This window comes from Panicum virgatum, chromosome 9N, assembly GCF_016808335.1.
Source record: "Panicum virgatum strain AP13 chromosome 9N, P.virgatum_v5, whole genome shotgun sequence".
Lineage (NCBI taxonomy): Eukaryota > Viridiplantae > Streptophyta > Magnoliopsida > Poales > Poaceae > Panicum > Panicum virgatum.
The window spans coordinates 673940-906892 of record NC_053153.1 but is presented as its reverse complement, the minus strand read 5'-3'; the positions used below and the strand labels follow the sequence as shown (position 1 = coordinate 906892).

Sequence of the window (232953 nt, the reverse complement as noted above, 5' to 3'; positions counted from 1 at the left end):
ATTCAAAGTAGCTAATTCATCCCTCTTTAGACCTACTGTTAAAGTTTGAGATTGTTTTATACTCTGGTCTAACCTGTATAATTCAATCTTGTTCTAGGAGTTGTCTAATTACATGTTTTGTTCGGGATAAATGGCTACAAGTTTTGGGATGAATTTTGCAGGATAGCTATTTCTGTTTACATTCTGTTTGATGTAATTTTTGTTGAATTTACTACTGTATGTGTGCTGAGTTGTTGATTTATTAACCAACCATGATTTAATTGCTATATGAAACTACTCCCACTTGTTTAGGAAGTTAGTATAGCTTTCTTGTGCCGTTGATCATGATGTTGTGTAGTTAGATATGTTGAGTTACTACTCTATAAACGATTGCCCAGTAAAATATGAATGGAAGTGTTTCACTCTTTAATTTTGGGTTTTGTTTGAATTGCAATTTTATAGTGAAGCAAGTTATAAGTTGTTATCATCACAACTCACCCATGTGCATCTCATATAGATACTACTACTCTCGCTGACGGATCATACGAGCTGGTGCCCGAGTCCGAGAGTGAGCAGCGTGAAGCTCAGGTGAATCTAACTGAAGTTACTGAAGACCCGAACCCGATTTCGGAAGAACCCAGATCCAGTTACGCCCAGGAAGGCAAGCCCCGGAGCATGTCCTTCTATTTTAAATTATGCAACTTATTATTGTTCCTATCTACTTGTGCATTTAAGTTACAGGATTTGACTGAAACCTTAGTTGCATGATCCTAGGTACCAATGCTTGAACACTAGTTGATGCAGGTCGCTAGTTAGCTATGCTAATGGTTCGGTAGAAGTCGAGTGATTTCCGGTCACTCGCGAGAAATTATAGGAGTTGGTTGTTTACTACTTGCTACCACTATAAGGTCTACGGGCGGGGTCGTGATACTCTAGATGCCCCGTCTGTTTAGTGAAAAGTGATAAGGCCGCAGTGTGTGGTAGTGGTGGTTAAGCGTTTGAACGTACTAATCACATGCCGAAAATATGGTAATCGGTAAGCTTAAGTACTGGATTGAACCGCGGCCGGAACATACCTTCCCACCGTCTTGACGTCGTTCTCATCTAGCTAATGACGGGTGCAGGGCCGGGCTCTGTAGTCGAGGGCGGTGGGCCTGTTCCGTGAAGCGGGAATTGAAGGGAAAAGTTGCACGTGTGACTCTGGGAGTAACCATGTGACGTGTGTTTAGGTCTGCCTGGCCAGGTTAACAAATTCGATTCGAATCGTCCGCTTCTCACGGTTTGGGACTGCTTAACACTTCTGCTACATAGAGTAAGAAGTGAAAGATGATGATGATGAATATGGTTGATTGATGAAAAATAATTGTTTCCACCGTGTATGCTATTGGATAGATGCTCACATAGAGTGGTTAATTGAACTAGAACCAGAAAGCTAAAACCTAAGATTAAGGATCTACTCTGTACTGCTTTTCGGCAAAACAAACCCCTCAAGCCAAAAGCCTTGCATGTCTAGTTAAAGGGCTAAGTATACCCTCAGTCGGGTAAGCCTTGCTGAGTATTAGAATACTCAGCCTTGCTTGTGGCTCATTTTGTTTCAGGAAATACTTTTGAGGACATGATTGCCAGTTTGACCTGGCCTTGCACTCTCCCGCCTGGTTGGTCCGTGGAGTGGGACCCGTCCCCGGCCAACGATGACAAGAGCGAGTGATATCACGAATCGGGCTTCATCGTGACACCCATATCGTCGTTAGTTCTCGTGTTTATTTTTCCGCTACAATAAAGAACTCTGGTGTTTTCCTTTTATGTTGGCTTTGAAAAGTACTTTGTTAAATTTGGAACTCGGTTTGTAATTCTACTGTTAAGTTAAACTCTGTGTTGTAATATATGGGGTATTGTTGTAATCTCTGGACTTGCCTTCGCGTGAGTTATGCTGCTTTGTTCGATCCAGGTTTAAGTGGTTTTATCGGGAATTTACCCGACAGACCTCCGATGTGCTCCGTCTGCTGTGCGAGTTAAATCTAATTGCCTTTGCAACGATGGTTAGCGCACTTAAGCCGGTTTATGTCGGGCGGTTCTGCCACAGCTGGTATCAGAGCCGAACAAAGCGTGCACCGGAGAATGTGACGAGTTTTTGAAGAATTTTATTAAAGTTTTGACCACAACAATTGCGTTTGCAAAATACGTTGGTTCGTTAAGGATGGTGCCTAGTTCGTAAAGCCCTAGGGGAATTATGGGAAGTTACTAGGTGGCTATCTAACTTATGCCATTATATACCTGACTTCCAGCACTTACTTTCTGTCAGACCTTATTTTTGTGCTCAATCAACCCTTAAATTTTGTAACGACGCAACTACGCTAAGGTAAGAATGTAAGGATCCTCAGTCAGCTGAGGGAGTCTGACCTTCCCGTCGGTGATGCGAGCCGAACGTTGCCCTCAAGCAATGACTTACTTGAGGTGCTGCCAATATACCAACTATCAGTTGACTATATTGGGAGTAAAGTATACTCAGTCAGCTGAGGGAGACTGACCTTCCCGTCGGTGATGCGAACAGAACGCTGTGCTCAAGCAGTGGCCTACTTGAGCTGCTACCAATATACCGGCCTCAGTCGATTATATTGAGAGTAAAGGAACTTGTGAATACGCCACTGAGTAGCGTATGTTAACGTTGGCCATACGGCGGAAAATTGTATGGCTGCCGTTTCTATAGTAAATGGCAATGTATGGGTGAATATGTGGGCAACTGCATATGCGTTACCCATGTGGCGTAGGACACATAGGGGCCGTTCGTGAGTGCTGGCACGAAGGGTCCAGTCGTGAATATTCATATATATACATGCTGTGCATCTTTTGCAGGTACACTAACCGCGATTACGTTAAGTTAAGAACGATTAGAATTCGGCTAGACATATATAGGGAGAGACGTAATTTTGTGCTATGCTACCGGCGCTAACCCCGTAAGTCCAAAACTATTTGGCAGTTGTTTGTTTTGTGAGGACAAATAGGTCGTGCATGCATCATGATCTTAAATTGGAAATCAATCAAAGTACACGGGGTAATGGGGAATACTGAGGTTTGCACCTGAGCACGTGTTATTTTTCACGATTAAGGTCTATCTAGACTCTGTTCTGTCTGCCGTGTCTGGATATAGGAAGTTACCGAACTCAGCAAAGGACTTTATTTGCCGAAGTGCTTGAGTAGAATACAAAGAGGTAGAATGTTAACATACCCCTCTGCTGTCGAGAGTTGTTCTTGAAACGAAATAAGAGATCTAAAAAGAAATCAAAAAGAAAAAATCAAGAAAAAGAAATATTTACGAATGCAAGTAAGATTGGATCTTAAATCAATGGTTCCCCGGCAACGGCGCCAGAAAAGCTTGTTGACGCTCCTTAGCGCCCCCGATTTATATACCGCAAGCGCACGGTTTCGTGTAGCTTTTCCCTTAGAGTATTCCCCCAAGGTTTATCAATCCACGGAACCAAAGAGACAAGAAACAATCTACTAGCATAGAGATTCCTTTGTGTTGAGATGGTGAAAACGAATCTAATCTATTAAAAACACGACAAACACCGAAGGTAGCAAGAGAAAGTTAGAGATAACCAATCTAGATCACCTAGATCATGCATATGTTGTAGTTCCAGCTAGATAAAGTGAAGTAAGATAGATGTGAATCTCAATGAAAAGCCTCTTTAACCCCAAAATCTCCAATCCGATCCCTCGATACCCAACCTACTAAGTGGCAACGGCCTGTCACGACGCCACCCCTTTCAACGGGATACCCTGAAGCAAGTCGAACCCCCTTTGGTAGTTCCGCCATGAACCTCTAGCCACCATGACTACAAGATCATGCTAAGTGATCTATCTCGATAATAGATCTAGGATGAAGCGAACCCAAAGAAAAGAACGAAATCGAAAGAGGAGAACATGGTCGCTAAACATTCGGAAACACAAATAATTTCACCATGAATGATTGTACATCACAAGATCACAACCGCCCTACCTTGATCTTGATGATCCTAGCTCCAGAACTCCGACGTGGTCTTCCTTGCAAGGTTCCCACGTCGGCTAGGGCAAACCCTAGACAACTAGCACGACCCTCGGCTCTCCGAGAGGTGTCCCTCTATCTTCTCTGCTCCTTGAAATCGTCTCCCGAATTGATCTCTCCGTGAAGCTTGGGGAGGGGTCTTTAAATAGCCTCAGGGAACCCTCGGTCAAAGGGGAGGTCGAACCGACCTAAAAACAGGCTGGGTCGGCCGGCCCAATGAGCCTAGGCCGGCCGGCCTGGGTCTTTCCTTCGCCGGCTGGTGCTCAACTTTCTCCCCAAGTCTCCTGGAGTCTTCTAGAATTTATGTCTTTCACGATTGCACCCCTTTAGACGTCGTTATCTTCGAGATTTCTTCGAGGAGAAGGATAGGATGGAAAATCCTTCCTTAAATATCTCTTTGCTTTGCTTAGCCCCGAAGTATCTCGATCTTATCTTGTGGGCTTTGTCTTTTTGGCTTCATTGGAGGGTGGATGTGCATGAATGGGCCTTTAATCATCATGACCTTCGATCCTTTGTTCGGGCTTTGGCCTTCGTCATTCTTCGTGTCATCGCGTGATCGTGGGCCTCGCCATTTCATGCTCCAAAATTGGTCAAAAACCTGCAAAAACGAGGTACCTCCAAAATATATGTGCAAACACAAAAACGACCAATAATTGGGCCGAGGTTAGGATGGTTAGTGATTCTGATATTAAATTCATGCCATTATCAAAGTTAAACAGGGGATAAAATGGATACTTAAGGAGCGCCAACACCCTCCATGGTGGCAAGACCACCCTGCCTGGCGAGACAAGAATCCTTCACAGTCCCCCGTTGCCACGACGCACATTATTGAGCTGTGCAGCCTTCCAACCGTAGTTGGAAAATGAGGCAGTGGATCTGCGGCTCCACGTCGACGACGCATGAACTGCTCACCCGAGATCTCGGGGGAGCTGCAACCGCAAGAAGGACGCAGAGCAGAAGGGTGATCCCGGCGGCAGGGAAGTGTCACACCACCACCAAGTCTCCGGGCCGGCGCCGAGAGGAGTCCAAAGAGGCCACGAGAGGCTGGGAGCCCCCCTCGCCTGCTGGCAAGGGAGCAGGCAGACTAGTGGCCTGGCTTGCCTACTCCAGCTGCAGGCCCTCGGACTTCTCGACGCCGTGCAGCGGTCGACGGCATGAACTCGCCGGCGAGTTCATGCGTGAGGAAGATCCCCCGCCGTTCGCAAGTATTCTTCTAGCACCAGAAAAACAAGCCATGACCACTCTTATTTGGAGGACGGGTGTGGGGTGTGAGGAAGAAAACTAGCGAATGGAACTCCATGATTTGTTCACTTGTGCGGAACCATGTATCCACAACTCCCCTATTTATAGGCGAACGCGGGCACAAACGGCCCCAGTAGTCAGTGGGCCGGCCAGAGCGAGGCACACCAAGAGCCCTCTCCCAACTAAACTCACTCATGAAGACGCCGATGGAACGACGCCAACACGCCCGGCAATCGCCGTGCCACTCGGGGCACGATCGCTGCACGAACCACCAATGGGAGGCGGCCCCGAGCGGGGGGAAATGAAGCGTCTGTGGTTGTGTCTTGGCATTTATAGATATCTAGCATTGTGTCTTGGCACCGTTGGGGTGCAATTCGTCCTTGTCAGTCGTCGGGGCCCACTCGATCGGTCGGGAGTGGATGAGCTTGATCCTGGCGATCTTCTGGTGCAAGGGATGATCCTGGCGATCTCCTTGAGCGACGTGTTCCCCCGGCGCTGTCCCATCCTGGCTCAATCGGGGCGGCGCGACCACTCGGACGGTCGCTCGGGGGTCTCCTCCGGTCTTGTCCGCCGAAGCCCGGGTTCCTTACCTGCGAGGCTATCTTACGTAGCTCTGTCACCAAACGGCGCGCCTGGTGAGGGGCGTCTTACCGAGGCCTGGCCGGGGGCGTCCGGTCACGGTCGCAGGCGTAATGAGGCGGTGCACAGAAGCAGCCATCATTACGGCGAGGGGAGGCAGCGTCTGCGGACGCCCCCTCCCGTTGTGTCAAGGGGCCCGCGCGAGCGGCACTGTCCCCTTGTCAGGGAGTCCTGCTGGCTTGGCCCTTGCTGCAAGATAAGCAGGGTTGGTGCCTTGGGGCTTGCACGGAGCCTGTCTTGGCCGACACGCCTGTCAGGAGGCGCGCCGCCCTTGGAGCGCACGCCTCGGGCCAACGGCTTGGCTCTGACCCGAGGCTTTAGGTCGGGGGGTCGCCACGTGTTCCGGGAGGTCGGGCTCCTTGATCCGCTGGCTTAGTGGCGAAGGCTGCTCCCCGCGCGGGTTAGCGGGCCGTCCCGTCCTTGGCCCATTAAGTCCGCTGGGCCTTGCCTCACACAAGTCGGGCCCGTTAGGGGTCCTGAGTTTACTCCCCCGTCAGTTTTATTGATGGATTGATCTATCGCTACCTCATTTCTTACAAGCAAATGGTTATACAACATAGGTTATCTTAGCTTTGCAGTCCAACCTTCCCTTTGTAAAACTATCCGCAGCAGAGTCTGGTCGGTGCAGCGCGCGCGACTGGCGCTGTTCAGAAGGGGATTAAAATTTTGGTGGACCGCTCTAATTCTTCTCGGACTGCTGGCCACTAGCTTTTAATAACGCGTCTAACCCTTAGGAATCTGCGTTCGCAGCATGCTGTTAGGGTGAAAGAGGGACGTGAAATTCTGGTAACGATCGATACCGTTGTTCATATTATTATAATACTGATTCCGATCATTTTCATTTTTTTAAAACATATAAAAACTATCATTTAGAATTAATTTTACAGTTATTTTTCGTCGTATTTAATTTTGTTAATTATATAAATACAGAAAGATCATGTACCGACCGTCACCATTTTCCATACTGTACTGTGATACGGATTCCGACTTCCGACCGTTTTCATCCAGTTGTACGTGTCGCCGTCCATCCGCAGCGTACGGTTTGGTTCGTTGCGGTCCGCATAGCCCCAACGCCACGCCACGATAGATTTCCAGCTCGATCTCTAGGGGCCCGGCCCACCGAACCGCGTCCCGCGGGAACCGGAGGCCGCACGGCACGTGCGCGGCGCATCTGCTGCTGGTCCTCCTCCCGAGTGCCCCCTCGCCCCCCGGGGTCGCCGGTTTCCCAAATCCGCGTGCGCCGCCGGCCGGCCGGCCCCATCCCCCGCCTAAATCCGCCCCCCGAGGGGAAGGGACTCTCGTCGCCTGGTCACGCCTCCGAAGCCTCCCATTCTTCCATCGGCGCCCTCGTCGTCCCTTGTGCCCGCGCGGGAGGCGCAGATCCATCCCGACCCGGCCGGGGGGTCGATTCCTCCCCTCCTCCTCCTCCTCCTGCTGCTGCTGCTGGTAAGGGCCCCCTGGCTTGGCTTTCTTCGATGAGAGGAACGAGATTATATATAACCAGCAGTTAGATCCAAATCTTTCTGCTTCATTCAGTCTGTCTGTTGCGTATTCGTGTCCTTTGCTGCGTGTTGGGGGCAGCAATGCCAACTTTTATGTCCATCCACTATGATAAACTGCTGGGATGGGGTCTCAACTGAATGTCTGAATCCCTGTGCTTGCTTGCGCCGCTCAATTCGTGCCGCCTTCTCTTTGCGGCAGGGTTGGATCATCTTCCCAGTCCCACGCGAAAGCTGTGATCATTCCGTTGCGCCGTTCAACAAGATAACGACGACATGTTGGAGTAGTTGCTTCTCTGAGCCGCAGGCCTCCCGCCCACGCTACCCTGGCAAGTGAAGTCAGGGGGTGTGGGGAATAACCCGGCGCGCTGAATAACCATGGACACAAGAGCTGGGGCAATCCTAGTGTGCCTGCTCTTCGTCCTGGTCCGGGACGTGTCGGCTGTCGCCGAGACCGAGCCCGGCAATGCGCGGTTAGTGCAGGAGGCGCCCCACAGGAAGCTGGATGGCGCGGGGAGGCAGGATGGCGGTAGGGTGGGGAGGGTGTCCGTGTCAACGGTCGCATGGTCTACGCTCGTCATGGCCGCGGCAACTGGGCTGGGAGCGGTGCCCTTCTTTTTCATGGAGCTGGAAGCTCAGTGGGCGGGCCTCTGCAATGGGATGGCGGCTGGGGTGATGCTGGCTGCAAGCTTTGACCTTGTGCAGGAAGGGCAGGTGTATGGCAGTGGGAGCTGGGTTGTTTTTGGAATTTTGAGTGGAGGAGTATTTATTTGGCTCTGCAAGAAGGTACTTGACTATTCCTGCTCTTCATCTTTCAGATCGATGCCACGTTTCAATAGCTTCAGATTTGAATGAGCTATTTGTTGTTGTTGTTGTACAAACTTATGCAATATTAGCTTCATTTGTATGGTACATACCCATTCATGATGTACTTCTCAATGCAGGAACAGAACTTAAGGTTGCTATGCACTAGGTAGCTTAGATTTTACGAAAAGGCCAATGCTCAAAATATGTTACCTTATAGCTAAACTAAAGCTTCATTTGATGTCTGAAAGGCTTCGTTTGTCAACATAACAGTGCCTAGCAGTTATACATGTACTTATCTACTTATAGTAGTCTTGGACCCAAAAAATTGTGGTTGCCAGAGTCAATAGCTGTTGGTCCATACAATTGAATGACGTGCAATACTCGAGCTTACCCTCATTTTTTTGCTGATAAGAATATTGTGTAGGCCAACTGTAAAAGTTAAACATCAATGCATGACTGAGTTAGATCAGTCTGCATTCCACTTTTCACTTGCTTGCAGAGTGTATACGACATCATATCGAGTTCAATTGATAGTTTTGTTTTCAGAACAATCAAGATAACCCCCTTTTCATTGTTCTTGTTATACTTATCTTCAATAATATTTTCTTATACCATTTCCTTGTGTACAGTTGCTTGAGCAATATGGAGAAGTAAGCATGCTGGATATTAAAGGTGCAGATGCAAGTAAAGTTATCCTTGTTGTTGGAATAATGACTCTCCATTCTTTTGGGGAAGGCTCTGGTGTGGGGGTATCCTTTGCTGGCTCCAAAGGATTTTCTCAGGGTCTTCTAGTTACTATAGCTATAGCAGTGCACAACATACCAGAAGGCTTGGCTGTAAGCATGGTACTGTCATCTAGGGGTGTGTCCCCCCAAAAGGCAATGATATGGAGTATCATAACATCTTTACCACAGGTGACATTTCTTTGATGAAATGAAATATTAAACATTCCTATACATTTATTGTCTTTATTATTGAATGGGTAATGAAAAATATGCTAACTTTTTAGTTATCTTGACTTGTTTTGCAACTGTAAGCAACAGAATGGTATTGTCTTGTGCACTGACTGAACTAGCTATTTTGCTCCCCCCCCCCCCCCCCCCCCCCATATTTGTCTGTCTGTGTTTATGGACTTCTTTAGCTATTCAAATTAAAGAGCAAAACTGAATCATAGTGCGAGTCACATGAATCAGCGCTAATATGATTTGGTATTGGCAACATAGGTAACTGTTAACACGTACATGATAGTGAATTGGTAAAAAGCAAGGTCTTGAGCTCCTAAGAAAAACATATCTAGGCCATGGGGCATGGGCAAGGATTGGTGGAACAACTAGACCAATATTTTATCCATTGGGAACCCTACATGCACCTTTGTTTGGAACTTTGGATGCTGATTGAATATTGTTACAGATACAAAATACTTAAAGGCCACACATGATACATTTTATGCTCCAAACCTGGTTGTTTGCATTATACTCGCATCCTACAATATGCTATCGATCCTGCTGGTTTCATAGAAACTGTTGTGTATTAATTTGCTGACTATATGTACAACTCGTAAGAGTTTTCCAAGCTGACGAACTGATAAGTAACAGTAGAATTGTGTGAGATAAGTGTTAGTACTAAGAAACTTTTACTATAGATCTCTATGTAGTATTAGTAATCTCTGTATTATATAATATTAGCAATCATGAAACATTAGTATCTCTTTACTTATTTTGTTCTATATTATTATTGGTGGCTAGCAGGAGCTAGTTACTGTTGTCATTCCGAGGCCAGTGAGAGCCACAACTGTCTCTTTCTTTTACTTTCTGAAACATGGCCAAGTTTAGCTTTCTTTCAGTATTATGTCTTGAACACAACATTATTCATCACTTTTATGTGCAACCGCTGTCTAATTCAGTTTTAACACACACTTCTAGTAGCAAACATTATTTGCTTTTGCTCTGATGTTGATCTGTTTTCAATTGTAAATCCAGCCAATTGTTGCTGTTCCTGCTTTCCTTTGTGCCGATGCGTTCCAGAAGGTGCTCCCCTTTTGTACTGGTTTTGCTGCGGGATGCATGATATGGATTGTTATAGCAGAGGTTCTTCCTGATGCTTTTAAGGTGAATTTCCTATTCACTTTACTGTGAAGGACTGAAGCTGCTGATATATGTGCTGAGAAAGCAGTTTTGACATTTCCCTTGTTATGTGTAGGAAGCGACTCCATCACAAGTTGCTTCTGCTGGAACACTTGCTGTTGCTTTCATGGAAACATTAAGTACTGTGCTTCTGGGATTTACTGATGGCAACAAGTAAGTTTGCTATTAACATTTTCGTGGTCTTAGGTGGGTAAAAGTTAACTCTCAGCTGACGATATGGATTTAACTTGCAGCCTGGAGGATGCATCAGGTTTCTTGGTATCACTTGTATTTGGACTGGGTCCACTTATCGGAGGAATTATACTTGTCACATTCTCTCTTGCCTTCAGCATGCCACACCCTCTACTTACTGGTGTGGCATCAGGCATTGCTTTCCGTCTTGCAGCATGGAGACCTGTACAGCTTCTCATGTCCTCAAAAATGGGTCTCTTTACCACACTCTTTCTCCTCATTGGTGGTTCCCTTGTCTACCATGTTGCCACATCAAGCATCCTTAGGGTGGTTAATCGCAAGAAATCCTCCGTCAATGTCATTACATCATCCTCCGGCTTCTCTCTTAGTGTCCTCACAGTGCAATCACTCCTTTCATGCGGTGCCGTATTCATTCATGCATACACGGAAGGACTTGTACTTGGTGTCGCGGCTCGCAAGGCTTATGGCCTTGGCCGTTATATGGTTCTTCCAGCCTCCCTCCATGGTCTGCCACGAGGTGCGGCTGTCGCAAGCTGTGTTTTTGGTGCCACAGATAGCTGGCGCGGTGCCCTGGCAGCGGCTGTTCTGACCGGGGTTGCAGGACCTAGTGCCGCCATCAGCGCGATCCTTGCGAGGATCGACTACGATGGGCTCGACCACTGGATGGTGATCGCGTGTGGGGCTCTGATCCCCAGCTTTGGCCGTGTTTTCAGGCGGTCCTTGCGGTTGGACATGCGGAAGAGCATCGTGGGTTTGCTGATTGGCATCGCCTTTGCCTCCGTGTGCTTGATGTCGAATAGGTTCATTTGCTTGCACACTCCTTACTGCAACTCAGCTCCAGAAGCGGTCACATAACCGGTGTTGTACGGGGGCTGCTGTGTAAAACACATGTAACACCAGTGTAATGACTTCTGACTATACAAGGAATGGAAGAGGCTAGTTATATTGCAGTGAGGAGCGGAGGCATCTTGTATGATTGATTTGCGGTGAAACCAAGGCTGTAAAAGTTTTTCCAACCTGGTGGAAATATTAAAGCTGGAACAACATTGATTTTGTGAGCCGGAGTTGAAAACAAGTCTCTTCGTTTAAGGCTGGTGTTGGTAGAGTGCTGACTTGCTGTTGGGAGCAGCTAGCGACCCAGCAACAAAGAGTTTTGTGCGTCGGAGTGTGGCATACGACCTGCTGGAAATGTAGTAGTGGTGGAGATTGAAGAATGTTCCAGTGGACCGCGACCTGACATGGTGTTTTTCCGTCTAGTCTTGGGCACAACCATTATATTTTTTTTAGAAAAAAGATTACCAATCCGGCCTCTACTTCCATGGACGTACACAGCCAAACACAATCAGAGCTTTGACGTCAAGGCAACTTGTTGCTTTGTTCTGCTCCTACTGGATGCATGTGAACACAGTACAATTATTAAGCCACTTGGTTCTATACATGTATATGATGTCTCGTAATCGCACGCCGATGTGCAGTAGCAATCAGAGGTGCTACGGTAGTAAACAGTGTAACAAAGAAGCTGTTTCTTTAATTTGTAGGTGTGTTAGGTTGAGATTGTATTTGTATAGATAGAAAGTTAGAGTGCAGGAACACTCTGCATCGATCATTCTGCTTTGGTGCGTGTTAGCTTTTACGTTTTTCCACACTTGCTTGACGTCGTCGTCGGGCCGGGCCTTCAAATTAAACGTGTCTTGTTGGTCGGTCAGCTCCTCATTTCATCTCCTTCCAATCCAATCCAATCCACCGGTGGTGTCGTCGTCGGTCCAAAAGTAATGGGGCGCCTCCATTGTTGTGGGTCGTTGGCCGAACCCTCTTCTTCACTCTCCCCTTCCTTTTGCATTGCATTCCCCCTCCCCGGCGCAGCGGGGCCTACTTACCTTCACGCCTCCACTACTTCTTCCATGGAGCCTGCTGCCCGGTCTGCCTATAAAACGAGAGGCCCCCCCGTCGGCCATTGCCAACAACCAGTCCACTCGCTCCGAGGTGAGTAGTAGGTAAGCAGCAGCTAGTGGTGCAGGGGAGAGCAAATTAATCAGCAGCTAGTAGCTAGCAATGGCGGCTCATCAGGGAGGAAGAAGAGGCAGCGGTGGTGTGGTGGTCCTTGCGGCGGCGCTTGTCCTCTGCGTGCTCCTCCACGAGGCCCAGGTCGCCGAGTCGGCGGTGTTCACCGTCGGCGACCGCGGCGGCTGGAGCTTCAACTCCAACAGCTGGACCAACGGCAAGCGCTTCAAGGCCGGCGACGTCCTGGTGTTCAAGTACGACTCGTCGGCGCACAACGTGGCGGCGGTGAGCGCGGCCGGGTACAAGGGCTGCAGCGCTCCCCGGGGCGCCAAGTTCTACAGCTCCGGCAACGACCGCGTCACCCTCGCCCGCGGCACCAACTACTTCATCTGCAGCATCCCCGGCCACTGCCAGTCCGGCATGAAGATCGCCGTCAACGCCGCATGACGACCATGACCATGATTCTCTTTGAGTGTGCCTTATGTGAATCTGCTTTTGTTATTATTACCACATATATAGGAGTGCTACTGCATGCATAAAAGGTTGTTGGTTCAGAGTCGTGCTTGATGATCGATTATTGTCAGTTGCAGTGGTGTGTGTGGATTGTGATCGGTGCGAGTTTCATATCGATATATGAATGAATAAACACATATATACATCATGATTCTGCTTAACAACAACTCTGCTTAAAAACGGATATACAATGTGCACATGTATTGTTGTGTTTAATTTCGCCTTTAACAGTGTGCAGCAGTGTATTTAATTTGCTGATCAGTAACAACATCCATCATGATTGTGCTTAATACAATATCATAAAAAAAACGTATTAACTTATGTAAAACAAGAGAAATGAAGATAGTGGTGCTGGTGGAGATCAAGAGGGAGGTTTATATTCAAGTTAACTGCTGTTTATAATAACGTACGGAGTGAGTTTTCAGTTCTTCGTCCAGCCCACTGAAATGAACCCATCACTGAATCTTTTCTCCCGAGGCTTTTGCATCGAAATGAGCCCAGAGGCCTCGAGTGGGCCGGCCCAGCGGAACCTCCATTCGCCCACATACATAAAACATAGAAAACCCAGGGACTTATGTGGAAAATTGCAAACCCTATAATCATCCTCCCCCAAAACCTGAGCCCATCTTGCGCCGCCGCCGCCGCCTCCTCCTCCCATCCACACTCCTCCGTCCCCCTCCCTGCTCCCGCGCCGCCCTCCACCGCCAAGGTCAGTCTTTTTTCTTCCATTCCTCACTCCGACGTCATCGTATCAAATCGGCAATTGCCATGGTTCTCGCTCGTGAACGGTTTAGAATTTAGATCAGTCCAGTCCACCCCGATTGCCGGGCGTAGTAGGACCGATTCACCCTCGCGATAGATCCGTGCCTCTTGTGGCGTTGGACTCATTGGTTGCTTGCGCAGATGAACAAGGAGAGGCTCATGAAGATGGCCGGCGCCGTCCGCACCGGCGGGAAGGGCACCGTGCGCAGGTAACCGTCTCTTGACTGGCTCACACGGCTTGGCTCATGTGTTGGTCATCAGCGGCGAATGCGTTGACCAGAAAAACTTGAGCTTTTGTTCAGGAAGAAGAAGGCTGTCCACAAGACGGCCACCACGGACGACAAGAGGCTGCAGAGCACGCTCAAGAGAGTAGGGGTCAATACCATTCCTGCAATCGAGGAGGTCAACATCTTCAAGGACGACCTCGTCATCCAGTTCTTGAATCCCAAAGGTTTGCCAGTCCTTCTCTTTTGAAGCTGCTGGTGCCTGCGACATGTTGTTCAAATGGGGAATGCAAGTGTCACTGACTCGTTTGTGTCTGTTGTTTTCTTCTCCCCTCTTGCAGTGCAAGCTTCCATCGCTGCAAACACATGGGTGGTCAGTGGATCCCCACAGACGAAAAGTAATACTCATCCCTCTGTTAAATTTGACTGTCCTGTCATTTAATCACCCTCAGAGCCATACAATCTTTTGAGATGAAGTGGACGTTCTAGCTTTGCGATGGATCGCAAATGAAACAGCTGGTTTATGTTGCATCATATTAGTTGCCTTATTAGTAGTTTGAGAATCCAAAATCCATTTTAGCTTTTACACCTGAATGCATCCACAGTTGATTAATCTGAATACAATTGGACCAACTATTTTATTTTCCCCTCACCATCAGAAGTGATCAGGAGTAATCCCATCTAAGTAATCAAGCACTTGTGAGAATCTCTGTAATTTTAGCACTAGCTTTTGTTTGGTTCACAAGCACTTTTTTTTTTGAAAGGTTTGCCGGAGCACTGCTATGTCATTTAAGAAAGAAGAAGCAACCGAGTTCTTACAAGCGTGATATTACATAAATAGCTCTGCTCGTGGTTAGGTTGGGTTTTAAAAAGTACTTAAAGTGTTTAAGGATGGTTTGAAACAATTGCCTTATGTTTCATCTGCTATGCTATGTAGAAAAAAACACAATTTTGCCATAGAAGTACAGTTATTTTTGTAGCATTCTTGTACAATTCTATGTTGCTGACTTACTGTGTAACTTGACAGAGCTACAAGATGTTCTGCCTGGGATCATCAACCAGTTGGGTACGTTACACTTTGTACCTCGATGTATATATCCAATAAATTGCTTTTCTTGTAACGTAAATAACTTGTAACCGAATTGGACTACCGAACTTTGTTCTTTGGGCATGTCAGCAATATTTGTTGTTGCGCTGCTTTATTTCCAGTTTTGTCGTGTCGTACTTTCTGTTTGTTGTCTGTTAGCTTTCGGGCTAGCACGTATTGTTGAGTACCTGTTGTGCCACCACTTCGTAGTTTGAAAATAGAAGTCTTAAGAAGGAAATAAACAGTAGCTCAGCCAGGTTAGAAAAATCTATGAAAGAGAAACTAAAGCCTTATTCATTTCGTTGTTCCAGGTCCTGACAACATGGAGCACCTGAAGAGGATTGCTGAAGAGATGCAGAAGCAGGTGGCTGCTGCTGGTGCCGCAGCACAGGCCAAGGAAGATAATGATGATGATGTTCCAGAGCTTGTTCCTGGAGAGACTTTTGAGGAAGTAGCCCAGGAGGCAAAAGCCTGATCATAGAATCCAAATAGTGAAATGTTACTCGACCGCTGCAATGAGGTCATGGTTTTCTTGTGATGGCACTCTTTTCCTCCCCCCACTTAGGCCAGCCACTCTTTGTATTCGCAGTCTGAAACTTTTAGTTTCTCCAAGCTTTTACCTGAAGTTATGCATGTTGAGATGCCATGGAATCCATTTTGCTGGTTTTGATGATTACATTTGTGGTTGGTTGACAACATACATTAGCAGCATTGCAGCTGATATTACTGGATCACCACTTTATAATGTTTGTGTGGTCTATATGGTGGTGTAAACCCTCTGCAGTTATTCTGCAACTGTGTTTAGAGGTTTTCAGATTTCACCTCTTCAAGCTCTCGTTTCTCGCTGTTGCAACATTCCACTTTGATTTGTCCAATGGTGCATTGATCATCATACCGCTTTGCTGGAATACAAGAGTCGGAACTGTTCTGCAATGTATAACCAAAACAAGAAGATACATGGAGATTAGAACAGAAAAGCCACGCGCATATGCCGCACTCACGAGCAAAACAAGTGCCACATAAATCTCTACTCAAAGATTACATGATCTGGTGCTAGTTTCGGCACGGCGAAAAATCAGAACGAGATCAACGAAACATGCACAGGGAGGGAATCCAACCCTGATCATCGTCGATCACTCGATCTCAGGTCATGCAGCTCTGCGCCGCGACCATGGATGGAGGGCAGCTGGTTGGGATCCCGTGCGCCTCATCGTCGTCACGACAAGGCGTGTTGTTTTGTCTCCGGCTTTCTTTGGTCGGCCCTGGCGGCGGCGCGGTGTGGCGCGACGCGGATGTGGTCGACGGGCTTGCTGACGATCTTGCCGGCGAACATGTCGTTGAGGTCGGCGGCGTACTTGATGGTGAGGTGGTAGGCGTCGGAGGCGGAGACGACCCGCGCCGGGAGCCAGAGCAAGATGCGGCAGTTGATGTTCCGGGGCCTGAAGGCGGTGCGCACGTAGACGGCGGTCCCGGGGGCCAGCCGCCGCGCGGGGCGCCATGAACGACGCCGGCTTCGCGGGGCCGCCGTCGTGCGGCGCCGGGCGGCGCGGGACGGACGACGTGGGCGGGCCGCGCGGCTGCGGCGCGCCAGTATTCTTGGCCGGCGTCGAGGGCGGGCGCGGCCGGGCGGCGTGGGGAGCGAGGCCGCGGTGCTGCTGCTGCGGCGGCGGCATCGGGCGGACCGGTTTCCTGTCCGACGGCGACGCGACGACCTTGGCGGAGGGCGGCGGGCGCGGCCTTGCAGCGGAGAGCGCGGTGAGGTCGGGCGCGGACGCCGGGCGCGCGATCTTGGCCGAGGCGGCGGCGGCGGCGGCGGAGACGGAAGCTGGCGGCGCCCTCTTGACGGCGGGGACGGAGCTCTCGCCTGGCCTGGGCCTGGCGCGATCGGAGGGGAACTGCGGCGGCGGCATTTGCTCTCCGATCTACTTGTGCGCCGCCGCCTGCTAGGGTTTTTGGGTGGGATTGATGGACGACGGGGATAGGGTAGGGGATCGAGTGGTGTCGTCTCGTATGAGATGAGAATTCGGAAAGCGGCCGCCGATGGATAGACAACGAGACCGATCACCGATGGATCGGCGGGTGGGGTGGTTCAGTGATTGTGGATGGAGAGAACCAACCAAGAGCGGCTTGCCGCTTGCTTCATCAGTTCCACGCGCTCCCCTTTGAAACCAAGAGCATACGCCGGGCCCGCCGCCACGGCCTCGAGGCTTCCTTCTCCTCCACCTCGCCCCGCCGCCACGTTCCTGGTGGTGCAGGAACGGCCCAGGGCCACCTTCCTCCATCTCCGTCTCCTGCTCCGGCGGCTGGCGTCCGTGAGGCGCGTAGCAGCCCCAGGATTGGGGATATTGTCATCGAAAGAACAAATTTTTTCATGGAAACGGAAGAACAAAATTTACCAGACGAATTGGCGACCGCCCCATTCCACCGTGTCGAGCTCTCCGCCGGTGGAGCTCACCGTCGCCATCTCTGCGCCGGCTGCCAGACGCACACCACGGTCTATTTCAGAATCAGGGTGGTTTCTGAAAATACTGAGGGGTTTTTGTGTAAATAATCGGATCGAGATTAAGAGTCGCGATCCGAGTCAGGGGGTTTTGTGTAAATATTTGATTCGCCCAGTCCGCGTCGCGCGCTCACCGCGGCGCCGCAGCGCAACCCACCGGCCGGCCACCGCTCTGTCCTCGATGGCGCAGCCGCAGCCAGGCGCCGAGCCACGGGCGGTGCGGCCCGGCGTACGCAAGCGCCGGCGCGCGTGGCGAACCGGTCCACCATCCCGCGGAGGGCGCCGCGTCGGGGCAGGGCAGCTCGAGGCAGCACCGCGGAGGCCATGTGCGGGCCTACTGCTCGGCGAACCACTCCTGCAGCCGCAGTGGGCTCTTCCTCTTCTCGGCGTCCTCGTCGCCGCCGGCCGCCGTAGACACGCTGGCTGATACAGCAGGTTGTTAGAACTAATTAACCATAAATAGGATTTTAGTTTAGTCTAATCATGATCACTAATCAATCTTAACACGGAATTAATTAGATAAACTGACCAGAACCTTTCGATCCCATTATTGCCTCCGTAGACGTAGCAGGGTTGATGTAGAGGTAGATCGAGGGACACCGTGCTTCCAAACCTTCCAGCACTTTAGAGATCGGTTAGGTTAGGGATACGCTAACCTTGACGGCTAATCTCGTAAGTAATCATGCTTAGGGAAAACCAGGGGTCTTCCCTTGGTTATATAGTGTTGTAGGCTTGGGGCCGTGCCCTTAAATGTGTTTGTCTCCCGATCAAAAACAACTAACAGAGATTAGGATTGGATTAGAATTGGGTCTTTCGGCCCAATTAGATCTTGACCGAGGTCAATAATTCCATTACAGCTCGCTGACTTTGGCCCTGTTGTCGTCGGTGAGGTCGCCGGAGCAGTTGTCGTGGTCCGTGGCTTCCTTCCCCGTCGGTTGCTATTTGTTTGCCTGCGTGTTGTTTGCTTCAATTCCAGCTCCAGATCATATCATAAAATGAACTGTTAAGGGTCTTAATATTAGCCTAAAACTATGCTTTTCATTCGCTGTCAGATTATAGAAAGCGCAAATTTCAAATCCTGTCATGAGAGCTCGCAAACATGTAAACCTCACAACCTGTTGGGGCCTCAGAGGCGGACCGCCGGCAGGCGCAGCCGTGCGGAGGTGGGGCTTCGGGGGAGCGCATGGAGAAATCCATGCTTGGTTTCACGCTGATTGGCAATGGTAATATTTATTGTGCCGGTTTGGTGTTGATATTGGTGACACCTCATGGCGCCACTTCCTTCTTGAAGGCGATATTGACTTCTCCTCGTACCTATCAAGGCGGTAATTGACGAGCAGTGACCATCCGAACAACAAGTTTCTAACCAAACGAATGATGTGATGCATTGATGTTGCGTGAAAACTTTACAAGGATGAAGTGGAACGACGAAGAAGAATATTGAAGCTTAGTCTTCCAGATTTTCTTTGTTTTATAGCTTTATTTCTTGTTTTGTGTGAAATTTCTCATTTGAGGTTTAGAGTCTAAAACTCTTGTAACATTTGGCTATAGATATTCACTTGTGACTGTTCAAAGGCTGGGATTTTCCTATACGTAAACCTCGTAACCGTAAATCACAGGAGCACATGACAACAAATGCCTCTCCCGGCAAACATGTATTATTATTCAGCCATCATTGCTGTAGTTATCGCAACCAGTTCACTTGGTTAGCGTTTATGCTTGCTTACATAGGAAGTGACAGACGTGTCCTGTTCAGACAGTACACCAGGAAAAAAAACATAAAACAGCAATAGAACTGTAGATAAACGAGGGATTTTACTTAGGTTGTCTACAGGACACTCTTAAAACGTTATTTTGTGCGCTGCACACTCCATTGTAAGCAAAATGACCTTATTCATATGCAATTGGACAGGAAACTTTCAGAGGCTTGCACAAAAACTCAGCTCTCCTTAAGGAGCCACTAAAGAATCTTCATATGAAGCAAAGAGGTGAGAAATACTAGGGAAGGAGGGGAAAATGAGAAACTATTCAAGAAACTGCTTCCATCCATGGTTGGTAAAGATCTATCCTAGAGGGTATTAGAAGGTTTTATTGTATATGCTGTATGTTGTAATGGCTGTCATGGTTTTGGTACTATGTGAAGCTTGATACGTTTTGAAGGTCAAAATGAAGCGCATCTTGCCTTCCAGCACACCATTCGTCATGCATGTTGATCTGGTACATATTTCTTCTCCAGTTACACCTTGTACCATCAATGCCCCTAATGAGCAAACTTGGGAATGTTACATATTTCTTTCCCATATGATGCCTAGTGACACTAATAAAAAGATTGAAATATTTGAGCTGTACTCACAAATAAATTACAAAGGTAATAACTTTTTATACATTGTGCCTGTCGCCCATTGCAATTTGCAAAATTACTTCTGCTTCTAACTTTTTCGTTGCTAGAAGAATTGGTTATTCCTTTGAAATCTTGACCCTACCCTGTTCTTGTGAACTCTAGAAATTAGGAAATCTGTTATAAGCATTCATGAACTGTATGTGTATACCTTTTTCATTGCCATGATCATGATGGAAAATAAGGATACATACTAAACTCAAACAATGGACATCTTCATTCAAGTAATAACATAATATAAAAAAAAAGACTCGACCATGTGGGGAACATTTTCCCCTGGGTTTGCCTCAAGAGATGGCCAGATGGGAGTACGGAACCCTTTAGGGAGGTAGTCACAAGCTACGGGGACCTGAGTTTGAGCTTAGGTGGGCAAAGCTTTCAACTTGGGGGCTCTACCAACTGAGCTATCAATTTTTTTTCTCTGTACTTATGCAAAATAATTGGCTGGGAGGAAGGAAAGGGATCGCACGGTCGTTGCTGCCTCTGTACAATGGGTCTTACAGAAGCTCCAATCGTCCAAGAACAGACAGATCCACCAAGTACACACAAACAAGAGCGTGTTCATACTTAACCTGTTGGCTGGCGTGATTTTATCAGTGGTCCCAGCCAACGGATAACAGATTCATTTAACTCCACATGGCAATGCGAAAATGAGCATCCTGGAGGCACCCTGTAAGCTTCTGTTGTAAATATGTAATCCAAACAGAGTAATTATGCTCAGAGGTACTCATACAGCTCAATTGCATTCTTTATAGTAACATTAGACTCAAGAGTAAAGTGATGCTGATGTACGAAATATGGCCTTTCTTTTATTCTTTGAACTGCCTCCAACAAGAAATACAGTGAATTACATTTAGTCAATCCTCACAGCTCAAAGCAGATGACCCGTAGCCACTTCAACGCTATTACAACAACAGCAGCAAAAAGATATTACAGACCAGGGCCAAACACACGTTCCATATCAACAACCAGAGTGTCATTCTCTACCGTATCTGTGAGCTGGATTTATGATCTGCGATGTTCCCTAGTCACCAATCCACTCAGCTCTGCTGCCTCTTCCGAGCTATTTCCCGAGCCCTCTCGCGAAGTTCTTCAGGCGGCGGTGGGCGTGGACCTTCCGGTGGATAAACCACATATGGACGCTGCAAAGAGTGCATAAAGATAGTTCAGTGTTCATGTTAAGCAACATAGATGCAGTGTATATCAACACACACAGCTAATGTATTTGTCTTTGGAAAGTTTGTGATCAATGAATGAACCAACTGTAGAAAATGTTCATTTCAGAACAAAAAAGAAACCTGAACATCAACTGAGGTACATAAGAGGACCAGACATGTTCCCTAGGAGTTGAGCAAGTCAGCAAACTGCCATTTGCACACAAGAACACTAAGGGTGTGTTTGGATGGGTGGCTAAGGTCCAACCAGACTTAGCTAATGCAGGATGAGCCCGTTTGGTTGCCCGCATAGACCAGTTAGCCAGGTTTAGCTTATGCAAAAGAGGCCTCCAAGCCTGGCTCCAATAGTACGCAGAAATCAGTCGTTCTAACTAAGCCAGGCTTGTGGAAGCCGAGTTATCGCATCCACTCACCTCCCTTGCTACTTGCGTTTGCGCCACCACCAAGCTCGCAAGCTTGTCCATCGACGCCGGGGCTAGCTCTGGCTGTCGGAGACGGCGACTAGGCTAGCTGCGGCCACGGGCGAGGAGCGCGGGGCTCGCTGTGGCCGTCGGAAGACGGCGACTGAGCTGGCCGCAGCCCACGGCCACAGGCGAAGCGCGCGGGGCTAGCTGTGGCCGTCGGAAGATGGCGACTGAGCCGCGGCCACTGGTGAGGCGGCCGGAGCTAGCGCTTGTCGGAGATGGCGCTTGAGGCTCTGCCCACGGCCACCAGCGAGGTGCACGGGGCGGCCGCAGACGACGCGCGGCCACCGCCTCGTAGTCTAGTATCCAGTATTCCATCTTCGATTGCAAGCGATTTTCTTCCCTCTTTCTTGCTTATTGACTTCGATCTCATACTCATATGCAAGGATTCATCTAGATCTTGCTTTCTCGTTCCTCTCTCTGCTTGTTTGTTTTCCTGTGAATGACTGATCCAATAGAGCACACAACTCTTTGTTAGAATGTGTGCCCGATCATGATAACAATTGGTTTCACTTTTGGTGTGAATTGATTTGTGTTATATATTTTGCTTCTCCTTAATTTTGTATCACGTTAAACGTTCGCCTGATTTCCGCTCGTAATAAGAGAGTACAAGATGCAGCAGCTCATCGTTAAACTTACCGCAATAAGAAGAAGGTGCTTTTACCCACGGCAAACCAGGCAACCAAACAAGACAATTTCAGTACAAGCTTAGATAAGCCAGATAACCAAACATGAGCTCATTGCATTGTTGAATCCAGGCTTGAGCTGTCCAGGCTTAAGATTGTAGCCAGGCCAACCATAGCCCGACAACCAAACACACCCTAACACTTTTATTAGGATTACACAACAACAACAACAACAACAACAACAACATAGCCTTTTTTCCCAAGCAAGTTGGGGTAGGCTAGAGATGAAACCCGAAAGAAAAAAGTTCAAGGTTCAGGCACATTGATAGCTAGTCTCCAAGCACTCCTATCCAAAGCTATCTCTTTAGAGATATTCCAATCCTTAAGGTCTCTCTTAATCAACTCATCCCACGTCAGTTTAGGTCTACCTCTACCCCTCTTTACATTATCGACCCGCTCAAGAACCCCATTACGCACCGGCGCCTCAGGAGGCCTTCGTTGGACATGTCCAAACCATCTCAGCCGATGCTGAGTAAGTTTCTCCTCAATTGGTGCCACCCCGACCCTATCCCGAATAACTTCGTTCCGGACTCTATCCCTCCTTGTGTGCCCGCAAAACCAGCGCAACATCCGCATCTCTGCTACACTCAGTTGCTGCACATGTCGCCTTTTTGTAGGCCAACATTCAGCACCGTATAACATCGCCGGACGAATTGCTGTCCTATAGAATTTGCCTTTTAGCTTTTGTGGCACTCTCTTGTCACAAAGGATGCCAGAAGCTTGCCGCCATTTCAACCAGCCAGCTGAAATTCTATGCCTAACATCTTCATCAATGTCGCCATCCTTTTGTAGCACCGATCCTAAATACCGAAAAGTATCCTTCTGGACCACCAGAAGAAAAATATGTATGGAGAAACAGAGGAACACGGTGTTGTTTCACAAAGAAAAGAAAGTCACCCTGACTCAAAGAGGGCTCAAACCTTGGTGGTGATTTGGTGAATGAGTGCATGTGCATCCAAACCTCCCCACCAAAGAGAAGCTGCTGCAATGATACAAGCAGGCATTCGGCTGGACTACAACTTGTTGCTTGTTCTGTATAATTTGCTGGAAGAGTTCTCGTGGCGCGTTTGGCTAAGTATGCTGCAAGCCAGCTGCCTAGTGCTGTAACAAAACCTATAAATTTCTCTTCTTAATGCAACGATAGGCACTTATACTGCACATACAGGGGGGGAATTCTTCTTAAAGCAAAGACGAGCACTCCTACTGTGCATACTAGAAATTTAGAATAACAAGATTGTTGCATCCGGGATCGAATTGAATGTATAGCAAGATTGGGGCAGCGTGCATCCCACTGTCAATCAACGCGAGCAGCACCATCAGGTCGTGGTTCAGAATCATTTCAAAATGGTTCCGAAATTCAGCATCCAGATCATAAACCCTAACGCTAGCAGCCCCAAATGTCCAAGTCCTTAAGACCAATCACACAAGCAGCAGCAGTACCTACCAATCCGACCAGCTAATTGGCCAGATGCCTCCTCGCGAGGAGAGCGACAATTCAGGGAGACAAGAGAGCGAGAAGGAACGTACGAGGCCCATGAGCTTCTTGAGGGTCTTGGAGTCGGTGGCGACGAGGTAGGTGAGCGCGACGGGCACGGAGACGTAGACGCCGAACTTGGCGATCTCCAGGACCCCCTTGGACGTCCCCAGCGACGACATGCTCAGCCAACCATGGGAGGAACCGAGGGAGGGAGGGACTGGGGCGGCGGCGCGGCGCCAGGTGAGCGCCGGAGCGGCCGAGCGGAGCGGAACTCGGTCTGGGGTGGCGCCGTCGCCCGTCGCCGTGGCGGCCGAGTGGGGGGGCTTAGGGTTTGCTGGAGAAGCTGACGCCGAAGGAGACGTTCGTTGGAGGGCCCTCCCTGTCCCTGGACCACTACGATCACTGCAGTACAGTCTGAACACCGGCCTTGCTGGACATTCGTTTTTTTGGGAGATCTGTCATCAAGCAGGCGGACTGGGGATCTGGCATTGGATCTCAGCCACTGATCTGCAACTGGAGGGCGGAGATCCATTCTCTTTTCACCTTCTATTTTGTTTTCCCAAGTTTATGAGTGTTTGGAGCAGGATCTATGTTATCAAGTCATCATTCTTTTAAAAGTGCAAGGACATTTATCCAAAAATTTGTTTTCCAAATCTTGAAAAAAAATACTAACCTCGCTTCAAGTGCGGTACAAATGTCTGTCTGTCCGTGGATCTCAAACAGCTGATAACGTTCAGCACATATGCAGATATGTCTGGAGCAGCCACAAATTATAAAGGGAAAAAATCTACTTAACCCCCTGAACTATCAGTGGTAATCTACTCCACCCCTAATTTTAAAACCGTCTACTTTACTCCCCAAACTATTCAAAACCAGTCAAATAATCCCCTCAGGCGGTTTCGGACGACGATTTTGCTACAGTAACATGATTTTATCTTTATCTTTTTTATTTATTTTCACTAATTTTTTAAAAAATCATAGTAAATCACAGAAAAATCATAAAATGAAAAATCTAATTTTGTTGGACTCCACATGAGTAGATCTACACAATGAGCATATAATATGGTATAGTTTTGTACAAAATTTTTTATGTAGCTTTAGATCTATACTTTTCTGTAATTAATTGGACTAATTCATATGTGCAGCTTCTATGGTCTAATTGGGGTAAAATTTTTATGGTAGAAAAATTATTATATGCTTGAACTGTAGTAAAAATTTCATAATCATTGGATCAATTATAAATTAGTTATAGATTTAATAGATTTGGAGCATAAATTTAACGAGAATAAAACTAAATAAATCTATAACTAGATTATACATGGTCCAATGAGTATGAATTTTTTATTACAGTTCAAGCATACAATAATTTTCTTATCATGAAAATTTCACCCCAATTGGACCATAGAAGCTGCACATATGAATTATTCCAATTAATTATAGAAAAATATATATCTAAAGCTACATCAAAAATTTTGTACAAAATTATATCATATTATATGCTCACTGTGTAGATCTACTCATGTAGAGTCCAACAAAATTAGATTTTTCATTTTATGATTTTTCTGTGATTTATTATGATTTTTCAAAGATTTAGTGGAAATAAATAAAAAAGATAAAGATAAAATCGTGTTACTGTAGCAAAACCGCCGTCCGAAACCGCCTAAAGGGGTTATTTGACTGGTTTTGAATAGTTTGGGGGTAAAGTAGACTGTTTTAAAGTTGGGGGGTAAAGTAGACTACCACTGATAATTCAGGGGTTAAGTAGATTTTTTCTAATTATAAAGGGAATTTTCTCTTCATTTACGTGTTCTGTATGGCAGAATATTACTACAGCAAAAGGATCTCAGAGCTTGAGCTTTGATCGACACGACTCTTCAGTTACGGGGCATGATTGAAGCGCAGTGTACCAGTAAAAAGCTTCAGCACAACTCCAAGACCACTATCAGGGAAGTACTGTATTGTAGCTAGGGGTGGCAAAGAGCCCAATATTTTGAACTAGAAAATCTAAGGGCTGGGCTCTAATCTTATACAATTTTGAGCTAAAAAATTTAAGGGTCTTGTGGGGCTGTGAAGAGTCTACTAGGATCATGGCCTGTTACCACCCTTAATTGTAGCTGGAAACATGATTCTTCTATCAGCAGGAGCGTGAGATTCAGTTAAACTAACACAATGCGATGGATAAGCCCACAGCGAGACTCAAGCTTCCACATTAAAAAGTGACCCCAAGGTCAGACTAAAGCCTAAGTAGTAACATACAACAGGCACAAAGCCGCAAATTATTGCCACAGTTCTCTGGTGTTGCCTAGCATCTAGTACACGAGAAAAGCGAACAATTTCAGTGCATATGGAACTGTCCTCCAAGTTCAAGGTGCCGAAAGTACGTGTTCCATTTCCATCGCATCTGATCATCTCATAGAGGATCACGTGACACGGAGATGAATGGCTCTTTCTCAGGGTACGTTCATCACCTGGATGGGCTGCAGCATGTCGGAGGGAGAGAGCGATCACCAGGTCCCCTGACTGGATCATGCCCCTGGCCTTGAGCAGGAAGAAGGTGCGGTTCAGGTTGCTCTCCATGTCGTCGGAGAAGCTGAGGCGGAAGGGGATGAGTCCCCACTGAAGGTTCAGCCGTCTCCTGACGGACGTTGAGGTTGTGAAGGCGAAAACAGGACAATCAGGACGGCAACGTGAGAGCAGGGAGGCCATGTGGCCAGTCTTCGTGAAAACAAAAACGGCGTCTGCTCCCAAGCCGTTAGCTACAGATGAAATCAGTTTTGTTTAGACATATCTCCTAAGCAGTGGAATCAGAATGTTCTGCCAGCAACCAAGATAATGGACAACAATAGGATAATGACAACATAATTTTCATAGGCACTGAGTACGTAGTGGCAGTACTTACCCACTGCTGAAATGCAGATTTCTTCTGATATCTTGTCAGAGAAGGAAGATGAAACTCCTTGAAGTTCCAGTGCCTCATGGCGCTTCTCCTCCCGCCACCACTTCTCAATCCTGAGGCTAACACTCCTAAGAACACTAAGAGCCTTCTCTGGATATCTCCCCATTGCTGACTCACCAGAAAGCATTAGAGCATCTGCGCGCTGGCGGACAGCTTCAGAAACATCGGCAACTTCAGCCCTTGTGGGTGTAGGATACTCGATCATCGATTCGAGGAGCTGAGAAGCAACAATGACTGGCTTGTTGAGCTGCCTGCACAGTTGAACTTCCTTTTGCTGTATTGAGGGGACCTGCTCCAAGGGAACCTGTGCCCCCATATCTCCTCTGGCTACCATGGCACCATCTGATGCTCGGATGATCTCCTCCAGGTTCTTTAAAGAGTCAATGCTCTCGATTTTCGCAAGGACTGATATATCACTGATCATATACAATAAAGCATTAGACAGAGGAACCCATAAAGTTCAAAAAATGAAGGAAACATTTCAGAAACGCAATACTAGCCCATCTAGTAAGAAAAACTTATGCAATCCTTTTTGCTTTAGATGTTTGCAAGGCCCAATTAATTAAAGTGTAAAAGATATCATAGCAAGTTTGATTTTGTTGGCAGTATGGGACTATCAATTTTAAGCTAGATAACTGTGTTTGTCACTAACACAATTTTAATCATAAAACGTGAGATGGATGTACAATAGCTAACTGACCGTAGCACAGCAAACAAAAACAGAGAGATATATACACAGACAATTTCTAATGCATGCAGAAGAATTGTAGTTGCTGCGATAACACCAAGTGTTTTTTTTTTTGCACAGAGATCACACCAAGTTATGGTTTAGGTTAGCCAACAGTTCTTGTTATTCTTCTGTGAATCACATTGTGGCACATCATTATTTGAAAAAGGAGGTACACCGAAAAGGGGATAGCTTGCCAATTCACTGTTTTCTCTAGTAACTACATAGAAACTAATTCATTCCAGGCTGAATTCTTTTTAGGGGTTAGAGTACAAATAAAAACCCTAACAATCTGGGACTGACCAGAAACCGACAAGAAACAGTGGCTAAGCATCCACAACAGTTCTAGGTACAACCGTTATCAGTTTAATAATGTCAACTATGGCTTCCCCAACAAAGCATAAACTTGAATAACGGGATACAATTGCACTCCTGGTACCTGCCACGACTCCTTGCAGCTATGTAGCTTTTCAAATGTTTAATTACTTCTGCAGACTTGACAAATGAAATAGCTATGAAATCTACACCTTCGGCAATTCCGAAGTCTATGTCAAGCCAAAAGTGCAAGCGAAAATGAGCATCCTGGTGTACTTGCATGATTGCTTGACCAAAAGTGCAAGAAGCCAATCCTCTCCCCAAAGATATAAGAGAGAAACTAACATCCAATCTCCTTTTAAACGGAACAGGCCCTTAGCAGAATAGCGATTCGCATCATTCACGCTCCTCACTTCTCACTACAACTCCTAATTCCTACGCACATCCAGATGCTAAGCAGTATCCTCTTCAGCTACGCTAAACCTCCAACCAAGCATGTCAGCTTGACTGAACAATGGATCAAATAATGAATATAACCCTGTGCTGACTCACCTGTTCATCCATCACATAAGCTGAAACAGAATCAATACACATATAGCTCTCGGGGGCAAACAAAATGGCCGGTAAATTTGCTTATGACGAGACTTGTCTTATTCAATCACTGAGTTATGCCCAACAAGCGTGTTAACCAAACTAACTGCGGTGTTATACAGCACCACCTCAACAAGGAAACAAAAGCGACTGTCCAGAATGGTGGCCAGGCCAGCCAGCCTTGCCTTTGCTCATGCATTCCAAGAAAAATGCAAACCGGTTCCTTTGCTCTCGTTTCTAACCCGGTCCGACATGTATCAACATTTGTTTTCGCTAAATTGCTACTGGAAACAAAGTGGAAACTGATTAGCTAATAACTTTGGAGACAACTCCAGCACCAACAGTTCTCCCTCCTTCCCTCAGCGCAAATCTTTGCCCTGCGTCACATAAAAAACAGACATCATGTTCGCTCTTATGTTTTCATGCAAAATCTCAGCTATATCCAGGATAAATTAAGTGAAGTGCTAACATAGTTCCTACCTTGTTCAAGGGGAACAGGCGATATCAACTCAAAATTTGCAGTCACATTGTCACCAGGCAAAACCATCTTCATGTCACCAAGCAACTCGATTTTTCCAGTGACATCAGCAGTCCTGAAGTAGAACTGTGGACTGTAATTCGACATGAAAGCTGTGTGCCGACCACCTTCATCCTTTGTCAGGACGTATATTTCTGCCTCAAACTTTGTGTATGTCTTAAGAGTACCAGGCTTGCACACCACCTGAAATAGTAGACAATGATAGGAGAAGATCAACAAAGGAGGTACAAGAATTTTACTATTGGAGAACCACAAGTAGTGGAAATAAAATGCCATGGAAATATTATTTGGTGATCAGACAACCATGCACGGGAGTTTCCCAACTCCATTACTTCACTAGTCTAACTAAGTCAGGAATTCTTACCTGACCACGCTCAACATCACCACGCTTAAGACCACGAAGGAGAAGACCAACATTGTCACCAGCCTGAACACAAGAAGTTGCAAGTATAAGACACTGAATCAATGAAAAACTGACACAGCGTTCTTTCAGCATCATTACCTCTCCATGATCCAATATCTTCTTGAACATCTCAACACCAGTAACCGTAGTCTTCAAAGGTCCACTCTGTGACCAAGAATACATCTCATCACATTGGATCAAAGCTGTGGGTACTAAATTTCAAAAGATTGCGCTCAGATTCTGCTGTGTTGCATCTAAAGCCGCATCAACTAGGTACATATAAGAACATTATGTTGTTATAAAAGCGGGTTGTATACTTAGTTGGCACACCATGTTTTGCACAAGAAGACACCAGATGTGTAATAAAAAGCAAGCCACGGGCAGGTCTTAACTTGTTCACCAGATTTTTCATACAGTTGGATAAATATCTAATCTTTGGGCTGTGTGGCATTATATTCAACACTGGATTTCGGGGAATAAAAAGGCAAGTTCAAACTCACCTGTGTCAAACCTAAAATCTCAACATCTTCACCAGTTTTAATTGTTCCCTGTTCAACACGCCCAGTCACAACAGTTCCACGACCCTGCAGATCAAACACGAACAAATTGATGTTATCTTAAATGGCAATGCACTTTCTCAGTCTTCATCGATTTATGAAGATGTTGAAACTAATGGTATTCAAATAACACCCTGCAGCACCATCAGTGATGGATGGAGCAAAATTTAAATAGACCATCTTTAATGCCAATTTTATTCATAAATACCAGTTCAAGATACCACAACATTGTAACTAACAGCTCAACATAGTTTAGTAAAAGGCTGTGTATTTAATAGCCAATTCTTGGCTCTAAATCATAAGAGAATATGACTAGATAAATGAAAAAGAAGCAATTTTCAAATATGCGGTAACACCAGAATGTAGTGTGTATTCCTAACACTGGACAATTGAGGCATTGTTCTCGGTACATATGGCAAATAATGCAAGTTGCATGGGACGTCAACTTGGTCTTCCATGGTAGTAATGACTGTGTGATATGAGAACATATACTACTCAAGTGTTATTTTTCATGATGCATCTAGTAATATCAAATTTATGTTGTGATTCTACGTACATTCTTTTTATATTGATGGTGCAAACTATAAATGTTTAACGAACACAATCCCAGAATCCATAGAACTCAATCATTCATACATCCAGAGATAAAGTAATGTTTGCGTATGGATGTTCAAAAGTTCAGCATATGTTGAATCTTTAGCTTGCGTCCTAAATACCATCCATCATTCAGGGTTATACGTGGCCAATTTAACAGTGAACGAAGCAACATCATAATTGCACATCTAGTTCATACGGCAGTAGTCGTAATAATTAATAAAATGTAATCACCTGGATAGAGAAAACATCTTCTATCGGCATCAAGAAAGGCTTATCAAGCTGCCTCACAGGATCAGGGATGTACTCATCAACTGCATCCATTAGTTTCATTATGGCATTCTTTCCGATCTCATCATTGGTTCCCTGCAATGCTGACAAGGCAGATCCACGGATGATCGGAATCTCATCACCTGGAAACTTATAGAAACTGAGGAGCTCTGCAGGAAAAGATAGGGAAAAACAATCTCAGAAATGTGGCAAAGAACCATAAGAAAAGGGGAAAAAAGTAGTGTAGATATATGGATAATAGCATACCACGAAGCTCCATCTCTACAAGTTCGAGCAACTCTGGATCATCGACAGCATCAACTTTGTTTAAGAAGCACACAAGTGAAGGTACACCAACCTAAAAACAGAGCATGAGTTAATATGATCAGAACTGCAAGGATAGCACAATGAAGCAATTTAAATGAGAAATTAAACAAGAATTGAAACCTGTCTAGCAAGAAGAATATGCTCCTTTGTTTGTGGCATCGGGCCATCAGGTGCTGACACGACAAGAATACCGCCATCCATTTGAGCAGCTCCAGTGATCATGTTCTAACATTTTCACAGAAAATTTCTTTGGGTCATAAACAAAAGAGAATGTTTGTGGGACAATTACTAACTAATGAAATAGCTCTAGATGCCTGATTTGCTCGGATATTCTCAATTTCACGTGCAAACAAATTTCATTCACAAAAATAAAAAAATTATTCCATTGAATAGATAAAACATAACTGGTATTTACCTTGACATAATCAGCGTGTCCTGGGCAATCCACATGAGCATAATGCCTTTTAGCCGTCTCATACTCCACATGAGCCTACACAAACAATACCAACAGATTACAACAACCAAAGATAAATGAAAAAAAAAGAAATGCATCGGCCCAAACAATTAGACATGCGCTAGGACCCAACCGTAGATATGGTGATTCCTCTCGCTTTCTCCTCCGGAGCCTTGTCGATCTCGTCAAAAGCGATGGCTTTGGCTTTCCCCGCCTCGGCTAGAACCTGTAGCGAGGAAACAAGCGCAGTCGAATCATCCTTATAGTTTTTACATGTAGCGAGCGAGCATTGAGCTGGCACTATGTCTAGCGCATCCAACCTTGGTAATGGCAGCAGTGAGAGTGGTTTTGCCGTGATCGACGTGCCCAATGGTACCGACGTTTACATGGGGCTTCCTGCCACAGATTCAACCGAATTGGGAAATGAATCGCACGAACCAGTGAGGAAAAGCGAATGCCGCGAATCACATGAATCTGAACCGAGAAACTAGCCGGCAAGAGCGGATCTGGGCTGAGGGGTACTCACGTCCGCGTGAAGGTGGCCATGGACCTCGCCCAGAGGGTCCCGGCCATCGGTTGCGGCTGGGTCGGCGCCGCCGCCGCGGCGGGCGCATCGGGGAGAGCGGCGGGCGCCGAGATCGTGGCGGCGCGGAGGATCGGGTAGGAGAAGAGACGGCGGGAGCCGGCGTTCCGGAGCACCGCGGCGGAAGCCATCGCGGCGGCGGCGGCGGCGGCGCGAGGAGCAGAGGAGTGGAGAGAAGGTGATGGGTTTAGGGCTTTAGAAGGGAGGAGGCGGCGTCTTGACATCCGTACGCTGCTGGGCTGCTGGATTTTCGGCCCGAAACTTGCGGCCCAAACTGCTATCCATCCATGGGCCGTTGGGCTTCCTATTCTTCTTCTTGGTGTTCACGTCTTCCTCCACGGCCACAAGAAAAAAAGGAGAAGAAATTACTGGTCGAATAATTAATTTGTCTCGGTCGTCCACCACACCCACCGGCTCCGTACCATCCGTCGCCGCCGGCGCGCGCTCTCACCAGACGCCAGCCACCGCGATGGCCGCCTCCGCCACGGCCGCGAGGCCTCTCGCCGGGGCCTCCGTCCCTCTCCCCCTCTCCGCTCGGCGGCAGCTCGCTAGGGTCGCCTTGCTCCCACGGGCTCCTGCTGCGATTCAACGCCTCAGCCTCGGCCGTCCCGCGCAGGCGCAGCCCTCTGCGCGCGGCCGGTCGGTGCGGTGCCTGGCGGCGCTGAGCCCGGAGATGCGGGCGACGCTGGACAAGGTGGTGGGGTCCAGCAAGGTGGTGCTCTTCATGAAGGGGACCAAGGACTTCCCGCAGTGCGGATTTTCCCACACCGTGGTGCAGATCCTGCGCTCGCTTGACGTGCCCTTCGAGACGCTCGACGTGCTCGCCAACGAGGCGCTCCGCCAGGGGCTCAAGGAGTACTCCAGCTGGCCCACCTTCCCGCAGCTCTACATCGACGGCGAGTTCTTCGGCGGATGCGACATCACCGTTGGTATATATGACTTCCTTTATAGATGCCCGCGCGTCAAAATTCCAGGCGTTTTTGCCCAACTCGTGATTCCATGACATTACAATCTGAGCGGTTTATCACTGAGATGCTAGATTTCACAACTGATCAGTGAAGCCTCCCATACAACTATTCCTAATTTTGAGCATACCATAGTTTGCTAATGCTGAAGGCATACTTTGGAGTAGTGTATGCTTGGTTCATGCGCGCACATTGTGTCCCAATCACCAATCAGTTTGAAAATCCTGGTTGCTGGCCTACAGGAATTCATCGGCACAAGTCCTTTTTCTTAATCGCAGTCATTGTACACAACAAAGGCATGTCTAAAACTCTGAATAGTAAATAAGTAGCTAGTGCTTGCTGTTTTGCATCAGCTTTATATGGAACCAATCTTTATTTCATTTTTGTGTTTATATTCCAATTTGTTTTGTATATAGGATCTGCCATCCCTGTTGTTTATTGTGGTTGAAAGAGGTTTGGTTGGTGTCAAAGCCTAGGCATGAACCAGTCATGTTCATGCCTCAGTGTGCCTAGGCACAAACGGTCATTATGATGACCACTCTATCAGAACACCAATTTTCTCATTTTTTTTAGCAAAGCAAAACATTTCCCATTTTGTAACTCCAATCCATGGCCATTCATAATAATTCCTTCCCAGCTGTATGAGTAAACTCAGAGGAACGGCTCAACTTTTTACTGATTCAGCGACTTTAGAGTCCTAGATACTCTATAGTCATGGTGTCCTGCAGGCTTGGATAGACTGATGTTATAGGTTTATTCCACTCCTGGATGTGATGGTTTTAGAAAGTACATTAATGAACAAGACTGAATGTTCAGGAAAAGAGAGGGGAGGACATCAATTCTAGGTATTGGCAGACCTCCACATAGTTAAACATAATCTCCATGAATTTTATCGAGTGCAGTAATGGTGAGTGGTGTGAAATTTGCAATACTGAGCTGGACCAGGAGGAAAATATGCAAAAGTGCACAAATCTTTGATGCCAAGGCAATAATTGCATTTAAGTAGAAAACACTGGATATACACCCTGCCCCTATACATACATTTACCTTAACTTTTCATTAGTTCAGCGAGCAACTGAATTACCTTAACTTTTCATCAGTTCGGCCCTTTTCAGATACTCGACCAATTGAATTTCATACGTGAGATATGTTCATTGTTTGTTTCCAAAACGATTCAATGGTGTTTGAGCCGAGCTTAATGCTAACATCTCAGTTTATTTTTGCAGAGGCATACAAGAGTGGAGAACTACAGGAAACTCTAGAGAAAGCAATGTGTTCTTAGAGACTATTGAATCAGGACCACACGAAATACAGTTAACCAAAATGTTGTAGTATTTGCTGTACAATTCAGGCATGTTAAAGAACTGGAGATGGTAAGCTGTAGACAATTCATTCCAAATGCTCAGTGCTCTTTGATTGGAATAAGATGAAGATTTTCTGCAATTTGTGATTTTCATAATGGCTCAAGTTTCCAATGTCATGTTACCGGATTGGTGCATCTTCAACTCCAAGCAGCATGTGCAAGCCATCGTATACTAGTTTGCTGTTCAGTGTTCACACTTTAACCTCCTCCGTAAAAGCGGTTAAGCGCCCCCCCCCCCCCCAACTATTTCGACCGCAACAAGTTTACAACTGAATTGCTGATCCTGTTCTGAGAGGAACGTGTTAAAACCGAGAGGACTTATTTTTCAAAACAAAAACCGAGAGGACTAGCATCGATATTAGAACACTGTTTCGATAGAAATAAAAACCTCTGCAAAGGGTCGTTCTTTTCTTCTCCAAATTCAATAAGAAGCTAGTTCTAGTTTTCAAGAGCAGATGTCTGATTGAGGTCTAGGAATTCAAACAATATTCAGCAAGATACACGAGTTAAGAAATTTGGAGGACAGTGAGTAGTATTCATCGTTCTCGGGGTGGCACCTCTCCTCAAAGGGAGCCTATGAAGCGGGGTGGCACCTCTCCTCAAAGGGAGCCTATGAAGGGAACCTAGAGCCACGAGCCAAATCTAAGCTTTCAACACGGCCTTGTGGATCATTGTCTCCTTGTGGATTTGATGGCAACTCTTCTCGACAAGGTCAAGAAGTTTCTCGAGGTTTGTGGCCCAGGAGTTGAGTACCCCATTGCTGTCTTGAGCTGTACCGAAGCTCACAACTCCCATTGGCCTGTCGATCTTTGCAACCAGAGATTTTGAATTCACCATGTCTGAAAGATGCTTCTCTGCCTCCTGAAAGAGTAATGCGTAGTACCAGTTAGACTACAGTTACCAAATGCCTCACAAAATAGGTGCTCCCTCAGTTCCAAATTGTAGATTGTTTTGGCAAATCTAGATACATATGTTTTGCTATACACCTAGATATACACTATGTCTAGATGCATAGCAAAACTATGTATCTAGATTTGCTCAAAGGATCTACAATTCGGAATGGAGGGAGTAACTGTCATGCATTGGAAGATTCACAAAAGACAAGATGCCACAGTTGGTAACACGAACAAAATACAATATCACACAAAGGTGAGTAAATACCAACCTGCAAACTTAGGCAAAGGAGATCTGCAAGCCTATTGAGGGTAATCCTTGAATAATACTTGGAGACAACCAAGATATTCTGAACAGAACAAGAATTCAGATTCAATAGACAAGTATGAAGCAAAACGATTAAATAAACATTGACCAAACTAAGCCATACATGTTCAATTATCCTCAGCTTCAAATCTGCTGCAGCTTTGTCACCCAAAGCTCCTCCAGGGAGATTTTTCTCATCCTCAAATTCAGCTTTGAAGAAATCCCATAAACTTGTCCACTGGATTACCTCCATGGTAACCAGCTGCTTCAGCAATAATCTACAATTTTATTCATTTCGACAGGAAAGGGTAAATGGTTATTAAGATATAAGCCCGCCAGGAGTTACGATATCTCAATTTTGAAAACATACAGCTGCACCTGAAATTTGGGATCTCAGAAAGGTTTTTATCCTCTAGAGTAGCATTGAGAAGGCTCGATTGCATAGGATCATGAGGTGCCAACACTAGGTACCAACATATCTTCCTAAGAATCTGCGAAGAAATTCAGTTAGCCAGATAATAAAGGGGGAATGTGTGTGTGCAGACAGAAAGAGAGAGTACCGGTATCCACTTTGCTGGATCCTCTTTTATAGCTGGAATATCATAGATTGCCTTGTAGCAACGGCAGATCTCCAAATAATCATTGTTGTGAGAGTAATATCTGGGAAGAGACAATGAAGAATTATGATAGGCTCCATACGAAGCATAACTGTGAACCATAAAATTAAACAGAACAAAGAAACTGGGCAGCTAATTGTGGGAGAAAAGGAAATGAAAGAGCTAACAATAGCAATTCCCACAGGTGACAGAGCTAACAATAGCAATTGCCAATTGAATAACAGGCCAGTGGTGCATAAATATAATTGAGCAGAAGCATCACATACCGAATCATCAGTTCGTAGTAGATGCGTTTCAATTCTAGGAGGGAAGGTATTTCTGCAGGAGCATCCTGAACAATACTGTCACCTTTCGGTTTCTTTTTTTCCTTAGATGGATCTGCATCAAATACTCTAGTACTGATTTTCCTGGATAAAATTTGTGCTCGGACATAATCTTGACGATCCAGACACAGCCGGACCTGTGACAGCAATAGCAGTAAGTTTAACATGAACCAGCATTTGGTGACAATCCAAAGTACTATCATCATGGATTGGCATAATACCTGCTCGAGAATGAAAGCAATTTTTTCTGTCTTTGCCATAGAGCCAAATGTTTCAACCTGATAAACAGATTGTTAGCCACATATGGTGAGAACTGAGAAACAATCTAAAGAGTGACAGAAACATCGCCACAGAAGACACAAGTACGTTTCCTCAAATTTAGTGCAGTGCAAACTTACAGCAACTTCTTGCATCAAATCAGCAGCCTCATCAATCTTCCCCTGCTCCTCTTTGATTTTCGCAAGTCTTTTGATAAGTCTTGCTCGCTCTATCTCGACATATATCTACAATACATTCACAACTGTGAGATTACACACACAAAGACAATGAATCATAAAGAAATAAAAAATTATCAAGATGGAAAGTTCTCACCTTGCCAGCAGAGACACTGCTCAATGTTTTGATTAGCTCAATGCGTGTGTCCATGTCTGGCGTCAAATCAATGTACTCCATTGCTTTCTGAACCATGGCGGTAATGGCCTGCGAGAAATAACAGAGACGGTTAGATAATAAGTGTATACTAAAAAAAAAAGTAGCAATTGGAATACATAGCTTGCCCTGCTTTACATACATTTATCAATTCATAACTAATAACTAAACAAATAAACAATGCTGGCATATGAATCCGAAAAAACAAGATAGTAGAGTGAAGCAAGTTGTACTGCTTTGGTGCGGTATATGCCATAAGCAGACTTTTATTCTTTTTTAGTCAACCAAAGGAAATAAAGAACTACATACTGTAATGATCTAAATAAAGCATTCTGATCATGGGCAAAACATTGTTCAGAGGTGATTGCACATAAGACTGGGAATCTACAATTATATGTCCAAGTAACTAAAGAACCCACTGAATTTGGACACAAAGAAGGATTAAAGAAAACTACTTGCAGATAAAAATAGCATTGTGGTTGTTCAACAATGGATGACCAATACAGATACTCCGTTAAGTGCAATTCTTCATTGGTCCTAGGAAAATAATTATACCATAACAAACAACAAAATAAAAACAGTTCAATAGAATTGCATCAGCATAATCTAAACACCACTATGGAAATGGACGAGGGCTTTCAAGCTACAGAGTGCAACCCTAAGACATGAATTGAAAATATAATACTGCAATAAGCAAGGCGTGCGCATGCTTGACGTTTAAAAGAGTGGTGACAGGAATTGTGTACACATAGTTACAATGTTATAAAGTATGGTACAATGTGCTCCTATTGTTTGTAATCCTTACAGAGGCAGCAGATATATTATTAGATGAATAAACCAAACTCCTTTTAACCATAGATAGTTTAAGCAGGCGACTTTGATTCAGAAATATTTCTGACAGATAATTAGTTCAACATCGGATCAATAGACCTTGCAGAAGTAAACTAATTGCTAGGCCACATCTAAAAGGTCTAATAGATATGTTGTATGATACAATAGATAGAAGACGGGAGAGAAAGGAGGTGAATTGTCGCTAATAAACCCAACCTGCTTGAGCTGGCCTCTCCTCTTGGAGAGGAGAACGATCTGGTCATTGAGCGTCTTCCACGCACCGGCCTTGTAGCAAAGCTCGACGATGTCGATGACGGCCTTCCGCGTGGCAGCGACATCGCCGGCCAGTCTCATCTGCTTCTCGACATTCAGGAGTGACTCTATCGCCGCATCGAGGTTGGTACTGTCGCCCTCCTGCACCAATCCATCAACAGCACAGTTAGACTGCGAGATCGAAACCCTAGGGAAGGGGGCTGGCCCAGAGAGCAGGGCAGGAAAAGGACCGGAGCGTGGAGAGACGATATGGGGATGGAGAGCAAGGTGAGGGATGGGGCGCTCACCATGGTCGGAATCGCGGATGCGGCGGAGGACGGGGGCGGCGAGATCTGCTGTTTACTTGCGACAGGGGAAGAAGAGCCAGAATGTCCAACTACGCCGCCGGGTATAGAAACGGCGTTAGTTCTCCGTTAACAACAAGTGGACGGCGATTTGATGACGTTATACTGGCCAGGCAATTGTTGTTCCCAGTTGCAGCAGATTAAAATCAAATAGTCGTGCAGTTATTATGTGATTACACTAGTTTAAATATATTTATATTCTGCTTTGCGCTACTAGTTCTTTCTCATGGACATCTCAACACCGCAACAAACCATTCCTACCGATATATGTCAACTTAAGAAGTTCAATTGAACAACAGAGTTCAAATCTGCGTTAGTTTACCTCCAAACTAATTTTCTCAGAATTAGAGTAGGTATTTATCTCACTTGCAAGATTTCTCTTCCAACACTTTAACCATAGTTCATAAAATGCATTGTAAAAATGCAGAAAAAATACTATTATACTACTATGAACAATCCATTTGACCACTTAAGCCTCAAATAAAAGTTTGATTTGATTTATTCCTACGAATTATGTAAATTGGCTCAATTTATAGGTTAAGAGAATCTAATAATAGTTTAACATTCACGCTATATTAATTTCTTGCAAAATTAAAATTAATAGATTAACTTATACACAATATACAGAGATAAGCAAAAGAGACAAATTCCACCTAGGAGCGGTTTGAAATTATTATAATAGTTTAAGCTAATAAATTGGTGTAATTTTTTGTTCTGCTAGTTGAATAGATACGTACAATTGCTTGCAATCATAAAATGGCCTTTTCATTTTAAAAATCTAACATGTTATAATAACATTGCAATATTTTTCAAAGCTAGACTACGATCATCAATTCTATCGCTTCCCAACCAAATTAACTTTTAATCCAAATTCACATGATGTCTAAAAATAATTTTATATAGAATGGAGCATACTAAAACTGACATGTTGAATCTTTGTTGCTATTAATGCCAAAACAAATATATCATAACAGTCGCTCTTAGCGGCATATTGTAATTTCACAAACCTGCATCAAATTCCAGCCCAACGATCCGTTCGGGACCGACTGGCGACGGCGCACGGCTTCCATCTCGCGCCGCCCCGCGCCCGCCCCGCTCTGCTCGACAGTCGACTAGGGTTTTTTCGTTTGTAGGCCTCGCCGACCCCCTCCCCTTTTCTCCCCGTTTTTTCCCAAGCCGCGGCGGCCGCCGCAGCCTACCTCCCGCCATGGTCAGGCTCACCGCCGACCTGATATGGAAGAGCCCGCACTTCTTCAACGCCATCAAGGAGCGCGAGCTCGACCTCCGAGGTTGCTCACTCGCTCGACCGCCTGGTAGATCTAGGGTTCTCTGATTTGCTCTTTGAAAGCTTACGCTCTTGCTCTCTCTCTCCTTCGCTGCAGGCAACAAGATCGCCGTAATCGAGAACGTCGGAGCCACTGAGGTGAGCTCCGCCGGGCTGCTACCTTTAAAATCCTTTTATGCCCATTTGTATTGGCACACTACCTGCTTACATGATTAGGTACACAATGCACGCTGCCCTGCAATCCATGTGCTTGGTAGGGGTGTGGTCCGATTCCTTTTGAATTCACGAGCAATGCTAGTGTTTGGGATTCATTTTCAGTCGTTTGGACATGTATACTTAAATTCTGGGAATTTCATTTTTCGTCAGTATTGCTTTAACTGTCGAATTACGGTTGGCGCTAAGTAATCACATATTAATTTTGTAGCTAAATCGTCTGTCAGATAGGTTATCCTTGGCATATTGGCTGGTACACCTTTTGCCCTAGCGTAGGTATCATTTATAAATTTGTGAGCATTGGTGGGTAAACCAAAGAGGGTTGTATTTTCAATATTGACTTACTGTTTGGAAAAGCTGATCCCAGAGGCTCAAGCAACTTATTAGCAAGGTAGTGAGGAGGCTGATGTATCGAAGGGTCTTGTATGTTTTTACAAGAGGCCAACGTTTCAGTAGTGAACATTGATTTGAGCATCACATCTTTGATGTTCTATATACATCCTTTCTTCTGTGCGTGATATGTCGTCTAATAGTCTATCATACTGTTTGTCATCCTTTTTTTTTAGTTTGAGGGTTATAAAGAACATATATAAGTTTTATATGTGTTAATATAGTGCCCATCCAATATCTGTTACTCTGGGTTATCCACATCTTGAATATTTCATTCATTTACTTAGCAATCATTCGATATTTGGTTATCTGTATTGATTGGAATTGGAACAATGATTTTTTGAACTCATTTGATGTAGTTGTATTTGTTCCTTCTATAGCTTTTTCTTAACAGGATTTTCTTTTTATTCTCTCTACAGGACCAATTTGACACGATTGACTTGTCGGACAATGAGATTGTCAAGCTTGAAAACTTCCCATACTTGAATCGTCTTGGCACTCTACTAGTTAACAATAACAGAATCACGCGTATCAATCCCAATCTTGGTGGTAAGAGAACTACTCTATTCTGTGTTTTGTGACTCCTCACTCCCGTAGTCTGCTCCACACCTGGCAGTTATTTATTTTTTTCTTGGATTTTTGCTTGTAGAGTTTTTGCCAAAGCTGCATACTCTTGTGCTCACAAACAACCGTCTGACAAACCTTGCGGAGATCGATCCCCTGGCATCTCTTCCAAAGCTACAATATCTCAGTTTACTGGATAATACTGTTACTAAGCAGCCAGACTACAGGCTATATGTCATCCATAAATTGAAGCATTTGCGTTTGCTGGATTTCAAGAAAGTGAAACAGCAGGTTAGCAATGTCGTTTATCCTATGAAGATTTAGAAATGTGATTATCCTCTGCACTCATATTTGGTTTCTTGAAAATCTGCCATACAGACATTCTTATGTGTACCTTTCAAATGCTTCTGTTTTTTAATGGTTTATCTGTAGTCAATTTTTCTTATTAATTCCTCAATCATTTAGTTTTTAAGTATGAAAAACCTTAGTTGCTCAATTGTTTGCTGTTTTTCTGGTAATACCAATGAATCATAATGCGCAGTTAACCTTAATCATTTGATGAGATATTTTGCATGCACTCTACTCATTAAATTTTTTTGGTAATATTATTGTCATTTGAGAAAAACTTTTGTAACATAAGATACTAAAAGGAGTTTACAATTGACAGTGTTGCAATCATCCTATGTGGTTTGAGCCAATGTTGGGTCTATAACCAACTTAGCCATGTTTCAGTTAAGTTCATGTGATGAAGGAGGACATATCTAATACAAACCACCAACTGTTATGCTAAATCCTCCATATCATGATGTGAGAAAAGCACTGTAGACGTCTGTAGTTGCTGTTGCAAGCAAGCAAGCAATAGTTTCATCTGATAGTTTTGATGCGTCACTCATCCTTTTGGTGCCCTCTTCTTGTTTGTGTTTGTGCGAATAGGACTAGTAGTTTAGTTGATTTATGTTCAGCTACAATTAGTCACATATTATTTTTTGGAACATAAACTTAACCTAGACAAAACCTGCATTGCCGCTTGATTAGTTGATTTATTCCCCACAGGTTGTTTATTCATTTCCTTTGGAATGGCTCCAAAATATGTTTTGGAATGGACCATGGGACTGCTGACAGCAAAAAGGACAAACAAGCAGCTCTTTTTACTTTGGATTTTCATGAATTAGATGCATGAACACCATGGAATGCTTTGGCTGACATGTTTTTCCATTGTCTAGTCTGTATAGCTGTTCTTTCTGTTTCTGAATTTCCCTGGGAGATATTTTTTCTGTTTTGCAGGAGAGAGTTGCAGCAGCGCAAAAGTTTCACTCGAAGGAGGCAGAGGAAGAGGCAAAGAAGGTACCTGTTAAAACCTTTACTCCTGGACAGCCAGATGCTCAAGACACCATAAACGAGGTGCAGGCTCCTAAAGTAGTCGCTCCAACTCCTGAACAAATCACAGCTATCAAGGTACGCGCATTATCACACAATACTATGAATACGACATGTTCATATGCTTAAAAAGTTTAGCCAGGATCCTCTTAACTTAGTTTTTGCATTGCAAATCCTTTTCCAAATGTGTTAGTAGCTTTTTGTATAGTGTTTGATTGGTGTTCAGTTTGTAATGGATAATAGTTCCCATTGCATGTTTTATCTGCTGACAGATTCTGTATATTTGTAGGCTGCTATTGCGAATACCCACACTCTTGAGGAGGCTGCAAGGCTAGAGAAGGTAATTTCTTATGAGTTTGTTCTGAGCCTCCCCCCCAGTTTTGAGCTTATAACCGTGTGCTGATAGCTTGTTTTGTGGATCATGGCGGTCAGGCATTGAACACTGGTCAAGTGCCTGCTGAATTTGCAATGCCCAAACCTGATACAAACATGGCTGAAGCTTCAGAGGAAGCTGAGAAGATGGATACAGATGGCCAGAACCAGGAGAGCGAGGCTGATGGGCAGAAGCAAGACGACGAGAGCACCCCAATTCAAGAGGTAGTGCATCCTTGTATCTTCATTTTGTTCCATATTTGGCGAAAGCACCCCCTTGTGTTTTCTAATAACATAGCCCTGGCTCTGCATTTCTATATCTCTGCAGGATTGAAGGCATGCGGACATGGCTGTATCCCCCGGGGCCATTATTTGAGTTAGGTTTGCCAGTTTTCATGGGGGCAGAAAAGGCACACTGTTGCGGAAAACCCTCTCAGGATCGCATGGCTAGTGTCGAGGTAGTTTTGTATCTTGTGGATGCTAACAAGAGTTTTCGATAGATGGTATTGCTTTGCTGTGGTGAGGAGAGAACTGTTGATTGTTGTAAACCATACAGTCGTGAATGTTGGCGAACCTTTCTTTGCGTGCAATGCTTCGGTGACTGATCGCAGAGATGTTTTTGTTGCATCTCCTCCTATCTGAAATCTTTACAGGCTTAAATCTAAAATCCCTTTTGAATTTGGGCAGATGATCATCATCTGTTGCTAGAACCTGGATGTATTGTTATACTCCATGGTGACTTAGTATAGCTGTGTATAGGCTGTCTACCAAGACTGTCCAAAAAAATTGGTACCTTACTAACCTGATCTCGTCTCGAACTTTTGCAGCATTTATCGGCCATTGGAGGCAAACTTGCGTGCTATGCAGTGCCGTGCATGTTGAGAAGGAGCTGACGCCGGAGGTGGGGAAGAAGAGGAGGTTAAATAAATCTTGAGTTTTATGTGGGGGGGGGGGGGGGGGGGAATAGAAATCTAGGCTGTGTTTGGTTGTTTCCATGAAATTTTTTTCACAAAAAGATGAATGCATGCATGTAGTGCTAAACGAAGTTCATTTGCGAAATTTTTTTACAGATGAGTGTAATTTTTCGAGACGAATCTAATGAGCCAAGTTCCACCATAATTGGCTACAGTGATGCTACAGCAACTGCGTCTAATTATTCTCTAATTGTACGATCAAAGTCCTCATTAGCTACAGTAAGTGCTACGGTACCATAATTGTGCAGATAGTTTTGTAATTAGATTTTATTTAGTACTCGTAATTAGTGGTCAAAGGGCCGAAAACTTTTTGAGGACAAACCAAACACGCCTAGAAACTGAGTTGAGTTGAGCGCAACTGCCGAGTCAGGGTCACGCACCCGGCCCACCGGCGGCCACCCCACCCGGACCCGAACCAAATTAAAACCCCCTGACCCGAACCGGCGAACCCCTCCACCTTTGTCGCGTCCTCCCCGGCGCCACGCGTCGGCACACCCTCCGCCATGCCGCCGTCGCCGCCTCCCCCGTCCGCCGCCTCCCGCGCCGCCATGCTGCAGTCCATCCACAGCCTCGCCTCCTACAGTGACACCCTCGCCGACTTCCTCGATCAGTGGAACTCAGTCATCCTCGACGCCGCCTCCATCGCCGCCACCTTCGCCGTCCTCTTCCCCGGCCCCGAATCCGACCCTAAACCCCTTCCCGCCGCCGAGGCCCAGCTCAGCCCCGCGCCGGAGCCGGAGCCGGAGAGGGAGCCCGAGCCCGATCTCGCGTCGGAGACCGAACCCAATGCCGTGCCGGAGCCAGAGCGGGAGCGGGAGCCCAGTCCCTCATCGGAACAGGAGCGGGAGCCCAGTCCCTCGCCAGAGCCGGAGCGGCAACCCATTCCCGCACCAGAGCCGGAGGGGGAGTCCAAGTCCAAGCCCGTGCGGGAGCCCGCACCCGAGCCCGAGCGCAAGCCCGCACCCAATCCCGTCCGCGACCGCAAGGACGGCGACCCATCGGCGGCGGAGCTGGAGCTCAGGTGCAAGCAGATGAACTTCAGGGAGCTCCGCCGATTCGTCACCGCCCACGTCCGGGACCGCGAGTGGCTGCGCCAGGTCGGCCCGGACGCGCTGCGTAGCGCAGAGGACCCCGCCTCGCTCGTGCTCCGTACCGTCGGCCGCTACTACATCTGCGCCGAGAGCGGCGACGCGGAGGCCGCGTGCATGCTCCTCCTCGAGCTCTACGTGCGCGCCGGGTGCCCCCGCGCCCGGGGGCGAGCCCACAGGGAGGCGGAGGCGGAGGCGGAGCTGCGGCAGGAGGCGCGCGAGGCGGCGCTCACGTGGCGCAGCCGCCTTCTGCGCGTCAGCGGCCGGGTCGGCGACGCCGGTGCTAGGGGAGCCCGCGGCCTCGCTTTCTTCATGGCTGCCTTCGGAGTGCCTGTCGAGTTCCCCGTGCAGGAGCTCTACGACCTTTTGGTTGCTGCGGACGTCTCTGCCTGCGCCAAGGTGCTCAAATGCTCCAAGCTCTTTCTGAAGAAGATGCGAGGTGAGAGAATCTACCTCTCTTCTGCTGAACCCCAATAACATTGGCACGACCTCACCTAATTAGCCTGCTTAATTCGTGCCTAATTGCAACTCCTTTTCTCTTGCAGATGTCGTTGTCGAAATGATAAATAAGGACATGTATCTTCAGGCAATTCACAGTATCCTTGCATTTGAGTTTCAGAATGCTTTCCCTCTTGGTTCAATACTCACTCACATCATGGAGAAACTTGAGCACGATAGGAAAGATGAGAATGAGGGGGCATCGGTATGTTTGTCATCTTCTCATGTTGTTTTCTACTTTAACTAAAGGACATGCTTATGGTTCACATGATTTCAGTACATCTTGCCTGGCGACTTTTTTTTCCATTATTCTTTGTATATCTGATAACTGTGATGAGATCTTGTACATGTTCCAAACCTTATCCCTAAAGAGCACATGTAACTGTTTTTGCACAGGAGGGTGACGAGGAGGAGTTGGCTCTTTTGAGGTCAATATCAAAATGCATGGAGGATCACAAATTATGTCTCTTGGAATTTCCTAGTTTTGCTGAGAGGATTGCGTTGTTAGAAGAGCGTGTTGGGAAGCCAAAACAAGCCTTTGCAGGAATAAAGCGGAAGAGAACAACAGAAGAGGACTGTGTCGAGTAGATTGCATCCTAGAACCTAACTTCCCGTATGGTTGAGCTGCTTGTAATGTGCGTTACCTAATTCACATTGTACCAGATAGAACCACCATCAGGGGCACATACGCCATCCTGAAATCACCAGGTCAAATAGTTTCAGCCGTCCAAATTATATGCGGACTAACCATCATGTTATAGACATGTAGAAAGTCTTCCTGATAGCCTCCCGATCCTAGTATGTGCTCCTGAACCTAGAAAGTCTTCCTAAGGATGGGTCATATGTGCTACAAGAGGCCAATTCTGTCACAGAACCTAGTATGAGTGTAAGAAGGTTAATGTTGGTTAAACATGAGCTTGACCTATTTTGCTATTTCCCTAGCGAAGTGACCCACCCAGTTTTGGTTGTTTGTCGTAGATAGGTTTAATTTGGCTTGGGTTTAAATTGAGCAACATCCTTTTCTTGTTTCCTTGTGATGATCAGTTTGAGTATAAAAAATGATCATTTTTGCTTGGCTTGATATAAATACATCACAAGTGGTTTATTCTAGTTGTTTGGTTTATTTCTTATCATTTATTCAATATAAATGTTGGCATAGTTACAGGTTCTAGCATTTTTGTTAATTCAACTGGGGTTAGACTAGGTACCTCAAATTGTACTGTTTAAGTAGTGTTTAAAATCTTGTGAAGCACCTTTTTCCATGGGAACATGCTATGAATAAGTTCTGGAATGTCAATGAAACTGTAAACCGGACACATCTTTAGTTTTTGTGTTCTGTTTAGCTTAATGCAGCAGGGAAAATGTGATATGAGGCAAGAAATTATCTAAGTACTACTCAAACTTCGATTATTTCGACAAGTTTGCTTTGCTAGGGATTGACACCCTGGTCCTAGAGAAAATGAAATATGGTCTCAGTTTGCTGCATCTCAAGACATGTTTCATGGCATGTTTTTCTTTTCCTGAATGATTGAGTGCCTTTGTTTTTAACTTATTATTTATTATGCGTAATACTGAAACAAAATGTGGTTTGTTTAACTATATTTATTTTAAGCCTTCATATTTTATAATATTTTTGTAACCCTCGTGCCCTTTGAGAGTTATGGCTTGAATGTCAGTTTTTTTTCCTTCCCATTTTAACTTTGCTCCAATGGTTGTTTTCCTGGATGCATTATGATGTATGGATGTTAAAGCGGTTGTTGCAATTGGTCACTTTCCTGCACTTATTTATTCAACCAGTGTGAATTGACAAGGCAACTAGTTTTGCAATCAGGTTTGTCCACTGTGTTTAAACTTTGATGTTTGTGTTTTGCGCAGATGGAGATGGAGAAGTTTCTGTTTGAATGCTCTAGTTTTGTTCTAATATGAACCATTTTATAGCAGGCTTGTTGACATTGCCAGAAAGTTTGGACGCTAGGCTTATCAGTATGCATGCATTTGTATGGTTGTTTGATTTCAGTCAAAGATAACCTCTAATTTCAGTATACATGCAGTAACAATCTATAAACAAATCTCGTGGGCTTGATTTGTGATTGGATGAAATCCGAATCCAAGTGCAACAGAGTTTACTCAACAGGCTTGCCAGCGTTGGATGAGCTTTGAACGGTTCGGATCAGCCAAGGGAGAAGAGAAGGGTGACACGTCACCTGCCTCCCCCTCCCTCTGCCAGTCTGCCTGCACCAACCCCGTCGACTCCGGGCGGGGTGAGCAAAACTTGACCTGAGCGCCCCAACACCGCCGCAGCAGCCAACCCATGGAGTCCACCTTCCTCGCGCGCCCGCTCGCCCCGCCGCTTCGGGTCTCCGCCGCCTTCCCCCGCGCCTCCAGCCGCCCCACCCGCGTGGCCGTCGTCACAGCCGCGGCGCCCGAGCGGAAGACGCCGGGCGCGGTGGCGTCCACCACCAACTACGTCGTGCCGCTCGACGCCGCCCCGTCCGGGATCACGCGCCCGCTCGTCGAGATCCTCCGCGACCTCAACAAGCGAGTCCCGGACACCATCGTGCGACCCCCTTCCCGACGCGCCTCCGCCTCCGATCCCGTCATCCCCTGGTACGCCAACTACCTCCGTTAGCTCGTCTTCTGCTGCCTGCTGCAGGCTTCTCGCTCGGGATCCGTTTCGGAGCTAGAGCGTTGCAGATCTCAGCGTAGGCAGTTAATCGAACTACTAAGCCATCACCAGAATTCAGGCGGATCTAAAAGCGCATGATGCTCGGATCGGATCATCTCATTTTCAGAACGATGATCTGTCAAACCCTTGAGACGAAGCTTGTCGGCGTCCTGATTGTTGACAATTGTTTGCTTACAGGTACCATGCCAACAGGATGCTCAGCTTTTATGCTCCAGGTGAGGCTACAATCGTAAGCCATGCTACTAATGCTCACTGACTATGTGATCTTGTTAACAACCGAGGCATCACCATTTCTTAATTCTGCATCCCCATCCAAATGTGCTGCATACACAGCACACTGTTTTGCTTTCATTCAGCTTGGATAGTTGTAATACAGCATGAATGGTGGATAACCTAGTAGTAGTATACATGAATGCATATGGAGAATTTCGGGTGCCAGCAACAATCCAATTTTCCTCATATGAATTTTCAGCATTTGCGATTGATTATCCTGTACAATTGTGCCAGCTCCTTGCTCTATCGATCGTGTGTCTCAGCTCTTGACTTGAAATGTACTGGTTGTCTTCATGTACCAACTGTTTCCCCTTTCAAATTTAACTTGGTTTACTCTCGGTCTCTGTGTTCAGGTTGGTGTGGTGAGGTCCGTGATGTTATCTACACTGACAAGGGAAAGGTGACTGTGGTATACCGTGTGACCGTACGAGGAACAGATGGAGAGGTACCTCACTATTATCTCATTTGTGACAGCTCTTTGGTGCTTTTATCAACTACTTTAGCCACTCGTGCAGTATTCAGTTAGTTCACGAGTTTAATCTCAGGTTGTTCAGGCTTCGTCAGTTTTAGCCACCCAAGGTGTAGTTTAACCATTGCTCTGTTGTTTTGGGGCATTAGTAAGAACCAACCAACCATATCTTAGGATTCTACTACTGACTGTTTCCTTATAAAGATAATTGCACAGCAACACAGCAAATTGAGTCAGAATACAATACATATACATGTTAAGTCACACTATCAAGTGAAGAGCCCTTAATTGGCTTTAGGAACTTTTGGTTTGTTCAGTTAGGCCGCTTATGGTTACCAGCGTACTAGTATATGGTGTATCAGCAGAAGGCTTAAGGTTCTATGGTTGAGATGTAAAATCCCTGGAGCATAACCTTTCTTGCAGCCTATGGTACACCAGGGGATGCTCAGCCTCTAATGTTGGAAACTGCCGTGTGCAGTATAAACTTCAGTTACCAAAGCAACCTGGGCTGTGAAGGAGACATTGCATTTGTTGTGCAGGCGTGAAATAGAACCAACTAATCACTGGCACGCTAAAACAACATTAGTTGTTTGATGGCCTTCTCTGAACTGTCTACACTGATGCAGGTTCATAGGGAGGCTGCTGGAACAGCATCGCTGAGTGATGCACGGTTTGATGATCCCGTGGCCGCCGCAGAGGAAGCCGCGTTCTGCAAGGCCTGCGCAAGGTTTGGTTTCGGCCTGTATCTGTACCACGAAGACGAGGCGCCGTAGCATTCCTCCATGTTGCGCTTGGCTTGTCGCCAGTGTATCAGATTAAGCCTTGCCGAGTCATCTCTACCTTGATGGTGTATGTATTATCCGTGCTGCACTGTAAATATGGAGAGGCATAATCAAGTTGCTAGGCACGCGAGCTGTTGTAATCTCGGCGCATTAAGCGTGTGTACTGTTTATCAATCTCGGTGCATTAAGCGTGTGTACTGTTTATCCCTACCCAATTTTTGCATATCAATTTGGAACACAAAGCTTGCAAATATTTTCAGTTATATACATCTGGTACGGATTATGCAACTGTGAATGTGTACTGTTTATTACAGTATTTACCACAATGAATGAATGAATGAATGTACACGATCACACAACCCTGGGAACGTAAACAAGTATGATGTGCAAATGGCAGGATGGCCCTAATGGCGCCACGGATCTACTACTCTAGAAAGAAGGCGACCATTGTTGCCAGATGCAGCCGCACGAGACGTTGCCGCTGCTGCTTGGCGTGCTCGTGCCGGAAAATGAACATGTGGGTGTGTGCCTGCGCGGCGCGGCGCGGCGCGGCGCACGCTCGCAAATACAGGCGGGTCCGCGGGCGAGACGAGACGAGACCGACAGAGACACAGGCAGAGGAAGGCCACGCCCACGCGCGGTCGCGGATTGCCTCGCGGCTCCCCCCCTGCCCCCCACCCCCACCGCCTCGTGCCGTCCGCCGCCATGGGCGACCCGCCGGCGCTCAAGAGGCCCAAGCTCGAGAACGACGACCACGACTCAGCCTACTGCCCCCGCCCCTCCGCCAATGGCACCGCGCCCGTACCCCACGCCGCCGCGAGCGGGGCGCCGCCGGACGACGAGGACGAGGACGCCATGGCGGAGGAGGCGGTCGTCGCCCTCGTCGCGCACCGCGAGCGCGACGTCGAGCGCTGCAAGCTCAAGCTGCTCCACTACCAGTCCCTGGTACGCGCGCCCGCGCCCGCTTCCTCCCCTTCTCCCCCCTTTTGCGATGATGCTGATGATTGATAGTTGTGATCTTGGTCGTGGCCGCCGCCGCAGCTGGACTCCGCGGAGATGAAGCTGGCCGAGGCGCAGGCGCGGCTCGCCCGGTACAAAGATCGCAAGCCGCCGCCGCCGCCGCCGAGCCAGAGGGAACCCAAGCCACCGCCGCAGCCAATCCAGAGTGACCCCAAGCCCTCGCCGCCGCCAGAAAAGAAGGCGCCCGCGCCCACGCCGCAGCCAGCGGGAAGGCCACAGCTTGTCATCCCCGGGGCTAACAACCGACCGGCATCGCGCCCAGAGCCCATGCTTGGATTGAAGAAGGCCACGGCCTCGTCATCCTCTTCATCGCCGGTGCCGCCGCCGGAGCGGTCAAGGAAAGAGGACAAGAAGCCCAAGAGAAAGATTCGTACGTTCTACAGATTTTCCTCTTTGGGAGTAGTCTACCCGAGGTTTGATCGTTGTTGATGTTTGACGTGCTGCTGTGCTTATCTGGTATTCAGAAGAGAAGGAGCATCAGAACTTGATTCCGAGTGTCAAGAAATCGTCTGCAACGGCGCTCAAATTTCAAGGTGGCACTTTGGTCTCCAGCCAACACAAGAGTAAGCTTAGGTGTCTTGAGCTATGCCCTTCTAATGATCAGCTTGTTGTAACCAGGTACGGCTCACAGGATAATCAATACTAGTAAACATGTGCTATAGATTCACCAGCTGTAGAAATATGTCCAGCTAGTTTATCAAATATTTGTTCATTTTATTGAAAATTTGTGGCGATTTTGGTGTAGGTTATAGTTCGAGAATGATGAATAATTACACATGCACTGAGAAGCACTAAAACGTACTATTAGTGTTCAGCTTTCGCATCATTGAGATCATTGTAAACTGGGAGGACGCACTAAGCTCTCAACCCCTGTTCCAAGATATGCTTAGTTTCATGAAATATTTTATTTGAATTTCCAATGATATGAGAAGTTTGATCAACTTTCGACAACATTAATCTTACACTTTCTTGTGATGCAGCGCGTTGGATGGATTGGTTACTTTGTGGCAGGTGGAGCCAAGAGGGTAGGCATCACGTTACTCTGAATTTTCAACATGCCGTTTTCTTTTTCATTCCTGCTAACATTTTTTTTAACTTAGCTTTCAAACATATTTCAGCGATATGCAACTAGTTTTTGTAAAGTTGTGAAATATGAACTAGGTAAAGTGTGTGCCTCATGATACTTTCAATGAGCTCAGCATAGGTGGTTATGATTACTTGATGAAACAAACTTATGGCTTTGCGAAAACTGAAAGTCATACTTTATATTTGTCTTAATGACTGACTCAGCAGTGCTTGGGCCAAGGTCGTGGGTGGCCAAGAGGGCCCACTTGGAGACTTGGGATCTCAGCAGGAAATGTGAGGGTTTTGCATTAGTTTTGAAGATTTGTGCCAACAATAGTCTTGGACAATGCTTTTTTTCTTGAAGTCCCACTCCCAAAATGTTCATATTGACACTAAGTAGATAATAAAGGCATACACGAGGTTTTATATTAACCATGGTTCGGCTAGGCGCCGATTAGGCGGCGATTACACGCGATTACGCGCTAGTCGAAGCCCATCGCCTCGCCTAGGGGGGTAGGCGGGCATCTGGGCGGTGGAGGTGGCATGCGAGGCTTGGAGGAGGTCGTCTGTGGTGGAGGCGGCAGCGAGGAGGCCGTCGGTGGAGAGATTTGCGCGAGAGATGTGGGGGAGGGAGAGAGATCTGCCAGAGAGAGAGACATGCAGGGGAGGGAGAGAGATCTGTGAGAGAGAGATGCGGGGGAGGGAGAGGAACTGGTGGCGGCGGGCGCTGTGCGGATGACGGGATGAGAGAGACATGCGGGAGAGGCACGGCTGTTGGCACATGTGGAGATGTGGCTGAGAGAGGGATGCAGGAGAGCTCTGTACGTGGAGAGTTGGGCCGTTAATGGGCCTTCTCCTCTTTATCCCTATTTTTAGACCACTCATCTCTTTTTTTTTCTTTTTTTAACTATTTATGCATGTATTATTCATCGCCTAGAAAAACGCCTAGGACCGCCTAGGCGCGATTAATCCCGCCTAGGCGCTAGGCAGTGGGTCACCGCCTAGAATCCGACTAGCGCCTAGCTGAACCATGATATTAACTACTTGGATTTAAATATTACATTTATGAAGCTCAAGTGTGGATTTTAACAGTTATTGCATTTATGAAGCTCAAGTGTGGATTTTAACAGTTAAGACTTAGGTGGTGTTTGGTTGCCAAAAGTCCCTAGACTAATTTTAGTCCATGAACTAAAATCTTTAGTCTCTACTTGTTTGGTTCTAGGGACTAAAAGTCATTAAATGAGTGCACAAAGTACCATATTACCCCTAATCTGCATGCATCCAAGAGGTGGGGACCGGGGGTAGGGGTGGAATAGTTGGCCTCATGTAAGCTTTTAGTCCCAAAAAGCTCCTCAAGAGGAACTTCTCATTCTTTAGCCCCAAACAGCATTTTAGCCCCAAAAAGTCCCTCCTGTTTGATTCTTTAGCCCCTAAAGTCCCAGGGACTTATACAAAAGTCCCATGAACCAAACAGACTCTTAGTAAGTACCCACATTAGCCTACCATTCTACCTTGCTACATTCATTAGCACAGAAGGCAATTTAATTTGCTCCCTGGTATTATTTGTCTCTGTCTCGCTTGCATCTCCTCAACAGTTAGATATTAAACTCAGCAACCCAGTTTCAGATAACCAAAATGTTGTACTGCTGTGGGACAAAACTGAAAGTTCAACACAATTAGTGGCCAAAAAGGATGTTTCAACACGTTACCTTGTGCCAGGGGGAACACCACTATGGTCAAACATCCAACAACTCTCCTTCAACATGTGTTAGCAAATTTTTAGCATTTTGTTCTAATTAAAGTGAACTTGGTATGGGCGTGGCGGCTAATATACCATTTTAACATGAAATGATCTTAGCCTTTTGAATCTCGTAAAGTATTTTAATTGTCATGGGATGGGCTTGGCTGAACATGTCAGCCAAGCAGCATGGCTTCCCCATCCAAGCAGGGCAGCAATAGCGTGACTTATCTGCTACGTTAGTTGGTTTCTTAGTGATTTGCATTGGGCACATCCAGTTGCATGGCTATTTAAAGGAGCCATGTTCTTGTGAGGCAGGCAAGAACCATCAGTCTAGTTGCCCATCTATATGCATCTCATCCCTAGCAACCTACTCCACCTAGCCATGTCCCAGTGGAATTCAACCCAATGTGGGTTCAGAATATGTAAGTTACATGGAAAGATGATTTTGGAAATGGATAAAATTTGAGTATAGGTACAACCTGCTAGAAGTTTATGAATTTTTATTTATGTATGTGGTATATCCAAGTTCCATACCAGTACTTTCTGAAGGAAAAATGCCACAGTACCATCGTTTGTGATGTAGCATGTCAATGCTAAATTTATAGTACAGGTAACTTATTGTTTGAGTACATTGTACACTTTATCTTGTATGGTTGAGGGACCACACTGGTGCAAAGCCTATTTTCTTTATTGAAAAGGTAACTTTTGTTGGGTGGGTATCTATTCAATTTTAGCACCATTTGACAATTTCACATTATTGTACTTGCAGACCTTCTGTTTCATTTCGTGGTAAAACAGATTGCTTTTCCCCAAAGCATAGATGGCCTGAAGATATAGCTTGGCATCCAGATGGTGACAAAATATTTGCTGTATACACTGCTGATAATGGCGATTCTCAGGTTTCAATGGCAAACCTTATATCAGGACAAGTAAGGACTGTTAAAACTAGTGCATTCCCTTACATCTTGCTACACAGCTTTCTTGATTCAGTGAGCAGTTGTTGTAATGAAACTAAATTATCAAACTCTGCATATCTGATTTCAAATAATTAGTTTTTTAACAATATTATTAGAGGGAGGAATTAGAGGTGGTTGTTTTTGTCATTTCTGTTCATGCATTTATTTAATCCCGGCAAATTGTAGTTAAGAGATTGAATTTGTTCTATCATGTGTGATGGGAATAATTATAGGCTGTTGATGTGGTGTGCCTTTAAGTAACTGATTTGTAGTTCTTACATGACTACCTGAAAATGCTTTCATCAGTGACATCTTCATGCTATTGTCCCATTTCCCTGTGTAGGCATCAATGCCTTAGTGTGATTTGTTATTACATGATATAACCTTTAAAGAATCGGTTCCGCTGTCCCTAGGTTATACTTCTATATGCCTTATTTTTGTGAGTAACTGATGGTCTACTTGAAAAATTACTAAAGGATGTTCAACTGTTTGACCCCTGAACTGAAACAGAGGAAAGTTACTTTCCTACCAGAGAAACCTCACACAAAGGGAATCATAAACAACATAACTTTCATGCCCTGGTCTGATGCATGCTTTGTAACTGCGGGAAGTGACCATGCTGTTATACTTTGGGAAGACAAAGATGATTCATGGAAACCCAAGAGAGTGCACAAGGATTTACATTCTTCTGCTGTCATGGGAGTTGCTGGACTGCAACAGAAAAAAACAATATTATCAGTTGGCTGTGACAAGAGGATAATAGGATTTGATCTCTCTGTTGGAAGGACAGAGTTCAAGAACCTAATTGATAGCAAGTGCATGAGCGTATTAGCAAATCCATGCGATTTCAACTTATACATGGTACAGACAGGGTAAGTTAAATTCAAGAATGCTGTTTCTAGATTAATATATTCATTTCAAAGATGTAATCTTTAACCTTTTACTCATCTCATCCTATTCTTTCATTATAAGGTCAATGTACTGTTGAATTTCTAGCTGAAGAAAATCCATTCATTAGTTGAGACGCATAGTTCTAAGTGCACTGTCTGTCAGTTGTTCTCTTTTAATGTATGGGGGTGCATGCTTAAAACAAGCTGTATGTTTTCTCTTGCTGACAGGGTGCCAGGCAGGCAGCTCCGCTTGTTTGACATCAGGCTTAGGCAGACTGAGATTCATGCATTTGGTTGGAAGCAAGAGAGCAGCGAGTCTCAGTCAGCTCTAATTAACCAGTCATGGTCTCCCGATGGCTGGTATTTGTCATCTGGCTCTGCAGACCCTGTGATCCACATCTTCGACATCAGGTATCATGGCCAGAACCCTTGCCAATCTGTTCAGGCGCACCAGAAGCGAGTGTTCAAGGCTGTTTGGCACCAAACATTGCCATATCTAACCTCCATATCATCAGACCTTAATGTTGGAATTCACAAATATTCATGAAGTGCCATCACATTTTATTCTGATTTTGCTGCTCAAAAATGGCTTTTGTTGTGACATAGTAATGTTCCAGAAAGGCATGGGAAGTTTTTTCCCCCAAGGATTTGTACTGATCTTGGTTAAAGAGAAGTAGAGGATCAGTTGAAGAATTGAGGTACAACATCATGGATTTTCAGTGCTAGGTGCAATTCGAGCTAGTTTCGCTGGCCCTGCTAGCCCGTTGGGTTTCAGTTTTGGCAGACCGATGCAGCTGAGGAAGAGACCCACAGTTTGGAAGTTTTGATCCTGCTGGTTGAAACATTTCCGCCTTCTGAGCTGCCGAGACAGGGATTGCTAGGCTGTTGTGTTCTCCAATGTGCCACACTGCCAGAGTGGCATGCATCTGAAGACATTCAGCTACATGTTTTGCTCTCATCTGTGGCTCCATTTTTGCAGTGGTTTTGCGGTTTTGCCCTTGTTGGGTGGTTTACTGGAGGCTAAAGTGTCGAGCGAAAGGAAGAAAATACTAATGTATACGAAGGTGCCTCCGGCTAGATTCTGTATTCTATTGTGGCACCTGACCTTCTACCCCCGTTCTTTTTATGACGGGTTCCTTCATGTTTGGACCATACCATGCTATGTTTTTTTTTTCTTTCCCCTGAATTTGGCATCACCTATATCTTGCCGCGATAATTCTATGAACATATAGAGAGAAGTGGGAATAATTCCAAATTTAAATGTCCTTATGAAGGGAATTTGTAACCTAATAATACGTTGTGTATAAAAGGGAAAAGAAAGCATAGTTGAGTGAAAAACACAACATTATGAGTGGTAGAATTAGGATGAGTATTTACTGTCCAATAATGATGAGAGGTGGCAAATATTAGTGGCAGAAGTACAACAAACATCATGGAGGATTTTTGTCGCAATGGAAGGGGCGTTTCCAGGTGAAGCAACTCCATCCACATATTTGCTATCCCAATCCCTGTCCTGGACTACACATGCCATGCAAGAAGCTTGGCACCTCAATTCTCCTAGGCCCACACCGATGTACTGACCCACCTCACACGGTAGGAAAATTCCTAGAAGCTTCTGAATTTTCGAATTAACTACCTTTTGATTGGCACCTCAGTCAGAAAAAAAATCATTTACTTTTTCCCTAATACACAGTGCACGACTTTGCATTATTCTACTAGAGAAAATCGAAAGCAAAATGGAGATGCTACTGCTACAGTGCTACTTGCTCCATCTCCAATTCTCCATCCATCCATGTGTCCAAACCGCAGTCACTCGTGCGCTTGATGTATAAAAACCAAAGCACCCCGTGGACACACGCCTGGTGGGTGTTGGTGCCTTCCTCTCCACAGCTGCCGCACCTTATCGTCCTCCTCGGCTGCTTCATCGTCAACAGCAGCGCCAGCGCCTCCTTCCTCTTCCCCGTCGATCGACATGGCTGCTCAAGGTCAGGGCTTTCGTCTCGTCGTTTTTCTATTAATTTACTGCAAAGAATATCTATCCAACCAACCAGGAGCTGTTAGTGTTGTTTGTGCAGAGGAGAAGACTGCTCCTGCCAAGACAGAGGAGGCGGAGCAGCAGCCACGGCCTCAACCGGCAGCAGGGGCGGCGCGCAGGGCTGGGCCATCGGCGCCGGCCAACCCCTTCGACTTCTCCACCATGATGAACCTGCTCAATGTACGCTGCTGAGCCATCTTCTGCCTACACCATGCATCTTCCTTTAGCTGCTCATCCGGTGCATTCATACATAGACTCAGCTGAGCTGAGGCTGAGCTTCATCGACCTTGTCATAACAGAAAGTGCCGGGCCGGGGTTTGTCGGCAGTAGTACTGTAGTAGTACATGCGAAAAAGGCCATGCCGTTTTTAGTCTTGGATATATTCATCCCTTGCGTGAAAAAGCACGAGTTTGGTTTGATTTTGACAAATAAACACGATTTGTTTTCACTTTATTTGGAAATAAGTCGAATCGATGGAGCATGCATGCAGGACCCCAGCATCAAGGAGATGGCGGAGCAGATCGCCAAGGACCCGGCCTTCACGGAGATGGCGGAGCAGCTGCAGAAGATGACGGTGGTGTCGCCGCGGCAGGCGCCGGCGCCCGAGGCGCCGGCGGCGCTGGACCCGCACAAGTACGTGGCGACGATGCAGCAGCTGATGCAGAACCCGCAGTTCGTGGCCATGGCGGAGCGGCTGGGCAGCGCGCTGATGCAGGACCCCGCCATGGCCACCATGCTGGGCGGCCTCACCAACCCCGCGCACAAGGAGCAGCTCGAGGCCCGCATCGCGCGCATGAAGGACGACCCCACGCTCAAGCCCATCCTCGACGAGATCGAGGCCGGCGGCCCCGCCGCCATGATGAAGTACTGGAACGACCCCGAGGCTCTGCACAAGTTCGGGCGGGCCATGGGCGTCGGCCCGTCGAGCGAGGCTGCCGCCGGCGCGGAGGAGGAAGAGGCCGCCGGCGAGGAAGGCGATGGCGAGTACGAGGAGGAGGAGGAGGAGTCCGTCATCCACCACACCGCCAGCGTCGGCGACGTGGAGGTCCGCCTTGTTGTCTGCAGCGGGCTCGTGGATGAAGGATCATTGCACATTGCTGAACAATGAACATGTGTGCAGGGCCTGAAGAAGGCGCTGGAGGAGGGAGTGGACAAGGACGAGGAGGACTCGGAAGGGCGGCGAGGCCTGCACTTCGCGTGCGGATACGGCGAGGTCAAGTGCGCGCAGGTGCTCCTGGAGGCCGGCGCGGCGGTGGACGCCGTGGACAAGAACAAGAACACGGCGCTGCACTACGCGGCCGGCTACGGGCGCAAGGAATGCGTGGCGCTGCTGGTCGAGAACGGCGCCGGCGTGTAAGAGCTCATGAGCATGCATCTCCAGCCGATGATAGATCCTCGTTGCTGCTCTAGATGGACCTGAATGCCATGTGGTGTGTTTGCATCATCGCAGGACGCTGCAGAACCTGGACGGGAAGACGCCCATCGACGTCGCCAGGCTCAACAACCAGGAGGACGTCCTCAAGCTGCTCGAGAAGCACGCCTTCGTATAGACGCTGCTTGCTTGCTTCATGCCCTCCTTCCTTAATTTGCTCTGCTGCACCCTGCTTTGCTTTGCTTTCTCGGCCCAAACAAGTCCCTTCTTTTCTTTATTATTATATATATACATAGCTCGGTCGTCAGTGTATGTATGTATGTACTGAGATTATCCATGCCATGCATGCCAGATTTAGCTTGCGTGATTAAGGTTGAATAAGGAAGAGATTTTCATTTCATCATCCACTCTAGGATTCAATTTGTATAGGAAATTAAATTCTCCCACACTGCCTGTTTGGAAGGGCTCCGGCTCTCTGCAAAAAGGGTGGAGAAGCTGGAGCAAGTGGAGCTAGGTTTTGTGGCTTTACCAAATCCTCCTCCCCATAGTCAAAGTCGTTCTTTCATCTTTTCATATGCTATGGTATAGAGCTGCTCCACTTCTTAAGTATTTGGTAGGGTTCAACCGTCGAAGAAGTCGGAGCTGAGCCAGGTAATAGAAGAGCGAAGCATCCATACTTCGTGCCGGTGATCTTTCGGGGCATCATGTCGCCGGCTGCACCCAACTTTAATCCCTATCTGGGCCGCCTAGTGATGATCGGATCGGATGGTTCAAAAGCCACCCGAAACCCAAATTACTCCCTCCTTTTCAAATTATAAGTCATTTCAAAAATTTTGGAGAATCAAACCATCTCAAAGTTCGATCAAAATCATAGAGAGAAACACAAATATTTATGACAACAAATAGGTATAATACGAAAATATAACTAACAAAGATTCTAATAATATTTAATTAGTATCATTAATGTTATTATTTTATTGTATAAATTTGATTAAATTTAAAAAAATTTGACTCTTCAAAATTATTAGAATGACTTGTAATTTGGACCAATGAGTTTAATTATTCGCGATCCATCGCCGGCCGCCTCAACTGAAGCTGCTCAGGAATGCTTCGCAGCTGCCGCTGCCGGCGCCGCCTCGTCCTTCCTCTCCTCTCCCAATGCTCTCCTGTGCGCCACCGCAGCTCCTTCGCCCAATCACGTCCGCCTCTAAGAGACATCCGTTCTAGCAGCGACCACCCACTCGCCCTCCTCCGCCTCCATAGAACCGTCTTGGAAGAAACGCCCAACCGGGATGCCGTCTCCTACGCCGCCAAGGTCGCCCTCCACCTCCACCACCGCGACCTGCCGCGCGCAGAGGCGCTCTTCCGTGCGGCGCCCGCGCCTGCTCGGGGCCTCTATCTCGATACCATCATGCTCGACGGCAACGTCAAGGCTGGCCGTGTCGACCGCGCGCGCGAGCTGTTCGACGGAATGCCGGTCAAGAGCGTCGTCTCCTGGACTTGCATGCTCTCTGGCTACTGCCGGGCTGGCCGTCTTGGAGAGGCGCGCCAGTTGTTTGAAGCGATGCCTGATCGGAATGTCGTCACGTGGACGGCGATGCTGCAGGGGTACGCGAGCAATGGGATGCTCAGGGAAGCCAGGGACGTGTTTGATCGAATGCCTGAGAGGAATGTGGTCGCTTGGACAGTCATGGTTAAGGCCTACGCTGACAGTGCTCAGATTCAGGAGGCGTGGGAACTGTTTGATAGGATGCCCAAGAGGAACTCATATTCTTGGAATGCCATGATTTCTGGTTTTCTCACTGCTGGAAAAGTGGATGAAGCAGTTCAATTATTTGAGAGGATGCCACACAGGAATGTGGTTTCTTGGACTACAATGGTCACTGGCTTGGCGAAGAATGGTTTTCTTTGCAGAGCAAGAGAGTTCTTTGATAGGATGCCAGCAAAGGATACTGCAGCATGGAATGCGATGATCACCGCTTATGCCAACAATGGCCAGCTGAATGAAGCTCGGAGACTATTCAATTCGATGCCTGCAAAAGACCTGGTAACCTGGAATACCGTCATTGAGGCATATTCCAAGAACGAGCATAAGGATGAAGCTGTAAATGTATTTCTTCTTATGCGCCGCTCAGAGGTATCTCCTGATATCAGTACATTAATTAGTATCCTAGTTATTTCTGAGAGCACAATGGAAGTTAAGCAGATCCATGGTTTGGTTGTCACACTTGGACTCCTGTCAAAAATCGACTTAGGAAATGCTTTGCTCACAATGTACTCGAGAAGTGGAGATTTGCTTTCTGCTTCGCTTGCTTTCAAGAGATTGGAAGTGAAGGACACCATAACATGGGCGTCGATGATGCAAGCTTTTGCGAACCATGGCTGTGGCTACCAAGCCTTACAGGGCTTTGCTCAGATGTTGAGGCATGGGTATAAGCCCACTTCAACTACCTTTACAGCCATTCTGTCAGCTTGTAGCCATGCCGGATTGGTCGAGAAAGGTCGCAAGATGTTCAAATCAATCTACCATGTCTACGGATTAGAACCGACCATTGAGCACTATACTTGCCTTGTGGACCTTCTAGGGCGAGCAGGGTATGTGAGGGAGGCCAAGGAACTTGTGGACAGTATCCAGCAGGGCATGCATGATGAAGCCATTCTTGGGACGCTGCTAGGGGCCTGTATGATGCATAACGAGGTAGAGGTAGCAAGAGAAGTGGGTGAGGATCTTGTCAAATTTGAAACCCCTGATTCAGGACACTACACACTTCTGGCGAATGTATTTGCGTCACATGGAATGCGGCATGAAACAGCAAATGTGTGGAAGATCATGAGGGGCAGTAAGACGAAGAAGGCGCCTGGTTTTAGTCAGATTGAGGTGAGCATGAGGAATCATGTGTTCTACTCTAGGGATCAAGAGCATCCACAATGTGCTGAAATATATGAAATGCTGAATGACACAGTTATTCCTCAGATGAAGGGTTCACCATGCACGGGATTCTGGGTACATGCTCTCCAGTCCGATCCAACTATTTACTAGGCATAGAGACCACATCATGATAGTGGTGTGGTGTAACCCATGGTCTGCATTAGTTGTTGAAACCGGATGTCAACTCATTGTGGGTACGTGTAAGAACCTGGTGGAAATTACTTTGATATCACAAGGAGATCTGCAGGAAATTCAGTTCTTCAATTGATAATGTTGCACACCAATGTGCTAAGCGAGCATCTTCTGAGTAGACAGCAGAGTGGCATGTTAGCACCTGCTTTCTCTTGAGATAGCTTGAAAAATTATTGTAATCCTGCATCTACATAGTGAAAAGAGATCCTTGACCTAAAAAGAAAAAAAAAAGTTTATTGGTACTTTTGTCTGACGAAGGGATCATAGCTGGCTGCCCTTGATTTAGTGGATGCAGAGGAACCACTTCAGGAATGTGGTAGCAGCAATTTTAGGAGCATCGAATCCAACGATCGACGGCGGCTTCGACTACTATATCCAGACGTCGTTATCATGTCCAGAAAGAGTCTACCCTGGCTGCTTTGTTTTTGAATTGCTGTAACAGAAAGAAAGAAAAATCCTTCTCTCTTTTCCCTCCCACTCCGTGGCCGGTCTCGATTCCATTTCCTCAGTAGGTTTTTCTTCCTTATCTGCTGCCGCATCCCATTCCCATTTCTTGTCTACAAATTTCGCTTGTTTCTCTTGAGTCATTGCCGTCCGATTCCATTTTGCTCCCATGGCGGCGGCGGCGGCGCAGGAGCCGGAGGTGATCCGTGACAAGGCAGCGATGCGCGCTTGGTCGCGCCGCCGTCGCGCGGAGGGCAAGGCCGTCGCTTTGGTCCCCACCATGGGCTTCCTCCACGACGGCCACCTCTCGCTCGTCTCCGCAGCGAGGGCGGCCGCCGCTGGCCCCGTCGCCGTCGTCGTATCCATCTACGTCAACCCCAGCCAGTTCGCCCCCACCGAGGACCTCGCCACCTACCCCTCCGACTTCGCGGGGGACCTTCGCAAGCTCGTCGCCACCGGCGTCGTTGCTGCAGTTTTCTGCCCCCCGGACCTCTACGTCCGCGGAAGCGCTGGCCGCCCGACCGCCAGCGCATCCGGGGGCGCGGCCTCCTGCCTGGAGGAGGCCGGTGGGCATGCGCACGAGACGTGGATTCGCGTGGAGCAGCTGGAGAAGGGGCTGTGCGGGAGCAGCAGGCCCGTCTTCTTTCGCGGCGTGGCCACCGTGGTCGCCAAGCTGTTCAATATCGTCGAGCCGGACATCGCGGTGTTCGGGAAGAAGGATTATCAACAGTGGCGCGTCATCTGCCGGATGGTAACTGGATTGACTGTGACACACGTGCATGCAGTTTTTGTTCTAATTGGCATCTGTCAGGTTCAACTGTCCACTCCTAGATAGTCTTGCGAAGTACTAAGAACAAAATAGGCCATCCAGTTTATTTTAGTTTCCAAAAAGAGTAGGCCATCCAGATCCAATCATCCAATCATGTTAAGTATTTAGAATAGTGGTTTCTTCTTCAGGTTATTTCTCTGTCTCGTCCTCCGCCGGATGGTAACTTGTTTGACATTGACATACTACATTGTTTCGTTTATAATTGGCATCTGTCAGGTTTGTTCAAGTTGGCCACTGAATGATGGTAACTACTATCAGAATAGTAATTTTTGCTTCTCTTTGCTGCCCAATTCGCCAACTTGACAACCTTGGACATGATGACTATTTAGAGACTACATTTTGCTCCATCCAAAAATCCATTCTGAATTAATGCTTCAGTGGTTAAACTTATTTGATTTGATTTCTGTTTTGATGCTTCTCTTCAGTTGCAGCCCCAGATAATGTGTGTTATCCGTTTAGCTCAGAGCAGCTATAGTTGGCTTCTGCTCCTGAGATAAACTTTGTGTTTTCAGGTTCGTGATCTTGATTTCGCCATTGAGATTATTGGCTCAGAAATAGTGCGAGAAGCTGATGGTCTTGCCATGAGCTCCCGCAATGTACACCTCTCGTGTGAGGAAAGGGAAAAGGTTTGTCTTTTTCTAAAACCTTTTAGCTTGGTTTTGTAATGATTTTATTTTGACCATGTGTGTTTGTGGTTGCTATCGCCAAAGTACAGACAACCATAGATGTTACCTTCAGTGTTTTAGCATTAGGATTGTCCAGTGTATCCTTTCCCTCCTGGATCAACCTGTTATGGTTGTGCCTGTTTGTTCAGCAGATCTGTGGTCCAGTTTGTTCAGTGATTTATCTAGTTGGGCCTCACATTACAACTTTTCAGACAAGCCTTGTGCATAATAAACCAACTTTCTTCTTCACTGGCTCTAGGTGAAAAGTTGTGAATCAAAATTTCGGCCATGCAGCAGGAATTACTCGCCGCCGCTGTTTTCCATGCTTCTCCTCTTTTGATTTGAACAGTAATCAGTTTGTTTGCACAATAACATTTATGTGGTTATTATGACTCAATAGGTGAGAGGTTGAGACATAACAATTTTATTTATTACATGGCAGGCTGCTCCATGTTTCCTAGAAGATACCGTATTTTCAAGTGTTGATCATTGTATATACTTTTTGTAAATACCTTTTGTTCCTTTCTCAAAATAAACATGTCCTTCAAGTGTGATGATCTCCTATGTAGGCATTATCCATTAGTAGGTCACTGGTGAATGCTAGAACCTCTGTGCTGAATGGAAACAATCATGGCCAACAAATAAAAGATCAAATAGTGCAGACACTTACAGAAGCTGGCGGTCAGGTTGACTATGTTGAGGTAATGTTCTTGGCCTTTCCTTGGCTGCTCAATCTATCTGTGTTCTTTGACATTTTATCTCTCTTGCAGTTGAGTTATCTACAATCCCATCATGGTCGTTGTTGTTGTTGTCATTGTTTTGTGGTATAATTATTCTGGTTTTGTCCTCGAGAGCCTTTGAAAGCTTCAAGTGTTCATGCTTTGTATCTTTATTTTTTGAGGGGGGTTTATGCTTTGTATCTGGAAAGACTGAATGGTTGGTTGATTAGGCCCATGGTCAAGTAACCGATAACATGCAAGGAATCTCTGTTGTGAATGCAGATTGTGGAGCAAGAAAGCCTGACGCCAGTTGAGAGGATCGATCGCCCTGCTGTGATTTGTGTGGCAGCATGGTTTGGGAAGGTGAGGTTGATTGACAATATCGAGCTCCAGGCACCATCGTGAGATTTGGAAATCGGATGAGCCTCGAACGAATATGTGTTCATTGAGGGTGGCTTCTTGTTCTGTACCAATACCAAACAGAGTGCTGTTGCAGTTTCGGTCCCTAACTTTTTGTCTAGATTAATAATGGTGATGCTGCTGTATGTATGTACACCATGCAACCACGTATAGATAGCTAGTAGCCACCCATTGTTCTGAAAGTCACTTAATTGGATGTTCAACTCTTTTCTGGAAGGAAACCTGGGTTAAAGACCAACCTCTATGCCGTCTGTATCCTGTGCTGTAAAGATATCACAGTTAAGTCTTTTATAGCTCTGAATGGTCAGCTGACTTTCAGAAGATGGGTACCCCAATTCCTTTTTTGACCAATGGATGGAAGTGGTGGATCTGGCTTACTCCTTTTCTTTTGAAGATATGAATGATTCTGTGGGGTGGAAATGGGCTAAAAAAGGAAGGTTCACAACCAAATCTCTGTATGTCGGGCCATCTAGAAACGAACCTGTTTCGACAAGAAGATGATGAATGAAATACCCTGTTGAAATCATAATGCATGCTTTCTCTTTTATGTCCTATTGGTTAGTCTCTACAGCTCGGAGTTTCAAGAAAGAGTGGCGGGAGGCATCAAGATGATGATGGGAGTAACTTGCAAACTTGTGGTGCAGCAAACCGTTACAAGACCAAAAGCACTGCCGGCCCGGGTGACGAGCAGGCATATGAACGAGGACAGGGCTCCGCCCCTGCTTAGGGCCCTTGGTCGCCCGGAAGTGTCGCGGATGTTTGGTTGCCGACAGCAAACTTTGGCTTTTTTCTGTAGTTGCTTTAATCCTTTTGTGACCCAATGATGACTGTGTTGGCTCGGTGGGCCGTTTACCGTTGTAATGCTGAGTTGCCTGGGAATCTCAGCGTCTGAATCAGGTTATGTTCTTCTTAGGTGCCCCCCTTTCTCTTTCTGCTACCCTGAACAAATCAGCATTTCCGCTCTGCTACCCTGATTGCGTTGCGTGCGCTGGTTTTGACTCTTTTCACAAGATCTACAACAGCTGAGATCTCGTGCTACGACGCTGCTGGTGCCTGGCGGGCAGTTGGGGAAGAAGTCCTCCGCCAAGAAGCTACTACCCATCATGTCCATGGCCTTGTGCTGGGCATGGAGACATTTTGTTATACCGTTGGTGTAATATTCTTGGTTTGGTTGGGAAAACAATGAGTAAAGTAAATGAGCATGTAGGTAGCCCACTTGTTTTGGTTGGCAGGCAGTGCATCTCTGGTGCAGTAGGGATGTGCTGCTAGTCTGCTGTTGCACATTCAGAATGAGCTGGAATCAAACTGAAACCTCAAAGGAATGGAGATTGGCGATTTCTATCCAGTGGGATGAGAATGGAACAAGACTAGTGCAAGTATGTATCTGCAGCAGACTGCTTCTTTTACCTTAACGTGTTAAGACTGCTTTTACTCATTCTGCTCTCGGAATCAGAGAGATGATCGGATGCAGTCGATTCAATCTCTTGTCGTCGTCAAAGCTGAAGCGTCGATTGTTCAACGGCTTACGACTGGGAGTCCTGAGCTTTTGAGTGCTGACATTATAGTCCTGAGCTTTTGAGTGCTGACATTATACCATCCGATGAGAGCAGCATTCAGCTCGGGAATCAGGAGGCACCTCACCAGCTGAAAACCACCTCGAGACAGTGCACCAACAAAACAGCTGGTGCTGGTGCTGGTGCTGCTACTGCCTGCCTATCCTGTCACTGACCGAGAGCAGTTGAACCGATGTAATCAACCACCTTATCTGTTGCTCTTGTTTCACACACCAAGTTTGGTTGGTGCACCTGCAACCCAAAACCTGCTTAGCCAAACTGAATCAACCATGAAACATTCACAGCATAACAAGAACAAGCAGCAAACACTCACTGACAGTGCAAAAGGGAGCATTAGGACAAATGCAAAAGAGGTTCAAGGTACAACACCACAAAATACACACTTGGAACGACGACATCATCGGCCCTTACTTTGGGGCGCCATGATGCATGCATCTTAACCATTACACAGTGTACAGGCCCCCATCTTTTGGGGTCCCATTCTGCCCAGGTATACTCACTCTACTACGACACATAGACAGCAAAACATACACATCTCCAACCCAAGATTGATTCGGTTCAGGATGACGCAACACAGTACACAGACAGCCTCACAGCTTGCTTTTTTGAGGGGCCTTCCAAGTACCAGGTCTTCTCATTCCTTCCTTCCAGGTAGGGAAAATGAAACCAGCAGCAGCTTGCGCTTAAAACAAACAACATTGCCCAACCACCATCCACAAAACATACAAGGATGATTAATATTTACTTGAAGCTCAAAGCAACCACCTGCCCAACACCAACAGCTCAGATGCCTTCCTTCTCGCACAGGTCTAGCAGTGACAAGGTCTGCAAAATTAAATTTCATGGGAATGATTGACATGACCACACTTTTTAGGAGAAAAATAAACTTCTCATTTCTTATGCTCTAAGAACTTTATTGTAACAGAAAACATGCATAACGAAATGTCATCATGTGACCAGCAGAAGGTAATTAACATGCTTGTCTGAAGGCTGACTAGCAGATGTCCACCGTTCATGTTCAACCTCAGACAAGTAATGCCTATGACATTTGCATGGAACTGCAGAGGATACATCAAACAAAATATATGCTTTTAAACAAGGACATATTGTAATTGGTGCAGGGTAATGTGCATCCCAGCACATAGCACTGCAATTCAACTATGGGACTTGAGACTATGGTTTAAAAAAGTAGTTGTCCTTTGTCACATACTTACACACATAAACGGAAAAAAAAAAACTTTCTTGGTTTCATTTCTGTCAAAATGAATCATGTGTAAATGAACTTAAATACTTAATCGAGCATGTAAAAGGAAGATGAACAGGAACCATCACAGCAGCATGAATGCAGAGTGCTGAGAAAGTCGCTATGAATACAATTGCTGATAAAGTCTCATTGTCCAAGAGAGCCTTCACTGTATAATTCATGTGCACCGAGCAGTTGGGATAAGCTATATACCTCCGCGATGGAGAGCTCAAGGCGAAACTTTGGGCCATCATAATGATGCAAAACTGGCCTGAAAGAATCCTCTTCCAACGGCTTGCAGAGCTTCCGAATGCGGATCCTCACCTAACATCATGAAGATGTCAGATCATGAACTGAGAAGGAAATGAGAAATAAACATATGCCAAATATTGTCAGTACCTGTGCTGGGAATCTGGATTCACCTTTACACTTCTTATCCTCCCATGCAGTGGGATCAATATTTGACCCACCGAAACTGGCAGCCTAAGCAAATTCATTTAAAACCAAAATATAATTAGCCACTAGATTTATACTGAAGCATACTATGGAATTTAAACTTAAAAACAGTGTGGAATCAAAGTAGACATTCATTTATTGAAACCAACTAAAATGATGATTCAGTGAGCTAACAGAAATGGGTAAAATGGTAAATAGCAAAGACTATGGAGCTAGATGTATACCGAAGCACAGTTAGCTGCACATTAAAAGAGTGCAATTCCTGGATGTGGAGTCATCCACCTAAAATGAACCTCTTGGTCACATACTCACATATGCTGTAGGTTATGGAAAACCAGGACCACGTTTTCTAGTTTAATGATTATTTTTAAACATTACCGAATCTTTAGTTAGGAGAAATTGCATACAAGGGCACAAGGAAAAGGAAGAAGATGAAGGCAAACTAAAAGTAGTCCATCTATAATAGTAATACTGCATGACAGCCCAACATCAGTTAGATGCATCATTTATTAGCTAGCAATGGGCATCAGCAAACCAGATATAATGACGCACCTCAAATACCCCATGAAGCTGGTGAGTTGTGTAGTTATAGAGGAAAAGAGGCAGCCCAGGAGTAATCGCTCGGACTGAATCCCGATATCTTGCTGGCAACCCTGCAGAAGAGCAAAAGATCTTGAGATGCTGTTACCAAAATAAGTTTTTAAGATGATATCAAAAGTTATTTTTTTCAGAATAATAAATCAGATGATTTATGAGGAGAAGTGGTAGCACATACCAAAAAGCTGCCTCTTGAGATCTTCCTGCATGGTATCGTTGTTGCAGACAAAGATGTACCCACCAAGGACTTCATTCCTTGGTAGCATCTCACTCGTTGGCAGCGTCTTGAAGCGCTTGTCAACAGCAGAGTTGCTGTTGGTGTTCCCATTGCTGTTGCTTCCGTTGTTGTTGCCACCATTGTTTTTTCCATTGGCCTCTTTGACACTACTAGGACTGTTGGAATACTTGGTGACCCCAACATTCATCTTGAACGCATTAATATTGGCATTGTTTCCTTTGGGGTACATTGGGTTGATGTTATAACCCATGTTGCGGAAAGAGTTCTTCATGGCAGCCTCATTCATCTTGAGATCATTCATTTTCAGATCCAGGTTCATGAGGCCAAGATTGATGTGATCCATCCTGGGCTCATCGTGGTGGTAGGGCATCTTATCCCAGTGCTTGACCTCAGGGACGGTGTTGATGCGCGCATAGTCGAGGTCGTTGATCCTCTCGCCCTTGGACTTGGTGATCTCAGCGAGCTTGGAGGTCATGAGCGACCACTGGCGGTCCTCCACAACCTTTGGCTGGCCACGGAGCTCGTCTCCAAGATGCCACAGGTTGTCCATATTTCAATCTCTGCACCTATTTTATTGCAAACAAACGTCATCTCATCAGCATAAAAAGGAAAGATGCCCCTAGCTTCAAGGCATGGCGGACATGGGTGGGTGTACACCCGATAATTCTTACAAACGAAATCGAAGTTAGCAGGTAATAGATATTGTAACTGGATTCAGATCCGAATACAAATAGTATTGTTAGGGTTTGGGGCGCTCCGTCTCGCACAGCAGAAGGAAAGAGAAGGGGCAGGCGCGGCATACCTGGAGGATGCTCGTCGCCGGTAAAGGGCTGGGCGGAGACAGGACTAATGGCGCCTCCGCTCGCCCAGTCGTCGCCGCCACGCCAGGGAGGGGAGAGTCCGAGAGAAGGGAAAGGTTTAAGAAACAAAGGGGATGGCAAGGGAAGAAGGGAATGAGACGACGAGACCTAGCTGGTGGCTGGTGGCTTGGCTCCCACCTTCACCTTCACCTCCACCTCCACCTCCACCTCCACCTGTCAGGGAGTGAGGGGGTGAACTGTCCTCCCCCATTTATAACCAGAAGATGGGGCTCCTAAACATGCTGATTTGGTTGGTTTTGGTTGGTGGTGGGTTCAGCAATCTCTGATGAATGAATTACTCCACTACTTATTTTTCTAATAAGATGGAGTTAAAATTAGATATTTGAATTGTATAGTTAAGGTTACATTTTGTTTGACGTTTCAGTGTCTGATATATCATTTATGTCTCTTCGGAGACATCCAATAAAATTGGAACGGTAAAGAAAAAATTAGCCTAACCCCTTTTTCGCAAGGATGATATAAGAAAAGAATATTAAAATACTATTATATATATATATATTCTAGTTTACAGCTATATTGGAAGTGGTGGGTTCGGGAGAAGAAATAAGAAACATGCACACAACAAAATAAAGAAGGGAACAAACAAGTAGTTTCGGTCGGTCTTGTATATCCATCCATCTGCCTCCAGCAACATTGTCCTTACTTGTTCGATGACGACGCACATTCATTCAATTCCACTTGCATTCTTTCTTCATCAGGTTCTTATTAGGGTTTGCATTCGTCCACTTGCATTCTGCTGGCTTAATCCTCGGCAAGAGTATCGATCGTGCAGTGGAAAATAGCTAGAGTAGTTACGTTGGCGTCCATCATGTGCTTGTTCTTGCGTTGCGTCGCATGCGTGGTGTTTGCATTGGGAGGCAGGAGCAGGATGCAGAGGACCGCCCAATATAATGCAAGCTGCTCTGCTGCATCGCCCGGCAAACGGCCGCGCACCTAGCTATATTTCGATTCCATCTCTCACAAAATTAAATACAGGCATGCGCACGTGGAGGTTCTTCGCTCCTGCCTTTGGCTTGTTCCTGTTCCAAATTTGAATTTTGAATCGCGTCATATATATGTATATTCCCTTGTCCTGTATACATGCTGTATCCGCTAAAATGCTAATAAACTCATTCAGTTAGAATATCACATAGCCACTTACTGGGAGATTCTTCCCTAGCTAGATCAAATAAGAAAATCATTAACTCACAGTTTTCTTTTTCTTTTTCTTTTTCCTTTTTAAAAAAAAAATAAAGAATCACCATTGAAATATCTATGATGATAAGCATAGGGAGCAGCTAGCTAGCTATTATTAGCTCATTCACGTACGTACGTAGTATACTTCACTTGATGGATCAGCTAGCTACTGCAATAAGTTGCAATGCATGCATCTGATGGCTCACTGCTATTTAATAAGCACTACTAGCTAGTACTGAAACCTTCTCATCTTCTTCCTCTCCTAACCTGTTTTTTTTCAGTTTCTTAATTAACCCCTTTACAGTACATACATTGGATTAAGATCACATATAATACATGGGACTAATAATTATAGCAGTAGAAAATTGCATGAGCTGAAAGACGTACAGACAGCGATAATAATCAAGTAGTGTAGGTCACATGGAGAGGCCATGTGCGCCCAGCTTCAATATGATCTACGTCGTACGTATGCCTTCTACACTTGTTAGTATAAAAAAGAAAACTGAAAAAAAGGTACATAAAAAAGTGAGAAATAAAATCTTCAAGCTCGGGATGCTCTGACTCACATGAGAGATCGAGCTGCCGTCCATGATCACTGACTGGCTCACATTCAAACGGTTCATGGCCGGTGCCATCAACACGTGAAGAGTGTAAATATATAATTCCTCATCAGAGAGCTAGGAATTCTGCTAGGGCACGAGGAAACAGGTAGAATCCGATGGCTCTCCTAGGATCCATCCAGCTTTTTCTTACAGAACCTAACATGGTGCCCATTATTACCATTCTACGTACAAATCACTAGTACTGTATATGTAGTACAAGTTGTGGGACTCCGCCATCGTTTTTTTTTCTTTTGTTTTAAGGAAAATTTTGTTGCTGGTATATGATTAGTTTAGCATCCATCGACCAACGAGAGCTGCATTTCTTCATCTAAGCAAGCAACGAAAGGGTTTTTTTTTCTGTCTTCACAGAGGCATAGCCACGAGACGGGCTGTGCCCCATATACATGTTTTATGCAACGGGCGTTTCTTTATGCTTACTCTTATCATTTACATGGGCGCTGGGTATCAGCATTGCTATTGTTTTAGATTTTCCCTTCTTATTAATTGTCGGCGTTCCGGCGAACAAACAACTTAACTATGGAACATCCAGTAAGAGCTGCTGCCTTTTGTCACACCGATGGAGCACACTGAGAAACACACAAGTCCTATATATTGTTGCTTGCTACAGCAGGAGCCTGCAGTTGGAAGGAGGGATGGGCATGCTGCACACGCTCCAGATACAGTGGGGTCTGCATCTCGATAAGCCGAGATATCTGCAAAAACAAGATGCACCATCAGATTCGATTAGACCAAGCAAGCAAGGGAATACCTACATCTTGCTTCCAGGACAAACAAGGCTCAACAAAATAGGCGCGCCATTATAGCCCTGCGCCTAGATCATTGTGACTTGTGAGCTAGATAATTTCCCTAGATGTGGATGAGCATCAACTTGCCGTTGAGCTTTCTCAGCAGGACATTAACTCTCTAGTCTAAATACAACCTTTAAGCAGTAGTCATGAATTATCTCAAGCAAATACAACTTTCCAGCTTTATTCATGAATTATTTCGAGCAACTATTCATATATAACAAGGTAAAGAAAAGTGCATCACTTACCGCCCTTCGGAACGCAAACATCTCTTCTTGACCAGACAGTATTGCCACAAGCCCACTACTAGAAGGCCTCAAGCCAACATTGCCTTCTGCTAAAACATCCCTCCTTAGCTTTGTCCCCTCAGCTTCAGTTTCAAATTGAAAACTGCGTAACATGACATCCATGTGAAAATTCATTCTCAGTCGTAGTGCAATTCTAGCAAAATGTTCTATATTTATTTATTTTACTGTTGCAGACGAGCAGAAACATTTTCGCTGCAAGCACAGCTCACCCAAGTAACCAACATATGTGGCAAAGCTCATTGAACATTCGAACCATATTTCCAGTTCATGGTCTTTGAGATTTACAAAAAAAAAAGGGGGCTTAACATGGTAAGGGAAGGGTTACTAAATTACCTCTCTAAATCAAAGAGGGGCCCTTCCTCAGTTCCTTGGAAAAGATCATCAATGGATGAGGTAGCTAGACACACAAGACGGCAGTGATGATTGTACAGCTCATCAATAAGGGTGATAAACCTTCTTGCCTAAATGAGTCATGATATTAGCAAACATAGAGAAAAACAACCATAAACTGTTAAGGTAGAGAGTACTAACTAATGCTGGCTGCATAGCAATTTAAATGGCCACAGTAAACTGAACAAATGGAACTTTTCTGTTTTTCCATGTTGTAATATTTCCTTAAAAGCTCTCCAGCTCAAATCAGCCTATTCTATCTATCATTCCATCCTTCTGTATTAATTTCTAAATTTCCAATTTGCCCACATAATCTAGAGAGTGATTGCTTACTCATCAGCACTTTGTTTTTTTTTTCACATTTCACTTTGTTATGCTTCTAAAGGCACCAGGCTGCCAGTAGCATTTGAATTTTCATGCCCACTAACAAAACAAGGACTCAGCCTCGATTGCTAGATTCACATTCCCCTCATCCCCTGCATCTATCACCCTGACGGCCTGACCAAACAGATTAAAAGCAGAAAAAAACAGTGTGAGAAGAAATACCTTGTCACAGATCTTCATACTCATAGCTGGAATTTCTGATATGAAAATAGTATGGTAGTTCCTGGCTATTGCTATATAATCTGCAGCACCGACCTGACAAATTAAGAACAGAGTGACTGGATTAGAAAAGTGCTACTATGCTCTCAGGATAACAAAAGGAGCAACTATAATTATATGATCTGAGCACCTTGTACATTTATGCATTGTCTAAGATCAGTTATCGTTCCCATGTAATAACATTACAATTCAAAGTTCAAGAATAAAAGAGGTATAGAAATCAAAGGTACTATCACAACTTGTCAAAATGAAGTAAAATAACATGTTTGTTTTTTATCCATCCAGCAGAATTATTAGACAGGTCACAGATATGAAACAAGAGAGTGATATATTACTGGGCGACCACATAGATACTCGAAGTCAAATCTTGCCACACCATTACAGCTTTGAGGAATCTCAATATATCTGTCCACATGCGATTGAAGTTAATCTAGTTTATTTTCACTGGTACAGAGATGCTTTATGCAATGGACATACCTCCCAAACATTACCGGAATGGTGACAGAAATAATGTCTCCTCCTACATGGTTAGTTATGTCACGCCACATAGCCTCATACATGCTGTAAGTATCAGAAGTAACAGGCCAAAAATAGTGAACCTGCCAATAATTTAGAGAACATTTAGTTTTTTATATCAAGATAAAACATTTATAATATAAAATACAATAGGTGAGAAGTAAACCTGCAGCTGCAGGGGTTCAGAAGAGAACATATATGACTAACTTATAAATAGGAAACAGATCACTATCACAATTTAGCTTATTATATACCAGGATTTGATACCAACTAAAAAAACTTAATTTAAGCCCTTAAACACACTTCATAGCTCAATACTTAAAGCATCACCACTAAGGCTGGATAACAATGAGATGAATATATTCTTCAGGACCAGTACAAACACCAGGTTTATCTATAAAAAAACAGGAAAATTATGCATTTCTTTCATTAATTTCCTACATTGCTAAAAAAATTGTCAAGAGATTGCATTGTCCCATCATCCACCTGGGTTCAAATCATAGGATTCACTGAAGTGCCTGCCAACTCCTTAACTGAATGCTGGTTTTCCCAGCCAAATTTCGAAATCTAACTAAAAAATAATTGGAAGTAGACCTGAGTTGAGCCTTCTGTTGGAATTAGGCGACGATAATCCTTTTCAGTTCCCACAAGAATCTTATTGCAATTTTCATCTAATTTTGATAATAAATCAAGGAAGATGTCTCTTTGCATCCCGTCCTGCAAAACCAACAGAAAAAAGAATGAAAAGATCAAAATGTAGTACTACAGAATTTAACTTCAAAAGGTTGTAATAAATGATAATACAGCTAATCCATAAAATAGAGAAAGAAGGAAAACAAACAATGTGATCATTTGACGAAGGACCTGCCTGATTCAGATCTTCGGGTGCTTTATTACTAGTTGCTACCAGTACAGTTCCTGTGGTTAACAATCTGCTTAGAATGCCAGACAGGGCCACAACTGCGAATACATCAATAGTCTGCACAAATGCACCCGTTCAGTGTATTTAAAAAAGCCCTAGGTAGCAGAGCATTAATTAACAATGATAACTAGTCCACCCTGTGAAAAAATAGAACATTCACAGCTCAAACAAATGGCAAAACATGATCAACTAGCCTATACCATCCAAGTTTTTTGTTACTTACTTCCCCAATTCTGTAAGTAATCCAATAGACAAGCTACTAAGTGTAATGAAAGAAATGCCAATCCTCTTTGTCAGGAAAAAAAAGAGAGAAAGATTTCAATCCTTGACACTTCACAGTTTAGGCACCTGTATCTCATCAAAGCATAGAATGCTTGCTCCAGTTTTATTTGCTTGTCTATCAACCAAAAACTTGTCAGCAACAGCCAAAAGGATATGCTTTTGCTGTGTCTCTTGTTTGTACTTCTCTTCCCCTATCAGCCACTCCTTAATTTTTGCATCAAAAGGGAGGCTTGATATCCAGCTAAAAGCACTTGACTGAACAGATTTGTCATCATCACGTCTCTTCCATACATCATGCATATGATCGTGTATTTCAAGCATGGCCTGCATCAAAGAGTACCTCCAATTTTATGCAAATCTTAGGCAGCACAACTATGAAGTAAATTTATTTGTCTCGAACGCTCCATGGAATTAATTTATAGGATTATCAGATTATGTTATTGCTGACTTGACAAGCCACACTTGTTGAACTCAGTTCAGATAGACGTGCATGTGCATGGGTATGCTACTACAAGTCCCAACAGGTAACAGATTACAGATAGAGTTGAGATAGGATCGACACGTATTGTTAGCCATCTTCAATCATATAGGTTGTTCTTAAGGTACAATATTATATCAGGTTAAGATTGAATGACAACAGTCATTAGTGTTTCTAAACAGTAGAAGTTTACCTCATGGAAGTGAAACCTCCTCCTGTGTTTGATAACACCTTCAGTGGCCCCATAGAACATGTCCATCAACATTGTCTTTCCTATGTACAGGTAGTTCCTTGAGATTCGTATAAGGGGTAGATAATAGTCATTCAGAAAACATAAAATATTATCACGGTAAATAACTCGTGGTAGTTTTCACTTTTCACAAAAAATGTTGTAGAAATTGCTTATTTTCAGCATGCATGTATATGATTCCGGTAACTTACCACTTCCTACATTTCCATAGAGATACAATCCTTTAGGAGCAACAGGAGCAACTGGTCTCTGGCCCACCAGTTTATCTAATTTCTTCTCTCGGTTCAGGTATGAGACCCACATACCAACTCCAGGTTCTATGCTTCCTCTTCTTCTCCTGGTTTTATTCAACAAAATACAGGTTAAAAATAAATAAACACAGCATATTCAGTTCATATATAGAGCAAACTTAACATCTGACATGCTTCATTATATTGTCATGCTTTTCACTATTAATGTTCTTGCAGGAATGGAGAGATGATGATGATGGAACTCCCATCAATGAATGATAACAACAATAGAACTGCATGAGAGATGATAAAAGAACTCCCATCAACATCAATGAATGATAAAACCATTAGAACTGCATGGTAGCTTACTAAATATTACCGTGTAACCAACTTGTCAAGAAATCCCCTTTTCTCATCTATCCATACACCATCACGCTGCTTATCTTCAGCTTCCTCAACAAGAAGCCTTCGCCTCTCTTTCTCCCTGCTATTCTCCCATATGTACAGGTGCGCCTGAACTTTACATAAGTTAGAGGTGATATAGTTACTTTACAGAGCAAAACACAACGAGGTATTGACTATTGAGAAGAAGCAACACGGTCTTTTTTTTAAAAAGAAAAAAAAAAGAAGAAGCAACACGTGACTTACATGGTAATCCTCCATTTCCATCTCATATTGTTGGAGTCTTCTGAGTAAGCTGTCTAACTCGGAAGCTACATTTTCCTGGTAGCTGTCATAAGTGAGTTTCCCTTGGCTTACTAGATTCCTGTAGAGTGTAAGGGGACCTTGAGATAAAACACAAGAGTATGAGAAGCCAAACAATTAATCTGAAAAAAGAATGAGAAGGCAAACTTTGAAGTGGAGAAAGATGTTACGGTGAAATTTAATTTGAGCAATGAAATGATCCTTTTGTATCATCGTGTTGAATGGAGTAGTACAAATATATAGGTGCAGAATTGGCAGAGGGGAGGTATCACAGTACTAGTTAGCTAAAGTGTGTTGTTTGTTGAGGGCTTGAGGCATGTGGGGGTTGAAACCCCCCCAACTCTGGCAAGCGCTAACTCTGATGAACACAAGAAATCATTGCAAGGTTTGAGTTGCACGGAGATGGGAGACACAGTGGCAGATTGTAATTCTCGTATGATATGAAATGCAGCAGTTACTTACTTGGAACCAATTTGTTTTCCGGCCTAAGATGAAATTCATAATTGAACGATCGAGCAGTCGGTGCCTGAAGCAAGGGGAGGGTCAGATGACGAGGTGCCTACCTGGCCTGCGGGCGTGGTCGGAATCCGAAGAAGGGCCATCTCCCGCCGCGCCGTGGAGGCGACGGAGGAGCCCAGCAGAAGGCAAGGTGCGCGGCGCGGTTCCGCAGAGGGCGGAGGACGCGAGGGATCGGCGGGAGGCGCAGGCGTGTAGATGTAGCCGCCGGAGTATCATCGGTGGCGGGTCCCGGGGCGGCGAAGCGCGGCGGTGGCGGGTTCCGGTTGTAATAACTGCGGAGGGAGAGGGAAGGGCTTGTCTCGGGTGACGCGGCCTCCTTCCTGACCACCAGTCACCACGGACGCTTGGGCTCTCGCTGGGCCTCGGGAAAGTAGGTAGTAGTAGGTAGGTAGGTAGAGGCTTGGACTAGGCGGCCCATGATGTGACGATGTAAACAGGCCTCCATGTCGGCCGTGTGTTGCTGGGCCAATCTGAGCTGCCATGACCAGATCCAGTAATGAAGATTTCAGTCTTGGATCATCATCATCATCGCATCAAGTTGATGGGCCTCCATGACGGGGACATGCATGTCGACGGTCGGCCCTGCCTGCTGCACTAGCCAGTTGATGGGCCCCATCGGAGACGGAAGCACTCCCTCAGTGGCCGTCCTTGTAGTTGTAGTAGCGATAGATATATTAGATTAGATTAGATGCATCATCATGTTATGTTAGGCCACTGTCCCCTCCCTTTTCATCCTTTTGAATTTCTTATTGAGTGCGGTAGGACAATAAGCTAGCTAGTACAAGATCCACCCAATCCTTGCTGACGATAGCTAGGTACTCCAATGCTGCTGCTGTGCTGCATGTGCAGCGTGCGCACCGCGTTTTTCTTTCCTTGTTTCCACTCCACCCAATATGCAATGCGGCGTACTAAACGGAGCATTCCTAGGTGTTGGTGAAGGAGGAAGACGGCACGGCACTACTAGCTCGCTCGCTCGTTCGTTCGACGTCACGTCCACGTCCCCACCGGTACGGTTCAGACAGTGCGCCGTACCCGTACCTGCCTACCTGCTCTTACCAATGCACGGTCCAGTCCAGTCCAGCTCCTCGAGCACTGACGACCAGAGGATAGCTGCACCACCATCATGCATTTGCAAAAGCACCTTCTTCAATTGGCGCCACCACCACCTCAACATGGCGTCACACACACTGCTGTTCGTCGATCGCTACCTGACCAGCTATTAAACAGCAACATTGAAACAAAATCGCGCCGATTCCACCCAATTTTCATTCTCGCATCACTGACGACTCACGTGGTAACCATTCCTCCAAAGTATCCAATCCCAACAACCAACTAATTTTCCAACATGGTTCAGGTCTTGCTTACCAGCTGGGTGCCTCACAAATCCCAGAACGTACGACAGATCCAAAACCCGTGGCTTTCAAGGCTTCAAGACGGGCAGTATTCACAAACACTGATCGAGCAGCGCAGCCTCAAGGATATAACATTCAACAAGCTTAATTGTTAGAACAAATCGTCCTTTCAAACTCTAACAACAAATAATAATAATAATAATCACCTATCTCAGCCAGATCCTTGTATAGCAGCACAAGACCCAATGTTCAGATAACAATCTATTACCATGCATATGTACACCCAATCCACCAATCATAAATCACTAACGGCTAAGTGTGCTTTCATGTACTGATGTACAGATACAAATGGTCTCATGACCCGAACATTTGGTTTCCAACGCAGCTTCAGTCTTCTCTGCTTCAGGCAAACACAGCTCGTGTGGCCAGGGCCTCGCAAAGAATTTGGGGACCTTGTCCCCGGGCATAATAACAGGCAAACCACACTCTTTCCCCATTTTCTCCAGCTGCAAACAACACACATACCTTGTGATCAGAAGTTTACAAGATATGAAAATTCCAGGTATGCGGGAAGATGTTAAGATGAGATATTGCGCAGAGGGTGCTGCTACCTTGTGATCAGAAGCTGTTTTGCTTGGTGATGACCCGATAGAGATCACGGTATGCTCACCCTCTTGGAACATGGCAGGATGCCGAGACCGAAGGAGGGAGCGGAGCTTGTCCCAGTGGTAGCAACATGAGAACATGCCACTGAGGGAGAAGATCACTAGAAGCAGCAGCGCAGTTCCCAAGGGAAACCCCAGCGTCGGCCTAGAGGAATGCTCGATCGGCACCGTCATGGAAGGAGCAGGTGTCAGATCTTGTAGCCTGTTCATTTGCATAACTCTGCCTATCTAGTGAAGAGCCCAGAGTTGCAAGGTGAAGGGACTGGGTCTATATATACTTGGAAGGTACCTTGGGGAGCTGCACTTGCACGTACAAGAGATGATGAGAAGTGGACTGACTTGCACGGTCAGGTCGGCAAAACCGTCCGTGGTACTGGCCAGTGCTGTGGTCCACATGCATCTGCTGGTAGTAGTAGTAGTGCTTGCTTGACGCTGATCTCACTGTCTGTCTTTACCAAGAAAAAGTTGTTAAATCACATAAAATACACTTTTGGAGGGTGGGAAGAAAGGTACCCAAGGAGGTGACATATTCACTCTTCTGGATAGAAGTTTCAGGTATGTCCACAAGGATATGTTTATTAGGTACAAAGGAAAAACGAATACCAATGCATCAAGAGCTTTTAGCTTAAGAATGGAAAAAGATACAGGTTCAGGCTGACAAAGTGGCGTGGCAATTTAAGGCTCCTTGTAAAGGTCATATAAGGAGAAACAGAAACTTACTGAGCTCTAAGCCTCTCTAAGGGATGTAGCATCAATAGGTATGATGTTCTTGGAAGCAACTAACAATTTAACTGAGTAAAGAGTTCAGATTGAATCCATGGAACCAAAGAGGTCATATATCTCGATCAAGTAAACAAAAGTTGGAACACAACAGAAAATCTACTGTGCAATCGGTGCAGGACAGAAGAGATGAGCATGAAGCACTTTCTCTAGTGTGCATCATCATTACCCTTTTGAAAAGTATATGCTTTTCCACAGATAAAGGCCAGCAAATTGAGTATCCTTGACGCAATCCACACATGTGTACGGATGGCACATATGCAAAGTTGAAAGTTGTCAAGAAAATATGTCTACTAATCTTAGAAAACAACAGTAAGCCTGCTAGGCACTAGCTATTACCCTGGCTAAGCCAACAAGCTAGGCTCAAAGAAGGAAAATCAAAGAGTTGGACAGTTTTTCAAAACTCTACAAGAGAAGCCAAGTATATGGTGTAAAAGAACAGTAATAAAAGATAAATGCATACTTAAGTACAAAGCAGTCCAGCACAAAGCAATTTGTATTAGGCTGTACCATTTCCAACCGAAATGAGCACACCAACAATGTTTCGTTTCAGAAGCATAGTAATGTCCTTTCTAGCCATGTTCAACTGTTTAAGAAAGACGAGCAAATCTGATAAACCTCCACTTAGAGGCTCCCACATGCAAAAATAACAACAGATATAAACCCCTTTTATTAACACATCACCTCCTGCAAGTTGAACTTACGTACACGTTGGTGACTTAGTGTGCGGATACTCTTCAATGGTTCGTGAACTATATGGAATCACCAAGGTTTCATTGTCCATATGTTTAAAGAAGATCTCAGTGCAGAAAAAGGATTGGTGCAAATGAGCAAATTTAGTGATCGAAACAAGCAGTAGAAAGGACCAGAAATTATGAGTGTAGTTTGTGTAGAATGTTGTCCAGTGGGAAAAAAAGGTGGTCCGTAGCAATATCATGGTACGCGTATGATGAAAGATCTCGGTCCAATTTATTTAAGAAAAAATTCAAGAAGTTCAAGATAAATATCAGCACTGTAGCAATCTCCAGTTTTCCACCGCAGAAGGCAAACAAGATCTGTTGGCGAAATTAGGTCGACAGAATTACCTACACATCAGCCAATAAGCTACATGAAATGGGGCCTAGCACCACTAACAATAGTGATCCACACTAGCCCACCTACAAGCCACAATGATACAACAGAGCTAGTTGAGAGGGATCTCTCGTGTAGGATGTTAGGTAAGTGTCCTTCCAGGTAATTATTCCATATGATTCGAATCACTCACTAGGTTAAGAGCAACAGTTACCGACAGTTAGCTTGTCACATAAGGACAAATTAATGTACTATCCCAAGTAGTGCATCAACCATATTAACTTCTTTTTATTATTTCATAAGAATCGCAATACCTGATGTTACTACTCATAAGAATGTCTTGCTGAAGCTAACCAAATAGTAGTTCCTACCACTATCCCCCCCCCCCACACCCCACCCAATGAATACAGGTGTTTCTTATTTATATCTGAATTATCTCATTTACTTCAAATCCTTAATCTTTGAAATAAAAGTTTGGTGAAGGTTTTTCCAGATGATACAGACACATCCCAAACTTTCAAACTATAATTAACATATAGTATAGGATAGTAAATGCCACAGATTGATTTTCCCAAATATGAAGATATGAAAGATGTACAAATGGTAAAACAATTATACTTTAATGTGCTGCAGATGAACATTTCAGATTCATACTTTGGTATTAGCATGAAGCCAGAGATACTAAATAGTATAAGAACCCTTTTTGCAAGAATTTTGCTTTAATTCAAGTGTTTAAGTAATAGTCACCAGCCTTGGATCAGCATCCAATTACAGGTTGATCCAAGGGCCCAGGATTCTGATTGAAAAATAAGGTGTTTAAAGCACATGAGAATAGTTGCATCCTTTTTTTTAAAAAAAATGGACAATTTGCATACGAAGAATATGAGAGCTTTACTCTATGATAATTTATTTGAAACTAGATCAGATGGATGAAAGATAACCAGAAAGATACTAAAGGATCTTGCATAATGCGCCAACTTTGACTAACTATGTTTATATCATTTTTCTAATTGGGCATGCTTTCGGTAAAGATGTGTGAAAGTTAGCATCATATGCACTCTCAGCTAAAGGCAGTCAAAGTTCCATTAGAAAGCTAAAGGTAGTACCCCCGGTCCATAGAAACTGACCTAATAAGATATTAATTTTTAACTTCAGAAGAAGAACTAACAAATTCAGTGGGCAAATGTGAATATTAACCTTAGTGCCTTTCTCTCTGCCGACTGAATAGGGCAGCAAAGAATAAAGAGTATGTCGACTGATCATCATGTGAAGGACGCTTGGAGAAACCTTCATGAATTTTCCAGCAGTCAGCTAAATTCAGTAAAATTAATATTCACTGATTGTAATGAGGATTGTGGAAACCAACACATATAGAAATTTATAGCTATGTGACTGGAGTGGAAACAGTACGAATGATGTATTCCTCTCTGCTGTTCATTGGAATGAATTACCAATTTACCATGTGTGCTGGTGGGAAATGATATTCCAGGAAAAAGAATGGACTGAGTACAATCATTGCATAGACTTTTTGGCTGACAAAGATCGTATTAAGCTTGTATTCCAAGAGTATAAGTCCACACCATATCAGATTGAAAAATGACATCGGATATGTATGAATAAGATAGTACAAAGCTAACTGCTTTGGTGAAACTCGGGAGTTTACACTGAATATCAGTCCTAACCTAGTTCCAAGGATAATTTAATTGTTTAGCATGGCCATGGTCGATAATTAGTAATCAACCTATAAATTCTTATGATGCAACAAATGGAGGGAGCACTAATCTCAAGTCTTCAAACAAGAGCCAAGGAATTCAGATTGATTTGGAGCCTCAGAAGGGTCACAGTTGATGGTATGCATACGCCTGATTTGCTGCACCGCTACAGAAGAAAACTAAATGTTTCTGTAGGATTTACAGACTGCAGTTAACTGTTTCACCATATAAATGTTTCTGCTGCATTTAGATAAATGTGGCATATGGCATCTTTCAGACAAATGTGGAGTTAGGACCCTAGGTAAGTTAGATGTTTTTCCCCATAAATGCTATAATTAAACACGGTTGTGTTTGAAACGAATAAATACAAAGCAAAAGAAAATTAGTTTCTTCTGTTTACCTTCCATGCACAAGAGACCATTGCATCTGAAGAAACATTGCTGTGAACCAGTGCCCAGTGATGACACTTCTCAAATGAGTCCCTGATTTTTCATAAAAGATCACTGCAAGCAAAGAATCTAAAACCATAGGTTGGCTAGCATCCACAATGCATCATCAGGGGCGAAAAAAAATCATCAGGACATTGCATTAGCAACTTGACTTGCGATTTATCATCCAACTGCTACCAGGCATTCTCTGCACACCTCGCTGCTCCATCTCCCTTCTCACCCTCTCTGCATCCTCATGCATGCCCCGACCTGAATAGATGTTAGCGAGCGAAACAAAATTTCCGGCATTCTCTGGTTCGATCTCAAACAATGCTCTCCCAGCAACCTCTGCCAACCCCACCTCCCCATATTTCCTGCAAGCAGCAAGAAGAGCTCCCCAGGCTTTTGCTGTAACCTCTACTGGCATTGTCTGTATAAGCTCGTAAGCTTCATGCAACCGTCCTGCCCGGCCCAAGGCATCAACCAAGCACGAATAGTGATCTCTGCATGCCTGCACTCCATATCTCTTGGTCAACACATCAAAATACTGCAACGCATCATCTGCATGGCCAGAATGGGCGCAGGCTGCCAACAAACTAAGAAACATGATGCTGTCAGGCCGAACATCATCTTGGTCCTTCATGTATCTGAAAAGCGACATTGCAACCTCTGCACGGCCATGAAAAGCATAAGCTGAGACGAGAGAGCTCCAAACAACCACATCACGATCCTGAACCTGGTCGAAAACCCTCTGTGCAGTGGCTAGTGAACCGCAGCGCCCATACGCTTCAATAAGGGAGCTGCCAATGTGGGATAGCGCGGACATGCCATGCCGCACCGCGAAGCCGTGCACCTCCTTGATTGACGTCAAGGAACCCATCGCGGTGCACGCGGGGACGAGCGCCAGCAGAGTGATGAAGCTCGGCGCGACGCCTACCCTTCGCATGTGTCGGTAGATCTCGATGGCTCGGGCTGGATGTTCCCCTGACTCGGCAACCGCGGCGATCAGAGTGTTGAAGCAGGAAGCTGTCGGGGCGACGTCCATGGCGTCCAGCGCGCTCGCCGCGGCGGTGAGGTCGCCCGCCCGGACGAGGACGGAGACCATGGCGCTCCAGACGACGGCGTTGCGGACGGGCAATTCGTCGAACAGGCGGCGGGCGAGTTCGTGGGAGGCGCCGGCACCGTAGGACGCGATGAGGGCGGAGGAGAGGAAGGGGCTGGAGAGGAGACCGCACTTGGAGGCGAACGCGTGGAAGGAGGCGGCGGCGCGGGGGAGGCGTAGGGCGGTGGCAGACTTGATGGCGAGCGGGAAGGCGTGGGCGAAGGAGGGGTCGGTGGGCGGCGGGAGGTCGGGGGCGGAGAGCATGCGGGAGAAGAGCGAGAGCGCATCGCGGTGGCGGGCGGCATTCACGTGGGTGGTCAGCAGCTTCGTCAACGACGCCAGGCGGCGGTGGCGGGAGGACATCGAGTTGAGGTCGCCGTGAAGACGACGATGACTCCGCTTTCAGCTTTGGAGAACCTGGAAATAGCTGCCAACTCGGCAAGTCTCTCACTCAATTCGCGCTAGAGTAATTTTTTTTTGAACAACAATTCGCGCTAGAGTATAGTTGATTGATGGATTTTTGTTCTTTCAAAGAGGAAAAAATCTGATCCAAAAGTTCTTTCTTGCATACATATATCGTTTCCTCTAGATGTGCAAGGAATTCAGTTTTGAACTAAAGGTTCCCATATCCTGTAAATTTGAGCATCAACACAGATTAAAATTTAAATGAAAAACTCACATAGCACTTGAAACGACAAGAAAGTTAAATTCAGATCAAGGAAACAACAGAATCGGGAGGGCAAAGAAACAACCACAACAATCCACAATGTTAAGTTTTTTTTTTTTGCACCATTCTGAAATTACAACTCTCCAATGAAATTTTCACAGCCAAAGTGGCGAACTTATCTCTGGTTGAAAGAGTTTCCTAGACTACACTGGTACCATGAAAGAGTACCAGCCTAACAGGTCAGATGTTAGCCATTGCAAGAACAAGTTCCAGAAAAATGAGGTGGCCTGTCTGTCTGGCAATCATAAATCATTTCGGTAGGCCTTGCCAAGGGGTGAGAAACTCAGGTGCCTCAGATACTACTAATCTTTTGTTATGCACAATAACTCTCATCTAGCCTGTATAAATACACAAGATCCTTGTACAATCTCGCAACTTGAGCAGATAAACAAACTGCCGCCTCCCACATCCGTCGCAGACTCGGGTCATCATTGGACCTGGAGATCTGGACCCATACCGCCAAACCTTGCACCCGCACCAACCCCAGCATTGGGCGCCCGTGCCACAACAACATTGTCATCAGCAAACAGAGCCTTGATGAACGATGGAGTCTTCAGGGGTCGACGGCCAGTCATCCGTGGGTATACATCTTCCAGAAAATAGTACACATGTCCAGCAATCATACCCTGCAAAGAAATGTGATATCATTTAGATATGGATCACTGATTCCTACAAAAATAGAGAATGATGAAGATGATAGTCAGAACACGATACAGGCAAATTACACAACATTCCTCTGCCAGTTCAATCATTCATATGTGCTCGATTGAAGCTCATGATTCAGTGCAGTCCGACAATTTGAATCAAGATGACAGTAGCCTATCAAGAGTGCAAGAGGTAGATCTAGTGAGAGCTGTAGCTCCACTTTCCTAACATCAATACAAGGTCTTGTGTCACACTGATTTAGTTTTCTGATCGAAACCTAATCAGACAAATGGACAAAATGTACTGCACAGACCCTCTTTTTTTCCTGATCCCAACCTATGCAGAGAAATGGACAAACTGTAGCGCACAGACCCTTTTTTCAAACAAGTTGAACAGGCTTCAACATCATCTATTGACGACAGGAGTTGTGCCGAAAAATGCAGAAGTGGGATGGACTCCAGACATTTAGCAGCAACTCAAAAGCTTCAAAAGCAAAATATAATATATTGATGCCAAACTAAAGTCACACAGGCAAGCTAATGGCCATCAGCTACATTCATTTAGTCAGCTAGTGGGTGACAGAAAATAGGGAAATAAGTATTATTTCTATAGACATGCATGAAAAAAATAATTCATCAAGAAAAGATTTTCACTACAAGATTTGACATGCATGAAAAAAATAATTCATCAAGAAAAGATTTTCACTACAAGATTTGATGATCAAATTTCATCTTTACACTAGTTACTGTAAATTTGTCAGAACAAGAAGAAACATACCAAGAGATCCACCCATGTGCTGCTTCCAACAAGGATAGAGAACCCCAGAAGGACCTGCAATTCAAGAGAAAACAATTGAGACAATGACCATGCTCTGCCTGGTTGGAGCTAAATCTCACCAAGTACAACTATATTACAAAGCTGTTCTTTAAGAAACAAATTAATAGAGCTCCGTCAATTTCCAAGTTGTCCTAGCCAAATTTACTGTACGTTTTGAAGTAAAATGGAACCTTTTTCTTAATATAGATTTCCAATATGTATTTTCTATGAGCATTTAATCCTCAATCAAATGAATTAAGAGGTTATGGCATTCATTTATCTCACACCACAGGCGCCTCTTGAAACAAATAGATAACACAGTAAGCAAAACTTCTATAAAGTTCAGTGTTCTTGAGTTGTGCCAAAACCATACTTATATTGTGGATGAAAACTAGTATTTTGTAATGAAAGAAATAGAGCAATCAAATTGATACAAAGACCATCAGTAAGCTAGAACTCTTGCAAGCATATATTTTGATCATTTGATTAAAAAAAAGCATGGAATGTAGATGTGAGAATTCGGGCATATGGCTCTTCCAAACCCAGGTAGAGGATGTTTTTAAAGAAATGCCAGCATGTCAGCATTTCCCCTATCTAGATATGTGCAACCAAAAGAAATTATTAGTTCACATCCTGTGCAACATTCAGACGTGAGAAAAATGATTGATTTCATACAGATATGGTCACCATAAAAATAATTTAAGATGAGCATCAGGTGGGTTGGTACAGTGATGTGGCATTAAAGAAATGGAGCAGATGAACACTTACCCAAGGTAAGTAGGCAGCAGTAAAGGTGAACAAACCCAGAAAGCTCATGTGGATGAAGGGGTTGTGCTTGCTCCAGACATAAACCTGCCATCACATATCAAAACTCAAGAGTTATTACTAATGCTCTGCATCAGACACCCAAAGGAGAAGAATTTTTTTAATGTAAGATTTTGCTCAAATATGCCCTAGCTATTGAATTGAAAATTTTTATTTAAAACTATAAACACTGGTAGTCCCATACCATCATGAACGTCAGTGAATTGCTCAAGAACAGAATTCTCGCAAATGTCTCAGAAACATAAGGTATCATCCCTCCAATTAGAACAATGCCAGTTAGGACAGTAGCACCAAACAAGAGCATGTAGAAAAAGTCCGCAGTTCTCCCTCTAAATGAGTTCTCCTCAAGAAGCTTGCAGTACCGTGCAAGAAAAAACATGTGGAACAGAAAATCCAAATCTGCAGAAAAGAGTAAGATTGAATTATAAGAGTGAGGAATTTAAAATATGCAGAAAAATATTAAGCAATGCTAGTCTGACAATAATTACAATTTACAAGTTTGGAAATAGTGCACAGGTACACATGCAACAAGCCAAGAATGCATAACCACTCCGTGCTATTAAATGAATGAGTAAAATCCACTCTAGGTCCTTGAACTTGTCCCGAGGTCTCATCTAGGTCCATGTACTTAGGAAACCAGGTAAACAGGTCCTTAAACTTGTTTAAATGTGTCATCTAGGTCCAAAACCGGATTTGGTAGGCGGTTTTGCTACACTAAGGGGTTTTTGTCTTTTTTTTTTTACATTTAGATTGAATCTTTGAAAAATCATAGTAAATTATAGAAAAATCATAAAATAAAAAATCCAATTTTTTTGGACTCCACATGAGTAGATCTACAAGTGAACATATAATATGGTATGCTTTAGTACAAAATTTTTTGCTACAAAGCTTATCTTTTTCTTTTTTATTTATTTGGCTGAATCTTTAAAAAATCATAGTAAATCTTAGAAAATTTATAAAATAGAAAATCCAATTTTGTTAGAATCCACATGCGCATGTCTACACAGTGAGTATATAATATGGTATGCAAGGTTTTTAAAGCGGTAAGGCGAGGCGAGGCGATGCGCCACAGCTCGGACGCCTAGGCGATAAGGCGTGAGGCGAGGCGACGCCTTATTTACCTATAAAACACATTCATTTACCTCTAAAACACATACATTTACCTGTAAAAAAAAAGAAAAAATAGATAATCACTAAAACAGGCCCCTGAACTCAGCCCGACCCAATTGAATCCATCTCCCAACTTATCGCCAACCCTACGAGCCACAGCCGCCTCTGCCTCTCGCCCTCTCCTCCCAATCCCCCATCCCGCCGCTCTGCCTCTCCTCAGATCCAGCCACCGCTGCCTCTCCTCCTCCGACCGCGTCGCCGCCGCCGCCGCCGCCGCCTGTCCGCCTCCTCCTCCACCTCAGCCACTGCCGCTGCCCTCCTCTGCCTCCGCCTCTGCCTCCTCCGTCGCCGCCCACCCCTTGCCTCCTCCGTCGCCAGCCTCTGCCTCCTTCGCCGCCAGCCCCTGCCTCCACCCGATGCCAGACCGGAGGAGGAGGAGGAGGGGGAGGAAGGACAGGAGGCGGCAGCGCAGCTCCGTTCCCCGGTGGCGCGGCACTGGAACGCCGGCCTAGGCGAGGAATGGTAAGTCGACGCCGACGCCCAGCTTTTTTTTTTCCACTCGGACGCCTTAAAAACCTTGATGGTATGCTTTAGTCCAATAAAATAATTAGAAGTTGCAGCTACGAATTATTTCAATTAATTACAGAAAAGTATAAATCTAAAGCTACAAAAAAAATTGTACTAAAACATACCATATTATATGTTCACTTGTAGATCTACTCATGCTGAGTCCAAAAAATTTGGATTTTTCGTTTTATGATTTTTCAAAGATTCAATCTAAATTTTTTTTAAAAAAAAGATAAAAACCACCTACTGTAGCAAAACCGCCTGCCAAATCCGTTTTTGGACCTAGATGACACATTTAAACAAGTTTAAGGACCTGTTTACCTGGTTTCCTAAGTACATGGACCTAGATGAGATCTCGGGACAAGTTCAATAACCTACAGTGGATTTTACTCTAAATGAATATACATAAACTATAGTTAACCTTGAATTGGCGAAATGAGCTTTCGAACATTATCAATCTGATCAGAAATACAACATAATAATAAATAAAGTATGTAATTGTGCACCACAACGTACAAACTCTTCATAAGAATGACACCTAAAGCAGCACATGTCACACAATTAAGACTGATGGCACTGGATCCCGTTCACATTAAAAAAAAAGGCTCAACGGACCAGGGAAAGAGGCTCTTCCAACTTTTTCCGAAGCTTAAAGGTTGAGGTTAGAAACCTAATAATTAGGCTGCTGGTGAATTTACATAGGCTAACAAAAGAGGACACAAGAAACAGGTCAATACTCTTTTGAGTCTAACATGGTTCTTATGAGGGTAAGGCGAGGCGTAGTGAGTCACCACCGCCCAGCCGCCTAGGCGGGCTAAGGCGACGCCTTAGCCCAAAACAAGGGGAGCGCCTTGTCGCCTAGGTGACCATGAGTCTAACTTGTCGTTATGCACATGCACAGCTCCGACGAACATAAATGGATGGGATGCTGTAAGGCGCACACGGCACACTACTTCCTCATTGGGTGTGCGCAATGCTTCCCTTGTAACATGTCCACGGTGGCACCTTGCATCACTTGATTAACAACACCCTAGTAACCAATGATGTAACAGAGTACTATGTCGTATACAGAAAACAGTGCACCTATTTGTAACCACATAACAGCCAACCTGCACGATCATCGATCAGTCTGGTAGAGCTGTACGGTTGCTACAACGTGGCTGACTAAACAGCGGTCGGTTACTGATTTCCATAACCATGAACGGAATACAATAAATGTGTATGGTATGGCTAATGGACTGGCATATATTCAACAAACTGACACATCTCCACTCAAAGCTGAAAAACAAGTGTCCCCTGCAACGCGCGGGCGTCTATACCATTCTATCCAACATAGAGTAGTTCAGACATGACATCACATCGCCTTGCACTTGCACTTGCGGGCTAGGGTAAAGGTAAGGATAAGGAGCACGCACGTACCCATCTTGCGGAAGTAGAGGAAGTTGGTGACGAGGCGCCAGATCTCGTACTGCTGCACCACGAGCTTCGGGTTGAGGTAGAGGTGGTAGGGCGAGATGATCTGCGCGGACGAGCCAACGGGCCATGAGCACACGAGCAAATAAACACTCGAACAGGAGAGGTGCCAAATCACGCGATTAGAGATGATAGCAACATAGCAGGAGAAGAATCTCCAAAACAAGGGAGAGGGAGAGACGGTACGTCGAGGGTGCAGCCGACGGTGGTGACGACGGCGGCGGTGAGGTAGGAGCGCGTGATGATGGGCATCTGCCGATACCACTCCTCCACCGCCTGCGCCATCTCCCGCGGGAGCGGAACCCTACCTCTCCCTCACTCTCGTAAACTCTAATCGGCCCCAATCGGCCCGTGATCAAGTCGAGGAGCGGTTGGAGCAGAGGCGACCTAGGGGATGGCGAAGGAGATGGAGATGGAGATGGGGGTGGAGATGGAGATGGAGGGGACGACGGCCTCTTGATCCTTTTCCCAGTGGCTGCGGCGTCTCACTGACCTGTGGGCTCCCCAAGCGGGAACCAGCGAACCTGGCAGCTGCGTCGGTAGCAATGACGTTTGTCCTCCCAATGAGAAAGCGCCACGTCTGAGGTCCACGTAGGATCTGGGTGCGGAGGATGGCCGGACGGTCGAGAAAAGACCTCCACACCGGTTCTATCCATGTTCCGTTCGGTTGATTTGATTTCGGCTGATTTAAAGTGTTTTACGAGAGAGAATAAATTAAAGTAAGCTAAAAACAATTAAATATGCCGACTCATCATTTTACGAATTCCTTCTTTCCGCACTTAATTTCAACTTTTTATTATGCCACTGCGTATTCGATCTAGTATCTACAACTTTACGTTTTCAAGCTTCTTTTTCACTTCAACGGAGCCTTCATTAGTTATGTGGAGCAGGTACTCCATCCGATCCTGGTGCACAACCTATATCTTCGAATACCGATAATTTCCAAATAGAAACTGCTCATGATAGTAGTGCAGCTAACCGATCAATTACTGTATTTGAAATGGACTAGCTACATTAAAATGAGAACCAAACAAGAAGCCTCGCTCATGGAGACTGCATTTGCATCTTTAAACGAGACGGGTAGAAAAGTAATCGAGATTCGGAATTAGAGTTGGCAGGCGAGGAATCGGACGGTACTATGACTCCACCTAGTAGTTAAGAGACAAGCCGGTTTGTTTTTCCATTAAAACAAAATCAGCTCGTTCAATAAGTGTTCTCTTTCTTCCACCAATTCGATTGATCGGTGACACCTTCTTTTGAAATATGAATGTTTTCTCTAACTCACACTTTCTTTCTTGCAAGAGAAATAGAGAATACTCCTACCTTTTTATCTCACATTTGAGCACCTTGCACCAATTCAACCAAACTGCATTTATAGTCTTATATCTTACACGTGTTTAGATATGTAAAAATCGAAGGCGACTGATTTGAGTTGTTTCAAATTTTGATTAAAATCTTTTAAAAAATATGGGGTTTTTTAGATTCATGCCATTACAATTTTCCAACTTCTAAGATATGCCATTATAATTCACCTATTCTAAAATCTGTCATTACAATTCTTCACTTTTTTGAACCATACTATTTTGTACGTCTTTGATGCTCTTGGACCCACTTACAGATCCACGTATTTTCGTATGCCCCAAAATACCCCTTGCTGCTTCTATGCCTTCACTCACTGACGCGTGGGGCCCACACGTCAGCTCCTCCTTCAACCTCTGGTCTCACCCGTTGCTCACCTCCGCCCCCCTCCCCACACCCCCACACCGCCGCCGGCCTGCTCCCCCGCCGCGCGAGCTCCTCCCTCACGTCCCGCCCGAATGCGGAGGCTATGCGTGGGCTTTCCGCCTCTCGCCGCCGCGCGCGCCCCGGGACCTCCCAATGGATGAAGGAGGCGGGGGTACGCAGAGCAGCGTTGGGGGGGAGCGCTTGAGGGATGTATGCAGGGCCCGAGGAGGTCGATGGACTGCCTTCGCGCGGGGGGCGAGCTTGCCCCAGATCCAGAGCAAGGCCAGGCGGGGGAGGAGCTCGCCCAGCGAGGGAGCAGGCCGGCGGCGCCGTGGGGGTGTGGAGCGGAGGCGAGGAGGTAGAAGGAAGACGAAGAACCTGAGGTTGAAGCAGAAGCTGACGTGTGGGCCCAACGCGTCAGTGAGTGAAGGCATAAGGTATTTTGGGTCATACGAAAATATGTGGGTCTGTAAGTGGGTCCAAGAGCATCAAAAACGTACAAAATGGCATGGTTCCAAGAAGTGAAAAATTATAATGACAAATTTCAGAATAAATTAATTGTAATGGCATATCTCAAAAATTAAAAAATTTAATGGCATGAATCCAAAAAACCCTTAAAAGATCTTCTTGAAGTAAGCAATTTCCTCCGAGCAGGCAGGCCTTGTTTAGTTTCCAAAATTTTTTAAGATTTTCCGTCACATCAAATTTTTGGACACATATACGAAGTATTAAATATAATTTTAAAAAATAACTAATTGCACAGTTTAGCTGAAAATGATGAGATAAATCTTTTGAGCCTAATTAGTATATGATTGGACACTAATTACCAAATAAAAACAAAAATGCTTCTGTAACCAAATCCAAAAATTTTCACCAACTAAACACGCCTTCAGTTTCCTCTAAATTTGTTTCCCAGCCATCCATCCATTTGTTTCCCGAGGCGCCTCCGAGGAATTTTGAACTCCCCCCTCGATCTGCCACGCCAGCCACCACGGCATTTGAGCTCCCGGCGAGGGTTCGGGCGGCGGCGCAACATGGCCGGGAAGAAGACCACCCCAGTAAAACCCGCTCCTCCCTCCACCCAGCGCAACGGCGGCGCCACCCCCGGCTCCAAGGGCCGGCCAAAGCAAGCTTCGGGTGAGTCCTCAGCCGCCAGCGCCAAGGCGCGGTCGGCCCCGAAACCTCGCAAAATCACCCAGGAGAAGCCGGCGGCCGCGAAGAGGAAGCGCGACAAGCCGGAGCCCCAAGAGGGCGGCAAGCGTAAGAAGCAGCAGGCGTCTGGCGACGCGGCGACGCCCGCGAAGAAGAGGAAGAAGGGCGACGGCCCGGAACCCAAGCCCGCGAAGAAGAAGCAGCAACCCGGCAAGCCGGAGAAGCCCGCGACGCCCTCGAAGAAGCAGCAGTCATCCGGCAAGCCGAAGAAGCCCGCGACGCCCGTTAAGAAGCAGCAGTCACCCGGCAAGCCGGAGAAGCCCCTGACGCCCGCGAAGAAGCAGAAATCAACCAGCAAAGCGGAGAAGCCCGCGCCCACGCCGAAGAAGCAGCAGCAGTCACCCGGCAAAGCGCGGAAGTCTGCGGCGCCCGCGACCACTCCCACGAAGAAGCAAACCAAGAGCGAGAAGCCCACGCCCACCAAGAGGAAGCGCGGCGACGATGAGCCCCAAAATGAGGCCAGGAGCCCGAAGAGAGCTTCCGGCGATGGGGATGCGCCCGCATCTACGCCCCTGAAGAAGAAGCGGAAGGACCAGAAGGCGGCTGCGGCCGACTTGGGTTCGTGCAGCTTCCCGATGGCGCGGGTGCGGCAGCTGATGCGGGCCGAGGACGCCACCATCCGCGCATCCAATGAGGCTGTCTTCCTCATTAATAAGGCATCGGTACGACCCCTCCAATTTTCCTCATTTCTACTCCAAATGTAATGATTAATGCTAGCAATTCGATATGATAATGGAGGATTAAAGCATCGTATCCTTTTTTTTTTCCGGATTGCCATGGTTTAGTAATTAGGATTGATTTCTATTGAGTTATTAAGATTGATTTACTTTGGTGATGCTGTCGGCACAGACAAGATGTTTGATGAATTGCCTTAGATATTGGCTGTAGACATTCACCTTCAATGTTCAAGGCCGGGATTTTTCAATCTTAAAAAAATTGTCACCCGAATCCATCCTGCCCGATTTGTGTTTCTGCACTGTGAATGGGTGCGCCTTTTACCTCGTATATGAAAGAGAAACAAGTTGCCGTCGAACTTGCTAGTGGAGTTATGATGACCTGTCCTAGTGCGTCTTCACTGTTTTGCAGGGACTTCTCTGACTCATTAGGTCCATTTTACTGAGCTGCAGGATTTCATTAATTAGATTATATTAGCTAGAAATCCTTGCCTACCCAGTGCACTAGAGGAGCTATGAATGCCATCCAGAGAGATGTTCATTGCCTTGTGTGGGGTTTCCAGATTTGTTGTCTGTCACTTTTGTACATTTGCTTGAAACATTGCATTATCTACTGGTTGTCATGATAACATTCCATTTTTTTTAGCTGATTTGGTTCTCCACAAAACATCCACTATCTAGGCTTGTTGTTGGTGTTTGCTGACAACTGACATACTTCCTTTCACAAGGTATTGATTGGGTGGAAAACTCTGAGTTAGATATTGAAGAAATTGGTTTAGGTTCCAATTCATTGATAATTTACACTTACAAGGTGTAATTGGACATGAACCGTACACTTAAGCTGATCTGGATAAATTAACATTTTCTATCAATTAGATATTGGAGGATTAAAACATCATATCATTATGTCCATTTTCTACCAATTGGATGATTTGATTCTCACTGCAGTTGTGATATCAGGAACATGTGCCCCCCACCCACACGCACACACCACCAGTCCCACGTCTCCCTATTTGTATGTTTTTACTGTGTACACCAACACCATACATGAAACTGGTTGCCTTCAAACTTGGTAGCTAGTGGAATTATGAAGACCTTTCCTAGTGTGACTTCATTGTTTTCCTGGGACTGAAATATTGGTGCTGTACTGTTGTCTATCATATTCTTGTGTATTGAAATATAGGTTTATGTTACCATTTACTGAGTTGTGGGGTTTCATTAATCAGATTATATTAGCCTAGTAGTTCTTACCTGCCAATTGTACTTGAGGAACTATGAGGTTACCCAAAATGTCAGTGGCCAGGTATGGGGTTCCAGATTTGTTTCATGCCACTTTTAGCTCATGTTCATCTGTTTAAATCGTTACGTTGTCAACTAGTCTGCAGTCTCCATGGTAATAAACCATCTTTAGCTGACTGCATTCCCCATGGAATGCCCAGTACCTACTGTCTAGGCTTGATTCTGCTGGCGTTTGTTTACACCATTTCATTTCACAATTCATACACTGGCAGAAAACTCTGTGAGTTAGTTATTGGAGAAATTGGTTTGAGTTTCTGTAAAGTTGATGATTGCACATGAATCATAAAAAGATTGTTGGAGATTGCCTTAACATAGAATGCAACAAAGAATTAGGTTTTTCATTACTTTTGGGGAAAACAATGGTTGTACTGCTATTGCAACTTGCAGCATGCATTTCTATACCATTCATAAATTTGGCAATACCTGCTGACATTCGATTCTTGCTATATTTCTGTAATTTCAATTGATGTTGTATTCACACTTGTAAACACAGGAGTTATTCTTGGGGAAGTTTGCATGGGATGCTTATCGCAATGCTGTGAAGGATCGTAAGAAGTCAATTATTTACGATAATCTTTGTAAGTTGGCCCTTTCTTCCTCTCAATTTACAGTTTCTCTTCATCATCTATGCTTAAAAACGCAATTCAAGGTGGACGTTGTGTCTTCATTTAAGGTTGTCTAGTAAGACATACACAAGTTGAAGAAATACGTAAGACATACAAACATGTGTCCTGGCATGGGCGTTCGAACGCCGCCAATCCGTGCCCACGGAAACATGTGTCGCCAGCAGCCACCTTCCGTCACGCCCCATCCAATGCACGCCCACGTCGACCTCCAAGGCGCCCTCTACGGCCGGAGTGCCAGGCTCAACACCAGCAACGTCCGGCGCCCCACTCAAGCTGGCGGCTATTGCCGTCAGGCGGTTCAAACGCCTATCACCTGAAGAGATGGCACAACGGCGCCTTGACGGCCTGTGCTTCAACTGCCCCGAGAAGTTCTCGCGCGACCACGTCAAGTACTGCACCGGCAAGGGCATCTATCTCCTAGATTTGGGCGCTGACGAGGATGCTTCGGACGGCAGTGGATCTGATGATGACCTCAAGGTCTTGGTGGCGGCCATCACTGGCATCCAGACGAATGCTATGCTTCAACTGGCCACCATTGCCCGCGACACTCATGCCATGGCCCTGGTCGACTCAGGCTCTACTCACTCGTTTGTCGACGAGTCGCTGGCGCAACGTCTCGGCTTTACCCCGGAGCCTTGTCCCGGCCTCTCCGTCGGCATGGCGAATGGTGATCACGTCACCTCTGCGGGGGTGTGCAAGGCGGTGCGCCCCGTCATTGACAAGGAAGAGTTCACGATTGACCTTTTCGTCATTCCCCTAGGCGGCTTCGGCATCGTCCTTGGCTGCGACTGGCTCCGCTCACTCGACCCCATCCTCTTGGACTTCACCAACCTGGCCATGGTGTTTTGGCGGCAGGACCACCGTGTCCAATGGAGCGGCATCCGCAACCAGGCCACTCTTGCGCGTGGTGGAGGCCGACGCGCGCGACCTTCTGACTGCCCTTCTAGCTGAGTTCGCGGACTTGTTCGCTGAACCCAAGGGCCTTCGGCCGGCGCATGCGTTCGACCACCGGATCCATCTGTTGCCGGGGACACCACCGGTGGCCGTGCGCCCTTACCTCTAAGCGCAGTTGCTCAAAGATGAAATTGAAGCCCAATGCCAGGCGATGTTGGCGCAAGGGATCATTCTCCAAAGCACGTCAGCTTTCTCATCTCCGGTGCTCTTGGTTCGCAAATGCGACGGCTCGTGGCGTTTTTGCGTGGACTATCGTGCCTTGAACATCAAGACGGTGCGCGACAAGTTTCCCATCCCGATTGTCGAAGAACTGCTGGACGAACTCAAGAGCGCGGTGTTCTTCACCAAGCTGGACCTACGCAGTGGCTATCATCAGGTCCGCATGCACCCCGACTACATCGCGAAGATGGCGTTTCGAAATCATGACGGGCATTTTGAGTTCCTAGTGATGCCATTTGGCCTCACCAATGCCCTGTCTACCTTCCAGGTGTTGATGAACGCTGTGCTGCAGCCGTTCCTCCGTCGGTGCGTCCTCGTTTTCTTTGATGATATCCTTATCTTCAGCAGGTCATGGTTGGAACACCTAGAGCACGTCCGCGCTGTCTTCCTCGCACTGCGACAACACGGACTCATGCTTAAGCGCTCCAAGTGCTCGTTCGGGGAGCAACGGATCCAATACTTGGGTCATGTCATCGCCGACGGCGTCATGGCCATGGACACTAACAAGATCAGCACAGTGCAAGCGTGGCCCCTGCCCCATTCCATTAAGGCGCTTCGCGGCTTCCTCGGGCTCACCGGCTACTATCGCCGGTTCATCCACGACTACGGCGCCATTGACGGCCCTCCTTAAGTGGGAAGCTTTCCAATGGACATCGGCGGCAACAACGGCCTTCGATGCGCTTGCGCTCAAACAGGCTCTCACGTCGGCGCCGGGCCTTCAATTGCCGGACTTCGACAAGCCCTTCATCGTCGACTGTGACGCCTCCGGCACGGGCTTTGGCGCGGTGCTTCATCAAGGAGACGGACCGATCGCGTTCTTTAGTCGCTTGGTCGCCCCAGAACATGCCAAGCTTGCTGCGTACAAGCGCGAACTTATCGGCCTCGTCCAAGTTGTCCGGCACTGGCGGCCGTATCTCTGGACGCGGGAGTTCATCGTCCGCACCGATCACTGCAGCCTCAAGCACCTCCTGGACCAGCGGCTTGCCACCATTCCGCAGCACATGAGGGTAAGCAAGTTGTTCGGCTACAGCTTTCAGGTTGATGATTGGGTCTGGCTTCATCTTCATCAGAGCACAGCGGCCGGCATCACCGACCGCTCAAAGGGAAGCTGACGCTATGGTTTTATGGGCCTTTCCAGGTGATCGAACATATTAACTCCATGGCGTACCGCCCGCGTCTTCCTCCTAAGGTGCGCATTCATGATGTCTTCCACGTCGTGTTCCTGAAGAAGCACCATGGCGCGCCACTGTCGTCCGTGGTCGCCCTGCCTCCCATCGCTCACGGCTGCGTGCTACCGGTCCCGGCTAAGGTCCTTCGGGCTACACCGGCGCGCAATTCTTGGGCCCTGCTGGTGCAGTGGGAGGGGTGCAGTCCAGCGTAGGCTACATGGGAGCACCTGCCAAAGTTCAAGGAGAAGTACCCATCGTCGAAGCTCGAGGACGAGTTTTTTGGTCGAGGGGGGGGGGGGGGGGGAGTGTTGTGGACACTTTCATTGGCAAGAAATACCAGCGCAAGAAGAAAGGAATCGTGGCTACAGCTGAGGAACTGAAAGATAGTTTTGGTTTTGTTTCCTTTTTATTCGACTGTAATTCAGGGAGTGTTTGTTACATGGAGACTCTATATCATTGTAAGGGCTGCGGCTCATTAAGGTTAAGCAGAAAAGATAATCCCTTGTGTGCTCAGAGCCTCTAGCGAGGGCGAGCCAGGGTGTTATCAATCTGCCATTCGTGTTATCCTTCCATAAGCCATATCAAAAACAGTCATTGTAGATTGTATAAGTACACCACTGATGCGCGGGAGACAACTAGTCCCTTAAACAACGTATAGATGGCAATCAATTTGATCCTTTTTTTTCATGTTCTTGTGGGCCTTAGAGCATCTCCAACAGCTCTTGTATCCTGGTTTGGTTATCTAAAAAATAGAAACTCACCCAAAAACTGGATCCAACAGTGTATGTATCATACTCTCTATTGTATCCTGTCATGTAAATCATCCTCCACGCTGGCAAATTTGCCTCCCCCATCCGTCCGCTATCCCACCCCCACGCTCCCTCCCTCCCGCTGTCCTCTCTCCCCCACGTGCTCGCGCCGCGCCATGTGCTCCGGCGTCAGCACGAGCTCCGCGTCGACGCTGCTGCCGCCCTCCCTCCCCGGGTACAGCAACGCCTTGCCGTCGAACTTGTTGGCCCTGCCGCTACGCACCGCTAGCGCTATCCCCCACCCGAAGTCGCAGCCGTACATGTCGAACCGCGGCGAGCTCTCCATCATCACGCCGCTAGGGTCGAAGTAGCGCAGCGTGTAGACGACGGGATTGGCCGTCCACGCCGCCACGCGCGCCCGGATGTCCGCGTCCGTGTGCGCCGCCGCCGCCCACCCGTGGCCGCGCTCCAGAGCAGCTCTGTTGCTCCTCCTCCTTGCGTGCGCGGCGCAGCTACCACCGTTCCCTGGCAGCTCCTGCGCCCGCGCGGGTCCTACTCTGTTGCTCCTCCTCGTGTGCGCGGCGCAGCTACCGCAGGCCGCAGCTCTATCTCCCACGCGGAGCTGCTGCCGGCTGCACTGCGGGCAGGCCCGCCGGATCCACGCCGGCCCGTGCCGCGGAGGAGTGAGGGGCGGGGAGGAACTCAGGGGCGATGGCCGCCGGGCCGTGCGGTGGTCGTTGGGCGGCCTGGGTTGGCGAGCGCGGTGCTGGGGTGCTGCTCCGTGGGGGTGCTGGGGTGCTGCTCCGAGCAGACGCCGCCGCTGGGGTGCTGCTCTGTGGCGAAGCGGCCGGCGACGGGGTAGTAGGCGACGAGCGCGTCGGCGAGCGTGGCCTGGAGGTGGTCGACGAGGCGGGCGGTGGAGAAGGGCGGCGGCGCGTAGAGGCGGCCTGGACGCGGAATGAGTTCCCCTCGTGCCAAGGATGCTCGCCGGCCTCTTCTCCCTCGCCGCCGGTGAGGAATCGACCGGTCAAACTAGCGGCCGGCCAATTTTGACCCTGGCGCCTGGAGGCAGAGGAGGAAGAGAGTTTTGCTCGTGCTTGGTTTTAGATAAACTGTTGGATTGCATAATTTTTTTCTAGCTATTTTGTTTTACATAATAGCTAAATTAGACTTTTAGCTACCCATAGAAGAGCTCTTGGAGTGCGTAGCTGTGAGTCTGTTAAAGCTTGCTCTATTGGGAAAATAGACACCCACCCCTTACCTATCTAAACATAGTCATTTATATGTACATTAACTATTAATTTTACGGATACTGTGAATTAATTTAATATTTTTCATCCAAGTCCTAGCTGTGCTCCCCCTCGCACTAATCTTAGCATTAAAATGAAGCCTGTTTCGCAGTGGGTTTGTACATAGTATCATTTTCTTTTGTTGGTGTATCTGATGCCACCTCTGCTCAATTTTCAGCAACAGCTGTCTGCAGCCAGAAGGGTTTTAAGTTTCTTTCAGGTAAATAAATGTTCATCTTTTCATTTAAATCTCTGGGAAGGTACACAGCTGCTTTTCTGTATAAGGCAAGACGAACTGACCAGCTCATTCCTGCATTTTTTTTTTTCAGATTTTGTACCACAGAGGGTAACAGCAGTGGATGCTTTAAAGACAACAACGGCTGGCAACAAATGCTAGATTGTTAGTCTTGTGTTGAGGCATGGTAGGTTATTTGTTGAACATGTGCGAGTAAACCTATGGTACTGAATTCTATACTATCGTATATCCATCCAATTGGCAGATGATGCATGGCCCCCATACCCCACCTGGGATCTGTACTAGTAGTCCGAAGATTAGGGTGGACTGAATGCTTCATCTGGGCTGGGGCATGTTGTGAAATGCTTGACTCTGCAAATTAGATGCTTAGACTAACTTCAACAGCGATAGGCAAACGTATTTTTGCCTCTCCGATGGCTACTGTTCACGAAGGCATCCCGTCCAACAGATCACGCAAATGTGGGAGGCAATTTGCATTCGAGGAGAGAGGGAATGCAAACGCATCTGCTCCGCCCCGCCGGCCGCGCCACGCGCTGTTCTGCCCCACCGCGTCGTGCGCCGCCGGATCTCGCCGCCCGCGGCGACGGAGATGAAGCGTCGCCAGCTTTCCCCGGTCCTTGCGCTCTTGCTCCTCGCCCTCTCCTATCGCCGCCACGGGCAAGGCCGGCGCGGGGCGAGGCCGGCCGGCGTGTCCAGGCGGCAGAGGACGCCCCGGCTGGCAGGGGAGGAGGCGGCGGCGGACCAGAGGAGGAGGAGGAGGCGGCGGAGGACCAGAGGAGGCGGCGGCGGAGGACCAGAGGAGGAGGAGGAGGCGGCGTTGAGGGAGCTCCACCCTCGGACGGCGCCGGCTCCACCTTGGTCTCCTGCCGCAGGCCGCCGCGAGGAGAAGGAGAGGGAGGGGCAGGGAGCTCCGGCCAGGGGAGGAGGGAGCTCCGGGCCGCCGCGAGGAGGGCTGGGGAGCAGAGGCCGGCGATGGCGGCGGCGCCCCACGCGTGGCCGTCGAGGACGCGGGGTCGGGCAGGGCCATGGCATCGAGCTCGAGCGGCCGCGCGCAACCCCCTCCTGTCCCCCTCCGCGCGCAACCCCCTCCTGCCCCCCTCTGAGGAGGCCGATGCCAACCGCTCCCGCCCCGCCTTCGCTGCGTCACCACCCCGCCACCGCACTGTGCTGCCGCCACGGCACTGCCGCGCCTCCGCCGGGCCTCGCCACCGCCGAGCGCACAGATCCGGCCGCTCCGGGCCCTGGCGGAGGGCCAGTGAGGGAGGTGGGGCAGAGGAGGGAGGAGGGAGCCGCCACTGCTCGGCCGGCGTGGCGAGGGAGGAGGGAGCCGCCGCCGCTCGCCTCATCCGCTCCGCCTGGCCCCGCCGAATCGGCGGAGGAGGGCGCGCCGCCGCCGCAGCGACGCCTCTGCTCCCTCCCTTCACAAGCGGCGCGAGAGGAACGGCTGGCGGGTTGCATCTGCTTTTGCCTCCGTGTGTTGGAGATGAGGATTTTTGCGGGCGGGATGCATCTACTGTGTATGAAGTAAATTGGGGAATGCCTCTCTCATTTTGCATCTCTTTGTTGGACTCAGTCTTAGAGCAGGAGTAGGACTTGAGGAGAGAACCAATCCAAGTTTGTGTGTATGTATCGTATGAATTTCTTCTGGATTACAAACAGTATTGGTGCTTGAAGGTTCTTCTGAACTGTCTCGTCTGCGGGAGAGTTGTTGCGACTAAAAGGATTCGAAATAAGGAGTCGGCTCTGGCCTCTGGGAGCCAGCCAGGTGGCCCAGCCGGGAAAGGAAAACGGAACAGGCCGAAGTAAAAGGCGGCAGCTGAATACGGCGCCCACAAGCATACACACTCCATTCTGTTGTACGTAGTAGTTTCGAGTTACATACAGACAGGTCACTCCATTGCTTAACTTAAAAGTAGAGCACAAGAGCTTCATGCATGTTGGAGGTACTTGAATTGTAAGCAGTCGAAGTTTGACCACTGGCCCATTGCTGTGACGGGAAGAGAGTGCACTCCAGAAAAGAAGAAAATGCAGAGCTTGTGCGTTCGCCATTTCCACCAGCATCCTCCTCGTTTGCTGTGGAGGCGAACCTGGCGAGCTTTGTGTCCAAGTGTCAACGCCTCGATGCCGGTGATCGATTCCTATTACTTGGATGGAAAGGTCCGGATGGGCGGAGTAGCGAAAGCTACGCGTGTGCATCGGTGATTCGCTGCCGTGGAGGCACAGGCCCTCAGGTCACGTGCACGTCCTGACTTGCTGATGCCGCGACCGCGAGAGCAAGGTTCCAACCAAAACCAACGAACAGCTGGACGGTTGGAGACCATCGATTTGGTTTGGTTACGGTGGTGTGGGTGTCCATGGAAAACAAAAATCGTTCCGACTAAGCAAAGGATGCCGTGCCCGTGCGTGCTACAGTAGAATCATATCATACGGACGAGTAGGCTTAAAAAAAAAAGAAAATTCGATTCATGCCACCACAACTCCGTGAAATTGGGTGTCATGTTGAAAATCATGCCACTCAATGGCATGATTTTCAACATGAGATCCAATTTCAAGAAATTAGAGTGGCATGGATCCAACTGACCCTAAAAAAATATGCTAGGCTCTATTTGGATTTCGTAGCAAACTTTGACTATTAATTAGAGATATTAAATAAAGACAGTTTATAAAATTAACTTCACAATCTCTGCTCTACTTCGCGAAATGAATCTAATGAGATCTTTGACTGCACGATTAGAAAATGATACACTGTTCCTCAAGATTTTCAACCGTCTGTCTTCCCTGCAGACAGTTGGGACCACCAAATTTCGTTGTGGAGTCAACAAGGCGGCCAAATGGCAACCCAAATGTTAAGTGTGCGCACGGGCCAGCCAACCAAGAAAGGCGTTGGCACTTTTGGTCGTTGCCATGTCTGTCCATCGTTTGGCTTTCGCATCAATCTCCGCTCGTTTCGTTTCGTTTCTCAACATACTGTATAAACATCTACTGTATGAACCGAAAATGGCTGTTACAACTGCTCCATGGACGGAAATGGCTGTTACAACTGCTCTACTGTATTTGGTGTGCTTGCTCATGAGCCGGAGGGGAGAAGGCCCATTTCTTTTAGGTACGCAAAAAATAACTAGCACATTCTCAGTTAAATAACCCACCACCTAGTAGATCTCGGTCAGGCTTGCAACAACCATGCAGTGGGGGAAACAGAGATCCACTGCTGCTAGTACCTATCTATGCTTTGGATCTGAAAGCTGTGCATACCGATGCCGTGATTATTGAATCACCAATCAATCTATTTTAGTAGCATCAACAATTGCAACGAGACATGATGACGTGGTGTACAAAAATGATGTATCCTCCTCGTCTCCATCCATATATATGAATATGTATCGGATTATTTATTTATGTCTTCACCACCAAAGAATGAACACTCCACACACACACACACATACACACCAATGGAGTAGAATGGAACAAGAAACAATCTATGAGACCGACCGATGGATGAAGAAAGAAGGCGGACGCATCACACCAACAACGGATGCGTGCGCTTCTGTTCACCAATCAGTACTAGTGCTGCATTGTATCTCTCAGTTTCAGTGGAGATCGCAAGTGCGTATCTATCGTATATATGACCATTGTACTCTGCTAGTAGTAGTAGTAGCTAACCAGTATGTATGATCCGATCCGTTCCGATCCAAGCCACCGATGAAGCGGAAGATGATCCATCAGACGAGCTCGAGGCGCGCGGCGTAGTCGGCGTACCTGGCGCGGCGGATGTTGGCCCGGCGCTTCCTCCAGACGAAGCAGCCGAGCCCGACGACCGCGGCCGCCGTGAAGGCGCCCACCACCACGCCGGCCTTCTTGCCGCCGTTCATCTCCTCGCGAACCTCGCCATCATCAGCGCCACTGGCCTGCTGGGCGGCGCTGGAGGCCTTAATCTCCTGGGCCGCCGGGGCGGGCGCGGGGGCGGACTTGCGGTCGCCGTCGTCGTCCTTGTCCTTTTGGCCGTCAGCATCCTTGTCGGCGGCGGGCGCTGGAGCAGCGGAATGCGTGTGCGTGGGAGGCGGGGAGGAGGACGGCGCCTGCGCGGGCGAGTCGGAGGGGGCCGCCACGGGGGAGGTCTCTGGCGGAGCCGGAGGCGATGAGTTGGCGGCGGCGTCGGCAGCGGAGGCGGCAGGGGGCTGGGAGATTGGCGAGAGCGCGGATTTGGTGTCGGCGACGGAGTCGCGGGGGAGAGGGGAGGCGGCGGAGTCGGAGGCGGGGCCGGCGGCCTCGTCCTGGGACTGGGAGCGCGCGGCGGAGGCGAGGAGGAGCGGGAGGAGGAGGAGGAGGGCGGCGCGGGGCAATGCCGGCGCCATGATGGTCTGAGGCGGGCGGCGGCCGAAGCAGAGCAGATCTGCTTGGTGTCTCTCTGGTTGCTAGTGGTGGTGTTTGATTTTAGGTATACTGGGGAGGGGCGTGGGGATCGGCTGGGCTGGCGCGGCGGCGCAAAACCAGCTGCTACAGTGAATCAGCCAGCCATCCGAACGTGTTGACAATTCACACCAGCCCCCAGACTGGATGACACCATCATCATGGTAGAAAACAAAGTTGCAAAATCCCCCAAAAATCAACCGTTTCCAGCCCGCTTCTCCTCATCGACCATCACTACTGCAAAGCCGCAGCCTGCTTCTTCCGCTGCCCTTTCCCTCCTTGGGCAGAGGCCGTATTATCCTCTGCCAGCGCGGATGAACCGCTGCCTTCCGAGCTTTCAGTGTAGGGGGAGTACAGGAACTTCTTTGCGTTGCCGACGTGCACACACGTCAACTTGACAACCCTTCTTCCCGTCATCCATTTCAGCAAGACCTTCATGTGAGTCTTGCTGTTCAGGCCGCTAATACCAGCATCCTGTTGTTAAGCTAAACATCAGTGAAAAGCTCTTCACAAGACAATCATACAAAAAAAAAAACATGCTACACGCTGCTAAGCTAAGCTACATCAGACAAGGGTAAGTCTAATCAAGATGCAACTAAACTGCAGTCTGGGAAATAAAGAGATGCAAAACATGTGGGAATGAGCAAAACGATTGTAAGTGAGAGTGCAGTGGACCCAAGAACAGTGCAAGGGCTCGATAATAACTAGTAGTATTTTCCACACCCACACTGATATATTAGGTATCTATCTACACTTGTAAATCGTCATCAGTTACTTCCTACACAGTGAACATAAAAATCCCTATTCGATAGCATAAGTTTCTCATAGTACAATCGTGCTGATATGAACATATTCAGTTGAAAATACATTCCACGGCGATTCCAGTTTATTACAGTACAAGCTGACTGAATATAACCCAATGGGTATCATCAGTTGATCACTTTTTGGCGGATTGAAACCTAAGTGTGCTGCTAAGGAGCACACATATTGTCGATAAAAACTGCTGCTTCAACCAAGGCTGGACGGGCTACACAAATCGTGGATTGAAATAAACATAGACAAGTTGCGATTGCAAAGGTACCGCAATAAAACAGCGCTCTAAAGCTCCAAAGTTGGAACAGTCACAGAAGTCGCTAAACTCAAAACTACAAGGATAAGGATTCCTCTCTGGCTGCCGGAATGGACCATGCTCCGATCAACAGGTGGATGGCACAGTGCAGCGGAAGGACTGTATTCTGTTTTTACTTCACTGCCCAATTATTCAAAAGAGAGAGAGAAAAAAACTTCACTGCCCAGTGCCTAGTATTTGTTTCCCCAAATGTGACGAGCTAGCGTGGTAAAAGGAAAGGAACTACCATTTTCGTGATCATTCTGATGGACTATTTCTAGTTTCAAGGCGTCTACTGCATAGTTGCTCCTCTTACCAACGCTACTGATTCATCACTTTCAGAATAAATAAATAAATAAATAAATAAATAAATAATCGACGCTAGTGATTCGGAATGACGAGCAGAGCAGCAGGCTGGGTATTTGCAGCTAGGTCGATAGGGGATAGTAGCGTGCTGGTGTTGTACCTTGGCGTGGTTCCAGGTGTTGCCGACGGTGAGGGGGCCGTGGTCGGAGAGGATCTGGAGGAGGCGGCCGGAGATGGCGACGGCCTCCTCCTTGGGCACCTTGGGGTTGATCCGCCGCACGTCCACCGACCGCTTCCTGGAGAAGTGCCGCCGACGCACCTCCCACGCGGCCCCTCCGAACCCGCTGCCACCCCCGCCGCCGCCGCCTCGGTCGCTGCTCTGCTCGCTGGGGTTGAGTCAGTAGGCTGGGCTGGCTCTGGCTGCTGCTGCAACTGCAAGAGCAAATGACCAAGGAAAGGAAGCCCAACTGGCTTGGAATAAGGCCCATGAATTACATCTTTAGGCCCAACATTTTTTTACCTCTTTTGACCCCTCGCCTCGTCTTCTTCGGCCGCTCCGCTCCCCTCCCTCCCCTCCATCCAACCGCCCCCCATCTCTCTCCACTCCACCACGGGGCCGCGGGGACTGCGGCCGCCGGCTCCGGTGGTGACTGACCGGTGACCCTCTGCCCATCAACGAGGAGCGTAGTTACAGGTCAGCCACGCTCCTCCTCCTTCTTACGCTTCTCTTGAGCTGCTAGATGGGGGCAAGCTCGGTGGCTGGCCATGGGAGGCCCCCCTCAGAGGCTCAGACCACCGTCAATCACGAGAAAACGAGCCAGGATACTTGGATTTGTTTCAGATTGGCTTAGTTTACTTCATCAGCGGATGGAATGTTTTAAAAATATTCTTGAATTTTCTGAATTTTTCAGCGCAGCGCAGATGCTTGGCCTGTAGCCGCCGGCCGCATATGTCAGGTCTCGCCTTGTGCGAGGGAGCCGCCAAGTCGCCGTGCTGGTCGGAATGCTCTGGATCGAGGCTTTTTCCTGCATCCCGCGTTCGGAGGGGAGCCATTTCCTGCCGCTGGGAGAAGCCAGGGACCTTTTGCTTGCTCACGGCATCTCCTTCCTTGCGCAGAAACTCGAGGTTCGTTCGCACGACTGAAACAATTAGCTGCAGCGTCTGTTTTATATGCTAATTCTGGTGACTGAGTTTCAAAGTCAAGTAGTATTACCGAGTGTAGATAATGTATGTAAACACTGCTAGGGAATCTAAGTTTCAATGTTGGAATCCAATCTGTGAGTTGCTCTATGCTTGCAAACTGTATATATATCTCATTTTTCACATATTTTGGCAGTTCCACACCTTCACTAGAAATATTCAAATTTATTCGTGCTTGACCTAGGTGTCTGCTTTCAGCATTTTGCAAGTAGAGAATCCTAAATGTGCGATCTCGATCAGTTCGCTGTTAATAGTATGGTTTGAGCAGCGACCGTTCACACCACACCTAAGTGCTCTCATTTTCTTCAGCTATACATCTTCCTTTGTCAATCTGCTGATCTGACTAAAAAACGAACCTATCATATTTCATTCAGCAATGCCGTAGTGCATTTCAATAAGAAATGATTCATTCTTTATGTAGGCAGATGCAATGGTCCGTCAAGACCATGTCAGACGATAGTAGTGACCAATCAGGCAATAACACTCGCCTTTTCAGCGCAATTCAATCCTTTTGGAACAAGTTTTCTGCCAAGCTAAACAAAGCAAGGAGAGGGTTACCAATGAAGATCCTATTCTTTCTGATTGGATTCTATTGCGCGACGGCCTTTGCTACTGTCATTGGGCAAACAGGTGACTGGGATATATTGTCTGCCGGACTTGCTGTTGCCGTTGTGGAGGGTATTGGTGCGCTGATGTACAGGGCGTCCTTTGCATTTCTTGGTAGGATCAGGAATATGATTACCATATTCAATTACTGGAAAGCTGGGCTTACACTTGGGTTGTTTTTGGATTCTTTTAAATATGAAGTGGATGAGCTTCTTGAATCGTGTAATCCATTCAACTTCGAGATTAATATATTTGCTGGCCTTTGGTAAAATTCTTTTTGAGGTTTTTGATATTTTTTTCTGCCAATGGAACATGTCGGTTTTCCAACTCAACCAAAAGAGAAGATGTCAAAGACAAGTTGAATTTTGGAGTTAAATTCAAAACAACGATCATCTTGTTTTGAGTTACACAATCTATGGCCTTTGTTGAAATGATAACTAGTTACACATACAAGTCATAATTCATGGCATGAATCACACACAATTTTTGGACACAATGTGGAGTTACATATAAGCTGACAATCAATCGGACGCCAAGACACTACTCCAGCACCCATCACTGCCGGTTCAAAATGGCTATCACTGCTGGTTTTGGAGTGGCGTTGGATTTATGTCGATGGTGATGGGAGGGTCCACCGGTTTATGAACTGGCGGTGCTGAATGTACCAAGCGTTGGTGATGAGGGCTCATCACCGCCGGTTGGTATCTTGAACTGGCGGTGGAGACCTTTTTCCCATCAAAAGAATATTTGTATAATAATATTGTACCATTTTTTACAGCATATATCTATAATCTATTTCTAAAGCGAGTAAGATTTCCATCCAATTTTTTAGTTTGGTCCATCTCGTATTATTGATAGGTGTGTCTTAACTCATCCTGTATACTAGTCGGATCTACCCCTCCGTCCACGACTCGATCACGTAGATATCTACAAATTAATGCACAGGCATCGATACGTATCCGATACTTATACCAATTTTATCCGTAGCAACGCACGGGTATAATTATTGCCTAGTTAGCAGAACTCAACTAAACAGCTTGTACATCGAGATTAATTGAAAGAGTCCATACATCAAGATTAAAACAAAGAGCCCATACATCAAAATTAACCATGACAAGTTAGGCACAAATCATAGAAAGGATAAGTAGAAACAATTTTCAGGTATATAACCTAAGACCTCCTCGCGAGATAACATGAAGATCTCGTAAAAGAGAGTCCTAGGACGAAACAATTTGGGCAATCTATTCTCCCTGTGCCTTTGCAGAAGGACCGAGAGAGAGGGGAAAAAATCTAAGGGAGAGAAGTGAAAGAGATGAAGAGGAAAATTAAAATAGGTGGAGAACGCCGCCGGGTCATATTACGACCCGGGGGTGATGCTAAAATATCACCAGACCGGCGATTCTTGCAGAGCGTGTATTCGGATGGGGCGTTTGCGATGATGTATTCGGATGACCATCCAACTTTCAGGGCGTGTAGACAAATGTCTCCTGGATGCCTTGAAATATGTCCTCGAAATCGACCTCATAATAACTTGTAGGGTATATATTGCCCAAGTATTGAAACTTGGACGAATTCATATCGTAGGCCAGGGCTCTCTCTTTTCCTGATCCCAAGAAGACAATCTCTTTGTAAGGATGGAATCCAAGTACCAACAGATCAGAAATGTAGCAGCTGCTGGTCGTATCCTCAGTGGTTCTACAGCTATCAAGAGAAAAATCGTCTTCATCGAAGCTGTAGCCGCAGTCAGATTGCTGTTTTACTACGGGTGCTGCGGCGGTCGCACCTTCAAAGACGCACGTGCCCATATCACTATCAGCATACACCATGAGATATTGATTATAGTTGATGTCTTCAAGGATCCAAGGGCCAAATTAAACACTGTGTTGTCCAAGTAGCTAGCAGCGTGGCAACATCATCCCTAGATGTTTGTTACAGTGCGTCAACACCCATTCACCCCTCTCATGGTTGGATTCGTCAAGGATCCAAACTCTGAAGCACAATGATTGTTGGGCGGCAAGGTGTGGCCCCTTTTCAGATTTCCCCAAGACAAGATTTTCTGAATGTATACTAATACCAGGTGGCGGTTTGATTACTCGGTACTCATCTTTTGACAAGCAAATCCTGCAACACATACAATTGTGTATATATATCATCGCATTGTATGGATGTTTGTATTTGTATGAATGCATGCTTCTGATCATCACTAACGAATATATATGTATGAATTAATAGTTATTGATAAACTGATGATGAAGGAATGAAGGATGAGCACCGTACCTGAAGAAGTTATTGTGGCAATGCACCTAGAGCGTTTGCTTCCAGTAGGACGGATGTCTGCAATGGCCCCAGCGGCCTCCCCTTGTCGGAGGAATGGTCGCTCCTCCCACCGGCCAGTCCTCGACGAGAAGACGTGAAACAGGTAGGGGGATGGAGGCCACTCCGCCTCCGCCGCCGGCGATATCATCGATTCTTCTTCACCGTAGTAGAGAGGAGCATAGTTGATTATGAAGACGCTGTAATGTGAGGATATGGTGGGGTCTAACACGAGGTAAGCACTGTCGTGGAAATAGTGTGGTATGCTTGACCTTGCCATGGAGGGAAGGCAGCAAACCATCCGGTCGCCGGGTTGGCCACGACGCTATCTAGCAAGATGAGGCCGTTGCAATGATCCTTGACCATGCCGGCGTGCCATACGGTCCATGGGTACAGGTGGTCGATGCTGCCGGACACCGTAGAGCCCGAGGGGCGGAAGAACTCGGCTTGGCTGTGACCACCCCAGAAGTTGAGGAAGATGCCTCCGACGGAGAGCGGCAGGAGGTGGGCGCACAGCAGGCGGCGGCCGTCGATGGCACGCTTCCACTCGCCGCAGGCGCACTTCGACGCGGCGCCAGGCGGCACAAGATCTGAGCGAGCACGTCCTCAGGCAGGAGCAGGACGCGCGTCGTCGTCGTCATCACGTCCCCTTGCTGCTGCTGCTGTTCCGTCATCATCAAATCAAATTATTAAACCCTAGATAGCTAGCTTAAGATGAAGTTATGATCTGGATCCCATAGGAAAAGGATTTCGCCGAAACAGTGAAAGGAAACTGAAGATGCCTACATGCATGCTTGTTATGGTATTATTTTTAGCTGCTAGTTAATTGTCATACCATTACCATCCTAGCTACGGAGGGCAATATATATATAATTAAGGACGGATCGGATCAGCTGAATTGAATTGAATACTCCAGTAGCAATTAAGGAGGGCATTCTGGCTTTTCCTGCTGGACGCACAGCACAAATGGGAAAGAGATCGATGCATGTATGCTGCACGAAATCGAAAAGGAAGAAGCTGCCTGATGGTGTGGTGTGGAGCAAAAAGCAGCGAGGGAGCATGAGCATGCAAACCAACCCAAAAGGAATTGAACGAACCTACAGAGTAAGTGGGTGGGTCAACCAAGACCAACCCACCACTTTAGCTAAGCTAGCAGTGGATAACAGCCCCGGGCAGCTCCAGTGTCGAAGAAAACAGGGCGCTAACTAAGGGAATCTTAGTATGCTATGCCAGACACCGGCCGGAGAGGTTAGGTGCTAGAGATAAATTAAAGCAGGCTTAGCAGGGGTGCAAAAATAAGCTCCAGGTGTTTAGAGTAATTAAACAGGTACTAATTTCATTCTCTGCAGCATCATCGATGGGACCTGTACTTCTCCTGTCACCTTCCATTGCCATTGGTCTCCAGCCTAACTGCATGCAGTAATTTGTTTCCCCTTTTTATTTGTTGCACAAGTACTCCCTCTGTATTGTAAAGGAAATCGTTTTGAGTTTGTTCATGAAGACTGAGAGTAACAGTTCCAATATCAGGTATCTTATTCAGAAAGATAGCATTAGGATAGAAGATATTACAAGGCAGCTCTGTAAAATTGACTACTATCGAATGCCTCAATTCCAACCAGCATGCGGAGGACCCAAGTAGTAGGTGCTTCAGTCATGGCTGGACATAGAAGTTGCCAGCTGCATTACTGTTTTGAGCAGTTGACGACGTTCCTTTTCGCCTTCTTCATCAAAGCCCTCTCCTCCATCTTCTTCTTCAAGAATTCATAATCCTGTTTTCATGAGAGAACCACTGCTCTGTTACACCCAAGAACATATACTGGTTCAATTTCGTGAAAAAAAAAGAGCAGCAAAAGCATGCAGTTGCTTCAAGATATCAAGATCTAAGTTGGTAATAACGATGAAGTTCCAGACATATTGCATTAAGGCAGCTAGCTAATGTATAGACTGACAGTATTGGATGCCCTGATCTAAGCCTGTATCAGTACCATAATGAAGTAGTAGTATCATGTGGCGGCTGGGCCATGGGTGCCTGCCTCAAAGGTAACAAGTATAAATATAAATTGTTTCATCACATTACTATTGACTGATAATGCAGATTGTGCATGTCTCATCTGTATGCTGTGCATTCCTGAAACCAAGACAGAGGAAGCTGCGGCAATATGCAAATCCCATTGCCTACTAGAAGGAAACTAGTGCATAGTAAAATGGCATGCCATCATAGTTTTTGTCATGAGGAGACCAATCGCTTTGCTCTTTAATAAAGAAAAGATATTTTGGACAATTTGGGTCAACTCTATTTGAACAGGTGTAATCAACGTCCACAAGACTGAGTATGTAATTCTTATGGTGTTGGTTTGAATGTCTAGGTGGTTTGTTGTTATCAGTACAGCAGATAATTCTCAGTAGGAACAAAATGTAACGAGGAAAGAGGAGCACCTGCATCAGTGATGCCTCATATTCTTTGCTACGAGGCTTGTGGCAATTCGTTATTGCCCTGATCTCATCATCTGTCATGTCGCCGAAACCGTTTGGGAGGGGACTCTTTACTTCAGTGGAAGTCTCTATTTGCTTCATCCTTTCCTTGAAGCAGCTCAAATCGGTATGCCTTCTCTTCCTGATTCGGGTATTCCCTGCCCATCCGCTCCATCCACTTGTGGAACTTTGCTTCCATGTCCACGTCCGTCTGGTGCTTCCCCATGTCCTTCTTGATGTCCTCCTGCCTTGGCTTGTTGTCCACATCCTTCATGTCCTCCATGGTCACATCACCATCTACAGGTCCTATGCGTAGGTCACATATCAAACAAAGCAAATAACCAGAAGCAATTTCAACTCATACCATCATCATCTGGACGTTTCTTGAAGATGAGGATCCCTACCCCTCCAGTCAACGCGGCCGCGACCACAGCACCGACGCCTCTCCGTTTCCATATGAGAAACATTGAGGCCGCCTGGGAGACGATCCCCGGCGAGAACTCCACCTTGGCGCGGTTGATTTTGCGTGGATAGAAGCTCCGGGTGAGGAGGCGACTGAAGGACCCAAGAGACATGCATGATCGCCGCCGCTGCCGCCCCCACCGGATCGACTACCTCCTTGTTTGAGGCACTACAGATGCCTGCATCCAACGGCTTCAAGAGATAGATCCAAGATCCAACGGCTCTGAAATCTGATATTGAAAGGAAACCCAGGTAGGCACTATATGCATATGCGTGCCTAGCTAGCTAGTTAGCCCTGGTATGTGGACTCGTATGGATACGTCTGATTCATTCGTCTTATCGTGCTGTGTGTCATGGTCTGCTCTCCTCGTTTCGTCGTAGCTTTTTTAATTTACTTTTGTCAGATTCGGCCATTAGTTTTTTCTTCTCCGGTTCTTGTGCTTAATTTCTCGTTTATACTTGGCTCTTGATCGGTTTTCTTGGATCCTTAGCTTCTGGGTCAGTAATGTTATGGCACAGTATGTAGTGCTCTTGATCTGTCCACTCTTGTGACTTGTCCATGAGAGATTCAGATTGCTCGTCGTGCCCACACCATTATATTATATTGAACTGAAACGACAGGTTTCCTCCAGTATCATGCAGCAGCACGTTTTGTTTTGGTGTTCCTCATCGCCATCTCTGCTCGATCTTTGTGTTCAGCAGTACGTACTATTTTTTTCGCGAACGTGCCTGAGCACGTATTTCATTAAGAGGAAAGCAATACGATCATTACAAATTTTAATAGGCAGAGGCTATTAAGACGGATACAAGCGCCACTAAGTAAGTGGCGGACGACAACACAACAGATAAGAACAGCAAGAACGACAGGAGAGGAGACTCTCCCGACCTACGAACCTAGCACAACCATACAACTGAACCTGCAAAGTAAACTACAACGACAAGGGTGCAAAAGTCTACAACACAACAACGGTGGCAAAGCATCCACCCAACCAACTAACCACGGCGGCAAAGCATCCGCCCGAGGTGATTTTCAACCAATACGATGACAACGGCAAAGCATCCGCCCGAGGTGATTTTCAACCAATACGACGATGGCGGCAAAGCATCCGCCAGAGCAACGGCGGCAAAGAATCCGCCAGACGACGACCGACGCAACCCTAACGATGTAGATGCAACCGAGCGAAGGCAGGCGCAGAAGCAGGAACTCTCCGAAGAGAGCAAACGACCACCACCACCGGAGCGAAGAGGAGGGACGAGGGGGAAAGATGACGCCTTCAACAAGGTGAGCGGCGCCCAAGGGCGTCGTCGTCATCAGCCCGCAAACGGGTCCATGGCTTTCGCCTCCACCCAAACCCCTCCACAAATCCGACACCACCGCAGCATAGGAGGGTACGCCGGCCGGCACCGCGCCGCAGGAGGCCACCAGGAGGACGGCCAACGGGGCAGAGCAAGGATTTTCATCCGGAGAGCTCACCGGAGAGGAGGGACAAGGGGGAACGATGACGCCTTCAAGAAGGTGAGCGGCGCCCACGGGCGTCGCCGTCATCGGCCCGCAAATGGGTCCATGGCTTTCGCCTCCACCCAAGTCCCTCCACAAATCCGACGCCACCGCAGCAAAGGAGGGTACGCCGGCGGGCACCGCGCCGCAGGAGGTCACCAGGAGGGCGGCCAACGTCCAACGGGGGGGGGACCCCAAGACGAGCAGGCGATGCAGGCCAGCGCCCAGGCCAAGGGAGCGCTCGATGCAACCGCCTGGGAGCCCGCCCAGGAGCGACCAAGCCGACGGCGGCGGCGGCCCCCGACCACCAGACGGCATGGCAAGCCACGAGACCGGAGAGGGCCGGCCAGGAAGGGCGCCGCGACCGGTGTGAGCGCCGGCGACGGCAACGCGGCTGCGCGCCCCCGCACAACCGGCCACCACGGGGTGGCGGCGCCAGAGGAGGCCTGCCCCCAGCGAGCGGCGACGCGGCAGCGGCCCCCCGGCCAGCACGAGTCGACGGCGGCGGCGCGGCCGAGGGCCCCCGACCCCCGAAGACGGCAGCGGCGGCGGCGGGCGGTGGCCGCACAACCACCCAAACGGCGGAGGCGTGCCACACCCAAGCCACCGACGGGGGCGCGCCCAGCGGCAGATCGAACACGGGGGGCCCGGATCCGGCCTCCTCCTCGCCGGATCCGGCCCCGGCGGCCGTTGGCGAGGTTGCAAGCCGAGAGGAGGGAGGTAGGGGAGAGAGGAGAGGACGAGGGGACCGGTAGGGCCGACTTCGGCACCGCCGCCGGAGGCGGCCTGGGGGCGGAAGGTGGGCGGCGGCGTGGGGCGCCCCCACCCGAGGGAGCGACGCGGCGGGGGGGGGGGGGGGGAATTTGACTCACAGAGAAAACTAAAAAACAGAGCAGTACGTACTATGCAGCGACCAGGCATAATTTGCTCTTATTCTTGACTGTTTCTTGAGGTAGTGGGGCCTCAGTTCGTCAATCAGTTCCCCCTTTTCTGACAAGTTCCATCTTGCGAAACATGGCAAGCCTCAACATCAAATCGGACAATAATTGGCAGTGGAAACTGCATCCTGCATATACTCGCTCGTTCGGTTGCATCCGTGATGTGCGTCTTCTTTTAATTTCTTAGCTGCTGTTTGAGCACAAGCTTTTCCAAGCAATCTTTTGATTTTCGTTTCGCATCTTATAGGCTTTGTTGAGAAAGAGTGCAAGACAAACTTGTGTAGAGTATTCTTCGCAATGCTGGAATGAGATATTTTTTATGGAGGACTCCAGAATTAGTAAAAATAAATTTAGAAAATGTTACAATGTTTAGTAATTCTCTATTTACAAAACGTGATGCTGCATGCTATTGGAGGTTCCCCTTTGGCCTAGAATGTTCCCCTTTGGCCTATAAATAAAGACCTCCTCCCTTGCCATGGCATCCATCCATGAGCATGGTAGAATAGAGGTGATAGTGCTAGGAGAGAGCGAGAGAAGGGTGAGTGCTAGACTAGCCACTAAGCAAGATGTCGTTGTATGCTTTGTGTAGTATTGTTTTGTTGCAATAAAGTCATTGTTCTTGTAAACTGAAATGCTATATATGCTATGATAAATTGAAATCTGTTACACATCAACATTAAATCTGAGAAAACATTAACTCCTTTTGTTCTGACATATGAGGATACAGTCATTTGATCGAGTTTAATGGTGTGAAAACAATACTGCACATGTACACTTGGAGTTGGATAGGCTACAAGTCAATGTAGTTAGAAAAAAATCCGGATAAATTAATTTATACTTCTAACAAGGTTTCTTAGAAAGAGAACGATACCAAGCTCAGCTGTCTTAACACCAAACCTAAGTGCTTCTTGATCCTGCCCTCTGCCCAGAATACTGAATTGGTAGACGACTAAAATAGGCCTCTTGGCCTAACACAAGTTCAGCCCAAATAGTAAACTAGCCTATTACACTGGTGCTTGGGCCTCACCCTGGATACCGCCTTATACAGCAGGTCGTCGAGTGGAGTCGGTGCAGGGGTGGTAGGTCTGGTTGTGTGAACCGTGATGTCGTGACCTCAAGCGGCCAGACCCAGGCGGCGGCGACAGTAGTTGCTGAACACTTTATTCAACCATGCGTAGAGGATTGCAGCATGTGTAATGCAAGCATGTTCAGCAAGTGATAAGTAACAGTATTGACTCGGTGCTAGCAAGTATTAGCAACAATGAGAGTTAGTAATTTTATAACTCGCCGTGTTTGACTACGCAAAACACAAATAGAACCAGTCCAGCTAGACCACCAAAGCCGAAGAGGAGCTTGCCCCACAAAACCGATAGGAACTTGAGGAGCCAAGAAATCTACTTTACTCCCCCCATCTGAAGTTGGTGGAGGTGGAACCAATTGTGTTGGAGGCGGGGGCGGAGGTTGAGACAGCGACAGCGGTGGCGGAGGTGGAGTTGATGGCGGAGGTGCCGGTGGATGAGCAAGGGTAGGGGGTGAGAGTGGTGGGGGGGGGGGGGGCAAATCTGTGCAATATATATTAAAAAGTGATAAAACAACATTATGAGATGATCGAGGCAAAAGTAAGTTCATATTATGGAAAGAAAATAGAGACCCAGTAAATCTCCAATGGAACATGTCTCCCGCGCACTCCCTGTATCAGCTCTGTATAAGCGAAGGATATCAGTCCTGTTGAGTATGGAATTCTGCACCACTGGATCTGATGTCGTTTGGCATGGGCGGCTCATTCCACCTAACATCGACTGCAGCAACAAGCGCATCACAACACTGCTGTGAAGAGGCTGATGGTAGGCGATTACTAAGTCGTATCACATGATCCGTGAGTGCCAATACAAGACAAAAGGATGAGAAGTAGAGCCCATAGGTCCTTCTACTTAGTGGAAACCTAAATGAAAGGGGCATAGTTGACAACGGGGCTCGAGGTGGGCCTGATGATGAAGGAATGAAGCATCTGAAAAAAAAATTGTTAATTGTGGCAATGCACATAGAGTGTTTGTTTTCTACTCAGTAAATGAATGGCCGCTCCTCCCACCGGCCGGTCCAGCGATTCTTCTTCACGGTAGAGAGGAGCATAGTTGACAATGAAGACGTTGTAATGTGAGGACACACAGTGGGGTCGAATACAAGGTAAGCACTCTGGTGGAAAAACTGTTGTGGCTTTGGCCATGGAGGCAAGGCAGGCAGCAAACCATCCGGTTGCCGGGTTGGCCACGTAGCTGTGTAGCAAGATGAGGCCATTGCAGTGGTCTTGCACCATGTCGGCGTACCATCCTTAGTCGATGCACTGGTACAGGTGGGCGACGCTGCCAGACACCGTGGAGCGCTCGGGGCAGAAGAACTCGGCGTCTCTGTGAGCCCAGAGGTTGAGGAAGATGCCTCCGACGGAGAGCGGCAGGAGGTCGGCGTGCAACAGGCTGCGGTAGTCGATTGCACATGATCAGAGCGAGCACGTCCTCAGGCAGGGCACGCGTCGTCATCACGTTCCCTGCTTGCTGCTGTTGTTCCTGTTTCATCATCATCATCATCATCAAATTATTAAACCCTAGCTAGCTAGCTTAAGATGAAGCTCAACTCTACCCTAGCAATATATATGCTGCAGGCATGACGCTTTTAAAAAAAATATTGAAGACGACATAAAGATGGTAGGACGGGTTACTGCTTGTTATGGTATTTTTAGCTAGCTAGTTGCCAGATATATATATCATGCATGTATGGATTTGGTGGGTACTTGACTACTAGTAAGTAAATCAACATGTACAAATTAAAGGGCTGAGAGAATTCATGCATGCATCATCAATCCTCGCTCCATCTGCAGGCAGCAGGCGCTCATGCATGAATATAATCAACTGCATGCATGCATGCAATGCAAGCAAGCAATATAATTCAGGAGGTCCTCGACAAGCAATATAAAAATTTTCAAACAGTATCCTTCACATCGAATCTTCAGACACATGCATGGAACATTAAATGCGGTTCAAAAAAATAACTAATTACATAGTTCAACTGTAAATGACGAGACGAATCTTTTAAGTCTAATTAGTCCATGATTGGGTATTAATTGCCAAATAACAACAAAAATGCTACAGTACTCAAATTCAAAAAAATCGCGAATTAAACCCACCCTAAGCAAATTGGAATGATCGAGATGTATGGTTACTGCACGAAATCGAAAAGGACGACAACACGCCAGACAGTTAGCTGCCTGATGGTCTGTGTCTGTCTGTCGCTCCTTGGGATTGGAGGTGTGAAGCAAAAGCAGCGAGCGAGCTGATCATGCAACCCGGCCAACTGAGCAGGCAATGGTCGGCGCCGGGCGCCCTCCAGATCCAGAGACTCCCACAAGCCCAAGAAAGACTTGCAGTTAGGCCTTGTTTAGTTACTAAAAATTTTCAAAATTTTCCGTCACATCGAATTTTTAGACACATACATAAAGTATTAAATGTAGTTTAAAAATAATTAATTGTACAGTTTAGCTGAAAATGATGAGATGAATCTTTTGAGCCTAATTAGACACTAATTACTAAATAAAAATAAAAGTGCTACAGTAGCCAAACCAAAAAAAATCACGAACTAAACACGCCCTTAGTCGTTCCGTCTCGTCTTTGGTTGCATGCCCATCCATTTTCCTTTTGCAGTGTTCTCAACTCAAAAGGAACCAACGTACGACAGAGGTAGCTGGCTAGCAATGCATGCAGAGATAGATGGAGAGGCAGGTCAATATGTATTAATATATAGGTCATGCATCGCATCCACCAGCTGCCTTGCTGCCCTTCTCCCTTCTCCGGCCAGTCAACAGCGTCGCATCCAACAGCAACTAATTAACCTCCGCCCAGTCGGTTGCTTGCACGCACGCTGGAAATGGAACGAATGAATATCCGCATCTATATAGCCCAGGAACTCTTTCATCTCTACACTCCATCCACTAGCTGCTAGTCGGTCGGTCTGATGAGTCTCATGCACCTCTTCCTTTTTATATCCATCCATCCATCTCTTGAGCTCCTCTTCATTAGCTCGATCACCAGTTCAAGATTATATTCATCCAAGAAGAAACAAAGAAAGAAAGAAAACAACCTATCTAGCTAGCTAGTACACAATCAATCAATCAATCAATAGTCAATACAATGGCGGGCAAGATCAAGACGGTGGTGGTGCTGGTGCAGGAGAACCGCTCCTTCGACCACATGCTGGGCTGGTTCAAGTCGCTCAACCCGGCCATCGACGGCGTCACCGGCGACGAGACCAACCGCGTGGACGCCTCCGACCCCTCCTCCCGCGCCGTCCGCTTCAGCGACCGCGCCCAGTACGTGGACCCGGACCCGGGCCACTCCATCCAGGCCATCTACGAGCAGCTCTACGGGGCGCCCTTCGTCGACGCCGCCGCCACGCCCATCACGCCGCCCGCCGTCCCCGCGCCGCCCATGTCCGGCTTCGCGCAGCAGGCGGAGAAGGAGCAGCCCGGCATGGCGGACACGGTCATGAGCGGCTTCCGCCCCGACGCCGTCCCCGTCTACCGGGAGCTGGTGCGCGAGTTCGCCGTGTGCGACCGCTGGTTCGCCTCCGTGCCGGCGTCCACGCAGCCCAACCGGCTGTTCGTGCACTCGGCCACCTCCCATGGCCTCGTCAGCAACGACGCCAAGGTCCTCGTGCCCGGCCTGCCGCAGAGGACAATCTTCGACAACCTCCACGACCAGGGCTTCTCCTTCGGCATCTACTACCAGTACCCGCCCTCCACGCTCTTCTACAGAAACCTGCGCCGGCTCAAGTACGTCGGCAACTTCCACCAGTTCGACCTCCACTTCAGACGCCATTGCCGGGAGGGCAAGCTGCCCAACTACGTCGTCGTCGAGCAGCGCTACTTCGACCTCGAGGTCCTCGGCCTCCCCGGCAACGACGACCACCCCTCCCACGACGTCGCCGAGGGACAGCGCTTCGTCAAGGAGGTCTACGAGGCGCTGCGCTCCAGCCCGCAGTGGGAGGAGGCGCTGCTCGTCATCACCTACGACGAGCACGGCGGCTTCTACGACCACGTCCCCACCCCCGTCGGCGTGCCCAGCCCCGACGGCATCGTCAGCGCCGCGCCCTTCTTCTTCGAGTTCGACCGCCTCGGCGCCCGCGTCCCGGCGCTCTTCGTCTCGCCGTGGATCGAGCCGGGGACCGTCGTGCACAGGCCGCCGGGACCGCACCCGACGTCGGAGTTCGAGCACTCCTCCATCCCGGCCACCGTCAAGAACATCTTCAACATCGACGGCTTCCTGACCAAGCGGGACGCCTGGGCCGGCACCTTCGACTCCGTGCTCACGCGCGACACGCCGCGCACCGACTGCCCGGTCACCCTGCCTGAGCCGGTGAAGCTGCGGCGGACGGCGCCGGTGGAGCATGCCCCGCTGTCGGAGTTCCAGGAGGAGCTCGTCCAGCTCGCCGCGGTGCTCAACGGCGACCACACCAAGGACTCGTACCCGCACAAGCTCGTCGAGGGCATGACGGTGGCGGAGGCGGCCAAGTACTGCGTCGACGCTTTCAGGGCCTTCTTGGACGAGTGCGACCGCTACAACAAGTGCGGCGAGGACGGCTCCCACATCCCCACAGTCAAGCCGCCGTCCTCTGCGCCTGCACCGGGGAAGAACAAGAGCAGCTTCGCGTCCAAGGTGCTTGCTTGCCTTGCGTGTGGCCATCAATCTCCATCTTCCTCTTCCTAGGCGTCACGCTACTTCTTCGTTCTCTCATCAGGGAACGAGATAGGTTGTGTTGCAGCAGGGGAAGAGCAGTGTACAAAGCCTGATTCATTATACGGTGTAATTTACAGAGCCTGATTGATATGGTTTATTCTACTGGGTCCCACATCATGGAGATTGGTGAGACAGATGCATTTGTATTTCAATTGTTTGTATTGACCCTTCCAATTGCATAACAGATTGACAGTAAATAATACATGGGAACAGGCAAATCACCAAACACCGGTTCGAAATTCAAAAGACCTAGTGGCTTTGTTTGGATCTGATGTTAATGTTACAAGGAATCTGCAAGCAATCTTTAGCTGTAACTTCTCTTCAGAAGATTGTATGAAACATAGCCTGAATACATCAATTGGAAGCTTGGAACAACCAAGTGAGAGAAATCTAAATGAATTCAAAAAAAAAAAAAGACACAGGCTAACAAGAAAAGGTATTCTCAAAGAAGGTTAACATAGCAATAGTAGCTGTTAGGAGAAATTAGTACAATGTTGCAACTCATGTTTTAGAGGGAGTCACAGGCTCAGAGCACTAATCATTTAGTGTTTTCAACAACTGTGGTACAAGACATTTGACTCCCAAAAAAAAAGGGTTAATTGGATTCATACCATTACAATTATTCGAGTTCACTGATCTGCCATTACAATTCGTCTATTCCGAATCACGTCTATTCCGAATCATGCCATCACAATTTTATAACTCTTGACAACATACCACTACTTACCCCTTCGGTATGTTTCTTAGAAATTATGGACCAAAATACCCTTTCATCCTCGCATCCCCTCTCTCCTTCGGTGAGGCATCAGCCTGTGTCGCTGCCGTTGGCGTCAAGAGCGAGGCGCTCTCGGACCTCGAGGAGCGCGAGCGCACCAGCACCGTAGGCCAGCTTGCCGACCCCGAAGAGATTGCCATGCACGAGATTCAGAATGCCTACAGACCTACTGCAGGACACGGCAATGGCCGCATGCTGAACTTCCGCTTCCTGGTATCTGCTCCGCTTGGCGCTTCCTCCTACTGGGGGTTGTAGCATAAGCCAACAGGCTTGCTTGCTGATTGATGAATACACGGACTCCCTTCACTTTCGATTGCTGGTGCGGGCGGCGTGCTTGAGCAGGAGGCCGCGGAGGAGATCGTCGGGGAGGCCCCGGACGATGGAGTGGAAGGGGTCGTCGTGGAGGCCGTTCAGCGGGTACTCTACTGCCGCCGCCATGGCTCCTCGATTGCTCGTGTGGCGCGACTCCATTGAAGGTTCTTGCCTTCTTGGTGGGTGATGGATTCAGTTGATGCTGCCCGCAGGCGCCGAGCCCGCAGCAGCGGCTAGGAGAGCGACAGGGACGGGGCCTTGCGGCGGCGCGGGACGGAGGGGCACAGGCCCGTCGGGGGCGGCAGCGGGGATCTGCTCGGTCATGGAGCGAGAGAGGGGTAGGAAGGAGGGGGATGGGAGGAGGAAGAAGATGATGGTATTTTGGTCCACAGATTTTAAGACACACATCGAAGGGGTGAGTAGTGGTATGTTTTGAAGAGTTGTAAAATTGTGATGGCACGGTTCGAAATAGACGAATTATAATGGCAGATCAGTGAACTCGAATAATTGTAATGGTATAGATCCAATTAACCCAAAAAAAAAGGTTCTGCTCTCTAAATGAAGTCGAATGTTGAACTAGGAGATGTTGGATAAGTCTAAAGCATGATCTTGGCGCCTCCAGATCAAGAGGCTGAAAGCGGGATTGGTCTCACAGCACCCTGTATGCGACGGAAAGCAGTCTTGATCCGTTCTTTCAGTGTTGCATTTTCACATTCAACATCACCACTCCTCCCATCCAAGTGTGCCACATCTCCATCGACGGATATGACAAATTCCCCTTCCTCTCCAACTTTAACATCACCAAACAGTGACGCCATCAGAGAATAAACTACCTTTAGTGCTACCCTTTCAGTATCTTCCTTGGTCTTCGCTGCTTCTTCAACTGGAACAAGTTTTGGACCTTCACGGCCTATGTTCAAGACCACAGCCACCACAGAATCAGAAACCATGTCGCTAATGGGATCCGATGACCATTGTAGAGTAACATAGCTTTCTGATTCTAGGCGAACTGTCACTCTTTCATGCACAATAAGTGTTGGAACATCAGATTCTTCAGTTGCTGACTCCACGCTCTCGTATATTTGCTTCAGCCTGTACTTTATGACTTCAAAAGAACCAGAATAAGGAACCGCAATGCGTTGAGTGATGTTAGCTGTAGATAACTGTGTGAACACTCGGAGATCTTCAGGAGCCATAATCTGATATGTGAATCCTTTTTTCACAAGTAAGCCACCCGAAGACTCTCCACCTTCTGGCATGTTCTCTGCCAGCCTGCCAATAGTCTTGGCCATTTTCTCACAAGTGAAATACATCTCCACTGATTGGCAGTTCTTGGGAGACACAATTTTGGTGTTTGTTCCATCAAACTGAGAAATAAGTTTCTGTTTAAGCCTTGACATTTCATTTGCTTCTCCATGTACAAGAATAATGTTGGGTGGCCGAAGTTCATCCAAAAAGTTGCTTGTCTGAGGGAAATCAGCATGAGCTGAGAAAGATATATAGTGAACCTGCATATGAAGAGGAGCAGTGAGCCCATTAGCTAGCGTCACTTCTCTTGGCTCGTTGATAATGGTCTTTGCAAGGGTGCCCTCCACAACATAACCTGGAATAACACAAGCATTCTTCTTATCCGTGCACCACTTATCAAAAAGCTGCCTAGAGAGACCGCTCTGAAGACCACCTGGACTAGCCATCACCACTGAAGGACCTACATCATGAAAGTTCTCAATGCTATTCAAGGACTCGATATGCTTGAAAACAAAGGGATTGGACTGCGCAAACTGGTTCCGTATCCTTTCATTCATGGAGTTTATGTATGTCTGGTAGACAGCCATGCACCTCTTTGCAAGAGGGGAGGCATAATAGATTGGAATCTTATGGAGCTCTGGGTGCTTGGACCAATACTCATCAAGGATAAGTAACAGTTCTTGTGCTCTGCCAAGAGCAAATGCTGGGATAAGAACACGACCCCCCTGCGAAACAGTATTGTGGATGACCTCAGTAAAGCGCTTCTCGCGTACGATCCTGGGCTGATGTTGTTGTATGCCATAAGTTGACTCAATAATGCAGATATCTGGGGAGAACTGTGGGAGCTCAGCAGCTCGTAGGTGGCGGTCTTCTTCACGGGAGTAGTCACCAGTGTAAAGAATGCGCACACCAGCGATATCCACCATGAACATGGCAGCACCAAGTACATGGCCAGCAGTGTAGCACCAGAAACGTATGCCATTAACTTCCAATGTCTGGTGGAAATCAATAACCTGTGCAAAACTTTTAGATTAATAAAATTGTGTCTTCCTTGAATAAAAATAGTCTTTGAACAATCACCAGCGGAACTGCATATTCTTTAAAGATGAAATATAAGATTATGCTTTTGGGGTGGGGGAAGTGAGCAGCTATGGCATGCTGCAATAAGCAGAGCATCATGAGCAGTAGCCATTATAAGGATTGTTTGCCATTCAGAGCTGCACTAACATAAGCATTTAAAAGGGTAAAACAGGTGCTAACATGATGAGGCTGAGTTAAAGGTAGAGAGATCAAATATAATTTCACTATGGAAGAAAAAAAAACTATACACCACCCACGCACATCAACAACTTCGGCATCTTATAGCACACATTTTTCCCGTCTAATACACCTATCCTGAACAGGCTTCCAAAGAATGTAACAAGTTATGTGCTGGCAAGTCTCTAGCTATCATCCATGCAAAAAAAAAAAAAACACACACACACACACACACAAGCAAGGACTCGGGACATTTGCAAAATGGGACTGCAAACATTGACCTTTGCAGTTTTGCCATTGGACCCATATTTCATAGCCACAGATGGTCACTAGGAGTGGCAAAATCAGAGTGGTCAATGTTTGCAGTCCTATTGCAATTATTTCCAAGGACTTTGCGACGGAAAGCGAAACAACCACAAGCAAGGACATAGCATACCTCAATTTTCTCCATAGAGCGAGCAATGTCATTCTCATTATACAGCATATCCTCCACGGAAACTTTGCTGACTTTGACATAATCCGTAAGCAGCAGCTTGTAAATAGCCTTTGTGGCATGGGTCATAAACACCCTGCCCTTGAACGTAGTCTGTGGGAAATTTGAGGCACCAAGCAGCATCACAACAACAGTCTTTACTCGCAGCACCCAATAGCGCAAATCTGTAGGCGGGAATTACCTTCTCCAGGAAATAGGGCAGCGAGGCGGCATGGTCCAAGTGAAAGCTGCAATTTTGCAAGCAAATTAGGCATGCAGAGAGGCAGGGGTGAGTAGCCAAGTCAAATTAAAGGAGGGAACTGACTGGGTGATGAGGAGGACGTCTATGGTGGACGGATCGATCTCGTCGAAGTAGGGCAGCGCCGCCATGCCGGAGTAGGCCGGGTGGATGCCGCAGTCGAACTAACCGCATCCCAACAAGAGCAGAAATCAGCAGCAGCAACGAATCGAGAAGCAGGGAAGGGATTGCTATAGCTTACGAGGACGGTGCGGCCCTTGAAGGTCATGTGGACGCAGGAGCGGCCGACCTCGCTGCCAGCGCCCAGCGGCGTGATGACCATCTGGTCGCCCTCCCGCCCGCCGGAGGCCGGGCGCTTTCCGGCCAGCGAGCTGCTCGGCGCGGCGACGGATGCCATTGTTTCCCCCCTTCCCTTGTCCGCCGGTTTTTTTTCTTTTCTTTTCTTTTTGCCTGAATAATCTGGGATGGAGCGGGGGTTAGGGTTTTGGAAGGTTCGTGGGCCTCCTGAAAGCTGGGCCGGGCCATACTTTCAACACAATTCTTTTCTGTGTAGAGTGGAGGCAATGCTTCATGAGCTACTCCTAGATCGCAGACAAAGTCAAAGCTTGATGACCATGGAAAATGTTGATGGCTTACAAGGATGGACGTTAGCAGAAGTTAATAATTCTTTTCACGTACTTTTGAGCTCAAAGATTTAAATTGGCAGCCTTTTAAAACCTGATCGACTTGGTAATTTTCGCATGGAAATGACATGACTACACCTAAACACTTGTCAAGAAAATCATGGCTCCTCCTCGGCGCTGTCTAGACGTACATGAGAATGCATTTTGCTGGTCGGGCCGGACTAACAATCTTGTATGTTGCATTCTTTGCCATCGCATCCCATGATCATGATCGACGGCTGGATCAGAGTTTCCTCGGTCACTAAGGAGCTTAATCTGACCATGCTGCTTAATATAAATTTCGTTATGTCCTGTTAAGAGCTAGCGGTGCTTTTGATAAGGATTGGGGTACGTGTGGCATGAGACTTATTATTATTGTTGTTGTTGTTGTTAAATGGAAATGAGGGAGGGCCCCACGTGTCATTGGGTCTTGTGTCGAATGATCCAACGGACGCTGGCCTGGTTGGAGCTAGCTAGGTTAGCGGTGGAGTGTGTAAAGAAGAGACGCGTAATATACTGGCCGGCTCAGCAGCGGCAGCGGCAGCAGCAGCAGCTGGTTGAACCTTTGAACAAGAGAGACAGATCCTGGTGCCGACCACCTGCGCCGGCACTGGTGGAATTGAAGCAGGCAGCAGCAGGTAGCTGGATGCTCATCAGGGCAGGGCAGGGCAGCAGGGCGCGCGCGGAGCACGAAGACTGCCATGCCATGCTATGTACTATAGGTAGGTATAGTAGGAAGGAAGGACGCAGTCCCTAGCTATACGCCGGCTGTGCCTGCACTGCACGTCTGCACCGCAGAGCTGGATGGAGTGCCGCCGTGCGCCGGCGGCCGGTGGATTCGATCGATATGATGATCGCCTCCTTCTTTTCGTTCCATGCGTGGATGGATCGATTCCGGTGAAAGTGCCTGCCTGCCTGTAGCTGGCCTGCTCCAAGCAAGCATGCACGGCGACTAACTGCAGCTGCAAAAGCAAAGCCAACAGCCAAGCCAACCCCCCAAAGGACTGGATTCTTCTTCTCATTCTACGACGACCCTGCTACTGCTGGGTGATCGTCTACCTACCTTAGCTTTTTCGTTCGTTGCATTGTGGCCTACGACTCGTCCCCGGCCATGGCGATATAGCAGCATTTGGGTGGGAGCTAGGATCCCCATGCCATGTCCGATCGATCGATGCCGGCCTGCGTGCGTGCGTGTTCATCATGCGTGTCGTGGGCGTTCGTGGGCGACGACAGTGTGTACTGCCATCATGGCGACCGCCCGGCCGTCTCCTTCCTGTGCCGGCCGGCCACTTGGTTGCCTGCCTGCCGGCCGGCCGGCCCGCGCCCGCCGGAGAGAGAGAGAGAGCTCATGCTCATCGATCAGCCACAGCCAGCCACCGCGCCAATTAAGATTCCTGAGCATTATTATGTCGGTGGGATGCTTGGGCGCCGCGCCGCCCGACGATGTTCATGCTCTGCCTGGCGTGCCGGCCGGAGATTGGCCCCGTCCCGTCGCCCACATACCCCGTCCGTACGTGCGTCAGGAGCATGCCGCCCCGCGTCACGTCACCTGCCTCTGCCTCTGCCTCTGCCTGCCCTTCCATCTCTCTATCCACAGGTACCAACTGTATGGACAACGTGCACGATGCGGTTTCAGAGTTAACTGTATGCTCAGAGTCCAGCCATAGGTACGTCTAACCATATCGTTTTACACAAAGTTGTTGTCCGAATTATTTTTAATAAATTTCAATCAAATCTTAATAAAATTTTATAGTATGAACACGTGATTTTATCTCCAAGATCCGCCTCTTCACATAGGATTTATATGTAGTTTTAATCACATTGCTTTGTAAAAAGTAGCTGTCAATCATACTAAGTCATATCCAACAAATTTCAACATAAAATTTTATATTGCAAACACCAAATTTTATTTCCATGATCCGGCTCTTGTGTGGGGCTCACATATCAGTCTAGCTACACCGTTTCGTACAGAATAGTTATCAGTCATACTGAGTCATCTCCAACAAATTTAAATCAATTTCAATAAAATTTAATGTTGTGAATGCTCTAACAAATTTTAGTTAAATTTGATACAATTTTCTGGTGTGAATGCATGATTTAATGTGGGCACTCCACAAAAAAAACGTGAATAATGTTTAATGTTCTGCCCTCAAAGTAGAACCCACATTTATATATGTTTATACTGTACCACATTTATATATGTTTATAATGTGGGCACTCCACAAAAAATGCACTTGTTCCAATCCGAAGCAACCGCATTTATGTAGAACCCGTTCTGCTCCGTTCCATTACCTAACAACTTATTTCGATCCATCCAAACACGCTCCACATGGAAGCCCACCTCGTAAACCAATTTCAACCCACCCCACTAGCAGAGCCCAAGGCCCTAGCTACTAGATAGAAACCAAAATTGTTTACGAAACACAAAGTTTGACTAGTAGCTACTACATCATGCATGGGGCGTGAACTCCACGCCGCCTTCATCGTTATGGTTAATTGGCCTGAGCCGGCTCATAGTGAAGACATGATGTGCCTAATGCTTACTTATTAGGCCTATCTAATCCATTGGTGCTACAAATGGGAAATAATGCTCGGACAAGCGAGAAAAGTCGGCAAAGTTACCTAGTGCGCGCGCGCACACATATATGCATGGATGGCTCGCACGCACGAATGATAAGTGGATCCGAGTACAAGCAGTTTGTTGTCATGCGTACAAGGTGCATGAAACTCGGAGCAGCAACTTTGTATTAAAACATTGCTACTGCTTGTAACAAATTAATTATATATATTTTCGATTGGAGAGCGAGGGAACTAATATCAGTTAGTGTTGGATCTTGGTTACTGGGCTGAGTTACCAAAATTACAGAATCACATTCAGTAAAATGGTGTTGAGTAATCGCACGCAGCGGTTATTACTGGAATTTGTTCAGTAATTAGTTGGGTGTAGAATAACTCGTGGGTGTATGTATATATAATAATAATAATGCATTAGTATCATGCTCATGCATCATCCGTCCCAGCTGCTGCTAATGATGGATTGCTGCCGGCTGGCCTCATCCCCATCATCTCTATATCGTCAAAGTTTCTCACGATAGCCATCACGCGCGCACTGATCGATCTTAACCGGCCCTGTAATTTCAAGTGGCAGGCGCCAACAATTAGCACGATGCATGCATGATCGGCCTGCTCATGATCATCACCTCCTCTTGTAATATATTTATATGGACGGATGATGAAGCAAGTGAAGTGATCATGGATAGATGAAGCCTGCTGAATGTAAGGTAGCTAGGTCCGGTCCCGGTCGGTCAGATCACGAGGATCGATCGGGGACACGCACGAACCGACGAGCGACGATGCAGGGATGAGGGATGTATGGATGGTTGAGACAAAAGAACAGGCCTGCACGGAGCTGTGGTCTCTGCTGTCTCTGCAACAAGCAAGAGCACAGTAGCCGCAGTAGTAGGAGTGCCGAGGTAGCTAGCGGCCGACCCGAGCGGCAGCTGCCACTGCCAGCCAGCACCACAACAGTATACAGAGAGGAGCAGCATGCAGCAGCCAGCACGAGAGATGAGCATGTACTTGCTTGACACGTTGGGCTGGAGGTAGGTACTTGAGCGAGCGAGAGGCTGATCGAGCAGGCTCCATCTATCCATGGATCAGTTTCCATCTGCACGCCGCATGCTACAGCTCAGCTACTACCATGGTCCATGGAGGGAGACTACTAGCTGGATCAGTAGCTGGGGCTAAGGCTGCTGGCTGCACCCAAAGCACACCCACGATCGAGAATTGAGGAAAGAAAAGGGAAAATATTAGGTGAAATCCAAAATCCCCATGCCATCGAATCAACATCCAATAGGAGAGGCGCAGGAGGGTGGGAGGGGAATTTGTAAAAGTGTGATTCTCCATTCCAAGGGCGGGTCCAGACTGGAAATTTATCCAATCCCCCGTGCCCCTGGATATTGATTCGATGGTCCAGATTGAAATTTTCATAGTTTGCATGGAGAGGTTTCCAAGAAAAAATACTAGTACATATAAAGCATGCATATACTATAGTCTCGTCTACAGGATTTTTCCTTTTACCGCAACAGTTACAGTAGTACGCCTCTCTCCTCCTCTCCACCGCCATCGAACTCAGTGGTGCATGCTACTCCCTTCATCCACTTTTACAAAACATACTATAACTAACATAGTATGATCTTTCTAAATAACACTGATCATTTATTTATCATATATTATGTTATTTATGGTTATAAACTTATTATGATCAAGGTAAAGTATATTTAATGACGAATCTAATCATATAAAATTTACATTATAAAAATAAAAAAATATTGGTTAAAGGCAGTAAAATTTGAACTTTAATATACATGTGCGCTTTATAAAGGTGGAAGAAGAGAGTAAAGCAGCAGCAGCTCATGTTGAATTGCTGATCGATCGAGCCCAGTGGACTGGACAGTGGACACTCGGGCAGGCAGGCAGGCAGGGGCAGGCCCAATGCATGCACGGCAAAGCCACGAAGCATGGTGGGCGGCCATCCTTGCACGGCTGAGCTAGTACTAGCACTGCACTACCACCCATCGTCCTGCTTATTCCTGCTATATAATACTACAAGGAGAAAGAGATGGATACATACAACAGCACGCTGCTCTTGTTGGCTGCTGCCCGTAAACGTGACTATATATATAAATAAGCTAGTAGGGATCGAGTCGAGAGCGAGGGTAGCTATCTAGCAAGCTGCTGCTCAGACCAGAGCATTCCGTCACTTTTTGGCCATCTACAAGCAAAGCAAGGAGCACCGTCGTACTCGTACCAGTCAGTAGCTAGCTCATCGATCGATCCATCCAAGACGGACACAAGTAATCTTGCATTGGTCTTCCCTCCAACCTAGCTTTGGCTGCCGGCCTGGTGATCGTCGTCTTGAAGATGCTGGCCTGCATCGCGTGCGTGAAAGAAGAAGGCGATGACGCCGCGCGGTCGGCCGGCGACACCCCGACCTGCAGGGATCCCGTCAAGTCGCTCACCTCCCAGGTACGTGTTCTTGCATGCCGTAGTCCTGTTGTTCTTGAGCTAGCTAGCTAGTAGCAGCTTGCTGTTAGTTTCTTCGTTCTCTTGCATCATTGCTGGTAGCTCCATCGATCTTGTGCCTGTGTACGTCGACACAGGCACAAGAGGAGAGGAGAGGACCTCGGATGTATGTATCCAAGGATAGAGATCGATCTAGTAAGCCTACGGCTTGTGTAGTGTGCACCCGCATCGATCCATCTCAATCTAGGGGTTTGTTTGAAATTTGAATTCGGATACACGCACTTAGCTGGTGGCTAGCAACAGCATCAGTACTCTCTGAACAAAGAGAGATTAATTATGTATATATATTAAGCTAAACTTGTAAATAAAGCCTATATGTATGGTTGGCATGATGCATGATGATTGCGCCAGCAGGTCAGCTGCTTACTGATGGATCGGAGCTGCTAGTGGAGTGGGGCACTAATAAGAAATATATTCAAGGAGCAGAGCAGAGCAGGAGTAAGTAGTCATCAGTGAGGCAACAGGCAGGCGTGGCGTCGCTTTCGTCGGCAGCGTCCCCGAAATCGGCGACATGTCCGTCTCTGCTCTGCTTCTGCTTGGACGACGACGGAGTTGGACCCCGCCGGCCGGCGCCGCGGTGCCCACCATCCATGGACGGTGCTCGATCGCTCAGGTCACCGATGCTGGCTGGACGGGAGCAATGCAATGGCAACGCGCGTGTCGATCGGCATCCAGAGCAGACCGAATCATGGCTTGCTTCTTTTCTTTTGCTTTCCATGCCTTGGACTTGGATGATCGATGCATGAGACTGTTGTTGGCGTCGATCCCGATGGCACATGGCCTGGCCCCCCCGCGTCGTCCTCTCCATTCCTCCTCTCCGATCGATCCGTCGTCCTGTGTACACACCAGGACACCACATGAGTTGGAGTAGAACAACCTTTTGCTTTAAGTTCTCCATCTCTTCTTCTTTACTCGGCCGGACGATATGATCAAAGAAGAAAATAAAGTAGTAGATCGTCGATGAGATGCTCGATCGATCGGCTACCTCTGACTCTGACTGAGCGCCACAAACAAGCTAAGAAAAAACAAAAAGAAATTAAAGCGAAAGAGGAGAAGAGCCAGGTCTCTTTCGGCAAATAAAGCCAATCGCCAGCACATACAGATACAGGCTGCGCTGCTCCTCCTGGAAGCAAAGCTAAGCACCCCCTCTTTCCTTTTCGCTTTTTGTTTATATATATATATATATATATATATATATATATATATATATATATATATATATATATATATATATATATATATATATATATATATGCTAAAATGCTATGCTTCTAGATCAATCTGATCGCCACGCCTTTAAGTTCAAAGTTGATGGCGGGCGGGCCTTTTCTCCCCCTCTGCTGTTCACGACCGTTGTTTGTTCCACCCGACTTTCAGATAGATTTATAGATAGTATGGCTGCATGGTTTTCAAAAAAATTCAGATCACCTACTGTGAGAAGCTCATCACTGTCCTTATCTGTGACATTCTTGATTTTCATCAAGGTGAATAAGTGAACTTGGTACATATATGACGCAAGCTAGGAAAGTCTTGTCCTTCTTGCTGCATTCAAAATTTCAGAGTCCTACTCCACATATAATTATCTAAACAACTGAATTAATGAGCCACACTAGTGACTAGTGAGTGTTGGCTGCTTTGTTTATTAAGATTTTTAAACTGGACTGATGAGGAACACATACGTCAAAGACAGTCAAAATTAGGGGGCAGATAGTGTAGGCTCAGGCCTGCCTGGTAGATACTATCACCTTTCACTTTGTGTCATGTCCTTCCATTCCTTTGGAGATGGAGATGGAGAGAAGCAGAAGACATCGTTGAACAAACTAAGGAAACCACAAAGTGCGGCCATGGACTACTCCCTTGTTCTTTTCTTATTTAATATATGTATCTTAAATAAATATATATATATGTATCTAAAGAAGCTTTCTTTCAGCTCCAACTCCCTATCCTGTGGCATTATATATGCACATCTTGATTTCCCCTACTATATTTTCCTTCTTTTGGCTTTTGGGTCAGTAAAGTATGTAGGCATGCATGTTCTTCGTCAGACGAGACTGATATAACGATACATGGGCTCTTCATTGCTTTCTCGAAAGGAGAGATGGATTGGGGTTGCAGTAGTACTGCAAACCTGCAAAATGCAAAAGAGATCCTATGGATGGATGGGGATGTTGCCTTGCTGCTTTATTTGCATTTCACCCGGAAGCAAGGCAAGAATCCTCCAAGCATTGGGATCATCAGTATATTTGAAATCTTGGATGGAAAAGAGGCCACCAGGCCTGAAAAGATGCGTGTGCATTGCATTGCATGGTAGGAGGAGTACCATCAAAGGGGAAAACTGAACTGTAGATGAAACGTACAAGTGAGAGAGTGTGTTGAAGCTGAAAAGAGGATAAAGTAAAGTGAACATTGCCAGAGAATCCATCCTTGTTTTAAGCGGCCCTAACTGCAACTCCAAACAAACTTGTTTCTCTGCATTTTTTTTTACCCCGTGGTAGAATAAGGGTTTACCACACACATATCATCTACTAGACTCTAGTAGTGTGGAAGGCTGAAAACTACCATCAGTCTTCTCCACAGCTAACTCATGTGTGAGTGTGAGCAACATGACATTCTGAGGTTCTGAACTGAATAAATATAAGTGACTGATTAGGTATAGGTCAAATAGTGCACCTAGAATGCAAGACAATCTTTGGAAATATGAACATATTTGACATACGTGCGTTGATGTTAACACGTTAAGCTAACATTTGCACTTATCTGTATTACCAATTAGGTAGGCTAATCTTTGACTACCACCGGACACTGCATTTTACAAGAACGACATGTTTTCGGTCAAATAAAGTATGCATTGCAAGTTCCTCTACAACCAAAGATCTAGATAATAATGCTGCAGATATGTGCTAGTTGATCGGGCACCAGTAGTACTGACCGGCCAAATAAAACCTCTGAAGAAGATCACTGAATCTTGCTGGAGACCAGCCAGTCGTTTGGCCTGCTTTACAGTACCCACCTGTCCATATGTTCCATAGTCCAAAATAGTGCAAAACGCACTCGAAATCGATATGTATCGTCCACATTCTCTTTTAAAATCACTGAACTCTGAAGAATGTAATCTGTCCGAATTCTGAAGCCTGATGCTGTCATGCTGCCTTTGGAACAGTGGAACACTGACTGACTGACTGACTGATGAAACCATGCATTGCTTGGCAATGACAATGTTTGATTGCCGATCATTTTATACTCTGAGATGATTTGAATCCGATGGGTCGGTTGCTGGCGCGGCATGTGCAGCTCAAGGACATGGTGCTGAAGCTGTCCGGGGGCACGCACCGGCAGGGCGCGCAGCAGAGGCGCGGCGGATCGCCGCCGCCGAGGGGCCGGGCCACCTCCATCTACCGCAGCGGCTACTACCGGCCGGGCGTGGTGCAGGACGACATGGCGGTGCCCCCGGCCACTTACCTGGGCGCGTCGAGCGCGAGCTCCACCTCCACCCCGGCGTGGGACTTGGCCGGCCGCGCGGAGGGCGAGGCCATGGCCAGGGAGTGGGTGGCGCAGGTGGAGCCGGGCGTGCAGATCACCTTCGTGCCCCTCCCCGGCGGCGCCGGCAACGACCTCAAGCGCATCCGGTTCAGGTTCTTGTCGTCCACCACCATACTCTTCTGAATAGGGATCATTTGATCTGACTGACAATGGCATCGCCTGGTGATCGAATGCATTGCAGCCGCGAGATGTACGACAAGTGGCAGGCGCAGAAGTGGTGGGGCGAGAACAACGAGCGGATCATGGAGCTCTACAACGTGCGGCGCTTCAGCCGGCAGGTCCTCCCCACCCCGCCGCGCTCCGACGACGGCGAGGTCTGCATCTGCTCTGCTGCGTATCCATGGCGCTTGCGTCGCATTGCTGCGTATCATTTAGCAACGATTAATATTAATTAGAGCTGTCTGTTTTCTCGCATTGCATTGCAGAGGGAATCGTTCTACTCGCAGTCCCAGGTGGGCTCCATGGCGGGGAGCCCTGCCGCCACCCCCTCGCCGGCGCCGCTCACCCCGGACAGGATCAGCTGGGGCGTGTTCACGCGGCCGGCGCCCCCGCCGGGCGCCGCACGGCAGCACAGCTTCCGCCCGCTCTCGCCGCCGCCGCCGTCCTCGTCCAACCCATCGGAATCGGAGCGGGCCTGGCAGCAGCAGCAGCGGCAGAACGGAGCAGCCGGCAAGAGCCCCGCGGCCTCAGAGGCCACCGCCACCGAGGCGGCGAGGACGACCACCTCGTCGAGGGACGACGTGTCCATCAGCAACGCCAGCGAGCTGGAGGTGACGGAGTGGATCATCCAGGACGAGCCCGGCGTGTACATCACCGTCAGGGAGCTCGCCGACGGCACCAGGGAGCTACGCCGCGTCAGGTTCAGGTCAGGTGCACTCCAAAACATTAGCTTTGTTACAATGGGTATTATTGCTGATGTGCCTTGCATTTGCAGCCGCGAGAGGTTTGCAGAGCTGAATGCCAAGCTGTGGTGGGAGGAGAACAAGGAGAGGATACAGGCTCAGTACCTTTGAACCAACAAACATTCAACAAGGAGACTGAACTTTTTGTGATCCGTTGCTACTAGGGACACATATATAATCTGGTATAAGTATATATATTAGAGTTTATGTTTCGAGTTTGGAGATGGGGGGAGGAGATAATTTGGAGCTGGGAAAGATAGGAGGGGATCAGGAAACAAGGAACTGTCCATGCATGTTTAGGGCACCCGGCAGCCCAGGTAACTTGTGATTGGTGTACCGTGCTAAAGTTTTACCAATCCCTCACTATGCCCAATTCTCGTTTTCATTCTATCATCTGATGCCACTCAGTGTAAGACAATGGCTACCATTTGTTTGTCCCCTGTATAAGTGTACCTACTCCTATATGCATGCAGCGTACAACACATAGTTCAGTCAAACAGCAACCAATCCAACGACAAATCAATCAACCAGCATTGAGAAGAGTTTGCTCAACAGTTGGCAATGCACATACTACATACTATAAGTAATCATAAAGCGACGGTTTACTTTAGTACATCCAAGGTTGTCATCTAGATACAGTTAGGTGAGTCCATCAGAATCATAAACATACAGCTATACAAATCCTAACAAAATGGAGAGCTACAGAGAGGCAGGTAAAGCCTGCAACCAGATCAACGCCTATGTGCAAACAGTATGGCAAGTAGCCTGCCTACAAATAGGAGTATGAATGAAGACAACTGATCTAGGACATGATGCAATAGATGTCAAAATTTGAGACCAATGTGGAATTGTGAATTTTTCTTCTATTTTGCAGAAATCAATCTCTTTTTTTTCTGCCTGTAAAACTTGGTATGATCCTAGATCACTTCTCTTCAATTCTGATAATGATCACCATAAAGGTCAAGGGGCTACATGAGTGAGCGTGAACTTAATGTTTTACCTGCAGAGGGCAATACCAATGGGCTGTCCAGCATGTTCATTGAATCCCTATATTTGTAACTTGTAAGGGGAAGACGACCATTCACCGAACAGCAGAAGCATACGGAGACAGAAAGTATTCCCTAATGCGTGAGGCCCCATCCCTTGCTAACATACCCTCCAGGTCTCCAAGAATCCTTGCCAGCCAAATCTCCAAGCTTCGCTGGATTTCCTTGAAGTTATTCCTAATTGAACTTAGTGCTCTTCTTGTGCACATTTTGGCTTCTGCTGTTAACTCATCACCAAAGCTGCTTTTTGCAGTCTCTGCTTGCAGTGTGCTCAGCTTCTGCCTTGTTTCTGTTGCTCGGTGCTGAAGGTGGAATGCTTCCAGAAGGAATTCTGTTTGCCGCTGTGTTCTGAACTCTGAGCTAAGTGTTGAATCACAAGGGTCACTAGTTTGCTGCAAAAATACATATTCATTAGTTCTTTTTTCCTACGGAAGTAGTTAAATAAAAGGATCTTGGTTGTTGGGAAAAAAACTCCTACTATGAACCTAAAGTAATCTTCGATTAATACTTTAACAGCGTGTCTTGGTTAAGACATAGCAGATTGAAGAAATCAGAGCATGCAACTACTGTTAGGCATGATCCCCACTAACAAAGAAACTGTTATTTTCTTCATAGACATACCATTTACCTAACCCTTTTTTTCTAAAAAAATAATTAGATAGAATGTGTTAGGAAGAAGAGGTTTTCCAATTTAAATGCAAGTACAACAGGTCAGGCGGAGACAGCTCCTAGCACTACAAACCAAAAGAACTAATCTGATATGAGGCTGGAACTGGAAACTGCTACTGTCTTTTGACAATGAATTGCCTGAATAGTTACAATCATGTGCAAAGGAAGTGTAAAGTATCAACACACACGAATCTTTTCATTGTATCATGGAAATGAAAACTGTGAGTGATTCAACAGAAACAATCCAGCAAATGCTATTCAGATGAGCAGGCCTACCATCCGTTTGCAAAGATCATCAATTTTCCCAGCGAGAGTTTGATATCTTTTTACTTGTTTTCTCATCGCCAATGGAATCTTGGATAAGTCTCCATTCACCACCTTTTCCAGGTTGATTAATTCCTGCTCAAGCAACCTAAGTTTTGCAGGAACTCCAGATGATTCCACATCCACCTTCCAGGGTGATTCTCTCCTGTTAAAGAACAATGGCATAGACCTAAGATGTAAATGATAAGTAGAATCTATTTCATTACTAGTTCAACCAACAATGTGCATCAGTTAAATGTTTACCTTGGTACAACATGCTTTGTGTTGTGCGTTGACTCAACTGTATCATATTTCAGATCCTACAAGATGCAAGTTCAAAATGAGCCTAAACCCATAAATCCATTTTCGAGGCAAACATTCAATATTTCTGAAAAAAAAATGAACTGTAGTTTTCTTGACAGTTAGATTTTTACTGATGTTTTCACAAAGGTTGTAATGTGCCATAGCAAAGAGAATTGTAATGAGATAGAAAAGCAAGAAACAAAATTGTAGTTTACAATTTAGTATTAGCACATGAGAGTTTTTGAAAATACAGGATAAATCACCACTTGCGCTAGGCTTCATACAGATTGACAATGATTATATCCTATGAGTTCTCACAGAGTCAGGCTTCTAATCACCCAAATTCTTCAAAACATCAATGTGGACTGAAAACAGCATCAGCTTGTAAAACTGTACGTCGTTCTTTTAATGAGTTTTTTTCGCTCTAAAAGAAATATCACCTCATTAGTTGGTTACTTGGCACCTGATAACTGAGAACTGTGTTTGATAGACAAATTGGCTTGCAGTGTTCTAGCTGGCTGCTGATATTTTCTGATTGCGCATTAGCAGCTAATTTCTTCATATATGGCTAGCAAGTAGTTGAGGTTAGCATTTACGGTAACCAGTTAACTCATATTAGCATTTAAAACATGACCTTTTCTTTAGTAATATAATATTTTGATAAGAAAAGTATAGGAATAAAACAGAACCAATGGGATTTCTTCATGCACAGTGTTGTGGGGATTTTTAGGGGTACCCACAGCCGGGTGGCGGAGCGCACCCGCCTATTCCCAGTGAGGGAGTACTCGGGGAAGTACTAGGCGATGGGGCTGGATCTTCGCTGAGACAAGGACTCAAGAACACTCGATTTAGAGTGGTTCGGGCCGCCGGAGCGTAATACCCTACGTCCACTGGGAGATGTATTGTCTTGGTTGTGTGAATGAACCTATCCTCTGCTGGCCTTGGCTCTTGCCCAGCCTGAGGTTTTCTAACGGCGCTCTCCCCTTTTATAGATCAAAGGGGGGGGGCGGATACATAGAACGTTGATGCCCCGACAGGTGGGCCCAACGTGACTGTGGCTACAGTGGTAGCGAATCTTTCCTTCGATATGCGTACTGCTGCTCTTCTGACACAGGGGGTCTTCTCTTGTCCCGTCAGCGAGGCGCCCGTTGGAGTAGCGTAGCTTGCGGCGTGGCCTGCTGAGGCTATTATGTAGCGTCATAATGGGTGAAGCCGAGCCGTCGTATCCGACTGTTACGGCAGACTGGCAGACGCGGCATGGGCGGCGCCATCGGCTCCACTGCCTTGGTAATACGCGATCAATAGTGCCCCCTGGTCAGTCAAACGCCTCGGCTTCCACTATATCAAAGTGGACGTCCACCTACCGCAATAAATGCGAAGGTAGGTGGACCTCAATATGGAGACCAAGGGCCTCATACACGTGTCGGCCCCGGACCACCCTGAGGCGGGGCGTCCAAACTTTCCCTTGGAGAGGGGTCCGGTTGCTATCCAGGACCCTATGAGGGGTCCGGGACCCCGCGGGGGTCCGGATTCCTTGGGAGGTCCGGAGCCCTGGCTGCTTGCGCTTGAGCGCCTGTTTTTCCTGGGACACGTGGCGTTCCCAGACCTTCCCCGGCCGTGGAACAGGTCCGGACCTTTGTCGGGAGGACAGGACTTCGGACTGCAGGGGTCCGGCTGTTTGGTTGTAGTCAAGGATGACTACAAAGGCTCTTGCCTAGTCACAGCAAGAGGGGGTACCCCAGTCCTGGGGTACCGACACACAGTAACTAGGTCCAGCCTGTGGTGACTTCAGTACAGCACCAATCTTCTAGGTGTGCTGCTTGCATGAACAGTAACAAGAAGCCTTTGGTTTAGGTCTTGCTATGGACTGTATAAGATTCAGGTGGCTTTTTTTTTTCTTTGAGAGGAAGATTCAGGTGACTTTGGCAGAGTAGATAACAAAAACCAGGTAGCTTTCTTGCAGGCAGCCATGCCCCACGGATACAGTATCGTATTCTGTTGGATGGAAGAGGCTATCGAAGTGGTTGTTTGTCCGTTCTATTCAGCAACTGGCATGGCATTGTGGATGGTGGAGATCGATGATATCACTATCAGTCTATCACTCATGGAAAGATGTGTAGCAGGGCTACTTAAGGATCCGGAAACTAGAATTAACCAGAGCTAATCTGATGGCATCAATACAAATGGAAACAATGATGTAAACCCAACTTTTAATGAAATGTAATCAAAACTTAATAAAACAGAAGAGATCGAAAGAACTGTAGCCCTCTAAAGTGTAATGTGGCTAAAAATTTGTTCTGACGCGACTGTAATCTGCGGGACAATCTCTATCAACGAAAGTAGAGCAATCCATTAATTTTGTGAACAGGATGCACGAGTTATTGATTTAAAAGCAATCCATTAGATTTGCGGCCGTCCTTGCTAGTAAGTTGGAAGTGAACACTGAAGAGAAGAGTAAAAGGGAGGTGAGGTGAGGTGAGGCGAAGAAAAGGGTAGCCGGCACCTTTTTGTCGTGTCTCTGACTCACCTGCCAGCCTTTTGATGGGTCCATCCACGGCGGCATTCCCGACGGGGCCGTGGCCGCCGTGTAGAAGTCGTCGCCATAGCCGTCGTGCTTCTGGCGCTGCTGCGCGTAGAGCGCGGCCGCGGCGGCCAGGGCCTCCGCGTCGGTGGCCTCAGGCGGATCCAACGGCGGCACGGGCACCGGGTCCGGGTCCTGGTCCTGGTGCTCCTCCCGCTCGTCGCCGAGCACGCGTTCCCCCTCCCCCTCGCCGGCGCGGGAGGTCGCCGCGAGGAGCGCGGTGAGCAGCCCGTCCCGCTCGGCGGCCTCGCGCTCGAGGCGCTCGACGCGGGCGCGCAGCGCTGCGGCGTTGGCCTCGGCGTCTGCGAGGCGCGCGCGGAGCGAGGCGGCCTCGTCCCCGGCCGCGGCGGCGCGGGCCAGGAGGCGGCGCTCGGCCTCCATCCATGCGGCTCGGTGGCCCGCGAAGATCTCGGCGGCGCGGGCGTTGGCGCGGGCGTCCTCGCGGCGGCGCGCGCGCAGCTGGCGGAGCTGGTCCTCGGAGGCGAGCAGGCGCGCGGCGAGGATGCGGCCGCGGGACTGGAGCGAGGCGACGTGGCGGGCGCCGGTGCTGGCCGGGAGGGTGGCGAGGAAGAGCGCGAAGCTGACGCCGAGGTAGGTGGGCAGCTGGGAATCCTCCGGCAGCGGAGGCGGGGGCTTGGGAGCGGGCGCGGCGGCTGCGTCGGCCGCCATTCAGGGAGGGGAAGTGGGTTGGTGCCGGTGGTGGAGGAGTAGAGGGTTTTAATTTAATTTAAACGGGTCGGGTCGGGTGGGGTCGGATCAGATGGAGGAGGAGGAAGAAGAAAGAGTTTATTACGGGAATGCCCTTGGTGGTTGCCTCGCCTTCTCTCTCGTGAAGTCGACCACCAAGGCATAACTGTTGTATCTCCCGCGGTAAGAAGAAAAAAATGGTTAATTTCAAAAAACATTAGCGGCAACATGGATGTTGGCCTTTAATTACAATAGAATTCAACTCGATAAATATGCATGTTACATGAATTCATTGCACGATAATTTAAAGGAACTTACGTGGACAAGGATGATTTTGGCACCGACCCTCAAGGATGAGTATCTTCGATGTCAAACTGTGTACAAACCGTTCGGTTGCTGTAGTATTTCGTTTTTATTTAGTAATTAATGTACAATCATAAACTAATTAGACTAAAAAAATTCATCGCATCATTTACAGCTAAGAGCATCTCCAAAAATTTACCAAATTTTACTTGGCAAATCTTATATTTTGCCAACTTCTAAAAAAATATGTCAAGTAAAAAAAGAGCTCATCTCCAATAGTTAGGCATAATCCACTTGCCAAACCCAGATATAACTTACATCAGAAACCTGAGAGAGAAACAAAATTATGTTTATGCCCTTCCATCTCATGAAAATTTAAATCAAGAACTCTGAGATAGAAATAAAATTATTTTTATGCTCTTCCACCTCTTCTGATACGGACGGATGCGCCATGGATACAAGCGCGCATATATACGCACGCGGAGGCTCTTTTTCCGAACTTGGTATAAATGCCAACCTGGGATGGAGAACTGTTGCAGAAGGTTTTTTTTGTTTTTGCCAAAAAAAAATAAGAATGACAACCTGGAATGGGGAACTCTTGGAGATGCTCTAAACTGTGCGATTGATTATTTTTTAAATTATATTTAATACTCCATGCATTTATCTAAAAATTCGATGTGACACAGAATCTTGAAAATTTTTGGGAACTAAACCTGATCTTACTCTCCCCATTCCAAATAGGTTATTTTTATATTTCTGGATGCATAGACAACATTCTATGTCGCCGTACCGTACACGAGCCAGCGGGGGTCTCCTGCTATTAGTGGTACGAGCCGACATTGTTATTAGTAGCATCGATATCTTCTTGTATGTACTGTATGCTTACATGTACATATACGACGACTCCGTGAGTAAAGGCATCATGTCAGAGCCATTAAATCCTTTTGAGCTGCCATCCATGATCCATGGCCCATGGAGGACGACCAAGGGAGGCAAAAGCTGCTCCGTGCGTTCCCGTGAGGCTGTTGTGCCGGCCGTGACCACTCTCTCACTTTTTTTTTTCTTTTGAAAAGAATGATCTCTCTCTCACTCGCCACCCCTCCGCCGCGTCAGTCAAATGTTTCCACCCTATTAGCCCATGTTTATTTTGCGCCACAACTCCTAGCGCTACAAGAGAATTTTGCATACACAAAGTACTAAATAAAATCTATTTACAAAACATCTTCATGAATATGTGTAACTTTACGCGACGAATCTAATAATAGTAGTTAATCCATAATTAGTTACAGTAATGCTATAGTAACCATTTTCTAATCATGCGGTTAAAGGCCTCATTAGATTCGCCTCGTGAAGTAGCGCAGGAGTTGTTGAGTTAATTTTATAAAATGATTTATTTAATACCTTTAATTAGCGGTCAAAGTTGTGCCAATGACTAGCGTAGCACAAACCAAACAGGGTTATCTCAGCAAAGAAATATCTGCTACAGCAGTAGTACCCTCTCTGTCCTAAAATAAATATAATTCTAGGACCAAACATGAAAACAAATACTAGATGTAAAGTTACAAAAATACTTCTTGTCATTTGTGATAAGTGGATAAGTTATTAATTGTTTTTTATGAGAATCTTCCGGAATTGCCTTGTCTTTTATGGTAGGTAGGTCAAAATTAGCAAATTTTTTAAGATAAATTTTGAACTCTATAGTTACAATTATTTTGGGGCGGAGGCAGTATTACACTGGTTCTGTTTGGTTGCCTCTAGCACATTTAGCGCTAAGAGGGAATCTTGTATATATGAAATATTAAACAAATTATATTTGCAAAATTTTTTCGGATGCAACTTTCCCCTATGAATATAATGAGCTTAAATAATTGATGATTAGCTACAGTAATACATTACTACAATAAGTATTCTTTAATTATGTAATCAAAGATCTCATTACATTCATCTCGCGAATTAGCGTAGCGATGGTAGAATTAGTTTTATAAACTATTTTTATTTAATATTTCTAATTGGCCGTCAAAATTGTATTGCATAAATCAATTATTTAATACCTCTAATTAGCTGTCAAAATTGTGTTGCACAAACCAAACAAGACCACTATTACTGAGGAGTAAGAATGAGCCTTTGGCAATCTACTACTGACAGCGCAAACCAAACCAAAACAATTAGCGTTGGCCCCAGAAAGCCTAAACATCCCGCCAGCCCGTTGATGACATCTTGTCCGTTGCAATTTACTGCCCTGTCCACCTCTGCCTGCTTGCCATTGCCATCCACAGCCCTCCATCGACAGCATGCTGTCGGTGTCAGATAATGGGCACCCAAAGAAATGCAAATTGAGATCAACAATACAAATTCAAGATTCAGAGCATTCATGCCTAGCATTTCTGATGACCTAAAGTCTATAGGTTAGGTCTTGTTTAGATGCAAAAAATTTTAGGTGTAAAATATTATAGTACTTTCGTTTATATTTGGTAATTATTATCCCTCATAGATTAACTAGCCTCCAAAGATTAGTCTCGTAAATTATAGTCAAACTATATAATTAATTATTTTGTTTAGCTATATTTAATACTTCATGCATGTGTTCAAAGATTCGATGTGATGAGAAATATTGTAAAATTTTGAATGCATCTAAACAATGCCTTAATACCATACTATGTTATTTTAACGAGGTTATCAAAGTACCATTTCATATGCACTGACCATAACTTGAAATCACAAAAATAATTCTAACACGATGTATTTTCAACTGTTATGCAGCTAGTACATGCAGCCATTATGTGCTTTTGGAAAGGCAAATTGCTGGAGTACAGAGGTAACACAATTTGCTTTCGTGGCATCAATTCAAGCACTGGACTAAGACCAAGATGTACAGATAATCGAATTACAACATCTCTGAAAAATTTAAGGATGTAGAACCTGCCTCTTCTGTCAAAACTGGAGTTCTTACACTACATCCTGGATGAGCTAAAGGGCTTCTCTGAGCTGAAATTTCTTCGAAATAGCTCTAGCCTTGTCATACTCATTCAGTGTTGCCAATATGATTTTCAATCGACGAGCTAGTCCACGAGTCTCTTCCTCGCTGATGCCTGACATTTGTCTCCTCTCCAACTTGTTTCCTAACTCAACAACCAGATCTACAAAAGGCTGCAACTTTTGACTTTGTTCACCCCAAACTCCTGCAAGTGAGGCAGCTACTCGCTCAGCCCTAGTGATTGCATCATGAACATCCAAAATGATACTCTTCATATGAGGAAGAATCTTCCCTTTCAGTAGTTCATCTAAAGCAAGCTTCTCAACAACATGCCCCGCAAGGATATCTTTCCACAGACACACATTCTTAAGCAGACGTGTTGCAACTCCAAATCTATATGCAGCATATTGAGCGGCACCTGGAACAGTTCTTGTCACCATTGATCCCCAGGCTGGAACTGACATATCAGCAATGGCCTGGGTTAGGCGACCTTTCACACAAGCCAGTAGTTGATGCAAATCCTTGCTCGACGTTGGTAAATAACCGATCACCATCCTAACTGCATCTACAGCGTTCTCAGTCCTTTGAGTACTCAATACATCCCAGCAGTGCTTAATGCGGTGGTGTAAAATAGGAAGAGCCACCTTTTCTACTAGGACTGGAACCACATCTGTATCATTAGAACTGGAGGCACTCTCATCATCTTGCGCACCATAGTCAAACAGAACCTTGTGCCAATCCATGTCGAAGAAATCAGTTGCTTCATGGAGGGGATCCCACTTCAGGAGCTCCAGTCTCACATAAGGGGTGAACACAGATGGTACACTCAGAGCTACATGAGCATCCCGGTACGCAGAAGGGTACTGAGTTCTCCAGCCTTCAAACTTGTCCTTGACAATTCGAAGGCTCGAGTATTCCTCTGAAGCATCACTGAACACAAGGTCAGCAGTCTTAAGCAACTCATCCCGGCTGGAAACATAAGCAGTGCTCTCACTGTCACTTTCATCAGTGCTTAGCTCTCCTTCAATCTTCTCAATGCCATCATTCTTCACTGCAGATGCCATTCTCTTTGACTCTGACTTGGTTTTTCTTCGACTCCTGTTCTCTTCCCTCCGTTTAAGATCCATACGTTTCTGGAGGTTGATATCTCTGCCAAACTCATCCAACTCGGGTGGGAGATTTGAACTTTCCCTAGCAGCAGCTGCAGCAGCTTGCGCAGCATTTAATGCAGCAGACAGGTGAGCTGAGCTTGATCCTTTGCTAAGAATAGATACTGCAGCATTTACGGAAGCTTCAATCACACTTGATTCATCGGCTAGGTCAGCTGCACGCCTATCAGAAATAGCTAAAGCTCGATTTTCGTGCAGTTTCTGCATGTGCTCCTCCAACTCCTCAATATAAAACGCCTTGTCATTCAAGAAATCACACATCACAGAAATATAATTCTGGAGCTCCTGCATATAGACAAACTTATCACCTGCATTCTTCAAACCACTATCCAGGCTAGATATCTCTGAAAGAGCTTCACTAAGATGTGTGTCGGTTTTTACTAAAGCACTCACTGTTGTCTTGTGAGTTTCCCTAAGCTTTCGGATGTTCTCTTGCAGGGCTTTGTTTGCAACATCAGCTTGTTGAGCAATGGATAAGAATTCAACGCTTCCTGAGGTGAAAACAGAGGCCGCAGGCACAACAGCACCAAGAGAGGGCTGGTAATGGGAACCCACAGAGTATCCAAATGGCTGCGGCTGAACCTGAGCAGCAGCTGATGCACCATTTGCTGATCTTTGAGCAGATGAAGCATCATCCAGCCTCCTACCAAGACCCTTCCTGAATTGCTCCTCCTCCCACCTTCTCTCTTCCTCATCGTCATCATCATCCCTGTCATCCTCAACCTCCTTGACCCCATCACTGAGAGCCCCCAAACTGGCAGCAGGACCCCTGTTGTTGATCCCGCCAAACACACCTTTTGTGCTCCTCGGTCCATCACTTGACTTATCAGTGTACATTGCAATCCGGCCCCTCGTCTCATTGTCATCCTCATCACTGGACTCACCTCCAGCATCCCTGCTGCTGAGCACACCACCACCATCAAGGGAGATATAATCTGGCGCCGCGTGCCTTGGCTGCTGCAGCTGCTGCCGCTTCGCCCTGATGGCTTCAATGGTCGCACGGTCAGGTATTACTGGCCCTTCGTCCTCTTCATCTCCTTCCTCCTCCTCAGACTTATCTTCCTCCTCTTTGTGCAAGGATTTTCTTGGCCCAATGCTTGCCTCTGCCATAGGTTTCACCAGGCCTTTGAGAATAACCACTGGTTCTGTTGCAGCTGCCGTGGAGGCAGTAGGTGTAGAACTGGCATTGGCTGCTGCCAACCTCTGAGACCGGGGCTCAGTCAGTGGAGTCGACGACGGTGCACGCATGAGGCTCCCCGGGAGTGGGCGGGCGTTCTTCTGGAGCTCCCGGAGGCGCTCTGGAGTATACTCCCCAGCATGGGACTGGAAGTTGGAGGGCTTCGACGCCGACACCGCCGCGATAGCAGCCACCGGCGAACTCCCGAGCCGCTCCCTGGCGGGCGTGAGGCGGTGGAGCGACGCCGCAGCCGGGGACGCGGTGCGGGCCGGGCGTACGGAGGCCGTAGGGCGGCGGCGATGCGCGAAGGGGCCCTCCTCGGCGTCATCATCGTCCTCATCATCGGCGAAGCTGAGGCGGCTCGCCCCCTGGCGCCTCGGCGGCGACTTGGGCTTGGGCACCGTTAGGGTTTGGGTCTTCGTGGCGGTGGTGGGCTTGGGGTGGCTGCCGGCGTCGCCGTTGGCATCCTCCGCGTCGTCCGCGCGGCGGCGGAAGTTTTTGCGGTGGCTACTCATACGGGCCCGCTAGGCTCGCCGGGACGTCACCACCGGAGAAAAGCTGAGAAGTTTAGGGGATTAGATTAATCCAGGGAGCAAACAGAAGGTGTTGATTTGAAGGATTAGAAAGAGATTACGTGGATCGTACCTGCAGCTATGGCGATGGCGGCGGCGTCTAGGGTTCCGGCGAGGGAGATGGCAGTGCGGAGGCTGGTGGGGAACAAGATCCGCGTGCTTACGAGAGCCGAGACAGCGGAGAAGAAAGGTTGCGTGGCGTGGGTAAGGGAACCGACTTCTGATATCGATTTGAGGCCCATGCAGCCCATTAAGGTAGGCCCATTTAGGCTTGGGCCCGTTCGAATCGTCGTCTTCATCAGCCAGTGTTCGCAGTCGCACACCGTCCTATCGGGCATTTCTCCGTTGCAAAACCCAAACCCTAGGCTAGGCTAGCCCCCCCTCAATCGATCGGAGACCATGGCGACGGCGAGGCTCCGATCCGCGGCCTCCCTTCACGGGGTTCTCCTCCGCCACTTCTCCGTGGGGCCCGCATCTACTCCGCACGCTGTTTCGCGAGTCACAGGTTCCTCCCCGCATCTCGATCACTCTCCGTCCTAACCCGTCGTTTTCATTCGTGTTAACTTCGATCCCGAAAATGATGACTTATGATCTGTGCGCTCAGAAGATGTTGTAATTTTGTGTTATTTCTTATTTGATTACTCCTTGGAAGTTCGGAAATTGCGTGCGGATTCTATGCTATGTGTAGCTTGGAATTGTTAGGGGTGGATGTCAGGATGTGTAACCATGGATGCTTACGAACGAGATCGGACAGTGGCTAGAATGCTAGATGAAGTACGGCGCGGTTGCTTGCCATTTGTTTTAGGTGCGATTGTAATTTGCATGGTTCAGTGGTGTTATTTTCAGGCTTGGTAGACCCATCCTCTTCGATTGAAAACCTGCTATTCATGTGCTAACACCTATCTGTTGATTGAGCTTTCCTGATAGTGGTACATAAGGTGCAATTTTCTACTATATGTTGCATTAACTATCTAGTGTGCTGAATTTTTTCCCTTAATAATGATAATGCGTACAGTCACAGACACTGTCTGACTTGTCTCGCATTATGCTCATGTTGGTTAACTAAAGTAAATATTTTTGCATTTTTTCTTTAACTTGTACACATCAATGTTAGATGTGAAACCATACCAAAATATAGTAATATACTCATTTCCCTAGTCCTATCCAGATTTTCAGGTTCCTCAGACTATCATATGGAGGCATTTCTCAACATGCAAGCATAATTCTCTTGCAAAACATGATGACCTTGGCCTGGCTGCCTGTTTCCTCAATCAGACAAGATGGGCTTCTCAAGCTACTGCTGTGAAAGAAAGTGAAGCTAGTGGCAGCAAGATCAGCATTGGACCCAAACCGAAGGAGATTAAGGAGGATGACAATGATGGCAACCTGGTTTATCAAGGGCCAATATCGTCTACCATAAAGAAAGTGAAGCTTCTCTCTCTGTCCACCTGCTGCCTTTCTGTATCACTAGGGCCGGTGATAACATTCATGACTTCACCTGACATGAATGTGATCATCAAGGGAGCAGTTGCATCCACCGTCATTTTCCTCAGTGCCACTACAACTGCAGCCTTGCACTGGTTCGTGAGCCCATACATTCACAAGCTCAGGTGGCGTCCTGGTTCAGATAGCTTTGAGGCTGAGGTGATGTCATGGCTGGCTACTCCCCTCAAAAGGACAATCAAGTTTGCCGATGTTAGGCCTCCTGAAACCAACAGGCCTTTTGTCACTTTCAAGGCCAAGGGAAACTTCTACTTTGTTGATGCTGAACACTTCTCGAACAAGGCTTTGTTGGCGAGGTTTACACCCCAGAAACTTCCTCATGAGTCTGCATTCAAGAACTTATGATTGAAAGTTGTTCCACTGGCCCATGGCTGCACTTGTTCGCGAACCTTTGTTGGCCATTTGAATTTTTTACGAATAACTCCAGCTAATTTTTGGGAGATGTGTTGCTATATGTTACTGTACCTTTCCATGTTGAGATTTGCAAGCAGTTGGTTTCAAACAGTTTTAGTTTAGGAACTCCATGAGGTCTGGTGTTGAACTAGCTCTTTTGGAATAAGTAGGGGTATCTACTTCTGATGTGTTTAAGCGCTACTTTGATCTGAAGGTTCATTACTTTGCCTGCGTGTTCACGGTTGCTTAACTCATTGCTCAAGGGATGGGCTGGTTCTCTTGTTTGTCCTGCGATGTCATCGTTGTTGATGAATTATGTTAGACTTTATACATTTGTTTGCCTGTTGAAAATCTCTATCGATGTTTCATAGAGCATGGTCAGAAAACTTCCACGGCGTGTAGCCTGCTGGTAAAATGTTATGGTCATACAGTTGAGCACTGACATTTTTTGCTTCCACATGTTAAGCGTCTTTGCCTCACGTGCAGGCAGTGGTTAGCCTATGGCTAACATGCATGTTGCTTTGAGTGTAAGCGTTCAATGACTTCAGTGATCGGGCCTTAATTTCAGGTTCTCATCAAGAGCACTTCTCTTCTGATATGCATTTGTTCATTTCTGTGCTTCTTTTTGGCTGAAATCTCAACATTTAATAAGAGAAAACTCGAAAGACCAAAAGCTCAAATGATAACCGTTCTAACAGAAACATGCTTTGTTCACTCTTGTGATTCTTTAAGTTGAATGCTCAACATCTAACACACAACTCAAGGAACCTTTTGCTAATACATGTGCGTCCACATTCGCACCAAGGCCGCATGTGTGGTTCATTGATCCACCTGAGGGTGTTTTTTTTTATTTGAGATTAAACCTGAGGGTGTTTGTAACTCTTATTCTCTAGCCGCTTAATAAAGGAGGCCGATTCTCCAAAAAAAAAATCTAATACACAACTCAAACGTGTAAAAGTGCTAATTTTATAGCCAATCATTCTCACAAAATCATGACAAAAGAATTGGCACTGAATTAACTGATGAACGATGTATCAAACAGACTTCCACTCCCTGGGTTGGTACCAGGGTCCAAATCACCTAACTTTAGTGCTCGTGGATACATGTACGAGGCTACCAATCAAAATATGTTAATATCAATGCATAAAAAGATTGGATTAGTACATAAGTAGTTGCTTCTCAAACGAAAACCATTACATCCATGGCATTGCCAGCAGGAATGCATTCACACTTCACAGTCGCAATCATAATTGTACTTTGATTAACAAAATACCATGTGGACAACAGCAAAATTCCACAATGGCCAGCAATGCTCAAAAGGACTACTATTCGGACACCAACGCCTCCAGCTTCTTGCGGAATTTTGGGATTGCCTCAGCTTTAACTGCCATCACCAAGCCCATCTCTTTGTAATTCTTCGTCTGCATTAACAGCCGGAAAGTTCTGTTTAGGAAAAATGTCATTTTTTACAGGCAGGTAGCTATATACTATCGTTTCAAAGCATCCAGCTACTGATACTAATGGCAGATTACAAATAGTTCATCAGAAGGGCCTATAATCAATGAGTTCAAGAAAAGGTGGTAAGGAACAGAATTTCCAACTTCACATTCTTGACTTATAGTAGCATACAGGTAAGAGAACCACTCGACAATCACACATTTCAAGAGATCATAATGCATCAAATAGCATTTTCTCCAGTTTCTAGGGACATCATATGAGTGCTGTCATGCAAAACCAAACACTGACTTATAGTACTACAGAGACAAGAGAACCAGTCGACATTTACACATTTTAAGAGAGAATAAAGCATTAAATGATAAAATGCAACTGACCTCCTGTTGAGGTGACTGTTCAGAACGTATTGGGAAAGTGAACGACCATGAGCTAAGCTGAGGAAGAAAAGATTTCGTTAGCATCAATAACAGAAACAACCAATTTCTGAATAGCATGCTTTGATACCTCATTAAAAATTTCATCCTCCAACTTTGGATAGATAATAGGTTCATCGTCATCTTTGCTGTTCTTTGCTTTGTGTTTTGCAGGGATTTTCCTCTGCACACAACAAAAGATAAGAGTGAGTAATGACCTAACAATCAACAGAAAATTGAACACCCGTTCAGATATAAGATGATACAAATACTTGATTTGGTTGATAAACATGACATCTTAACTTAAAATGGTTCTCCTCTACTGAGCATAAAAACATAGCCTTCTTGAACATTCAGGCCAATGGGTACAGGATAGAAGCGATAAAGGGAAAGCATAATATATTTCTCACCTCAAGCATTCTGACGATTAGCAGGTAATGTTTGAATCGGAAGGAGTCCCGGAGTTCTTGTGTTGGCTTCAGCCATGCAGACACAGTAACAAATTCATTATTCAAGTAAAAGTAGACAGGAAATAAGGTGGTCTTTCGGAGAACAGGAAATCACCTCATCTTCTGTTGCCCAGGAAACCTCATCAAAGAGTGCATCATACAGCTTAGGCACAAGCTCATAAGGGAAATTCACAAAGCGGCGACACACCATCAGGCCCACACTAGATGCTTTCTCTTCCAGCAGAGACTTAAGCTGCTTCTTGGTATCCTTGTCAGAGCAAACAGCTAGCAGATACTCCTTAAGATCCTTGATGCAGCGGTGCTCCTAAAATCAGGAGCAGCAAGGTGTTCTCAATCAGAAGATAGCAATGAGCAGAAAATATCAAATGTGAACATCTTGTTTAGTATATTTTAAGAGAGCATACGGCGTAGCGTCCCAAATTTAGCACGCTAATAAGACCAAACAGGTCATCATCGTCATTGGCACCAGCACCGGTCTTGTCACCGGCGGTCCCTTCCCCTTCCTCCTCCTCCTCCTCATCATCATCGGCCAACTTGACAATCGTGCCAACGGTTGTCTGTGCAAGGATGAGGTCGATGAAGCCAGTGAGGTCCCAGGGCTTGGAGTCGAGGTATGTCTTGAGGAGCAGCCTGGCGCCGTGGAAGTCGCTCGGCTTGGGATCGAAGAAGGCGAAGTCCGCTTGCACCGTCTGGAGCTGCAGGTGTCAGGCCGCATCAGAGGAGCAAAGCAAACGCCGCACAACAATTCCTGAGGGGGAAATCAAATCAAAATTCCCGGTGCGAGGCCAAGTGCCAGGTAGGTGGTGACCTCTCCCTCCGAAGACTCCTCCCCGTCTTGGGCGTCGCTTTCGCTATTGCTAAAGCTCTCTTCCTCGCTTTCGCTGCTGCGGTCTTGGTCGTTGGAGGGTTCGGCCCGCTTGGACGGCGGGCGCGGCATGCTGTCTGGGGAGCAAGGGAGGCATTGAGGGGCGTAATTCGAGCGGCCTAGGGGTTACGGGTTTGGGGACGAGCAGAGAAGCGTACCTTGACCAGAAGTTCCGGCGGCGGAAGTGGTAGCGTCGTCGGGGAGACGAAGAGGTTTTGAAAGGCCTGAGGAGGCGGCTGCGGCGCGCGTGGAGAAGATGAGGGTGCGAGCGAAAGAGGAGAAGGCGAGGAAGGGAGCCGGGCGCTTTCGTCCGGCGGGCATTCTAATCCTCTGAGCTCTCCGGGGACCAAGCGGAGCGGCGGCGGCGGCGGCGGCGCTATTGAGTCCGGGGGAATCGATGGTCGGTGTGGTTGCTTCGAATGGGGCATGGAGTGGGTTAGGCCTGTATGCTGTGGAGCCGGGCCTGAATGGGCTATGACACGTGGATTCGTCAGCAGCCGTCAGCAGCAGCACAAGTGGGCCGCAATCCATTTGTGCCGTGCCTTGAATCGGAAACCGCCGCATCCCACGCGAAAAAGGTGATACGTGGCGTTCAGCTCTTGCTTTGGCCATTTTACAGAAAAGTCCTCCTATTTTATAATAATCGCAACTAAATTTAGCATGTCCCTACCCACGTTCACATATTTTTCGAGTAGGCTCTCAAACTAAAGTTTATTTCAACACGAAGAAGAAAAAACTCGAGAATCTTGTCGTTTTTATGAAAAACACCCCGCAGGCCATTTTTGCAATAACCCCCTCTCCCTCCACCCGGTTCCCCCTATCCCCTCCCCTCTCATGCTCCCTGCCGCCACCGCCCCTTCTCCTTCTCCGTCCGCCTCCGTCGCCGCCCCCACCCCCGCCCGCTGGCGCTCCTCCTGCTCTCCTCCGCCACCGCCAGCTCCCGCGGCAGATCCACGCTGCCCTCTCCCCAACCCCACCTCTCTCTCTACACCGGCGGCACCCCTCCTCACCCCTCCGGCCTCCGTGAGGCACGGGCCGTCGTGGAGTCGCCAGACCTGCGTGCAGCGCGATCGACAGCGGCAGCGCGGAGGAGACAGAGGCACGACCGGCCGCGCCGCGCCCACTAGGAGCTGGCCGCGCCGCGCCCGCCTCCTGGCCTACGCCGCGGCACTGCTGCACGGCCACACCGCCGCAGGCTCCGCGGCGAGACCACCGATCTCTCGGCACGAATCCCATCCGTCCAACCCCTGCGCTTCCTCCCCGCCTCCGACGCCTCCGCCTCCGCCTCGACCGGCCAAGTTTCAGATCGATCTCCTCCATCTGTGCATGCGCCGGTCCCGGCCTCTGCTCCTGTGGCGGCGCGTCTCCCCTTCGGCCGGTGCCTAGTGTCCGTGGACTGACACTGGTACACGGGCGAGATGCTGGTGCGCTTCGCGGTCGTGTTGGGCGGGTGCAAGTTCGAGGCCGCCGTGGCATGCGCCGAGGGGTCCGGCCGCGTCACTGTCTCGATGTCGAGGACGCCGACGGCGCTGCGGTCAACGCTGAGGGATCCGGCACGCTGCGGCGATGAAGGCATCCAGGAGGGGAGGGGAGCGGGACCAGGAGGAGGCCAAGAGGCGGTACCTTGAGTTCGTGAGGCGAAAGAAGGGGGAGGAAGGAGAGCAAGGCGCGACGCGAGGCGCTCGTGGACCTGTGCTGCTCCACCGCCAGCGCCGCCGTCGTGCTCTCCTACCTCTCGCCGTGGTCGCGCTTCGGTGATCGGCACCTGCCTGCCGGCCGCCCGGAGGGACGGCGGCTGCTGGATGCAAAGCTGCAATGTAAGGGATTTTCTTTGTTTCTGCATGCTCTGATCTATAGTTTCTTGATATCAGCAAGGTGAGAACATCTTCACCTAATTCCCTTGATCTATTAGTGGATTCTTGACGGTGTGCTTGGTGTGCTTGTCATGGCTCGATTACACGCTCTTTTGCCTGTTTATAAGTGTTACATGTAGACATGGATTATTTTTGTCCTATTTTCTCTATGTTTCTTCGCAGCATTTGATCTGACTGAGCCCCCAGGTACATGTAGGTAACTATGCTTGTGCGTAGCTGCGGTGATTTTGTTTAGACTTAAGACTATTGCCCAATTGCCATAATGTTCTGGATGGGAATATGATTACTTGTTCAGTGTGCAGTTTCATTTCATATTTTTCAACAATTCATTTCAATCCCTATCCTTTTGGTTTGCAGGAGTTGGTCAAGAAATGGGGATCCTGAGTTGAATATGATATCAAATCTTGTGGACCCGAATAAAATTTGTAGCGACGCCAGATTGGAGCGGGTGAGGTAATCTCAGTTTCGTGAATTTCTTAATGAACATAGCATCTCACTACTTTTTTATAGCCACAACATTCGGTACATGAGATTATAACCAATGATACGTTGTGTAGTTGTTCAGAGCTTAGAGACAGATCTAGAAATCCCAATGATTTAGAGTTGAGTAGAAGTGAAAAAAATGAGAACAAGTGAACAACAATAGGTCTGTGTGTGTTCTCTGAGGATAATACTATTCAGTTTCAAATAATCTGTGTAGGTGTATAGATTGATAAATTAGCATGCCGGGGCTTTGTCCAGTGTGTAGAATATTCCTGGTACACTATACTTCTTTATTCTCTTTTCAATCACCTGATGTAAGAATGAATAATATATTTATATTATAACTGTGGCGGAACCGCCCGACATAAACCGGCTTAAGTGCGCTAACCATCATTACAAAGACAATTAGGTTTAACTCGCACAGCAGACGGAACACATCGGAGGTCCGTCGGGTAAAATTCCCGATTAAACCACTTAAACCTGAATCGAACAAAGCAGCATAACTCACGCGAAGGCGAGTCCAGAGATTACAACACCTCACAATATATTACACCACAGAGTTTAACTTAATAGTAGAATTATAAACCAAGTTCCAAATTTAACAAAGTATTTTTCAAAGCCAACATATAAGAAGTTCACCAGAGTCTTTTATTTTAGCATAAAGTAAACACGAGAACTAACGACGATATGGATGTCTCGAGAAAGCCCGATACAAGACATCACTCGTTCTTGTCATCATTGGCCGGGGACGCATCCCACTCCACGGACCAACCAGGCGGGAGAGTGCAAGGCCAGGTCAAACTGGCAATCATGTCCTCAAACGTATCTCCTGAAACAAAATGAGCCACAAGCAAGGCTGAGTATTCTAATACTCAGCAAGGCTTACCCGACTGAGGGTATACCTAACCCTTTATCTAGACATGCAAGACTTTTGGCTTGAGGGGTTTATTTTGCCGAAAAGCAGTAAAGAGTAGATCCTTAATTGCAGGTTATAGTTTTCAGGTTCTAGTTCAATTAACCATTCTAGGTGAGCGTCTATCCAAAAGCATACATGGTGAAAATAATTATCTTTTACCATCCAACCAACCAAATTCATCATCATCATCATCTTCCACTTCTTACTCTATGTGGCAGAAGAGTTAAGCAGTCCCATTATCCGTGAGAGGCGGACGATTCGAATCGAATTTGTTAACCTTGCAAGGCAGACCTAAACACACGTCACGTGATTACTCCCAGAGTCACACGTGCAACATTTCCCCTTTCTTTCTGGTTTGTGGATCAGGGTCACCGTCCTCGACTACAGAGTACGACGACTCTGCACCCGCATGTGCGCGCATGAGAAACGACGTTCAAAGAAGGTAAAAGTAAAGTCCACTTGCCGGTCCAATCAGGTACTTATGCTTACCGATTACCATATTTCTCGGCATGTGGTTAGTACGTTCAAACGCTTAACCACCACTACCACACACTGCGGCTTTATCAAATTTCACTAAACAGACGGGGCATCACAAGTACCACAGCCCCGCCCGTAGGCCTTATAGTTGCAGCAGGTAGTAAACATCCAACACCTATAATTCTCGCGAGTGACAGGAAATCACTCGACTTCTACCGAACCATTAGCATAGCCAACTAGCGACCTACACATACTAGTGTTCAAGCATAGGTACCTAGGATCATGCATCTAAGGTTCCAATCAACTCCTGTAACTTAATGCACAAGTAGATAGGAACACTAATAAGTTACATAAATTTAAAATAGTAGGACATGCTCCGGGGCTTGCCTTCCTGGGCGTAGCTGGATCTGGGCTCTTCTGAAATCGGGGATCTGGGCTCTTCCGAAATCGGGTTCGGGTCTTGCGCAGCTTCAGTTAGATTAACTCGAGCTTCACGCTGCTCACTCTCGGACTCGGGCACCAGCTCTAATGTTTTGTCAGCGAGAGTAGTAGTATCTATATGAGATGCAATGCACATGGGTGAGTTGTTGTGATGATAACAACTTATAACTTGCTTTACTATAAAATTGTAATTCAAACAAAACCCGAAGTTAAAGAGTGAAATACTTTCATTCATAATTTACTGGGCAATCATTTATAGAGTAAAATCTAATATGTTTTAATTCATAAAATACTCTAGGGTTGAGTTTCAATACTTCAAAAGTTAGAAATAGCTCCAGCAACTACAACATTTACACAAATTAAACTACAATACTTTTGTATCTCAAATTTTTACAGAGGGGTCCACATACAATCCTAAACACTCTTTAAATTTATCAGAATTTTTCTAGACATAAAACAGGAGTAATAAAATTGACAAATTAAACTCACATACAACAAGACTAATTAGTATAGAGAGTTAAAAAGTGTTTTTGGCACTCAAAGTTTACATGCTAGCTTATCTTCTGAAGACTAAGCCACAATAAAATTCTCAGATTTTTCCAGATGAAACAACTATTTATAACAAAATAGCACTATTTTTAAGGATTAATTCACAGAGCTAGCTACACAAATCTAAAAATAATGAAACTTGGACAGTAGTGCTCATTTAGTATTTCAAGTACACAAAAAAAGTTTCATACAATTATCTATAAGATAACATCTAGAAATAAAAATATAATTTATTCTACTAGATCTAGCCAAGACTAGGGTTTCATCTAGTTACAAGTGTTAACTGGTGCTCAAATTTTTACACAAAACTAAGCATGGCATGGATTAGCTACCAACCAAAAATCACCCATAGATTCTAAGTAGAACTCCTAGAATAAATATAGTCTATGAAATATAATCTTTTTCCTAGATTAAAATATATACAGAAAATAAACATGTGCATGTAATGAAAGTTGTAGATCTTTCTGTATGGATTCCAGAACATTTGGATTTGCATTTTTCTGATTTTTCTACAAATTTCTAGGAATTTTCAAAGTTTGCTGTTTGAAAACAAAAGAGAAAAGAAAGAACTTTTTGCGTAGAGGCCCCTGTACTTCTATTTTCTTTTCAACTTGGGTCCCTGGCCGGTTTGGGAAGCAGAGGAGGCGGCGGGCGGCGCAATCCGGCGCCTGCGGTCGCCGGCGGCGAGGGGGAGCAGGGGGAGGAGCAAGAGGACGTCGAGAGGGACCTGTAGATGGTCTTGGACGGGGTTGGGGAGGCTGGCTTGGGGTTCCCCGCGGAGCAGGGGCTCCGGCGGCGGCGGTAGGCGACGGCGGCGGTGGTGCGGTGGCTCTGGACGGTGGCAAGCGGGTCGGGGAGCACCGGTGGAGGCCAAGGAAGCTAGCTACGGGGTCGTTTGGGCGTGAGGAAGGGTGGAGTAGGGACTCCGCGGCGGCCATGGCGGCGGCGGCGGCCATGGCGGCGGCGGCGGCCATAGGGCAACAGGGGCAACAGAGCTCGGCGCCCGCGCTCAGGAAGGAAGGAGAGAAGGGTGAGGACGGCTCAGAGCTCGCGGGAATGGTCTAGGCGGTCAAGGACGCGAGAAGGGGCGAGGCGCAGTCGGCCGGGTCGTCACGGCGTCGCCGTGGCAGTTCGGCGGCCATCCTCGACGTGCGTGCAGGGGATGACGACGCGTGGAGAGGCTGAGAAGCTACGGGAGAGGCTAGGGACGGGGCGCGGCGAGGGCACGGCGCGTGGCCGGTGGCCTTGACTCGAATGGCGACCACGGCTCGACCAGCGCCGAACAGGGGAGCGAGAGAGAGAACAGAGAGAGTAGAGAGAAAGAGAGAGAGAGAAAGAGAGAGAGAAAGGAAATTGACCGAGTCAAAATCCATTTTTTCTCAAAATTTTCTTTTGAAACGTGAAAAACTTTGAATATGAAAGTTGTAGAGAATTTTGAATTCTACACTTTTCGTTTCAGGAACCAAATCGTTTGAGACTCAAATCAAAAGTTAATTTGAAATCCCGACGAAAGTACGTTATTAGTCGATTCGAGTTTGAATTCAAATTTTCTTCAACTTTTGTATGGAAACTCGAAAATATTTGAACATGAAAGTTGTTTCACATTGAAAATGCTACAAATTTGGTTTTGGGCAAAATTTTGTTTAAGCTATGGATCAAAAATTATTTTCAAATCACGTTTGGTAAAATTTGAATTTATTCAACATTTCATGTGACGTTATTCAATTGGAATTTAATTCTTCATGCCAAAATTCTAACATCACCTATAAAAGATATTGATGCATTTTATTTTGCATTTCATGGTGAGTATGAAAAATTACACTACTACCCTACCAGATGTATCCCACCCAAAGTACAAGTACATACACACATACACACATTTATTTATGGCGATGTTTCTTGGTTAAGAGTACATGATTTGGTGCTAATGACCCTGGTTTAACTAATTAAACACTTGGGGTGTTACAGCCTACCCCCCTTAAAAAGAATCTCGACCCGAGATTCGAGTAAATAGGCTAAGTGTGGAAGGTATGTGTACCTTGGAGGGAAGCTAGAAAACCACGATAATGTTCATTTAGATAAGTTTAGTCTCCCAAGTGGCTTCTTCTTCAGTGTGATGACTCCACTGGATTTTGTACATTTTAACTACTTTTCTTCTTGTTACCCTTTCTTTCCGATCCAGAACTTTGATAGGATATTCCACATAGGAAAGGTCCGGTTCTACCCGTATATCCTCTTGTTCGACAATCTCCGTGGGAACTCGGACACATTTCTTAAGCTGGGAAACATGGAAGATGTCGTGTATGGTGGATAGTTGCGGAGGAAGTCTCACTCTATAGGCCACGGGTCCACAAGTTTCGATGATTTCATAGGGACCAACGTACCTGGGAGCTAGTTTTCCTTTCACTCCAAATCTTTGTACACCCCTGGTTGGGGAAACCCGAAGATATACATGATCTCCAACTTCGAATTGCAAGGGATCTCTTCTTTTGTCGAAATAGCTCTTTTGCCTAGATTGTGCCGCCTTAAGATTTGCTTGGATTACCCTCACTTTTTCCTCTGCCTCGTTTACAAGATCAGGTCCAAATACCACTCGTTCTCCGACTTGCGACCAGCTCAAAGGAGTACGGCATCTTCGACCATACAAGGCCTCAAATGGTGCCATTTTCAGACTCTCTTGATAGCTATTGTTGTACGAAAATTCTGCTAGAGATAAGCACTTATCCCAACTCTTGTCAAAGTGAATGACACAAGCCCTCAACATGTCTTCTAAAATTTGGTTTATTCTCTCTGTTTGTCCATCGGTTTGAGGATGATAAGCTGAGCTTCGAATCAGTTTGGTACCAAGAGAAGCTTGCAATTATTCCCAAAAGCGTGTTGTGAATTGAGTACCACGATCAGAAATGATCGTTTTAGGTACGCCATGTAGGCAAACAATGCGATCGAGATAAATCTCGGCATATTTCTTGGCATTATAGGTGGTGTGCACTGGAATGAAATGAGCCGTCTTTGTAAGTCTATCCACGATAACCCAAATGGAGTCGTGCTTTTGGGATGTAGTTGGCAATCCCACAATGAAATCCATACTTATGTCTTCCCATTTCCATGATGGGATAGACAAAGGTTGAAGAGGGCCTGCTACCTTCAAGTGGCTGGCTTTTACTCGCCGACAGGTATCATATTCGGAAACATACTTAGCAATTTCTCTTTTCATCCTAGTCCACCAGAAGTTTTGTTTAAGATCTTGATACATTTTGTTAGTGCCTGGATGGATGGAGAACTTGGAAAGGTGTGCCTCATCGAGGATTTGCTTTCGGAGCTCATGATTCTTTGGAACGACTATACGAATTTCAAACCATAGAATTCCATTGTGGTCCTGGCGGAAACATTTATATCTTTCTTCCCCTTGGGAGAGCTTCTACTTGATGATTTTAATACCTTCATCATGTAGTTGCGCCATGATAATTTGATCGTGGAGGGTTGGTTCAATGGAAATGTGGTTTAAAGTGCCTTGGGGAACCATTTCCAAATTGAGTCTTCTCATTTCAGAACACAGTGTCTGGTCATAAGATTCCACAGTTAGGCAATTACAATGAATTTTGCGGCTTAGTGCATCCGCGACTACATTGGCCTTGCCCGGATGGTAGTGCACCTTGTAAGACTTAATCTGCAGCTGTCCCTTTTCTGATTTTGGTCAAGGAAGTCTGCAGTTTGCTAGCAGCCTTTGTTGACTTGCAGCCTTTGTTGACTTATGGCTCTAGGCCACTAATGTTCAGATAGTGATAGAAGTTATTAGCCATAACTGGTAGCACCTTAGAGTAGGTAGCAATGGTGTATAAATATGAATGCAATGCAATGAGAAAAGGCAGTTCATTCTTGCCACATTCTAGTGTTCAGCTCTCAGCCAGCGCAGAGAGCAGACAGCAGAGTATATGTGTGTGCAGAAGTGCTCAGCTCTTCTTCTACCTTGGAGCTAAGGAGAGGGAGAGGAAGGTGACCAGGTTGCTTACCTGGCCCTTGATTGCAGGGACCAACACACCTCGAGATCGTAGTCTTTGATTAATTCCAACCATCTTCTTTGTCTCATATTTAGATCGGCTTGGGTGAAGATATATTTGAGACTCTTATGGTCTGTGTAGATATTGCAATGAGTGCCCATAAGATAGTGTCTCCAAATCTTTAGAGCATGAATGACGGCTGCTAACTCGAGGTCATGAGTAGGATAGTTCTGCTCATGGGGCCGAAGAGATCGTGAAGCATAGGCAATGACTCTATTGTCTTGCATGAGCATACAACCAAGACCCGTACCCGACGCGTCACAATACACGTCAAAGGGCTTGGCATTATCAGGTTGAGCTAAGACAGGGGCCTTAGTCAGCAACTCCCTTAAAGTGTGGAAAGCTTTCTCACATCTTTCATCCCAGACAAATTTCATTCCTTTCTTCAACAGTTCAGTCATAGGCTTGGCAATTTTTGAGAAGTCCGGAATGAATCGACGATAATATCCAGCTAGACCAAGAAAACTGCAAATTTGATGAACGGAAGTAGGATGTTTCCAGTCCATCGCTTCTTGCACCTTACTAGGATCAATGGCTATGCCTTCACTGGATATTGTATGACCCAAAAATTTCACCCTGTCTAACCAAAATTCACATTTGGAAAACTTAGCATATAACTGATGATCTCTAAGATGTTGAAGAATGATGCGCAAGTGTTTGGCATGGTCCTCCTCATTCTTGGAATAAACAAGGATGTCGTCAATGAAAACCACAACAAACTTGTCAAGCTCCGACATGAGCACCGAATTCATGAGATACATGAAATATGCAGGTGCGTTTGTGAGGCCAAAGAACATAACTAAATATTCATATAGTCCATATCTTGTAGAGAAGGCGGTTTTAGAAATATCACAGGGTCGGATTTTGATCTGATGATATCCAGAGCGAAGATCCAACTTGGAAAACACCCTAGCTCCAGCCAACTGATCAAATAAAATATCAATGCGGGGAAGAGGATATTTATTTTTGATTGTCACCGCATTGAGAGACCGGTAGTCCACACACAACCTCAAACTATCGTCCTTTTTCTTCACAAATAGGGCCGGGCAACCCCAAGGTGATGCACTAGGGCGAATAAAACCTTTGTCAAGAAGTTCTTGAAGTTGAATTTTCAATTCAGTCAATTCCTTAGGTGGCATTCTATAGGACCTCTTTGAGAAAGGTGTAGTGCCTGGCTGCAACTCAATAATAAACTCGATGTCCCTATCCGGTGGCATTCCTGGCAAGTCATCCGGAAAAACATCGGCAAACTCGCATACCACTGGGATTTCTTCTAATCTGGATTCGCTCATGGCATATGCGCAAGAATTGGTGCACTCTTGGGAGGGTAAATAAAGAGTAGTGGCTCCTTGGATCGGGGAATTTATTTCAACGGCCCTGGAGGGAATGTCCAAAGCCACTCCATGCCGAGTCATCCAATCCATTCCCAATATTATATCTAGGCCTTCTAGTGCCAACAAGATCAGATCGGTTTTGATGACTTTACTACCCAGTTTGATTGGAACGTTTCTTATGATTTGATTTGAAGCAATCTTCCCACCCGGTGTGGATATCATATAGGACCCTTTTGTGTGACAGAAATCCAAACCCACTTTTGCACCAAATTTTGCATTAATAAAACTATGGGATGCACCGGAATCAAATAGTGTAACTGCAGGCTTGTTGTGGATAGAAAATGTACCCATCATTACTGGCGCTCCCTCAGGTAGTTCTGCAAGAGTGGTGAAGTTGGCCCGCCCTTGCCTGACCTGAATAGTCTGCCTTTTTCCCTTGTTCTGGTTGTTCTGAGTAGAACCTTGACCCTAGTCTTGTTTATTAGGCTGCGGACACTCTCGGGCGAAATGAGCTGAACTCCCACAGTTGAAGCAACGATTTTTATCGCTTGGACGGGTTGGTGTTGGGGCAATTGGCCTGGGACCAGTTAGCTGAGGAACAGGGGGTCGCATTACACCCTGCTGCTGTGGTGGTCTGAAAACCCAATGCCCTGGCTGAGGGGCCTTCTGAGGAATTGTAGGAGAAACATTCTGCACGAAACGATACCTCGGTGACGGAGCACTCGAGGGTCCAGGTGGAGCCTTTCGCTTCTTCTCAGCACGATGAGCCACAATGCAATCCTCTTGTGTAATTGCCAGATTAACCAGCTCATTATATGTGTCGACCTTAATAGGATTCAGACGTTCCTTAAGCTTGGTATTGAGTCCTCTGCGAAAGCGGTCACGCTTCTTAACATCTGTGTCGGCATGATAGCCCGCGTACTGACAGAGACCATTGAAAGCTTGGGCATATTGAATAACCGTACGAGTCCCTTGAGTAAGAGCCAGGAACTCATTCAGTTTCCTTTCCATAAGACCCTCTGGAATATGGTGGTCCCTAAATGCATTCTTGAATTCGTTCCAAGTAACAACATGATCGGCCGGAAGCATGCCATGGTAATTGTCCCACCAAAGACGCGTTGAACCGCGAAGCTGTTGCGCGGCAATACGAGCCTTATTTTCCTCCGAGCATGGTACCGGAAGTAGTGCAAACTTGGACTCGATTGTGCGAATCCAAGCATCCGCATCCAGTGGTTCTTCTGTCCTGTTGAACAGAGGGGGCTGGGTTGCAAGGAAATCTTGATAACCAGCAGCTTGAGGTTGATGGGCGTGGTGTCCACCTCGCTGCTGCCCTTGGACAAGTTGGCGAAGCAACTCAGTCTGGGCGGCTAGGACTTCCGCAATGCCTGGTGGTGGGGGTGGCGGCTGCTGCGATCCACTACCACTCGCGTTCACGAAACCCTCCGGATTGGCACGCGTCGATCCCACCATCTGGAACATGCAACAACTCTTTTGTGAGAAAGTGGTACACAATGCCCCAAATTGCAGAAGTGTAATTGCCGAAAAAAATAGAACTTGCATGATGAATGATTTAACATTCCACAACTGTTGCATTCAGCTCTAAGGTACTTCTGAAAATAAGATCTTTTGTTAAGCTCATCAACTTCATCTATCTAGGCATGGCAGACAAGACAAAGTCTAGATAGACCTTAACCGTGAAAATAACACGTACTCAGGTGCCAAACTCAATATTCCCCACTACCCACATGTACATTCATTGATTTCCAGTTTAAGATCATGATGCATGCACGACCTAATCGTCCTCACAAAACAAACAACTGCCAAATAACTTTGGACTTACGGGATTAGCGCCGGTAGCATAGCACAAAATTACGTCTCTCCCTATATATGTTTAGCCGAATTCTAACCGTTCTTAACTTAACGTAATCGCGGTTAGTGTACCTGCAGAAGATGCATATATATATATATATATGAATATTCACGACTGGACCCTTCGTGCCAGCACTCACGAACGGCCCCCATGTGTCCTACGCCACATGGGTAACGCATATGCAGTTGTCCACATATTCACCCATACATGGCCATTCACTATAGAAACGGCAGCCATACAATTTTCCGCCGTATGGCCAACGTTAACATACGCCACTGAGATAGCGTATTCACGAGTTCCTCTACTCCCAATATAATCGACTGATAGTCGATATATTGGCAGCAGCTCAAGTAGGCCACTGCTTGAGCACAGCGTTCGGTTCGCATCACCGACGGGAAGGTCAGACTCCCTCAGTTGACTGAGTATAATTTACTCCCAATATAGTCAACCGATAGTTGGTATATTGGCAGCACCTCAAGTAAGCCACTGCTTGAGGGCAACGTTCGGCTCGCTTCACCGACGGGAAGGTCAGACTCCCTCAGCTGACTGAGGATCCTTACCTTCTTACCTTAGCGTAGGTGCGTCGTTATAAAATTTAAGGGTTGATTGAGCACAAAAATAAGATCTGACGGAAAGTAAAGTGCTGGAAGTCAGGTATATAATGACATAAGTTAGATAGCCACCTAGTAACTTCCCATAATTCCCCTAGGGCTTTACAAACTAGGCACCATCCTTAACGAACCAACGTATTTTGCAAACGCAATTGTTATGGTCAAAATTTTAGTAAAATCCTTCAAAAACTCGTCACATTCTCCGGTGCACGCTTTGTTCGGCTCTGATACCAGCTGTGGCGGAACCGTCCGACATAAACTGGCTTAAGTGCGCTAACCATCATTACAAAGGCAATTAGGTTTAACTCGCACAGCAGACGGAACACATCGGAGGCCCGTCGGGTAAAATTCCCGATTAAACCACTTAAACCTGAATCGAACACCTCACAATATATTACACCACAGAGTTTAACTTAATAGTAGAATTACAAACCAAGTTCCAAATTTAACAAAGTACTTTTCAAAACCAACATATAAGAAGTTCACCAGAGTCCTTTATTTTAGCAGAAAGTAAACACGAGAACTAACGACGATATGGATGTCTCGAGAAAGCCCGATACAAGACATCACTCGTTCTTGTCATCATTGGCCGGGGACACATCCCACTCCACGGACCAACCAGGTGGGAGAGTGCAAGGCCAGGTCAAACTGGCAATCATGTCCTCAAAGGTATCTCCTGAAACAAAATGAGCCACAAGCAAGGCTGAGTATTCTAATACTCAGCAAGGCTTACCCGACTGAGGGTATACCTAGCCCTTTATCTAGACATGCAAGGCTTTTGGCTTGAGGGGTTTGTTTTGCCGAAAAGCAGTAAAGAGTAGATTCTTAATTGCAGGTTATAGTTTTCAGGTTCTAGTTCAATTAACCATTCTAGGTGAGCGTCTATCCAAAAGCATACATGATGAAAACAATTATCTTTTACCATCCAACCAACCAAATTCATCATTATCATCATCTTCCACTTCTTACTCTATGTGGCAGAAGAGTAAAGCAGTCCCATTATCTGTGAGAGGCGGACGATTCGAATCGAATTTGTTAACCTTGCAAGGCAGACCTAAACACACGTCACGTGGTTACTCCCAGAGTCACACGTGCAACATTTCCCCTTTCTTTCCGGGTTGTGGATCAGGGTCACCGTCCTCGACTACAGAGTACGACGACTCTGCACCCGCATGTGCGCGCATGAGAAATGACATTCAAAGAAGGTGAAAGTAAAGTCCACTTGCCGGTCCAATCAGGTACTTATGCTTACCGATTACCATATTTCTCGGCACGTGGTTAGTACGTTCAAACGCTTAACCACCACTACCACACACTGCGGCCTTATCAAATTTCACTAAACAGACAGGGCATCACAAGTACCACAGCCCCGCCCGTAGGCCTTATAGTTGCAGCAGGTAGTAAACATCCAACTCCTATAATTCTCGCGAGTGACAGGAAATCACTCGACTTCTACCGAACCATTAGCATAGCCAACTAGCGACCTACACATACTATTGTTCAAGCATAGGTACCTAGGATCATGCATCTAAGGTTCCAATCAACTCCTGTAACTTAATGCACAAGTAGATAGGAACACTAATAAGTTGCATAAATTTAAAATAGTAGGACATGCTCCGGGTCTTGCCTTCCTGGGCGTAGCTGGATCTGGGCTCTTCCGAAATCGGGTTCGGGTCTTGCGCAGCTTCAGTTAGATTAACTCGAGCTTCACGCTGCTCACTCTCGGACTCAGGCACCAGCTCGTATGTTCCGTCAGCGAGAGTAGTAGTATCTATATGAGATGCAATGCACATGGGTGAGTTGTTGTGATGATAACAACTTATAACTTGCTTTACTATAAAATTGTAATTCAAACAAAACCCGAAGTTAAAGAGTGAAACACTTTCATTCATAATTTACTGGGCAATCATTTATAGAGTAAAATCTAATATGTTTTAGTTCATAAAATACTCTAATCGTTTCAATACTTCAAAAGTTAGAAATAGCTCCAGCAACTACAACATTTACACAAATTAAACTACAACACTTTTGTATCTCAAATTTTTACAGAGAGGTCCACATACGATCCTAAACACTCTTTAAATTTATCAGAATTTTTCTAGACATAAAACATGAGTAATAAAATTGACAAATTAAACTCACATACAACAAGACTAATTAGTATAGAGAGTTAAAAAGTGTTTTTGGCTCTCAAAGTTTACATGCTAGCTTATCTTCTGAAGACTAAGCCACAATAAAATTATCAGATTTTTCCAGATGCAACAACTATTTATAACAAAATAGCACTATTTTTAAGGATTAATTCACAGAGCTAGCTACATAAATCTAAAAATAATGAAACTTGGACAGTAGTTCTCATTTAGTATTTCAAGTACACAGAAAAAGTGTCATACAATTATATATACGAGAACATCTAGAAATAAAAATATAAGTTATTCTACTAGATCTAGCCAAGACTAGGGTTTCATCTAGTTACAAGTGTTAACTGGTGCTCAAATTTTTACACAAAACTAAGCATGGCATGGATTATATACCAACCAAAAATCACCCATAGATGCTAAGTAGAACTCCTAGAATAAATATAGTCTATGAAATCTAATCTTTTTCATAGATTAAAATATATACAGAAAATAAACATGTGCATGTAATGAAAGTTGTAGATCTTGCTGCAAGTATTCCAGAACATTTGGATTTGAATTTTTCTGATTTTTCTACGAATTTATAGGAATTTTCAAAGTTTGCTGTTTTGAAAACAAAAGAGAAAAGAAAGAACTTTTTGCGCATAGGCCCCTGGACTTCTATTTTCTTTTCAACTTGGGTCCCTGGCCGGTTTGGGAAGCAGAGGAGGCGGCGGGCGGCGCAATCCGGCGCCTGCGATCACCGGCGGCGAGGGGGAGCAGGGGGAGGAGCAAGAGGACGTCGAGAGGGACCTGTAGATGGTCTTGGACGGGGTTGGGGAGGCCGGCTTGGGGGTTCCCCGCGGAGCAGGGGCTCCGGCGGCGGCGGTAGGCGACGGCGGCGGCGGTGCGGTGGCTCTGGACGGTGGCAAGCGGGTCGGGGAGCACCGGTGGAGGCCAAGGAAGCTAGCTACGGGGTCATTTGGGCGTGAGGAAGGGTGGAGTAGGGACTCCGCGGCGGCCTAGGAGGGGGCGGCGGCCAAGGGGGCGGCGGCCATGGTGGCGGCGGCGGCTGTTCCCGGGCAACAGGGGCAACGGAGCTCGGCGCTCGCGCTCAGGAAGGAAGGAGAGAAGGGTGAGGACAGCTCAGAGCTCGCGGGAATGGTCTAGGCGGTCAAGGACGCGAGAAGGGGCGAGGCGCAGTCGGCCGGGTCGTCACGGCGTCGCCGTGGCGGTTCGGCGGCCATCCTCGACGTGCGTGCAGGGGATGACGACGCGTGGAGAGACCGAGAAGCTACGGGAGAGGCTAGGGACGGGGCGCGGCGAGGGCACGGCGCGTGGCCGGTGGCCTTGACTCGAACGGCGACCACGGCTCGACCAGCGCCGAACAGGGGAGCGAGAGAGAGAACAGAGAGAGTAGAGAGAAAGAGAGAGAGAGAAAGAGAGAGAGAAAGGAAATTGTCCGAGTCAAAATCCAATTTTTCTCAAAATTTTCTTTTGAAACGTGAAAAACTTTGAATATGAAAGTTGTAGAGAATTTTGAATTCTACACTTTTCGTTTCAGGAACCAAATCGTTTGAGACTCAAATCAAAAGTTAATTTGAAATCCCGACGAAAGTACGTTATTAGTCGATTCGAGTTTGAATTCAAATTTTCTTCAACTTTTGTATGGAAACTCGAAAATATTTGAACATGAAAGTTGTTTCACATTGAAAATGCTACAAATTTGGTTTTGGGAAAAATTTCGTTTAAGCTATGGATCAAAAATTATTTACAAATCACGTTTGGTAAAATTTGAATTTATTCAACATTTCATGTGACCTTATTCAATTGGAATTTAATTCTTCATGCCAAAATTCTAACATCACCTATAAAAGATATTGATGCATTTTATTTTGCATTTCATGGTGAGTATAAAAAATTACACTACTACCCTACCAGATGTATCCCACCCAAAGTACAAGTACATACACACATACACACATTTATTTATGGCGACGTTTCTTGGTTAAGAGTACATGATTTGGTGCTAACGACCCTGGTTTAACTAATTAAACACCTGGGGTGTTACAATAACATTCAAGGCTTCAAGCTAATTGGGTTCAGTAGGTTTCAAGAATGAATTATTAGTATTGGCTATTCCCATAAATGATTCGTAGTGTTGGGTCATCCCCATGTGGTGAAGATTTTTTACTTTTAGAAACTTTTTTGGAGTGGAGATGGCTTGATTTGAGATCATTGCAAACTGAGAGGACAGACTCAGGCCCAAAATTAGATCCTAGCTTAGGCATTGTTGAGCTTCTTGTCCAAAATAGATGATAACTCTGAGCCTAAGATATACCCAATTGGTATTTAAACATTAATTATTACAGCTCAGGATGAAAATGAAAATGGCTGTTCCATATTCAGTATATGGATCTTTCAGGCAAAAGAAAAATAACTTATCCACAATTTGCAAGTGGGATGTTTCTCTAATCTTTAAATATCACTAGGATGATGGAACTAGACGTGTCTATGTGGTTGGTGCTCGTGCTGCAGCTGGTTTGATTTTAACTGTTGCCAGTGAGTTTTTCACGGAATCAGGGCAGACACTTGTACGTGGAACTCTAGATTATTTACTAGGATTGAAGGTTTGTCTAATCACATCTTCAACAATGACAATAATTAGATAAACATCTGGTTAGATAGTAATCCTATAGATGCTCGGAATAAAACGGACTGAAAGGGTTCTTCCAACTAGAACCTCTTTGACGATTGTTGGTGAGGTAGTATTTGCATCACTAATTGGTCTATGTTTTGTTGCATTACTTCTTGTTGACATGTCTAATGTATTATGTTTTGTCTTTTCCTTTTGTTTATTATTATTTTATAGCAACAGGCCATTAAAGATGATGTTGGAACTGTTCGAATTCAGCAACTAGATAAAGGATCATTTTATGGATCACCAACTTATCTTGAATCTTGGAAAATGATCCAGGTAGGAAAAATCTTTAGAACAGTATTTGTCTTAGTTATGGTCTCGTGATGCTAATAGCATGTTCTGATAGGTTATACCAGCTTGCTTCCATTTCATTTGCAACATTTGGTGTCTTCCTTCTAGCAAAGCGTGCAGCATTTTCTAGAAAGAAAGCGCCGGCATGAACTGTAGAAAAGGTGTCTAGCTCCTAACAGCAGTTCCTTTTTGGACATTCAAATGAACAGATAGTTAGAAAAAAATAGTGGCATTCTTCAAATATTCAGAAACTTTTATTAGGGTTGTCTTTCTTTTCTAGTCATGGCTTGGGACTCGCATCGTCTTACATTGTTACTTTTTATTTTCTTAGAACTGCATGGGTGATGCTGAGTGGTCTTGTAATTTATGCCTTTCTATTGAAATAAACCCCACATGTGCAGCTTGTAGCTAATGCAAACATAAAACTTTTGTTGAGGTTACATGAAATTGGAAAGGACAATACCAATACAATAATTCCTCTGATCATAAATATGAGGTCCATTTAGGTTTGTCTTAAGTCAACCGGTCTAACTTTGACCATCATTATATAATTTGTATAGATTGGTAGCATAAGATTGGCATTATTATATTCATTATGAAATATACTTTCATGATATATGACATTGTTATATTCATTAGGAAATATATTGTTATAATATATAACTCTTTTTATTTGAGATATTCCATAGATATTGCAAGTAAAATTATAAAGGTTTGACTTAGGATATATTTAGATGGACATCGCTTCTCTGTTGTACTTGACTACTTGCTAATAAAGGGTTGCACCTTCATGGCGACAAGTATTGACAATGTTGATTTGAATTTTTTCTTTCTCCAGAACAAGGCCCAGCTTGTTGTCATTGCTCATGATGTGGATCCGATTGAGCTTCTGTGCAGGATGATGGAGTTCCCTTACTGCATTGTTAAAAGGAAAGGCTCTCCTTGGATCGGTACGTTTTCTACACTGTGATTTGAGGTTGGTGACTTGATCAATGGTTGTCTGAAATGAACGCTGAAACTTTACAAATAATGGCATGCAGATTGTTCACAAGAAGACCGCATCTGTGCTGTGCTTTACCACTGTCAAGAATGAGGACAAGCTCGAGTTTAGCAAGATCTTGGAGGCAATTAAGATAGGAAAGAATGGCATATTGTGATCTGATTGGTATCATGTGGTTATGATCCCTCTTAAAATGACTCGAATTGTACTCCAGGCAAACCATCTTGACTATTTATTTACACACTATAATACTGGATAGACACCTTTGATGGATAGTGTACCCACGCTGCTCAAATGTTAGCATATTAACCATGTATTTATTACCATATGATGTGATTTTGTATTGAAATTATCCTATACTCCATTTTTTATTCACATATTGTATTGAATTTGTCCCAAGTCAAACTTGATTAACTTTGATCAAGTCTGTAGAGAGATATAACAATAATTATACTATCCAACATATGCACTATTAATATATATTTTATGGTCAAAATAAATTTGGGGTTATAAATATTATTATTATTTTTTGTAAGCTTGACTTAGGACAAACTTAATACGATAGTAAATAAAAGCAGAGAGAATATCGTGCATGCCATTCATCACATTTCATTATTTTCGATTTACTTATGCTTATTTGTTCATTTTATTACCATCTATTTATTTATATTTAATTGTTTAAACAGTAGGGCTCGCGACTAATGTTCTAGTAATAAAATACTACTCACAAAGAGAATCGGCGAAAGGGACGGTCGACGATGGATGGCCATGGCCATCCCCCACCAGGAGCCAGGGGCCCACGAGCTCCGAGCCCATCGTCCATATATTCCCGACAGCACAGGCTTCCCCCCCCCCCCCCCCCCCCCCCCCCCCTCAGCAGCGATCAATCGGCGATGGGCACGGCCAGCGAGCAGCCGAAACGTACGCTGGTGTTCACGTACGTACGGCACGCTGATACCACCCGCTGCTGCAGGAGCTGTGGCGGCGCAGCGGGGGGAAGGGGTACCCGGAGTACTCGCACGCCGTGGCGGACGGCTACGTGCGGCGCAAGGGCATGCCGCAGGGGCATAGCTGCTGCTGTGGTTGGATTGGATTGGATTCCCCCCCATTGTTGTTCAACACAACAACACTCTTGTGTGCCGTGATCTTGTGTGTGGAATTAGAGTACAGTACTACTCCTACACATCATGGATGTAATGTAGGGATGGATATGCTGCATATCATCTCTCTCTCTCTCTCCCTCTCCCTCTCCCTCTCCCTTGTGCTGATGAGATAAGCTAGCTCATCATGTGATCTTGGCTGCTGTTTGTCGCTTGCCTGCAACAAAGATCGGAGCCGAGTATCAATTGTCCAGCCGTCCACCCTAGCTACCTACCATCTCGATCCTATCACTCCTCAGCTCCTTGGACATCTTTCCTCGCCGAGGCGACGCCCGCCCGCCAGAGATGACATGGACATTGCTGCCAATAATACAACACATATATACAAGAAACTAAACTAGGACGACTCAAGGGTCTAGGCCTAGATGCTTCCGTCACTCGCCTCAAACTAACACCAAAGGGGGGGAATGACTTTGTCACCTCACTACAGTTGACAATGTAGCAAAGTAGGGAGATGAGGAGAATTTTGCCTTTGTGCAAGATTCTTTGTCCAAGAGCTTAAGCTAGATGGATGGAATCTGTTGCTGTCGGCCTTTCCATTGCCCAATGGCCGACCTATCCAGACGCCAAATGTCGCCTCCCAATGCCGACGATCGACATATAACAATTCGCAACCAAGTAAACACCACAAAATGTTTACCAAGTAATACTGATTCTGGCGTCGCAACGCCTCGAGTTTCTTTCAGTCATACGACATGCTTCCTGCAACTTGCCTTGCCGAATTTCAGACGCTGACGACAAAACAAGCAATTCCAAGTCCTTTTTCATACTCTTTCACGGGGCCAACGTGTCTGATGCAGTTTGTAAACAACTTCTAAATCAACCTTGGTTAGGAAGGCATCATCACAGTCAAAACATCCGGCTCAGTTTCATTGACCACAGCCATGGATTTTTCTTCCAAGATACAAGAAACCTTAATTAATGTATAAAAGAGTATATGCTTCACTGCTGTGAACAAATAAATGAAAATATCTGTGTCAGACATGGTCAAATACAAACGCAGAACATGAATCCTCTACAGAGCTGTGCAAGAATTGCTTTGAATTGTCTGATGCACCACAATCAAAACATGAGGCAGCAGTATTCTGGTGCAGATAGGAAATGCTCCAAGTCTCGGCCAAATAACCCGCTCAAAGCATTCTGTCCAGGTCGCTGATGAAATTGGAGGCCAAAGATGTCAGCTTCTTTCCAGTCTCTCCAGCTATGTCCTTGAGTGAAGACAGATCCTGGGATGCCTAAAAAACCATGGCAGCAGATGAGAAAACCGCTATGTGCAACTTTCACATAACACCCCCCCCCCCCCAAAATAAAAATAATAATAATAATAATAATACAGGTTTTCTTACTGCATTTACATTCTTCAATGTTGGGTTAAAACAACAGGCTAAGATGCTAGAAGCTAATTATCCAATATCCAAGGGACAACAAGTATTACAAAAGCTACCTGGAAAGATATTCTGTTGATGAGATCTGCAGCACTTAAGTCCAGATTAGAATCGTCCACATCACGACCATGACCAAAAAGATCGGCGCTTGAGATGGATGAAGAACCCTGAATCAAAACAACAGATTAACTCTAAGCAGGAAAGCAACTTCAAGAGAATAAGAATGTTCAAGCAAACTCTAATGCACCAACGTGCCCCTACACTACCTTTTGCAAAGTCTGAACAGTGAACATGGATTCTTGAAAGTAGTAAATTCAGTTTGAACTCAGACTAAAATCAACACAAGGTGATAAGTAAACGCACCGCAAATTTTTGAAGGGATAGTTGAGCCTCTTTCTCTTCTCTGTTCTGAGTACCAAAAAATTGAGATGATGAAATCGCCTTTGCATTAGAGAATTTCTTCCTTGCTTCGTCAGTTTCTTGAATCTGCAAAGAAATGCATCTAAGTTAAACCACAAAACAGAGTAACTGAAAATCTGGCCGATGATATTTATTTCAGCACATAAGAGCATCGTGCAATATTTGCCTTACTTGAGTTAAAAAGAGAATGTCAAATTACAAAGGCGCTAATTTTCACAAAACAGAATGCCCATTGCATGTTGAAGAAGCCAGCCCAAAGAAAACTGCGCAGGTAACTACTGGGCAAGGTAGCTAACCAAACCAGCTTGAGTTAACAACTAGACATGACACAAGCAACTTAAAATATTGCTTGGGTCCTAGCCTAAATTATAAGCATCTACAGTGTATGCAACCTTGCAACATGAATAAGTAGACAGGCCAATGGACATAGAATGTCCAAGTGCCAGGGAGCAAATAGCAAACCTGACAAGCAAGCTGAGCTATTAAATACAACAGCGCATGTGAAAAAAATAATTCGGTAAAGACAAACACAAATGATAGAAATTAGAAAAACATGGTTGCAAATGCTTGCATAGAGGTTATGTTTCCTGATTGTCAGCAGAACAGAACAAAATTTCACGCAACTCCGAAAACATGTGTGGCAATTGGTTTTACCTGAGTTTTTGAGGCACTGCTTGATCTCTTTTGGAACCCAGTGCCCATCCCATACTCTTGAAAGAAGTCTAATGATTTTGGTGGTGCTACATGGCCAGTCACATGAGATCCCCCTGTTCTTGAGTCAGCTGATGGTTCATTCTCCACGTATTCAAAACGCGAGTGCAAGGATGGACCGCTTTTAGTAGTTGAAGTAGTCGTCAAGGCAGGCACAGCAGGTTTTGGCTCTTCAGGTTTCTGCTCATACAGGCTTTCATTTGGCTGCAGGACAAAACGAAAAACGGCAACGGTTAAGTCCTTCAAATTTTCAAATTCAAAACCTGGGTCCACAAAATAGCTCCTTTGATCCACAGCATTACCTTTGTAGTAAGCTTTCGAACACCAAGCCCTCCAGTCTTGGCTCCAACCTTCTTCGCACCAATGGGTTTCTTTACGGAGGTGGCAAAGGTGGGATGGGTAGGTGCTTTTGGTGAACGGGGAGGTGCTTTTGGCGACTTTAGCTCCTGCTTCCCATTCAAATTCTCTGCCGTTGCATCTGAGAGCTTGAATTCAGGGAAGTCATCGGCTGGCTTCGGTGGCTCTGACGCGACAGGCAATGATGGTAAGGCATTATCATTAGTGGCACTCTTAGCGACCTCCTTTGAAAGTATCTGCCTGTACAACTCAGCAGCCCTTGATGTGTACTTTGCCTCGACTTTGCCACCATCATTCCATCCATGCTGTTTGAAGAAAGCATGTGCCCTGTTGTTGCCTCCGAAAGCCATCATCTTGAGCTGATCCGGAGTCCATGAGTCAAGGTTCGTTGACCTAAAATAGGCACAGATACAGTTTGCGTAAGAGATGTTAAAAATGAGAGAACATCATTGGCAAGGACAAAATGCTGTTTGATATATTTTAATAGCTTTTAGAAGTAAGGTAATTTTCTGGTGAGAAGAGTATGGAAAACAGGACAGTAGTGTGCATTCAGAAGAGTAATCCTTTGGGCATTTGCAATGATCATAGTGTGGCCCATGGAGGTCATGATGTAATCTGTCTGGCACATAGGTACAAAAATAGCAACGTGTGTATATGTGGCACATTTAGCTTTTGTTTGCCTTTCCTAGATTACAGGAGCTGGGTTCCGAGATCCAAAGCGTGTCGGCACTGGTCCTGGCTAATTCAGGCGTCGGGGTCAACTGCCCAAGGACCGTGATCTCTCCAAATGCAAGTGGCGAGAGCTGTGCGCGAGGCTCAGATCCAGCGACAAGTAGATGAACCCAACCCCCGATGGTCATTAGGTAGTTGAAACGCGAGCTTCCTCCCCTTAATCGTAGCGTGGCATTCTAGATAGAGATGGAGGAGAGTGGAGCAGGAAGCCCGAGATCTGGATGGGGAGCAGGGAGATCTAGTACCTGACGAAGGTGATGTGTACTCCGAGGCTGCGGTGGACGGCGGAGCAGTCGAGGCAGAGGAAGATGCCGTAGGTGACGGAGGCCCAGGTGGGGTTCTTGGCGTTGCAGTCGAAGCACATCTGCGGTGCGGGGGGGTGGCGTGAGTGAGAGATAGAAAGAGATCTGATGGGGGAAGGAAGATGATCCTAGATCTGGAAGAGGAGAAGCAGCAGAGCAGTTAGGTAGGTACCTTGTTCTCTGGCTTGGCCTTGAGACGGCGGAAGACGGCGTTCTTGTCGGTGAAGGCATCGAACGCCATGGGTGTCTGATCTCCTCCCTGCCGGCGCGGGGAGTGGATCAATCCGAGTGAATCGCCGGAGCTGCCGAGTAGTAGTTGGTTCTAGAGTAGTAGTATATAACAGCTAGCAGAGGCAGAGCAGCAACAAGGGACGCACGAGGTAGCCTTTGCCTGCCTGGTGGTGCTCGAGCTGGATCGGATCTCCTCTCCGTCTCCGTTTTGAGTCTGGTGGTGGTGGGTGGTTGGCCTCTTTTCTTTTGTTTGGCCGAGACGAGACGAGACGAGGAGAGCGAGACGACCGCGCCGCGACGGTGGTGGACTCCGACTCCACCGGGTTTCTTTCCCCAGCCGCGGCCGACGCTACGGTATCTGCAGCGGGGCCGAGAGGAAGCTTCCTCCCGCTAAAATTGGTTTGCACCCAGTCCGGCTTGGAGGTGATTTGTCTAGGCTTGTCTCGGCTTATTTTTTCGTCACAGAATACTATTTATTCTATCAGCCCTATATTATTTATGTGGTCAGCCAAACAGGCTCTTGGTTTGCCCTAGAACATTCGGCGAGCTTTGCGCGCCCTACCATAATTCTACATTAGGTATGTGAAGTATTTATTAAAAAATAATAATATATTATAAAAGTATAGTAATACAGTTTTTAAAGTTTTGTCTAGCCATATCTTACATGTTATATACCATGATCATAGGAATAATATGTCATGATCATAATTTTTATAATTTGTACTTGCTCTATGTTGGTAAAAAAAAGTTGTTTTGAGTTTGTCTTAAATCAAACATTTTAAACTTTGACTGCAAATAATTCTTTTAGGTTGACTTTAAAAATATGAAAGTGACGTAAGTACATTCATCTTGAAATACAGTTTCATAAAATATTATACTGACTATATTTTATAAATTTTTATAGTAAAAAGATAGTGGTCAAAGTTATTTTTGGAGACCGTATTGATATTCGAAACGGCTTCCTTTACCAACATGAGGGAGTAGCTACCAAACAAATTAGCTAGCAGTTCAGAATACTAATGCAAATGAGGATAATAGGAAATCAATTTGTTTACTTTTAGAAACTTTTTTGGAGTGGAGATGGCTTGATTTGAGATCATTGCAAACTGAGAGGACAGACTCAGGCCCAAAATTAGATCCTAGCTTAGGCATTGTTGAGCTTCTTTTTTCCTCACAGAATACTATTTATTCTATCAGCCCTATACTATTTATGTGGTCAGCCAAACAGGCTCTTGGTTTGCACTAGAACATTCGGCGAGCTTTGCGCGCCCTACCATAATTCTACATTAAGTATGTGAAGTATTTATTAAAAAATAATAATATATTATAAAAGTATAATAATACAGTTTTTAAAGTTTTGTCTAGCCATATCTTACATGTTATATACCATGATCATAGGAATAATATGTCATGATCATAATTTTTATAATTTGTACTTGCTCTATGTTGGTAAAAAAAAGTTGTTTTGAGTTTGTCTTAAATCAAACATTTTAAACTTTGACTGCAAATAATTCTTTTAGGTTGACTTTAAAAATATGAAAGTGACGTAAGTACATTCATCTTGAAATACAGTTTCATAAAATATTATACTGACTATATTTTATAAATTTTTATAGTAAAAAGATAGTGGTCAAAGTTATTTTTGGAGACCGTATCGATATTCGAAACGGCTTCCTTTACCAACATGAGGGAGTAGCTACCAAACAAATTAGCTAGCAGTTCAGAATACTAATGCAAATGAGGATAATAGGAAATCAATTTGTTTATAACTATGAGTTTAACAAAAACAATATGTATCAATCTAGTTCTGTAAACTCATCGGACTTCGATCTGCATACAACCAAACACATAAAATGTAGATAGCAACTGGTATGTGGAAAATAAATGCAAATCTTCAGCAAATGATCAAAACCACAAAAAGGTTAGCAATAACTGCTATGGACAAACTGGATAAGACCTCCCCTTCTGGCTATGCATCCTCACTTGGGCTGTAAAGAAAAAGAATAAATCATATCAGTTGGTTCTATATAATTAGAACATGCAATGGACTATTACTCAGATTTCATTATAAATATTAGAATATGTATGCAAGCCAATGAGCAACGACGGTGCAAGAAATTACCTAGCTTTAGTATAGATATCTACTCTATTATCACCATCATCATCTCTGGCACCATATAGTTTCCTAGTAGGTTTTTTGCTTGAAGATGGGCGAGACTTAGAAGCACATATATAATTGTAAGTTGTATTTCTAATACACAAGCAATGAAACTAAAAAAATAGATTGTTAGTGAACCTAACTTTTCATTATCTTGTTTATAGAATCATCAGATGCATTTGCATTGAGAGCTACAACAATACTTCATAGCAAAACATGCTAAAAGGAAGCAATTATTGACACTACAACTCAGCTACTAAGGTGGCTATCATAGACAGACTACTGCACCATGCCTAAATTAGCTGCAAGTATTTTTTTTCCCAAGTTAACTAAATACATCAAAGATAGATCTAATCACATATAGTTTACTTATTGTGCGTGCAAGGAAAAAAATTATTGTATAATATTCAAATGATGTGTTATATTTTCTTTCATTACTGTGTTATTTGATGCATGCAGAAACGATTTTAACTCGCATGTTAAATGCATGCGTGCCGCACGTACACTTTACTAGTAATAGAAATAATTGAGATAAATTGGGCCTTTAGCCTCTATAGCCGGCGCCCAGATTTAGCCACATGCGGCCATTCTCCTTTGATAATGGACACCGGTCATAACATCTCTCCCCGCCTAGGCAAACAGCTCGTCCTCGAGCTGAAAGTCGGGGTAGAGCCACTGAAAATCCTCAAGAAGCTCCCACGTTGCCTCCTCTGGCGACAGACCTTGCCACTGGATAAGAACACGCCACGCTCCACGCCGTTGCGCCTGAAGGGCTAGAGTTGGAGCTAGAAGAAGGCGGCCATCAAGCCCCGGAGGTAGCTGTGCCGGTTCCGCTGGAGGATCCCCGCGATGGCTCTTGAGCAGTCCCACATGGAAGACATCATGGAGATGGGCGCCTGGAGGCTGCTGTAGATGATAGGCGACGCTCCCAATCCGTTCCAAGACGCGGAACGGCCCGGCGTAATGAGGGCCAAGTTTGCCCTTGGTGCGATGATCCAGCGACTGTGCTGCCCTGTGCAGTAGGCGCAGGCACACCCAATCACTCACCGCCAACTCCATGTCGCGATGAGAAGCGTCGTAGTATTTCTTGGAGAGCTGTTGCGCCTGGAGGAGACGCTGGCGGACCTCAGCAAGGAGCTCATCCCTTATGCACAAAAGGGCATCTGTTGTCTTCGTCCGTGCCGTCCTAGGCTTGTAGGGCAGGATCGGTCGTGGAGGCCTGCCAAAAACGACCTCAAAGGGGGTGGCGCGCAAGGCTGTATGGAAGGAGATATCGTAGCAATACTCCGCCCATGACAACCAATCCACCCAAGCCCGTGGATGATCATCTGTAACACAACGTAAATACATGGCGATCACCTTGTTAACCACTTCCGACTGGCCGTCTGTCTGCGGGTGGAAGGCTATGCTCATCCGCAAGGTGACGCTGGCCATCTTGAAGAGGTCGCGCCACACATTGCCGGTGAACACGGGGTCCTGGTCGCTGACGATGGAGGAGGGGAACCCATGTAGCCAGACAGTGCCATCGAATGCGCGAGCGATGGACGCCGCCATGTAGGGGTGTCCTAGCGTGATGAAATGCGCATACTTGGAGAAGCGGTCAATGACGGTGAGAATGTCGGACTTCCCATTGACCTTGGGCAGCCCCTCGATGAAGTCCATCGAGATATCCGCCCACACCTAGGACGGCACCTCGAGGGGCTGCAGCAGGCCTGCTGGCTGTAGCGTCTCTGTCTTGTTCCGCTGGCACGTGACACAAGTCCGGACCCAATCACGGACCAAGGAACGGTCACCCGGAATATAGAATTCGGTGCGGAGGCGGTGCAGAGTCTTCTGTACCCCTTCATGGCTCGCTGAATGAGCCAATAGGAGCACCTGATGTCGAAGGTCGGCGTAGTCGAGAACGAAGACGCGGCTGCCATGGAGGAGCAGTCCCTCCTCAAAACGTCATGGTGGCAGCAGTTCACCGACCTGCAGGCGCTGGAGGAGCTACTGACCATCCGGTGCTTCCGATGTCGCCTTGCGGATGTTGTCGATGAGAGCGAAGGAAGGCCCGGAGAGGGCGTATGCAGCAGTAGCCTCGGCTGAGGCATCCCCCGCTGCCCCGTGCTCGCTGTCTCAACGGGACAGCGCGTCGTCGACCGTGTTGAGGCGGCCCGGGCGATATTCGACGTCAAAATTAAAGCTGAAGAAAATTTATTTCGACTTTCAGAAAGGTCCATAATGACCCCCAGTATTTTTATGAAAATTTTCACACCATTCCGGACAATGACGTCGACTTCTACATCAATGGGCACGATCACTGCCTGGAACACATTAGCAGCAGAGACAGGTACAGGCATATAGGCCCATACCATATGACAGAGTTGAATTCAAGTAACTTTCAGAATATAAGCAGTTCAGACTTCCGACTTCCGTCCAAACAAAGACAAGCTCCAGTTCTTCGACAACGGGCAAAGGGTTCATGCCCCTCCAGCTGAACCAAGACCAGGCTCACTTCATTGACAAAAACATTAGTATGAAACAGCAATACATGTATTGCATCGAATTACTGCCTTGAAGCTGCCATTGCCAAGGTTGCATGTCAAATAGTTTCGGTACCGAGTCTATCTACAAACAGCGACGGAGCTGTTGGACGGGCAAGCAAGACTCAAGCCCTGCCTACCAACGCCAGGGATGTACAGACCCACCTAAGGTTCTGAGCAAGTACGTCGATGAGCTTCTTGGCTTTTTTGAGGAAGCGATGGCGCACTTCGACATCCTCGGGGGTGGAGACAAGAGAAAACAACATTACGCCGCTACCAAGCCCGAGGAGCTCTTCCCGGATGAAGCCTAGACCCTTTTGTGATCCCGGATGGCAGAGCCAGTCTACGATAGATCACAACTTATTTACACTACACTAAGTACTTAAAAAATAAGAGACTAACACAATAATATTACACAAGAGTACACAACACACCCTCTCTTTGTGGCTATCCTAGCACTCACCATTCTCATCTACCAGGCTCTTAAATAGATGGCATGACAAGAAGGGAGTCCTCTTATAGGCCAAGGTGGATCATAGGGTGATGACATGTGTCACTCCTTCTAGACAATTCCTAAATATTACAAGGTTTTCTAATTTATTTATTACTAATTCTAGAGCATTCCACGAAGGTTGCCTTGCATTCTTCCGACATTTAGAATGTTTGATAATTATTGGGGAAACTTGTGGATGTCGGTGTTCCGTATCACCGGCTAGTAAATTTGTAAGCATGTCGCTACTCCGGATGGTAATGCAAGGATTCGACACGAGGGTTTATACTAGTTCGGACGGAATTTCCCTACGTCCAGTTTGAGCTCTCTCTCTCTCGCACTCAAGTTTGCAGTAGGGGTTAACGGGCGAGAGAGGGAACGGGCTTCCCAAGTCTCTGGTGGAAACGAGCGGGTATGAATGCGTGCGTATGTGTGTGTGTGGATCGGTCCCCCGTGCATGGGGTACTCCCGTCCCTTTATAGCCCAAGGGAGATTGGGGGTCGGATGCAAAAAAGATGGAAAAGTGAGAAAGGGAAAGCCTAGGGATTCAGATGCATCTTGGCCATTCCTTCTTCCGGTTGGCCGGCCTTGGTACGACCTCTAGTCACCTATTCCTTCGGCGGCAATCTTCTTCCCCCGACTTTCGCTCCTGATGATCATGATGGGTGGAAGAAAATCGTGGTGTGCTGTTGTAAGGATCACCGGGGTGTCCGACCCTAGAGGGGGAGGAGGTGAATAGGGTCGCTAATCGCTTTCTATACTAGGGCTCAATCTATTTGCATGAGATAAACCTAACACGTCATACACATGCTAGTTATGACTAAGGTTTATCTAAGCTATTCTCTACTTACCCCTAAAAGACTTGCAACCTATAGCCAATCCTAATCAAACTAACTAGGAAAGTAAAGGCACGCAAGATAGAGTAAATGCGGAAATATAATACGGTAAGTAAAGAGGTAAGGGAGAGAATATGCAAACTCCCGTGAAGACACTAAGACACACGATTTAACTTGGTTCGGTTAGGAGACCAAGTCCCTCTCTACGTCCACGGCCACTTGTCCAACACAAACAAGTGTGATGCCGAGTCTCTTGGCTTGATCACCATCTTGCGTTCGCCACCAAGACTCCCGACAAGCAAAGGCTAAGTGACCCTAAGTCACCAAGACAAGGCTACCGCCACCGTCTCTCTCGAAGCGTCACCCACGGCACCGTCTTCACTATCGGAGCTTCTCACCAAGAGGGGTCTCCTTCCCCGCACAAAGTGTCGTTGCCTCTCCACACCAAGTCGGAGGGTCACACGACGATTACACAAGATGCTTGCCGCAGCAAGACTTTCACTCAAGCTAGTTCTCTCGAGAACTAAGCCTAATCAAGCACTAAGCACTCTCACAAGTGTGCTTAAGCCTATATGATGTATAATGAAGCTCTAAGGTGGTTGGAGGTGTTCTTCAAGTGTAGCAGGCTTCAGCAACTCCAGCACCCTCAAATGACCCGGCCTTCGGGGTATATATAGGCAGCACAAGCAAATATAGCCGTTGGAGAAAAGCTGACAGAAAAATACTTAACGCCGGTTAATCCGACACACCTCCAATAGCCATCGTCGGTTCAATCGGTGATACTAAACTGCCCGCCTAAAAAACTAGCCGTTACCGTGTACGGGCAATCAACCGATGCTGCGTCGGTTTAACCGGTGAGTGTAGTTGTCCTGTGAATTCTGAAAAACAAACTCTCTGGACAACTGCACCGACGTTCACCAAGACCCTATCGTCGGTTCATCCGGTGTATAGACCTTGCCTCAGCTTCTAGGTCCATTGCACCGACGTGTTCAACTTCCCTAACGTCGGTTCAACCGGTGAGACCAAAGTTCCGGGTGTGCTCCAAGTCAATGCACCGACGCATGTGATTTTCTCAGCTACGCCTATCTTGTCTTTGTCATCACTTGAACCTAAAAGCTTGATAATGATTATCTTAACAATCATATTAGTCCAAGTATTGTGTGTGTCATCAATCGCCAAAACATTATATTGAAATATGGCATGAGAGGCCATTTTCACTACAGCTGTAGCTATTGTCCCGTCATAGGGACACGTGTTGGCGATCGCTTCGCTGGTGGTGCTGGCGTTGGCAGGGAGGGATGTCCTCCCTCCTGTCCCCGAGGACGGTCTCCCGTCCTTAGAGCTGACTTCAGGGTGGTAAAGGGTGTGCTCTGTCCCATCAGTAAGACGTTGTCACGTCTGACTGCTGTCGCCCCTGCCCGAGCCCGTGCTGTGGTAGGGGTGAATGGTCTTGTCAGCCCACGCATGGCTCTCCCAGGTTAATGATAGTCTTCGAGTTCGCAGCACGGTCAAACTATCTCGTGGGCCCGGTCCTACCCCTTCCGTAGGGGTCGGAGCGATATTTTTTCATAAGGGTCCGATGCGGCGGGAGTCCCTCCGCGAGGGTCGGGCGAGGCGGAGACTTCCTCGCGGGGGTCGGTCTGAGGGCAGTGCTCCCCCAGAGGTTGGCTTCTAGTGGGCCGGTTGCGCCCGTCTCGGGCCGTGCTTATCTTATTCTTATTGGGCCTTTATTGCTTAATCATAGGTTTTGGGCTACCTGTTATCTTTACCTCCATTAGTGGACTAAAACAATAATTTATTTGTACTTCTAGAATTTTTTGTTTACCATATATTTGCACTCCATAATATCCATGGACTCAAAAAAGATACTTTTTCTGGCTTTTCCTGATGCAAAATCATCGAGACAATATTGAGATCAATAGTGTCCAATATAGCCTTCTCGATGTTACACATTGCAAAGCTTTCTAATTTTTCTTGTGATATAGTTGATCTCAAATAGTTGTTCAACAACTTTAGTTTTGAGAAACATTTTTAATCTGAAGCTACAGTCGCATGTACAGTTAAGAGGATTCGATAAGCACTCAAAATATTTGAAGCAATCTGCAGCCATAACAAATTTCAGAATCTCGAACACTGACATCAAAGAATTTGGCAAAGTTACTTGTAACACTTTTAATGCTTAGCTCTTGGCCTCTTAGACTGCGATCACATAGATTGGTCAGTAACTGTATTGTACGTATATAATGCGTACATGAGCTTGTGCCCCCTCTTAGCTTGGACCCTCCACCGTCGCACGTGGTGCCCTACCCGTAGGGCCGGCACGGCACCACATGTTGCATGAAACAGGGAGAGAGATCCAAAGAGCAGTAGCTTTAAGAAACCCGATTTGTTGCAGGCAGGGCTTAGGCCGATCCCAAAATGCAAAATCCAATTTTTTTTTAAATCGCTTGCATGGTATACTAAATATAGTCGAAAAATAAATCGCATTACACAAATGGACTGTAAATCCCGAGACAAATCTAATGAGCCTAATTAGGATGTGATTAGACACTAAATTGCTACAGTAATGCTACTCTAGTGATGGATTAATTAGGCTCATTAAATTCATCTCGTAGTTTATAGACGAGATCTGTAATTAATTTTGTAATTAGCCTACATTTAATACTTCAAATGTTGAACATTCCTTCCAAAAATCCAAAATACAAAGTGATCTAAACCGGGCCTTAGCCACCGACGACGCTCAAGACCGGTTGGCGCGTCAGGGTCGCCCGGCCAGCAGCAAGCCATGCTGCCCGGCCTTGTCAACCACCATTCGCGTTGCGTTCTACCAACACCTTCGTCAATCATTTCATCCACCAAACAAAGCACGACAATATGCGGACCCCAAATACAAATCTGAGGGACTCCGCAAGTCGATAGTAACATTGTGCACAAACTCGTCAAAACCAACTAACATCAGATCCTCACCAATCGCCTCTACAATGATTCAGCGCTCACGGCAACTAGATCAAGTAGCAGCATTTCCTCCTGCTAGTTGGTTGCCGCCTCCACTGCAACATGAGCGAGCTGCCACCAAAATCGCACTATGCTGTCAACCATGATGCCACTCAGGCATCCGCCCCCTTCTGCAGAGTCTTCCTCATAAAATCCGAGATCCGTGAGGACGCCGCAAGACCTCTCTCTATGCAGTTCAAGTAGTCGTCCTCTGATCACCAAACAAAAGGGATGGATAGCAACAATGATGAGCATGGGAAAGCATGCACCTCCACCAACACCCAAAAGCAAGACATAGAACCATACCAGACATCACTCCATGGGAGATTGAGGTTATCAACCCTCGCTCAAACTCGGCGTCTTTCTCTTTTGCTTCCTTCAAATCGACCGACTTGCGTGAACTGGGGAACACCAGATGAGCAAAGGACTTCAGTTGCTGCAGGTTGTGGCAAGACACGGATTATTACACTCCCATCATACAGGGTACTGAATATATTCCTCCTCTCCTGTGGAGTTCAGAAAAGGGAACGATTCCTACCTGCTCTTCTGCCTTGTTTGTGTCTAAAATAACCACACCATTCTCCATCACCCCACAGCCAATTGCGACTGCAGCAAATTTTGTAACTTGTTAGCTACAAGGTACCAAGGCCTAACATACAAAAAATCTACTCAACTTACCTGCAAGATGTTTCAAAGGGATGCCAGCAAATGCAAGGGCAGCGCAGGAAGCATTAATTGCACATGGCAGAAGCTAAGCACAGTCAAGGAGACTTAAACTGAAATCAGGAAGGTACTGACATTTAGAGTGCACATGATGTTTTGACAACAACTGCATATGAAGGAAGGCATATATAGATATCAGACAAAGAACTCCCTCTAAATTCCACAACTACTTGATAGCAGATAAAGAACACCCTCTTAACTGCCCAGGAAATGTGAATGCAAGTCAACAAATGCAGTAAGCATAAACTGTGGAAGGATACAGAGCCATCATCACCCACAACCTGCAGAAAAAATGATTAACCACGGATAAGTGACACTTAGTGGCATGAGCACAGATAATATTAGCCAGCATAAGGCAGACTGCTGTGATGCACTACAAAAAGGTTGACAGCAGAATACGGATGTGAAACACAGTAGGAAGACATGACAGGAACAGTTGCTACAAGGAACACGTTTACCATAATAGGCCCCAGCAAAATTGTGTATATGCTGAAACCTCTATGAAAGTGGACACACTAGTACTAGTTTGTTGCCTTTCTGCAGGCAGCATTATAAGGGCAGCCCATCATTAGTTCACAGAACCAAATCAGTTTGCACCTTGGATATGCTCACGAGAAACTAGTTAAGGTTTTAATGAGGAAACTGAGAGGTGCGCCCTACTTTGTTTATAGAATTTGCAGCCTGATTAATTCAATTCACTCGAGTATAGAAAAATTTCCGGTGATATAGTTGTTTTTCAACAGCACCAAAAAGTGCTACTCCTAGTCTCCTATGTTATGAGGCACTGAATTAGTGAATTGCATATCGCACAGAATAAACCAACAAGAATGGTAGAACTGTATGAAGAAGATTAAAAGCAACTTAGAGTAGAAGAATGACAGCCGGGCAACATTACCTGAAGCACAACAGAGGTGGTGGTGTTTGGATGAACGGTGAGCATGCAGATGCTCTGCAACGTCCTCTTGAGTGTCATCTCATACTCCCTCTCCTGCCTTCCTGTAAACAGCTTTCCGTTTCAGTGACACGGTTACTTGGGGACACAAGTGGCAATGTAATCATCCTCTTTGATTGCCGGCGACGACGCAAGACGCAAGTCGAGGCGGCGGCACCACAGCAGGCCAAGTGAACTACTAGAGTGGAAGAGGAAGAGCGGGTACCGATCTGGCCGGTCTTGGGCTTCCAGACGACCTCGATGGAGGCCTTCTCCGGGTTCTCCCCCTTCCTGGTCCCCGGCTTGGGCCCGTAGACGGCGGCCAGCACGACGGTGTCGCCCTGCGCCCAGCGAGCGGAGCCGTGGGCGCGGTTGAGCGGGTTGCCGGTGCAGCTGAAGGGCCGGAGCTGGTTCGGGTTCCTCCCGTCCGCGCGGCTAGTTCCCTCCATCCTCCCCTCCCCTATTTTCCGGGCGGCGGCGGCGGCGCGCAGGGAGCGCAAGAACCCTAACCCCTCTCCTCCGCTGTCGGCTCGCGACACGGTCAACAAGGCAGGCAAGAGAAGCCGGGACGCTGCGCCGCTGTACACAAAACGGACCAATCCTAGCCGTTAGCTGGGCATCGGATGGCTGAGGATGCCTGAGGCTCCCCCCACCCCACGTCTATTCCGAGACAACCCAGTTGACCGCAAGCGCATCCGCAACCGCATCGCGCGCCCCGACTCGCCGCCGCCGCCGCCGATGGCGAAGAAGCACAAGGACCCAGCTCCCGAGGCGGCGGGCGGCGCCTCCCCGGCCGCAGCCATCCGCTCCCTCTTCTCCGCGGACAACCCGTTCCGCAGGAAGCCCTCTACGGAGGAGCCCCCTGCTGCTGCTGCTCCGCCCGCGACGCCCCCTCGCAAGCACCCCAGCCCAGACGCCGAGGCTGCCGAGCCGTCCTCGAAGAAGAAGAAGCGCAAGGAGGAGGGGCCGCAGCGCAAGCGGAAGCGGGACGAGGTCGAGGCCGGCCGCGGGCGGCGGACCGGCGCGGGCAAGGAGAAGCCACCGAGCGTTGGGGAGAAGAGGAAGGCCCCCGACGATGCCGCGGGCGGGGCGGGGGAGGACGACGAGGAGACGTTCGACGACGAGAGCAAGCTGCTCAGGACGGTGTTCGTGGGGAACCTGCCGCTGCGGACCAAGCGCAAGGTGCTCACCAAGGAGTTCGCGGCGTTCGGAGAGATCGAGTCGGTCAGGATCCGCTCCGTGCCACTGGTCGACGTCAGTACAATGCCTTGGCCATCGAATTCCTTGTTGTATCTTTGATTTGATTTGAGGTGGAAACATCCCAATGTCTTGTGATTGTTCTTCCTGCAGACCAAACTTACGAGGAAAGGGGCCGTTTTACAGGGGAAGGTCAATGAATTGGTCGACAAGTGAGTGTTCGTTTCCTTATGAATTGTTCTTCCTTATCTAACTTAGTTATGTACTTGCACTATACATCATTTTTGTTTTCCCCAAGCATGCATAACCCAATGTATGCAACGAAACAATGATTTAAAAAAAACACATGACGCTTTACAGCTGGTTTCCTTATTAAAGACATATTTGCTTATATTCTTTGCAGTGTGCATGCCTACATTGTCTTCAAAGATGAGCAGTCTGCACACACTGTTTTGTCCCATAACATGGCACTGGTAAGTTTGCCTGTTATACAACTGGTGGAAACAATGACTAGTTCATAACTGATGCTAGATTAAAAATTTCTGTGTTGTGAATAAGTCTGTTTTCTTTCTCAATCTTGTAACCTTTTAGTTCGGTGGCAATCACATCCGTGTTGATATGGCATGCCCCCCTCGTAAAAAGCTTCGAGGAGAAGGGCCTCTTTATGACAGAAAGAGGACTGTGTTTGTTGGGAACCTTCCATTTGATGTAAAGGTAAGCAATGCGTTTGTATCTCGCTGGCTTCTAAAAAAAAAGAAAACTAAAGCATCATGTCAAAAAAAAATATATCTTTGTTAACCCAGATTATCTTTCTGACACATTAGGATGAAGAGCTCTACCAGCTGTTCTGTGGTTCCAGTGGGTCAGAAGGTGATGTTGAGGCTATACGTGTTATCAGAGATCCCAATTCAAGCCTAGGGAAGGGTATCGCGTATGTTTTGTTCAAAACAAGGGTAAGCTTCTTATCATTCCTCTTTTGCTTGAGTATCGTGCGGGCCATTCGATCAGCCAACTAGTCTATGTAATGTACGAACTGATTACTGAATTTCTTATATGCTATGCAATCTTGCAAATCATTTAGGGTTTTTTTGATTGGTGCCATTACAATTTCTGGAGTTCGGATATATGCCATTACAATTCACCTATTCCGAACGATGCCATTACAATTCGTTTGAACCCTCAAACATGCCATTTTATACGTATTTGATTCTCCTGGACCCACGTGCAGGCTCTGGTATTTTCGTATGGACCAAAATGCCCCTGCTGCCTCTCCACCCTCCACTCACTTACTTATGGGCCCCACATGTCAGCTTCTTCTTCTTCTTTCCTTCCCCAGCCGCTGTCGCCGCCCTCCACCCCCAGGCCCTAGCGCGCACCCCCCGGCCCTGTGCGCGTGCCGCGGCCGCATCGTCGGAGGTGGAGAAGACGGCGGTCGTCGGAGCTGCGCCGGCGCCGGAGAGTCCGCCCGCCTCGCGCGCGAGGTGGCCCTCCAGCGGAGGCGGAGCGTGCGAGCTCCCTCGGCAGCGCAGGCGAGCCCCGAGGCCGCGCCGTTCGGGGTCCACGCCCGCGCTCCACCGCGCCGTTCGGGGTCCGCGCCCTAGCACGGCGTCCTCCATCGCCAGCGCCCCTCCACCCCGCCGCGCCGCGCCGAGCTCGCCCATGCGGAGCCCCTCCTCCCAGATCCGCACGCGCTCGCCGGCGCTGCGGACACGCTCGCTCCTCCCTTCGGCGCTCGCGCCCACCGCGAGCAGAGGAGGGCGAGTCCGGCGGGCGAGCAGAGGAGGGCGGCGCCGGCGGGGAGGCGCTCGTGGAGGAGGGAGGAGAGAGCAGGCACGCGGAGGGAGGACTCACCGGCGTTGGGGAGGTTGAGGGCGCGGGCTCGCCGCCCCATGAGGCAGGTGCAGGCGCCGACGTGGGGATGAAGAAGAGCAGAGGAAGGAGAAGAATGGAGGGGGGAAGGGGATGACATGTGGGGTCCCGATGTCAGTGAGTGGAGAGAGAGGATTACAACAAGGGCATTTTGGTCTATACGATAATACGGACGTCTGCTTGTGGGCCCAAGGTCGTCGAAGACGTATAAAATGGCATGTTTGAGGGTTCAAACGAATTGTAATGGCATCGTTCGGAATAGGTGAATTGTAATGGCATATTTCCGAACTCCAGAAATTGTAATGGCGCCAATCAAAAAAACCCAATCATTTATGGAAGGCTCTAGCATTAGTAATGGCATCCCCTAATGATCGTTGATCGCTTCCTGAAAAATTAAAGGAAAGTGGATACGCAAAGGAGAATCTGTACTAGCGCGAAAATCTCAATTATAAGCATGGATCTAAAAAATTGAACCCACTTTTTAACTCAATTCCTGGCTTTTATAGAAACTAGTTTTTCTTGTACCATCCATGCTGCTGCTTGCAATATTGGACAGAGTTTTTCTACACTTAACAGGGGCTACTAGAAAATGACTTCATTTTTGTTAACATGATCAGTATGCATTGTCTCTCTGTAAATAACTATTAACTGTCCTGAAAAGAAGCAATATAGCTGCAATATACCTTTGAGCTTCTGATATATGCTGTGCAGGAAGCTGCTAATGCTATTGCAAGGAAACGGGATATGAAGATCCGAGACCGCTCTTTGAGGCTCACCCATGCAAAACAGGTTGATACAACACCAAAGAAGATGTCAGAAGCCCGGAAGAAGAAGCGTGTGCCAATACACAAGGAGGTTTCAACACCAGGCAGCAAATCTAATGAAGGCAGTGACAAAGCGAAACGTAAGGCATCAGCTTTGTCCTATCAGGGACTGAGATCAAGCAAATCTGGTGTGGTGAAGAAGGTGAAAGTGAACCAGCGTCCCAGCAACCAAGGGAAGCAGAGCAAGACTAATGAAACTGGAGCTAGTGCTTGTAAAGGGAAGCGGCCTGCTGTGGCTGCAAGAAAGGCGAAGCAACTAGCCAAGAAACGCAAGTTGGATGCTTCAACTCCTGAGAACACGCACAGGGGCAAAAAACCAAGGAAGTAAGTTATCCATTGAGTTGGTTCACGTTGTAACAGGAGTCTCACTCTTATCAAATTTTGTCAAACTGGGCTCCTGGTCGATGAATTGTGTTATTGTCAAGGAAATTTGCAACCTCAACTGAGTTTAGGGCATGCAAGAGTGATGTTGCAAAATGTAAGCCTGACACGAGTCTAATGTAGCAATTCGGTGCACACCATTTTAAACCTTGTAACTCTGTGGCATGGGTTTCAATTTTGCTCATAGTATTCGCATCCTAACTTATTCACTGCAGTAACAGACTACTCTCTACCAATCAGGATATCTTGCACCGCCATTGATTGAGTGTGACATTGATTGTTAATCAATTGCTCAGAGATTGTGGCGACAGAATATTTGCACAGCCTATTTGGAGCAGTAATGTTTCATACTGTCTCGAAGGGAGTTCATGTTCCACGACCCATCACATTTTATTGCAGCCAGAAATCCAAATGGACATTCCTGGATGGAGCATAGCATGCTACCAGTAGATATACTGTAGAGACTAGTAGTAAGTGACAGTTGAACATCAGAAGAGTTGATGAGCAGTCACTAAACTAAGGGTCCCTAAACACAGTAGAGACGTGCTAGTAGAACACTGGTGGTTCGGAAGGTGCAAATCCACACTAGTCCAGCAATACTCGTAGATTACTAGAAGGTACATGATGATAATCTAGCTGCTCTGGATGATAATCCCGGCCTCACATGTCGGCGGTGGTAGTAGCAGTGAGCACGTGCAGCTTCCAGAAGACCTCCAGGGCGGCGTCCGTGCTATTGGCGTCGACGGCGACGGCGCCGATGAGCGCCCGAAGCGCGCCGCAGACGACGGGTGCCGCGGACGCGCTGGTCCGGCTAGCGACGCGCACGATGGCCGGGATCCCGACGTGCTTCCCCGCGGCGGCGCACGCGGCCTCGGAGGCCGCCTCGCTTGCGCGGCGCGACACGGCGGAGGCCGCGGCGTCGTTGTCGGCGGCGAGGGTGCCGAGCGCCGCGGCGGACTGGGCGGCGGCGAGGCCCAGGACGGCGAGAGCCCGGCCGTTCTCGCTGGAGTAGGAGGCGTGGGTCATGGCCCGGCGGAGGAGGTCCGGCGCCCGGAAGGCGTAGCCGATCCGCGCCTGGAGCTTCGCCAACGCGGCGTCGAACGGGGAGGAGGACAGCGGCGCAGGCCCCGCGGCGGCCGTGGCCCGCGGGTGAGAGGGGAAGGCGACGACGAGGAGGAGGAGGCAGCGGAGGATCGCTGATGGTGGAGTCGCCATTGCTGCTGCGTCGGCGAGGTGGGGAAATTTGGCGGCGGATGCGGATGGTGGTGGTGGTGGCCAATGGCGCGTCGGAGTGGTGGGGGTGCAGAATCTGGACTGGACGGCTGGGTTCGGGTGCGAGGGTATTTAATTATTGGGTCAGTTGCATCCATGCCACTACAACTTTTTGAAATTGTATTTCATGTTGAAATCCATGCCATTGAGTGACATGATTTTGAACATGAAACCCAATTTCACGGAGTTGTGATGGCATGAATCAAATTTTCCCTTAATTATTTATCAACCTTACTGTTGCTGCTCCTTCGAAAGCCATCTTTATGGTGCTCCTATGTATTTGCCACTTCTTTTCGCAGAAGTCTACATATATACCATTTCGTCCGACGTGGCACGTTAAGTTGCCGTGTCAGTATGGATCAACCGTGCGAAAAGACTTCAGTGCCCATGCCTTTTCTTAGTATACAACACTCTCTCTTTGCATGTATATGATTGGTGGGACCCACTCGTTTCTTCCACCTTCGTTTTCCTCTTCCTCCAGCCGAAAAGCAGTGGGCGCGGTTCCTCCTCGGTCCTCGTCGCCGACGACGCGGCGTCCCGAGGCCCGGAGCCATCCTGCAAGTCCGACGGTGGTAACGCACGTGCGTGCTGCTGCTCCCGTGGCACTGCAGGCGGAGAGCCCGTGCGTGAGTGCATCCGACGGCGTGAGCGCATCTGGCGGCGTGCGTGCGCGGCGGCGTGCGTGCGCAACGGCGTGGGCGCGCGGCGGACCTGCGCGACGGCGGAGGTGGGGTCGGGCCTGCGGCTTGGCGGCGACGGCCGGCGGAGTGCGCCCCCCTCCGCCGGCGCGCCTCCTCCCCAGCATCCCCCGCCGCCCACACCCCTGCATCCCCCGCCGCCTCACTACCCCGCATCCCGCACCGTACGGGCGAGCTCCGTGGGCGGGCGAGTAGGCCGAGCGGGCGCAGCCCTCCCCTGCTTCGGCCGTGGGCGGAGCGTGTGGCACCCTGCACGGCGGAGCGCGCGGCGGACCAAGCGGCGGAGCTCGTGGCGGCGGCTAAGCGCGCGGCGGGCCGGGCACCCCCCTCCCCTGCTCCGGATGGCCGCGCAGCAACGCGGAGGTGTACTAGCGGCGGCGCTCTGAGCGGCGTGGAGCGCTCGGGACGGCCGCACGGTGTGGCGCAGGGCAGGCGGTAGCAGCAGCGCGGCGTGGCGCACTGCAGGCGAGAGTAGCGGCGACCGTGCGGGGCCATGGCTGGCGTGCAGGGCAGCGGCGAGCCGAAGCGCAGGGGAACCGCCTCCCCACTCCATGCCCTCCTCTGCTTCCCTAGTTCCTCAATCGGAGCGGCGGCGGCGAGAGCGGCATGCGGGCGGAGCAGGGGATGGGATCTGGTGGCTCAAGGTAGGAGACGATGGGTGGGTCCCACGGGCAGAAAGATAGAGAGGAGCTGGCAGGGGTAGCATCGACATTTCCAATAGCCTCTCCACACGGGCGGGTGACATGGCGTGCCACGTAGGTAAAATTGACAAATAGTTAGTTTCACGTGTCGAGGAGTGGCAAATATGTATGAGCAATTGTAAGAATGGTTTTTAAAGAAGCGGCAACCATAAAAATGGCAAATAGTTAAATACCCCTCGTGTGTGTGACTCGAGTCAACTAGAAAAACCCGTGGCTTCCGCGTGTATCCCGTCCAGATTCTGCACCCCCTGTACGTAGGTATTTGTAATGGTTGTGTACGGGTAAAATATATATTTTCTAAACAGGTGTTGCGGTCTGTAGTCCGCTGTTACATTTGATATATATTTTAGTTATTTTATTATCGTGGCAGTATTATTTAAGCAGTACTCCTTTCGTCCCATAATCAGGGGTTTACAAAATCGACCGGTCCGGTCAAACCGCCGCCCTCCGGTAGCGGTTTACCGGACCGGTTTGATCGAAAACCAGTAGAAACCGATTGAATTCAAATTCAAATTCAAAAGCACATGTGTAACCGGTTCCGACCGGTCTGACCGGTTACCGGTCCGGTCTGACCGGTTACCGGTGTTTTAACTAAAAAATCCGACGGTTTAAAAGTGGTTTCCCGGTTTGACCGATTTACCGGTCGCCATATGTGGTGGGCTTTAATGGGCCGGCCCATTTTTTTCTTTTTTATTTCACTTCATATGCCCGCAAACTATACTAAATGGACGATTTTTTGAGAAAATTTGACACCATTAGATTCGTAGCACCTTGAAGTATTTTTAGGAATTTTTTAGGAATTTTTCATTTTTTTGAATTTAAATTTGAATTTTGAATTTGGGCCAGTTTGGTACCGGCCCAAACCGAAACCGGTCAAACCGGACCGGTTCCCACCGGTTTGGTTAACCCTGCCCATAATAGGTTGGTCAAAATCAAATTTATTTAATTTTGACAATCAATAGTAAATAATTTAAAAAGATCTATAAAATAAAATAATATTAATAGATTCGGTATGAAAGCCGTTATCATAATATATGTCTAAATATAAAATAATTCATTTATAAGTATATTGATGATTAAAGTGGAACATATTTGACTTTGATCAAACTTAGAAATGCTTATATTTTGTGACAGAGTGAGTATATTATTTTGGATATCAAAATAAAAGTAGTATAAAATTTGTTGTTGTATTATTATTATTATGAAAGAAGGAGTAAAATAATTTATTAGACATGACGGAGCATAATTTGTTGGGTACTTGAGATATTTAAGAAATCATAAGGAAATTAATAGACATGATGTTTATCTTAAGAAAGTAGGCGTTATATTAAAACGTGACGCGTTATTGTGGAGGTCGTATGAGAAATCATAAAAGAACGATGATACAATATTATATTTTTAGAAAAATAAGATGTTATGTTGAACGAATTACTAAAATATTTTGAATTTACAATTTTATTGTGTAGTAAAGTTTTAGATTTTGAAATTTTGAGCATTTTTTATATTCAAAAGTTTTTAGAAGTTTTTGAATTTGAAATTTAGTATATATTAGAGATGCAGTTTTTAAATTCTAAGTAACTTTTGTATTGATCATTTTTTATTTGAAGACGTTTTGGTGTCCAAATTGTAGGTATAACGGATCGTATGTAAGCATTTATGCAAACAAAATGCGAGAGGGTTTTGAATTTTACAATTTGCTCTATAATAAAGTTATAGTTTTTGAATTTTTTATAAAGTTTTATATTGAACAAATTTTGATTCCAAATTTTGATTCCAATGTGTTTTGGTGTTCAAATTGTACGTATAATGTTACTCGTGTAGAGGTAACGAATGGAATGTGTTCTAATCGAAATACGAGGATTTTTCGAAAATTTTGCTGAGAGAGGACCAGGACGGTGGATCGACTTGACATTTTAAGATTCGAAAATCGTGTAGAGGTAACAACGTATTCACTTCCCGTACACTTGCCTTACGGGACATCCAAGGGTAGACGTGTCCCAAGGGTCACGGTCATGGCCAACCGTATGACAGGTTTACATCTCGTAACATTGCCTTACGAAATGACCGTGATCACAATCACACGGCATGAAATCCGCACTCCATATCAGGCGGCAGATAGCGACAGGCTCATTTGAATTGAGTCTTATCACCTCCTCGTATGCTCATCATACGGGACCCGCGCACGTATAAACACGTGGGCTATTCTAAAGGACAACCAAGAATGCTCACCTTGCTTACCTTAGCGGAGGTGCGTCGTTACAGAAGTATGGTTTAACAAAAAGTAAAAGCTGGAAGTGCTGGAATAAAATAGATACTTAGTTGCCACCTAATTTATATACATATTTAGGGCATACGAACTATCTATTCTATTCCTTAGCGCATCTAGCGTCAACTTTTCGAAAAACCCGAAATCGTTGCAAGGTAATCACCCCAGTGCAATTTAGAGCTCTGATGCCAACTGTAGCAGCACCGTCCAAATTAAACCGGCTTAAATGCGCTAACCATCATCTTAATATTTAATCAAGTTACTATGCACTTAAAACGGTGTAACCTGACAGGCTGTCGGGTAAAATCCCGATTAAACTACTGTACTCCAGGATCACAATTGCACTTAGACCCGTACGAAGACGAGCACAGGTGTTACCAGCATACAGAAATCTTCAAATTAATTTACAACACAGGTTTTACATAAAAGTCTTAATACAAGCGACAGAGTTTAAAACACAGCGGAAGTTTAAAACTGAGTTTGAAATACAATACGATAACTACGACGACGATAAAAGGTGAGCTCCACATCCTGCCCACCGATGTGACGCCAACCTGCCCAACCTTCACGGGGAAGACGGGGCCCACTCGACGGTCCAACCCGGAGGAAGCGGCTGTCCAATCCAGGACGCACAGATCTCCTCGAAATCAGCGGGGACACAACCTGCTTAAAAGGATTCAACAACAACCCTGAGTATACTAATACTCAGCAAGGCTTACCCGACTTTGGGTATACTTAGCCCATTACTTAGACATGCAAAGCTTTTTGGCTCTGGAGTTCTTTTGCTGAAAGGCTGCTAGAAGTGAATCCTTACTTTCAATATTTTAGCTCCATTTAGTATAGCGAGTATTAACTAAATTTGCCTAAACATCTAGAGCACACATGGTGGAACAGATTATCTTTCAGTAACTCACAAACCAACCTTTTACATTCCTCTTTCATTCCACTTTCTTACTACGATGTGACAAAGTGACCAAGGTTCTCTTAACCGGGAGAGACGACGAATCGATCCGATTTAACCTTGCAAGGTGGACATAACTCACACGACACGCGTAAACCCCGTCGGGTCACACACGTCAACTGTTCCCATCATCACCCCGACGTCTGAATCACGCCTGCCAAAACCCGGGTGAAGGGTCCCTCACGGCGAACTCTCTGAGAACCCCGAGGCGACATACTATCCAACACCCGCCATCATTCCACTCCCAGAGTAGCAGATCGTGATTCAAAGTATCGTTGCAATTCAGGTAATTAGCTTACCGATTTCGACTACCTCCTACTTCCGGCGTGTGGTTAGTACTGTTCAAACTCAGTCAACACTGCCAACAACGGAACGGTCCTCAATCGACACAGGCGGAGATTTCTTTTCATCCATTCCATACCATTAATCCAATTCATTTCCGTCCGGTCTCCATTTCTCTTTACTCAACAATTCATTTCAAAGCCATAGCTAAGGAATCAAAATCCTAAACTCGCGAGTGACAGTAATCACTCGACTTCTACCGAAATCCTATTTAGCAGAGCATTTCTATCGACACCTGCATACTAGTATAGGCCCACGGTACCTAGGGAAAACATGCATACTATGGTTCCATTCAACTCCTAGAACATAAATGCACAATACTTAAATAAACATTGAATAATTTAAATTATGGTTATGCTCCGGGGCTTGCCTTGCAGGTCAGCGGGGTTAACGAAAACCTCTGGAGCGGGCTCAACGGCGTCCTTCTGCGGCTCTTCTGCTCGTGGCTCCTGGACCGGCTCAGCGATCAGCTCGTGGACAGCTTCGTTCGTGGCGTCTACACGAATAAAAAAAATATGCCATGCACAATTAGAACACAGGGCAAAGCATGAGTGCTGCTGATGCGATGTCAATTTCAAAATATTTTAGCCTGAAGTGTTTCCTTCCAAAAACAACTACTAAATTAGCTTAAAGCATCATGGATTAAAACCGATACTTGCATTGCTAAGGTTACACATGCATGAAACAATAACTAACAACATAAACAAGGAAAAGAGCATAGCTATGGCAAAAATTATAAGCAAAACCCTAACTTGCAAACATGACCTAGCAACAAAATTTAACCAGATCAACGTGAAAGCAGTAAGCATGCCACCCAAAATTTTCCAACAAAAGCTGCTGCTAACAAAGCATTTAAAATAACCCTAGCAAGGTAAATGGAACATAAACAGATCTACACAAAAGTGCACAATACCAACACCTGAAATTTTTATAGCGGATTACACATACCAAGAGTAAGCCACTGCAAATTTTACATAATTTTTAAAGTTATAGAACAAGTGGTACAAAATAAACTAGGTTAAACACAAATTGAATTTTCATCAGAGCAAAATTGATAAAAAAAAGCATGCTTAAGTATTTTTCCTCTGAAGATCATGATTTTAGAAACCTAACAAAATTTGTTTGGCATTTTTCGCATTTTTCTGTGATTTTCTATGCATTTAAGAACATTTCAGCCGAAATAAAGAAATGGAAATTGAAAGCATAAAAGGTAAAGGGGGGGCTGACCGCCGGGGCCCACCCGTCAGTGAGCCCGGCCCAGCTCCCGTCCCCCCTTCCTCTGCTCCGCCCGCACGGGCGGCCGGCGCGCGGCCAGGCAGCCGCGGCGGCGCTGCTGGGCGAGCCGTGGCCCGGGGCGGCCGAGGGTGCTGGGCGGCAGGCAGCGCGCACGGGGCGGGGCCCAGGGGCGCGCACGGGTAGGGCGGCGGTGGCTCGCGGCGGCAGCAGGGGTGGCGCGGTGGTGGCACGGCCGGCGCGGCCAAGGCAAGGCCAGGCGGCGGCGCTGGGGTGCGGAGCAAGCAGCAACGCGACCAGGCGGCGTCGGCGTGCGCGGTGGCGCGGCCCAGAGCCGCGCGGGCTCTGCCCGCGGCGTGCGGCGGCGGGATGCGGCGGCGCATGCGGCGGCGCCGAGCCGTTCCGGCCACGGCGGTGCAAGGCGACGGAGGGATGGGCGGCGCGAGTTTCAGGGAGGCCAAGCGGCCTAGGGGCGCGCGGTGGTGGCGCGAAGGGAGGCGCAGGGGGAGCCGGCGACGTGCGCGGGCGGCGCCCAGCACGTCCGCGGCGGCGCGGCGGCCAAACGGCGGCGGCGCAGAGCGGATTCGGGTAGGGAAAGAGTCGAGTAGCACGAGCAGGTTGCTGGGGAGCTCGCCTAGGGCTCGTTTCGCTCGGAGGACGGCCGGAGGTGGAAGCTCGGCGTAGAGGGGCGGAGCTCGGGGAAGACAGCAATGGCGGGCGACGGTCTGAGCTCGATTTGGCCGGGGTAGGGGTGCGGCCGCGCTCGTGGGTGGTCGGAGTGGGTGGACGGCGAGTCTGTGCAGCTCCGGGCGCGACGAATCGAGGCGGGGTGGTGAGGGGTGGTCGGCGGGACGGACGGCGGCAAGCTCTGCTCGACCTAGCTTCGCGTGAGCCCGAGGACGGGGATGGAAGGGAGGAGAAACGAGAAACGGCACTGCGACTGGATAAGCTCGCGCAGCGCGGCGTGCGAGGATCGTCGACGGCCGACGCGTGGAGGAGGCGCAGACGAGCACAGTCGCCGGTATGGCCGGCGAGCGTCACAGTATCGAGAACAGTGAGGAACAGTGCCCCGGTTCAATGAATTGACTTGATTTTGACCAAATAAAACTCCAAATTTCATATAACAACTTGAAATTTGGCCAAAATAAAAGTTGTAGAGGATTAAAAGATCTACAACTTTCGTTTTGGGCGGAAGTTGATTTGGAGCTCAGATCAAGGACAAAAACGAGATTGAAAACGACTAAAACAAAGATTACTAAGGGAACGCGATTAGCGTTAACGACGAATTTGAGTCCACGATTAGTGAGTTAACTCGTGATTAGCGGGATGATTAACACAGGGGTGTTACAGGTATGATTCTTGTAGATCGTAATATAACCACTTTGCCGGTGAGTCAACGCGCTCATCCGTGATGGTGCCTCCTAGGGAAGATGGAGGAGAGAAATACAGAAAAACAGAGAAAGATGAGATAAAATAGAAAAATGAGTTGTCATATATGTCCTACTGCCATGTGTCGTCCACGTGAGCGAAACCACTTTTCAAAACAACTGAAGAGCCAGTATAAACAGTTTTCATGGGTTGGTTGTCAAGAATACCCAATTTAGAGTTGCATGATCAAAATCAAGTTCAGGTGATAGTTGGATAGTCAAAATGGATTTTTTCTGGAAAAAAGCACTTGTCCCATTACTTGGGTGCAAATATTGATATGTCTAACAGTTAAGCAAACCTCTTTCGCTCTTGCAAACACAAATATGTTGACTAGTAGGGGTGGGCATAATTAACCGAGAACCAAGAACCGAACCGAAATAACCGAAACCGAAATAACCGAAACCGAAAAAATCGGTTCCCTATTCAGTTCCAGAAAGCGTGGAACCAAAATAACCAAAACAAAATTCGGTTCCTACCCTCGGGTAACTGAATTAACCGAAAGAACCGAATTACATAAACTTTGCATTTTGTAAGAGTATATTTAGTTTACATGTGATGTATCATACTTCAATTGCCATGTATTTCTCTTACTATATTGTTATTGTTCCCTTCTCAATTATTATTCTCTAAAGTAGAGGAAGTATTGTTTAAATTTGCTATAGAACATGTATATTTTTCTTGTTATCTTAGCTTCCGGTAAAAAAATTCGGTTAGTTCGGTTAGAACCGAAACCGAACCGAAATAACCGAGAACTAAAATACTCGGTTCCTGAAATTTCTTGGAACCGATCAGTTCCTATTTTCTAGGAACCGAATTTCTTCGAAAACAGAGGAACCGAACGGAATGCCCACCCCTATTGACTAGAATGTGGATTCAATATTGCTAAAGATGAACGATCAACCAACATGGCCGTATGGATGGTACATAACGCATGCATTCAGCCAACACCTTTCTCTTTTCCCAAGATCATAGCATAGATAGATAGATTGATTGATTGAGAGACAACCTCCGATGGTACAGTATGTGTTGTGGGGTTCTAGGGGTACCCACAGCCGGGTGGCGGAACGCACCCGCCTATTCCCAGTGAGGGAGTACTCGGGGAAGTACTAGACGATGGGGCTGGATCTACGCTGAGACAAAGACTCAAGAACACACGATTTAGAGTGGTTCGGGCCGCCGGAGCGTAATACCCTACGTCCACTGGGAGATGTATTGTTCTTGGTGGTGTGTATGAACCTATCCTCTGCTGGCCTTGGCTCTTGCCCAGCCTGAGGTTTTCTAGCGGCGCCCCCTCCTTTTATAGATTAAGGGGGAGCGGATACATAGAACGTTGATGCCCCGACAGGTGGGCCCAACGTGACTGTGGCTACAGTGGTAGCGAATCTTTCCTCCGATATGCGTACTGCTGCTCCTCTGACTCAGGGGGGTCTTCTCTTGTCCCATCAGCGAGGCGCCCGTTGGAGTAGCGTAGCTTGCGGCGTGGCCTGCTGAGGCTATTATGTAGCGTCATAATGAGCGAAGCCGAGCCGTCGTATCCATCTGTCACGGCAGGCTGGCAGATGCGGTATGGGCGGCGCCAGCGGCTTCACTGCCTTGGTAATACGCGATCAATAGTGTCCCCTGGTCAATGAAACGCCTCAGCTTCTGTCATATCAATGCAGACGTCCACCAACCGCAATGAATGCAATGGTGGGTGAACGTTAGTAAGGAAACCCAAACAGCCATATCTTGCAGACACGTGGCGTCCCCAGACCACCCCGACGCGGGGTGCCGATTTCTTCCCTTAGTAAGGGGTCCGGTTACTATACAGGGGGTCCGGGACCCCATGAGGGGTCCGGGACCCTGCGGGGGTCCGGTCTCCTTGGGAGGTCCGGAGCCCCGGCTTCTTGCGCACGAGTTCCTGCCTCTTCCGGGACACGTGGTGTCTCCGGACCTTTCCCAACTGTGGAACGGTCCGGGCCGCTGCTGGGAGAACAGGACTCCGGACCGCAGGGGTCCGGCTGTTTGGATGTAGTTAAGGATAACTACAAGATCCTTGCCTAGACACAGCAAGAGGGGGTATCCCTGCTATAGGGTACCGACAGTGGCCCCCGGGCCCACCTCGGGAGAGGTACGAACCCGCGGGTGGGGCCACTATCAGGATGGGTTTCTACGCAACTTGATCGCGTTGATGTGCTCGTGTAGAGAGCGGGAGTCCCGGACCCCTGAGGCCGGTACACCTGTTGCCAGATTTAGGTACTAGAGTGCTCTCCATAGGGCGACGAAGGTGTAGGCTTAGGGTACGGAACTAAGCTAAGCGGCTACACAGACTTCGGATCGCTCCGGGAGCAAGCACCACTTCCCGGACCCGGCTTTTGTCGACCGTGGCGAGCGGTCTCCGCCGGAGCGGGCCACCGGAGTGGACTTGGAGCGACCGTGGCGAGCGGTCTCCGCCGGAGCGGGCCACCGGAGTGGACTTGGAGCGACCGTGGCGAGCGGTCTCCGCCGAAGCGGGCCACCGGAGTGGACTTGGGCGACCGTGGCGAGCGGTCTCCGCCGGAGCGGGCCACCGGAGTGGACTTGGACGACCGTGGCGAGCGGTCTCCGCCGGAGCGGGCCACCGGAGTGGACTTGGAGCGACCGTGGCGAGCGGTCTCCGCCGGAGCGGGCCACCGGAGTGGACTTGGAGCGACCGTGGCGAGCGGTCTCCGCCGGAGCGGGCCACCGGAGTGGACTTGGGCGACCGTGGCGAGCGGTCTCCGCCGGAGCGGGCCACCGGAGTGGACTTGGAGCAACCGTTGCTGACGATCTGATGAAGCATGCTACCAGACCTCATAGTAAGGTGTAAAGAAACCAAGCCTTATACTAGAAGGGAGCCCGGGACCTCTAAGGACAGCAGTCCTGGATACTAGAGTACTTGTAACAGGGTAGTGAAGTACGTAAACTTAGGGTACATTACCAGGCTAAGCTACGCGGAGCTTCTCTACCCCAGGATACAAGCACCACTTCTCCAGAGCAGGTCCTCAGGGGTCCGGACTGCCTTCCAGCTAGAAGGGGTGTCTTCACCTGACCATAGCTAGCAGCTTAATTTGAATTGTTAGCAACAAGGGAAACTCCGTTCAAGAGGAAAGAATAGTTAAACCAAGGCGAATAAATGTAACCCAGGGCGGAGCCTAGGTAAAACCGAGAAAGAAAATCTCCTTTATTATTGTGGTTGTCACGGTATACATCAGAGGTCGGGATTACGAGGTCGGACCTCCACCGCTCCGGACCGTTTTTTGCCTGTTTGTGTGATAGGGCCAGAGGTCGGGTTTACAAGGTCGGACCTTGACCGCTCTGGACACACACGTAGGCGCCACGTTATTACAAAGGAGGAATTCTCTTAGTCTTTTCTTAGGAGTAACCTACGGCTGCATGCTATACAGCGTGTTCTTCTTCGGAGGTGAATGCGCCCTGGACGTGCCTGAACCGCATCATCCAGCATCACCTCGGGAGCTCGGGGGACCCCTCCTTGCCTAAGAGCTGTCACATGCTTACATGGCATGAGACAAATTCTTTGGCTTTGAATGGAAGAGGCCCCCTCCCCCTGCCGTCGCCGTTGCCGATGGAAACCAGAGCCCTTGCGCAGCAGATGGACCGGTGCGACGCGTGGAGAAGTGCGGTCATTCGCCGGCTTGTCCTTGGTGCTAGCGCCAGGGGCCCCCGCGCGAGGTGGCGGGGTCCTGTCTGCAGCAGCACCGAGCAACGCTGAGGTGGATCTCCGGTGCTGGAGACGGCAGGACGACACGGTCCACTTCCTCCGGGATGGCCGTCGGCTCCAGGCTCCATGTTGAGAGGAAGCCTTGAGCCGACACCATGCCACCGCAGAGGAGGTGTGGCCGTTGCTTGAGAGAAAACCTTGAGTCGACGTAGGGGCAGCAGCACCCAGCGGCGCCTCCGTTGTGCGCCGCTACGCCGGCTCCGAGGTGTCGCAGTGGCGACGCACAGCAGGCGTCGCTGTCGTGCGCCGCCGCACCGAGGGTGTTGCCGCGCCGGTGCCAAGACAGGTGGAGTGAGTGTGGCCCTGCCTTCCTTCATCTTCAAGTTCGTCGTTGCAGAGGAAGAACACAGCCCAGAGGCCTGAAGATCCAACCTGCGCCTGACGCTCCCCACGGACGGCGCCAAAATGTTGTGGGGTTCTAGGGGTACCCACAGCCGGGTGGCGGAACGCACCCGCCTATTCCCAGTGAGGGAGTACTCGGGGAAGTACTAGACGATGGGGCTGGATCTACACTGAGACAAGGACTCAAGAACACACGATTTAGAGTGGTTCGGGCCGCCGGAGCGTAATACCCTACGTCCACTGGGAGATGTATTGTTCTTGGTGGTGTGTATGAACCTATCCTCTGCTGGCCTTGGCTCTTGCCCAGCCTGAGGTTTTCTAGCGGCGCCCCCTCCTTTTATAGATCAAGGGGGAGCGGATACATAGAACGTTGATGCCCCGACAGGTGGGCCCAACGTGACTGTGGCTACAGTGGTAGCGAATCTTTCCTCCGATATGCGTACTGCTGCTCCTCTGACTCAGGGGGGTCTTCTCTTGTCCCATCAGCGAGGCGCCCGTTGGAGTAGCGTAGCTTGCGGCGTGGCCTGCTGAGGCTATTATGTAGCGTCATAATGGGCGAAGCCGAGCCGTCGTATCCATCTGTCACGGCAGGCTGGCAGATGCGGTATGGGCGGCGCCAGCGGCTTCACTGCCTTGGTAATACGCGATCAATAGTGTCCCCTGGTCAATGAAACGCCTCAGCTTCTGTCATATCAATGCAGACGTCCACCAACCGCAATGAATGCAATGGTGGGTGAACGTTAGTAAGGAAACCCAAACAGCCATATCTTGCAGACACGTGGCGTCCCCAGACCACCCCGACGCGGGGTGCCGATTTCTTCCCTTAGTGAGGGGTCCGGTTACTATACAGGGGGTCCGGGACCCCATGAGGGGTCCGGGACCCTGCGGGGGTCCGGTCTCCTTGGGAGGTCCGGAGCTCCGGCTTCTTGCGCACGAGTTCCTGCCTCTTCCGGGACACGTGGTGTCTCCGGACCTTTCCCAACTGTGGAACGGTCCGGGCCGCTGCTGGGAGAACAGGACTCCGGACCGCAGGGGTCCGGCTGTTTGGATGTAGTTAAGGATAACTACAAGATCCTTGCCTAGACACAGCAAGAGGGGGTATCCCTGCTACAGGGTACCGACAGTATGTATGTTGCTCTTTTAGAGCAAGTTTTATAAGGGCATGTACAACCCATAGACGGGGTTCCATACCATACAGACAGATATAAAGACAGATGATACAATTCACAGACTGGGTCTGTCTCTAAAGCTGTTTAATGCTTTGCATATAGGTAGGATCAGCTTGTAAATAATTTTTTGTATACCATTGTGTGGCTAGTTGATAGAAATGTATGGAGCATAAATAAGAGCAACAGGATTACAATATTTTTGAGAAACATCAATAATAATTATATTATGCATAGTTCAAACAACTTTCTTGTCTAATTTCCTTTGTTTCCAGCGTTGCCATATGTGCTCATTGTTGGACAGTGGTCTATTCAAAGGGCTGTTGTAAATAGGTGCACCAGCCATATGAAAGTTGTGTGGCTGATTTCTGAAGTAGCCCATGAATCCACTAGATGGACGTGGATCTTTGTCCCTGCACGAAACATAGATAGTATTTCTGTTTTCAGAAAAGAAATCATAAGCAAACATACAACTGGCAGGCCAAGAGCATGGGACATTTCAACACCTTAATTATTTGGCAAATATGTAATGAATTGGGGCCCGAGGTGCAGAGGTAAATTTGGTTCCAAGACTTGGTCCTAAAGGATAAATGCAGATGCAGCCCCAATTCAGAGCAGTAACGCAGAGTTCAGCCCTTCCCATGTTGATTTTTTATTCAGTGTAAACATGACATGAATATGTTAAGTCAGAAGATTGCCCCAAAAATCAAAAGGTCTGATTTCTATAGCTGTAAAAAGTAATTCAATCATCAGGTGTAAAGGTGTACACATCATTTATTTTTTTTTAAAGTACACAATGCACAATTGCACATGAAGTGCATTGAACATGATTGCTTAAGGTAATCAGCTACCGTGAATGCAGTTTCAGATTTCTGAACAGTCAATTCTGAACACCAAAACTTTGCTAACAAGGGCGCTTCCAATTGCAATTTAACAAAGTTGCAACAACTACATTTTTGCTTTTTCTGCCATCCTTCATGTATCTGTTATCTGAATGCAATTTTCGAGTCATTTAGTTTTTGCAGCACGCAAGGCTGCTAAGAAATGCTTTGTTACAAAGCTATCAGCATTAGCAGCAGAGTAAAAGGAAGCAACTGAATCGAAGTTTTAACTACGTAGCACAATACCAGCATCAAACATGATCGAGCACACAATAGCAACACACAATATTGTGGAGTAATAATAACAGAAAAAAGTGCACTGCGAGCTATGTGTTTTGAGTGATTACCATGATCCCGGAGAAGAGGGATCACTGCTGGCCGCATCAAACCAAGCTGGAGACGGTGAAGGAGGGAACGGAAATCCATCCATGGACATCTCAGGCGCACCAAATTGGAGACGAGGAGGGTGCGAGGTGCAGAATGATGAGCGGATTGGGGGAAGTGGTGACCGGATCCTCACGGCAGCGTGCCAGCTCACGTGTGCGGCCTTGCGGTCGGGGCGCCGTGGCGGCGACGAGCTGCTGCTCGAGCTCGGCGATGGTGGTTCGTGCGCCCCTGCCGCTTCTTGGCTGCTTCGGCCTCCCGCTGCAGGCGGAGCCGCGCGGCGGCGCGCCAGCTCACACCTGCGGCCTTGCGGTCAGTGCGTCGCAGTAGCGACGAGCTGCTGCTCGAGCTCGGCGAGGCGGCGGTTCTCGGCGCGGCGGGAGCTGCACACGTGCAGCCGTCGTCAAGGTGGAGCCGCGCGCTGGGAGGAATCGTTGCCACCAGCTCCGCTCGCGAACTTCTCTGCGTGAGGTGCAGATAGATCTGGATTGGGGGAAGTCAGAGCCGGGAGATGGATATGGATTTGGGGGGGTGGAGATGGATTTGGCGCGAAAAACTCCCGCGCGCCCAATACTGCTCGATTGTGGCCATCGGCCGCTGCCCGCGCGGGATCCAAGCGCGTCGTCGTCTCTGGGAGACGAGGCCGTACAAGGGGAGCTGCATCGTCTCCTCCGCCTTGGAGCACGGGACAGGGGCGTCGCCTCGCGAGACGACGGGGAGCTCGTCTCTCGACTGGGCTGGGGGGTTTTCTGAAAAAAAATCATCACGGAGACGGGAAAAAGACGCCCGTTGTACGTGCCCTAAGAAACGCCGGCAGCGGGCTGGGAGAAGGCTCCATGGTGGCGGGCCCATTGGAAATTAATGCGCACTAGCAGTTTTTAGCCAATGGCAGCAGCATTTTGGCCTCTCAACCCGCCTCAGCCGGCGCTTCAGCAACCGCCCACCACCTTCTCTCTCCTGTTTTATCTCTCCTCCACGTAAGCTCTCAACCTTCTATAATACTTGCTCTTAGGTTAAGAGCAAGTATTACAAGGCACACTCAGCTGGCGAAGAGAGCAGCCACATCATCTGAATCCAATGTGGAGGAGCGAGAAACGAGGAAAGAGAATAAAACGAGCGCGTCGGGAGTCGCCGGCGCAAAGCGGGCCCGTGCGCTGCCATTCGCTGCGCTGCTGCTGTGCACACCGCCCATTGGCCGGATGGACTGCGCCGCTCGCTGCCGCTCCTGCTCCAGCATTTAATGCTCACCCACGCTGGCTTTCTTTTCGCCGGCTGCTAGCGCAACAGTAAAACTTGCTCTAAGGCTGCGCGCTATTTTACGCAAACACCCCGCTAATAAAAAACTATTTAAATTGCGGCGCCCAAGCCCACCTCTATCTCCTCCCTCGCCCATGCCCATTTCAATTCCCCTTTCCTCTTCTCTCGCCTCCCCCCTTCTCTGCAATTGCTTGCAAAAATAGGCTGCTAGTAGCGGCGGCGCCGGCCCTCGCCACCCAAATATTCCGCGGAGAACCCACCCACTCGCTGCCTGCAATCGCCTCCCCATCCCCACCCCCCCGCGCGGGCCTCCTAACCCTAGTCCTCGTCCCGTCCCCCCATGGCGGCGTGAACGGCCGCCGTACGGATCGCGCGGGATATGCAGGGCGGTGTCGCGGCTGCTGCTGCTGCTGCTGCTGCGGCGGCCGCGGCGACGGTGACCACGGCGGTGGCGCCTCCAGTGGCCCCGGCCCCTGCGGCCGCGACCGCTCACGCGGCGGTGGGTAACGGCGGGGCGGCCGCCGCGCCGCCGCCGCCCTTCCTCATGAAGACCTACGAGATGGTCGACGACCCGGCCACGGACGACGTCGTGTCCTGGGGCCCCGGGAACAACAGCTTCATCGTCTGGAACACGCCCGAGTTCGCCAGGGACCTCCTGCCCAAGTACTTCAAGCACAGCAACTTCTCCTCCTTCGTCAGGCAGCTCAACACATATGTAAGTCACCGCACACGCTTACTTTCTGCCTCTGCTTGGTTAGTCTACGCTTCAGACAATGGGATAGCAGTCTCGACAAATAAATCCATCCACAAGGGTCAAAGGATAGACGGTGACAACTTGAATGGATCCTGTGTGCTTCTAACATGTTTTAACTCTTCTCAAGTTCAGAATGGCAGCTGCTACATACTGCAGCATTTGTTTCACAGCCAGATTTCCTTAGACCTCCTAGGTTTTATCAGTCAATTAGCATCACTGCCTGTTTGTGACCGACCAGACTGAAACTTGGAATATTGCCTTCCGAAATTCTACCTACTACAAATTCTATCTACTACATGGCTCGTAGTTTATCAGCTCTGATTTTTTCTTCAAGGTAAATTCTACCACGTGGCCACTTATTTGCTCGAGGAAGATTCTTCTTTAGATACTGAGATCATACGGTTAATCTGACACTTCAGCACGCCACTTGCTCAGTATGCTCATGAACTTTGTCATCTGTCAAACTGAGCACCATCCTATAGAAAGTCAAAGATCTGTTGGGTTGAGTTGGTGGCATCAAAGTTTCAGGCCTGCTAGTGCCTTTCTTAAAATAATTTGCTTGTTGGATGCTTCTATTTGTTTGCTACTTTTACCTACTAGAGTCACCTCTTGACATAAGCACATGGAGCTGACTAGTTCTGTATGTACCCTTTACATTTTATACCCAACATGTATTTCTTAACCGCCAAAAGAATTCATAGATTCAGTACTGCATATGATCCATAATACTAGATTCGTATTATGTTTGGGTACATTTGTCTTTTAGATACTCATTTGTTATCATTCAAGGTTGCACCTCACACCACGATACCTAAAGGGACAACAGCACTGCCTCCATCAGGATGTGCACCCTGTTCGACCCTCACCCTCCAATGGGGACAATGTCCTAGGCCCCGGAACTCGCATTCGACCTCAATCCCTGTGACTATGGCGTAGAATTGTTCCTGCATTATACTTCAGAACCAGTTCAAGCCTGTGCAGTTATGAGATGCCAACGTCTAGATACGTAGGAACAGTTGACTGTTTATGTTGCATGGTTACACGCTATTTCTGGTTTCTGATTTAGCCATAGAACAAGCAACTTGTCTCTTGTTAAGTAGACAATAAATGCTGCTGAAAAGAGACCTCATGAGTTTATGTGAATATAAATCATAAACTGTTATTTGTAAGCTAAGAATATTTCTGGCCCCATTCAGGTGCATGTTGTGCTGTTGTATTTGTCTCCTCTGCTTATTGATATTTGAATAAGGCATAAAACCACATTCTTTTGGAATTTACATTTAGATTGTTAATTTCTGAGGCTTTTAATCAGACCTGAATACACCATTACTGACTCTGTATGTCACTATCAGATATTTTGCACCAATAACCTGCCTGCACTTTATAACCCTATGGAGTTGTAAAATAAAAATAAAAATATGCTCTGTGCGACCCTATGCTGAATTTTTTTTCGGTTTTGTATTTCTTTAGCTTGTTTTCTGAGCTAGTGATTGCTCATTGTTGAACTATCCCCTGCATCAGGAATTCAGAATAACTCAATTCTTTTTGATTTTATGTTTACATCTTCATAAGATTGTCTTTAGTTTAATTACTTGCACATAAGTTTAACTACATGCACTCTATTGACAGCCAACAGTAAGATTCTCTCTGACTTTATTGCACTCTTATGATCTCATTGCTGCCTTTTGATCAGGGGTTTAGAAAGGTTGATCCAGACAGATGGGAATTTGCAAATGAGGGTTTTCTGAGAGGACAAAAACATCTATTGAAGACTATCAACAGAAGGAAACCATCGTTGCAGGGGAACAGCCAGCCGCAGCAGCCCCAATTGCAGAACGCTCCTTTGCCAGCCTGTGTTGAGGTCGGTAAATTTGGGCTGGAGGAAGAGATAGAACGGCTGAAAAGGGATAAGAATGTTCTTATGCAAGAGCTTGTCAGGCTGAGACAGCAACAGCAGACAACTGACCATCAGCTGCAGACTTTGGGGAAGCGTCTTCAAGGGATGGAGTCACGGCAGCAACAGATGATGTCTTTCCTGGCCAAAGCAATGCAAAGTCCTGGTTTCCTAGCACAGTTCGTACAGCAAAATGAGAACAGCAGGAGGAGAATAGTAGCCGTGAACAAGAAGAGGAGGCTGCCCAAGCAAGATGACGGCCTAGACTCTGAAAGTGCTTCTGCCTCATTGGACGGTCAAATTGTCAAGTATCAGCCTATGATCAACGAAGCTGCCAAAGCAATGCTGAGGAAGATCCTAAAGCTAGATGTTTCACATAGATTTGAATCTGTGGGCAATTCAGATAATTTTCTACTGGAGAATTATCTGCCAGCCGCTCAAGGTTTTGACAGCTCTTCGTCGACCAGAAATTCTGGGGTAACCCTTGCAGAGGTTCCAGCTAACTCAGGTTTGCCGTATGTGGCTGCGAGCTCTGGGCTTTCAGCTATCTGTTCGTCTTCAGTGGCTCCTGAAATCCAGTGTCCAGTTGTTTTGGACAACAGCTCATCCAACCAAGTTCCCAACATGAGTGTTGTGCCTCCTGTTTCAAAGCCTATAGCACCAGGGAGTGATATCACTATTCCGGAATTCCCAGATCTGGCTGACATAGTATCTGATGACTCTGATATTCCTGGAGGACCCTTTGGGATGCCTGGACCTGAGTTTCCCCTGGCCGAAGAGGGTGATGACAGTGTCCCCATCGAGACTGATGAGATTTTGTACAATGATGAGACTCAGAAGCTGCCAGCAATTGTCGATTCCTTCTGGGAGCAGTTCCTGGTTGGCAGCCCTCTATCTGTTGATAACGATGAAGTTGATTCAGGTGTACTAGATACAAGGGAGACACTACCGGAGAATGGATGGAAAAAAGTGGAGCACGTGGCTAACCTTACGGAACAGATGGGCCTTCTATCACCAAATCACAGGGGGTGAGATGTATTATCCTAAGGTAGGCTGGTAATAAGCTTTGGAAGCGTCGCCTACCCTTTTTGTTAATGTTTAAGATTGTCCTTATTGCTGAAATGATATGCTGATATATCAACCACTCAACCTATATGCGGGGGGATTCAATGTTCCACCCATGAATGATCTTGGTACGCTCCAGGAATTCACCTGCTTGTATCTAGGTTTGGCAGGCTTGAGAACAGAACAATGGTAACTTGTCAAATCTGCATGATTATTGCTGATAGTTTGTATTTTTGTTGCCATGTTACCTGGTTGCAATTAACATCGGGCAGGGGCAGTACTGACACTGTATTCATCCAGAGGCTAGCGAAAGCTTGGGTTGCTTTCACTTGCAGCCACAGTAGGTGAAGGTGGGAGATCGATTTTCGTAGCCTCATTAAACTGAATTGACTTTAGATGTTTGACAAGACTTTGAAAACTGAAATATTGATTCCTCCCATCCGTTTATTTCTTTTCAGCCAATAAGACCATGAAAGCAAAGTAACTGATGTTACAGCATTGCTCTTTTTTTTTCTCTCTGTCTGATAGCTAATGTAAGAAGACATTATTACATTCACAACCCTGTAGTATGCTCAGTTTCTTGATGACCTTTCTTTGATGATGACCCTGATATGGTATGGACCCAGTCAAGTGCTCTCCTGCCGTCCTTTGTAAACCCACCCAAACCCTTGAACCGAAGACCTTAACCTTGGGCGTGGATTTCCATTGCAGTTAAAGATTGCTAACAGACCTTGCTGTAGTAGTAGTTGGGAGGCACAGAACTCGGTCGCCGACCACTACTCTACACACATCAGTAGTACAACAAACAGTCGCAGGAAATGGGAGGTGGTTTTCAGCAACCCACACTAGAAACTGTGCGCGGCTTTTGCCGCGCTTGGCCAGTGTCTCATGGTAGACGTAGTTTTGTTACTTCTTAGGATTTTTGGATAATGCTATTTTATAAATTGAAGTATTTGTATATTTTTATTTTTATTTAGAATACACAATACAGCTCGGCATTTACAACACACTACACCCACACCTCTAATCGCACGTACGCAAATCTACCTCTGTGAGCATATTCGAAGACTGAACTGGCGAATCCTCGAGATTGATGAAGACATCACATGCGCCTAGCTATCAACGGGAATGTTATCTACCACTAAAAATACAATGTTAAATCTTAGAATATTCGCTCCCACAGTGAATCAAACTCAAGACCCCAGGTGCTGCTGAGGCACTTGTTACTACTAGGCTACAAATCTTTTCGTGAGATATTTGTAGATGTAATTTTCTTGTTTACATATACTATTCATCCGTAACTAATATTGGACTCCTGCATATATACCATTTGCTTGCCAACATCAGATTTGTCGTTGTAAAAAAAAGCAAAATACACACTTTTATTTGTCTTAGTAAATGTAGATTCCTCTATGTGTGGGTACCAGCCACAAGCTCTGCGTGCAATCTGCTTTTTATATTTACCATGCGTTATGCAACTTTTCACGTGCATGCATAATTGTAGTTGCTTCATATTATTTCTTAAAACTATTATGATCTTTGATACAATGCTAGATTTCCAGCAACACATCGTTCTATTTTGTTAGTTTGTTTTGGAATAGCTTTTGTACCCTTTTGTATGGATTACTTACTTAAATTTGTTTTAGATAATTGTAACATACTAGCATACACAAAATACTGAAATGAGAAGCTGCAAAGCTATTACTCCCTCTTTTCCAAATTGTAAGTCATTTTGACAAATCTAGATGCATATTTTTTGTTATATATTTAGACACAATAATTATCTAGGTGCATAATAAAATCTATATATCTAGATTTGCCAAAACGATCTGTAGTACATTTTGGAGTGCAGTGAGTACTTGTTTTTTCTACATATACCTTAATATATTTCCTTCTCCAAGTCAATCATGATTTTGTGTGAATGTATTGTGCGATTCAGAATATTTGGTATAGAAGAGATATATGCACGGCAAACATTATGGTGGTTTGTGGACAGTCAGTAATATCCATGAGGTGCCGATTTGAAATGTCATCCCATCTACAAATACTAATAATTTGCAAATTATATGAACACGGTTGATATCTGCACTTAGGCCAGTTTAAGTGGAAATGTTATCGACACATGTAAGCATCTAGGCCCTCAAGGTATGTTTCGGTGATTAATGACAACTTTTATTGTGACTAATGAGTTTGTGCAGCTTAATAAATCATTATCGCTCATTTGGTCATATGTCAAAAGAGGCCCCTCAATTTCATTATTCAAAAAGGCGATCTCATATTCGACTCAAGATTATAACAAGACTAAGGATCTTTCTAGTACTAAGTGTCACAAGGTTGAGAAGGACACTTAGATTAGTATAGGTTTTATAGTTTTGTAGAGGTCGCACTATTAAGAGGGGTTAAGGCCAAGTAACTTGAGCATGGATATGATCTTTCAAAAATGGATGCACACTATGGTCACTCAGGTTCTTAGAAGTTCAAATAAGTGGTTTTCAACTCATATCTCAAGAATATTTGGTTTTCATTCAAGACTCAAATCAGAAAAGGTAAAAACAGAAAAAGTTCAATACACCGGTTTAACCGATGCTGACCATTTTCTATACGTCGGTTAAACGCTGTGATCAGTGTCTGGACAGTATTAACACCGGATTAACCGACGATGTTCAAAATTAACATCGGTGCAGTTGTCCAGAGAGTTAGTTTTTCCAGGGTATTTCAAGATTATACTCACCGGTTAAACCGACGATTTGGTTTGAGTTAACGTCGGTGCAGTTGTCTAGAGACTTGGTTTTTCAGTTGATCAGTGGACAACTACACTTACCGGTTAAACCGATGATACGTCGGTTAATCTGCCCATGTTGTAACGGCTAGTTTTCAGAAGGGGCAGTTTACATTCATCGGTTAAACCGACGCTGGCTATTGGAGGATCGTCGGATTAACCGGCGCTACGCAGTTTTCTGGCAGCTTTTCTCCAATGGCTCTATTCGTGTGAGCTGCCTATATATACCCCTCCAATGGGCCATTTTGCTACTCTTGACACCAGGCAACATCCATACACATATACAATAGCCAAGAGCCACCTTGAGCTTCATCTTCCATCAAATTGATCATTCAATCATTCGAGAAGCAAGGCTAAGGACTTGAGTAGAGTGAAGCTTGTGTGCATCCGTTCTTGGTGATCGGTTCTTGCTCAAGTGAAGGCCCTAGCTTGTTACTCTTGGTGATTGGCATCACCTAGGCGATCTTGGTGATCGAGGTGTTTCTCGCGGAGCTTGTCAAGGATTGTGGGAGCCCGGAGAAGAAGATTGTACGTGGCTTGATCTCCACCACGCCGGGATGGTGAACGGAGACTCTTAGTGAGCGCCCTCGTCTCAGTGACTTGGGAGGTGATAAAACTCTTTGTGAGTGTCACAACGTGGATTAGGGGTGTGTGCCAACACATCGATACCACGGGAAAAAAATCCGGTCGTCACTTGTCCACTCTCTTTATTCAAGTATTTTCTTTCGTGCAATTTATTCATGTGCTTGACTTAGAGATCATAACTTAGCTCTACCTTGCTAGGTTTTTCTTCTCGTTATATCTCTCATAGCTTGTGTAGGTAGCTTAGTTATCCGGTTGGTGAATTGGTGTCTTACTAGCATTGCATAGGTTAAGGTTGCTTTATTGTGTTTTAGAAATTGAAAAAGGCCCAATTCACCCCCCTCTTGGTCCATCGATCCTTTCAATTGGTATCGGAGCCTCGTTGCTCATTTGGATCATTAGGCTTCACCGCCTAGAGCTATGGCAAGATGGGTGGTTCGCCTCCTCACTTCGAGGGTAAGAACTTTGCTTATTGGAAAGTTCGCATGGCCGCATACCTTGATGCGATTGCCCCCGAAGTGTGGTTGGCAACAAAGACCAGGTTCACCGGAACTCCCACCTCGGAACAATTAAAATGGAATGCCAAGGCTAGAAATGCAATTTTCGAAGCCATTAGTGAGGAAGTCTTTGCTAGAGTTAATGGCATGGACTTAGCAAGTGATATTTGGAAGGAGCTCATTGAAATTCATGAAGGCTCAACTAAAGTTCGTGAGCAAAAATATCACTTGTTTAGAGCTAAATATGATTTCTTTAAAATGCTAGCTCATGAAAATTGCAATGATATGTATTCTCGCTTAAATGTCATTGTCAAGGACATTAATGCACTTGAAATATCCAAAATTGACAGTGGCTCCATCAATCGCAAGATTCTCATGCTCCTCCCGAAGCCCAAGTACAACATCATCAATGCAATGCTTCAAAAGGAGAATCTTGACTCAATGGAAGTAGGAGAACTTGTGGGCGAAATTCGCGCTCATGAAATGGGTATCCTTGGTATGTCCGAAGAGCCAACTTCAATCAAATCAATTGCTCTAAAGACCAAGGCAACCAAATCCCGCAAGCTCAAAATGATCAAGCAAGAATCAAGCTCAAGCAATGAAGAAGATGATCATCATGAAAGCTCATCCGATGTTGAAGATGATGGAGAACTTGCTCTCATGATGAGAAAGTTCACACGCTTGAATGACAAGATCAATAAAAAGGGTTTCAACTTTGACTCTAAAAGAAAAATGTTCCGGCCAATGGATGTCAAGAACAAAATTTGCTACAATTGTGGAGAAAAAGGTCACATCCGTCCAAATTGCTCCAAGCCGGACAAAAGAGACAAGGATAACAAGAGCAAGCATCGCCATGATTCAAGCGATGATGAAGAAGAAGAAAGGAAGAACAAAAACAAGAAACTTGGGAAGAAAAAGAGCCAAGACAAGAAGACCAAGCTCTTCCCAAAGAAAAAGGGCAACACCAAGAGAAGCTTCTTGGTAGAAAAACAAGAATGGGTGACCGATGTCTCATAAAGCGAAGAGTCAAGCGATGAGGAAGAAGATATCGTCACCATCGCCCTCACAAATGAAGAACCATCGCTACCTTCACCTCCAATGTGCCTCATGGCCAAAGGTAACTCTAAGGTATGTGAGAGTGAAGATGATAGTGATGATGAGCTTGACCCTAATGAGTTTGCTAACCTCATTAATGAGTATACATCCGTTATCAAGAGGGAAAATGGCAAAGTCAAGGTTCTCGAGAGCACTCATGCCAAGTTAGAGCTTGCCCACTCCGACTTGCTTGGCAAGTACAATGACTTGCTCAAAAAGCACAATGAGTCACTTGTACTTGCTAAGCAAGTTGAAGAGAGCCACAAAAAGCTTAAACAAGAGCATAGGGAGTTGGCTCACAAGTATCAAGAACTTGAATTTGCCTATGAAGTCATTGACTCAAGTCTTGAGAACTCTACCAATGAAAATTTGGTAAAAGTCAATGCTTCTACTTCATGTGATGACCTACTCATCAATGAAAATGCTACTAATGCTTTGCCCGAGTTTGCACCTTCTAGGGAAAAGGAATTGATGGATCAAGTGACAAGCCTCAAGAGTAGTGTGGAGAAGCTCTCAAGAGGAGAATACATCCACAAGGAGATTCTCTTCAACAATGCCCGTGACTATGGCAAGAGAGGTCTTGGTTCATTTCCGGAGCCAAAAATAGCTACTACTCCTTCTCCGGAGATCAAGACTAGCTTCATCAAGTAAGTTGGTTCATATTGACAACATTGCCATGTCACCGGGCATCACACTAGGGAGTGCACTTTATCATCACGTCCTCTTCCTAATTTACCCAAAAATTACTCATCAATGTTTCAAAATAACCATTTTCTCTTGAGTAAAGTGAAGGGCAAGGTGAAGGCCAAATTCATTGGCAAACTCACTAAGGAGTCAAAGAAGAAGCTCCCCAAGCAACTTTGGGTTCCCAAAAGTCTTGTCACACATGTGCAAGGCCCAAAGCTTGCTTGGGTTCCTAAAATTCAAAAGTGAATTCTCATGTGTGTAGGTGAACTACAAAGCCGGTGGAAAACATTGGGTACTTGATAGCGGTTGCTCTCAACACATGACCGGCAATGATAGCATGTTCACCTCTCTTGAAGACCCCGGCGATCATGAACATGTCACCTATGGTGATAACTCAAGGGGAAAAATTTTAGGTTTGGGTAGAATATCAATCTCCAAAGATTTATCTATTTCAAATGTCTTGTTTGTAGAATCTCTTAGTTTTAATCTTATTTCTATTGCTCAATTATGTGATCTTGGACTAACGTGTACCTTTGACAAGAATGGTGTTGTAGTAACTCATGAAGAAGACAAGTCATTGGTATTCACGGGGTTTAGGCATGGCAACATTTATTTGGTGGATTTCTCTTCAAAGCAAACAAGCTCCATGACATGCCTCTTCACCAAGTCGTCTCTTGGGTGGCTTTGGCATAGAAGAATTGCTCATATCGGCATGAGCAACCTCAAGAAAGCCCACAAGAGAGGGATGATCACCGGCTTGAAGGATGTCACTTTTGACAAGAACAAGTTATGCAAAGCATGCCAAGCCGGGAAGCAAGTTGCAACACATCATCCCATCAAGACGATGTTGTTTACCTCCAAGCCGCTCGAGCTACTACACATGGATCTCTTTGGTCCAACTACATACAAGAGCATTGGTGGTAACCTCTATTGCCTAGTAATCGTTGATGATTTTTCACGTTACACTTGGGTCATGTTTCTAGGCGATAAGGGTGAAACTCCGGAAATATTCAAGACATTTGCAAGAAGAGCTCAAAGGGAGTACAACTCCCCAATAGTGAAGATCCGGAGTGACAACGGCACCGAGTTCAAGAATATGAAGATTGAAGAATGGTGCGATGAAGAGGGCATCAAGCATGAGTTCTCCACCACCTACACGCCTCAACAAAATGGAGTTGTGGAAAGAAAGAACAAGACACTCATCACCCTAGCAAGAGCAATGTTGGATGATTATGGCACGTCCGAGATGTTTTGGGCGGAAGCAATCAACACGGCGTGTCATGCATCCAACCGAGTGTATCCTCACCGACTACTCAAGAAAACTCCATATGAGCTCATCACCGGGAAGAAACCAAATATATCCTACTTTCGAGTCTTTGGTTGCAAATGCTTCATTTATAAGAAGAAAATGCTCGGTAAGTTTGAGAGTAGATGTGATGAAGGTTTCTTTCTTGGTTATGCATCAAACTCCAAAGCATATAGAGTATTCAATCAAACCTCCGGGTTAGTTGAAGAAACATGTGATGTGGAATTTGATGAATCTAATGGCTCCCAAGAGGAGGTTGTTGGCTATGACAATGTAGGTGATGAGGAAATTGAAGAAGCTTTGAAGAAGATGTCCATTGGGGATATCAAGCCGGAAGAGGTGCATGAAGGCAATAATTAAGGGGGAGGACCTTCCTCATCTACACCAAGCATCTCTACGGCACCCCAAGTGGATGAAGATCAAGATAAAGATGATCCACAACCTCAAGAAAATGTGCCAATGCCAACACCCCAAGTCCAAGAACAAGAAGAGCAAAGTGTTCCACCACAAGCACAAGTCACCCATGATCCACCTCAACAAGCATCCACGCAAGTACCGCTAGTGAAGCATGGTCGCATCTCCAAGGATCATCCAATTGGCCAAATCATTGGTAGTCCTTCCAAGGGAGTAAGAACTCGCTCTAAGCATGCTTCATTTTGCGAATATTATTCGTTTGTCTCTTGTTTTGAACCCACTAGCATAGAGGAAGCACTTGAGGACTCGGATTGGGTGATAGCCATGCAAGAAGAATTGAACAACTTCACCCGGAATGAAGTTTGGGTCCTCGAAGCTCCTCCGAAAAACAAGAACATCATCGGCACCAAGTGGGTCTTTCGAGACAAGCAAGATGAACATGGGGTGGTGATACGCAACAAAGCAAGACTTGTGGCAAAAGGGTTTTCTCAAGTTGAAGGTTTGGATTTTGGTGAAACTTTTGCTCCGGTCGCAAGCCTTGAAGCTATCCGCATCCTTCTTGCTTACTCTTCACATCATAACATCAAGTTATATCAAATGGATGTGAAAAGTGCTTTCTTAAATGGTGTTATTAACGAACTTGTTTATGTTGAGCAACCTCCCGGGTTTGAAGATCCGAGGAATCCTAACCATGTTTATAGGTTGCACAAGGCACTCTATGGGCTCAAACAAGCTCCAAGGGCTTGGTATGAGAGGCTTCGTGACTTCCTAATCATGCAAGGCTTCAAGATCGGGAGGGTGGACACCACATTGTTCACAAAAGACGTCAACGGGGATCTATTCATTTGTCAAATTTATGTTGACGATATTATCTTTGGCTCAACTAACGATTCACTAAGCCATGAGTTTGCTACCATGATGTCTAGGGAATTCGAGATGTCTATGATTGGCGAATTGACCTTCTTCCTTGGTTTTCAAGTCAAACAATTGAAGGAAGGGACATTCATCCATCAAGAAAAGTATACTAAAGATATCTTGAAGAAGTTCAAGATGGATGAGTGCAAGCCAATCAAGACACCCATGGCAACTAATGGGCATCTCGACTTGGATGTGGACGGTAAACCAGTTGATCAATCCCTCTATCATTCTATGATAGGGTCTTTGCTTTACCTTACCGCATCTAGACCCGATATAATGTTTAGTGTGTGCTTGTGTGCCCGCTTTCAAGCTAACCCAAAGGAATCACACCTCTCGGCTGTGAATAGGATCCTTCAGTATCTCAAGCACACCCCAAGCATAGGCTTGTGGTACCCCAAAGGCGCTAGCTTAGATCTCTTGGGATACTCGGATTCGGATTTTGCCGGAAGCCGTGTGGATCGCAAGAGTACCTCCGGGGGTTGCCACTTGCTTGGGCGTTCTCTAGTTTCTTGGTCGAGTAAGAAGCAAAATTCCGTGGCTTTGTCCACCGCGGAAGCGGAATATATAGCGGCCGGTGCATGTTGTGCCCAAATCCTATATATGAAAGAAACCCTTTTGGACTTTGGTGTGAAACTAGATAGGATCCCACTCCTTTGTGACAATGAAAGTGCCGTAAAAATTGCCAAGAATCCGGTTCAACACTCTCGCACAAAGCACATTGATATTCGCCATCACTTCTTGCGTGATCACGAAGCCAAAGGAGACATATCTCTTCAAGGTGTGAGATCCGAGGAGCAATTGACGGATATTTTCACAAAACCTTTAGACGAGAGTACTTTTGTTAGGCTAAGGAATGAGCTTAATATGTTAGATGCGGCAAACGTCATATAAGTTGCCATGTCATATAGAAAAATGCATACATATAGGACACTTGTCTAACCATGGTAAGATAGTGATGAGCAAGGGTTTAGCTAGAGGTGGTGGTCCACTTGTTTTCCTCTAGGCTTGTAGAAAGGCTCATCATGAAGAAGCTTCCCGTGGGTTCAAACTTGACAAGTAGATCTTAAATTCTTGTTATGCATTCCTTGTCATATAGATGTGCACTTCATGTTTATTGCTTCTTTCGCATGTGGTTGTAGCTTGCACCATCATTGCATGCGTAAGGGTCACAAAGGAGATCACTTTATGAAAATGAGACTTGTTTCAAATACAAGATCTTAATTCATGAAAAGTGAAAAGAGCAAAGTGTTAGGTGCGTTATTGCCTAGTGAGTCATGTCATAATGAGTTTGAAGCTCTCTATCTTCAATATTCCTATGACAAGGCTCATACATTTCTTTTGGTGCTTTGTCTCGCTTCGCGGCTTTTCCTTGTGTTTGAAAAGAAAATTATTTAAGCTAGTGTGCTATCCTATTTATCTTGAGGGGTAAAGTCGCCTATGCAAGTCCATTAACTTGAGTTTATTTGTTTTTTGTAAGTTTATTGGACTTAGCATAGAAGTGTGAGCTGAGTGAAGGTTTTTTTTGGGTTCACCGGTTAAACCGACGCTTAAAAGGATTTAACTCATCGGTTCAACCGGCGTTACTAAGTTTTGTCTCAGCTCAGTCAAGTTTCAAGCGTTCAACCGGCGTATACAAAAGCCAAATCATCGGATCAACCGGTGAATGCCAGTTCAGATCTGACCTAGTAATCAACCGGCGTTTGAATCGTTCAACCGGCGAGTTCATTTGTCGGAGCATCGGTTCAACCGGCGTTCAGATGCAGATCTGGTGGAGTCTCGGGTAAACTACACCGACGCATTCAACCGGCGTTCAGACCCTAAGCATCGGATCAACCGGCGATAAGAAAATTCGCGGGGTCCACCTGTCATATATCTCTATTGCCCCCGCGTCGCCGGCTTCCCTTCCCTGTTTTGCCCTCGTTTTTCCCGACTCCGCCGTCGCTCCATCCGCTCCTCCACACCGCCGCCTTGCGCCCGCGCCGCCACCACCGTGCGCCATCGTCGCACGCTCGCCACACCGCCGCGCCACGCCGCGCTGCCTGCGAGCCCTCTGCGCTGCCCGCACAACCGCTCTGCGCCGCCTGCGCGTGTAGCCGCCGCCGCCGCCGCACCACGCCCTCGCCGCCGCCTGCGCCTCGCATCGCCACCTTTTGCTGCTCACCGCCGCCACCGCTTGCCACTCTGTGCTGCCGCCGAGCTCAGAGCTGTCGCTCCCACGCCGCGCGCCGCTCACGTAGCCGCACATCCTCGCCGGTTACACCGCAGCCGCAGCCGCTCCTCGCTCACCTGGTGTTCGAGCTTTTGCCTGTTTAAGATGGGACGTGAAAAGAGGAAGGGGAAGGAGGTAGTTGTGGAGAAGCCTGTCCGCAAGCGGACTCGCGCAGAGAGAGAGGCCGAGAGGGCCGAGATGGTGGCCAAGGCCGCCGAGGAGCAGGCGTCAGGCCGTGCTCGCCCGTTCGCGATCAGAGATCCGCCAGCCAGGGGTAGGGGCAGAGGCCGAGGTATGGGCCGAGTCAGAGGTGCCAGGGCCACCAGGGCCACTGCAGCAGCAGAGTCAGATTAGTTAGTTTCAGCTGCAGAGTCAGATGCAGATTCAGAGGCAGAGGAGTCTGAGCAGTCACAGGGGCAGGGCACATAGGAGTCTCCGACTCTACGATGTTCTGGCCGCACTCGGCAGACGTCCCCAGCAGGAGCAGGAGAGTCTTCACCAGCGACCGAACGTCGCACTGGACCGAGGACACGAGGAGGACACCAGCCACAGGAGCCTCGCAGGTCCGCAGCAGCAGCAGCTGCAGCTCGTAGAGCCGAGGCCCTAGAGGCCGAGCGTGCAGTGTTCCGTATGGACACTGTTGTGCGTCTGGAGCCAGGTGTGTTGCTCCAGAACTTGACCAAGGCCAATGCGGCGAAGGTCAAGAGGCTCAGGTGGAGTGTTGGGGAGGAGGACTGGTTCCCCGTGACCCGTGACAGCAGGGTCGACCGTAGGTTCTGGACGCTTCTACAGGCCAGTTTCTACGAGACCTACCAGAGGCGGGGCCACAGGATCTTCTCACACAGAGTGCTTGACTGGGTGTCACTGAGGACAGCTGCAGGGGGAGCAGACGTCAGAGAGCACTTCGCTCACTTCTGGGGCCTGCCCAGGTTACTCCAGATAGAGCAGAACAGATACATAGAGGACTGGGTCAGAGTGTTCTACGCCACAGCCTGGATCGCTCCCGAGCGCAGAGCAGTACACTTTGTGTTTGGAGGCCATGTCTTTGGTCTGTCCAGGGCGACTATAGCAGGGATTCTTGGAGTTGACTTGGTCGACGTCTCCCTGCACGAGATGGTTTATGGAGATGCAGATCCACCACGCAGAGCGATGATTGGCGGGATTGCACCTTCTCACGAGGCGATCTCTCGGTGTTTCCGCCAGCCGTTCCCAGCTTCGTACGCCAGAGTGCCCAGCTTGCTGACCCCAGAGGCGTACGCAGTTCACATGGCCCTCCGGAGGACGTTGTTGCCGAGGAGTGGCTACCCAGAGGGGTTTACAGGCTTGCAGCAGCTGCTACTACTTCACATCCTCACTCACGAGCCGTTCGATATTGTTGACTTTATTTTGGCTGAGATCGAGGATGTGATCACTGATGGGATGGGGGTTGTAAGACAGTTCCCCTATGCACACTGGATCAGCTATATTTGTTCTATGATTGTACCGGCAGAGTCACCTGTTAGCAGTGTGTACCGTCAGGATGAGGCTCCCCGGTTCCCAGTTTACCGACCGATAGCACCACAGGACCGGAGGAGAGGCAGACAGGCAGAGAGAGCTGCCATGGCACAGCTGTCACCAGAGGCATAGGCCCGTGTGGCACAGGAGGATGAGGCACTGCTAGCTGCCGAGGCACAGCTTCCCGGAGGAGACGATGAGATACACTGGTCTGAGCTTGAGTCAGACTCCTCCGAGGACGTCGAGTACTTTCCTGCAGCAGCCCCAGCTAGTCACGACCACGAGGCAGGGGGTCTAGAGAGCCAGCTCCAGAGTCACCAGCACCGGCTACTGTCACAGAGTCCTAGGTGACTCAGCCGTCCGAGCTCACCTCTCTTCTTCAGCAGCTTGTTACTCAGCAGAGAGAGGATCGGATCGCTCAGGAGGAGGCCAGGAGAGCCCATGGGGCTCAGCTTGCAGCGATACAGAGGGAGGCCGCCCGAGAGCGTGCTGCAGCGGAGGAGCACTTTGTCGGGCTCATTGACAGAGTTTCACAGAGGACAGATGCTCAGTTCCAGCAGATGCAGCAGGGCATGATGGCGATGTTCGGGATGATTACTCAGCTATACACTCACACCGGACTCGCCCCGCAGCAGCCAGGACAGCCAGGCCTTCAGGGTGTTGGATCAGCATGCAGTCACTCCAGCTCCAGCCCCTACTGCAGCTCCAGCTACCTCAGCGACACCGGAGACCACGTTCTAGATGTCCGCACTACTTGGGTCTGCCGGTCGTCCACTCTTCTCACCACTGCCAGCGACTTCACTCTTCCAGGAGTTTCCTTCGGCAGTACAGTCAGTCGCCCTCCCCGTCGTACCACAGACACTACCTTCAGGGGGAGGAGGAGAGGGTTCCTTATTTTAGCAGTCGACACAGCCGGCAGCTTCAGCACTTACTACTTCAGATGTTGACACATCTTCTGCTGAGCCGGTTTGAAAGAGCATCTAGGCCCCTAGTGGGTTTTGGTGTATTGATTGACAATACGATTAAAGGACTAACTTGTTTGCATGAGATTATGAGCAGATATTTAATTTGTGGAATGATATAGCTCATGTATTACAAGCAAATGTGTATGTCTCATTTACAATCATTATATGTGACAAGCTAGAATGAGAAAGAAGAATGGAAGAGCAAGGTATTCTTGTGTAGTATGAAGGCTCTAATATTGTGTTGAAGCTTGTTAGTTTATGTGGGACTCAAAGTGGCAAGCAAAAGTTGTAAAAGAAAATAGAGCAAGGTATTCATGGTTGATATAAAGGCTCTAATATGCGAAGGCTTGTTTCGGATGTATATGACAAGCGAAACAAGAAAAAGGAAAATGTGAGCAAGTATTCATAATTGACATGAAGGCTCAAATATCTATTAAAGGCTTATTCGACTTATGATAAAATTCGTATGACAAGTAAAGGTTATGAGAATGAGATAATATATTGTTGCATAGTCTCAAATTGGAAAGACTTGTCGCATGAGATGAATATTATTGTACAAGGGAAGCAAGCAAGAGAAAGGTGAATGAGACATGAGTTGATGTGCATATGTTATCTCAAATTAGAAGGCTTGTATATAAGATTGAATTGAGAATTCAAATTGACAACGAAGATTTCATGCATGACACAAATCAATATGAGTTCAAGATGGACGGCTAGGATAAAGGTAGAGGACCGAGAGGCGTGTTTCAAGAGGCTACGCAAGCATTGGCTTGGGGGGAGCAAGGAAACCGATACGGGTCAAAATACTGGAGATCCTAGAGTTATGGAGAGCTCTATGTTGAAGAGTGTCATTATTTGGAAAATGGGAGTGACTTGTGAATCAAAGATGGATTTCATTCTTATATGAAGGAAGATTCAAAGTCACTAGCTCAAGCAGGCATGCTCACTGAAATTAAGGATGTTGACAACCTCAAGATATCACTGAAATTAAGGATGTTGACAACCTCAAGATATTGATTGAAGAAGTTCGGCTTGATCAAGACATGAAAGCTCAAGTGTTTTGTATGTCATTTTATGTGAACTTGAGTATAGGATGCCGTACTATCAAGAGGGATGCAACATCAGTGGTTTGACATTACCAAAAGTGCTCATAGCTATCCCATGTGAGAAAAATCAGAAAGAAACACTTGGGAGCAGAAAACCTACTTGGACCGGTCTGACCGGTCCAGCCGACCGGTCTGACCGGTCGGGGTCCAACGGCTAGTTATTTTGAACTGACCGGTCTGACCGGTCTGGGGGACCGGTCTGACCGGTCTAAGTCTGACAGAGCAACGGCTAGTTTTGAGAGAGGGGTATTTATACCCCACACCCTCACCCATTCGCGTGAGCTGAAGCCATTACATTCTAGAGCCATCTCTGAGCCATGAGAGCACTTGAGAAGTCCTCCCCAACCTCTCTTTGTGAGATTTGAGTGATTAGAGTTGAATCCTTTGAGTTGGGTTGAGTGAAATTTTTGCTAAGAGAGCATTTGAGCAGTGAGAGCATAAGCCCTAGCTTGAGCACTTGTGGTTGTGTCGCCAACTTGATTGAAGCATTTGTTACTCTTGGAGGAGAAGCCTCCTAGACGGCTAGGCGTCGCCGGCTAGCTGCCAAGCTTGTGGTGAGCAGCGGCAAGTTTGTTGCAGCAGCGATCGTGTGGCACGAGGACACATGGTCATATAGTGGAAAGGAGGAGATAGCTTGACCTTGTGGTCGCGATAAGCTTCCTCAACGGAGACTAGGATTCACACGTGGTGAACGTGGTGAATCCGAACTTCGGTGAAACAAATCTCTGTGTCTCCTTGCATTATTTTCATTTTGTTTGCCTCACACTTTGTACTCTAGCTTTATTTGTGCTTCCGCTTCGATCTACTTGGTTTTGTTGTTTCTGTGTGTGCAGGGTTAAGAAATACATTTGTAAGCATCTAAAGAAGCACCTTACCAAGCTACATTTGTGCTAGAGCTCGTAAAGGGGAGGATTAACACTTTTGTGCAGGTTCTGCGTAGGACCGGTCTGATCAGTCTGCTCAACCGGTCTGACCGGTCTGAGTGTTTGAATCCTGTTTCTAAGCCTAGTACCGGTTTGACCGGTCTTCCAGACCGGTCTGACCGGTTGGTTGCTGACAATTGTGTTAAGTGCTTTAATCTGCAGGATTAATTTTAAACACCTATTCACCCCCCTCTAGGCGACATCACACGATTAAGGTCCTTTCAATTGGTATCAGAGCTACGGTCTCCGGATTGAAGCTTAACCGCTTGGAGAATCGCGATGTCGACACCTCGTGAGGTACCGTTTGAGCTACTTCGTTGTGATGGCTCAAACTATCCTTCTTGGTCTGCTCATGTACTTAATATTCTAAGGACCATGGGTCCTTCCTTTGAGCGTGTTGTCAAGGCAAGTGTCCTTCCCAAGGACGTTGATGATTTGTCCAAATTGTCAACCGAGGAAAAAGAATGCTTGTCTTGCAACCACCGTGTCACTAACCTCTTGTTTGAGTATATGAACAAAGAACTTTCAGATTCCATACAAGAGGAGAAGTTATTGAGAAAGACACGAAGTGAAGCTCATCGTCTTTGGAAGTTCTTAGAGAAGATATATGAAGATGAGAGTGAAAATGAAGATGAGGAAGAGGAGTCACTAGAGGTGTATTCTACTGCAACAATAAATACTCATCCTCTTGTGACTTCTCACGATGATCAAGGAGCAAGATCTAAGAAGTCTGCTGGTTCCCTATTGGAACCGGTCAGACCGGTATGCAAGACCGGTCAGACCGGTCCTATCAGGGGGCAGCGCAAAGAAAGCAAGAAATGCTCCCGTAGGCGATCAAGACAAGTTTCAGTTGTATCAGCATCCTCAAGTGATGTTGATCACCAATGCTTGATGGCCAATGGCAACAAAGAACACGTCCAAGAAGTTGAGCCAATAAAAACTATAAGAAAGGAGCTTGAATGCCTCAAGCTCAACTATGACTTCTTGGTAAGTAAATCAGAAGCTTCCTCTGCAAACTCTTCACGTCGCATAGATTCATTGCAGAAGGAAAATCAAATGCTCAAGGCTAAATTGGAAAAGCTCTCTAGTGATCATGTGACTCTACAAGGAACTCATATGGAACTTGAAAAATCCTATGAGAAGCTTGTGGAATCACATGTGATGATTGAAATGGCTCATGAGGTTGTGGTTAACACGGTAAAATCCTATGAACCTCTCATACACACTTGCACATGCTCACAAGTTCAAATTGATTTGACTTGCACTAAACCATGTTGTTCTCAAGCAAGCCAATCTAGTATTGAGCAAGTGTTTGTAGAATCTTGTGATGACTTCATAGCAAAAGAAAATGAAGATCTTATGTGTGAAGTAAAAAGACTCAAAGAAGAAGTGACCAAGTTGAAGGGCAAGGGGCAAGTGAGACCATCTCAAGATAACCGCGATCCCATGGTGAAGAAGCTTGAGATGGGCTCAAACTTCACTAGCTCAGCTCATCAACTAGGTCAAAAGAGCATCAAGCACAAGATTCCAAGAAAGAAAACTCTAGAACACATCAGGTGTTTCAAGTGTCTAGAGAAATGGCACTATGCAAGAAATTGTCAAATCAAGTCTGACGAGGAAGCTCAATTATCAAGAAATCAAAAAGGGCTTCTAGAAAATAGAATGTGTCATGGATGCAAGAAATTGGGGCATATGGTTCACTGCTGTCCACAGAAGTGCAGGTCTGACCAAACCGGTCCGACCGGTCGTACCATACCGGTCAGACCGGTCCAGGCCAGTGCAGCTGCTGGACCTATCAAGAAGCCCACAAGAAGCACCTTTGCACACAGAAGGACTACTGATGCCCAGAAGTCCAAAATACAAGTAAATAGCACCTTTGTCAAGCTCAAACATCGAATTTGCTATACATGTCGAGCAAAATGGCATATGAGTAAGGATTGTCTAAATGGTAAAGTACTCAACTCTAAACTTGTTCAATATAACTTTGCTAGACTTGGAAGGGATAAAATAAGTACTTATGCTACTAAAATAATTCAATCACCGAATGCTAGCATAAGAGCTATTTGGGTTCCCAAGTCGGTTGTAACTAATATAGTAGGGTCCAACAAGGGTTGGACACCAAAGAATGCTTGAAAGAGTTTCAGGTACATGGAGATGCATTGGAGAGCTTGGTACATAGAAGAATATTGCATATTCATGTCACTGACCAAGTCTATGGAATTATTACATATCTTCATCCAATGTCATCTCGGTAACTCGTTTTCAATTCTATATGTCTTAGTCACTTGGCTCAAGATGAGAGCAAGTGTGTCAGTTGTGACACTCTAATATTAACTAAGGCATACTATTTTAAGTTACTCCCTATTTGCCATGAGATACATTTAATGGCTCTTGTGTAGAGCAATGTCTTGTTTTATTACAGGTATAAACACACACATGAATAATCTTTAAAAAGAGGCAAGACATGAAAGAATTGAAGCATTCTGCAGTTTGACTGGTTTGACCGGTCTGACCGGTTCATCACACAGGTCTGACCGGTGTGAACCAGCTAGCTACAACAGTAAAGCCAAGTGTGTAAAGATGCTTACAAAATTCTTTTATCAAGAGTGAATGTTTTCAGTATTATCTCATGGGGTCATGTACTACATGCAGTAAGAAATTCTTGTACAATTCTCATTTCATATCTTATTCATGTGCTTTGAGACAAAGATTGTGAAGTGACCTCTTTCAATTCCTTAACATGGATAAAGTGCATCAAAAGAAATTCAAAACTCTTATGCACTTATTTAGGGGGAGATCACTTTACAATTTGTGTCTTTGAGACTAACATTTTCTCGAGTGAATGTGTAGTCTCTTATAGTATTGATTATGCTCATTATGGATCCAATATAAGTTAATATGAGTTTATTCATCAATTGGATCAAATATCGATTGACAAAGCATAATCATGAAGTACTCATGCTACATTGCACACTATTTCTCATCTTGTGTCAATCTTGTCACCTAGATACTTAGCTAAAACCTTCCTAATTGTGACTAAGTGTCAATCTTGTGTAAATTTGAGTAAGGTTTGTGCTAAGCTCTCTAGTGTGGTGATAGCTTGTCTTGTAGCATGCTATGAGTGTTATAGGATAGATGTTTTTCTTCGAAAAACTCAACTAGCATGATAGGTTGTGTGTCAAATTTGAAAATATTTGGATCTTGGTCTTTGTGACCATATCAATCTACTTGTGACTATAGTTCTCATTGATTGTTTGATGGCTAGTCACAAGTAGTGAGACCTTCTCAAGTCCATAGATCTTTATCCTAAACACTTCTCTCATCCAAGGACCGGTTATATTTGGAAAATCATCTCTTCCTTGGAAGTGACAAGGAGCTCTTGATTAGGAATTATGTATTCATCAAAATACTCCTTTCTTAGTCATCCACCTATCCAATTCATGGTTTGCACATAAGGTCAGAAAATATGAATTTTTGGAAGTGCTTAACCATTTGATCAAGGAATTATCATTCTAAAACTTTTTGTGATCAATATCCCGGATTCTCTGGATATTTTGCCGGATACCCTGGGATACATCCGGATTCTCCGGATATACACCCGGATAATCTGGAAGGCAAATTTTCTGGCACTTCAGGTGAGACCGGTCTGACCGGTATGTAATACCGGTCTGACCGGTCCAACCCGGTAACAGCCATTTATTCTCTCCGCAATGTAAAACAGTCAAATTTGGTTTGGATCAATGGATTTATCTTACATATCTATCTTTTTCCCAGTCTATATCTCATCTCAAAATTATTCTAAGAGAAACATCTTTTGGACTTCAACTCTTAGCTGCCAAGGGAATACCGGTCTGACCGGTATGCACGACCGGTCTGACCGGTCCAACCGGACAGTTATCCTTTTACCCCTTCACGGGCTAAACAGTAAAACTTTTTCACTTTTATCCCTCCACCGACACCTCTTTCCTCCCTCCACCGTGTCTCTCCTCCTCATGCGCCCAAGAAGACCTCCATTGGCGATTTGGAGTTCTAACCAAGGAAGAAGAGTTTCCTCTTGGGGATTTGGTGCACATCACCGGCCTGACCGCTCTCCCAAGGCGGTCCTTCATTTTCCTCTCAAAGATTCGGCTCCAAAGGTACCAAATGGCTTGTTTTTCATCGATCTATCTATCGAAGCCATAGATTTGAAATACCTCTAGTAGAACAACTCCTGCAACATCCTAGAGCCTGCCCCTAGAAGATCTATCAGTTTTGTTAGATATTTTGGAAGATATCACAACCTAGGGTGTAACACCCCGGGTGTTTACACAGTAATTAAATAGGTGTCTGCACAGTAATTGTGTTTGTTGCTATGCATCTTGTGCTTGAAATGCGTAAAAAGGATCTTTTTGTAATTATGAAAGGTTATATGTGTAATTATGATTCTATGCAAGGTCCTTTTTGCAGTTGTGTTGAATGGGTTGTTTAATTATAGTTTTAGTGGAGGGTGTTTGTGCAAAATTTCAGTGCATTTAATGCATGGTAGTCATTTTGCTTGTAAGTCTACATTTGAAGTGATTTTGCATTGAAAAAGACAAAATTCCTAGAATTTAAAATCCCTCTTGTGTTTTCAAATTTAGCTCTCTATCCTTTGGTCAAATAAATTTTTGCACAACATCAAAGTTGTAGCTCTTGAAAAATTGAACAACTTTCATGTTGGGCACTTTTTCATTTGAGCTTTAGTTTAAAAGTTATTGCTTGTTTACAGAAAGGTCCCTGGAACTTTTGGAAATTGCAAAATCGCCCTTATGACCATCTCCCCCTCCCTGCTCTGCTTCTCGCCGCCGGCCACCGACAGCGTCGCCGTGGAGCGCCTTCCCGGCTTTCCCGGCCATTACTTCGCCGTGCGCTGGCTTCCACGCGTCGCCGGCGAGCTCCTCCCCCTCCTGTTGCCTCGCGCTGGAGCCCCCACCCCTCGCCACGCACCCCCGCCGCGCCCAG

At 46.8% G+C, this 232953-nt stretch overlaps 34 protein-coding genes, 2 long non-coding RNA genes, 1 other non-coding gene and 1 pseudogene across 56 annotated transcripts; 20 read left to right on the top strand and 18 right to left on the bottom strand.

Moving 5' to 3' along the window:
• The first annotated feature begins 7020 nt into the window (after positions 1–7020).
• Positions 7021–11602, top strand: LOC120687378 (putative zinc transporter At3g08650). Its single transcript, XM_039969352.1, has 6 exons — positions 7021–7348; positions 7604–8187; positions 8838–9122; positions 10188–10316; positions 10408–10505; positions 10586–11602. The coding sequence occupies exons 2-6, from the start codon at positions 7780–7782 to the stop codon at positions 11397–11399; spliced, it is 1734 nt and encodes a 577-aa protein (XP_039825286.1). The 5' UTR covers positions 7021–7348; positions 7604–7779; the 3' UTR covers positions 11400–11602.
• Positions 11603–12449: 847 nt separating this feature from the next.
• Positions 12450–13219, top strand: LOC120687453 (basic blue protein-like). The gene has a single exon (XM_039969452.1). The coding sequence runs from the start codon at positions 12597–12599 to the stop codon at positions 12990–12992; it is 396 nt and encodes a 131-aa protein (XP_039825386.1). The 5' UTR covers positions 12450–12596; the 3' UTR covers positions 12993–13219.
• A 398-nt stretch (positions 13220–13617) lies between these two features.
• Positions 13618–15935, top strand: LOC120687442 (basic transcription factor 3-like). Its single transcript, XM_039969442.1, has 6 exons — positions 13618–13767; positions 13962–14029; positions 14123–14271; positions 14386–14442; positions 15072–15110; positions 15443–15935. Exons 1-6 carry the CDS (start codon positions 13633–13635, stop codon positions 15604–15606), a joined length of 612 nt encoding a protein of 203 aa, XP_039825376.1. The 5' UTR covers positions 13618–13632; the 3' UTR covers positions 15607–15935.
• Positions 15936–16347: 412 nt separating this feature from the next.
• On the bottom strand, positions 16348–17041 carry LOC120693095 (vegetative cell wall protein gp1-like). Its single transcript, XM_039976498.1, has 2 exons — positions 16635–17041; positions 16348–16570 (listed from the first exon to the last, which is right to left on the bottom strand). The coding sequence occupies exons 1-2, from the start codon at positions 17039–17041 to the stop codon at positions 16348–16350; spliced, it is 630 nt and encodes a 209-aa protein (XP_039832432.1).
• A 1392-nt stretch (positions 17042–18433) lies between these two features.
• LOC120687463 lies at positions 18434–20787 on the top strand. The gene is made up of 2 exons (XR_005680750.1): positions 18434–18854; positions 18923–20787. It is a non-coding gene; the product is annotated as an uncharacterized LOC120687463 (long non-coding RNA).
• LOC120687455 lies at positions 20778–24198 on the bottom strand. Of its 2 annotated transcripts, none has more exons than XM_039969455.1 (3): positions 24079–24198; positions 23882–24044; positions 20778–21171 (listed from the first exon to the last, which is right to left on the bottom strand). In XM_039969455.1, the coding sequence occupies exons 2-3, from the start codon at positions 24008–24010 to the stop codon at positions 21070–21072; spliced, it is 231 nt and encodes a 76-aa protein (XP_039825389.1). In that variant the 5' UTR covers positions 24011–24044; positions 24079–24198; the 3' UTR covers positions 20778–21069. The 2 variants fall into 2 exon arrangements, with proteins under 2 accessions (XP_039825389.1, XP_039825388.1); XM_039969454.1 differs by having other exon boundaries at positions 23882–24047; positions 24082–24194.
• A 2068-nt stretch (positions 24199–26266) lies between these two features.
• Positions 26267–28126, bottom strand: LOC120687423 (annotated as a pseudogene).
• A 302-nt stretch (positions 28127–28428) lies between these two features.
• LOC120687389 (elongation factor Tu, mitochondrial-like) lies at positions 28429–32318 on the bottom strand. The gene is made up of 12 exons (XM_039969368.1): positions 32090–32318; positions 31884–31959; positions 31697–31789; positions 31525–31599; positions 31230–31334; positions 31050–31140; positions 30747–30952; positions 29862–29945; positions 29461–29526; positions 29323–29385; positions 28901–29141; positions 28429–28797 (listed from the first exon to the last, which is right to left on the bottom strand). The coding sequence occupies exons 1-12, from the start codon at positions 32275–32277 to the stop codon at positions 28727–28729; spliced, it is 1359 nt and encodes a 452-aa protein (XP_039825302.1). The 5' UTR covers positions 32278–32318; the 3' UTR covers positions 28429–28726.
• A 170-nt stretch (positions 32319–32488) lies between these two features.
• On the top strand, positions 32489–34564 carry LOC120687449 (monothiol glutaredoxin-S7, chloroplastic-like). Its single transcript, XM_039969447.1, has 2 exons — positions 32489–33075; positions 34338–34564. Exons 1-2 carry the CDS (start codon positions 32616–32618, stop codon positions 34391–34393), a joined length of 516 nt encoding a protein of 171 aa, XP_039825381.1. The 5' UTR covers positions 32489–32615; the 3' UTR covers positions 34394–34564.
• Positions 34565–34849: 285 nt separating this feature from the next.
• Positions 34850–38806, bottom strand: LOC120687399 (26S proteasome non-ATPase regulatory subunit 12 homolog A-like). Its single transcript, XM_039969382.1, has 12 exons — positions 38654–38806; positions 38310–38507; positions 37206–37313; positions 37013–37117; positions 36836–36892; positions 36558–36751; positions 36235–36334; positions 36053–36165; positions 35799–35952; positions 35640–35717; positions 35068–35335; positions 34850–35031 (listed from the first exon to the last, which is right to left on the bottom strand). The coding sequence occupies exons 1-11, from the start codon at positions 38654–38656 to the stop codon at positions 35117–35119; spliced, it is 1329 nt and encodes a 442-aa protein (XP_039825316.1). The 5' UTR covers positions 38657–38806; the 3' UTR covers positions 34850–35031; positions 35068–35116.
• A 956-nt stretch (positions 38807–39762) lies between these two features.
• LOC120687426 (U2 small nuclear ribonucleoprotein A'-like) lies at positions 39763–43857 on the top strand. 2 transcript variants are annotated; one of them, XR_005680729.1, is made up of 9 exons: positions 39763–39999; positions 40093–40133; positions 41018–41147; positions 41248–41453; positions 42447–42617; positions 42829–42879; positions 42972–43136; positions 43240–43369; positions 43739–43857. XR_005680729.1 is itself a non-coding variant. In XM_039969425.1 (8 exons), exons 1-8 carry the CDS (start codon positions 39918–39920, stop codon positions 43243–43245), a joined length of 852 nt encoding a protein of 283 aa, XP_039825359.1. In that variant the 5' UTR covers positions 39763–39917; the 3' UTR covers positions 43246–43546. The 2 variants fall into 2 exon arrangements, 1 of the variants encoding a protein (XP_039825359.1); XM_039969425.1 differs by lacking the exon at positions 43739–43857 and having other exon boundaries at positions 43240–43546.
• A 382-nt stretch (positions 43858–44239) lies between these two features.
• On the top strand, positions 44240–47548 carry LOC120687397 (translation initiation factor IF-2-like). The gene is made up of 3 exons (XM_039969378.1): positions 44240–45412; positions 45519–45676; positions 45868–47548. Exons 1-3 carry the CDS (start codon positions 44389–44391, stop codon positions 46057–46059), a joined length of 1374 nt encoding a protein of 457 aa, XP_039825312.1. The 5' UTR covers positions 44240–44388; the 3' UTR covers positions 46060–47548.
• A 145-nt stretch (positions 47549–47693) lies between these two features.
• LOC120687444 (DNA repair RAD52-like protein 2, chloroplastic) lies at positions 47694–49969 on the top strand. Its single transcript, XM_039969443.1, has 4 exons — positions 47694–48078; positions 48335–48372; positions 48784–48875; positions 49526–49969. The coding sequence occupies exons 1-4, from the start codon at positions 47783–47785 to the stop codon at positions 49670–49672; spliced, it is 573 nt and encodes a 190-aa protein (XP_039825377.1). The 5' UTR covers positions 47694–47782; the 3' UTR covers positions 49673–49969.
• A 347-nt stretch (positions 49970–50316) lies between these two features.
• Positions 50317–59167, top strand: LOC120687383 (ankyrin repeat domain-containing protein 2A-like). Of its 4 annotated transcripts, XM_039969359.1 has the most exons (8): positions 52805–54436; positions 54974–55335; positions 55582–56946; positions 57073–57338; positions 57429–57568; positions 57879–58433; positions 58509–58741; positions 58839–59167. In XM_039969359.1, the coding sequence occupies exons 4-8, from the start codon at positions 57326–57328 to the stop codon at positions 58936–58938; spliced, it is 1041 nt and encodes a 346-aa protein (XP_039825293.1). In that variant the 5' UTR covers positions 52805–54436; positions 54974–55335; positions 55582–56946; positions 57073–57325; the 3' UTR covers positions 58939–59167. The 4 variants fall into 4 exon arrangements, with proteins under 4 accessions (XP_039825294.1, XP_039825292.1, XP_039825293.1 ...); XM_039969358.1 differs by lacking the exons at positions 57073–57338; positions 57429–57568; positions 57879–58433; positions 58509–58741; positions 58839–59167 and adding exons at positions 50339–50626; positions 50723–51071; positions 51166–51319; positions 51682–51726 and having other exon boundaries at positions 54277–54436; positions 55582–56643; XM_039969360.1 differs by lacking the exons at positions 55582–56946; positions 57073–57338; positions 57429–57568; ... (1 more) ...; positions 58509–58741; positions 58839–59167 and adding exons at positions 50317–50626; positions 50723–51071; positions 51166–51319; positions 51682–51726 and having other exon boundaries at positions 54277–54436; positions 54940–55078.
• A 656-nt stretch (positions 59168–59823) lies between these two features.
• LOC120687372 (pentatricopeptide repeat-containing protein At2g35030, mitochondrial-like) lies at positions 59824–62123 on the top strand. Its single transcript, XM_039969344.1, has one exon. It carries the CDS (start codon positions 59866–59868, stop codon positions 61798–61800), a length of 1935 nt encoding a protein of 644 aa, XP_039825278.1. The 5' UTR covers positions 59824–59865; the 3' UTR covers positions 61801–62123.
• A 149-nt stretch (positions 62124–62272) lies between these two features.
• LOC120687420 (pantoate--beta-alanine ligase) lies at positions 62273–65309 on the top strand. Of its 4 annotated transcripts, none has more exons than XR_005680724.1 (4): positions 62273–63076; positions 63667–63780; positions 64079–64520; positions 64821–65309. XR_005680724.1 is itself a non-coding variant. In XM_039969419.1 (4 exons), the coding sequence occupies exons 1-4, from the start codon at positions 62495–62497 to the stop codon at positions 64941–64943; spliced, it is 951 nt and encodes a 316-aa protein (XP_039825353.1). In that variant the 5' UTR covers positions 62273–62494; the 3' UTR covers positions 64944–65309. The 4 variants fall into 4 exon arrangements, 1 of the variants encoding a protein (XP_039825353.1); XR_005680726.1 differs by lacking the exon at positions 64821–65309 and having other exon boundaries at positions 64079–64219; positions 64389–64520; XR_005680725.1 differs by lacking the exon at positions 64821–65309 and having other exon boundaries at positions 64079–64310; positions 64389–64520.
• A 1536-nt stretch (positions 65310–66845) lies between these two features.
• LOC120687421 (B2 protein-like) lies at positions 66846–70128 on the bottom strand. Its single transcript, XM_039969420.1, has 6 exons — positions 69869–70128; positions 69007–69632; positions 68784–68884; positions 68175–68258; positions 67989–68099; positions 66846–67357 (listed from the first exon to the last, which is right to left on the bottom strand). The coding sequence occupies exons 2-6, from the start codon at positions 69614–69616 to the stop codon at positions 67316–67318; spliced, it is 948 nt and encodes a 315-aa protein (XP_039825354.1). The 5' UTR covers positions 69617–69632; positions 69869–70128; the 3' UTR covers positions 66846–67315.
• Positions 70129–70330: 202 nt separating this feature from the next.
• Positions 70331–70432, top strand: LOC120693625. Its single transcript, XR_005683083.1, has one exon. It is a non-coding gene; the product is annotated as a U6 spliceosomal RNA (small nuclear RNA).
• A 1616-nt stretch (positions 70433–72048) lies between these two features.
• LOC120687373 (putative ATPase N2B) lies at positions 72049–78071 on the bottom strand. Of its 3 annotated transcripts, XR_005680705.1 has the most exons (15): positions 77779–77954; positions 77159–77295; positions 76890–77023; positions 76472–76617; positions 76224–76303; positions 75619–75876; positions 75217–75327; positions 74943–75065; positions 74310–74431; positions 74168–74237; positions 73776–73868; positions 73173–73300; positions 72960–72972; positions 72780–72901; positions 72049–72438 (listed from the first exon to the last, which is right to left on the bottom strand). XR_005680705.1 is itself a non-coding variant. In XM_039969345.1 (14 exons), the coding sequence occupies exons 1-14, from the start codon at positions 77948–77950 to the stop codon at positions 72331–72333; spliced, it is 1824 nt and encodes a 607-aa protein (XP_039825279.1). In that variant the 5' UTR covers positions 77951–78071; the 3' UTR covers positions 72053–72330. The 3 variants fall into 3 exon arrangements, 2 of the variants coding, with proteins under 2 accessions (XP_039825280.1, XP_039825279.1); XM_039969345.1 differs by lacking the exon at positions 72960–72972 and having other exon boundaries at positions 72053–72438; positions 72780–72921; positions 77779–78071; XM_039969346.1 differs by lacking the exons at positions 72780–72901; positions 72960–72972.
• A 1130-nt stretch (positions 78072–79201) lies between these two features.
• On the bottom strand, positions 79202–85294 carry LOC120687401 (putative pentatricopeptide repeat-containing protein At1g03510). Of its 2 annotated transcripts, none has more exons than XM_039969387.1 (2): positions 79698–85294; positions 79202–79592 (listed from the first exon to the last, which is right to left on the bottom strand). In XM_039969387.1, the coding sequence occupies exon 1, from the start codon at positions 85205–85207 to the stop codon at positions 83903–83905; it is 1305 nt and encodes a 434-aa protein (XP_039825321.1). In that variant the 5' UTR covers positions 85208–85294; the 3' UTR covers positions 79202–79592; positions 79698–83902. The 2 variants fall into 2 exon arrangements, with proteins under 2 accessions (XP_039825321.1, XP_039825322.1); XM_039969388.1 differs by lacking the exon at positions 79202–79592 and having other exon boundaries at positions 82457–82889; positions 83715–85294.
• Positions 85295–85590: 296 nt separating this feature from the next.
• LOC120687429 (derlin-2-like) lies at positions 85591–91469 on the bottom strand. Its single transcript, XM_039969428.1, has 6 exons — positions 91194–91469; positions 90954–91053; positions 88042–88256; positions 87801–87884; positions 86994–87047; positions 85591–86197 (listed from the first exon to the last, which is right to left on the bottom strand). Exons 1-6 carry the CDS (start codon positions 91290–91292, stop codon positions 86000–86002), a joined length of 750 nt encoding a protein of 249 aa, XP_039825362.1. The 5' UTR covers positions 91293–91469; the 3' UTR covers positions 85591–85999.
• A 2195-nt stretch (positions 91470–93664) lies between these two features.
• On the top strand, positions 93665–101586 carry LOC120687402 (neurofilament heavy polypeptide-like). Of its 3 annotated transcripts, none has more exons than XR_005680710.1 (4): positions 93665–94606; positions 96411–96495; positions 96591–98723; positions 98855–99566. XR_005680710.1 is itself a non-coding variant. In XM_039969389.1 (4 exons), exons 1-4 carry the CDS (start codon positions 93767–93769, stop codon positions 101318–101320), a joined length of 1035 nt encoding a protein of 344 aa, XP_039825323.1. In that variant the 5' UTR covers positions 93668–93766; the 3' UTR covers positions 101321–101586. The 3 variants fall into 3 exon arrangements, 2 of the variants coding, with proteins under 2 accessions (XP_039825324.1, XP_039825323.1); XM_039969389.1 differs by lacking the exons at positions 96591–98723; positions 98855–99566 and adding exons at positions 101102–101143; positions 101253–101586 and having other exon boundaries at positions 93668–94606; XM_039969390.1 differs by lacking the exon at positions 96591–98723 and having other exon boundaries at positions 93667–94606.
• A 2829-nt stretch (positions 101587–104415) lies between these two features.
• On the bottom strand, positions 104416–105633 carry LOC120687439 (mucin-1-like). Its single transcript, XM_039969439.1, has one exon. The coding sequence runs from the start codon at positions 105529–105531 to the stop codon at positions 104899–104901; it is 633 nt and encodes a 210-aa protein (XP_039825373.1). The 5' UTR covers positions 105532–105633; the 3' UTR covers positions 104416–104898.
• A 71-nt stretch (positions 105634–105704) lies between these two features.
• Positions 105705–107397, bottom strand: LOC120687456 (the record flags this gene model as incomplete). Its single annotated transcript, XM_039969456.1, has 2 exons — positions 105705–106060; positions 107161–107397. Coding segments are annotated over 2 exons (477 nt in total), but the record flags the coding sequence as incomplete, so codon positions are not given.
• Positions 107398–107533: 136 nt separating this feature from the next.
• LOC120687440 (uncharacterized protein ycf20-like) lies at positions 107534–109077 on the top strand. Its single transcript, XM_039969440.1, has 3 exons — positions 107534–107694; positions 107912–108125; positions 108622–109077. Exons 2-3 carry the CDS (start codon positions 107950–107952, stop codon positions 109073–109075), a joined length of 630 nt encoding a protein of 209 aa, XP_039825374.1. The 5' UTR covers positions 107534–107694; positions 107912–107949; the 3' UTR covers positions 109076–109077.
• An 11396-nt stretch (positions 109078–120473) lies between these two features.
• On the top strand, positions 120474–122374 carry LOC120687386 (non-specific phospholipase C4-like). The gene has a single exon (XM_039969363.1). The coding sequence runs from the start codon at positions 120668–120670 to the stop codon at positions 122240–122242; it is 1575 nt and encodes a 524-aa protein (XP_039825297.1). The 5' UTR covers positions 120474–120667; the 3' UTR covers positions 122243–122374.
• A 322-nt stretch (positions 122375–122696) lies between these two features.
• Positions 122697–127048, bottom strand: LOC120687368 (cleavage and polyadenylation specificity factor subunit 3-I-like). Of its 2 annotated transcripts, XR_005680704.1 has the most exons (6): positions 126837–127048; positions 126662–126759; positions 126539–126584; positions 126301–126450; positions 123892–125620; positions 122697–122854 (listed from the first exon to the last, which is right to left on the bottom strand). XR_005680704.1 is itself a non-coding variant. In XM_039969338.1 (5 exons), exons 1-5 carry the CDS (start codon positions 126990–126992, stop codon positions 123983–123985), a joined length of 2088 nt encoding a protein of 695 aa, XP_039825272.1. In that variant the 5' UTR covers positions 126993–127048; the 3' UTR covers positions 123847–123982. The 2 variants fall into 2 exon arrangements, 1 of the variants encoding a protein (XP_039825272.1); XM_039969338.1 differs by lacking the exon at positions 122697–122854 and having other exon boundaries at positions 123847–125620.
• A 4793-nt stretch (positions 127049–131841) lies between these two features.
• Positions 131842–137174, top strand: LOC120687416 (protein Brevis radix-like 4). Of its 2 annotated transcripts, none has more exons than XM_039969414.1 (5): positions 131842–132285; positions 135634–135974; positions 136064–136196; positions 136308–136752; positions 136817–137174. In XM_039969414.1, the coding sequence occupies exons 1-5, from the start codon at positions 132181–132183 to the stop codon at positions 136837–136839; spliced, it is 1047 nt and encodes a 348-aa protein (XP_039825348.1). In that variant the 5' UTR covers positions 131842–132180; the 3' UTR covers positions 136840–137174. The 2 variants fall into 2 exon arrangements, with proteins under 2 accessions (XP_039825348.1, XP_039825347.1); XM_039969413.1 differs by having other exon boundaries at positions 131849–132285; positions 136308–136747.
• Positions 137175–137339: 165 nt separating this feature from the next.
• LOC120687398 lies at positions 137340–142390 on the bottom strand. 2 transcript variants are annotated; one of them, XM_039969379.1, is made up of 4 exons: positions 141633–142390; positions 139067–139122; positions 138776–138992; positions 137340–138222 (listed from the first exon to the last, which is right to left on the bottom strand). In XM_039969379.1, exons 1-4 carry the CDS (start codon positions 142353–142355, stop codon positions 137866–137868), a joined length of 1353 nt encoding a protein of 450 aa, XP_039825313.1. In that variant the 5' UTR covers positions 142356–142390; the 3' UTR covers positions 137340–137865. The 2 variants fall into 2 exon arrangements, with proteins under 2 accessions (XP_039825313.1, XP_039825314.1); XM_039969380.1 differs by having other exon boundaries at positions 138776–138968; positions 141633–142388.
• A 2995-nt stretch (positions 142391–145385) lies between these two features.
• On the bottom strand, positions 145386–148769 carry LOC120687362 (transcriptional repressor ILP1-like). Its single transcript, XM_039969331.1, has 2 exons — positions 148642–148769; positions 145386–148554 (listed from the first exon to the last, which is right to left on the bottom strand). The coding sequence occupies exon 2, from the start codon at positions 148509–148511 to the stop codon at positions 145644–145646; it is 2868 nt and encodes a 955-aa protein (XP_039825265.1). The 5' UTR covers positions 148512–148554; positions 148642–148769; the 3' UTR covers positions 145386–145643.
• Positions 148770–148834: 65 nt separating this feature from the next.
• On the top strand, positions 148835–150686 carry LOC120687428. Its single transcript, XM_039969427.1, has 2 exons — positions 148835–149073; positions 149737–150686. Exons 1-2 carry the CDS (start codon positions 148968–148970, stop codon positions 150414–150416), a joined length of 786 nt encoding a protein of 261 aa, XP_039825361.1. The 5' UTR covers positions 148835–148967; the 3' UTR covers positions 150417–150686.
• An 884-nt stretch (positions 150687–151570) lies between these two features.
• LOC120687413 (protein BCCIP homolog) lies at positions 151571–154110 on the bottom strand. Of its 3 annotated transcripts, none has more exons than XM_039969408.1 (8): positions 153826–154088; positions 153611–153744; positions 153207–153497; positions 152897–153106; positions 152743–152808; positions 152424–152516; positions 152297–152353; positions 151571–151885 (listed from the first exon to the last, which is right to left on the bottom strand). In XM_039969408.1, the coding sequence occupies exons 1-8, from the start codon at positions 153986–153988 to the stop codon at positions 151790–151792; spliced, it is 1110 nt and encodes a 369-aa protein (XP_039825342.1). In that variant the 5' UTR covers positions 153989–154088; the 3' UTR covers positions 151571–151789. The 3 variants fall into 3 exon arrangements, with proteins under 3 accessions (XP_039825342.1, XP_039825344.1, XP_039825343.1); XM_039969410.1 differs by having other exon boundaries at positions 153611–153740; positions 153826–153963; XM_039969409.1 differs by lacking the exon at positions 153611–153744 and having other exon boundaries at positions 153826–154110.
• A 420-nt stretch (positions 154111–154530) lies between these two features.
• On the top strand, positions 154531–172766 carry LOC120687458. Of its 2 annotated transcripts, XR_005680744.1 has the most exons (6): positions 154531–155484; positions 155899–155994; positions 171270–171374; positions 171445–171550; positions 172228–172339; positions 172430–172766. It is a non-coding gene; the product is annotated as an uncharacterized LOC120687458 (long non-coding RNA). The 2 variants fall into 2 exon arrangements; XR_005680743.1 differs by lacking the exon at positions 171445–171550 and having other exon boundaries at positions 154536–155484.
• A 1650-nt stretch (positions 172767–174416) lies between these two features.
• LOC120687406 (probable ADP-ribosylation factor GTPase-activating protein AGD9) lies at positions 174417–178033 on the bottom strand. Its single transcript, XM_039969398.1, has 8 exons — positions 177834–178033; positions 177629–177758; positions 177400–177518; positions 176368–176815; positions 176009–176269; positions 175298–175420; positions 174994–175101; positions 174417–174784 (listed from the first exon to the last, which is right to left on the bottom strand). The coding sequence occupies exons 2-8, from the start codon at positions 177695–177697 to the stop codon at positions 174680–174682; spliced, it is 1233 nt and encodes a 410-aa protein (XP_039825332.1). The 5' UTR covers positions 177698–177758; positions 177834–178033; the 3' UTR covers positions 174417–174679.
• An 8480-nt stretch (positions 178034–186513) lies between these two features.
• On the bottom strand, positions 186514–188922 carry LOC120687432 (exosome complex exonuclease RRP46 homolog). The gene is made up of 7 exons (XM_039969431.1): positions 188571–188922; positions 188309–188409; positions 187674–187694; positions 187369–187441; positions 187229–187296; positions 186997–187126; positions 186514–186901 (listed from the first exon to the last, which is right to left on the bottom strand). The coding sequence occupies exons 1-7, from the start codon at positions 188791–188793 to the stop codon at positions 186804–186806; spliced, it is 714 nt and encodes a 237-aa protein (XP_039825365.1). The 5' UTR covers positions 188794–188922; the 3' UTR covers positions 186514–186803.
• Positions 188582–192810, top strand: LOC120687390 (nucleolar protein 12-like). Its single transcript, XM_039969369.1, has 6 exons — positions 188582–189598; positions 189695–189753; positions 189945–190014; positions 190133–190255; positions 190366–190494; positions 192122–192810. The coding sequence occupies exons 1-6, from the start codon at positions 188978–188980 to the stop codon at positions 192560–192562; spliced, it is 1443 nt and encodes a 480-aa protein (XP_039825303.1). The 5' UTR covers positions 188582–188977; the 3' UTR covers positions 192563–192810.
• Positions 192811–192980: 170 nt separating this feature from the next.
• LOC120687446 (protein NUCLEAR FUSION DEFECTIVE 2-like) lies at positions 192981–193955 on the bottom strand. The gene has a single exon (XM_039969445.1). The coding sequence runs from the start codon at positions 193828–193830 to the stop codon at positions 193276–193278; it is 555 nt and encodes a 184-aa protein (XP_039825379.1). The 5' UTR covers positions 193831–193955; the 3' UTR covers positions 192981–193275.
• A 15448-nt stretch (positions 193956–209403) lies between these two features.
• LOC120687387 (heat stress transcription factor A-1-like) lies at positions 209404–213238 on the top strand. The gene is made up of 2 exons (XM_039969364.1): positions 209404–210000; positions 211733–213238. Exons 1-2 carry the CDS (start codon positions 209665–209667, stop codon positions 212963–212965), a joined length of 1569 nt encoding a protein of 522 aa, XP_039825298.1. The 5' UTR covers positions 209404–209664; the 3' UTR covers positions 212966–213238.
• The last annotated feature ends 19715 nt before the right edge of the window (positions 213239–232953 follow it).

Excerpts from the sequence above, each read along its gene's own strand:
- LOC120687378 (XM_039969352.1), top strand. The coding sequence starts at position 7,780 with ATGGACACAAGAGCTGGGGCAATCCTAGTGTGCCTGCTCTTCGTCCTG. Across the intron at positions 8,188-8,837 it reads TTATTTGGCTCTGCAAGAAG|TTGCTTGAGCAATATGGAGA; the intron begins GTACTTGACTAT and ends CCTTGTGTACAG. Across the intron at positions 10,506-10,585 it reads GGATTTACTGATGGCAACAA|CCTGGAGGATGCATCAGGTT; the intron begins GTAAGTTTGCTA and ends TTTAACTTGCAG.
- LOC120687453 (XM_039969452.1), top strand. The coding sequence starts at position 12,597 with ATGGCGGCTCATCAGGGAGGAAGAAGAGGCAGCGGTGGTGTGGTGGTC.
- LOC120687442 (XM_039969442.1), top strand. The coding sequence starts at position 13,633 with ATGTGGAAAATTGCAAACCCTATAATCATCCTCCCCCAAAACCTGAGC. Across the intron at positions 14,272-14,385 it reads CCAGTTCTTGAATCCCAAAG|TGCAAGCTTCCATCGCTGCA; the intron begins GTTTGCCAGTCC and ends CCCCTCTTGCAG. Across the intron at positions 15,111-15,442 it reads TGGGATCATCAACCAGTTGG|GTCCTGACAACATGGAGCAC; the intron begins GTACGTTACACT and ends TCGTTGTTCCAG.
- LOC120693095 (XM_039976498.1), bottom strand. The coding sequence starts at position 17,041 with ATGCCGCCGCCGCAGTTCCCCTCCGATCGCGCCAGGCCCAGGCCAGGC. Across the intron at positions 16,571-16,634 it reads GGCCCCGCGAAGCCGGCGTC|GCCCCGGAACATCAACTGCC; the intron begins GTTCATGGCGCC and ends CACCGCCTTCAG.
- LOC120687455 (XM_039969455.1), bottom strand. The coding sequence starts at position 24,010 with ATGTCGTCGCTGGGGACGTCCAAGGGGGTCCTGGAGATCGCCAAGTTC. Across the intron at positions 21,172-23,881 it reads TCAAGAAGCTCATGGGCCTC|CGTCCATATGTGGTTTATCC; the intron begins GTACGTTCCTTC and ends CACTCTTTGCAG.
- LOC120687389 (XM_039969368.1), bottom strand. The coding sequence starts at position 32,277 with ATGGCTTCCGCCGCGGTGCTCCGGAACGCCGGCTCCCGCCGTCTCTTC. Across the intron at positions 31,141-31,229 it reads ATATTCTTCTTGCTAGACAG|GTTGGTGTACCTTCACTTGT; the intron begins GTTTCAATTCTT and ends CTCTGTTTTTAG. Across the intron at positions 30,953-31,049 it reads TGTAGAGATGGAGCTTCGTG|AGCTCCTCAGTTTCTATAAG; the intron begins GTATGCTATTAT and ends CTTTTCCTGCAG.
- LOC120687449 (XM_039969447.1), top strand. The coding sequence starts at position 32,616 with ATGGCCGCCTCCGCCACGGCCGCGAGGCCTCTCGCCGGGGCCTCCGTC. Across the intron at positions 33,076-34,337 it reads CGGATGCGACATCACCGTTG|AGGCATACAAGAGTGGAGAA; the intron begins GTATATATGACT and ends TTATTTTTGCAG.
- LOC120687399 (XM_039969382.1), bottom strand. Across the intron at positions 36,752-36,835 it reads TTGCTTTCATTCTCGAGCAG|GTCCGGCTGTGTCTGGATCG; the intron begins GTATTATGCCAA and ends TTGCTGTCACAG. Across the intron at positions 35,336-35,639 it reads TCCTTTGCCTAAGTTTGCAG|GAGGCAGAGAAGCATCTTTC; the intron begins GTTGGTATTTAC and ends TTACTCTTTCAG.
- LOC120687426 (XM_039969425.1), top strand. The coding sequence starts at position 39,918 with ATGGTCAGGCTCACCGCCGACCTGATATGGAAGAGCCCGCACTTCTTC. Across the intron at positions 40,000-40,092 it reads GCGCGAGCTCGACCTCCGAG|GCAACAAGATCGCCGTAATC; the intron begins GTTGCTCACTCG and ends CCTTCGCTGCAG. Across the intron at positions 41,148-41,247 it reads TATCAATCCCAATCTTGGTG|AGTTTTTGCCAAAGCTGCAT; the intron begins GTAAGAGAACTA and ends TTTTGCTTGTAG.
- LOC120687397 (XM_039969378.1), top strand. The coding sequence starts at position 44,389 with ATGCCGCCGTCGCCGCCTCCCCCGTCCGCCGCCTCCCGCGCCGCCATG. Across the intron at positions 45,413-45,518 it reads CTTTCTGAAGAAGATGCGAG|ATGTCGTTGTCGAAATGATA; the intron begins GTGAGAGAATCT and ends TTTCTCTTGCAG. Across the intron at positions 45,677-45,867 it reads ATGAGAATGAGGGGGCATCG|GAGGGTGACGAGGAGGAGTT; the intron begins GTATGTTTGTCA and ends GTTTTTGCACAG.
- LOC120687444 (XM_039969443.1), top strand. The coding sequence starts at position 47,783 with ATGGAGTCCACCTTCCTCGCGCGCCCGCTCGCCCCGCCGCTTCGGGTC. Across the intron at positions 48,373-48,783 it reads GCTCAGCTTTTATGCTCCAG|GTTGGTGTGGTGAGGTCCGT; the intron begins GTGAGGCTACAA and ends CTCTGTGTTCAG. Across the intron at positions 48,876-49,525 it reads TACGAGGAACAGATGGAGAG|GTTCATAGGGAGGCTGCTGG; the intron begins GTACCTCACTAT and ends ACACTGATGCAG.
- LOC120687383 (XM_039969358.1), top strand. The coding sequence starts at position 50,387 with ATGGGCGACCCGCCGGCGCTCAAGAGGCCCAAGCTCGAGAACGACGAC. Across the intron at positions 51,072-51,165 it reads GAAGCCCAAGAGAAAGATTC|AAGAGAAGGAGCATCAGAAC; the intron begins GTACGTTCTACA and ends TCTGGTATTCAG. Across the intron at positions 51,727-54,276 it reads TGGCAGGTGGAGCCAAGAGG|ACCTTCTGTTTCATTTCGTG; the intron begins GTAGGCATCACG and ends TTGTACTTGCAG.
- LOC120687372 (XM_039969344.1), top strand. The coding sequence starts at position 59,866 with ATGCTTCGCAGCTGCCGCTGCCGGCGCCGCCTCGTCCTTCCTCTCCTC.
- LOC120687420 (XM_039969419.1), top strand. The coding sequence starts at position 62,495 with ATGGCGGCGGCGGCGGCGCAGGAGCCGGAGGTGATCCGTGACAAGGCA. Across the intron at positions 63,077-63,666 it reads GGCGCGTCATCTGCCGGATG|GTTCGTGATCTTGATTTCGC; the intron begins GTAACTGGATTG and ends TTGTGTTTTCAG. Across the intron at positions 63,781-64,388 it reads CGTGTGAGGAAAGGGAAAAG|GCATTATCCATTAGTAGGTC; the intron begins GTTTGTCTTTTT and ends TCTCCTATGTAG.
- LOC120687421 (XM_039969420.1), bottom strand. The coding sequence starts at position 69,616 with ATGGACAACCTGTGGCATCTTGGAGACGAGCTCCGTGGCCAGCCAAAG. Across the intron at positions 68,885-69,006 it reads TCTCAAGAGGCAGCTTTTTG|GGTTGCCAGCAAGATATCGG; the intron begins GTATGTGCTACC and ends GCTCTTCTGCAG. Across the intron at positions 67,358-67,988 it reads TTGAGCTCTCCATCGCGGAG|ACCTTGTCACTGCTAGACCT; the intron begins GTATATAGCTTA and ends TTAATTTTGCAG.
- LOC120687373 (XM_039969345.1), bottom strand. The coding sequence starts at position 77,950 with ATGATACTCCGGCGGCTACATCTACACGCCTGCGCCTCCCGCCGATCC. Across the intron at positions 76,618-76,889 it reads CTTGACAAGTTGGTTACACG|GAGAAGAAGAGGAAGCATAG; the intron begins GTAATATTTAGT and ends GAATAAAACCAG. Across the intron at positions 74,238-74,309 it reads ATTCCGGTAATGTTTGGGAG|ATATATTGAGATTCCTCAAA; the intron begins GTATGTCCATTG and ends GCATGTGGACAG.
- LOC120687401 (XM_039969387.1), bottom strand. The coding sequence starts at position 85,207 with ATGTCCTCCCGCCACCGCCGCCTGGCGTCGTTGACGAAGCTGCTGACC.
- LOC120687429 (XM_039969428.1), bottom strand. The coding sequence starts at position 91,292 with ATGGCGCAGGCGGTGGAGGAGTGGTATCGGCAGATGCCCATCATCACG. Across the intron at positions 91,054-91,193 it reads CCGTCGGCTGCACCCTCGAC|ATCATCTCGCCCTACCACCT; the intron begins GTACCGTCTCTC and ends TCGTCCGCGCAG. Across the intron at positions 87,885-88,041 it reads ATTCACTGACGTTCATGATG|GTTTATGTCTGGAGCAAGCA; the intron begins GTATGGGACTAC and ends ATGTGATGGCAG.
- LOC120687402 (XM_039969389.1), top strand. The coding sequence starts at position 93,767 with ATGGCCGGGAAGAAGACCACCCCAGTAAAACCCGCTCCTCCCTCCACC. Across the intron at positions 96,496-101,101 it reads AATTATTTACGATAATCTTT|CAACAGCTGTCTGCAGCCAG; the intron begins GTAAGTTGGCCC and ends CTCAATTTTCAG. Across the intron at positions 101,144-101,252 it reads GGGTTTTAAGTTTCTTTCAG|ATTTTGTACCACAGAGGGTA; the intron begins GTAAATAAATGT and ends TTTTTTTTTCAG.
- LOC120687439 (XM_039969439.1), bottom strand. The coding sequence starts at position 105,531 with ATGGCGCCGGCATTGCCCCGCGCCGCCCTCCTCCTCCTCCTCCCGCTC.
- LOC120687440 (XM_039969440.1), top strand. The coding sequence starts at position 107,950 with ATGTCAGGTCTCGCCTTGTGCGAGGGAGCCGCCAAGTCGCCGTGCTGG. Across the intron at positions 108,126-108,621 it reads TCCTTGCGCAGAAACTCGAG|GCAGATGCAATGGTCCGTCA; the intron begins GTTCGTTCGCAC and ends TTCTTTATGTAG.
- LOC120687386 (XM_039969363.1), top strand. The coding sequence starts at position 120,668 with ATGGCGGGCAAGATCAAGACGGTGGTGGTGCTGGTGCAGGAGAACCGC.
- LOC120687368 (XM_039969338.1), bottom strand. The coding sequence starts at position 126,992 with ATGGCATCCGTCGCCGCGCCGAGCAGCTCGCTGGCCGGAAAGCGCCCG. Across the intron at positions 126,760-126,836 it reads TCAAGGGCCGCACCGTCCTC|TTCGACTGCGGCATCCACCC; the intron begins GTAAGCTATAGC and ends GGATGCGGTTAG. Across the intron at positions 125,621-126,300 it reads GCTCTATGGAGAAAATTGAG|GTTATTGATTTCCACCAGAC; the intron begins GTATGCTATGTC and ends AGTTTTGCACAG.
- LOC120687416 (XM_039969413.1), top strand. The coding sequence starts at position 132,181 with ATGCTGGCCTGCATCGCGTGCGTGAAAGAAGAAGGCGATGACGCCGCG. Across the intron at positions 132,286-135,633 it reads TCAAGTCGCTCACCTCCCAG|CTCAAGGACATGGTGCTGAA; the intron begins GTACGTGTTCTT and ends CGGCATGTGCAG. Across the intron at positions 136,197-136,307 it reads CGCGCTCCGACGACGGCGAG|AGGGAATCGTTCTACTCGCA; the intron begins GTCTGCATCTGC and ends ATTGCATTGCAG.
- LOC120687398 (XM_039969379.1), bottom strand. The coding sequence starts at position 142,355 with ATGGCGGCCGACGCAGCCGCCGCGCCCGCTCCCAAGCCCCCGCCTCCG. Across the intron at positions 138,993-139,066 it reads ACAAAGCATGTTGTACCAAG|GTCTATGCCATTGTTCTTTA; the intron begins GTAAACATTTAA and ends TTTACATCTTAG. Across the intron at positions 138,223-138,775 it reads ATGATCTTTGCAAACGGATG|CAAACTAGTGACCCTTGTGA; the intron begins GTAGGCCTGCTC and ends GTATTTTTGCAG.
- LOC120687362 (XM_039969331.1), bottom strand. The coding sequence starts at position 148,511 with ATGAGTAGCCACCGCAAAAACTTCCGCCGCCGCGCGGACGACGCGGAG.
- LOC120687428 (XM_039969427.1), top strand. The coding sequence starts at position 148,968 with ATGGCGACGGCGAGGCTCCGATCCGCGGCCTCCCTTCACGGGGTTCTC. Across the intron at positions 149,074-149,736 it reads CGCTGTTTCGCGAGTCACAG|ATTTTCAGGTTCCTCAGACT; the intron begins GTTCCTCCCCGC and ends AGTCCTATCCAG.
- LOC120687413 (XM_039969408.1), bottom strand. The coding sequence starts at position 153,988 with ATGCCCGCCGGACGAAAGCGCCCGGCTCCCTTCCTCGCCTTCTCCTCT. Across the intron at positions 152,517-152,742 it reads TAATCGTCAGAATGCTTGAG|AGGAAAATCCCTGCAAAACA; the intron begins GTGAGAAATATA and ends TGTTGTGTGCAG. Across the intron at positions 151,886-152,296 it reads AACAGTCACCTCAACAGGAG|ACGAAGAATTACAAAGAGAT; the intron begins GTCAGTTGCATT and ends CTGTTAATGCAG.
- LOC120687406 (XM_039969398.1), bottom strand. The coding sequence starts at position 177,697 with ATGGCGTTCGATGCCTTCACCGACAAGAACGCCGTCTTCCGCCGTCTC. Across the intron at positions 176,816-177,399 it reads GTACACATCACCTTCGTCAG|GTCAACGAACCTTGACTCAT; the intron begins GTACTAGATCTC and ends TGCCTATTTTAG. Across the intron at positions 175,421-176,008 it reads GCAGTGCCTCAAAAACTCAG|ATTCAAGAAACTGACGAAGC; the intron begins GTAAAACCAATT and ends ATTTCTTTGCAG.
- LOC120687432 (XM_039969431.1), bottom strand. The coding sequence starts at position 188,793 with ATGGAGGGAACTAGCCGCGCGGACGGGAGGAACCCGAACCAGCTCCGG. Across the intron at positions 187,695-188,308 it reads CCACCTCTGTTGTGCTTCAG|GTTGTGGGTGATGATGGCTC; the intron begins GTAATGTTGCCC and ends TTTTTTCTGCAG. Across the intron at positions 187,442-187,673 it reads TTGTGGGTGATGATGGCTCT|CTTCTGCCATGTGCAATTAA; the intron begins GTATCCTTCCAC and ends GACTGTGCTTAG.
- LOC120687390 (XM_039969369.1), top strand. The coding sequence starts at position 188,978 with ATGCCTGAGGCTCCCCCCACCCCACGTCTATTCCGAGACAACCCAGTT. Across the intron at positions 189,754-189,944 it reads GTCAATGAATTGGTCGACAA|TGTGCATGCCTACATTGTCT; the intron begins GTGAGTGTTCGT and ends TATTCTTTGCAG. Across the intron at positions 190,256-190,365 it reads ACCTTCCATTTGATGTAAAG|GATGAAGAGCTCTACCAGCT; the intron begins GTAAGCAATGCG and ends CTGACACATTAG.
- LOC120687446 (XM_039969445.1), bottom strand. The coding sequence starts at position 193,830 with ATGGCGACTCCACCATCAGCGATCCTCCGCTGCCTCCTCCTCCTCGTC.
- LOC120687387 (XM_039969364.1), top strand. The coding sequence starts at position 209,665 with ATGCAGGGCGGTGTCGCGGCTGCTGCTGCTGCTGCTGCTGCGGCGGCC. Across the intron at positions 210,001-211,732 it reads TCAGGCAGCTCAACACATAT|GGGTTTAGAAAGGTTGATCC; the intron begins GTAAGTCACCGC and ends CCTTTTGATCAG.